Raw genomic sequence first — 288358 nt, forward strand, 5'->3', positions numbered from 1 at the left:
GTGAGTAGCAATGAAAAGCCCAATTTCGATTCGAATGCATATCGCAAAGACAGTTTGAGCGCTGATGGTGGAGGTGTGTTTACAACCGTAAACGTGGCGATAATATATGGTGGGATTTTTAAGGATTCCGAATGCGAAATAATTTGGGTGAGGACAAGTGTTCAAGCAGGTTCCAACATGGTCATCGGATGCTTTTATAGAAGGAAGATGGGGCGATTGGTGGTTAACGTCCCGTCGACAGCGAGGTCATTAGAGACGGAGTACAATCTTGGATTAGGGAAGGATAGGGAAAGAAATCGGCCGTGGCCTTTCAAAGGAACCATCCCAGCATTTGTCTGAAGTGATTTAGGGAAATCACGAAACCTATTCAAGGTGGCTGGACGCGGTTTTGAACCATTGTCCTCCCGAATGCGATTCCATTGTGCTAGCCACTGTGCCACCTCGATCGGTCTTTTATAGACACCCCCTCCCCTCCCCCCCATGCCTCGATGATGTTGTTGTATACAGAGAAGTCGCTAGGGACGAAAATTATTGCGAAATGCAGGAAGACCTGCAGATGGACCACGCTTGGTGCAGAGAGTGGCAGCTGACCCTCAAAATATACGAATTTCAATGTATTGCCAATTCATGGGCACACAGAGTCCTTTGATGTACTATTACAAAATCATACAACAATCAATAGAGTCAGTTAGTTCCACAAAATATTTAGGAATATAAGTGTTGAACGATATGACAGAGTGAACTCATAAAATTAATAGGAGGGAGGTAGATTCCTGCAGAGATTGACTAGAGGAATCCTGAGGAAATGCAGTTAAATAAACAAAGGAAGTAGCTTAAAAATACTCGTTCAACAAATACTGGAATTTTTTGTAGTCAGAATGATATCCATACTAGATCGGACTGATACGAAAAATAGGGGAGATGGAAATAAACGCAACATGTTCCATTACGGTTTCATTTAGTAACTGCGACAGGTATTTGGGGGAGGGCGGGGACGTCAGGATGTTACAGAAGGGGGGGTATCCCTCGTGACACAGAGCGTGACGGCTTGTGGTGTATGGATTTTGATGTGGCAGATGTAGAGGTTGGTTGGTTGTTTTGGGGAAGGAGACCAGACAGCGAGGTCATCGGTCTCATCGGTTTAGGGAAGGACGGGGAAGGAAGTCGGCCGTGCCCTTTGAGAGGAACCATCCCGGCATTTGCCTGGAGCGATTTAGGGAAATCACGGAAAACCTAAATCAGGATGGCCGGACGCGGGATTGAACCGTCGTCCTCCCGAATGCGAGTCCGGTGTCTAACCACTGCGCCACCTCGCTCGGTGAGATGTAGAGGAGAACCCAGCTATGAACAGCGGCGAAAGATCAACAATCAGTCTGGTTGGTGTGTAGAGGGCGAGTACACATTACAGCATAACTCGCAGCACCTGTAGAAGACGGCTGGGTCTTTCGCCGGAATACTGTGCGTAAAATGAAAAAACCCCTCAGTTGAACATCCAGAAATACACCATTAGGGTTTAGTTCTGTGTCATATCTTCTTGTAATTGAAATTTTATTTTCACATTTATTCTCGCAAATTAGGACAGATATTCCTGTTGGTTAAACAAAAGTGGCTGCTTAAAACAGCGTACCACAACTGCCACGAGTGGCTAATTCGTGGGCGAGATAACCACGTTGGAGACCGCAACAGCTGTGGTTGTTCGATGCGCGGATAAAATAACACAGGGCCTTAGGCTCCACTCGATAGCTGCACTCCTAGTGCACTTTTATTACACTACCAGTCCGTTGTTTTGTAAACCCTCTCAAATAGGACAGCACAGTTCAGTATCTCTCACGATTCTCTACGAGATCCTCGGGAATGTGGTTACCATCGGAGAAATGCTCCGATATTTCCCACCCTCAGTTAGCAGAAGTTGGAAGTCTTCGGTCAAATAGCATATATGCTTTAACACGCGCTCTCAGCCCTTTGTGATCCTACAATACTGCAGTGAAGTATCAGCAAGAGCTTCATCGTTGCGCACGAGCGAGCTGTGTAGGCGGCAGCTGTGTGAAGAGAAAGCACACTCGGCTCATAAACGACATTATTGCCAGATGATAGTTCGGTAGCAATGTTTTCTCAATGATGCTACTTGGACGAAAGGACAGTGTAGTAATAACACTGACAACAGTATGCATTTACAATTGCAGGTCGAGGAAAAGGCTGCGCGTAGGCATAAGTTGATAACAAGAGGAGTAGAGGAACCCACTTACTTCTTCCGATTAGTTTTCAAATAGTCTGTCTTTTTTCGATCATTTATCGCACCCCTTTCTTGTCTGTGGCAGTGGCGGAAGCCTATGTCGGTAGCCCTACGGTACGGCCCTGCGGGTGACCACGTAGCATACGTGATAGCATGTTTCTGGAACTCTGGCACCTCTAAACGCCACACCCCGCACTCAAAAGCAGGCTCTCAGTTGGCGCTACGTGCCGTACCAGGCGGCCACAGTAGTTGCCAGCTAATGGCCCGAGCTGCCGCCACTACGGGTGGGTCGCGTCTTCTGCTCGCGGGCGCACAGTGTTTGCAATCCGCGCTGCCGTGTTCCCACGGCGGGGGAGCGGCGGTGGCAAATATTGGCGGCACTTGTTGGTACATGCCGGCTGTTTGCCGCCCCCTGTTTGGACTGCTGGCGTGCTGCCCTCCATTGTCCCGACCGCCCATCTCCCTCGCTGGCGGCTGCCACCCAGGCTGGTCGCGCAATCCGATTCCGGCGCTGCGGAGGGACCCTGATTGCTGTGCCCACTCCCACTGGCGCCAGCCACGGGATGTGTTTGCTGGCGGTCGCCAAGTCACGGTGAGGTCCTGCAGCTCGACCGAGACATAAGTCGTTTGACTCCGGAGTGCGGACGAAAGTTTAACTCACCAAGAGACGATTATCAGAATAATTTTTTGACTCTGCTGCGGAGTGTGTACTGATAGAGAACTTCTTGGCAGATTAAAACAGTGTACCGGACCGACACGCTAACTCGGGACCTTTACCTTTGCAAGCAAGTGTTCTATCATCTGAGCTATCCAAGCACGACTCACAGCCAGTACCTCATCTCCCACAGTCCAAACTTCAACTGCCTGAGAAACTTGAAGGACAAGAACGCCTAGAAGAAAGGATATTGTGGATACACGCCTTAGCAGCAGCCTGGGGGATGTTTCCAGAATCAGTTTATCAGTTCAAGTGGAGTGTGCACTAATAGGAAGCAAAGATGCCGAGCTCGACTATCATTCTGGCACACAGTCTTAATCTGCCAGGAAGTTTCAAGAGATTGTTATCTCGTCATCATTTTCGTGGGCCTTTGTCCCACTTCAACGCGGGGTCGGCCTTGTTACAGTGGATTTGGCGATGTTAGTATCAGAGGGTGGCTGATTGCCCTTAATGTCGCCAGCCCGTATCCCCCAGGATGGAATTAGTGTACCCTAGCTGTTGGCGTCTAGTGTAAGCCATGTACTAGTGCGAATGATTTTCAGATGCCTGCGAGTCGTGTAACTGAGGCGGGGCATGGGGACCAGCCAGGTATTCATCAAGGGGGATGTGGAAAACCGACTAAAAACAACATCCAGGCTGGCCGCCACTCCAGTCCTCGTCGTTACTCCGCCAGGCGAATCCGATCCGGGGCCGGCGCGCCTACCCGAGTCCAGGAAGCAGCTTGTTGGCGCCCTCGGACAACCTGGCGGGTTAGAGATTTTTATGTCTTATGATCTTAACTGCTGTTAAAGAACAACTTTACCAGCAGTTCCAAAGCTGATAACTTGCTTCAGAAATAGATGCTTCTCACGTACATGTTGATTTATTTTACTTATTTATATTTCGCTTTTACCAACTAGTTTTTAGGGTTGCAGCTGCATTCTCAAATAGTCATTCCTGCCACAGTCAAGCTGTCAAGATGGTAGTCACCACTGGTCATAACCAAAAAATAATTTCCGCCATCAACCAAGCCATCAAGGAGATGGGGTGCATCACTAATGATCATAGCCAAATAAAAATTCCTGCTGTCAGCCAAGCCATCGAGATGGGAGCTGACACCACTAATGGTCATAGCCAAATAAAAATTCCTCCAATCAGCCTAGCCATCAAGCTGGTAACCGGTATCACCACTAGTCATAGCAAAAGAAGATTTCCTTCCATCAGCCAAACCACTAAGATGGGAGCTGACATCAACACTGGTCGCAGCCAATCAATAATTCTTGCTATCAGCTAAGCCAACAAGATGGGAGCTGACATCACCACTGTCCATAGCCAAACAATAATTCCTGCCACCAGCTGAGCCATCAAGTTGGGTGCTGACATCACCACTTGTCGTAGCCAAATAATAATTCCTGCCACTAGCCAAACTGTCAAGGTGGAAGTTAACATCTCCACTGGTCATATCGAAGCAATAATTCCTGCTATCAGCCAAGCAGTCAAGGCGGGAGGCGGCATCACCACTGGTTACAGCCGAATATCATTCCCCCCATTAGCTGAGCCCTCAGTCTGGTAGCCAGCAACAGTAGTTATTAAAAATCTGACTGGTATTAACAACTGATTGGAGAGTCGATTGATTTTTTTGTTTCGTTGGTTCTTTCAGTCAAATAAAACAATGGTCTGTTGTGTGAATATTTTTACTCGGGGTCTGAGTATGAGAGATTTTACTTATATATTTTTTAGCTTTTTCATTCATACCATACGGTTATCAACATTTTTAGTTACAAATAAAGTATTTTATTTCTAGGACAGGTGAGTAAAAACTATATTTGTTAAAGTGAAGTTCTTCCAGGTTTATATGTTCACTTACTTAACCACAATTTTTTTGTACTTCCGGCTTTTCGTTCATTTCAGAAGTTTAATAACTAGTATTATATACTTATTTTTAATAAATCGACAATTACATTTTATACAAATTTATTGAATCTCTGTCTCTTCCTTCCAAATGTTTTGCAGACGTCACCGGTAATACTCGTTTAGTAAATGTTGGTTTGCGTTGAACAGAAACCATATAAGATGCATCATTTTGAAATTATTTGATTATGTAATCAACTGAATTTTAAGCATATGCTATCACTTTTCGAAAGTATTTTTTTGTGAGAAATATTTGTCAGCATTCCATAATTTTCTTTGCATATCTTTAATTAACGAAACATCAGAATGCGAAACGCTCATAAAATTATTCAGTTTCTTCCAATCCCACACTACTCATCATTTTCATTACGATGCAAAATTAACCTTTAAGCAAAAGCCTTTTCATAAACCTAGACGGAAAACTGAACTAAAAGCTACATTGGTACTGAATAGTAAACAAATATAGGAACGACAGTAACAATGACGACAGACGATATCAAGGACTGCCTACAATGGTGGTTTAACAACGCGAAAATGATCGAGTTGTCCGGTGCGAACTGAATGCGCAGGGAATCAGGTAAGTGGCATCTCCAGTTGTGCCTCCTAGCGGTCCAGAAGTGAGCAAAGATAGTTACAGACTGTTTACAATGATGGAGAAAGCTCCGAAATTGAAGTAACACTGAGTGTACATCAATAGTAATTCTTCATGCCGCTGAAATACTATAGTTGCTACTTTTTCAAGGATGTAAAATGTAAACAGATTTATATGTTGGGTATGATCTGTACATATCTAACAGGTAACATAGTTTACTACACTCTAAGTCCATCTTCCACAGCAATGAACTGCTGAATACGTGTTTGACGACTAGATTCAATTTTTAAACTAACTTACGACATATAAACAAAGCAAATGTTCCCCTTTCTGTTCACATACCCTAAGGGAACTTTTATGTTCACCTTTGTAATCCTAAGGATACATCAGCTTAAGTAGCTACATGTTAACTGAATTTGGTACAATTTAATCGATAGTACCACATTTATTAATTTCAAATGTTGGAAAAAGGAATTAATATTATCAGCAAATAATTGCATGAATACCTGCAATGATTATTTTATCTTTGGTGTAACCCATGAGATGTATTCACATCCCCCCTGGGGTAGAGATGCCCTTCAGGGGTTTGTGTACTGCTGCTTTAATTCAATTAATAAAAATTACTACAGGCATTTTACTCAGAAGAATGAATGCGTAGTCAGTTAGTTGGAATATTATGGAATGATTTCAGTTGAAAGAAAAAAATACATGGTTCACGTAACATAAAACTGTACACTGTTTTTACTTGAAAAGAAAATCCGAATAATTTAAGCGACGTGCAAAAATAAAACGGGATGAGTGGAATATCTTCATTTTGCCGCTCCCTCAGACTGGTTTCACTCGAAAGAAGTGAGTAAATAATGATTTAATTGGTATATAAAATTACAAACGAATGAATCAATCGGTTTCATTTCATTGTTTGCACAGAATAATTGCACTCAAAATAATGAATGAATAGTTTATCCAATGCATAAAGCTACAATCGAATCAGTTGATTGATTTCCATCCATCGACTCAATTAATGGCTGTCGCTCAGTTGTCTCCATGCCTCGCATCACCACTGATCACAGCCAAACCGTCACTCCTATCAGCAAAGACCCTACGCTGTCAGTCAGCATCACTAGTGGCAAAAACCAAACAATTAGTTCCGACATCAGCGAAGCCCTTGAGCTAGTAGCTGGCGTCACCCCTTGTCTTAACCAAACCATAACTTCTGCCACCATCCAAGCCCTCATGTTGCTCATAACCAAACAATTGTTTCTGTCATCAGCCAATATGTCAAGCTGGTTACTGGCATCACAAAAGGTCACAGCCAAACTGTAATTCCTGCCATCAACAAGGCATCAAGCTGGTAGCTGGCATTATCACCAGTCAAAACCAAATAGTCATTCCTGCCATTAGACGAGCCTTGAAGCTAATAGTTGGCATCACCGCTGGTCACAGCCAAATATTTATCCCAACGTCTAGTAGCTAGAGGACGTACTGCTTAAACGGATTTTGCGAGATTTGCAGTTCTAAGGGCCTGATAAAATTTTAAGCAGAATAAAACAAAACTTCGGGGTACACCAGTTACATTGTAATTCTGTCACAGACAGTAAAGGCTTTGGAATAGCAGCTGAACAGAATGGATAGTTTTGGAAAGAGGTTGTATGATTAACGACAACAAAAGTAAAACAAAGATAGTGGCATGCTGTCAATTTAAATTTTATTACGTTGAGTGGATTATTGTAGCAAGTGGAACGCCAGAAGTAGTAGACGAAGTTGGCTGATTGAGCAGCAAAGTAATTAACTATACTGAGGTGGACTAGCAATAGCAAGAATGCTTTTTGGTACACAGAAAAAGTTTCCCACGTTACGTAAGTGTAAGTTCTGCCGCTCTTTTTTGAAAGTAGTTTTGTGGGGTGTAGCTTTACATGAGAGTGAAAAATGGTGGATAAAGAGTACAGAAAAAAAGACTAAAGAAGCTATTCAAAGTATAGCAGAAGACTGTAATACAAGACACAGGCAGACAGGGTGACTAATGAACAGATGTAGAACTGAGGCAGGTTGAAAGCATCCCAGAATCGCTCCACAATATCCTTCCTTCTAAGAGTCCTACAAGGTGTGTAAGTGAATTTTTACTAGGTTTGCAAGCTGCAGAGAGGTACTGACGGAAGTTATGTGAGGAAGGAGAATTGTGAGTCGTTCCTCAGTAGCATACTTCCAACCTTCAGTCATTATTTCCACACTGCAACAAAATACTCAAAAACATTTCATTTCTTTACTATTAGAATTAAACAGGTCAAAACAAATTGAGTTAAAACATTGCCGCAATACAATATCATTCTTGGTATTAATCAATATTCTCAGATTTTCTGCACAAAGATTTCCACAAGAAATTATCATATTCTTGTTCATTTCCAAACCATGCATCCATCACCATTTATCATTTTCGTTATTTTGACCGATACAAAGAATAGACGCGTAAGAATCAGTGCAGAAAACTATAGAAAGAAACAACACTGCAACAGCTTGCGTCACTATGCACGCTGCTGCACATATTCGCTAAAGACTAGTGAATCCCAGGGGTCTGCTTTGTCATAACTGACCTTACCTCCTGGGTATCACAGTTCATAATGTTTATCAGACAACAGTTAGATAGCAATTTACCAATAACCCTCCCACTCTTCAAGAAATGTTTTAACTTGGTCTGTCAATCTACATCTCTGCTAATAAGGCAACTTGCCTACCAACACTTCAACATAGTCACTTTTTTCCATATATTGACTGGATGTTTCAGTTTGCTAATTACTTCCTCATTACGTTGTTCCACACTTTTCTGAGGCCTCATATCATGCTCTGGATATGCCTCACCAACATTCGTTACTTCACTTTGCACTTTCGTGAACCAGCACACACCTAAGACTTCTGTAGTAAGTTCTGTCAAATATTTGTATCTTTCTAGAGCATATTCCTCCCATTTCAATCTTCTTCTCTTTAAAGTAACACAATCTCACCTCAACTTATCCTTTTATGAATAGTCAACTACAACTTGGCTTCTAACAGTATTTACAGCAGAAATTAACTTTACTTCTATTGTAAGAGCAACAGCTACCGTATCAGTGTTAGTACAATTTTGTATCTACTTTACAGAAGTTGATCACAATATATTTTTGTACTCGAAACTCTCTTTTAAGTCATTTACTTTATTCTCACTTTCAGAAGTGGCCTCCTTAGCTTCTTCCACTTGTGCCTACTTCTTCCTACCACATATCTGGAAAATTTGATTACAGTCACTCCCTGCTTCGGCATTCTCTTGTTCATCAATAGCAGCTTTCGCCTCAGTGTCTTTATCCAAGCACTCTACGTGTTCAGTTGCAACATTCTCAATTTCTTTTGTTTCTCATTTTATTCTAATCCTTTTCCTTAAATGGCTCTTTAACACCATCTTTGAATTTTCTAAAACCATTATTTACCTCTAACTTGCACCCAGAAATATTCTTTTCTAGCCCATCTTTCAACATCCTTTTAAAATCGTTCAAGCTTTGTTTGACATTTTTATCGGGTTCCTTTTTTAAATCTTCTATCTTTTTGCTAACAGTTTATATCTGCTCACGCTGTAGTTTCTGTCTTTCTTCCCCTTTCGGTCTAACAGCAATGAAAAAAAGTAATTTCTACCTTCACACCCATTTCTACACCTTATCTACTACGTTTTTGACACCTGATTCCAATCTATTGGCTAAACCTTTTTCTACATCTTCCATAACATGTTCTGTACCTTTATCCACCACCTGTTCACTTCCCCATCTTTGAAAACTAGCTACCCGTTCGTCCATTTTTGTTCTCATTTTGTAAATCCAATGAATAAAACAAATCGAAACAAATTACACAGCCGACTGTTTTTCGACTTTCTATTCTAAAATTAACAGATCCCATCAGGACAGCACTAAAATTACAATGTCCTGTCTTCGCCCAGGCAGCATATGTGAAATTAACGGATCAGATGGTATCACAAAATGTAACTGTATCATCTCCGAAACAGCACCTCCTCGAACGTCGACCGACGTAGAGTCAACCGTGTTCAACTGCTAGGACTGACAAAACTTCGATCCATTTCCTCCAGTTTCTCGCACCCAGAAATTTTAAGCTAATTGAGACCAGATATATTCTACTTTCGCCTCAATGTAACTGAATATTACACACATACATGGAAATACTTATCCAAAAACGACAAAATTATGAGTGCTCAAACATTATTCCAACTTGAACGGATTACCACTGATAAGATATTCTCCGAAATATACTGAAAACCCGTGGCTTGCTACTGGCTGCTGATGCAATGCAGATAATGCATAACGCGCGTACTTCATCGGTTCAGCGCAGTAATCAACATGAGAGTAAACGCAAAAAAATAAAACGCGCAAATGCAAATAAACACCTTTAATTACACGAATAAAGAAACAGTGGCAAATTGAAAGGAATAAAAATGTTTAAATTTTACTTTATTAGTATCAATAGTAATTTGTTTGCCATAAAAAGGCTTATATCGTATGTTAATGAGTTTGAAAAATTATTATGGTTCTGGAAAGAAATAATTCAAGGAATAAAACCAATTTTAACTACGTTTTTAAAGTTACTGAAAGGCTTTAGAATGGTATTACAATATGACTGTTAGCAATTATGTAAAATGAATGACCAAGAACAGTTACTGTTGCTTCCATAGAGTGAGTTTTTACATCAATAGTGTAAAACGCGTTGTCTCTCAGCCAATGTTTCTTCAAAACAGTTTTCACTTAGTTGTGCCGTTGGCGAGTCGTCGACGTCCGCGTCGTTAGTACATGATCCTCGTGCTTGTAATCCAGTAATGAGTATCGTCTTGAGTAGCTCCTTGAGTGTAGGCACCTGTTGCGAATGTAAAAGGAACGATCGTCATTTGTAGAATTAATTCGAGGTTACGTTTCTGCATGCAAATGAACGTTAGACATGCTTCTTATCAACAACGAGTGGCGCAGTGGTTAGCACACTGGACTCGCATTCGGGAGGACGACAGTTCCATCCCGCATCCGGCCATCCTGATTTAGGTTTTCGCGATTTCCCTAAATCGCTTCAAGCAAATGCCGGGATGGTTCCTTAGAAAGGGCACGGCTGATTTCCTTCCCCATCCTTCCCTAATCCGAGCTTGTGCTCCGTCTCTAATGACTTCGTTGTCGACGGGACGTTAAACAGTAATCTCCTCCTCCTCCTCCTCAATAACGAGCAATGTTACTTGACATCATAACATTTGTTTCACAGCTTAGCCACAGTTTCTGGATTTTTGCTTTACTGTTCGACAGTGGCGCGGCACTTTTCACAGAATATCCGCAGTAAGAGCGTAAATCAAGTAAATTGTATCGTAAATCATTAGCCCGCGGATTACATCGGAAAAGTCGCGACGAGTACAATTGTTTCCGTAATCAATCACGCGGGCGTCATCGCACAGTACAGTTAAAGTTCTATGAATCAATATACAACAAGAAAAAGTGTTACCAAATTTTCAGTTAGATTTCATAGTCAGTGATACACAATAAACAGTTTGTGATGTCTACAGTTGGAAACTGTCTGCAATAAATCGGTATCTTTACGACCGCTCTGGCCATCAAAGTCTTGTGGTCAACGAGAGAAACACAGTTCTGGCTAATGAGCAACGCGACCCTAGTTCTTTGATCGTGGTACGCATCGAAATGATAAATGTAGAACTGTTCAGGCACTGATATTTTTCACCAGCCACGAGCACAATGTGCATAGTAAATGCGCAACACGACTATCACCTCCACTCTCCTCGTTCCAGAATTTCGGTTGGTGCCTTTCTCTGTAGCCCATTACAAACAGTACTGAGAGCTGCCTAAAAATGTTACTGGCCGGCCTCTGTGGTCGAGCGATTGTAGGCGCTAAAGCCCGGAACCACGTGACTGCTACGGTCGTAAATTCGAACCATGCCTCGGGCATGGATATGTGTCATGTACTTAGGTTCGTTAGACTTAAGTAGTTCTAAGTCTAGAGGGCTGATGACCTCAGATGTTAAGTCCCATAGTGCATCGAGCCATTTGAAACATTTTTTGAAAAATGTTCTTAGGAAGGCAACGAGTACGTGGCATGCAAATAGAATAGCTAATTCACAGGATAAAATTGATACCGTGTGGTCAGTTGTGAAGGAAGTGTCTAGTCAGCAGCACAAGGTCTATGACGTAAATTCTGTTCACAGTAAAAATATTTTTGTTACTAATAAATCAGATATATGTGCAGTATTTAACAATCGTTTTCTGAGCATTGGTGGTGAATTAAATAAAAATTTAGTTTCAACAGGGAATCATATAACTTTCTTGGCAAATGCCTTTCCGAGATTGATGTCTGAAATACTAATCTGTGATACGGTCAAGGGGGAAATTGAGTCAATAATTAAATCACTAAACACTAAGGACTCTCGTGGATTTGATGGAGCGCCTGGCAGAATATTAAAGTAATGAGCTGCACATGTTAGCCCTATACTTAGCTATTTGTAGTTTTTCCTTTCGGAATGGTCACATACCTGAACGACTAAAGTGCACTGTGGTAAAGCCACTTTATGAAAAGGGAGAAAGGGGCACTTTAGATAATTTTAGACCTATTTCTATGCCATCAGTATTTGCCAAAGTTATTGAAAAGGGCGTATGTAAGGATAGTTGCTCATTTTACATCACAAGATTTGCTATCAAATGTACAGTTCGGCTTTAGAAGTCGCTTAACAACCGAAAATGCTACATTCTCTTTTCTATGTGAGGTATTGGACGGGTTAAACAAAAGGTTTCGAACGCTAGGCATATTTTTTGATTTAACTAGGGCGTTTGATTGTGTTAATCTCAAAATATTGTTCCAGAAATTGGACAACTACTAAATATGTGAAGTAGCTCACAATTCGTTCGCCTCTTACTAGAGTAACAGACAGCAAAAGGTCATTATTCACAGTATTGAGAACAGATTTGATATGGGATCTGAGTGGGGGGAACCCCAGGGATCAGTGTCGGGGCCACTCCTGTTCCTGATTTATATAAATGGTATGCCCTCTAGTATTACGGTAACTCTAAAATATTTCTGTTTGCTGATGACACTAGCTTGGTAGTAGAAGATTTTGTGTGCAGCACTGGCACGGTTTGAAATAGTACAGTTCATGACTTAAGTTCATGGCTTGTATAAAATAAACTAATGCTAAATCATAGTAAGGCTCAGTTTTAACAGTTTCTAACACACAATTCAATAGAACCTGACGTTTTAACTCCACAGGATGGGCATATGATTAGTGACATTGAACAGATCAAATTTCTAGGTGTTCAGATAGATAGTAAACTGTTGTTGAAAGCCCACATTCGGGATCTTGTTCAAAGACTTAATGCTGCCATTTTTACTATTCGATCGGTATCTGAAGTGAGTGATCATTCTACACGAATTTAGCCTACTTTACTAATTTTCATTCTCTTATGTCATATAGTATTATACACTACTGGACATTAAAATTGCTACACCACGAAGATAACGTGCTACAGACGCGAAATTTAACCGACAGGAAGAAGATGCTTTGATATGCTAATGATTAGCTTTTCAGAGCATTCACACAACTCTGGCGCCGGTGGCGACAACTACAACGTGCTGACATGAGACAAGATTCCAACCGATTTCTCATACACAAAAAGCAGTTGACCGGCGTTGCCCGGAGAAACGTTGTTGTGATGCCTCGTGTGTGCGTACCATCACGTTTCCGACTTTGATAAAGGGCGGATACTGGTGTATCACCCGGCGTGATGGTACGGGGTGCTATTGGTTACACGTCTCGGCCACCTCTTGTTCACATTGACGGCACTTTGAACAGTGGACGTTACATTTCAGATGTGTTGCGACCCGTGGCTCTACCCTTCATTCGATCCCTGCGAAACCCTACATTTCAGCAGGATAATGCATGACCGCAAGTTGCAGGTCATGTACGGGCCTTTCTGGATACAGAAAATGTTCGACTGCTGCCCTGGCCAGCATATTCTCCAGACCTCTCACCAACTGAAAACGTCTGGTCAATGGTGGCCGAGTAACTGGCTCGGCACAATACGCCAGTCACTACTCTTGATGAACTGTGGTATCGTGTTGAAGCTGCATGGGCAGCTGTACCTGTACACGCCATCCAAGCTCTGTTTGACTCAATGCCCAGGCGTATCAAGGCCGTTATTACGGCCAGAGGTGGTTGTTCTGGGTACTGATTACTCAGGATCAATGCACCCAAATTTCGTGAAAATGTAATCACACGTCAGTTCTAGTATAATATATTTGTCCAATGAGTACCCATTTATCATATGCATTTCTTCTTGGTGGAGCAATTTTAATGGCCAGTAGTGTATTTTGGGGTAGCTCTTCCCATTCTAAAATGTTATTTTTGTCTCAGAAACGGGTGATTCGGGCAATAAGTGGTATAGGTTCACGAACCTCATGTCGACCCTTGTTCACGAGTCTGAGTATTTTGACATTTCTTGTTAACAGTATCAGCATATTCCCAAGAATAAGTAGCTTTTTTTCGGTTACTACTCGACAGAAATCAACCCTGCATTTGGATCTTCCTTAGCTCTTGTGCAGAAAGTGTTGTAGTATACTGTTGTATCCATTTTCAATAAGCTACCACTCGAATTCAAAAATTTTAGCAGTAATCCACGCGCTTTCAAATCTAAGCTGCAGAGTTTCCTCATGGGTCACTCCTATTCTGTCGAGGAGTTCCTTGAAAAATTAAGCTGATCCTCGTTGTATTTTTGATTGCGTTTACTTATACTTATATCTTGACATTTATCGGTTTCATAAACATTTTATTTTTACTTGTTATTACTTTTATGTTGTAATTTCATGTACTGACACGTTAAATGACCTTGGGGATTTGCTCCTCAATTTGGTCCTGCGGAACTTGACGTATGTCGCAGGTTCGAATCCTGCCTCGGGCATGGATGTGTGTGATGTCCTTAGGTTGGTTAGGTTTAAGTAGTTCTCAGTTCTAGGGGACTGATGACCACAGCTGTTAAGTCCCATAGTGCTCAGAGCCAACTTGACGTATAAGTAAATAGATAAATCAGACGCTTCGCCGACGTCGACACTATCGGTCCACTTTCGCGAACTATTTACAGAATATTTTCGCCAATCCGCCTTGGAGCTGGCATCTCAATGAAACGTGGCAGCCAAGACTGGACGATCCCACGTTCCCCTCTAATGGTGAATGACAGAATGGACGTCGTTATGACGGCGCGCTGAAGTGGAGCATGGCGCCACAAGTAGTGCTAATTTCTTTCACTTCTCTTTTCCCTTCATCTTCTAATTTTTTTCCTTACATATGTGTATCCTATCCGGATAGCTCTACATCTGCAGCTTGTTTATATTCTCTCTCATCTGCTCCCCCATAAAACAAAAAACAAAAAAGAAAGTTGAGTTGCTAATGATGTTGAGACTGTGTACACATTTACGTTTACAAAAAAAAAAAAAAAAAAGAAAAAAAACAAACAAAAAGAAAGATGTTGAGAAAGTATACTTATTTATGTTTTACGTTTTCAAGGAATACTGTTTTATTTTATGAAGAACGTAGTCTTTTACTTAAAAAAATGTAAAAATAAAAAATGTTCGTAGAGCACTTACCTGCGAAAGGCAAAGGTTTCAAGTTTCAGTCTCGGTCCGGCCCACAGCTTTAATCTGCCAGGAATTTTCAGTGGTCATATTTTCTTTCTTTCAAGAGTGTTTCTTCCTGAAGACATCATGAGTTATTGTGTCTTTACATTCATACGTTTTGACTCTGTTTACATTTAATTTACGTTTATTCGAGTTTCTTGGTACACAGACGATAAAAATTGTTTCGTAAATTAATTAGGGAACGAATTAAAATCAAACATTGATCTTATGGGGTATTTGACGTTTAGGGTGTCCTCAGCTTTAATAACAGTGAGTGTCGCAACCGTGCACATACTGCAACTTTTCCGGGGCGACACGACAATGCCCCAGCCGCCAGAAAAGATGCTAAACCAAAAAGAACTAAACGGCAAGGTTCCCTGATGGCGCGTACTAAGCCAAAGATTAGAAATGGCAAAGGCGCTGTAATGTTTCACTTTATTCGATCGAATATATTGCCGTAACCATTTCCTCCTACGTGAATACTTTTTGGTTATTATTCATACTGAACCCCTCTGTACATTTACTTTTGAACATTCTTCGACGGAACTTTACACAATACTTCCTAATCATTGTTCTCCGACTTTCCATGAACTTTATTTCGATACTGTGCTGGTCTCCAGACGTAAAAGACTCTGACGAACTTCTTTCTCAAGTTCAGGAGAACATGTAATACCAGAAGAGTTCCTTTACTGAAGATAATGACTGCCTTCTACCATGATGCGGCCATCACGTTAATCTTCTTCTTCTTCTTCACCTCAAGAATTAGGATCATAGTCTGTTCCGTGTTCACAAAAGCCACATTTTCCTTGGTCTTCCTGTATCTCTTTCCTGCAGGTCTATGGTCTGTTACATGTCTGACTATTCTTTCTGCCCCCGTTATTTCAATATGTTTCTTGCATTTTGTTATCCTGTTTTCTTTTCTTTCATTCATTCAAAACATATTTAATTCTGGCCTTATTTCAGAATTCTTTATTTGATCCCTCAGAATACGTCCTTACACTTGCATTAAAAATTTAAATTGACACAAGGGTGCCAATGCCAAAGGGCAACGGCGTGGTGTGGGGAGGGGGGGGGGAGAGGGAGGTAGGGGGAGGAAGCCACAGGAAAAAAAAAGTGTAGTCATGGGTTACTCTTTCAAGAAAATGATTTAAAAGTTGGTATTACGGGGGTTTTTAACTGTGTCGTAACTGGAAGTTTTTATGACTACTTGAAAGTCATCATTCAAGTTTCAAGATACTAAAAAATATTCCACACTTCCAAATCTAGCCCCCCGTCCCCTACAAACCATTGTATTGGTGCCCTTGATTTCAGCTGGCTGTATCCATCTCTGGTCTTTCTTAGTTACTGTCCTGGTCTCACTTCTGTATATGAGCAAAAGCCTTGACATCACTTTGTGGCATTTTGTCTTTGTGTCTCTCCAGGATTTGTTGGCTAATGTTCTGTTTATAGAGGCACATATCTTTTGAAACTTATTAAACTGACTGAAGATCTCATTATCATATTCGTAGCTTAAGCCACACCCTGTTACTGTTTCACTGATTTTCCATTTAGTATATTTTTCTTTAAAAGTCATGACTTTGGTTTATTTTCTGGCATGCTCATGTTACAGAGTTAACCTATTGAGTGCAAGTGATGTATGTAGAGCAAATTGTAAATAATCTTCGGTCTTTTGTAAAATTATTTGCTCGTCAGCAAAGAATACAGTATCTAAAGGTGTGTTTCTGGGTGACAAAGTACACAACTTGGTTCAAATGGCTCTAAGCACTATGGGACTTAACATCTGAGGTCATCAGTCCCCTAGACTTAGAACTACTTAAAGCTAACTAACCTAAGGACATCACACACATCCATGCCCAAGGCAGGATTCGAACCTGCGACCGTAGCGGTCGCACGGTTCCAGACTGTAGCGCCTAGAACCACTCGGCCACCCCGGCCGGCAGTACACAACTCTGTATGGTAATGGGTGGCATGACAATAACATGGGAACACTGATGTGTGCGAATAAACATTTATTCAATAGACGAGAATACAAAATGCGACTACCATCCACGATCGCTTGGCCCGAAATGGCATCTTGGTCGCAGATGTCCCACATCTCCAATCCGCAACGCTGGTGAGCGATTCTCTTTGTATTGATTTCTTGATGTCCCCAAACAGGAATTAATTTTATTCCTGGGTTCACTTCTTCCCATTATCTAACAATGTTGTCAATATACTAAATGAAGTGAGTGAGAGTCTATACTCCAATGTTGACTGGTATTGGTCCTGCTCCGTATTTTCCTGTATTAGTTAAAATTTCGTTATTTAAATACAAACTTTTTATCACTTGTATTAAATGTTTAAGATAACCTTGTCTTTGCCTTACATTTCACAGCGTATACCTGTTCACTTTATCGAAGGCCCTTTCATAATCTAAAGATGCAATATAAGTTACCCCGATTATGTTATTGTCTCTTTCCAGTTCTCTCCCGCACTAATGTAATATTGTCACTAAATGAGCGTCCATTTCTAAAACCATTTTGTTCCTGCAGTAAGAGGGCGTCAGCTAATCTTTTCATTCTGTTATTAATTGTTGTTGTTGTGTTCTTCAGTCCAGAGACTGGTTTGATGCAGCTCTCCATGCTACTCTATCGTGTGCAAGCTTCTTCATCTCCAAGTACCTACTGCAACCTACATCCTTCTGAATCTGTTTAGTGTATTCATCTCTTGGTCTCCTTCTACGATCTTTACCCTCCACGCTGTCCTCCAATACTAAATTAGTCATCCCCTGATGCCTCAGAATATGCCCTACCAACCGATCCCTTCTTCTAGTCAATTTGTGCCACAAATTTCTCTTCTCTCCAATTCTATTCAATACATCCTCATTAGTTATGTGATCTACCCATCTAATCTTCAGCATTCTTCTGTAGCACCACATTTCGACAGCTTCTATTCTCTTCTTGTCTAAACTATTTATCGTCCATGTTTCACTTCCATACATGGCTACACTCCATACAAATACTTCCAAAAACGACTTCCTGACACTTAAATCTATGCTCGATGTTAACAGATTTCTCTTCTTCAGAAACGCTTTCCTTGCCATTGCCAGTCTACATTTTATATCCTCTCTACTTCGACCATCACCAGTTATTTTCCTCCTCAATTAGAAAAACTAATTTACTACTTTAAGCGTCTCATTTCCTAATCCAATTCCCGTAGCACCACTCGATTTAATTCGACTTTCTTCTCAATGGATTTTAATTCCTACTCCGAATTTTTCTTTTGTTTCCTTTACTGCTTGCTCAATATACAGATTGTTGTTATTAATTATTTGTCCGTACAAGTTATAGCAACGGTTTAACAGACTTACTCCTCTGTAGTTTCCCAAGCCTTTCTAGTTCCATTTTCTAGAGAGCGGTATTACTGCCGTCACCTTCCAAGAGTCGGGTGTCATCTTCCACTTCCAACATTCATTTAACAAATGCGTAAATTTACCTCACGTAAAATGAGGACTGAAACTTTAATAGTGGCAACTATTTATTTACGCCACGTACAAAATATATACGTGTTTCAAAGTTTTACTGACCTTCAAAGTAATCTCCAGCATTGTGTATAACCCGAAACAGAGTTTGCGCAGCAATCGCGGACAGAGTGTAACTGAAGCGGAATAACGGTAACCAGCCCACATTCGTCGAGGCAGATGCAAAAACCGCCTTAAAAACCATCCATAGGCTGGCCCGCACACCTGACATCGACACTAATCCGCCGGGCGGATTCGTGCCGGGGACCGCTCGCCATCCAGCTCGTGAAGCAGCGCGTTAGACGTCCCGTTTAGCCGGGCAGACTTCAGATATCCTTTACTGCCGATTAAGCACTCACTTGAGCAATTCTTCTAAGCTGTCGCTTCAGTATCAGCCGTGTTGCAATAAATGGAAAATGCAGGAACAGATTAATTTCTTGGGTATACAGGCTAACTCGGTGCATTTTATTGATGAAAATTTCTTTGATTATCAGTCGAGGCATGGCATCGTGTTGTCGCATTATTTCGACAAATTTCCTATTCATCATCTCTGCCTGAAAGTGATGAGTAAGAAACTGGCCGAAGAGTGGTGACAACACGACACCACGGCTCGACTGATAACCAGAGAAGATTTCATCAGATTTATTTGGCCTTCTTCTGGTGGACGTTCAATAGAGCGGAAGCAAATGGAGGAGCGCTCACGCTTTTGAAACAGCTTTGCTTAAATAAACGTGGACTTTCAAAGTATTCGAAGTTGCTGGAAGGAAGCAGAAAGATATCAGCTGATACTTGTTCCTTGCTGTACGGGGATCATAAAAAGAAGATTTCAATTACCTATCGTGCAGCTATGTCGTTACTAAAATGTAAACTTTCACGGCCGGAAATATCATGTCCATTATAATTATCCGGGCTGTTATGCCGTGGTCGGTTGATGAATTCTGAGGTGATTCCCAACGTTTCGTCTCCGACTGTGGGAGACATCTTCAAGGGGGTCCGTAGCTTGATGGAAGGTCCAACACACACACTGGCTCGCTACTGACTGTCTGTTATACACAGTCAGTAGCGAGCCAGTGTGTGTGTTGGACCTTCCATCAAGCTACGGACCCCCTTGAAGATGTCTCCCGCAGTCGGAGACGAAACGTTGGGAATCACCTCAGAATTCGTCAACCGACCACGGCATAACAGCCCGGATAATTATAATGGACAAGCTATGTCGTTCTCAGTTTTAATGTTAAGCACGTTGTCATTCTGATTTCCGATTTTTTCCTCAATCTTAAAATGTTGCCTTCATAATACATCTGCCTGTGTATAACAGACATGAAACAAACATATTCTTTCGTTTTGAATTAAACTGCCAAAACCGTTTATGATAAAGGTTCTAGACATTCATAGGTATATGATTATCGATGTGTTCAGTCTCTCAACTTGCCAAAGATGTCATAACGTCGTGTGTTCGATTGGTCACTGCATGAAAATACCTGTACGTAATTTATTTGTTTTGTTGGTATTAATTATGTGACACAGTTATTGTGTTACTATAAGCACAAACATTCAAATCATACAAACGAGAATGCACAGCAATAACAGAAACAACACATATTTAATAAGAGCTATAAGAAGGCAATGTACAGGTATACAGGGATTGTTATGAAACGAACTTTGGGCTTATAGCAGATAAGTGGAGCAATAATCTTCTGTGGAGAAGAAACCAAAAAAGATGTTACTGTTCATTACGTATAATGCTAATAAGGTGTATATCACTATAGTTTCACATGCAAATATTATGAAGATGTAGTGATGTCAATGTCATGCAATTACAGGTTAACGAATCCATCAAAGTATACCAACACACTATATAACAGTCTTCATTTTTAAAGAGTTAAAGTGAGTGTCCACATATTGTACTGAATGTCATGTTATTTCTTTACAGGCTGACCAATGCATCAAAAAAACTTAAACCATTCTCTTCACAAAAGTCTGAAGCCAGAAAACATGAATATATTTACCACATTTATTGCAAATGAAAATATATGAATTCAGAGACCTTTTCAAGTCTTAAACTGTATGACGTATATTTTCAGACGGAAATGACGAATGAAAATATGTACCAAAAGGCAGGATTCGAATCTGGTTACCCCGCTCATTAGGTGGATGCGCAAGTGGTTAGCAATTCTGTCTAGCAAGCAGAAGACTGGGTTTAGAATCCCGCCCTAGATAAAAATTTTCACTCGTTGATTCTGTCTGCATAAATATTTTCCTAAATTTCTTTTTTACATAGTTTAAAACAATGAGATTGTCCACGTTCCTCTGTACTATTACGAGTAATGCTTCAGTGTATTTAATCACACTGTATAACTACATTCTTAAACAATTAAAATAATGTGAGTAGATATGTAATGTTTAGTTACTTTGCCACAGTAGCCTCTACGGCTTTCTTTCAAGTCGGAATGAAGTAGTTGGCTTGTATAATATATAGAACTTAATTCTGACGTGAACGACGTGCCTTCGAATATTGGTTGAGGAGCGGAGTTTTTTCCGTATATTAGAGAGGAATTCCTACCACTTAGGTGCATCGGACAAAACGTCACTTTGCTACCGTTATTCGTCAATATATTGAATTGTCGGTGCGTGCTTGAAGTAATACGTGGCCGTCTATTTCTTACTGTCACTTAATCAAAGAGTGGTGTTGTTTCTACAAATTAACCAAGACAGAAATGTTTTGTTCTAGGTAACACATTCTGAAAAATATGGATATGCCAGTATAACACTGAAGTGAAAACACAAGTTTTAATAGGTGATAAAACAAAAGAAAAAGTTCTGATGGTAAGCTCGTTTCTTGGTCTCGTGAAAAAGTTAAGTATCTCAGTCATGTGACTAGATACCCGCAGTTACTAGTTTTGTGAAGGGTTTTAGTGGAGGATTTAAGATTACGTTCTGTCGAAGATATCTAATCTGCTTTCCAGACTTCATTTTACTACCAATCATTTTATTCCAGAGCAGCACAGTTTTTTGACCCTAGGTACAGTAACTGATCATCAATGGGCGAGGTATAAACTCGACAACAGGTTTATTTGTGCGATTTTTGAAATTATCACTCCTCTTCTTGTTGTAGTTAGTTAAAGACAGTAGCAGTTGTCTAAGAATCATCGTATGTAGCCTTCGTCAACTAAAAGAAATATTCATAACTTAAAAGGATTTCTGTGTCATTCTACATACACTGTATTTAAGAAAAATAAGACGATGTGGCCGAAAAAGAAAGGCAAGTCCCGAGTCATTTCGTACCATCATGAGACATGTAGTTGTTGCGGCCTTCAGTCCAACGACTAGTATGATGCAGCTTTCCATGCTGCAAGCCGCTTCACCTCCGAGTAACTATTGCAACCTACATCCCTCTGAAACTGCTTACTGTATTCACCTGTTGGTCTCTCTACGATTTTTACCCCCACCACGCTTCCCTCCATCCCAGAATTTGTCCTACCAACCGATCCCATCTTCTATTCATGTTGTAACACAAATTACTCTTCTCCACAGTTCTGTTCAGTACCTTCTCATTAGTTACGTGATCTACGCATCAAATCTCCAGCATTCTTCTGTAGCACTCCATTTCAAAAGCTTCTATTCTCTTCTTTTCTAAATTGTTAATCGTCCATGTTTCACTTCCATACATGGGTCACCCCATATAAATACTTTCAGAAAAGACTTCCTGACACTTAAATCTACAATCGATACTAATAAATTTCTCTTCTTCAGAAATGCTTTTCTTGCCATTGCCAGTTTACATTTTATATCCTCCCTTCATTGACCGTCATCAGTTATTTTGCTGATCAAATAGCAAAACTCATCTACTACCTTCAGTGTCTCGTTTACTAATGTAATTTCAGCAGCATCATCTAATTTAATTCGACTACATTCCATTATCTTCGTTTTGACTTTGTTGATGTTCATCTTAATCCATCTTCCAACACGCTGTCATTCCGTTCAACTGCTCTTCCAAGTCCCTTGGTGCCTCTGATAGAACTACAATGTCATCGGCAAACCTCTTAAGTTTTCATTTCTTCTCCCTGGACTTCAATTCCTAATCCAGAGTTTTCTTTTGTTTCCTTTACTGCTTGCTCAATATATATGTTGAATAACATCGGGGATAGGCTACAATCTTGTCTTACTAGCCTTTCACTCCGTTTTACAAACATCAAAAAATGTTTTGCTGCACCTCACTTCCCAGAACTCCTGAAGATAGACGTTGACTGTGGATATTGTATCACAGACACAGACCGTTCGACTGTTCAGAGATGTCAATAAACCCGCCCAAAGATATAAACAACCATGCATGAGCAGGGCCTATTAGACGGAGGGGTCCGACAGCCGATCAGTTCCAGTCATTCCTCAAAGAAGGAGGTACACAGTTGTCTGTAGTTCAACCATGCCTAGACGGTCAATACCGCAGTTCGACCGCGTCCGCATTGTTACTTTGTGCCAGGAAGGTCTCTCAACAAGGGAAGTGTCCAGGCGTCTCGGAGTGAACCTAAGCGATGTTGTTCCGACATGGAGGAGACACAGAGAGACGGGGACTATTGATGACATGACTCGCTCAGGCCGCCCAAGGGCTACTACTGCAGTGAGGCAACCTGGTCAGGCTGAACGCCTTAGACACACTGTCCAGCGGGTGTACGCAATGTGGAGGTTTAAACTCGCCCCAGTTGTACGGACGACGCAGCTAGCGACTACACTGACGAAGCCTCGCTCCTTTGCCGAGCAGATAGTTAGAATAGCCTTCAGCTAAGTCAATGGCTACGAACTAGCAAGGCGCCATTAGTATCATTGCATGTATCTAAAGAGTCTCACTTGTATCGCCACAAATCTCCAGATGTACCAAAAGGATGAATTAAAGTTAAGTATTCCAGAAGCTACGTACTTTTCTTTATAGCATTCATTACGTATCCTGTTTCAGACCTCACGCCATCCTGCTTTAACTTAGCGCGTGCCTTTCGGCTTCCTCTCATTGTGTCTAGGCTGTCTTGTCTAGACACAACAATGTACGACCGACGTACGCCGCTGGTGGTTATGGTAGGTGCAGTAACGGCTGTACGATATGTGAATGCCATCCTCCGAACGATAGTGGAACCATATTGGCAGCATATAGGTGAAGTATTCGTCTTCATGGACGACAATTCGCATCCCCATCGTGCACATCATGTGAATGACTTCCTTCAGGATAACGACATCGCTCGACTAGAGTGGCCAGCATGTTCTCCAGACTTGAACCCTATAGAACATGCCTGGGATAGATTGAAAAGGGATGTCTATGGACGACGTGACCCACCAACCGCTTTGAGGGATCTACGATGAATCGCCATTGAGGAGTGGGACAATCTGGACCAACAGTGCCTTGATGAACTTGTGGATAGTATGCCACGACGAATACAGGCATGCATCAATGCAAGAGGGCGTGCTACTTTGTATTAGAGGTACCGGTGTGTACAGCAGTCTGGACCACCACCTCTGAAGGTCTCACTGTGTGGTGGAACAACATGACATGTGTGGTTTTCATGAGCAATTAAAAGGGCGAAAATGATGTTTATGTTGATGTCGGTTCCCAATTTTTGTACAGGTTCCGGAACTCTCGGAACCGATGTGATGGAAAACTTTTTTGATGTATATTTTAGCCCTTCCACCATTACAATATGAAGGATAGTATTGCAGTCAACATTATCAACAACTTTCTCTAAGTCTACAAATGCTATAAACGTAGGTTTGCCTTTTATTAACCTATATTCTATGAGAATCGCAGGGTCAGTATTTCCTCCCGTGTTCCTACATTCTCCTTAATCCAAACTGATACTCCCCGCGTTTGCCTTATGCCAGGTTTTCCATTCTTCTGTAAGGGGTTCGTGTGAGTATTTTTACACCGGTACTTATTAAATTGATAGTTCTGTAATTTTCATGCAAGTCAGCACCTTATTTCTTTGGTATTGCAACTATTACATTCTTCTTGAAGCCTGAGGGTATTTCGACTGTCTCATACATCTTTCCCACCAGACTGAAAAGTTTTTTCATGGCTGGCTGTACCAAGGATATCAGTAGCTCTGTAGCTCTAACCGAATGTTGTCTTCTCCCGGGGTCTTGTTTCGACTTAAACCTTTCAGTGCTTTGTCAAATTCTTCATGCAGCAGCATATCTCCCTTCTCATTTTCATCTACGTCTTTTTCCATTTGCAGAATATTGGCCTCAAGTACAACTCCGTTGTAGAGACCCTCTATGTGTTCCTTCTATCTTTCTGCTTTTACTTCTTTGTTTATCGCTGGTTTTCCAACTAAGCTCTGGATATTCATACAAGTGGTTCTCTTTTCTCCAAGGCATTCCCTAACTTTCCTATAGGCAGCATCCCCGTAGTGACATATGATTCTACATCCTTACATTTGTCCTCTAACCATTCCTGCTTAGCCGTTTTGCACTTCCTGATGATGTTATTTTTTAGACGTTTGTATTCACTTTCAACTTGTTTCATTTATTGCATTTCTATATTTCCTCATTTCATCAATTTATTCCAATACCTCTTGTTATCCAACGATTTCTACTAGCTCTCGTCTTCCTACCTACTTGATTCTTTCTTGCCTTCGCTATTTCATCACTCAAAGCTACTCATCCTTCTTCTATAGTATTCCATTCGCCTGTTCGAGTCAATCGTTCCCTAATGTTCCCTTTGAAACTCTCTACAGCCTTTTTGAAGTTTCTTCAGTTTTAATTTGCCGTTCATAACCAATAAACTGCCCCTGGAAGTGTCTTACAACTTAAAAGCTCCCGGCGTCTCCCGGTCTCCTCCATGTATACAACTTTCTAGCTATGATTAAATTATACTCTGTGCCAAATTCTACCAGGCGGCCTCCTCTTTCATTCCTTTCCCCCAGTCCATATTCACCTACTGCTTTTCCTTCTCTTCCTTTTTCAACTACTGTATTCCAGTCCCACATGACTATTAAAATTTTCGTCTACATTAACTATCTGAATAATTTCTTTTGTCTCATCATACATTTCTTCAATGTCTTCGTCATCTGCAGAGCTAGTTGGCATATAAACGTGTACTACTGTGATGGTTGTGGGCTTTGTGTCTATCTTGGCTACGATAATGCCTACACTATGGTGTTCATAGAAGCATATCCGCGTTCCCATTTTTTATTGTTCATTAAACCTAGTCCCGCATTACCCCTATTTGATTTTGTATTTGTAACACTGTATTCATCTTACAAGAATTCCTGTTCGTCCTGCCACCGAACTTCACTAGTTCCCACTCTGTCTAACATTAAACTATCCGTTTCCTTTTTTAAGTTTTCTAACCGACCTGCCTGATTAAGGGATCTGAGATTCCACGCTGGGGCCCCTTGAATGTCAGTTTTGTTTCTCGTGATAACAACATCCTCCTGACTAGACTCGCCCGGAGATCCAAAAGGGGGAGTATTTTATCTCTGTAATATTTTACCCAAGAAGACTGCATCATCATTTAACCATAAAATAGAGGTGTTTGCCTCGGGAAAAATTGGGGCCGTAGTTTACCCTTGCTTTCAGCCGTTCGCATTACCAGCATGGCAAGGTTATTTTGGTTTATGTTGCAAGGGCAGATAAGTCAGTCATTCACACTGTTGCTCTTGCAACTATTGAAAAGGCTGTTGCCCCTCTTCAGGAACCACACGTTTGTCTGGTTGTCTGGCCACTCAACAGATACCCCTCCATTGTAGCATCTATGGTACGGGAATCTGTATTGCTGAGGCACTCAAGCCTCCCCCCCCCCCACCAAGGGCAAGGTCCAGGGGGGGGGGAGGGGCGGCGAGCTGAAGCTTAGCAACAGAAAACTATTTAAGAAATACATAAATACATATATAATGTGCAGTGAACTTTGACATAGGCTACATATGGTTTTCTTATGTAGAGGGGATCTACGTCGAGCTAGGAAACAAGGACTAAAAGCTGTGTCGAAAAACAGATCCCACCAGTGTGAATTTTGATGGAGTTTCAAGTAAAACTTTGACCTCCCTAATCCAAGAACAAAGTTTCTCATGGAACCACCTGTCTAATGTTTCTGTAATATCGCCATAACGAGCTTGACTGTCGATTCCATCTTTAAATATTTATAGAGGGAATTAGCAGTAATAATATACATTCAAAGTTAATTACTCCATCAGTTCGGTTATCGCTTCATCAAAATTAATGAATGATGTAATTATGCATTGCATAGTTTATGTATGATTGGCAAATGTGTTCTGTTACTCTTGCTAATCACTAAATTTATGCGGCATTTGCTGTTGGCATTGTGTTAACTGCGTTTGTTTGTTTTTCTAACAGACTTCAAGTTTTTAAAAAATAAAGGCGTGAACTTATAAACGGTCGGCTTTGGAAAACGAAATAGTGAGATTGGCAGTAGGTAAAAGTCTCAATCTTCTTATTTTTCAGTAGCAACAGGTTGTACCTTCCTAACAAAAATGGCGTGAGGTATTATGTTGAAGCCAACAACCACATTAGTGGAGTCGAGGAATGTAACTACGCTGGCTGGTGAGTGCCATCGTTGGAGTAATCGCTCTACTTGCAGGGATCAGCTAGTGCAGATTCTGTACGGTGGTGTCAGCAACCAGTAGGTTTAAAACCCAGAATACTCGAAATCTGGTGGAAAATCCGAAGAGATGCTCATCATACGTAAAGTACACCAGTGGCAAAACGTAACCAATATATTCACAGTCCCTCCCATGAACCTTGGACCTTGTCGTTGGTGGGGAGGCTTGCGTGCCTCAATGATACAGATAGCCGCACCGTAGGTGCAACCACAGCGGAGGGGTATCTATTGAGAGGCCAGACAAACGTGTGGTTCCTGAAGAGGGGCAGCAGCCTTTTCAGTAGTTGCAGGGGCAACAGTCTGGATGATTGACTGCTCTGGCCTTGTAACACTAACCAAAATGGCCTTGCTGTTGTGGTACGGCGAACGGCTGAAAGCAAGGGGAAACTAGAGCCGTAATTTTTCCCGAGGGCATGCAGCTTTACTGTAAGATAAAATGATGATGGCGTCCTCTTGGGTAAAATATTCTGGAGGTAAAATAGTCGCCCATTCGGATCTCCGGGAGGGGACTACTTAATAGGACGTCGTTATCAGGAGAAAGAAAGCTGGTGTTCTACGGATCGGAGCGTGGAATGTCAGATCCCTTAATCGGGCAGGTAGGTTAGAAAATCTAAAAAGGGAAATGGATAGATTAAAGTTAGATATAGTGGGAATTAGCGAAGTTCGGTGGCAGGAAGAACAAGATATTTGGTCAGGTGAATACAGGGTTATAAATACAAAATCAAATAGGGGTAATGCAGGAGTAGGTCTAATAATGAATAAAAATATAGGAGTACGGGTAAGCTACTACAAGCAGCATAGTGAATGCATTATTGTGGCCAAGATAGACACGAAGCCCACGCCTACTACAGTAGTACAAGTTTATATGCCAACTAGCTCTGCAGACGATGAAGAAATTGATGAAATGTATGATGAGATGAAATTATTCAGGTAGTGAAGGGAGACGAAAATTTAATAGTCATGGGTGACTGGAATTTGAGAGTAGGAAAAGGGAGAGAAGGAAACATAGTAGGTGAATATGGATTGGGGGAGACAAATGAAAGAGGAAGCCGCCTGGTAGAATTTTGTGCAGAGCATAACTTAATCATAGCTAACACTCGGTTCAAGAATCATGAAAGAAGGTTGTATGCGTGGAAGAACCCTGGAGATACTAAAAGGTATGAGATAGATTATATAAAGGTAAGACAGAGATTTAGGAACGAGGTTATAAATTGTAAGACATTTCCAGGGGCAGATGTGGACTCTGACCACAATCTATTGGTTATGAACTGTACATTAAAACTGAAGAAACTACGAAAAGGTGGGAATTTAAGGAGATGGGACCTGGATAAACTGAAAGAACCAGCGGTTGTACAGAGTTTCAGGGAGAGCACAAGGGAACAATTGACAGGAATGGGGGAAAGAAATACAGTAGAAGAGGAATGGGTATCTTTGAGGGATGAAATAGTGAAGGCAGCGGAGGATCAAATAGGTAAAAAGACGAGGGCTGGTAGAAACCCTCGGGTAACAGAAGAGATATTGAATCTAATTGATGAAAGGAGAAAATATAAAAATGCAGTAAATGAAGCAGGCAAAAAGGAATACAAATGTCTCAAAAATGAGATCGACAGGAAGTGCAAAATAGCTAAGCAGGGATGGCTAGAGGATAAATGTAAGGATGTAGAGGCTTATTTCACTAGGGGTAAGATAGATACTGCCCAGTTCTAAGCAAAGAAGGGAAAGCAGAAGGGTGGAAGGAGTATATAGAGGGTCTATACAAGGTCGATGTACTTGAGGACAATATTATGGAAATGGAAGAGGAGGTAGATGGAGATGAAATGGGAGATATGGTACTGCATGAAGAGTTTGACAGAGCACTGAAAGACCTGAGTCGAAACAAGGCCCCCAGAGTAGACAACATTCCATTAGAACTACTGACAGCCTTGGGAGAGCCATTCCTGACAAAACTCTACCATCTGGTGAGCAAGATGTATGAGACAGGCGAAATACCCTCAGACTTCAAGAAGAATATAATAATTCCAATCCCAAAGAAAGCAGGTGTTGACAGATGTGAAAATAACCCAACTATCAGTTTAATAAGTCACAGCTGGAAAATACTAACGCGAATTCCTTACAGACGAATGGAAAAACTGATAGAAGCCAACCTCGGGGAAGATCAATTTGGATTCCGTAGAAATGTTGGAATACGTGAGGGAATACTGGCCCTACGACTTATCTTAGAAGAAAGATTATGGAAAGACAAACCTACGTTTCTAGCATTTGTAGACTTAGAGAAAGTTTTTGACAATGTTGATTGGAATGCTCTCTTTCAAATTCTGAAGGTGGCAGGGGTAAAATACAGGGAGCGACAGGCTATTTACAATTTGCACAGAAACCAGATGGCAGTTATAAGAGTCGAGGGGTATGAAAGGGAGGCGGTCGTTGGGAGGGGAGTGAGACAGGGTTTTAGCCTATCCCCGATGTTATTCAATCTGTATATTGAGCAGGCAATAAAGGAAACAAAAGAAAAGTTCAGAGTAGGTGTTAAAATCCATGGAGAAGAAATAAAGGCTTTGAGGTTCGCCGATGACATTGTAATTCTGTCAGAGAAAGCAAAGGACTTGGAAGAGCAGTTGAACGGAATGGACAGTTTCTTGAAAAGAGGGTATAAGATGAACATCAACAAAAGCAAAACGAGGATAATGGAATGTAGTCGAATTAAGTCAGATGATGCTGAGGGAATTAGATTAGGAAATGAGACACTTAAAGTAGTAAAGGAGTTTTGCTATTTGGGGAGCAAAATAACTGATGATGGTCGAAGTAGAGAGGATATAAAATGTAGACTGGCAATGGCAAGGAAAGCGTTTCTGAAGAAGAAAAATTTGTTAACGTTGATTATAGATTTAAATGTCAGGAAGTCGTTTCTGAAAGTATTTGTATGGAGTGTAGTCATGTATGTAAGTGAAACGTGGACGATAAACAGTTTAGACAAGAAGAGAATAGAAGCTTTCGAAATGTGGTGCTACAGAAGAATGCTGAAGATTTGATGGGTAGATCACATAACTAATGAGGAGGTATTGATTAGAATTGGGGAGAAGAGGAACTTGTGGCACAACTTGACTAGAAGAAGGGATCGGTTGGTAGGACATGTTCTGAGACATAGAGGGATCATCGATTTAGTATTGGAGGGCAGCGTGGAGGGTAAAAATCGTAGAGGGAGACCAAGAGATGAATACACTAAGCAGATTCAAAAGGATGTAGGCTGCAGTAGGTACTGGGATGAAGAAGCTTGCACAGGATAGAGTAGCATGGAGAGCTGCATCAAACCAGTGTCAGGACTGAAGACTACAACAACAACAACATATTCACAGTGCGATACCGCCACTAATTTCATCGACCCAAGTGCTACTAAAGCGGAGTTACTAATCACAGCTTTCCGAAATTGCTTCACCAAAGGACACGACGTAAATACTCCAGAATGTGAGCAACGAACAACTGCCTGCATGAATAGCTTCGTAATCGGTGTCCTCAGTGTAGCGAAACTGCTGATTTTTCTTGATAAAGGCAATTCTACCAATCCTATCCGTATACCAGTTTTATTTCTTTCAGAGTATGTTCATTCGAGAGCCTTCCAATAAATAGTGCAATAGTTTTTTTCTGAAAGCAGGCGGTTTTTATTCTGAATTCCAATACACTATGTTACCCCCCCATTCTTTTGGCTACAAAATCCTATTCTACAACAATTCCTGCATTCATTGTGACAGTCTTACGCCATCTTAGCGGGAGGGCCTCAATGCCCGCATAGTCGTCACCTGTGTCAGTGTTCTGCTGCATCAGAAACCTCCCCATCATCCATGTACTGCTTCCCGAGGATTGCATCCCTCATTGAGCCAAACATACGGAAATGGGAAGGTGTGAGATCTGGGCTGTAGACTGGTTGAGGTTCAAATGGCTCTATAACTTAAAACTACTTAAACTTAACAACATCACACACATCCATGCCCGAGGCAGGATTGGAACCTGCGAGCGTAGCGGTCACGCGGTTCCAGACTGTAGCATCTAGAACCGCTCCGCCATCGCGGCCGGCACTGGTTGAGGAAAAACGGTCCTACCAAGGTTTATGAGCCCCTCTCGTGTGTACAGATTTATGTGAGGCCTTCCGTTGTCATGGAGAAAGAAAAGTTCGTTTGCATTTTTGTGGCGAGCAACACGCTGAATCCATTTCTTAAATTTTCTGAGGGTAGCACAACAAACTTCCGAGCTGATCGTTGCACCATCAGGCACGACACCAGACAGAATAACCCTTTCATACTACCAGAAGTCCTCCGCCATGACTTTACCGGCTCAGTGTGCGGCTTTGAACTTTTGCTTCGGCGGAGAGGTGGTGTGGATTGCCTTTTGGTTTCCGGATCGAATCTATGAACCCATGTTTCATCGCCTGTGACGAAGTTCAACAAGAAATTGTCTCAGTCAGCTTCATAACGCGCAAAAAGTTCCGCACAGATGGTCCTTTGTTGCTCTTTATGGTTCTCTGTTAGGCGGTGAGGAACCCATCGGGAACACATCTTTGAGTACCCCAATTAATGAACTAGTGTGTCAGCACTATGAACAGAGACATTAGACTGAGTAGCGAGTTGTATTACTGTGATCCGTCGATCAGCTCGCATATGAGTGTCCGCATCACAGCTGGGTGCTGCCAGCCGGCACGTGGGAGATCGGGAATGTTTGCGCGACCTTATTGCCATGATGACAGACATCTCAGCCAACGACTTCCGTACTTTTGTTCACCAGCAGATCTCCGTATAAATTCTCCAAGCGCCTAGGAATATCTGCGATTCTCCTGTCTTCCGTCAAAAGGAACACAATGACAGTTTCCTGCCTGCAGAGCAGCTCCGTTTCAGGCGCCATTTTGAAGACTACAGTAGTGTCTCCACCTGCCAGAGCTCCAGGAAACTATCGGAGCTGAGGCGGGAAAATTCCAACATGTACCACAACATATTCCGCAGGGGAAAAATGTGTTGTATTATTTATTGAATGCGCCTCGTGCAATAGCTCCATACTTAGCAGTTACATACAACTACTGCTCGCTCACCGAAAGATCTGTACTTGAAGATTGTTAAGTTGCTGAGGTCACACCAATACTCAAGAAAAGAAACAGGAATAATCCGCTGATTCGCAGAACCATACCAGTGACGTCGATTTGCAGTAGGAATATATACCGCGTTCCAGCGTTATACGTTACCACGCTATCCCACGCCCAACAATGCCGCTACCACTCTCGGATAGTACGGTACGATACTCCGTCCACCTATTGTCCACCTGTACCATCCCACCGAAACCACGTCCGGGAACGGTCTCTACTGTACTGTACAAATTTTGCTCTGTACCACCTCGTCCGAAACCGAATTCAGGTACAGCCCCATACTCTACAGCATGGATATTAGGCTGTACTATACCGTCCAAAAACGTGTTCGTGTACAGCGCTGTACTACACTTTCGAGCTGATGCGATGGTAATACCCCATACATAAGTGTGGTACTTGCAAGGGGCAGTCGCCTTCCGTCCCACGCACACCTTGCACACATAATAGCGCAATTCAGTTAGGAGGGATGTATGACCGGAAGATCAAGTAACCGTAAGTGTCACTATCGTGGATATTTAGAGGATAAAAGGATGCATGACAGCCGCAACATATCAGTCTTTTGTGTTAGTGGAAAGTGTCAACATGGATTCCTCCAAAGTGCTGAACATACCTCTGGGAGGAGGAGGACGAGACCAACCGACGAACGCTTTGGTTGATGGTTACTAATGGAGAACCTGGACAATCTTGTTTCAGACATAGGCAACACAAATTTCACCCAAAATAGTACGCTCCTTAGCAAGAAGAATTTAAATGTGCTCACTCCTATTACAGAACCGTTTTGCGATGATATTGTGCTAGTTAAAATCTGTGATCAAGGGGACTGCCAGGAGCAGTTAGAGAAGGGACAATCTGTAATGTTAAAGAAGGAAATGTGGGCTCATTTAACTAATATCTACGTAGTAAATTCTCCAAGATCGTCACTGCAAGACAAAGTGTCAAGGCGAAGCTACCATTTCCCCTAAATGGAAGCGGCAGTGTGACAGGAAGATGAATATTGGATAAAATCGGTAAGGAAGCACTGGAAACCATTTCGAAGAAATATAAGAATCAAGTGGCTATCCCATGTAAACTGGAATTATCCGACGTTAAACTGGACGTTCTAATGGAACAGTTGCCTGAAATATTGCAGAAGATACTCGTAGACGATTATTACCTTTCGGATTTAGACATGACGCAAGACTTTTACGGAATTTTTCATAAAATAGAGATGCGGGACTATCCAATACCAACCCACAACTTCTGCATGGAAGGAGACCATCAGAGAGGCAGCAATGTGATTGTGGACAACGAAAAGACAGCTGGAATAGACTGTTTAACGTGGATGACCTTTAGTTGTAGAACAAAGGTATAAAATAAATTTATACGCCAAATCACAAGTCCAGGAATAAACAAAGTTATCGGTAATCAGCTTATATACTTTATAAAGTGTGACTACGCGAAACTTTAACGTCTTCTTTGGCTGAGAAGTATGGCGTTACCAGGCTGGAGGCCACTGTATACAACTGCAAAATGGATCATGTGTTCGATCCACTACAAAGCTGTTTAAGTGTATTAGAGACCAACAAGCAGTATTTACAATGTGCTCCACTTTACTCTGTGCCAATTGCGCCCATGTGGTGTCAGATAACTAATACTTTACAGAACAATTTCTGTGTGGCGTTTAACAACGTTCTGCAGTTTGTCTGCTGGGGTAATAAGAGCACCCGAAAATTGACTGGTGTGCAACTAAATCTGCCGGACTCTCAAAACCGAGAAAAACCTACAAGTTATGCTCTGTCTGCATACAGTTTTAATTATCTATCTGTAAACTACGTTGAGGGTCTTAACACAGACTCCAACAAAGACAATACTAGTATTACGCTGAAGTCTTGTGTTAAACAGGAGAAACCTATTTTTCTCAGTCTAGAACCCTGTTCTCTGAGATATCGCCACATTGGGACTGGTTCCTACAAATAATTTTATACCCCAGATCTTAAGAAAAAGAACCAATGTATCAAACAGACTTAAACCATTCCCCATTAAAGAAATCACTCCTATAAATGCAATTAATGTATTAAGTGTACGGAAACGAAAACTCGAAATGGAGAACCTCGAAGTAAAGAAGAGGAAACTGGAGTATATGGAGCAGACAACTGCTATAAAGGAAGAATATAAGCTGCAATTGGAAAAGGAAGAAGCTATTGTCGATGTGCAGGCCAGGTTTACCTACGGATTTAGACATTCTGTATGGAAAAGTCTGACTACAAAGGGGGAATACAAAATATTGGCAGTTACATTGAACAGCCACGGAAACTGGTCACGTGCTAGTGTACTGGCCGAACTCGGTGGATTCGAGAACGATTACTATATTAATGGATACACAAAAAATGTATTTATTAACCTCTATTCCCACTTGGCATGGCTCAATAAGGATTGTTATATCGTAAGTGTGGCGAGCTGGATGTTGTCCACCTACCAACAGAAAGGTCATTAGCGCGACTTTAAAACTGATGGAATAACTACATTTAATGGCCACACGTTTGCAAAAGTTGTAAACTTAAAGTTCTATACAGAAATCCCGCAAGAATGTGGAGCAGAAGAGTTGCCGATATACACACAGGAAAACGTGGAACGCTTTAACAATAGCGTAATGGAGGAGATACGAGGAAAAATTAAAATCCCCGAACGCTCTCGCCTGGAAGAACTGCGGGAGGTAACGGAGCTAATAGTCAAAGCCATTAAACAAGTATTTTACAGGAAGAAAATTAGATATGTTGAAACGTCCCCTTAGATAAATTAAGAATGACAGTGCTGGAAAACCTCACCGTTATTTGATTTACAAAGACAGCTGAGTAAAACTCAACGTACTCAAACAGTGTTCTCTTTACTTATTCTGATCATCACTAAACTGACAATATTTTTAGAGCAACGCAATCTGACTTTCAATAATCCCTACAAAAAAAATGGCCCTGACTAACAATAACCTATACCTTTCATGAATCACTTACCTCACAAAAATCTTCGTTACTCAAACTACTGCAATACAGCGAGCGCCAATACTGCCAGCTAAATAAAAGATTCTAACTACTGAAGGCACTAACTACTGATAGGCATAGTTATCAAATGTAAGATTTTGATAGGGAACAAACAATGTATTTACCTTAATAGCGTTCTAAATATATATCAATTCTTGACATCACACACACACATACATATATATATATATATACATATACATACATACATACATACATACATACATATATATATATATATATATATATATATATATATATATATATATATATATATCAATTCATGACATCCATCTTTACAAATTTCCTTTTTCTGGTGGGCACAAGTCCAGATCGTCCGCTTATAGTGACCTCTCAAAACTCTGGCATTTCTCTCTCCACAACCACCACTGCTGGCGGCTGACCTCCAACTACCCAACGCTACGTGCTGTTCCCATCCAACTGCCCAACACCGCACAAGCGAATATTCCAACAACGAGTCCAACCACCCACAGCCTGCACATAGCACAATCGGTGATTTTCATACAAAGCGCTACATGGTGTTACCAACGGAAAACCTAAACAGCCTACTTACAATGTATTATAATTTGAAAATATGCCTTCTCTGTATTTGTCATATTACTGGTTGGAGATAGAAATAGATGATTAAGATGTGGATTTAAGTTATAAGTTAAAAATTAAACTGGACATTATTAAATCTCCACCTATCAAAAATAAGGTAAGAGTTGTTTTCTGTGTGTAAATATATATCTACCTGTCTTATTCGCTGGCCTACCAAAAATCCTAAGGCGTATCCTACATGCATCGGTCTATGTGCCTCTATTTCGGATGCGGGAGTGAGTAGTTGGATGACCTTGAAAATTAGTTGAAACTAGGTAGTTGAAAGCGTAGTGAATTCCTTTTTCTTACCTATATGAGAAGCTAGCGTACGTTTCTTATGACCTCAATCATCACACCATTTCCTGTTTGTGATCCTTCTAAATCAACCTTCACCTATACCCAGTGGATACATCGCAGAACCTCTGACATGGCATCGTGACAGAATACGTTACAAATACTGGAGAAATATCTAGTGTCGGCATGAGGGAATTGCAAATACCGGTTCCATACCACGTTCCTTACCCAAATCACTTTCTAAATTCAGTGATTTTATCACGAGGTTGCATCGTCGACTAAGTGTAACTGCACTGTTGGTCTGATGATATACACTCCAGCGATTACCGTCTATATTCAGAGTCGCGGTATTTATCTGGAAAAACCACTCCATTCGGAGGTAATGCCTAGCCTCGATTGATAAAGCCGGTATGGCTTTTAACATGGCATGGATACTTGTGTGTACCTCTAGAAACAAGACGGCTTGTGATAGTAATATTGTCGTTGAGATCTTTTTTTTTTGTTTTTTTTGACATGTGGCGGTTTGTAAGACGATTACGCCTCTCTTTATAAGACACAGCGATACCACTCGCAAGAAAAACTTATGAGACATGTCCACCCATCGCTGACTTTCAGCCAGTATTATTTCGCATCACCGGCAATCATTTATTGGCCAAGTATTATTATAGGGAAGTGTAATAGGTTCGCCTTGAGCATCAGGCTTATAAAGTATGTGTGTATATGTTCCGACATGTGCAACGGAAATGACTGTGTCCAGTCGTAAGGAAGGTATGGATTTGATGTGAAATACTGTGACAGCAAAGGGAAAAGTATGTCAAGTCATAATAATGGTACAGATATTTGTATTCCAGAGCCACAGCTGTAGGCAACGAGTATTTCCGATACTTCGCTCATTGTCGAATGTCGTCCAATTGAGGCCGCCATCGTAAAATTTAATTGTAAGTATAGTAGGAGCTGCCCGAATGGAGAGGCCTGCTGGGATGCAGGAATGTAGCTGACTTAACTTTATCGTCCTCTAGACGGCCGAATAGGAACCAATACTTAATATGTGTCGGACAGTTTTCAATTCAATATGGACTTTTGTTTGCACTTGACCATTATTCCCTCCCAAGCAAATTGTCTCATTGACTGCTTCTTCACATTTCACATCTTTATTTAGTTAAGAGAAAATAGATTGTGGTGTGCACATCTGAAAGGTAAAAGACAGGTGGAAGACATGTTTCCTGGTTCTCTAGACAAGAGAAACTATGTTAGTTGACTATGTAAATTATAAGGATGATTTGGAAACTGTTACATCACCAACATCAGTATTCGCTTGTGGAAATATCAGTTTCGGCTGTTTTCTTCGAGTTTTCATGTAAATGTATTCGCAGACGGGATAAGTTTTAGTTACTCAGTGATTTACATCACGCTCCATCTCGCTAAATTTTCGTGTTTCTAGAGAAATAATTTCCAGTCATACGTTTGGAATTACGTTGCGCGAGCGATACCGCTATGCAAGCAATATTGCTATGTTCTTGATATCGAGAAGTATCGCGTAATGGTATAATATTCCGGCAAAAAATGTGAAAATACATGTGTTCTTGTAATCCCAGAGTCTGGAGATTGATGTAGAAAACAAGCGAGCAAGCACGTCGGAACCAGAAACGGTGACGCCTTTGTGCCGAGGGGAACCGACCCGGTCTCTATACGACAGTTTTTGCAGTATATGTACGAGTGTCTCATGAAAATGGCGTGATATTCTGGCAAACAGTGTAAGATTACATATGATCTTGTAATCCATAGTTTGGAGATTGGGTTGGAAAACAAGCAAGCAAACAGGTCAGGGCCAGAAACAGTGACGCCTTCGTGCCGAGGGGAAACGAGCCCATCTTTGTAAAACAGTTCGAAGAGTGACTTCTGTCCGCCTAGGGCGCTCTAGTCACTTGTCGGAAGCAGATGACTTGTGACTGTCGGCGGCGGGAAAATATCTAGTGCTGCGAGGAGTATATACATTGCTGTCTTCGCAGTACATGTACGAGTGTCCGTCGGTTGATAGCTGTATGAACGATGCAAAAAGGGCGATTTTGTATGGCGCAGGATACGAATTGTACGTTTACTATATCGACACGATATGCAGTAATATATTTTCGAGTTGGTGATCGGTTTTACACTCTAATATTCAACCTTTCGTCCTCAGTGGCAGGGCAGCAAAATTGAGTAAGTGTCTTTCCATATTTGATGATCTGTATGAAACTTCTGCAGGGTTTAACTGTTAGTGCAATATCGCGATCTGTACAAAATAGTTTTCCACTGAAAGTCTCGCCTGCAGAAGGAATAAAAAGGCTGACTGTACTTCCCCATTGGCAGCATCAGTAATTTGGCTGGTAAATTCAGTAAGAGCCCATCAGAATGCTCCTTTCATTGCAAGACATCCTTTGTGCTGGGACATAGGAGCCTCTACATAGCAGCAACAACATTTGCCAATTCTGAGAAGTATGTTGGAAGCAGGACACCACAATTTTCTGGATGGGTAACACGTGACAGACGGGGTGCCTTGTTAGGACCATCAGGAAATATCATTGTTATTCTGGGCTATTTTCGTAAACAGTTCCTGTTAACACATCAATTTCCATACAGACGAGCTGAGACATCATGAAGCGACCGTTATCTATTTCTGCAGCACTTTACTATTTCTGAGAGGTAGACTTGTCTTTTATTTACACAGACATGTGACGTCAGTATAACATTGAGAACCTTTTAGCTGCGCCTCCACAGGTGAGCCGCTATGCAGACATCTCTCGCTTGACACTGGACCTGCAGTTAGATCTCAGTCACAGTAAAAACATGTGCTGCCAGAGGCGTCTCACATGTCCGATTAGGACTGCTAGGGACAATGCACCCTGTGCTACTCTGGGAAGCATTGCTGCAGATTTCAATAGCACTACCTGTGATGTCAGTACAACACTGAGAACCTTTCAGCTGCGTCTGCGAAGGTGAGTTGCTCGGCAGTTAGGTTTCGCTGGACCACAGGTAGAGAGGCATCGTGCCAGAAACGCTAAACACGTTTGCGTCCAGAGGGTGAATTGGCTCTTATTTATATAGACATGTGACATCAGTACAACACTCTAAGAATTCTAACTGAATACCCGAAAACCGATGTGACTTTCACCTGCTTGCTGTAGGCGCCAGCAGTGTGGGAGCGATGGCTCGCGATCAGGTGCTGGCTTGCATCTGGTGATGGCTTGTGGCAGCGTTGGCACTAGCATGTGTTGGAGTCTCTGATACACTGTGGTTGACGAAAGTTCGAAAGCAATTTTTCCATGCAATGAGTGTTTGTGCAGTGCATTGTTTTCGGCTGTTTAACCGTTGTGAGCATGTTTGCAGGGCCTTTTAGATGCATTACTTTTGACAATTTACGAGTTGTTTGCATGACTGTACTTCAGTGTCCTGTACTATTTCGGTAATTTACGAGTTGTTTGCTTGTCTGTACATCAGTGTAATGCATTATTTAGATAATTTACGAGTAGTTTGCATGTCTTTTGGCTGAGTATTGTAACTCCAAGCACATCAGAGCGAGTGTTTTGTATCAGTGTAATAAATGAACTACGTGAAATCCATCCCTAAATAAATTGTTACAAAAATAATTAAAATACACTCTCTCCCGCACAGGCTGAGTCTATTCCCCCTCCCCCCCCCCCAAGACTGCCATCTTGGATTGCATCACAGAAGGGACGACAGTGCCCTCTGGTGGCAGTACTGTGTACTAAGTCAGTTTGACTCCAGACGTCATGGTGAACACACTGGATTGAGCTACTTCCTCTGGTAGAGAGTGAATTGCCATCTTTCTGCCTGATCGCTAGACTGTGAAATTTTTGCATTTCTTTCATGGTCGTGGTCGATTCACAGGTGCCGCCTACACGTCTTGCCATTACGATGCACTTCTCGCAAGCTGCAATTTACATTGTCGCATGAAGCAAACAGGGTAATGTACTGCTGCCCCAGCATTGTCAGGTTGTACAGATCTCAATCGCCAATTGCTCATTGGTCCACCTATATTGAGAAACTTCTGTAGATTATCAACCAAAATCTACTCAGCATCAGATCAATTCAAATTGCGTAATCCACATTTTTAGGGCCAGAGTAATTGACTCCCTTCTGCCACCCAGGATCCTTGTCCATTGTGGTCTTAAGCCACCTGTTAGTTGTTTATGGTATTCAATCATAGCTTGTTGAGAATCATTTATGTCTGTATTTGTTTTGGGAAAATAAATGTTGTCAGTAAACTAAATTTTGCATACATTCTAAATCTTTTATAGTCACCCCACAGGTTAACTCACCTTGTGGCATCCCATGATCCCATGCCTGGATAACTTTCAATCAGAGTCTGAGGTGGTTCGATGAACTATCTGGCAAGCACTGAAATTTGAATTGCTGAGTAGTTGCAGCATTGCAACAAGAGAGCTACGTAAAGCCTGGGATGTCTGCACGTCAAGTAGCTCGGCCACAGCTGTATAAATACTGGCCATGCAGCCGGCAAGAGGCATCGCATCAGCGACCTCTGGGCGTCCTAGAGCAGTGTCGTCACTCTCTCACCATGCGCTGGTGGAGCCAACACCGTCTGTGTTTCTGTGGGACTGCCTGTTGTATCGACCACCCACAGCTCTGATGGGCTGAGAGACAAACAGGGACACTTCTAGCGACTGATCCGCTTAGAAAGCCAGGCGTTTGGAGCCGAGTTTCGCCACCTAGATTCCAGTGCTTCCCTCACCACCACTGCTAGGGGCACTACAGTGCAGGTGATTTTAGGCGACACTGTTTCACTGTTTCAAGAGTGCCATTACTCCATCCGCACCCTTCGTTCGAGGAAAGCGTCAGCCACTATCTGAAGGTGACCCTGGTTGTATACTGATCAGCCAGAACATTATGATTAGCTACGTAATTGCTGGTATGTTCATCTTTGGCACAGATAACAGAGGTGATGCGTCGTGGCACGGAAGCAGTGAGGCCGTGTTAGGTCATTGGAGGGAGTTTGAGTCATCTTCACGTAAAAGTCAACCAATTCTCATAAATTCCGGGGAGGAGGCGATGAGCTCGGACACCACGTTCAATCACATCACATATACGTTGGCTCGAGCTCAGATCTAGCGACTTGGCGGGCCACTACAACAATTAGAGCTCACCACTGTGTCCCCAGAACCGCTTCATAACATTCCTGTCGTTGTGGCATGGCGCATTAATTTGCTGAAACGTGCCACTGCCGTCGGGGAACTTGACGGTTATGAAGGGGTGTACATGATCTTCAACCCATGTACTATACTGCTTGGCCGTCATGGTGCCTTGCGCTAACTCCACTGGACCCATGAATGCCCAGGTGAATGTTTTCCAGAGCATAACGGTCCGCCGCTAACTTGTCTCCGTCACGAAGTATGATTCTCAAGGAGCTGTTCCTCTGGAAGATTACGGATTTCCTCCCTCCCATCGCAATGATGAACAAGGAATTGGGATTATTGAGACCATGCGATGGTGTGCCACAGCTCCAGCGTCCAGTGCAGTTGGTAGTGTGCCCATTTCAGTCAAGTTGCCAGTGCTGTGATGTTAACATAGGCACATGCATGGATCGTCAGCTGCGGAGGCCCATCGTTTGGAGTGTTCGGTGCACTGTGTGTTCAGAACACTTGTACTCTGTCCAGCATTAAAGTCAAATGTTAGTTCCGCCACACTTCGCAATTCGTCCTGTTTTATCAGTCTGCCCGCCCACCCGCACGACGTATGGGCATGGTTTCGCCACTCATCACAGCACACCTTTAACACCCAACAGGTCGTGCAGTTTCCGGAATGATAGTGCCGAACCTGTGGGCTATCACAATCTGTCCTCGGTCCAGCTCTGATATATCGCGCGCCTTCCCTATTCGACACACGATGAGCATGCCCGCTATGTGTCTGACCAGCAGTCATTCCTCGCCAAGTGACGCTGCTACCGGCTGGACGGCTTTATATCGATAGTTGGTCGGTGTCATAATGTCCTGGCTGATCAGTGTACGGCACGCAGAGCCGCAAGAAAAATTCGACAAATGCATAGCGTGTTCAACAATGCCACGCACAAGGATCTTTAAACCACACCACTCAGCTTGAGTTTCACTTTCTAGGTGAATCTCCCTCTTTCTGACCTACCATTCAAGAACGACATACTGTTGGAGAACAACGACCAGCAGACAATCACAAAAGAATAGGAGGCAGTCCACAAACAATATCTGACTCGCACAGCGCAGTCAGGCTGGGAGGTACCATCATTCATGGAGGTGACCACTCGAGCGGAAGGTGGGACGTGTGGTTTACCTTACAAACTTTTCGGAGCAGAGCAATAGGACGCAAAGAATAACAGGTAAAATGCTGCCTTATTGAACCGTATGAAGTCGTGGGCATCTCTAAAATGATCAATTACACAAGCTGGAGAGAGAAACGTAGGTCCTAGAAATATAACTGCGGAGAAACCACGGGTATCAGAAGAAATACTTCAGTTGATCTACGAAAGAAGGAAGAATAAAGGTGTTCAGGAAAATTCAGACGTCACTTACAGATGAAATAAATAGGAAGTGCGGAGAAGATAAGGCAAATGGCTACATGAAAAATGTGAAAAAAAAACAAAAAATAAATGATGAAAGAATGGTTGTCGGAAGGACTGACTCGGCATATACAAAAGTCAAAACAACCTTCCGTGCCATCAAAAGCCAGGGCGGTAACATTAAGAGTGCAATGGGAATTCCACTGTTAAAGGCAGAGGAGAGAGCAGATAGGTGGCAAAAGAGTACATTGAGGGCTTCTGTGAGGGGGAGGACATAACTGATGACGTGATAGAAGAAACAAGAGTCGATAGGGAAAAAGAGAGGGGATCCAATACGAGAATTAAAATTTAAAAGAGCTTTGGAAGACTTAAAGGAGGCAGACGGGATAGATAACATTCCGTTAGAATTTCTAAAATTATTGGGGGAAGTGACAACAAAACGAGTGTTCACGTTGCTGTGCAAAGTGTATGATCCTCGCAATATACCCTCAAACTTTCGGAAAAACATCATCCACACATTTCTCAAGACAGTAACAGCGCACATGTGAGAGACGTATCGTACAATCAATCGGCTTAATAGCACATGCATCCAAGTCGCTGACAAGAAATAGTGTTCACAACAATGCAAAAAGGAAATTGAGAGTTCGCTAGGGACGATCAGTTTGTCTTCGAGAATAGTAAAGGCAACAGAGAGGGAGTTCTTACGTTTTGGTTGATAAGGGAAGTCAAGACTGAAGAAATATTAAAGATTAGTCTACTTGTATCAAATGTAAGCCTCAATTTGAGGAAGAAATTTCTGAGAATATACTTTGGGAGCACAACATTGTATCTTAGTAAAACATGGACTGTGGGAAAACCGGAATAGAAAACGATAGAAGCATCTGGGATGACGACTACAGAAGAATGTTAAAAATTGTGTGGACTGACAAGATAAAAAACGCAGAGGCTCTCCACAGAATCGGCAAGGATAGGAATATATGAAGAACACTGACGATAAGACGGGACAGGACGATAGGACATCTTTGAAGACATCAGGGAATAATTTCCATGGTACTAGAAGGAGCAACTGGAGAGAAGACAGAAAATGGGACACAGCCAGAAAACAATTGAGGATTTACGTTAAAAAAAAGGATAAGAATGGTTGTGAAGGTCGTTTCCCTATATGTTTACTGATCGAGGATGAAGCCAGGGGCCGGCCGGGGTGGCCGAGCGGTTCTAGGCGCTACAGTCTGGAACCGCGCGACCGCTACGGTCGCAGGTTCGAATCCTGCCTCGGGCACGGATGTGTGTGATGTCCTTAGGTTAGTCAGGTTTAAGTAGTTCTAAGTTCTAGGGGTCTGATGACCTCAGAAGCCATTTGAACCATTTGAAGCCAGGGAGAAGTGCATTAGGGAGCATAGCAGCCAGCTTATATAGACAAGTGGTGGATAGGATGGTGGCGCGTTGTTGTCAGATGCATCTGTTAAACCCTCCCCTCCGTTCCATCTTAAGGGGGCGAGGGGTTGGCTGAGGAATTCTCTCGTGCATCGGGTGTATCGATTGCTTATTCGCCTTTTTTGACATAACAGCCGTAGCAAGTGCCTGACTGTGCTCCGTCACCGGGCTGGAACATCTGTCACGCATGGTCGCTCGGTTACCGGGTCACGCTGCACAGTGTAAGAGCGTCACCACTGATAACCGTGGGTTCGACGTTCATCCACTGCCAGTTGGACGTCGGTACTGGATACGTATTGTAGGTTGAATCTATCCAGTAAATTATGAACAAGACACACACAACACTGGTGTAATATTCTTCAGTACTCATTATTTGTTTCATGAACCGATTTTCGATTGTTACGCCATCATCAGGTACAGCGAGAAGTATGTGGTGCAGTGAAATTTTGTTGGATGAAAAATTTTTAACTATTGCACGTACAGAGTATCTCCATTTCCAGAGATGAAAATGTTATGTTAGAATTGGAGTAAAACAAGCGAGTTTATTTCATTGTAAATGCGGTGTAAGATTATTTAAATAAGATGAAATATGTGGCATATTAACTAATGAACAATAAACAAACTACACCAATTGTACATAGAAGAACAGAACTCAATAATAAGCTTTGGTGAAATTCCAAAAATGTGGCTCAACAAAATAATCTTATTTTTAATAGATCATAAATTAGAAACAGATGAGATATGATAGTGATATTAAACAGGTAGTGACGCAGCCGTGATTATGTAAAGTAAATTTTTTTCGACGCTACAAGAGAAATTATGGTAACTAAAATAAAGAAAATGGAATATGTGAGAAGAGGGCTAATTTACAACATGGCCTGGATGGGATTATGAGTAGTATTTGCTTTTATAATTGCTGCGTAAGGAAATTGTGTGTGGTCATTCAGTACTAGACTCGGGTTGATAGATACGTGTTTATTAATTTCCAAGATTTGAACACAGTTCGTCTTCCAGGCCATGCAGTAGTTTAAAATCACTGCACCACATACTTACTTTTGTAGCTGATGATAGCGTAACAGCAGAAAATATGTTTGTGTAACAAACTATATATACTGTAAAATATTACACACCACTGTTGTGTATGTTTCATTCATAACGTACAAAATATTCTACCAAGAACAGATGCAACAGTCAAGCAATGTAATACATAAAGCACCTCTTTCCATCCTGAATGTAACTAGATTTTGCCGTTGCTTACCAACCAGAGAACACTGTGCCGTTACAGATTTGCTTACCAAAGCAGTGATAATGCAGCACTGTGCCGTGCTGCATCTGTATGAATTATTTATTCACCTGTTTCGATTAACCGCCGTAGCAGGCGCCTCTGGCGGTGGGCTAACAGCTGGGTGCCGCAACGGTATGGAGAGAGAGGTTGGAGAGGCCTGAGCGAGCAGCGTTGGGAGAGGTTGTTTACAAGTTGGAGAGAGCAGGGTGTGTGCCTAGTAGCTGTGTTGCTCTGTTGTGGTGGACTTGGCGGAGGAGTGTTGGCGGCGGCAGCCAATGCTTGTACCAGAGGTGTACAAAATCCCCTTCCGGCCTTCCTGTCCTCATCTTCGCCGCAGCCATTGAGGTAGCTCAACCTCCGGCAACGGAGACACAAGACTACAAGTGTAACGAAGCATTGTAGTTACAGCAGACCAATTTGGATTTCCGCAATCCTGGAAAGCATCAACGGAAACGTTCTGGCATACAAAAGGTTGCGATAGCAATCCAGAGTGACTGCAGAATACTCAGGTATATATTTGCAGCTTGTTTATTATAACTGTCGCAGCAGCGAAATAAACAAACCAACTTAAAGGAGGTTGAGGGAAAATTAAGAGTAGGGGTATATATAGGAGTCACGAAACAGAGCGCAAGTCCAGTAGGGAAAAAAATTTTCGTGTCTGGTTTGATCCATTATAAATAGTTCTTGAAAGCCTGCGAATGTGAAAGCAATAGGTTTCTTTATAAATAAATCTTCTGCAACCAGTCACGATTTTTCTTTTTTTACCTTTTGCTCGACGTGTTTCGAGAAATGATTCCCATTTTCAATTGCTTTTCTTGTGTGTATTAAGCTATTTCTATTGATGTTGTCAGGTAATTCATGAGCCAAATTGTTAAGATAAATAACCTCTGTACACATAAGTGGAAGACCTATAATGTTATCTCTGTGGACTACTTGTAAGAAGATATTTTTAACTCTTTTGTTTATATAAGATGTTTTCGAAGCTTAAAGTGTAAAGCAAGTTGTGTGTGATGTTTTGTGTGTCGAGAGTCTTCACAAATGGACCATTAGAAAACTGTAAGCACAAATTCTTGTAAATTTCGCCACTAACTTCACCAAAAGAATCGGTAACTAACTAAAAAATCGCGTGTTTCTTACATATTTCAGTAAAAGTCAACGAAATGAGGCAGGCTCTCACACATTGACAACATCAATAGAAACAGCTTAATACACACAAAAGACGCAGTTGAAACTGCGATTCATTTCCCGAAAAGCGTCGTGCGAAAAAGGAAACAAAGAAAAATCGTGACTGGTAGCAGAAGATTTATAAACAAACTATTAAATTTTCCTGTGCTTGCGAGGCAACTTCAAATAACTCGTTAAGTGTCTGGCAACGCAAATTGTGTAGGAAGTTAAGAACCATTCATTTGGGGAGCTCGAGTATGTTATGACATGTTTGTAAATTTGATTACGACTTTTCTCACTCCATAAATATTCTGAAAGAGGACAAAGAGGACAAAGACGTACTGGCCGACAAGTATGTGGAAAAGTGTGCTGGATGTGTGTGATATCCTTAGGTTAGTTAGGTTTAAATAGTTCTAAGTTCTAGGGGACTGATGACCTCAGAAGTTAAGTCCCATAGTGCTCAGAGCCATTTGAACCATTTTGAAAAGTGTGCTAAAATAGACTTGAGGCCAGGTAGCAGTTAACAGGATTTCTAGGTTTAGGACGAAGACTTCCGGCATAAGGAGTTACCCCTCATTCTGCCAACGGCATTGTCAAAGAGGGCGGAAAAGCAGACAGAGGTCAGGGCACTCTTGTCCTAGGGGTGGTAAACTGAAGAATCAGCAATGATCAAAGGCATGAGGATGCATAAAGCAAAGGAAACCACTGGATTAAAGACAAGTAACGTGTATCCACACGAAATGTGGCCTGTAATTTGAGAAGTGTCATAATGATCTCTCCATTGGCAAAAGATTCCGGAACAGTCCTCCAATCAGATCTCCGGGAGGGGCTGCCAAGGGGAGGTTACCATGGGAAAAGGGTGAATAATAAATTGAAGGATAACGTTCTACGAGTCTGAGCGTGGAACGTCAGAAGCTTGTAAGTGGTAGGGAAACTAGAAAATCAGAAAAGGGAAATGTAAAGGCTCAATCTAGATATAGTAGGGATCAGTGAAGTGGAAAGAAGACAAGGATTTCTTGTTCAGATGAGTATAGGGTAATGCCAACAGCAGCAGAAAATGGTATTCGTTGTGAATAGGAAGCTAGGGCAGAGAGTGTGTTACTGTGAACAGTTCAGGGATAGCGTTGTTCCTATCAGAATCGACAGCAAACCAAAACTGACAACGATAGTTCAGGTATACATGCCGATGTCGTAAGCTGAAGATGAAGAGATAGAGAAAGTGTACCAGGATACTGAAAGGCTAATACAGTATGTAAAGGGATATGCAGATCTAATAGTCATGGGGGAGTGGAATGCAGTTGTAGGGGAAGGAGTAGAAGAGAAGGTTACAGGAGAATATGGTCTTGGGACAAGGAATGGTAGAGGAGAATGACTAATTGAGTTCTGTAACAAGTTTCAGCTAGTAATGGCGAATACTCTGTTCAAGAATCACAAGAGGAGGAGATATACTTGGAAAAGTCCTGGTGATATGGAAAGATTTCAGTTAGATTACATCATGGTCAGACAGAGATTCCGAAATCAGATACTGAATTTTAAGGCGTATCCAAGCGCAGACATAGACTCAGATCACACTACAGCAGTGATGGAGAGTAGGCTGAAGTTTAAGACATTAGACAGGAAGAATCAATATGCAAAGAAATGGGATACGCAAGTACTAAGGAATGACGATATACAGTGGGAGTTCTTTAAGGCTGTAGATAAAGCAACAGAGAATAGCTCAGTAGGCAGTACAGATGAAGACGAATCGACGTGTGTAAAAGGGCCTTTACAGAGGTTGAGAAGGAAAACATAGGTACAAAGAAGGCAACTATGAAGAAACCATGGGTAACAGAAAAAATACTTCAATTGATCGATAAAAGGAGGAATTACAAAAATGTTTGGGGAAAATCGGGAATATAGAAATAAAAGTCTCTAAGGAATGAAATAAATAGGAAATGGAGGGAAACTAAGGCGAAATGTCTCCTTGAAAAATGTGACGACATCGAAAAGAAATCATTGTCCGAAGGACAGACTCAGCATACAGGAAAGTCAAAATAACCTTGGTGACATTAAAAGCATGGGTGAAAACATTAAGAGTGCAAGGGGAATTCCGCTGTTAAATGCAGAGGAGAAAGCGGATAGGTGACAAGAATACATGGTAAGCCTCTATTAGTGGGTTCAAATGGCTCTGAGCACTATAGGACTTAACATCTGAGGTCCTGGGTCCCCTAGAACTTAGAACTACTTCAACCTAACTAACCTAAGGACATCATTCACATCCATGCCCGAGGCAGGATTCGAACCTGCGACCGTAGCGGTCATGCGGTTCCAGACTGAATCGCCTAGAACCGCTGGGCCACACCGGCCGGCGCTCTATTAGGGGGAAGATATGTCTGATGTGATGTAAGAAGAAACATTAGTCGATTTAGAAGAGATAGGGGATCCAGTATTACAATCAGAATTCAAAAGACCTTTGGAGGACTTAAAATCAAATAAGGAAGAAGGGATAGATAATATTCCATCAGAACTTCCAAAATGACTGAGGGAAGTGGCAACGAAACGATTATTCACGAAGGTGTGTAGAACGTGAGTCTGGCGACATACCATTAGACCTTCGGCAAAGCATCATCCACACAGTTCCGAAGACGGCAAGAGCTGACATGTGTGAGAATTGCCGCACAACCGGCTTAACAGCTCATGTATGCAAATTGCTTACAAGAATAATATACAGAAGAATGGAAAAGAAAATTGAGGATGTGTTAGACGACGATCAGTTTGTCTTCAGTAAAGGTAATGGCACCAGAGAGGAAATTCTGACGCTGTTTATAATGGAAAGAACACTGAAGAAAAATCAAGACACGTACATAGGATTTGTCGACCTGGAAAAAGCGTTCTACAATGTAAAATGGTGCATGATTTTCGAAATTCTGAGAAAAACAGGCGTAAACTATAGGAACGACGGGTAATGTATAATACAGTATGTTCAAGAATCACTATTGAACGATAAGAATGGACAACCAAGAAAGAAGTGCTCGGATTAAAATGGTGTAAGACAGGGATGAAGTCGTTCGCTCCTACTGTTCAATCTGTACATCGAAAAAGCGATGATGGGAATAAAAGAAAGCTTCAAGAGTGGGATCAAAATTCAAGGTGAACGGATATCAGTGATAGGCTTCGCCGATGACATTGCTGTGATGAGTGAAAGCGAAGAAGAATTACATGATCTCCTGAACAGAACGAACAGTTTAATGAGTACAGAACATGTACTGAGAGTAAATCGAAGAAAGACGAAAGTAATGAGAAGTAGAAGAAATGAGATAGGCGAGAAACTTAACGTCTGTATTGCTGGTCGCGAAGTAGACTAAGTTAAGCAATTATACTACCAAGGCAGCAAAAAACCAATGACGTGCGGAGCAAGGACATCAAAAGATGACGAGCACTGGCAAAAAGGTCGTTCACGGCCAAGAGAAGTCCACTAGTATCAAACGTAAGCCTTAATTTGAGGAAGAAATTTCTGAGAATGTACGTCTGGACTACAGCATTGTATGGTAGTGAAACGTGGCCTGTGAGAAAACAGCAACACAAGAGACTAAGCATTTGAGATGTGGTGCTACAGAAGAATGTTGAAAATTAGGTGGAATGATAAAGTAAGGAAAGAGGAGGTTCAGCTCAGAATCGGAGAGGAAAGGAATAAGTGGAAGACACTGATAAGGAGAAGGGACAGAATGATAAGACATCTGTTAAGAGATGAGGGAATGACTTCCATGGTATTAGAGAGATCTGTAGAAGGCACAAACTGTAGAGGAAGACAGAGATTTGGAATACATTCAGCAAATAATTGAGGACGTAGGTCGCAAGTGCTACTCTGAGATGAAGAGGTTAGCACGTGAGAGGAATCCGTGGCGGGCCGCATAAACAAGTCAGAAGACTGATGACTTAAAAAAAGGAAAAAGTAGCTGGTGTCATATTTAGCTGAAACACACTCAGACTATAGAAACTAGACTTCGAAAACCTTACTTCATTTGGCGTTGAATTATAACAGGAATATTCAGTTTGCGAGATAAAAAAAACAGACATTTATTTGCGGTGATATGAGGAGTTACCGAAATGAGAGCGGCCGTAGTAGCCGAAAGCGGGTGAAGAGAACGGGTTTAGAAAACATCGTTCTTGGGAGACAACTAGCTCTTTACCCACAGGAGTGCTATTTACATGGGATTTCAAATTGATGTCATATTTTTAGACTTCCAGAAGACTTCTGACACTGTGCCACACAAGCGTATTATAGTGAAATTGCGTGCTTATGGAATATTTTCTCAGTTATGTGACTGGATTCATGACTTCCTGTCAGGGAGATCACAGTTCGTTGTAATTGACGGAAAGTCGTCGAGTAAATCAGAAATGATTTCTGGCGTTCCTCAAAGAGGTGTTATTGGCTGCCTGCTGTTTCTTATCTATATAACCGATTTAGGTTGTTTGCAGATGATGCTGTAGGTCATGGTCCAGTAAGGATCAGAAGCTCAAACAAGTTTCCAAAAGATTTAGAAAAGATACTTGCATGGTGCAAAAACTGGTAATTGACCCTCAGTAATGATAAGTGAGAGGTCATCCACAAGAGTGCTAAAAGGAATCTGCTAACCTTCAGTTACACTGTAACTCAGTCAAAACTGAATGCCGTAAATTCAAGTAAATACCTAGGAGTTACAATTACGAACAATTTAAATTGGAACGAACACATAGAAAATGTTGTGGGGGTAGGTAGACCAAAGATTGCGTTTTATTGGTAGGTCATTTAGAAAACTTAACAGATCTACTAAAGAGACTGCCTACACTTCGCTTATCCGTCATCTTTTGGAGTAGTGCTGCACAGGCTGTGATCCTTACCAGATAGTAATAACGGAGCACATCGAGAAACTTCCAAGAAGAGCTGCACGTTTTGTGTTATCGCGAAACAGGGAGAGAGTGTCACTGACATGATACAGGTTTTGGGGTGGAGAAGATGCACTACCGAATGGTAACCTCAAAGACTGAAACAAATCCATGTGCGTATTAAGCACGAATACAGGTTGGGATACCATCTGACGGAAGTTGCAGGTAGGCATCGCGTAAGTCGATTTTGGAAAAATAGCCACCAGTACCTAACTTCTCCAGAAGTTCTTCCGGTCGTGGCTACGGGTAAGTGTCTATCACATTCTGTGGACTTACTGTTGCCTTGAAATCTGCACATAAACGCAATCTACCTGTCGGTTTGATGTGATGTTTAAACAATAACATCTCGCCCATGGAGAGGATAGCCCTCCGCAACTTACGAGCAGATGTGGATACAGTAGTCTTAAAATCTGACAAAGGAAACGCTACTGTCCTCATACCAACGGATGACTATATTAATAAGATCAATGTTTTATTATGTGACTCAACGTATCGCAAAATCGATACGGATCCCACGAGCCGAGTAGCGCGAAAAACAGCAGAACTTTTATCAAATAGTTCTGTACCGAAGGAGATCATCAAGAGACTGAAATCAAACAGTTAAGTTCCACCTAGGCTATATGGACTGCCTAAGATCCACAAGGAAAATGTGCCATTACGTCCAATTGTGAGTAACATTGGAGCAGCCACCTACGACCTAGCAAAATTCCTGGCATCTTTGCTCAAACCAATGATAGGCAAGTGTGCACATCACATAAAGAATTCTGGTGATTTTATCAGTCGACTTCAGTCACTACAACTGCAAAGTAGTGACTTATTGGTCAGTCTTGATGTGGTTCCACTGTTTACAAAGGTGCCTCTGGTGGACTCAGTACACCTCATTGGCAATGTGTTTGGTGCAGACATTACAGCGATGTTTGGGCACACTCTCTCCTCTACATATTTTATATTTAACAACGGATTTTACGAACAATCTGATGGTGTCGCCATGGGGAGTCCTTTGTCTCCCCTGGTGGCCAATCTTTTTATGGAGGATTTTTAGGAGAGAGCACTCGACTCTGCCACTTTTAAACCAACAGTATTTTGGCGGTACGTTGACGACACTTTTATAGTGTGGCCTCATGGTCTGGACCGTCTCCAAGAATTTTTACGTCACATGAACTCCATACATGAAAACATGGAGATAGAGAAAGATGGTTGTCTGCCATTTTTAGACGTCTTGGTGCGACGGGAGAGTGATGGCACACTTGGTCACTCGGTGCACAGAAAGCCCACTCATACAGACCTGTATCTACAAGCTACTAGTTGCCACCATCCAGCACAAACAATGGGCGTTCTCAAAACCTTGGTCCACCGTGCCCATACTATCTCTGACGCGACAATCTTCAAGCGGAACTGGAACATCTGCAAAAAGTATTTTTTAAGAATGGCTTTTCACCTAGGCAAGTGAACAGAGTGATGAAGACCTACAAACGACGGAACAAGGAAGAGGAAGAGGCCTTCAGGTCGACTGTTTATCTACCATTTATTGGGAATCACAGATAGGCAGAATATTGAGAAAGTATCAAGTGAGAGTCATCTTTCGCCCTCCTTCCAAAATTTCATCACTGGTGGGTTCCGTTAAAGACGACCTGGGCCTGCGTAAACCAGGTGTTTACAAAATTCCGTGTGAATGCGGCAAATCATATATAGGGCAAACAACACGAACTCTGCAGGAACGCATTGTGGAACACCAACGGCATACTCGCCTTCTCCAACCCCCTAAGTCCGCAATAGCCGAACATTGTATTTCCACAGACCATTCCATGAATTACAACAACACAAAAATTTTGGCTCATACATCAAACTTTAGGAGCTCGATTATCAATGAATCTGTGGAAATAAGATTGTCTGACAACGAGACTCTCATCAATCGAGATAGCGGATATCAGCTAAACTCTGCTTGGAATCCTGTTATAGAGAAACTTAGTAGTCGACGTAGTTATCTGCATAAAGATGGAAATCGACCCGACATCCATACGCCAGGCTTTCACAGTGGAGGGCGCGAGGCGCAGCGCACGGAGCCGTTATGAACGCGCACGCTGAGCAGCGCATACGCAATGTCACCTCAGAAGGCTTTAAATAGCGGAGCTCAGCGCGTACTCGCCAGTACTACTACAGTGGCATTCACCTGAAGATGGCCAGAAGACTCTGCGCCGAAATATCGTGGCAGGAAGTTACTGATATCCGGCAGTTCTCCCGTGTTTTTATGGAACTACCTGTCGGTTTCTTCACGACAACTAACGGTGAAGCCCATTGGGAAGCAGAAATAGGAGCTAACACGCCATTTGCTTGCCAATGTTTTAAATCGTCTGCTACTTGGTCACGAGTGCTAACGGCACATTGCGGGCATGGAGGAAACGTGGTTGAGCATTTTCCTTCAATGTGAATTGTGCAACAAAATTATTGGCCAGACCTAAACCTTAACTAAACAAATCTGCAAATTCGTCACACAACGACGTAACACTATGTTCAAAACTTACTGAGTTCACTTGCAAAACCTGATTGTGCATAGACAGATTGAAAATATTAATTAAGTCCATACCAAAAATGTTTGCGCACTACTTAGAACGGACAATATGAAACAGAACAGACTTTGTCACATTGAGATACGTAGCAGGCAAGACACAAGAACCAAAAGTTTTAGTCTCGTTTCCATTGTAGGTAGTCAGCACTGTCAGATTTCTCTAACTTGGGACAACCTAAATACAGATATGTAGAATGATGGAGCAGTGAGACGGTGGCGCCTGTGTCCAGCTGAAGCGTAACAGCTTCATCACAAACAGTTAAGCAAATGTACAATTTTCTAGGACTACGGCACGTTGCAGAGACACTGGAAATGAGTGGCAACGTAGCATCATTGCCCTGTGTGCCTGTAGACACGTTACCGGAGTCCGAAACACTGTGCGAAGCACTATGTGGTGTGTCTTGGGAGCGAGCGGTAGCTCGACGTCTACGTCTTGGACGGCCTTTAACATTAGTGGGGTTCTTAGCTCGGGGAACACGTTCACACTTCGCATTAACACTGTAATCTACGCACCGTTCAAAGGTGTCGGAGCCTGTTATAATGTTAACCTGGTTACACGACTTACGTGTGTTCTTATGGGGAATGTGAGCACGTGGCTGCTAACTAGAAGCCTGCAAGCAGTCTGTGGCAATATGGCCCAGTTTTCTACATGTAAAGGGAGTCTCATTGCGAAAAGGACAATTTGTGCGAGAATGAGCTTTAAAGCAACGAGGACAAGACTTATTTTTGTTCCTAGTGTGGGAATTGAAATCGCCGGCCGACCTAGGCGCGCGGGTCTCCGTAGCATAAAATGACTCTGAGCACTATGGGACTTAACTTCTGAGGTCATCAGTCCCCTAGAACTACTTAAACCTAACTAACCTAAGGACATCACACACATCCACGCCCGAGGCAGGGTTCGAACCTGCGACCGTAGCGGTCGCGCGATTCCAGACTGTAGCGCCTAGAACCGCTCGGCCACTCCGGCCGGCTCTCCGTAGCACGTGAGAGCCGTTTACGTCTAGACGCGGCGGCTGCGGAAATACGCCGGGCCGAGCGCTGAGGCTGTTTCCTGGTGGTAGCAGCATCGGAATTGAAAACATTGCCGACTTCACAAACACCGTGCGGTGCGAAATTATCATTCGCCAAATCCGAGGAATCTTGTTCCTCAAGAATTTGCAGAACTTGCATTAGCGTAGGATCGGGGTGACGGAGAATTTGGTCGCGAAGTTTTGCACTTTGAATGTTTTGTGTGACGGCGTCACGAATCATGGTACCACTGTAATATTCACCACACGAGCACCGAAAATTGCACTCGCGTGTCAATCCCTGGAGCTCAGCGATCCACTGAAAGTCTGATTGGATGCTTTGCCACAGCGAAAAAACTTAAACCGAGTCGCCGCAACATGTATGCGGGCAGCATAATGGGCGTCAAGGGCCTGAAGAATGTCTGTGTAAGGGACTTTATCTGGCTTAGTGGTAGGGAAGAACTTCGCGATGACGAGAAACACCTGCCGTCGCTAGAGAATAGTTGGCGATCAGCGAGCACTGTGCCTTTTATTCCGTATGCGGTGATATGGGCGGCATACTGGGAGTGCCACTCATGCCACTGTTCGTACCACTCGTCGAAGGCCCGGAACAGTGGAACCGATGCCGGCAGGGCATCGGCGACAGGGGCAGCGGTTGGCCCGGCGACTTGCGGGACCGTGGCATCACCGACTCAAAGGAAGGCCTCGGCGCTTGTTGGTGACGTCACGTCAGCTGGGCACTGCGAACGCCAGGTCTGTTGCAGGCAGAAACGCCTGGGCGTGCTTATCACTATAAATCTCTTATTTTTGGACAAACTGTTTGGTATTGTTTTGGATTCTGCAGTTTTATTTAGATGAAAGATTTTCTTACTATCGTAAAGCTACAAATGAAGATCATAGTTCTGTATTGCTGAATCCTGTCGAAACAAACGTAGATCAAAATGAGAGGTTGCTTTGCCCCATAGCAAGCTTCGGAAATTTTACATTCAAGGAACTATTTTTAGTTGATCCATTTTGTTATCGAAACTTACCCCAACCCCCTTACAATTAACTCGTATCTTTTATTTATTTATTTTCGTTTGACATCGTTACTAGAAATGTGAACTAATTTACGTGTGTAAATGTCCAACTGTTGCTAGTCATTAGATTACAGTCTTTTTCAACGAAAGGAATTCTAAACAGGAAACAAAATAGCTTCATACATCGAAAATACTGCTGAGCTTAAACTTTTTTAAACATGCACATTAGAAAAGCAGGTGGAAATTTAAGTTCAGGAGTACACTATTTGTTAAGAAGTGTAATGAATTGCACAATTAATTGATTGCAGATATCTCTCAGAACAATGTGTGTTGGTCAACTTCCGCCAATAGTTTCACATTTTCCTGTGTCAGAGAGGGAGACACCACCATTGTGAGTATGGCTGCAACAGACCTGGCGTTCGCAGTGCCTAAATGACGTGACGTCACGAACAAGCGCGGAGGCCTTCCTTTTGAGTCGGTGTTGACCGTGGTCGCTGCGCGCACGAACTCAGATATGGTTTGCGTCAGCTGAGTCATCTGCTCCAGCTGAAACCGAGAGAATTGGCCCAAATCAATTGCGCGGCAAGCGGCACATTTGGCATTGCCTTCATGACAGCCGTGGTAACAGGAAGCAAAGGCATACTAAATATACAAAGTGGCAAAAACTAAAACACTCAAAGAACACAAGCAGACACTGAATATGATTGGAAAGACCGAAAAACACACTTGCTCAAATGTATACGAAGTGATGCATACAAAGGCACTTTCAAAAAGTCACAGTCAAAACAAAAGACACAGGAACAGAACCCAAGGACGAATAAGATGCCGGCCGGTGTGGCCGAGCGGTTCTAGGCGCTACAGTCTGGAACCGCACGACCCCAACGGTCGCAGGTTCGAATCCTGCCTCGGGCATGGATGTGTGTGATGTCCTTAGGTTAGTTAGGTTAAAGTAGTTCTAAGTTCTAGGGGACTGATGACCTCAGAAGTTAAGTCCCATAGTGCTCAGAGCCATTTGAACCAACGAATAAGATGGATAAAATATTTGTGGCATAAAAAAAACATTGGCTGAGAAACCTTGACATATGTAATATGGCTTGATTCTATAGAACAAGAGGCATCTCAAAGCCATAGGGAAGGACCAGCTTCCGAGCCAGGCTCGTCGCCATTTGATGGCTCTCGATCTTCCACCGTGACCAAGTCCATCAACATGAGGTAGCAAATATAAGGTAGCGATGAAGGTGGAAACATGGGTTCTACTATGAGAAGACTGCTTAGTAGCTACAACAGGAAAACACATTTAATTAGCAGGAGTACAAAATAAGAAAGTATTTATTACTTAACTTTGTTGTAGACCATGATCTGTTGGTTGACAATTATAGAAGACGCGACTAGACTAAGCGTCTGTAGAATGACTTAATTTACAAGTCACAAATTTTTCAGTGACCAATTAATCCCTCGTAATCTTGAATCTCGAAACCGGTGAATCTGAAGACTAACTTGGAACTGTGCTACAAAGACTTGATGGCAGCAATGACTGAGCTGCAGGCGCTGGCTGACCACGGAGCGCGGCTACGAACTGTACGAGGTGCATTCAAGTTCTAAGGCCTCCGATTTTTCTTCTAATTAAGTACTCACCCGAAATCGATGTAACTTGCGTTACTTCTCGACGTAATCGCCCTGCAGACGCACACATTTTTCACAACGCTGACGCCATGATTCCATGGCAGCGGCGAAGGCTTCTTTAGGAGTCTGTTTTGACCGCTGGAAAATCGCTGAGGCAATAGCAGCATGGCTTGTGAATGTGCGGCCACGGAGAGTGTCTTTCATTGTTGGAAAAAGTCAAAAGTCACTAGGAGCCAGGTCAGGTGAGTAGGGAGCATGGGGAATCACTTCAAAGTTGTTATCACGAAGACACTGTTGCGTAACGTTAGCTCGATGTGCGGGTGCATTGTCTTGGTGAAACAGCACACGCGCAGCCCTTCCTGGACGGTTTTATTGCAGTGCAGGAAGGAATTTGTTCTTCAAAACATTTTCGTAGGATGCACCTGTTACCGTAATGCCCTTTGGAACGCAATGGGTAAGGATTACGCCCTCGCTGTCCCAGAACATGGACACCATCATTTTTTCAGCACTGGCGGTTACCCGAAATTTTTTTGGTGGCGGTGAATCTGTGTGCTTCCATTGAGCTGACTGGTGCTTTGTTTCTGGATTGAAAAATGGCATCCACGTCTCATCCATTGTCACAACCGACGAAAACAAAGTCCCATTCATGCTGTCATTGTGCGTCAACATTGCATGGCAACGTGCCACACGGGCAGCCATGTGGGCATCCGTCAGCATTCGTGGCACCCACCTGGATGACACTTTTCGCATTTTCAGGTCATCATGCAGGATTGTGTGCACAGAACCCACAGAAATGCCAACTTTTGAGGCGATCTGTTCAACAGTCATTCGGCGATCCCCCAAAACAATTCTCTCCACTTTCTCAATCATGTTGTCAGACCGGCTTGTGCGAGCCCGAGGTTGGTTCGGTTTGTTGTCACACGATGTTCTGCCTTCATTAAATTGTCGCACCCACAAACGCACTTTCGACACATCCGTAACTCCATCACCACATGTCTCCTCCAACTGTCGATGAATTTCAATTGGTTTCACACCACGCAAAATCAGAAAACGAATGATTGCACACGGCTCAAGTAAGGAAAACGTCGCCATTTTAAGTATTTAAAACAGTTCTCATTCTCGCCGCTGGCGGTAAAATTCCATCTGCCGTACGGTGCTGCCATCTCTGGGACGTATTGACAATGAACGCGGCATCATTTTAAAACAATGCGCATGTTTCTACCTCTTTCCAGTCTGGAGAAAAAAAATCGGAGGCCTTAGAACTTGAATGCACCTCGTAGACTGGCACAACTGCGCTACATTCCTGCTACACATGAAGTGGCAGTTGAGCGCGCGATGCCGATGAGTGCGGACAACGGAGCGCGCGCGTCCGAGCCAGCCGGCTCGGTCGCGCTGGGGCCGGCCGCTGGCCGGTCGGTGGGGCCTGCCCCGCTCCCGACGGGACAGATACAATGGCGACGACCCCTGCAACGACAACGGATTCTGAACGGCAACATAATGAGGACAGGACCACGAAGAGCGCTATGCGAATGACGAGCGGAGGACAACATACGTCAAACCCCTACGACGAGAGACATCAGATAACACAGAAAGATCGGCAACAACTGGAACTAAGGCGTGAAATACAACACATGATGCTCAAAAGTCAGGAAGTGTACGACAACCGCACTAGTACAGTTCCTACTTCACAGCCTGAAGAACGAGTAGACGACCTGGAACAATTTTCTCCACCAGAAGACGACGACGAAATGGAGGGAGTCTCCTGTGAAGAAGTTTGGACCGTGCAGCCCACCGACGAAGAGGGCGATGTTACACTAGTTCGCCAAAGAAAACGACTCAGTGCTTCTCTTAAGCAGAACAACTCTCGGAAGCGACAACGTCCAGAAGAACTGAAAACTTCCAAACGTTATGCGGCTATTGCGACGGAAGATACTACGGATGCTCCAGAACGTATGGACCAGACGAGTGACGTTCATCTCGAAGCAGATAAAGAGAGGACAGATGGCTCTGGCCGGAACTTACTACGTAAAGTCCCGTCCGTTGCTATTTACCATACCAAGAACTACATGGAACTCAACAAGGCACTGAAAGCGAATATTGACGGCAGTCTTACATCCACCTACCAACGAGACAGGATCAAATATCACTTTGACTCCTATGAAGATCAACGACGGGCCATCAATTTCTTTGTATCAAATGCCATCCACTTTTTTACACATCAGGCCGCAGAAGACAAGGACCTCAAAGTGGTTGTCAAAGGTCTACCTGCCGAAGTTTCGGAGGAAGAACTGAAAGACGCACAGATAGAGAATTGTTTCCCTGTCATCAACGTCCACCAGTTTAAAAATCGAGACGACAACACCAAGGAATTACGACCTCAACCTGCTTACTGTGTCACGTTGCCAGCCCAACAGGAAAACTACAAGATTTACGACATCAAACACCTTCTATATATTACAGTCGTTATTGAAACCATCAACAGACAAGAAGGACTTGTTCAATGTCGCCACTGCCAGTGATTCGAACATACAGTTAATTATTGCAGCTTGCTGCTTGCTGCGTTCGATGTGGAGGGCAACACAGATCTTCAGCATGTACTCATCCCAGAGGGGCTCCACCGAAATGTGCGAACTGTGAAAAGGACCATCCTGCCACATGGCGTGGCTGCCAGAAGCACCAGGAACCTCTCAGGGAATACAGGCAACGGTCTTCCCCGCAGCCTCTCAACGGAGGACTCGTGTAATACGGAACTCCAACCTGACGCCACACCCTCCGCCCCACCGTCAGCAAACGCCACAAGAACAGCCGGCGGCGACACGGCAGCCAGTAACACAGCCTCCTCCTGAAGCACGCCCACCTCGACAGCATCGCCAGCATTATTCATACGCCCACGCAGCATCACCACGACGATCGGAACCGGAAACCTACGTCTCACCAGCACATTTGATGGAATCCATAGCTCCAGCGCTTTCTGATGTCGCCAAACGTCTCACTGCCGTGCAGCAACATCTAGTGGGGATACTTTCTTTAATCGGAAGTGTATTGAAGGCCTTTGGAACACTTTAAGATGGATCGCCCTGGGACCACGAGAAACCTGAAAATCTGTATATGGAACGCCAATGGTATGAAACACAAGAAAACAGAATTCACTGTATTTTTACAACGTCACAAAATCGACAACGCACTTGTATCGGAGACACACCTTCGTCCAACAACTGAGCTTAGATTTCGTAACATGTACGTCTATAGAACGGACGGACAAGGCCAACGAGGTGGAGGGACCGCAGTTCTGCTTATAAGGGAACTGCGGCACCATCATGAAACACTACCATACCTCCAACATCTGGAGGCAACAGCAGTAACGGTTCGATCGACGGCAGGCAACATCACTTTCATCGCTGCGTATAACAGCCCTGGTAAAAACCTGGTGCCAGACGACCTACGGAGTATCTTCACCAATTTTGACAAAATCTTCCTAGGACGTGACCTTAACAGCAAGCACGTCGCGTGGAATTCCCAGCGTACGAACCCTCGTGGACGAACTTTGATTGCCATGGAAGAAGAACTGGGCATCACAGTCCATGGCCCACGAGAGCCCACACGGATTCCTTACGTCGATTGGCAAGACGCGGACGTCCTACATATTGCTCTCATCAAAAATATTGAGACGAACCTCCAGCTCCGCACCGTCGACGATCTTTCGTCTGACCACCGACCTGTTATCAGCATAGTGGAACACGCAACGGCCAACCTTCCGCCCCCCACCTCACAGACTTTGTACTGGGGTCAATTTCGGACATATCTTGACAACAATATCTACCCGACGCAGGACGTTTCAACACCGGAAGCCATCGACATCGCGGTACAAACTTTGACGCAGAAGATAAAGGTAGCCAAACGGAGGGCAACTACTCACATGGTGTACCCTGTAGTAGCTTTCGACGAGTTCCCGCCTCTACTCCAAGAACTGAAGACAGAGAAACAGGAGCAGGCGACGTTGGCTCCGCTATAGAAACCAGATCGATCGTCGAGAAACACATGTCTTAACACGAGAACTGCACAGGAGAGTGGCCGAGTGGCGACAGCCGGTCTGGGAAGATAAGATGGATGAATTCTTACTTCGAACCAAGAACAAATGGCAGGTAGTCAAGAACATACGACACCAACGGCTACCAAAATGAGCCATCAGAGGACCAGGTGCCCTCCTCTATGACGAACTCGCCCAGGCGGAGCTGTATGCTACGACTTACCAAGAACATATGTTTACACCAGTGACCCCCGTGAACGACGTCCGCCTGCTAGAACAGGAAGTCGTCGTTACAGCAGAATGGACTGCTTTTCGTACTGCGCCTGTGCAGAGCCGCCCACAACTCACCACACCAGCAGAGATCCGTAACATTATCCGGAAGACTCGGAATAACGCTCCAGGCACTCACCACACCAGCAGAGATCCGTAACATTATCCGGAAGACTCGGAATAACGCGCCAGGCAACAACTCCATAAGCAACACCGATTTGAAACAGTTGCCCAGGGAGCCAACTGTGTTCCTTACCCGAATTCTCAACAGCTGTCTTCTGAAGGGATATTTTCCTACGGCATGGAAGACGGCTCGAGTAGTTGCAATACCAAAGCCAGGTAAAGACCCAGCAGAACCCAACAGTTACCGGCCAATTAGCCTCTTGCCGACGCTTGGCAAGGTGCTCGAGAGAGTGCTGTTGAAGAGGCTCCGTGACACGCTTACAGCGCATGATGTTATACAGCCCGAACAATTCGGTTTCAAGGACAAGTTATCTGCCGAACTTCAACTTCTACGGGTCACCGAACGAATACAAGAGGGATACAACAAGCAGCACTTCACCATTTATGTATTCCTTGACATCGAAAACGCTTACGACAAGGTGTGGCGGCCCAACCTTATCGTCAAACTGCATCGCACAACCCCTATTGCGGATTGTTACATTGGACTCATAAACAGCTTTCAGCAGGACAAGAAACTGTATGTCCGAGTCGACGATAAAAACTCCGAAATGAAACTGATCTCCGCAGGAATTCCGCAGGGCTCTGTCATTTCGCCTCTGCTTTTCAACTTATGTATAAATGACATCCCAACAGTCCCCCTTGTTACGGCGATTTTTTATGCGGACGATACGGCCTTTCTGACAACTGGACTACACCTGGACCAGCTGATTGCTAGGATGCAACGGCAACTTGCTGTAATGGAACGCTGGGCGCTGCAAAATAAGATAACGATCAACCAGACGAAGACGGCAGCCGTTCTGTTCATACGGAGGAAACCAGTTCTGAACAACAGACCCCAAATAGCTGATTAGTTTATCCCATGGTCGCCGGGAGTCAAGTACCACGGTGTCTACCTTGACAAAAAATCACTCTTTACACAGCATATTGACGACAAGAAGACGGCAGCCCAGAAAATGTCCAGGTCATTGATTCCGTTCCTGAAGAGTAAGGATCTCAACCCTAAGACTAAACTCCAATTATATAAGGCAACTGTGGAACCCACAATGTTATATGGCTCCACCTCGTGGGGAAATACGTGCGTCTCCAACAACAACAAACTCCAAGTGCTGCAAATCATTTGCTATCGATGGATCACAGGAGCTCCATGGTGGACAAGAAACGTCGACATCCGCACCGCACTCCACGAGACCACTATACAAGAGAAGGTCCATGACAAGGCTCTATGAGTTTTTAACAAAATCGAGGCCCTTAGGGACGAAGTTCGACAATTAGAATCGGCAGGAACGGAAAAAACCCTGCACGATGGCACAAGTATCGAGTACCGAAGTCAATAACGTTTCATTCCCTATAGGCAATCTGTCATAACACGAGGAAGCAGTCACACATAACAGCCAAGACACATTTCACCCTCCACAGCAGATAGACATCACCAAAGACAGCATGTTAAGAGACCCACTGAGTGCCCAAGCCTAACTCAATGCGTAATAAATAAAGTGTTTTCCTTTTATCCTTACATCCCATCCTAGAAGAATAAGTCATCAAGGATGATCTCTTCAGCCCACACCACACAGTAAAAAAAAATTAAAAAAAAATGAAGTGGTCTCGCGGCGAGCATAAGTACTACGACTGGCTGTGTACTCTTTGGCTAGCACAGCCGTTCTTCTATTCCGTTTATTGAGAGAATCGCATCAGGCGGTCGTATGACTGACATCACAATCAGAGTATATCAGTCTTTTTTTGCAGGTTAATTCGTCAACTTTTGTGTATATATACAACGTTTAATTTCTTTTCCCCCTCAGTTGTCACAAGAGCTGCGCAATCCAGAAGCGCTGCTATCACAATGGCGCTTGCAGGACAGAACGTAATTTGTTTTGTGGTTTCATGAAACACGGTCACCTGTTACAGCCTTTGGTCGAGATCACCACATGTGAAGAGCATCAAAGGATCATTTGAAAAGTTTAAAGAGACTCATGCGGTTGGTGACAAACAAGAAGCGGTAGTGCTGGAAAGAGTAGCGACGCTGTTGAAACTATGCTTACAGCGTTTCAAAGCAGTCCGCAGACAACGACGCGTCGTGTTTCAAGAGAAAACTTTTCCCTACATACATTGTACAATTACCCCAAGTTTTGTAGCCAGGTGATAGGCCCATATGTGCTGAGTTCGCTAGGAACGAATTGACACGCACGGTCAGTGACTGTTGTTGTTGTGTTGCTGTTGTGGTCTTCAGTTCTGAGACTGGTTTGATGCAGCTCTCCATGCTACTCTATCCTGTGCAAGCTTCTTCATCCTCCAGTACCTACTGCAGCCTACATCCTTCTGAATCTGCTTAGTGTATTCATCTCTTGGTATCCCTCTATGATTTTTACCTTCCAGGCTGCCGTCCAGTACTAAACTGGTGATCCCTTGACGCCTCAGAACATGTCGTACCAAGCGATCCCTTCGTCTAGTCAAGTTGTGCCACAAATTCCTCTTCTCCCCAATTTTATTCAATACCTCCTCGTTAGTTATGTGACCTACCTATCTAATCTTCAGCATTCTTCTGTAGCACCACATATCGAAAGATTCTATTCTCTTCTTGTCTACACTATTTATGGTCCATATTTCACTTCCATACACGGCTACACTCCATACAAATACCTTCGAAAACGTCTTCCTGACACAAAAATCAATACTCGTTGTTAACAAGTTTCTCTTCTTCAGAAACGCTTTCCTTGCCATAGCCAGTCTACATTTAATTTCATCTCTACTTCGACCATCATCAGTTATTTTGCTCCCCGAATAGGAAAACTCCTTTACTACTTTAAGTGTCTTATTTCCTAATCTAATTTCCTCAGCATTACCCGACATAATTCGACTACATTCCATTATCCTCGTTTTGCTTTTTTTGATATTCATCTTATATCCTCCTTTCAAGACACTGTCCATTCCGTTCAACTGCTCTTCCAAGTCCTTTGCTGTCGCTGACAGAATTACAATGTCATCGGGGAACCTCGAAGTTTTTATTTCTTTCCCATGGAGTTTACTGCCTACTCCGAACTTTTCTTTTGTTTCCTTTACTGCTTGCTCAATATACAGATTGAACAACATCGGGGAGAGGCTACAACCCTGTGTCACTCCATTCCCAAACACTGCTTCCCTTTCATGCCCCTCGACTCTTACAACTGACATCTGGTTTCTGTAAAAATTGTAAATACCCTTCGCTCCCTGTATTTTACCCCTGCCACCTTCAGAATTAGAAAGAGAGTATTCCAGTCAACATTGTCAAAAGCTTTCTCTAAGCCTACAAACCCTAGAAACGTAGGCTTCCCTTTCCTTAATCTTTCTTCTAAGGTACGTCGTGGGGTCAGTATTGCCTCACGTGTTCCAACATTTCTACGGAATCCAAACTGATCTTCCCCGAGGTCGGCTTCTACCAGTTTTTCCATTCGTCTGTAATGAATTCGCGTTATTATTTTGCAGCTGTGACTTATTAAACTGATAGTTCGGTAATTTTCACACCCGTCAACACCTGCTTTCTTTGGGATTGGAATTATTACATTCTTCTCGAGGTCTAAGGGTATTTCGCCTGTCTCATACATCTTACTCACCAGATGATAGAGTTTTGTCAGGACTGGCTCTCCCAAGGCCGGCAGTAGTTCTAATGGAATGTTGTCTACTCCCGTGGCCTTGTTTCGACTTAGGTTTTTCAGTGCTCCATCAAACACTTCACGCAGTATCATATCTCCCATTTCATCTCCATCTACATCCTCTTCCATTTCCATAATACTGTCCTCAAGAACATCGCACCTGTATAGACCCTCTATATACTCCTTCCACCTTTCTGCTTTCCCTTCTTTGCTTGGAATCGGGTTTCCATCTGAGCTCTTCATATTCATGCAAGTGGATCTCTTTTCTCCAAAGGTCTCTTTAATTTTCCTGTAGGCAGTATCTATCTTACCCCTCGTTAGATACGCCTATACATCCTTACATTTGTCCTCTAGCCATCCCTGCTTAGGCATTTTGCACTTCCTGTCGATCTCATTTTTGAGACGTTTGTATTCCTTTTTGCCTGCTTCATTTACTGCATTTTTATATTTTCTCCTTTCATCAAATAGATTCAGTATCTCTCCTGTTACTCAAGGATTTCTACTAGCCCCCGTCTTTTTACCTACGTGATCCTCTGCTACCTTCACTATTTCATCCCTCAAAGCTACCCATTATTTTTATACTGTATTTCTTTACCCCATTCCTGTCAATTGTTCACTTATGCTCGCCCTGAAACTCTGTACAAACTCTGGTTCTTTCAATTTATCCAGGTCCAGTCTCCCTAAATTCCCACCTTTTTGCAGTTTCTTCAGTTTTAATCTACAGTTTATAAGCACTAGATTGTGGTCAGTGTCAACATCTGCCCCTGGAAATGTCTTACAATTTAAAACCTGGTTCCTAAATCTCTGTCTGATCATTATATAATCTATCTGAAATCCTCTAGTATCTCCAAGGTTCTTCCAGGTATACCACCTGTTTTTATGATTCTTGAACCAAGTGTTAGCTACGATTAAGTTATGCTCTGTGTGAAATACTACCAGACGGCTTCCTCTTTCATTTCTTACCCCCAACCCATATTCACCTACTATGTTTCTTCGTCTCCCTTTTCCTACTCTCGAATTCCAGTCACCCATGACTATTAAATTTTCGTCTCCCTTCACTACCTGAATAATTTCTTTTATCTCATCCTATATTTTATCAATTTCTTCATCATCTGCATAGCTAGTTGGTATATAAACTTGTACTACTGTAGTAGGCGTGTCTATCTTGGCCACTATAATGCGTTCACTATGCTGTTTGTACTAGCTTACCCGCACTCCTATTTTTTTATTCATTATTAAACCAACTCCTGGATTACCCCTATTTCATTTCGTATTCACCTGACCAGAAGTCTTGTTCCTCCTGCCACCGAACTTCACTAATTCCCGCTATATCTAACTTTAACCTATCCATTTCCCTTTTTAAATTTTCTAACCTACTCGCCCGATTAAGGGATCTGACAATCCACGCTCCGATTCGTAGAACGCCAGTTTCCTTACTCATGGTAACGACGTCGTCTTGAGTAGTTCCCGTCAGGAGATCCGAATGGGAGACTATTCTACCTCCGGAATATTTTACGCAAGAGTATGGTTCAAATGGCTCTGAGCACTATGGGACTCAACATCTTAGGTCATCTGTCCCCTAGAACTTAGAACTACTTAAACCTAACTAACCTAAGGACATCACACACATCCATGCCCGAGGCAGGATTCGAACCTGTGACCGTAGCGGCGGCGCGGTTCCAGACTGTAGCGCCTATAACCGCATGGCCACACCGGCCGGCCGCAAGAGTATGCAATCATCATTTAATCATACAGTAAAGCTGCATGCCCTCGGGAAAAATTACGGCTGTAGTTTCCCCTTCCTTTCAGCCGTTCGTAGTACCAGCACAGCAAGGCCGTTTTGGTTAGTGTTACAAGGCCAGATCAGTCAATCATCCAGACTGTTGCCCCTGCAACTACTGAAAAGGCTGCTGCCCTTCTTCAAGAACCACACGTTTGTCTGCCCTCTCAACAGATACCCCTCAGTTGTGGTTGCACCTACGGTACGGCTATCTGTATCGTTGAGGCATGCAAGCCTCGCCACCAACGGCAAGGTGCACGGTTCATGGGGGAGGTGACTAGCTTAATAAAATTTGTTTTCTCGATGAAGTCACGTTCTATTTCGTAAGGAAAGTAAACACTCACACCGTTCGGAATTTGGGGTCGAAAAAGGCACGTATAGTGGTACATCCTAAGGGACAGCCTAAAGGTGAATGCTTGATATGGCATAAAGCACAATATAAAATAAATACCGGGCACTTCTTTTTTACTGAGCTTACCATTACAGCGACAGTTTACTTGGACATGTTGCAACCATACAACGCCTTAGTTATACTAATTTCAGTCACGGGTAGTATTTTAACAAGATGGTGTGCCAGCACACTGGAAGAGCGTTATTTTGTTTGCTATTTCTTGCACGATACCTTTGCGGACAGATGGGTCGGTAGAGAGGGTCCAAGATCATAGTCACCTTGTTCACCAGACATAACCCTCTTTAACTTTTTTGCGGGATTCGTGAAGCGTTCTGTTCACCAGGTTACGACTTGTAATCTCTTATGGATATTATGGATACTGTAGAGGTAGTGACAGAAGAAATATTTGAGAAAGATAAGGTGAGTGAGTATCGATAGACGTTCAATGGGCAACAGACGGGGCGATGACATGTGAAGCGTATCCGTAAAAAACTTAATGAGATTTACAAGAACCGATTTTGCTATATCGAGCATACTTCCTTAGAAACATTTTTTTTTCTTTTGTGGTCACGGAAGGACTTCGTGTTCACCCTGTATAACGGCGAAGTGCAGTTGTTAAGTAAATTGAAGTAGCAGAAGTAATGAAAGCAAATGTAAGTGCACACTAAACAAATTGCACAACTCCTTGGTAGAAGAGGAAACTGAAAGATGGTAGAGAAGGAGTCGATTAAATAGGAAAGAAGAAGAAAATGACAGATATGAAAGGAGAAAGAGGGGTGTGTTAGAGAGAGAGAGAAAGAGAGAGGAGGAGATAAGGAGGAAGACAAAGAGAGAGAGAGAGTGAGAGAGAGATAGTGAGAACGGCAAGACTTTTATCGACATGGCTATATTTTCGAAATACGTAAAACATAGTTGGTAATATTAACTCTTCGCTAGACTTGGCCACTGTTTCTATGTTTCGATACAGTGTATCGATAGGTGGAACTGTTTCAGTATTTCGGAACGGCTGTGGTTCATTGTTTCGAAGCAGTGGTGTTTCATTCCGCCCCTGTCTTGGATATCCGGACCAGATTCGATCTCGAGCCAGACACAGAAACTGTGTCGTTGTTTCAAAATAAGGCTGTTTCAGTCCATGTGTGCTTGGAACGGACTAATTGTATCGAAACAGTGATGTTTCATTCCGCTCTGTGTCGTACGAGATTTGGGCTCGGCACAGGTACTGAAACATAACATACCATTTCGTGAAACACTTTCAAGAGTGTCGAAATCTTTTTGACAAGCAATAGCATGAAGCTTAATATATCCGAAAATAAAGCTTCGTTTCTAACTGGCTGTTCTGTTCCGGATTGGGGTAACATCTACTTTATAAACACTAACCAAACAATAAAACAACGCGTATTATTCACATTCAAAATAATAAATATGTGAAAATTATTCAGTTAAATTACACTTTTTTTATAACATACGCTTCTCTGTTCATGTACAGTAGTCATTTGAATAAAAAAAGGCGTAGAGTGACAGTTATTAGAAATATACATAATTTTGATGTAGGTATAATTGCAAGCAATCTGTTTGACATATCACTGATAGTGTAATGGTGAACGGGAAAGGCTGGGAAGCATGGTGAATTTATAGTAACAGTTCGAAACACCTTGAAAGATAAAATTTTTTTCTGTTATATTTTTTTATTTATTCGAATTATTTGGCATTATTTGTGAGTCTGTAGTCACTGTGCCTATTATCCACAATGATTCCCTTTGTGTGCGTGGAAATTAGCAGGATGGGTATATTACCCATAGTAACGGAATATGGGAATCCCAGTAGTATATCCGTTGTTTCTGCAGCTGCTCCCACCTCCAGTTCCGTTCGTGGTGGTTCTTCTGTCTTGAGCTATGGCTGTCCTCAGCCAATTGAAAAGTATGAAAGTCACACGACATGAAAGCAGCGCATGTGCTGCAGGAAATACGAAACTGCCAAGACACCCAAGTGATAGTTTCATACTTTCTGCGATATGATTAGCGTTCTCGCGCCTCATTTGTGTTTATATGGACATACTTACACAGTAGACATTCAAGATGATAAAATGTATAGGTTTATTAGATTACAAAACACAAACTGTTTCACTGTTTCGAAACAGCGTATCGAAACATTACATTGTACTGTTTCATTCGTTTCGAAACAGTTACGTGTTTCACATTACCCATCTCTACTCTTCGCAAATTCGCAATTTGAAACTGTCTCGAAGCACTGTACAGTTCCGCTGTTCTATGAAACACGATTAAATAAAAGCGCACGCGCGATGGAGAAGCGAGCACGGCAGAAACAAAACAAAGAAACAGCTGCGGAAGAGATCATAAAATTAGGCAGACTGCGAGAGGAGAGAGAGAGAGCTGCAAATTGCCAGAGAGGACGGGCTAACTTTTGAGAAACAGCTTCTTGGCGCGGGCGGCGGCCAAGTTGCGGCAGCTGTCGCTGCCCTGCTCGTTACTATGCTAATGCCTGGCGGCCGCTACGCCGCCATATCGACTGGCCAGAGCTCCCCGCAGCGGAACCGCGCACTGCCGGCCGACATTCGTCACCGCACACCGCGGCGCAGCGGCGCGGACTCTACCGCCGCCACCGCCAACGCCGCCAACGCTTCCTTTGCCGGCCGATAGCAGCGGGTATGCTAATTCGGTGCTCGCTACTTTGCGGTCGCCACTCCGCTCGCACGCCCCTTTCCGGTCCAGCGCCGAATTACAATGGCGCGGGTCGAAGAGAGGGAGGTAGCGTGCGAGGCGATAGTGGCGAAAGGCGAGCCGGCTATGCACCTGGACTGTGAAAGGTCTCCCTGTGCCACCAGAGGACTGGGAGAAATTCCACATTCTTAAGACAGAAGCAGGTTGAAAGGGTCCTGTAGCCACCTTTCAATAGTCCGGTAGCCCATTTTCATTAGTATTTCTCTTTCCTTCCTTGTTTCTCTTTTCTCATAATTGTCATAGTGGCATGATTGAATGAATGTGGTTGTGTGTCACGTTGCTAGACGGTGGCGTAGTCTGCTGCAGAAAGTCTGCGATAGTCGTACAGATTCAGCAGCAGTTGTACAGAATAGCCAACTCTGGTAGTGGTCAAGTAGGCAAAGAGGTTTTCGCTACTTGTGAGAAATCCACCTGCTTTGGGTTGGTGGTGGAAATGGCATCTTTGGGTTTTACGGGCCACGCGGAGCGTTGAAGAGGCTGGAGAAGAAGCGGGAGGCAGTACTGCCGCCGGTACGGGAAGCGTCCACAGCTGTGCTCCAGTCGAAGAAGGATGAGTTAGACTGACCGCGTGGCGCGTTGTTACTTGGCGAGGGGAAAGCTGTTAGCTTTTGGTTTCGCTTTTCAACTCTGAAAGATTGCGTTGCCTTGTCGCAGCGAGGAATGCAAAACTTCGGCAGATTTTTCTTTTAGTAAATTTCTATGGGAGACTTGGATCCACCGGAAGAGCGCCACACAAAGGTGTCGATAAGAAGTGAGCACTCGCTTCTGTATGAATGTCTGTTTGCCTTCAGCTGTGCCTGTATAAGCTTTCAATTTTCTAAATATTAATAGCTTTACCTTATCGTAAATTTTCCTTTCTTTATGTATCTTTCCTCCGTGGGGAGCCGACCACGTGGTTGAACACTAAAGTTTTGATGGGCTACCGTCATCACTAACTGTCCGGTCTCATGTTTGTTTTAAAGAACGTTAACTGTTCATGATTGTGTGATGTGATATTGTTGCAACTTGGCCACGATACCTAGAAACTGCGTCTCCATAAACCACGTGGGCACGCGGGTGTACTGCGAAACGTGTACCGTTTCACGAGTTATTGTGATCAGTTATCAGGCAACAGCAGTTGTATGAATGATTCACACCAATTATTTTAGTTGTAGATTATAGCGGTGAACGTATCGACAATTTTCTTTAATGTTTTAGGACTTCATGTTATCAGGAATTGTGTACATGCCTCACATCCTTATCTCTTGTGTTCCGAGATTACGTTTTTGCACCTAAGCCACTCACCTCGTAGCTTTCCCGTTAGCACATCCAACGCGTTTCCTTTCGCACAGGTCCAGTGATTAGTCTCCCCTTGTATTTTATAACAAATGCTTTAGATTAAGTCTTATTTTCAGGTGTGTTGCTTCGATCTGATCTTATGCAGTGTTCATGCATTTTCTATTTTATTTTAAATGTTTGATTGTCGTGAACAGTGCACGGGCAATACTATTAATTACATCGTATGCGATATGAGCGACATCACAATGTATGCATTTTTGTGAGTTTTTGGTCTGTGATTAAATTAATTTATTTTCCGACTCGACCAAACCTTCGATTAGTTGTATGGTTAGAGTCGGTGGCGACCCTAATCTTCTCACGTTAACTTCACAAGCAATAAGTATTTACATTCCCAATAATAACGTAATAACCCGTAGAAACAGGTTAGTTACAAGGTCCAATAATTATGACTGTGAAGGTTGCAACTTAAGCGAAGTAGGTGACTCGCTATATTTACACTGGCAGAAAAAAATCGCAGTACCAGAAAATAATTAACGTAGAGCAATGAAATTTCTGGCATAAAATCCTCTAGCTAACATATTTAAGTGATTAACGTTGCAAGATCACAAGTTAATGTATACACGAAATTAACAATTGAGGGGTTTGGCGCAAGAAGGAGGAAAAAAAAAAGATTCTATGTTAGCAGCAATCTCATTGGCTGCGTTACATATTAATACGCGGATCGACGAAAGCAGAATTTGGTCCGTCTTTATGGCAGCGCCATGTCGTAGACCGGAGAGAGACGAGCGCTGCGCCTGCGCGGAACTATGTACACAACAGTTTGGGGCAAGAAAGAGGCAGCTCCACCCACTAGTTTCAGAGAAATCCAACAGTTGGAGCTGCCTGTACTCCGAGTTTGCATGAAAACAGAGGCAGCTCCGCGAGCTGTCTCGTTCTTCCCTCAAACAATAGCAGGAAGGAGGTTGTGTTACGTATTTTTCAGCAGACTGGTGTAAACATCGCGCGTTTGATGTCACTGAAGTGGACCACAGATTTATTTTGCACTTTGTTCACACGTTGAAGGAATTTTTTTGTAAAGAACACTTACGTATCATTATCGAACAAGAAAAGAGGAAAATATTTAATCACTAAGTACAAAATATTCCTCTATGAACAGCCATACATCGGTAAAGTGCGACCGTAGGGATGACTGTCTTCGATAATGCGCAAATTTGCGACCAAGGACCTTCGAGTCTCATAACAACAGACCACCTTCATCAAGCATATGATTGTCTCCTCCCGCTTAAAGGCCAAAAGTTTAAAGATGTCAAAGAGCTGGCCAGAAAGTATGTTGGGCAAAACGAAATGTGGTTTTACGACCAGTTGACGTCAGATGCATCAAACGATCCTGAGGTGACTGAAGGTGAGCTAGAAGACTGAGGAAGAACTGTAGAATTAATGTATTATGCTAATAAAATTGTACTTTCTTTATTAATAAGTGTTTTTTAAACTGAAATATGGTTAATTAGGAAGAAAATGGTCCTACAAAAAGTTTTCATTCACTTTGGAGCAAAACCGAGGCAGCTCCAAAATTCAAAACTCTATTGCACGTACTTTTTCGTTTTTGTGAAAACTGAATTTTTAAAACTTTTTTTTTTAATTTGCCACAAACTGGAAAAAGGGGAGCTGCCTCCTTCTTGCACGAAACCCTTCAATTGCAAATGGGAAATGACGGTACATTAATAAGCGGTGCAGCCACTACACTGTCTATTGGAAGCATGTAACCGTGCTTGTATTCTGTTGTATAAGTGCCGAATATCATTTTGGGGGAGGGATTCCATGCCTGCTGCACTTCGTCGTTCAATTCTGTTTGTAGGTGGCGCTGGAGTTGTCATCCGATGATGTCCAATATGTGCTCGATTGGAGACTGATCTGGTGATGGAGCAGGCCAAGACAACAAGTGCAACTCTCATTAGCATGTTAGGCTACAACGGCGGAGTGTGGACGACCGAGCGTTATCCTTTTGGAAAACTCACCTGGATGGCTGTTCATGAATGACAGCACAACAGGTCGAATCAACAGACTGACGTACAAATTTGCAGTCGTGGGATAACTACGAGAGTGGTCCTGTTGGCGTACGAAATCGCACGCCTTACCGTAATACGAAATCGCCAGCCATACCAAAAATCCAAATACAAGTCCAGTGTGTCTAGCATGCAGACAGTTAGTTGCAGGGCCTCAACTGGCCCCCTTCTAACGGAAATGTGGCCATCACTGGTACCGAGGCAAAACCAACTTTCATCAGAAAACACGATCTCCACCTTGACCTCCAATGAGCTCTCGCTTGACAACACTTAAGTCGCAAATGGCGGTGGTTTGTGGTCGCTGGAATGCATGCTATAGGGTGTCTGACTCGGATCTGTCCTTGATCTGTAACACTTCGTTATTTCATTGTGGTGCCAGTTGCTATTCAGACAGCTGCTGCAGATGGATTACGATGATCCAGAGCTGCACAACAAACTCGATGGTCTTCCCTCTCGGTAGTGCCTCGCGGCCGTCTGGAGCCCAATCTTGTTGCGACAGCGCATTCTCGTGAACGCCGCTCTCAGCAGTCGTGTACGCTGGCTACATTCCTGCCAAGCCTTTGTGCAGTATCACAGAAGGAACATCCACCTTTTTGTAGCCCTACTACACGACCTTGTTCAAACTAAGTGAGGTGCTGCTAATATCGTCTATATCGGCCTAAAGGCATTGTTAACTAACTTCAACTCACCATGTCCAGTCTCAAAGGTAACTAACGCTGAAGAGCGTTACAGCTTGTATTTGAATCAAACCTGATTTGCCTCCTCATAGTAGTTCTATTACAGCCACTCTTAAGCAACTGGAGCGAAATTTGAATAGACATCATGAATCTCTCAGATGTAGAAACAGGTCTCCCAACTTTCGCTTATTTTTGCACTTCATCTTGGTGTCTCGACCTTTTTTTCCATTATTTTATATGAAGAGTGGAAATATAGAACTTTGTTAGTTATCAGGAGAACCTAAAAACAATGTATCTTTTTTTTAGGTAACTTCTTTGTATCCAAAAAGGCAGGAGAAGTGCGATTAAGGGTCGCGCTCTGAGTGTGCCGTACATACTTAAGTCCATGTGTGGAGGTGTTCAAATGGCTCTGAGCACTATGGGACTTAACATCTGAGGTCATCAGTCCCCTACAACTTAGAACTACTTAAACCAAACTAACCTAAGGACATCACACACATCCTTACCCGAGGCAGGATTCGAACCTGCGACCGTAGCAGTCGCGCGGTTCCACACTGAAGCGCCTAAAACCGCTCGGCCACCGCGGCCGGCTCAGTATTTTGTCGCGGCCCGTCAGATCACCCGACTTGTTTGACATGGTGAAACGACAGGTGCAGCGCTGTGACCCAATGGCAACCACCACAGATGAACTTTGGAACCAGGTGAATGCCAAATGGATGGCTATACCGTAGGACGTCATTACGCCTTTTACGCGTCGATGCCACCACGCATGGAACAAGTTATCACGGCCAATGGCGGACCATTGGCTTACTAGGCAACAGAACACATGCTGAACCGCGGTGACTGAAATGCTAATCATTTCTGCAGAAATGTAGTTTAAAAATTGTAGACCTACACAACATTAGTAATTTTGGTTCCTACTGGCATAAGCTATCCAGGGTTAAAATTTCGTGAAACAATTTTTCTCCACCCTCTTTATGGAGATTCCTTTTAAATGTTTCCAGTTACTGTCTTTGACGTAAAGTATCTTTTATTATGAAGCTTCTCTAATGCATACATTGTCGTTTCTAAGACCGAACATATAATTTCTGGCATCTGTCTGTAACCTATGTTTTTCTGTTGCAGTGTCTAACGCAGTCTTTTGTAAATCCGACCGACGTGCGGGCAGTTTCAGCGTGTTTATTAAATTGTCACCACCAAGGGGTGAACATGTTGTTTCACTATCCGTTAACCCTAGGTCGTCTTTTGTAGATGATCTTGAAACCTAATCCCCGGCTACATGAAACAGCAATCTTTCCAAATGAACCACACTATACAGGGTGGTCCATTGATAGTGACCGGGCCAAATATCTCACGAAATAAGCTTCAAACGAAAAAACTACAAAGAACGAAACTTGTCTAGCTTGAAGGGGAAAACCAGATGGCGCTATGGTTGGACCGCTAGATGGCGCTGCCATAGGTCAAACGGATATCAACTGCGTTTTATTAAATAGGAACACCCATTTTTATTACATTTTCGTGTAGTACGTAAAGAAATATAAATATTTTAGGTGGACCACTTTTTTCGCTTTGTGATAGATGGCGCCATCTAGAAGGTCAACCATTGCGCCATCTGGTTTCCCCCTTCAAGCTAGACGATTTTCGTTCTTTGTAGTTTTTTCGTTTGACGCTTATTTTGTGAGATAATTGGCTCGGTCATGATTTATGGACCACCCTGTATATATTTTTTTTATTTGTGCTAGTCGTTTTCTCTCAGTGGGTATGAGAAGTGCAACATACCATATTTTTGGATCGGGCCATTGTGTTGCCATATTCAATCCTTTGAACAACAGCAAATTTCCTTGTACTATTCGTTACCAGAACACCTCTGATTTTTCTACCATTTCTTTGGGGTTGACATCAGTTAGGTCGCGCATGATTTTTCTTAATTTCACACCCAGTACTTCTATTCGAAGATATTCGGTAAAGGGATACGTGCTTTCATTGAGGCACAAGACCTGTGTTTTATCACTGTTCATACTTGCCCCCATTGCTCCCTTAAAGCGTTCGAGATTTTCAAGCTATCTTGAGGGTCTGTACGTATTATGGCGACATCATCAGCTTAGGCAATGTAGGCTGGCCACCGTATACATATACAGGGTGAATCACTAACTACTGGCTCCCAGAATATTTCCGGAAGTATGATAGTAGCTCAAAGGTTTCTGGGACAAATGTTGCATGGGACAACGGGGGCCATAATACGACGTTGGTTTTTCGATTCTAGGTGGGGTCGCGTCAAAAATCTGCAGGTAAACTTTTTTTTATTTACTTATTTTTTAAATGGGATGCTATAGTTAGGTACTTATTTTCTGATAGCGGCTATCAAGAGGAATCCAATGATGTATGAAGGTCTTTGAAGGTCAACGAAGGTCAAAAAGATGGCTTGAACGTCCATTTACAGAAGGTGTTCGAAGTGGTTACCATTGGTATCAGTGCAGTGCTGTAATCTTCTTGTCATAGATTGAGTGGTATTCCTTATCACTTCGGTACTTGTAGGAGCACAAATACGAGCTTACCGACAGTCCGACCAGATCTACTATAGGATTCGACTTCCTTGCACATAGGACTCAACATGTCGCTCTTAACGGAACAAAACTGACAGATGTAAAGATAATTTTCACAATACCCCAAGGTAAATTGATAAAACCGTTACTGTCTACAATGCATATAAATCACATAGTAGAGAGCGTCGGAAGCTCTTGAGATTGTTCAATGATGAGGTCGTGGGGTTGTCTGTGAGAAAGTAGCAACGCCAGAAGACAGTATCGAGTTTCAGAATTACCTACAGAGGATTGATGAGATAGTGCGCGTACATAGGAACAGATCTCCACTACTGTACAACTACACAACGGGTGAAAAATTGCTTGAATCGGCACCAATAATAAAATGTCTGGATGTAACTGTCCAGAGCGACCTTAAATGGAATGACCACATAAAACAAGTAGTAGCCAAAGCATATGCCAGACAGATTCGTAGGAAGAATATTAAGCAATGTGTTACAAAACACTTGTTCGAACGATTCTTGAGTATTGCTCATCAATCTGCGACCGTTACGAGTTCAGACTGATAGTTGAGATAGAGAAGACCCGCCGAAGAGCGGCGCGTTTCGTCTGGGTTAGTGTAGACGGAGCGAGAGCGTTACAGAGATGATCAGTAAACTCAAGTGGCAGACGCTACAAGACAGGCGTTGTTTCTCACAGAGGTTTACTATTCAAATTTATAGAGAAGAGTCGGACACCGTGTTACTTCCTCCCACATACATCTCGAGAAATTAGGGCTAATATAGAGGCGTACCGACAACCATTATCCCAAACACGCTATTCGCGAGTGGAACAGGGAAGGGGAGGGGGAAAATAAGTTACTGGTACCAGAGGTACTCTCAGCCACACACCGTCACGTGGCTGACGGAGCATTGATCTACATGTAGACTGATCGTGTGCGAGTGTGGGTTGTTTTTAAATTTCTTGCCAGATTGTAACTGTGTTCCGAGCCACGAGTCGCGTCGAGCGTGTCACCCTGTATTTAGCGAACAGTTAGTTAGTTACACGTTCCATAGATTTTGTGAAGGGTTCTTTTATCGAAATAATGTGGAACAAACCAGTTCCAGGGTATATATCTATGGCTAGTGGCAACATTAATGAACACATTATTGACATTATTATTTTTAGTCCTAGTGGGAGTTGTCCATAGATTTGAATCTTGCTTTACTACCTTCAGATATTTAATGTTATTGGGAAAACGATCAAAATTTCTGCTGCTGCATATTGAGCTCTTTTCTGGGCCACTGACAGCTTTAACAATGAATCATTAAGGTTATTTTTCTTTCTGGTCATTGAAATATGGCATCCCAGCTAAGACACAAGTTGAAAATATGGTCACTATTTTTTATTTACTTAAATTTGCCATATTTCGTGACAGTACCTTTTCCGTTAGACGTTTGCAAGGCGATATTAGTCTTGGCTTCAGTTGTCTAAGTATGATTCCACGATGCATCTATGTCAGCTGCAGAAAAGACGTGGTTCAACGTGTTTCTCTCATTTTGGTGTTTCAAATACAGTTTCTTCAAATGTAGTTTCTTCTTTTTAGTTAATACAAAAATAATAGTAACATAATTCAAAATTCTTTATGACTGCGACCTTCACATTGTTCTTCCGTCAACACACACCAAGAGTTAGCTGCCGACTGACTATAGTCAAAGACGACTCCAACGTCAAAGATATTTTACACAATTCACAAGTTTCCACTTGTAATCAGTCTCTTTGCTCTTCTTCGATACATTTTCTAATAATAATCAATATGCTTTTACTCTCAAAAACAGAAGTAAATTAACATATAATAAGACAAATTATAATAAATTCTGACAAAAATATAAGAAAACATATACAATTCGGTATCGACAAATACGGTAAAAGAATAACATCTCCCAGATCCATTACAACTGCTCCCCAGGGCTTTTGTTGTTATGGACATATACAACAAAATCCCGACCACACTCAGTGATGGATCTGTATTACACAATTAGTACACTAATGATGCAATCTGATAACCTCTTCCAAATTTTGACTCTTTGAATCTGTGGACTTGTTACTGGCTGTTGTTGCAATGATACTTCCCCATCAATCTCATACACAAAAAAATTCAAGTAAAAAAATTATCTCTTGTCATCACTGGTTATTAATTTTGTGTGGCAATTAATTACGGTTTCGTTGCGGATAATAGGGATACGGTTTTATCCTCCACCGGTAGTAAACTCTTTGTATGTTGCCTCCCTTCTTACGATTCGAATGCCTTCAAGTTAAATGAATTGTAGTATTTTGAAGTAGGAGGTGGGAGCCTACAGCTGGAATTTTTAACTTCGTGCTTGAAGGAGCAGCAGGGGGCAAAACCGTGGGATGTTAGATAAATACTTAGTTTCATGTTCCATGTATCATTGGGTAGGATAAATAGTAATTAGCTACTTTCATTGCAAATTAATTTGTAAATATGGTTGCATGATATATATTTCAATTTTTTTTCTTTTTGCAAACGATTTAATATGAAAAACGAATTGAGGGTTTTGTGAATATCAGTTACTTCGAAATTAAAACACTGTACAAACTGGTAAGAGGTGGAGAATGGTATCAGTCCTATCGAGTGGCTGTATTTTTTGAAGCTGCCTTATGACTACTAGGTCCTGTTACCTTGTTGCTTTATGCAGGTCGTAGTGCCCCACACAGACCTCTTAGCCAGTACCCATGGCCACCACCGCGGAGCAAAATTGTGCTACGCAGTTCATGCCACGGCCACTGTTGAGTATGCAGCACCACATGTAGGTGGGGCTGCGTGGAGTTCTTTTGTCTGCAGATTGGTGTTGTCCTTCACTTATTTACAGCAATTATACTTATTTTTTGAAGAAAACTGAAGGAATTAGGAAGTGGAAATTATAAATTTGTAGTATAATTTAAGAAGAAAATAAAAGAAGACAGAAAAGGGTAGGTATAGATATCTCTTCACCAACACCGTCTGCGGAAGGGGACTTGGTATTGAACTTCAAGTCCAGCGTCGACGTGTGGTGCTACCCGTTTTAGTACCGTCAACGTGAACATCGGGAAAACTCTATTTGTTCACATTCAATAAAATTTTTCTTGGTTTGTGACAGCATTGTCAACATATGTTTAAGGTGGCACGGAACGGGTGGGCAAAATTCTGCGCCGAGCAGGCTTCAAACCCATTTTGCAAAGGAGCAACAGAATAAAAGATGTGCTTCGCATAACGAAAGATACAGTTGACAGACTACATTCTGCTAGAGTTTACGAAATCAGGTGCGAATGTGGATTAGTGAATGTACACGAGACGGGGCGACCCATCAGGACACGGATATCTGAACATGAAAGATATATCCGACTAAGACAGCACACCCAGCCAGTGGTGGCAGAACACCAGGATAAGTGCGGCAAACAGACTGCTTCTGGTGAAGCACGCGTTCTGGAGAAACAGTCTCTTACTTTCAGGTGGAAGAATTAGAGAGGCAGTAGAAATAGCCAAGCGACCGGCCAACATGAACATTAAAGTTAGAAACCGACTTCCGACGACTTGGCTGCCAATAATAGCAGCGCTACGGGATGATAGCTCATTTGAAGCGGCACATGCAGGCGCGCGGGAGACCGCAGCGACCGCAGGTACATACACTGCTGACCATTAAAGTTGCTACACCACGAGTATGACCTGCTACAGCCGCGAAATTTAGCAGACAGGAAGAAGATACTGTGATATGCAAATGAATAGCTCTTCAGAGCATTCACACCAACTGCGCTTGCAATTAACTAGATATTATTTTCAGTGCTATGTTAATGTGTTCTCTTATTTTTGCTCTTCAAATTGTGCTTTTCTGTTTTATCGTGTGAAATATTGTGACAATAATGGCTTGTGAAAAACGTAACACTAGGCTCCAAAGTAAACTGAGAAATAATAGTGACGACGAGCGTAGCTTATCAGCACCACTGTGTAGTGAATTAACAGACATTCGAAGTAGTAATTTGGTAAATGTGCATAGGGAAATGGAGCGGGCGGCAAATAATGGTGTAGACAAAAGTAGCGAACAGGGAAGCATTATCGATCGATCGGTCGGCAACAGCTCGCCTCAGGAATCCGAAATGACAGAATACAATATTGCAAATACTATAGACTTAGGTTTTGGGTCCTCACCGTTTTCTCAAATGAGTCGAGACACATTTTCTGCTTGTCAAAATGTGAATGTTGCCGGTGAAAATGCACTGCCAAAAAGCATAGAGAAACAGATTCCAGACACTAATACATTATTATTGCAATTAATGCAACAAATTGGAACAAAATCAGAGACAAACACAGCAAAAGCTTCAAAAGTTGGACACATTGGAACAAAATCAGAGACAAACACAGCAAAAGCTTCAAAAGTTAGACACCATGCTTGAACAAACACGTGAAGATTTAACTACTGAGTTACATAACATTGAATCGAAGTGTCAAAAAGTCTGTAATGCGCATTTTGTGAGCATTTTCAACCTATTTTTTCGCGGTATGAAAATGCATTACAGAATCACGAAGCAGCCATAAAAGAACTGCAAACTATTGTTCATGAAAATCATGAGACCTTGCACGCTAAAACTGACTCAGTTGCATCTACCGATTCAGCTACACAACTTGCAAAAACTCAGGAAAACTTAAAGGACACAGTAGATACTCTGAAAATTGGTTCAGAAAGACACATGGACGAAATTAGTTCATCATCAGAGAAAGTAGTTGAACTTTCGGATCAGCTAAATAATTTATCTACAAAGGTAGATGATAATCTGAATGACACAAAACCGGTAGTCTTTAATGACACAGAAGAGTGCGAACAAATTAGGAAATTCACACAAAATCAGAATCAAATTAATACGCAACACCAAAGAGAAATCCAGGAAGTACAAGATCAGCTGACTCAGGTAATACAAGAATTATGTATTTCAGAGGACACTCGCGCTCCAATACGGGAAGAGGGATATAGAAATACGGAACAGTCACAAAATAATAACACGGGTACTTCGGAAATTATGCAAGAAATTGGCAAGGTACATCGAATTTTGAGATGGAACCGCCGAAACGAAGTAACAATGACCGATATGCGACTCACCGACATGATGATTTTGACTATAAGCTGTTTATTACTACATGTATATTTCGTAACATTTAAGAATTCCGGCAACAACATTCACCCACAAGCGTGGCTTCATCAATTCTCTCATTGTTTTCCCCTCAACTGGTCTTTAGAGCACAGATTAGAATTTATGTGTGGCTATTTAGAGAATGAACCAGCTGTAAGAATGCGATCGGTCATTCACAATTGCCACAGTCGAGGAGAATTTTATCATGCCTTCCTCTCAGCATATTGGTCTCAAGCTACACAAGACCGAGCAAAACATAGCATCATAATGATGAAACATTTCGAACAATCTGAATTTTCCAGTCTTGTGAAATATTTTGAAGACATGTTGCACAAGAATCAGTGCCTGTCAAACCCATACAGCCCCTCAGAACTCATCCGCATTTGCTTAATCAAATTACATGAACATTTACGACATATTATTTTGGTGGGACGTTGCGAAGACGACATTGAAGCTTTTCAGGGACTCTTACAAGAATTAGAAATTGACACTGACAATCGCGGAACGCGAAAACAGGAACACAACAATTACAGGTCACATCTGTCGCAATTCCGCGATGAAAGAAATAATAACTGGACACGACAAGGCTATTCTCACAACACAATTCGTGACCAAAACAGACACCACCCATATGACAACCGTTGGCAGAGTAGTAATAATTACAGGGAAAGATCACCTCTCCACGGTAGTGACTATCACAGAGACAATCACAGGAACAGACAATATGGGAACCAAAATAATTATTATCAAGGGAGACAGAATAACTTTAGACACAACAGTCCAGTGCGCAGTTACGATTCAGGGAGAAATTCTCCACCACTTAACCGACAAGAAAGAAACTACAGGAACTACCGACATGGCGACAGACGATATAATCATAACGACAGACCTGACTTTCTTCAGAACTGGTGGGATTCTAACAGGGCTGGGCCCTCTCCGCAAAGTGAATTTGTGGAAGTTAGGTCTCCTAATTACAGTAACGACGCGCGACAACAAAGGTAACAGACAATGACTCGCACCGCAGGTGGCCACGTGCGCCGACTGGCTCAGAGAAAAATAATGTAGACGCTTACCTTGAGAAAAATTTTAGCATTCCTTACCGAAGTATACAACATGATAACTACTTTGAAGTTGAAAATCTGCACACTAGAAACGGTAAAGGACTGCACCACATTTCAGATGTAAAACCGTTTATTGAGAGATAATCTGCTTTTTAACTTAGTCTTTGCTATAAAATTTTTCACTTCACGTTACTAGTATGCTTTGTCAGACTTAGAATCTGTTAACATGCAACAATGTTTGAAGTTAAATATCCATTCAAGAACCAAGAGAACTTATTTAAACAGAAATTACGAATGCATTGTTATTGTGAACAGACGACACAGTGCTATTGTGTGTGTACATTCTTGCTTGTTAGTAGCACAATTATGTAACGACTATAAGGCTCATATAATTAGAACATTTACCAGTACTGCTAATGAGATTTTAATGCAACATTTTGGTTTACTTGAAAATACATTCTGGATTTAAAGTACTTTTTGTGAGATACCAGATGACACAGTGGTTAGTATATGTGACAGCTACACGATTTTATCACGATGCTACTAATGAGTGACAATTTACAATGTTGCTTTTGCGGTGTTTCTGTTTTATATCTGCACAGTTTTTATGTAGTATTCTGGAAAGTAAAACATGTTTTAGTAGTAACTTTTGTGGTATAGCTACAATGAGACAGCCTTTTCCCTAGCATGACAATACATTACATTATAGTACTTTCTTGATCACGGTAAGGTATGTAATAACTACGATACCTATACACAAAGCATTTCACTTTTGTTTATGATGAGGTGAGTACATTGACTTCAGCAGAACTTTGCTTACAGAGGACGATAACTATGACACTTCCACAGAATTATCTTACAGCAAAACGCACATTTAGCGCTACAGGACACGCAGTTGAGTGATTAATTTTGTACTTGAACCGTTTATTTTTCAAGATTTTTGAATTACAAAGAAAGTTTTCCGTGACACATTTCATTCGATTGCTGTAATCTGTAACACCTGAGGGTATAATTACATTAATCCTCAGGGGGGGTACACGCTTACTTTGTGTACCATGTGTCTGGCAAGCACGAGGAACCCAAGCTAATATGATATTTGCTTATACAACTTTACACATCGGTACCATATTTCTCTAACACATAAATTACACAGCTATCTGATTATTTAACAGAGAAACAAACATTTCTTTACTATGTCAGTGACAGATGTTTACGCAATTACACATTTGGATAACTTTACACTTATGAAATTGTATTTTGTCTGTACTTTGTGAACTGTTCATATTTTTTCGGAACCATTGTGATACTATGAGAGCTTTGAATGATGTATTTGGTAAGGGATCATGATTTTTGAAGCACGTTTGAGGTAGATGACTATATTGAAGGTCTTGAAATTATTAAAAGAAGCTGCGACGATTCTGAGATGTGATTGATCTGTTATGATGTTATTATTATGATGACGATGTGTATTATGCTGTTGAGGTATGTTTATGATCAATAAGCTGATGCTATATGAGGAATTTGATTATGCTATGTATTTATTATGATGAAATATTGAAGAAGTGTCAATGAATATGTATATAATGAGTAGTGGTTAGGGACTCTGACTTGTGAAAAAGGATGTTGGAAACCAAGAATCGTACTTTACGAGTTATGAAATGTGTGTAAATGCGTGAATGTATCACTATGCTGGCGAAAATTTTTTGGACACTGTTATATTTACAGGATTTTGTTTCTACAGATTTCCAACGCAAATTCTCGACGTGTGAAATTTTTATATGAGACTGTCACTGTAGTGCAAAATGATGTCGTAAATATTTCGGTAAGAAAGTTAAGTGACCACCTTCACATAATGTGTCGTGGGCACCCAGCTGCGTGACAGTTGCCTGGAAAAAAGCATTAGTGTGTGCCTTTCAGAGGCACAGGTGGAGAAAAAAAAAAGAGGCCATTATCCTCGCTATTGACATTCCTGTGTACAAGCATCGCAAATATGACATGCTCAAACTTGAAAACATATGATTACACTGTGGAGCTCTTAATTTATGATATTTACTAAAATGCCTAATAAAATGATGAGAAACATTTTTACATCTATTGTCTTTCTAGTTGAGAGATTGCTCAATTTGTTTAATATCTAGTTTCTAGCTCCACTGCAGCATTGGTTAAAATAAAATTTCATGGATGTACTAATACAAATGTTTTCTGTCTACAGATCCAGTAAATAACAATTTTATGATATACTTCCAAAAAAAATGAGGGAGCGCAAAAAGACATTTCCCTTCACAGGAACTGCATACATAATTTTCTTTTCAAGTACTTGGTAATTTATTTTGTAGAATAAGTTGTGGTGCACCACTTTAATTACATAGACAAGATGTGAATAGACGTTTCCCTTATCTGCATTGTTGGCTTTAGTGTACTAGCTTTTCTGCTTGTGAGTTTGTCATGTTTAGATATAAGTTATTACATTTACTGCTGCTTGCTTTGCCAATTTCCATTTTTTTGTCATTGCTGTTTGTGTTATTTGTTTTGTGCTGCTGCATTGCCTCGTCCCTTAGTTTAGCATCTGAGCTCAGTAGATTTAAGTTAGCTTAAGAGGGGGTAGGCTATATAAGAGAATGAGTTGCGATGTATTGGGAGAAATGCATTGAGAAGTTATACAAAAAAAGTACAGAAAGCAGGTATAGATAGGACTTTTTGGGATTAATGATGAATGAAGGGAGATCTCCAAGATGTAAAGAAAGTGCTTGCGATTGTGCGATAATTCTCGCACTTGTCAGCTCTTGGCGTCTTCAGAATTGTGTGGATGATGCTTTTCCGAAAGTCAGATGGTATGTCGCCAGACTCATATATTCTACACACCAACGTGAATAGTCGTTTTGCTGCCACTTCCCCCAATGATTTTAGAAATTCTGATGGAATGTTATCTATCCCTTCTGCCTTATTTGACTGTAAGTCCCCCAAAGCTCTTTTAAATTCCGATTCTAATACTAGATCCCCTATCTTTTCTAAATCGACTCCTGTTTCTTCTTCTATTACATCAGACAAATCTTCACCCTCATAGAGGCTTTCAATGTATTCTTTCCACCTATATGCTCTATCCTCTGCATTTAACAGCGGAATTCCCGTTGCACTCTTAATGTTACACCGTTGCTTTTAATGTCACCAAAGGTTGTTTTGACTTTCCTGTATGCTGAGTCTGTCCTTCCGACAATCATATCTTTTTCGATGTCTTCACATTTTTCCTGCAGCCATTTCGTCTTAGCTTCCCTGCACTTCCTATTTATTTCATTCCTCAGCGACTTGTATTTCTGTATTACTGATTTTCCCGGAACATGTTTGTACTTCCTCCTTTCATTAATCAACTGAAGTATTTCTTCTGTTACCCATGGTTTCTTCGCAGCTAGCTTCTTTGTACCTATGTTTTCCTTCCCAACTTCTGTGATGGCCCTTTTTAGAGATGTCCATTCCTCTTCAATGTACTGCCTACTGCGCTATTCCTTATTGCTGTATCTATAGCGTTAGAGAACTTCAAACGTATCTCGTCATTCCTTAGTACTTCCGTATCCCACTTCTTTGCGTATTGATTCTTCCTGACTAATGTCTTGAACTTCAGCCTACTCTTCATCACTACTATATTGTGATCTGAGTCTATATCTGCTCCTGGGTACGCCTTACATTCCAGTATCTGATTTCGGAATCTCTGTCTGACCACGATGTAATCTAATTGAAATCTTCCCGTATCTCCCGGCCTTTTCCAAGTATACCTCCTCCTCTTGTGATTCTTGTACAGGGTATTCGCTATTACTAGCTGAAACTTGTTACAGAACTCAATTAGTCTTTCTCCTCTTTCATTCCTTGTCCCAAGCCCATATTCTCTTGTAACCTTTTCTTCTACTCCTTCCCCTACAACTGCATTCCAGTCGCCCATGACTATTAGATTTTCGTCCCCCTTTACATACTGCATTACCCTTTCAATATCCTCATACACTTTCTCTATCTGTTCATCTTCAGCTTGCGTCGTCGGCATGTATACCTGAACTATCGCTGTCGGTGTTGGTCTGCTGTCTATTCTGATTAGAACAACCCGGTCACTGAACTGTTCACAGTAACACACCCTCTGCCTCACCTTCCTATTCATAACGAATCCTACACCTGTTATACCATTTTCTGCTGCTGTTGATATTACCCGATAGTGATCTGACCAGAAATCCTTGTCTTCCTTGCACTTCACTTCACTGACCCCTACCATATCTAGATTGAGCCTTTGCATTTCCATTTTCAGATTTTCTAGTTTCCGTACCACGTTCAAGCTTCTGACATTCCGTGCCCCGACTCGTAGAACGTTATCCTTTCGTTGATTATTCAATGTTTTTCTCATGGTAACCTCCCCCTTGGCAGTCCCCTCCCGGAGATCCGAATGGGGGACTATTCCGGAATCTTTTGCCATTGGGGAGATCATCATGACACTTCTTCAATTACAGGCCACATGTCCTGTGGAAACATGTTACGTGCCTTTAATGCAGTGGTTTCGATTGCCTTCTCCATCCTCATGTTGTTGATCATTGCTGATTCTTCCGCCTTTAGGGGCAATTTCCCATCCCTAGGACAAGAGAGTGCCCTGAACCTCTATCCGTTCCTCCTCCCTCTTTGACAAGGCCGTTGGCAGAATGAGGCTGACTTCTTATGCCGGAAGTCTTCGGCCACCAATGCTGATTATTTATCAAAATTTAGGTAGTGACAGGGATCGAACCCAGGACCGAAGACGTTTTTGATTATGAATGAAAGACGCTACCCCTAGACCTGCGAAGAAATGCCATGCCTGGCGACAGACATGCACAGAACTCAACGCCACACTCACAATAAACTCTTGCAAGTATTTGTCTTCTTTCCACTGCCTTACTGGGAACCGCCCTATCCCACAGAACCCTCTTCCCAACAACCTCAGTGAAGCCAATCACTTTGCCACCCACCTATCCAATGTCTTTTCCAGACCAGATGATCCCCAGTTTGATTACTGCCTCATCCCGGACATCATCAAATGTACAGATACCTCCACTCCTCCCCTTGCTCCTAGCTTCCAAGACTTGGGCCAGACGCCACCATCAGAACTTAACACTCCCATCACTACACAGAACATAAGCCTCACACTATGTGTTAAGCCCAACACCTCCACTGACCACGACCCCATTACCTACTGCCGTCTCAAACACTGCCCTCCCTCCTTCCTTATAGTCCTTGCTGCCCTCTACAACGTAATCCTAGCCACCAGCTACTACCCTGACCTATGGAAAACCTCCTGTACCCTGATGTTCCCCAAACCTAACAAGCTTCCATCGGATGCCTCTTCCTATTGCAATATATGTCTCGCCTCAGTGCGTACATCACCACCTCTACTGACACCACCTCCTCCCCAACACCCAATGTGTCTTTCGACCTTCCTTCTCTTCCGACTATCGACTCCTATTCCTCACTCATCTCCTCTCCCTCTAGCTTAACTCCTGTCACTCCATCATATTTGTCTCCCTAGACCTCAGAAAGGCTTACAACTTTGTATGGCATCCCAGTCTCTTGTTTAAACTCCATACCTACACCGTTCCTATCAACTATATCCATCTGATTGCCTCCTTCCTCTCCTGCCACCCCTCCTACCTTACCACCCATAACACTGATTCCCACACCTTCTACCTCTCTGTAGGTGTGCCCCAGAGCTCTGTCCTCTCCCCTCTCGTTTACCTCCTGTACACAGCAGATATGCCACAACGCTCCCTCCAGTCCACATCTGGCAATATGCCAATGACACTGCCTGGCTCCTAAAATTCAATCCTTCCAAGACCTAGGCAGTCATCATAGGTTGTACTACTTGCTCCTTCTGGCTCCTTAATTTTTCCCTTACCATTTGTGCCCATGCTGTCTGCCTCTCCTCCACCCTCATGTACCTAGGACTCACCATCGACCATCACCTCACTGGGATCCCTCATCTCCACTAAATCCAATTCAAAACCCACAAGTGTCTCCATCTCCTTAAACTCCTCTCTGGCCAGACATGGAACTGAACCCATCTACCATCCCCTATACCTACAAATCATTAATCCATACCATCCTCCATTATGCCAGTCCCACCTACTTATCCACTCCCCCCCCCCCCCCAAATTCTATAAGTCCCTCCAGATCCTGGAGTGCCAAGCACTCCACTTTACCTTCTGGTTATGCCTCCCATTCCCCATCCTCTATGACCTGATTCCATTCCCCATCTGCTCCATTTCCTCAACTACATCTGTGTCCTCAACACCTCCCACTGACTTGATCCCCCCCCCCCCATCCCCTGGTTGCTCCTCTCCTCTCCAACCCCCATCCGCTGCTGCACCTTCACTATTGTGTCTCCCCCTACCCTCCATCTCTACAGCCTCCACCTCCTTTCCCAAGGTGGAGTCAATCAACTCCCCCTCCTGGATGACGAGCTCTCTCTTTCCATTTATCCCTCCTATCAACTCTGATCCTCACCTGGCCTCCCTCCCTCTGTCCTTTTCTTGGGATCCCTCCCCCCCTTCCATCCCGCCTTTTCCCTGCCTATCCTCTCTTTGACTCTATTCTCTCCCCCAAGTGCCTTTGCTCTCCCCTCCTCTGCCTTCCCCACTCCTTACAGCGTCCGTCCTGCCCGTTTTTATGTGTACTCTCCCTCCATCAGCTCGCCACTATTTTCTTTTTCTCTTCTCGCCCCATTTCCACCTCATTGGTCAGGGTCCTCCCCCCCCCCCCCTCCCTCTGCCGTCGTGTCTCCTCTATAGTGCAATTTTAAGTGAGTGTTCAATGTTTTGCATCCCTTTTCAGTGTTGCAAACAGACACCATACTTCCAGTAGGTGTTTTTTTTTACTCTTGCGAACAGAAACCAGACTGTCGCTGTGATTTTTAATTATGCCTGTCTACTTACTGTGGGTCTTCATTCACATTGTCAACCCCATGTTTTTGTATTTTAACTTCCACTACTTTCTGCCATTTTACAGTTATTAAAAAGTCACAGTTTTATTGCCTGTTTTTATTGTTTGTTATATTCTCACACTCTCCTTTTAACTCTTCTGTAGGTTGTAGAGCAGCCTATTACGCTGCTGCCAGCCCCTCCCCTCTGGAGGGGAATCTAAATGCAATAAAAGAAAAAAAAAACTCGTTCAGCAATAAACAAAAACACCCTTAAGAAGTTCGCTTGCAACAGGGACCGAAACGTCGGTACCTTTATATATGTTGACAATACGGTCACAAACCCAGCAAAATTTTATTCAATGTGACAATGGCCGCGGAAGCCTACGTTTATACCTATTTGTTCAGCCCACATGGATCTAATCTGTGTCAGTGTCTTTTTTTAGAGGACATGTGAGTTTATGTTTGTCAGGTTAAATAAAAACTGCTACCAATAATCGAATTCTGCATGGCTTTGGAACAATATCCTGCCCCAATGTAACCTAATTCAGTTATATGCTATTCCCACATAGCTGCAGGAGATGTACCAAACCGCCATTAACCTATATTAATGTCGTAAATACATTTTTGTAGAATAAAAAGACCTTCTTGAGTAATGGACGCATTAATTTTGTATAACAGCGTAATATGCATGATCTGTTTCTGTTGTGTATTTACACTATTTGAGTTTGCTTGCTTACTTTATATTAAAGTTATATTACATTCACATTATTACATTTGTAGTGATATGCCCATTTATGTACCTATCTGAAAATGTTGGGTACAGGTTTAACGTGGATTCTAGAACAGTACCTATCCACGGACGATCGTAATCACTCCTGCTTTTAATTAGATTCATTCGTAGTAAGATATAGATTGCAATCTTCGATTAATGTTCACGTGAATAGTTTTGCATGTATCACGGGTGTTATGTTATGTATATGTTATGTGTCTATGTTATGTTCGTGTTGTCACTGTCACTCGTGTCATCGTCAGTACCGGACTTACTCAAGCTATCTACGTCTTCTGCTCCTTATGTATTGATGAGTCTTCTGCTTCTGAGATGTTGTTGCCAACTGCGTTCCACTGTGTACAGTTTTGTTTGCGTCATGTTTTCTATGTTGTCACATAAGTGCTTTTATCTAATGCACTTCAACAGGAAGTGTTCAGGGGAAACACTTTCCCCGCATGTGCAACGATTGCTTACTCGAAGCGACATGCCTGCAAGTGCGTGGGATAATAGCCTTGTCCAGTCACAAAATGAACAAATGCCTCGGCTGGGGCTGACGTGGCGCAACTGTAACCACTCCATAACATTGGGCAAAAATGAATAGACTCCACGGATCTTATCACTTTCGTCCCACACTCTTTGCTACGTATCCATCCGCCAATTTTTTAGTTGGCACCTATCTTCGAAGTACTTCTCGGTGATCTGCAACACTCTCTCAGGTCTGCCCATCTTGATCCAGTATGTTGCAGCACGACGTCTGATATTTATATCGACCGGGTATATTCCAAACACTACATACACCGAATCTACTGATGTTGTGCCGAACGCCACAAGTAGATTAAGTAGCACCGTCCTCTGCCCCCGACATACGGTGGTCTTTTAATGTCGCTAGTTTGTGAAGGACACTTTCGGCTTTGTTTGTGATTAGTTACATTCGTTCGTTGAAGCTATACTGAAGCGCCAAAGAAACTGCTATTGGCTTGCGTATTCAGATACAGAGATATGTGAACAGGCAGATTATAGCGGTGCGGTCGGCAACGAGTGTATAAGACAACAAGAGTCTGTCACACTTGTTATATCGGTTACCGCTGTTACAACGGCAGGTTATCAAGATTTAAGTGAGTGTGAACGTTGTGTTATAGACGGCGCTGGAGCGATGGGACATAGCATCTCCGAGGTAGCGATCAAGTGGGAATTTTCCCGTACGACAATTTCACGAGTGTTCCGTTAATACCAGAAATGCGGTAAAATATCAGATCTCCGACATCACTGGGGCCGGAAAAAGATCCTGCAAGAACGGGACCGACAATGACGAACAAAATCGTTCAACGTGACAGAAATGCAACCCTTCCGCAAATTGTAGCAGATTTCAATCCTGGGCTATCAACAAGTGTCACTGTGCGAACATTCAACGAAACATCATCGATATGGGCTTTCGGAGTCGAAGGCCTACTCGTGTACCCTTGACTGCACGTCACAAAGCTTTACGCCTCGCTTGGACCCGTCAATACCAACATTGGACTCTTGATACTGGAAACATGTTGCCTGGTCGGACGAGTCTTGTTTCAAATTGTATCGAGCGGATGGATGTGTACGGGTATGGAGATAACGTCATGAATCAATGGTCCCTGCATGTCAGCAGGGGCCTCTTCCAGCTGGTGGAGGCATTTTAATGGCGTGGGTCCTGCAGTTGGAGTGATATGGGACTTCTTATACGTCTACATACGACTCTGACAGGTGACACGTACGTAAGTATCCTGTCTGACCACTTGCATCCATTCATGTCCATCGCTCATTACGATGGACTTGAGCAATTCCAGCAGGACAATTCGATACCTCACACGTCCAGAATTGGTACAGAGTGGCTACAGGCACTTTTTCTGGGTTTAAACACTTTCGCTGGCCGTCAAAGTCCCAGACATGAACACAATTGGGCCTATCTGGAATGCCTTGCGACATTCTGTTCAGAAGAGATCTCCACCCCCTCGTACTCTTACGGGTTTATGGACAGTTCTGCAGGATTCATGATGTCAGTACCCATGTGTGCTTCCGGGGCACTACACAATATTAGGCAGGTGTACCGGTTTCTTTGGCTCTTCAGTGTACGTCGTTTGTCAATACGCACACCAAGATATCTAGTTACTTCTTCGCGTTTTATGTCTTTGTATTGTTTAGTTTAATTGCCGGGTGTCTTTGTAGTGACCCTTTAAGCATAATGCCGCTTTTTGTGATGGTATAGGTAATTTGTTTCGGTTGTACCATGTTTGTATCGTGTGTAGCATACCACTGGCCTTGTTTTCCAACATTGCTCTTGGGTTGTGTGATGAACAACAGGTTGTCTGGATACGCAACGGTCCCGTCTGAATGTTCAGTTCCCTCGATTAAATTCAAGAGCGGTTCAAGTTTGGTATCCCAGAAGATGAGTCCGCAGATAGAGCCTTGTGGCCATATTTTGGTAAGCCTTTTTACAACCTTGCGGTTGCCACTCAGTCACTTTGTCCCTACAACAGTCTCGAAGACTATTGTACAGGTTTCCGTGTAACTGTAGTTCTCGAAATCGTGCAGACATTGCTGGCCACGAAAGATTATCAAAGGTGCTAGCAGTGTCAATAAGAATGTCAACTCCGTTCTTCTGTAATATCTGTTCTACAATTTGAAAAGCCCGATTAAATGCGTAACGAGTTGTCAGTAGATTTTTCCAGTCTGAAGCCAAACTAAGGATGACTGATTATGGAAAGATTACATTTAAAGCAGAGTAGCACAAACAAAGATTAAGAATAATGAAATGGAAAATACTGTTCGCCGAACATTCATGAGAATTGAATGCTTAATAAGAGGTACTCCAGTTGTGAAGGGTGTCACCAAAAACACAATTATAAGGAAATAACTTTCGCACAAGGTCAACAGAAGTACATATTTTTTATTTTTCACTCCAAAGCTATGACTTCAAGAACGACGTCATGTTTCGAACAGTCAGTACAGGGAAATTAATATCGAGCTCCAAAATGCGATTGCCCTTCAGTTATATGATATTTCAACACTTCTGCAGTACTGCCTCGGAGCGTAATTATTTTCCCAAAATGAATTATTCCAATATTACATTATGGTGCCGATTTGTTTCACATAAAAAGCTAATTTAATCATCACAGTTCCGTGCTTCTACGGCGAATCGCGCTACATGCACCGCTGCTCCTGGTTTTATCCGGCAGCCGCAAACTCGTGCGAACTGACCACACAGCACTGCCCGGAACATACGCTGCCCTTTGATTCCACATGTGTGACTCTCCACACACGTGCTGTGAGTTCGCGAGCACGCGTCTGATCAATGCAGTGAAGCTGACGTGTTCATCATCTCTGTAAGAAATAACAAACGCAAGAAACTCTTAGAATGGAATCAATATCCCAAAAAATTTTCACTTATTATAAATTTTACGATAAAGAAATCAAGTAAACTCACTAGTATGTTATTCCATACATTTTTACTCCCTAGAAAATATTTTCTCAGTCCTTTAGCTGAATTTGTGATCAGTGCTATACGTAGATGCCCTATAGTTGTCAGACTAATGACATATAAGAAAAGAAGAGAATGCAATCTAATAAAATGAAAACGCCTCCAACCTATTCAATGTTATAGCCGAAGGAGGGCGCACAAGACGATTTTTGTAACATTTAGCTAATATGCAATCACGTAATGAATACAGAAATCAATGCTTGCATGTATCTTATAACTAAACTCCATCAGAGGCACCGAGCGAGGTTGTGCTGTTCTTAGCACCTGGGTTCCCATTGTGGAGGACGACGGTTCAAACCTACGACCAGCCATCCACTTTTAGATTTTCCGTTTCCGTTATCCCCTAAAATCGCTCCACGCAAATGCCTGCATGGTTCCCTTGAAAGGATACAGCCGATTTCCTTCCTGATCTTTGAAACAAATCCGAGCTTGTGCTCCTTATCTGAGGACCAATTGTCAACGGGTCATTTAACCATTATTTTCCTTCTTTCTTTGCACAATCCACATTACGCGGTGTGTTAAAGTGTGCCTGTTACCACACTATCTTCACCTCGTATGTATTACAGACATTCTTATCATGGAATGATCAATAGATTGTAATATCTGAAGAAATACTTCAAAGCCAAGATCACGTTTAAATATCAATTCTGAATTAATGACCGGTTTCAACAGTACTTTGCTGAAATATTCGGATTTGCAGCACGACATAGACACATGTTGCATTTGAAAACATGTTTTCTATGCCAGTAGTTATGAATTACGTAAGTGTAATATTTCACATATAGGTAATATACCATATCTTTTTCAAAATTATTCCATATATTTTGACAATGTTGAAAACTTTAGTATGGAAATGCACGTTCTTCCAGCAGGTAGATCACAGTCAGCATGTCTTTAATAAAGATGATATTTACAATCATATTTCCATGCAGCTTGGACCGATTACGTGTGCTCACATAGGGTGTAGCTTACAATTTATAGCTTCACCTGTGCCATAGTGGACTCATCTTAGATAACTATCCTTACAATCCCTTTTACTGTCGTAAGTGACAACAGCATCTACAGCTATTTTACCGTCACATTGTAAATCTAGCCAGTTTCTCCTAGACACTGGGTGACATGATGTTTTAGATTAATTCTGCACAGGTTTCATACACTGCATAAATAAAATGTTGTTACTTAGTTATTTACTATAAGATGGTTGCTGTCTATTTTGGTCCGGAAATCTTTGTCACTAGTTAACAAGGAAAATTATAGCATGACATTTGGATTTTTCATGTTTAAAAATGGTTAACTGAATCTTCCTTTGGTTCTTGGTAGAACAACGTCATAATAAATGAAAAGCATCAGTTTGCTCTTGAATACAGTATTAATTTGATTGTGTTAACCGGTTTTCGGCTTACTAGGCCATCTTCAGACATTTACCGAGTATTGTCACCAAAGAAGTTACAATGTGTGTAAACAACATTGGTAGAGAAGTTACACGTCTAGATTGAAGCAGAGACATACAGTAAGTAACATCTTTGACAGCATGGTGGTAAGGCATCGAAAAAGTAAATAATTGAACAGTAAATAAGTAAAAATGGAGCAGACAGGAAAAGCTTTAACACAAAATAGGAACAGCATGCCTACATAACAGTTTCCATTAATAGACAAAAATAATAAAACGAAATAAAATTAGTGCTTCACAAGGTTACTTCAGGTGGTACAATACATAGAGAGTGATTCACTAACCTATTAAAAGAAGAAACAATTACCAATGTAACTACAGACTACGTAAGGAACATAAGCAATATCAATAAGATAAACAGAAATAAATAAATGAATCCAGGAAAATGGAGGATTATGAGGGAACATACAGTAAGTCTTTGAGAGTGTGGTGGTACTGAACTTTTAAAAGGTAAAAAGCTGTACACAAATACAAAAGGAGCAAACAGGAAAACATTAACATTATACTCAAAACTGTTGCTATGTAACAGTTTACATTCAATAAATGAACAAAGTAAAATATAAACAATATTTGATGAGAGAACTACAAGCGGTATTAAAGATGCACAGTAATACAAGTACCAGTTAAAAGAAAGCCCGAACAACTGAAACTAAAGTTGTACCTTCTCCACAATAAAACAATATGAATAATATTCACATTTAGTGTAACATCCCCACAGAATAGTTCCCGTAACCTCCCAACAGTAAAAACAATATAATTATTTATTTCTTTCAGTGTAACTGCCCAACAGATAAATTCCGTAACCTACCAATAATACAATGTGACTAACCTCTCAATTAAATTGCGACTCACTTAAATAACCTTTCAATAATTGACTATGAATTTAAACTGGTAAATTTTGGACGTCAGCAGTGCTGCGACATGGGCCTGAAAATTCATTACGAATAAATTGAAAAATCTTACCTCAATTAGGTCGCCGGATAACGCGTATATATCTGCTCCTATAAGAAATTTTTCTGGCGCAGCTCAGTGCAATGCTGGCAGATAGATTTGTCATGTATAAAAAGAAACAACTGATTTTTCTTTTCAATAATCGGGATGACCAAGGATTGGAGAAATTAGTAAATTCTTTAAATTAAAATGAATGATTGTCAAAAGTTACTTTTTATGAGAAAGATTATTATTAAGAGATTTTTTTTTAAACATTTACATGGGACTTGTTGTAACAATACTACACATGCGCGAGGCTGCTTTTACCTTAACTACAACGCTCAGGCTCCGCCATCGCTCCACCACGATCAGCCCAGCCAACACGATACACCAGACTGCTCGCTACTACCACACAGTTCCTACTGCATACAACACTGCTCTTTGGTCTGAGATTCTCTTATAGCTTACATATCGCAGGCAGCGCGTGAGCAATCCATCGAAATTACATCTGCTCGAAAGCGCTAGCAACAAATTCCTTAATCATGGACATTTTACATAACCCTCCACTGGGGGCCAAAAATTTGGCAGCGATGGTGAGTCAATTGGAGTTGCCATGAGCAACAAATTTTTCTATAATCCATTTAGTTACTAAGTTTACAGTCACAGAGTATATACATTATTGATCATTCATTTATGCAGTGTTACAAAACATCATTCATAAGTCATCTCATTATAGTAATCATTGGAATCCATTTATGCACAAGTCATCTCGTTATAGTAGTCATTGGCATAGCGTTTATAGAGTGTACCAAAATATTATTTACAGAAATTATTGGCATAGCATTTATGCATTATTACAAAACATCATTCAATATTACTCGGTAGTTATCATTCAAAACAAGAGTTAATTATTGGCATAGCATTTATGCAGAAGTCATTATATTACAGTAGTCATTGGCATAGCATAACAAAATATTATTTACAAAAATTATTGGCATAGCATTTATTCATAAGTCATCTCATTACAGTAATTATTACAGAACATTATTCGTAAGTTTTCTAATTACAGTAATTACTGGCGTCATAAGTCTTCTCATTACAGCAATTATTGGCACTCATTGGCCAGTTACAAAGCATTTTTTACGCATTATTCAGAAGTCATCATTCCAAAACAGGAGTTATTGGGTGTAGCATCAAACTGCTAGTGTTTATATATGATTTCATGTAAGTGACGTAAGACATATTTAAAATGTAAGACATTGTAACTATTACTCAAGGTCTGTAGTCCAATAATACATAGACATAATGGAATCAATACACAGAAAAATTTGCATTATATTTAGGACTAAAAATATATCTTACACTGGTAGCATTATTTAGTTATATACTGGTAAAAGTTGGGACTGGTAATACAAAATTTTTGTGCTATCAATGCATTGCGTTGGGATCGATAATTAACTGCTGGGGGATGAAAATATTTGCTTTTGACTTATTGCTGGAAATAAGGATTAATAACGTCATTCGTCATGAGTCAGCTGTAGCAAGGTTATGAAACGAGTAGTGTATATGTGATCATATTCATGAATGATACACACAACTGGGTAAAAAAAATGCTAGTATTACAACAGGTTTTGTAACTAATTGCTTATAGCATATTAATATCATGAAAAGCTTCTCCTGGAAAAATTACGAATGGGTTATTGAGCTGAAAGAAAAAATGTATATTATGCTGAAAAGTAGTGAACTTCAAATTAACAGGTAATGAAATGTGTACTCAATATGCATGTATTCTAGCTGTCTTTCCCAAAACATTCACTCATTATACAATGTGACATAAAACATACTGTCAAGAGGAACTGCAACACATACTTAAATAACTACATAGCATATCTTAACTAACAGTAAATATATAAACTTCATTATCATCCTCATCTGCAAAGAAAAACTTCATTATTCATAATATCATAACTCCATCATTATCATCATCTGCAAAGAAAAACTTCATTATTCATCTTCACATTACTGTTCTCCTCATACAACTGTTCATTATCACTCATTACTTCATATAGTATAGAGTTTTCTTACTTCTAGCATATTTCATCACTAAAATTAACATGTGTAGTTCTGTCTGACAGCTTGCATCAATCGCCTCGTATTCTGAAAGAAAAATAATTAGTTAAGACTGCTATTACACAGTGTATATAGTATATTCTGGTTAATGCTTGTTAATTCTGATCCATTTACTCTTCATGACAAGGTACTGCATTTTCTTTCTTTTATTCCAGTTGTGAGATTTCCATTTCATAGTAAACCACTGCGGTTGTGTAATTTATTTCCTTCACATGGTATTGCTTTCTGAAAATGATGAATATGAATTAATATTTTGCATTTAATTCATTTACCCATCAAATAAAAACTTGGTTCTAGTGATATTACTAAGCATACAGCATAGCATGACAGAAAACGTTACTTTACTTTACACGTGGCTAAGGCCTTATCGACCATACACCTGCTCTACGAGCCTCTTCCAATTATTTCTATCCATAGCATAGCATGACAGAAAATGTATTATGTCAAAAACATAGACAGTTTTCAGTTGCAAAAAATGTACATACAGTATCATAATGTAGTAGCAAAAAAATGTAGAATAGTCAAGATATTGAGATATCATAAGGAAAAACGTCAAAGTCAACTGGTGTTTGTTACAACTTAAAGATTTCATAGTGCACACAGAGAAAAATTCTACTTTCGATAGGAAAACAATCATACATACACAAAAAATGGAAAATGTGTACGGTGTGACGTCTAACGACAAGAAAAGCGACCTGATAACCTTACCTTGCCTAGCATTTACCAAGAAAAAATATAATAATCATCAGTAAGTGGTCATATGAATATCTGGAAATGGCATTACAGTGTGATAAATCATAAAGTATTTTCAGAAGTCAAAGTTAAGCACAAAATCAAACAAAGACAAAGCTAAAATGGAACAAATACAATTACAACAAAGAGCAATAAATTGCCGATGATCTGTGGAAGAAAGAGTGACACGTTAGTAAATGCGTTGCACCAGATGCAAACCCCATTTAACATTAAGTAAATAAGAGCAGATATATAAGTGACTACTCCTAAGAAATTCACAAAAATACGATCCTGGCCGGTTGTCGCCAAGTGTAACCTCTTCACAATAAAACATACTACACATGCGCGAGGCTGCTTTTACCTTAACTACAACGCTCAGGCTCCGCCATCGCTCCACCACGACCGGCCCAGCCAACACGATACACCAGACTGCTCGCTACTACTACACAGTTCCTACTGCATACAACACTGCTCTTTGGTCTGAGATTCTCTTATACCTTACATATCGCAGGCAGCGCGTGAGCAATCCATCGGAATTACATCTGCTCGAATGCGCTAGCAACAAATTCCTTAATCATGGACCTTTTACACAGTCTATGTGGAATACACAGACAACTTCAATAAAGTAAAAGAACTTAATGAATACAGGAAAACGGGAATATGTAAGAACAGACAGTGTGGGAAGAAATGAACAACAGAGATGATTATATGAAGTTTAGGAGAGGGGAAGTGTTGAGCTATTTCTGGTAATTTAGGATTTGATCTGGACTGTGGGCTAGATGTTTGTTAATTTCCAGGGCTTCCAGCAAGTTGAGTTTATGGCCTTTGTTTGCTAAGTACAGTGCATGGGACACTATCCGGTACTTGTGACACTCACACACACACTCAGCAAATGCCGAGTCATAATTCTGCAACCTCCAGCTGCATTTGTGTACAGAAAGCCTAGCTGGTATGTCTGTCTGACTGACAGATGTAAAACTTGTCACAATCAGAACAGGTAATTTTGTTTACCCCACTATTGGCTAAAAACTGGATCTTATCTTTGCTATTGTAAATACTCTGGGCTGTCATGTTCTTAACATAGTAGGAAAGCCTATACTTGCAGGCTTTCATTACTTTGGCTACAATGTATGATACCTCTCCTAGATATGATAGTGTATGCCATTTCTTACAGACTGTGGATGAGGAAGCAATTCGTTTGTGACGCACTTACCATGTTTTATACCTCCTGAAGTAGCCTTGTGAAGCACTAATTTGATTTCATTTTATTATTTTTGTTTATTACTAGAAACTGTTATGTAGGTATGCTGTTCCTCTTTTGTGTTAAAGTTTTTCCTGTCTGCTCCTTTTTTATTTATTTACTGTTCAGTTGTTCACTTTTTCGATGCATTACCACCACACTGTCAAATATGTTACTTAGTGTTTGTCTCTGCTTCAGTCTAGACGTGTAACTTCTCTTCCAATTTTGTTCACAAACATTGTAACTTCTTTGGTGACAATACTCAGTAAATGTCTTAAGACAGCTTTCCAAGCCGAAAACCGGTTAAAACAATAAAAGTAATACTGTAGTACTGTAGAACAAAAGCAAACTGGTGCTTTTCATTTATTTAAAAATGGTTCTTACCTGTGAAGTTTGAAAGCTTTTTAAAATAAATTCACAGGTAATTCAGAAAATATGAGATGCATATAAAATTCTACAGTAAGGTCATATCAAGGAAAAAAAATTACGGACTGTGTGACACGTTGACTTGAAGGTTGTTCATTAGGTAATTGTGTATTGCATGAGTTGAAATGTTATGTTGGGATGTTGTGATTGTACACTGGTGTTATTACATTAGTGGTTTGTGATATTGTAACACTAGCTAGCTTAATAAAAATTTGTGATATCGCACTAAAATATAGTACACGTAAATGGGGAACTGTCCAGGAAAGATTGTCTTAGAAATAAAATTAAGAAATCATGACAGCAAATCATGCCTGCCTTATACTATAGTGGTAATTTACTGCAAGAAATAACTTTCGTATAAGACTTGCGATGTGTATTGGCGATAAAATTTTAAAAATTAAAAAACACTTTTGTTGGATTGTCTTTAAAACCAGTAAATAAGGCATGTACACCGCAGAATAAATTTTTGTAGCAGCGTGTTGCTTAAATGACAATATTGCTCCTTCACGGAAGCTCTTATATTGACAATTATCACCATTGTATAATCTGTATAAAATGTCTGTAATTTTCTTTAACTTCGGGTGTGGACTACACTAATTACTGTACAGATTTCTGATAAGCGAATTGTATAGTTTATCTAATGGAAGTGCAAACACTAACTTTTGTTACCACGCTACCTTCTAGCGGACATAAGAGGTAGCTTGCCTGTCAAAGATCCCGACTCGGCTCCAGTTGAGAATGTATATGGTCGCATGGAGAAAAGACTGTAAATAATATTTTTATTAATGACACGTTGATTTGTTGTGATCTACCTGATAGTAGACCTTGCTTTTTCAAACTATTACAATTTTCAACACTGTCAAAATATTTGGGATAATTCTGTAAAAGACGAGTTATGTTACCTATGTGTGAAATACTATACTAACGCGTTTCATTACTTTTAGCATAGAAGATATGTTTACGAATGCAGTTTGTATCTATGTCGTATTTACACGTCCGAAGATGACAGCTAAGTGATGATGAAAGCAGTTATCAATTCAAATTCAGTATTTATATGATTACTTGACTCTAAGGTATTTCCTTAAATATTCCTCCTATTTTCTTCTTCCAGGGTCGCGTTGGAGGAATTTTTGTCGGTTAAGCTCCCTGTGACATCTAACTTATAGGAATCTGTCATCGTTATCCTTTCGTGAAATGTATGTGGGAGGAAGTAACACCCCATCCGAGTCTTTTCGGAGCGTACACTCTCGTGGTTTCAACAGTGAACTTCTCCGTGACGCACGTCTCTCTCGTTGCGTCTGCCTCTGGTGTCCGTTCCGTTGAGTGTCTCCATGCTGCTCTAGCGATAATCAAACGATATAGTGACTAAACAGGCTACTCTTTGTTGGGTCTTACCTATCCCATCCGTTAATCCAACCTAGCAAGGGCCTCATAATGGTGAACATCATTCAAGAATGGGTGGAATGTCGCTTCTTCCGGTAGTGAATTAAATATCTTTCAGATTCTCCTAATGAATCTCTGTAGGTCGCTCCTAGTTATTTTATGGCATTTTTTGTTTCAATGATTTGTCTCAAAACTGTAATCGAACGGTATAGGATTTCTTCGCCATTCTACGGGAAATACACCACATTTATTCACGTTCACGTTCAACTGCCGATCTCTGTATCAGGAAGGTCTTCCAGCATTTATCTCCAATCTTCCAGTGTCACAACTTTCCATTAGAGAACAGGACCTTCCGCGAAAGGCTTCACACAATCTTCGTTGTAATCAGGTAGATCTTCCATTAATAAAGTAAACAGTCCATCAGATGTCAGACGATTCTTATTTACTGACTTACTCAGTCTGTGAAGTTCTTTCTCTTGAATAAAACACACAATTTTTGAAACTGAAATTTTTGTTTGTAATCTACAGATTTCCACCACATTTTGATAATTCCTTCATGCTGGTTCTTTTTTCGTCTTGGATTGTATTATACAACACTAAGAAATGTAGAACTCTAATATTTACAAGCTTTTCACAAAAAAACCAACAACAACAACAACAAAAACAGAAAAATCGTAGAAACTGCTTACGGTGATTTCTAGTGCGCATATCTTCGTATCATTCTACAATGTATCACTAGATTCAAACACTGACTAGGAAACATAATAAGTTCCTACGTACACTACCGTGTCCATGCAATACTCTCCCCTACGTTTACTCCTTGTTGGTTTTCGAGGTCAATTATAAAAAAAGCAGTTTCACACAACTACTATTTACAGAACTGCAAAATAAGACAGAAAAATAATTTTAATACTAACATTGCTTTGTTTGTGTAGAGCCCTAAACGTTGTATATTCTGTTAAAACAGCAGGAAAGCATAAAACTGAGATATCTGCAAATTCAGCGGAATAGTTAAACGTCCCAATATCTAGTTCTTCAAGACTGTTACCTGATTATGTGGACTCAAGAACTGAAAATCACTATTAGTACCAAGACAGGTACGAACGATTATTGCAAAGAGGTACCTATTTGTACAAGGTGTAGGAAACTGTTATTGTTTAATCAGACAATCTAGGGCAGTTAAAAACTAGACATGTAGAACAGAACACTGCACTTTTCAAAGTAGCTACTTTCTCGTTACCCCAGTTAATTTGTAACGATTGACTGTGCTCATGAAATACAGCAGCTTAATGTTAGTTAACTTTTAATGCAGCCTGTATAATTACCTATCAGTGCATGATTTCACTTGTTCCAAACCCCTGCAGTTATTCTTCACGGTGAAATCAGGGAACATGATGAAGTACTGTGTGCGTTCCAGAATTTTAATATGGTCACCGCATTAGTACTTCAGTAATAATGTGTTCTACAAGCACATATTCTGGCGCGGTTGACGAAGGGGACTCTGAAAATAAGGAACAAAATAAAATTTCTCCCTACTATTGCAACTAAATGTGGTCTCTTTTTGTAACACACTGTTGTACGAACTCGGAGAGTTGTTAGAGCCTTAAATGCGCCGTTTTTAAGGCTTTTACTTACCCGTTTTGTCGCAGAAGTAAATTTCAGGCTGTCACTGATAATTTGTTAAGTTGGGCATGGCGTCGCCTATCTTAGCGAGCCTCCGATAACGGGTAGAAAGCGACCGTTTAGAGAACAAGGGGCGACTTGTGTAAGCGTTCGTGCCCTATCTCAGTCCTATCGCGTAACTGTGTGTTTCCGGTACTGACCGACCTTCCGTTTTGTTCGGTAGCCGTGTGAACACCGACAATGTAGAGGCTGTCCGGAAAGAATTTCAAGAGCTCACCTCTGCGAAGGAACGAAATGTGCTTAAACGAAATCATTTCAATGAGGTCACCTGATCAGAAGAAAATCGTGCTTGCTTGGATAACACAACAATTAGAGTTTGCACTTACGAAGAAATCTGGTACATTTTCTTTTTACTTTTATGTATGATAGCGGTAATTACAAGAGCATATTAGCTACACTAAAAATTAAAGAAAGTTGTATTTTTTAAAAATTTGTCAGTTACTTTCTCAACAGTAGGTTCCTTGTGCTGTTCCTGAAAGCTACTTTCATTTTGTTCTATCATGTTACAACTTTTCGCAAAATAATATCTTAAAGATTTAAGTAATTCAAGCGCAAATACTAAAATTAATATTTAATTGGGGTCAATAATTTTGGGCGTATCCTTAAAACAATACAAACAGTTCTGTTAGCAACATAATGAGTCCTCTGACATATTTAATTTTCAAACTTCCTCTTTTTTGATTTTCTAGTAGAACCTTCATATTTACATTCTTTAATCAACATCCAACAATATTCAGCCTTCATATTTTTATTCCGTCTTCACTGTTACCTCTTCTTCATCTCTTTAATGTCCTTGTGGAAGCATTTTCTTAGCTCTTTACTATAACATCCTGATTACACTTCTTAGTGATGTTTTTCAACATGGTTTTGACGCTGCTGTTGTAATATGAACGGTTTTTATTCCCTATAAAGTTTTCAGTAGCAGATATGAAACCAGTCCACACATATTTTTCTCTGACATTTATTGTATTCTCATATTAGTGATCATTCATCTATTTGTGAATATCTGTAGTAGCAAAAGTCCCAGCTCTCAATCTTCCTTGACTGATCAAAGGATGTTAATCTTATATTCTCCCTTCAGGACACTATCCATTCCGTTCAAGTGCTCTTCCAAGTCCTTTGCTGTCTCCAGCAGAATTACAGTGTCATCGGCGAACCTCAAAGTTTTTATTTCTTCTCCATGGATTTTAATTCCTACTCCGAATTTTTCTTCTGTTTCCTTCACTGTTTGCTCAATATACAGATTGAATAATATCGGGGAGAGGCCACAACCCTGTCTCACTCCCTTCCCAACCACTGATCAGAAACTCGCAGCAGCGGAAATAGAGATTGTTCAGTGAGTAGGTTGACCCGTTAACACCTCAACACAAACGGTTGTGTTTGATGTGGTACCGCGACTGGGAATCATGGGCTACTGATGAATGGCATCGCAACGGCGAATCACGTTTCTGCACTGCCACGGATGACCATTGTCGGAGAGCATGGCGGCAACCTTCTGGGGAGCGCCCCCATTCTTGCAGTGTTTTGGAGAGGCGCAGCGATATTATTATTGACATCATGGTGCAGCAAAGCATCGGGCATGACTCCAGATCGCAGCACGCAGTGACTGATGGACCACGGAAGACCCAGTGGTACGTCACGAACTTCTGGCCTCCTCATGTGTTACATCTCACATGACAGAATCGTGGTTCCATTTTTCAACAGGACAATGCTCGTCCGTGGTTATTAGGCCGCTCTATGAACTGTTTAAATGATACTGAGGTACTCACAAGGTCACCAAAATACCCAGATCTTTCCCTAATAGAACATGTAGGGGAACAGCTCGGACAGAATGCAGGATATCAAGAGTTACTACGAAATATAAGGAGCATTCAAATGAAACCCGGTCACTAGTGTAAAGTAACGGTAAGTATTTTATTAACACAAAAATGTAGTTACACACGTTACACATACTCAGAAGTAGTCGCAAAAACTATTGGCATATTTATGGTTCAAATGGGTCTGAGCACTATGGGACTTAACATCTGAGGTCATCAGTCCCCTAGAACGTAGAACTACTTAAACGTAACTAACCTACGGACATCACACACATTCATGCCCGAGGCGGGGTTCGAACCTGCGACCGTAGCAGTCGCGCGGTTCCGGACTGAAGCGCCTAGAACCGCTCGGCCACCGCGACCGGCGGCACATTTATCCCGTTGCGACACTAGCCGGTTGATTCCATCCTTGAAGAAGCTAGTAGGCTGCTGTCGAATCCAGGCCTGGACCCAATCACACTTTTGTCGTCGGTTGCGAATCTATCTCCGCGAATAGCTTGTTTTAGACGTCCAAACACCTGAAAGCCGCTCTGTGAAAGGTCGAGACTGTACAGTGTATGTTCCAGCGTTTCCCACCGAAACTGATGCAAAGTCGTCTTCACCGCATTGGCCGTGTGTGAACGGGCATTATTATGCGGGAGGATAGCGCCATTGGACAACATGCCTCAGCGTTTCGAATTCAGGGCTCATCAAAGGGTCTGTAAAATGGCTTGATAACGTTGGGCACTGATGATGGTTTCCTGTGCCAGGAACTCGACAAGCAGTGGCCCCTTGTGGTAAAAAAAGGACATCATGACCTTACCAGAAGGTTTGGAAGTGGCGAAGTCTCATATCTCCACTGGTTGCTCTCAAGCTTACTTTCCGGTTCAAAACGGTGACACCATGTTTCGTCAACTGTGACAGCACGCGACAGAGAGCTTTATTCCTCCTGGTGATAACGTTACAGATGACTCAAAGACGGCGCCATTCGAGTATTGCGGTGTTCGGCGGTCAGTTGGTAGGGAACCCACTGCGCACAGATTTTTCGAAAGTTCGAGTGTTGCTGCATTATAGTGTGGGCCAGTGTCCACGCTAATCCCCAGTAACCAATCGATCTCGTCCACGGTGATTCCGTGGTTGTCCGAGACTAAAGCATTCATTTCCACAACCATTTCCGGTGTGATCACACGATGAGTTTGTCCAAGACCAGCATCGTCTTCCAGTGACTCGCGCCCATCAAGGAGTCGTTTGCTCCATTCCACAACACTTGAACAACTCAAACTGTACTCACCGTTCACAGCCTTCATCCGTCGATACATTTCACAGCCTACAACTCCCCCGCCGCCAAAAATTGAATCACTCCTCGTTGTTCCTTCTTACTCGCCTGCACGTTCGGTACTGGACGATAACTTGTGTGACCGACCACCTCTTCGGCGTGAAACCACACTGGCGCTATGCAGCATCAAAGAGTGCGTACGCGTCAGTCTCTCTACCAATATATGGCGCCACCATACACTCAGTTACGTGGGGCCACCTTATGTGTAAGGCAAATGTAGACGCACTGATCAAGCTTTCTTTGATTGAATCTCATAGATTCGCGTTTTGTGACTATGCGCTGGCGTCAGCTGTTTATGACACGAATTTTTTTGCCGGACCGGTACTCGCACCCGAATCTCACTCGTCGCGAGCCATCGCCTTAAACACTTCGGCTATGCTAGCGCACCCCCAGGACCGATCCGAACCTTCCATATGTGACGTACTCACAACCCTTATGCTCGCATAATTCGTGATTCCCGCACAAGGAGACAAAGATTATGTCGTCATCTTAGCTCGCCGAGAAATAGATACATCATTGACGTTTACAATGTCTGTGTTTATACAGCGTCCGTATCGTCACAGTATACTGTTCTTCAGCCATGGCTGCATGTCTGTCGCCGAGAAATAGATACATCATTGCCGTTTACAATGTCTGTGTTTATACAGCGTCCGTATCGTCAGAGTATACTGTTCTTCAGCCATGGCTGCATGTCTGAAGGACATTGTATTGTGAAGATAAACACTGTATACACGTATAGACGTGGTAAACATCAGTGATGTATCAGACTCTAGTTGTGGGCCATCTTACCTCAGAAGAGGATACAACAATTATTTGATACATTTCCCAGTGAAATCAAAGCATGCTTTCACGGCAGAGGGGGTGCAACATCATACTAAAAACAGTGTTTCCTGGGAAGGTACCGATCATTTATTTTGGAATTTTTGATAGTGATCATGAAAAAATTAGCTTCACTTCTGAATTAGAAAATAATGATCGTCATCTACGTTACTTGGACTTGTAGTTTTCTCATCAGTCAAGCTTTATGATGTGATCAATTTAATAAAAACTGTTGAAATTAATAACGGTTACGATTCCGCGTTCGTTGAAGGCATCTTCAAAGTTAGAACTGGCGCTAAAGTGACTACTTTAGGCTGTTTCTCACAGTAACGAGTGTAAAAAAGTTTTTTCGATTGCATTTTTAGGTCACATTTTTTATAGAATTCGCCGTATTCTAGTTAAAAGGTATGGATGCAAAGTTGCCTATTCTACTAACGACACATTGCCGAAAAATCTGACTCACAATCTCAAGTCTACAATTGCTACTATACATAGTTCAGGAGTTCATAGAATCACTTGTGATACATGTCCTGTTTATTATATAGGACAAAGTAGAAGATCTTTCAATATCAGGTATAAGGAACATTTATTGGTAAAGAAAGGCACTCTTTTGATGATCAACTGTTAATTTATGGTCATAAACCAAAAAATGAAGAAATTTCCATTTTACACACGGAAAAGAGAGGTAACAGGCTCGACGTACTCGAAGAGGTGGAGATTTTCAAGTATATTTCTAAGAACAGTGGCCTCATCCTCAACGAACGGTTACGATTATGTAACAAAAATTGTTACAGTGCCTTTAATCCACTACTCACAGTTTTGTATTCACTTTTCTACTAAGTTTTCCTGCCTCTACTTCCCAAACATTATTTTCTTCAAATATCATATAAACGTGTACTACTAAGTTTCCTTCATGCAGATATTTTTGGACTGTGCAGCTGTTTGTGTAAATATTCCACAATACCCTATACTTTACGTAACTACCATTTCAGTAAAGCCTAATAAATGGCACTTATTTGTAATTCATTTACTTGACTACTTGATATTTTCAAAGTACATTAAACTCTCATCCTTTTAATTTTGTTTTATAATTAACTGTTGCTCAGTTCGACTATCTCTCTTATAATGTCTCAGTTGGCCATATGCACACCCGATAGGCAGCGCAATTTGCGTCTTGCTGTCGTAGCAGCAATGTTAAGCCACTGGGACTCTCAGTCTGATGTTCGTTGCAAAGTGTACGTATCAAAGGCTGGAAAGGTTTGATTTTTAATTTTTGACTTCAGCTTGTCTGCTCTAAACTTTGACAGTTCCTTCTCGCACTGTAGTTTTATGTAAGTAACATTTCTGTGTTATGACTTTTTTCGTTTTGGTTACTGCTTCTGTCAATTTGATTTTTCTATGAATGATTTTATAGGGCTGACAAATTTTCATTCTGATGAGGACGTCCTTAGAGGTGTCGAAACCTAGGGAAAAGTATTAAATAATAATTTGAAACTGGCTGGTTCTGTGATTCCTACGTTGAAACTAACATACAGTTACTGAAAGATAGCCTTGTTCAAATCTGTCATACCAGTAAGTGGGCTCAGCGTGAAAATTTCTTTGTATATTTGACTCGAATTTGTAATTTTGATGCAGTTGCGAATGAGAAGGTGGCAACGGCAAAAGATTGTCCCGAAATTCAAGAAGGCCAGCACAGGATCGATGATTGATGCAGGTGATGTAGTTGACCCCCAAATGTAAATAAATGTGCATAATTGCGTGAAGAAATCCTCAATTATTAGATTTCACTATTGGTGACAAATCACTAACATACCGTAACTATCGAGAAATATCTAGGGGTAACGATGCAGAGACGCTTAAAGAGGAATGACCCTGAAAGAAAAATAATCTAAAGCAATAGACGCCAAAGATTCGTCGGCAGAATCTTGCGGAAAATATCAACCACCGTAAATAACCCAGCCGTATGAAGCGATCTAATATGGCACGACCTCAAAATACGAATTATAGCAAAGGCATATGCCAGGCTGAAATACTTTAGAAGAATATTAGAGGAATGTTATAAATCCACGAAACAAGTGTCTTATATAACACTTGGTCCACTGATTACTGAGTATCGGTCATCGGTATGGTAAAGTTACAAGGTTGCATTAACACGAGGCGCATTCCAAAACTAAGGTCCGTCTGCTCATAAGAAAAATAAGCTCATGAGAAAAAGTTTTTATAGACAGTAATATTTGAATACATATCTACTCCACGTTTCCACGTAATGGCCGTTCCCGTCTACACACTTTCTGTGACGTACACTTTCTTTAACGCCTCTGCATGTAAGCCTGCTGCAGGAAGTGAACCAGTATTGAGTTCGTCGTCCCTTTGAAAAGGTTTTCCACCCAGCCGCTTTTTCAAATGCAAGAAGAGCAAACTGTCACTATGTGCAAGTTCAGGACTGTACGGATGGTGCTCAGAAAGTTCCCAATCAAAATCTTCAATCTTCTCCTTGGTATTGTAAGCGGTAAGAGGGCGTGCATCGTCGTGATGGACTATTATGCCAAACGACAGTTTCCCGTGGCGTCGACTTTGGATCACACGTCTCTGTTTCGTTAACATTTCACAGTATACGTCAGCTGTAATTGTTGACCAATTGTCCACAAAATCAATCAAAAGGGCCTCATTTTTGTCCCACGAAACCGTCATCATTTTTCGATTCGGGCCATTGACTGTTGTTTCGACTCTGCGTTGGTGTACGATATCCACGTCTCGTGAACCGCAACAATGGAGAAAACAAGTCATCTCCACCTTTAGCGCTCCGTCTGCTGATAAGTGAGCAATTTTGGAACCAACCTTCATACACAGTTTGTGATATCCAGTGTGGTCATTGACAGCCCTGTAACTGGAATTCGTTAGCCAGACCACTAATCGTCATTCGCCGATCGTTTCGAAGTATTTGGTTCAGTTGATCAACGCTATCGCCGGACCGAATGCCGGGCCTCCCACACTGCTGTTCATCGTGAGCATTTTTGGGGCCATTTTGATCTTCTCGACACCAATTTCGAACCTATTTGTCACACATTATTTCAAGTCTACACACTAGGCATAGCTTACAATGGATTTCAGCAGTTGAGGATTCTTTTCCCAGCAAAAATCTAAAATCATCGCACACTTCACATCGGGCGGGGTCGACGACTGTCTCGGTCATTGCGATCTGCTCTCACCGACTGGCAAACGACTGCTGAATCAAACATACGTTGTTGTAGTTTCCTAAAGAGACGGTTGACAGCGCTGCATGCGTGAATTATCATTCAGACGTATATGTTAAATATTGGTCACCGGACTTTGGCTGGCTCTGAGCACTATGCGACTTAACATCTGAGATCACCAGTTCCGTAGTCCACTGGAACTTAGAACTACTTAAACCTAACTAACCTAAGAACATCACACACATCCATGCCCGAGGCAGGATTCGAACCTGCGACCGTAGCAGTCGCGCGGTTCCGGACTGAAGCGCCTAGAACCGCTCGGCCACCGCTGCCGGCTATCCGATGGCAGCCGCTGTAAGAGAAGCTTGTCTTCTGAGAATAGTCAGGAAAACTATCACTTCCTGCAACATACGTGTCTCCACCTGATCACAACGAAATCACCGGAAGAATTTGAATCAAATCGTAGTTTTAACGACAATGTTTCTTCCCACACGCCATTTGTAAACGGAGCAGGGAAGGAGGGCAAAAGTTAGTTAGCACTATCTATGATAAGTGACCAACTGTCATAGTGACTTCACAGACATGGCAGTTAGCATGAACTGTTGTTAGCCAAAGTAGTTCTTTTATCAAAATTGTAGAGCCGTCGCAAGTCGCATGTACCTGGTTCTTTATTTTCCAAAACAAGTTGCACTCGACCAACGCGAGCGTCTTCAGAACTGTGGAAATACAATGTGTTACACTGTCATACAATAATGTAAATTCACAGATTCACCTTACAACACGATAATCTTCATTATATACCCGAGGGCAATACGTTACAAATATCGGGTTGTATATAGTGGAGCCGTAATATATAAAATGGACTAAGTTAGTTGCGTACAGTTACGGTAAACTCTCTAGTCAGGTCTGTTGTAAGATCAAGGGATGACACCACTGCCGAATTTTCAAAAAATCATTGTTATTGGCTTGAGAGATGCTTTGATCCTTCTAAAATTTGTTGCAAAATCTCTAATCATTGAAAAAAAGTGTTCTATGCAATTCCTACCATCTCCTCTAGCGCCTCGAATAACCTGAAACGGCCTACCCGCGCCAAAGCGATACCTCTTTTAGTGTCTGGGTTTTGTTAGAGGCGTTTCAGAACAATAGTACGTTAGATTGGCGTTAGCACGTATACTAAACAGACAATTCTTTCGTGTCGAATCTAAATTTTTGTATGCCGGTTTGACTGTTTATTTGTGATCATGAAGTACACAATTCTGCCTTTCAAGTAAGAATGAGCGTTAAGAAAGTGTACTCAGGCAGAAAAGGTACGAAGACAGCCTATCCGACGTCGCGTCGAAACAGTATGCCATCAGTGCATTCAAAGAACAGATATGAGGCTGAGAGCAGTTCAGAAGGAGTCAGTGCTTCTGCTAAGAAATTAATAGAGAATGACCTGGATGCTGACGTGAATTAGAGATTTAGATATACGATTTCAGATTTTCTTTCCGGTTCCTCTATTATTTCTCAACACGTAAATGAGCAAAGTAGACGTCAATGCAAATATTACGTTACAATGACAAAGTCCTCGACGCTTAGGCCTCAGAAAAATAAATTGCTTGTCCAAACAGCTCAGACGTTGTTACAACAAGTAGTAGGTTTATACGGAACTCATATGAAATCAACCGTCGAATCGTTCTAGCAAATGAGCCTGCTTATAGTAGGGCTGTTTATACTAGGGCTAGAAGGAATTGTAAAATTTAATGCTTTCATGGAATTGTTACGACCGATATTTTAATCACTGTATGATGAACCTGTGGATATGATTTCGATCGCAACGGCCACAGGACGAAAAACTAGTTCCAGGACAGCTGGTGAATGGTAAAGTTTTCTAAAAGTAGATTTTTTTTCATGTATTCGTGTCTTTAGCACATTTGAAAACTTCAAACGTGTTTTTCTTTGAATATGATTTTTCAAAACGGCACGCGGAATATCTCAAACCGTTTTTAGTCTTTCTATTTGAAAATTTAACCACAACTTTGAAATAACATTTAAAGACACATCTGCGGAAAGAGCGGATTTTGCAAACAAACTATTTGAAACTTAATAAATAAATAAATACTGTATAAACTAAAAACTAAGTATTATGAACAGTTGTATCGACTGTAGGATAAAACCGGAAAAACAATGCAGAATTATGTGTTTCAGTTATTTTTATGAAGGCGACGGCATCTTTTTGGTTTAGAAGCGAGCCAAGACGGACGCTTTTCTGTGATTACGGCACATTTATACGGCACACCGTCGTTATCATCTATATTTTGCTTAATGTAAGTCTCGTTGTAAATTTATTGTTTATGTGTAATACCTGAATATAGTGATATTACTTAATACGTGTTTCACTTTATGTTGAAATCATCCGCAGCTATACTGCATCTTGACATGGCAAAAGTTTCCGTGTTCTTCAAAAGCACATAAATAGTCCAGTAGGAATCATTCCTTCCGTGAGTAAATGTTTTCGATGTCCGATAAAAGAAGTTTTCATTTGAAGACATTTGCACGGTCGAGTAAAAGAATCAGAACGTACCTTACACAAAACGTCACTGTCAAGCGCTTCAAATAAGAGAAATAAATCAACGAAAACTATTTATTTAAGAAATCACTTAATCAAGTAAACAAACATTGTTTTTGACCTTGTTTCATAATTTATTATTAATGTTGCCGCACAGCCTCGGTTTCGGGTTATAAGCCCATTTTCAAGCACATTACCGATTCCCAAAGATGATAATGCATTGATAAACACGATGATAAGCAAAGATAATCATCTCAACTTATTAAGGTATCGATCCATGGCTTAATGTAAAATTACGTCAAATTACATACATAATTACACAATTCAGCATTTACAGTACAGGACAGCACTAAAGTTAAGCACCAGCCAACAACTTTTTAACTAAGATGGACTGGGGCCCAAACTTTTGCTTCTATCCTGGGGTTGTGATCTCATCCAAAAGAGGTGAATAACTGAACTGAGTTTGCTCTTTTAATAATAGGTGTGGGGATGTACACATCTGTCTTTTAAAAGTTTTGCTTCTATCCTGGGGTTGTGATCTCATCTAAAAGAGGTGAATAATTGAATTGAGTTTGCTCGTTTGGTAATAGAAATTTCTAAACTATCTATTTGGTTGAGTTTAGCCCCCTTTTCCTCTGTGTGTAAGACTTGTAGATCTATTGTGTATTCGTGGTTATTGTTCAGGCAATGTTCTGCAAAGGCTGAATCAGGCTTCTCCATTTTCCAGCTTCTGTGGTGTTCTTTAAACCTGGAACAGATTGACCTCCCCGTCTGTCCAATGTTGAAAGACTGACACTCACGGCATGTGATTTTATAAACGCCAATTTTTGTGATAGCTATCTGTTTGTTTTTGCATTGAACAAGAAACTACCTGTTGTCTGAGGGACATAGAAAAACAAAGAGAACACTTTGCCTTGAAGATGTTACTTACGCTACTTGATGTTTTCCCTGTAAAAGGTAATCTGCACCATTTCTTTTATTGTTTGTCTGTGTTTTTCATTGGGGACAGTAGGGACCTGGGATGATTCTTGATCTTTTTACCTGAAATTTTGTCAATGGTGTTGGGGTCAAATTCGTTATCTGTGGCTATTGTTTTTGTTGTGTTAAGCTCTTGGTCAAAGTCTTCTTGGGACATAGGGCTATAAAGGGCACGTGGATCATGTAATGGAATGCTGCATGTTTATAGGTTGAAAGATGCTGGGAGGCCGCCGGGATGCAAGTGCCAGTGAAGGAATCTTTCCGGTAAATTTTAACTGTGCATGCCTTGCTCTCAGAAAGGATATGCGTTCTGAATCAGCCTTCTCTGAACATTGCCTAAACAATAACGACAAATACATAATAGACGTAAAAGTTTTATACACAGAGGAAAAGGGGGATAAACTCAACCAATTAAAAATTTTAGAAATTAAAAGACAGATGTGTACATCCCCACATCTATTATTAAACGAGCAAACTCAGTTCAGTTATTCACCTCGTTTGGATGAGATCACAACCCCAGGATAGAAGCAAAAGTTTGAGCCCCAGTCCATCGTAGTTAAAGAGTTCTTGGCTGGTACATGACTTCAGTCCTGTCATGTTAACGTAATTGCTGAATTGTGTAATTATGTATGTAATTTGTAAGAAAATGGTCATTGACGTAATTTTACATTAAGCTATGGATCGACAGCTTAAGAAGTTGAGATGACTAACTTCACCTTGTCGTCCTGTTTATCTGTGCATTATCATCTTTGGGAATTGGTAATGTACTTCAAAATAGGTTTATAACCTGAAACCTTGGGTGTGGAGTAACATTAATAACAAATTGTGAAACAAGGCCAAAAACAGTGCTTGTTTACTTAATTTACGATGTTTCAAAAAGAACCCACAGTTAACTCAATTAAAAAATTATTTAATTATTTTAATAAGATTCGCTCACTACTTAGCATTTATGCATCCACAATCTTGTCAGCATTACTAACAAGAGAAAATTTAAAAACATTTCAAAGTAAAGTTCTAGAGCAGGGCCGCACAAACACGGAAAACTGCAGGCGTGCAAAGCGAGGTGCAGCGAGTGCCTGCACAGTGCATCGGTTCAACTCGGCATACTTCGCCTCAACTCGGCTTGCTAGGTGAGGCGACGCTGTGCGCTGCCGAATGCGCTGCCAGACGGCTTAGTCAACATTGGAATACGTAAGCGCAAGACAATTACCGGAATAATGGAACCATCTGCTCCAAAAAAAAAGGGAAAATTGCCGAAAGTCAATTTAAACCGGAATGGGAACTCTCCTACTTTTTTGTGCGTTGTGACGATAAAGCCAAATCTCTAATCTGCGGTACACTAATTACGTGCGTCAGAAAATCGTCTATTGATAGGCACTATAGCAAATTGCATTCAGAAAAGTATAGTGATATAACAGGGGATGCCAGAGAGGAAGAATTACGGAAGTCGCAAACTCTTGCAGAAGAGAATTCTGTATCTACAAACGAGGTTTGTTGCAAGTACTTTAGCAATTATATTTTGGTTAAAGGTCATGTGAAACGAAATAACATGTGTTTAGATTCCTTAGTTTTCGTTTTCGCATAAATTATTTCTAACATTTTTTTTTTCTCTAGAGTTGAAGAAGATGAGGGGTGTTGCTAAAGGACTCTCAGAGCTAGTTACAAAGTTGCTCTACGTTTAGCAAGATCTGGGAGGCCATTTATGGACGGGCCATTAATAAAAAACATTATGTTGGACGTAGTAGAGACAATGAATCTCACATTAGCTCCCGCGTACAGCAGAATACCACTTTCCAGAATGACAATACATCGGAGAATCAACGACATTGCTGAGAATTTGCATGAACAACTGGCAGCCAAAACTGAAAGCTTCCTAGCGTACTCCATCGCACTTGATGAGTCCACGGATATTAACGACACGGCTCAGTTAGCAATATTTTTGCGTGGCGTGGACAACGACCTACATGTAATGGAAGAGCTCCTGGATATGATTTCGTTGAACGACACTGTTACAGCGGCGGATATTTTAGCAGCTGTTGAAATGGCAGCTGAAGGAATAGGACTCCCTTGGGAAAAACAATTTTCCGTAACCACAGACGGAGCACCAGCAATGTGCGGTAAAGCAAAAGGGTTTATTGGCCTACTGCGGAAAAAACTTAGCATACCGAATTTACCTTCCGTTCATTGTTTTGCACACCAAGAGGCTCTATGTGCGAAAGTTATCGGTCTGCAAGATGTGATGAAGGTAGTGGTCCGTATCGTGAACTACATTCGTTCTCATGAACTAACTCATCGTCAGTTCAAAGAATTTTTGATTTCCTTTGAAGAGGAGTATCCAGATATTCCCTACCACGCTGAGGTGCGCTGGCTGAGCAAAGGGAAAGCGATTTCCCGAATTTTTTGACTACGCCACACTGTGGCTCACTTTTTGGAGAGCAAAGGACGTTCGGAGCCACTTTTTCACGACCCTGAATGGGTAGCTGATTTAGGATTTTTAGCAAATATTATGGCTTTCCTAAATGATTTAAGTGTGAAACTCCAAAAAGAAAACAATCTCATTAACGATATGATCAGCAAAATAAACTCCTTCTAGTATAAACTGAAGCTCCTCAAAAACAACGTTTCAGAGAAAAATACGCAACACTTTCCTGAACTAGGTAAGCGAGATATAAATTGTACCTTTATTAAAACAGCCTGATTTTTGTAACCACTCTAATCAAAACGGTACTATGTTTTTGTTTGACAGCATCTGTGCAGGAAGGAGCGCGCTTTGAAAAATATGTCGAAGTGCTACAATCCCTTGAAAAGGCGTTTAACGACCGATTCTAGGTAATGTGCCGGTATGACATACAGCTAAATAAAGGAGATTGCGTTACATCTGCAAGTGTAACATTACATTAAAACCAATAGTAGACATTACATGTTTATTAAAATCGATCGCATTTTAGTACTTCGAAACAATGGCTTACATTACTTTCATTTATTAATATTGGCTTTGTTATTGTTTCAGGAAATTACCTACCTGCAGCCAATTCTCGATGTTTTTGTGAAACCTTTTCGATGGATATTGAAAGTGCGCCTTCAGATTTACATTTCGAAACAATTGATTTGCAAAGCGATGCTCTCCGAAAGGATGTGTTTTACAATACAAAAGGTTTGCTCCAATTCTACCAGAATTTGCCGAAGGAAGAATTTCCCAAGTTACACAGAGAAGCAGCGAAGATTATTTCTATGTTTGGTTCCACTTGTGTATGCCTCTGGAAAACTGCTTCAGTGTCGCCATTTTGTAATAGTTTCCGAGAATCTTTTTTTTTGTAATATATAATTAAATAAATGCTCGGTAACGATGCTAGTATTGTTTCTCTGTCACTTTCCTTCCCCCCCTCCCAAAAAAAGTCAAGGAGACGTTTTTTCGTGAGCCATTACACAGCAAGACATACCATTTCTTGCTACATGTGACTTGCCACAGCTCTACAATTACAATTCCTAACGGTCACTGTTCCCCTGCTCGCTAGTTCTTTTACTCTTTTAATGTTTTTTTTTTTATGCCGAGTTAGTTAACATCGATAGAAAGGCTACGGTCTAAGAATGTCCATTATTTTTGCTCTAAATTTCGATCACCTCTGTAGCTTCTCGTTATCTGTTCGGAAGACGGAAAGAGTGTCTATTCTGTTTAATGAGAATGGGGGTCGATAGCGCAGCGAACTCCCCGTTACCCTCAGAGATTTACGGCGGGGGCGGCCAGAGTTACTCAGCTGGTGTGAGGCCCACGGACACACACAGAACGGAGGGCAGTGGGGGAGGTGGGAGGGGAGGGTTGGCAGGGTTGGCTCCGGAACCAAATGAGATTCCGCGTGGTAAATATTTCAGGCCGGGCGAAAGCTGTGACGTCGTGGCCCGGCTGTCCAGGGGCCGATCAGACGGGCGCGACCGCACTAATTTAGCAGAATTAGGAGCGCTCTGGCGGCGCTCGATTGAATTAGCTCGCTTACGTAAGCAGCCCGACTGGATTAACACTACTTCGCTAATACTGGGCCCGGCGACTAATTCTTTCCCCTCATTAGCGTGGAAAAGGCGGGCCGAGACGTGGTCAGGGAGCAGGAAACGGCGTCAGGGGACCAATTTGGGGTCGCCCTCTGACGTTTCATTACTTCGCTGCGGTGGGTACCGAGGACGTGGCGGTACTGCCTCCTGTCCACCCATAAACAACGTGATTAGGTGCCTGGCTGGCACGTGTGGGCGAGTGAAGACTGAAAAAACCACGCCCGTATTAACGACTGCGTTTAAGTCTTTAACTATGATGGCAATTGCCACAGTGACTAACAACTGAAGAAAATTTATCCACGCATTCCAATACTTTATGAAATACGTCTACAGGGTGAAAAGTATATAAACCGACAAACTCTGGGAGGTTGTAGGGGACAAATATTTTTCCCCAATGTCATTTTTTCCTATGAGGAGTATTTAAACCAGTAGAGGAAGATTTCTCTTGCGGCAAATGAATTAAACCAACAAACACTTTTACATTTTTTATGACCGAGAGACAACACATTAATCATTAACACAACCCAATTTCAATTACAGCAGATTTTCAAAAATGCCTCCATTGACCTCCATCGACGCACACGACGACTGAAATGTGCCGGCGCCCTGTCATGTTGGAACCACATGCGTTGTCTTGTAGGGAGCGGGACGTCTTCCAGCAATTCTAGCAATGCTCTAGCGAGAAATTTTTAATAGTGCCTGCCATTTAATGGCCAAGGTAGCAGATACGGCCCAATTAAACAGTCCTCAACAACACCGACCCACACATTAACGAAGAACCGCATTTGATGAGCGCTAGTAATTGTGGCATGTGGGTTATCCTCACTCGAAATATGCGAATTGTGCATGTTGAAGACTCCATCACGCCATAACGTTGCTTCATTGGAGAACAACACGGAGGATGGAAATGTAGGATGCATTTCACAATGTTCCAGGTACCACTGCGAAAGCTGTGCTCTGGGTGGATAATCAACTGGTTCCAGGTTGTGGACATGCTGTAAGTGAAATGGAAGTAACAATTGCTCTCGAATGAATGTTCTTATATTCGTCTGATTCGTCCCCATGTTACGTGCTATTGCACTAGTGCTGATTTAAGGATCCCACTCCACATGCTGCAATACAGCTACCTCAAATTGCAGCGTTATTACCGTGCGACGGCATCCCTGTCCAGGTAATCTGCTAAAAGACCCGGTCTCACGCAGACGTTGGTACACAGCAGGAAAGGTCGTATGATGCGGGATACGGCGATTAGGATATTGTTGTTAATGAACCCGCTGTGCAGTTCGTCAGTTGTGGTGCGCTACGTAGTACGCACCAACCATATCAGTGTACTCACTCCAGGTGTATCGCTCCATTAGTAAACAGAGACAATGCACTACTACACTGGTGGACAGCAGTTGCCTACAACTGAAGAGCGTAATACGGCCTCCACCGGTTTAAATAATCCTCATATGAAAAAATGATATTAGGGAAAAGTATTTGTTTTGGTGTCCCCTACAACCTCCTAGAGTTTGTCGGTTTAAATACTTTTCACCCTGTATATCAAGTTTTTATATGTAATTAAATATTGTAGTGTGTTATTTAGGCTTACGTATTGTCTCTTAATGAATTTGATTGTAATGATAACCCATCAGAGCTGCTTTTTTACGCAGGGTGTAAATGGTATAAGCTGCAAAAGAATTCCTGTTAGTAGAACACAAGTAATTGTTGTAAAACGTTGTAAGGGGTCCGTAGGCCCTTACTATAAGTTTTGCGACAGCACAGGTCGACAGGACAAACAATCGATAGTGTGTGTCGGGTTGCGAGAGCGAGAGCGAGTGTTGAGACAGTAGAGTGTGGTACGCGCTGTGGGCCGAGCTGGGTGGAGGTCTGTTGCTGGAATGCAAGACCGTACCGACAAAGGGAGTGGCCATCTCCGTGGTTTAACCCCTTTGTGTTAGGAATATTCGGAAAAGTGAAAAAGTATAATTATTAGTGTGATTCAGTGATATTTTTGTGCCGATATTTGTAATTACGCATCTACCGCGCCGGCATCATTTGGATTGCGGTGTTGGATTGCAGTGTTGGATTGTAGTGTTGGATTACAATGATTGAAATTGCGTGTGACGATAATGAATAACTAAAGGGCCTGTGCTGAGATTAGCCGTTATTAATTCTGTGCGACAAAGGCAGTGGCTGTCTCCTTACTTTGTGTTTTTGTGATGAATATAGGTCATTGATTAATGAAGCTGTGTTGTCGTTCTTCTTGGCACCAGACATTTCTTTATTACAGCATTTGAGAAGGACAAAATGGAATGTAACATCTCCGTAGCAGTCCAATCCGATTGCCAGCCCCATTAGGTACACGGTCACATTAATTATTATCTATTTGGGCTGCTATCAGATCCCGATCGAGCGGGATGAGTCAGTAGATTAAACCGGAGTGTTACACCCTTGGCTTACCGTGAAAGGACAAGTGCAATTTTCGGACGAATCGCAAAGAACAATAGGTAATATTATCTTATTTAACGTGAGAAAAAATTTTCCAATGTTGAATCGGGACAGAGCATAAACTTTCAAATCGCGACAAGAATCAGTGCATTTTTGAACAATACGAAGTAATAATATCTTACGATTGTGAATAAACTGTTTTTTTTTCCTGCCATATTAGATGAGAATAACAGTGTCGATAAACTGTGTTGTAATGTGCAAACGCATAAATCCGCACGAAAAACTGTGAAAGGTGAACATTAAAGAAAGACACGTGTGAACATTATTACGACCAAAACGAGCCAAGAATTCGTCACGAAAGTTTTAAAGAAGTGTTTAGTGATAATATTTTGACTGGGATTGCTTTTTAAATAGTGAAAATCGGACAGCTTCTTGTGGACCCATAAACTGTTATGTGGATGACAATTCGTGTGGCGACGCAATTGTTGAGTGACGTCTCACAGACCCATGTAGCAGTTGCACCAAAGAGCTTCAATCTGCGAGGTGATTTTACACGTCATCCCAACTACCTGTGCAAAGAGTAGTTCAAGCACAGACGCACTACACCAAGCGCCGTCCCGACATCTAGCAGCCGAACTACAAACTACGCCCACCTGCAGCGCCACGGAGCGGCCGGCTGAGAACTACGACGTCCCACCACAGCCAGACCTCACGCGGTTCCGGCAGCAGTACAGCGCCACGCCCACTTCAAACGTCAAAACATCGCGACTCGTGGTAACGTCGGTTGGTGAGTGGAGACGACTGGTTGACATAACAGTAAGTTGCAACGTGCAGTTTTCGCGGTAAATAAACGTTTGTAAACTGACTTGCAAGTTAGGAAAAGTGCCCAATTGCAGTAATTTCCGAAAAGTTTGCGATAAATGAAATTGAGCATACTTATTTATGCATACTGCGCTGTCTAAATGATAATTATACAGATATGCTTATTGTTTTTGGGGGATTTTATATGTAGAGATTTTATGAATAGTATGATTTATCTTATTTAAAACATTTTACATAAGCTGTGTATGTGAAAATTGATATTTGGAGTGATTAGGTTTTGAGAGTTGTTATGTTCGATGCTCCTGCATATTGTATCAATTTAGGGATTAATTGAAAAATACTTCAGGTACTGTTTGATTAGTTTCATGGTAATTAGGAGTGTTTTGGGTTACTAGAGGTTATTCTATATTACTTACCTGTGCATTAAAAATAAACAAACATGTCTACTGAAGATAAGCAGGTTTGTGAGGCAGTAGTTGAAAGGAAAGGGGTAGGACAGGAAGACAGAGATGATTCAGGAATCAGTGATTATGGAGTGTCATTAGATAGCCCATTAGCACATTCAACCAGTTATCCCGAGACACCGGGACAAACGATGAGAAATAAGCCAGTTTCAGAGGGTGCAGATATATGGTCGATGTTGGCAGCCTTGCTAAAAGAAAACAACGCATCACTAAAGGAAGATTTACGGGAAAGGGAAGAAAAATTCCACAAATCAGTAGAGAAAAGTTTACGAGAAAACAATGCATCACTAAAGGAAGATTTACGAAAATCATTAAGGGAAGATTTACAAGAAACTATAGCACAAGAGATCAAAACATCGCAGATGAAGATGGAATGTAGTCTGAAGAAGGAAATGCAGTCGTTACAAGAGCGACTGAAGATGGACGTCGAAAAGAGAGAGAGGAAGCTACAGAATAGCATAGACCAAGTCCAGGGAGATGTGGAGAAGATGGAAGGAAAGTTAACGAAAAAGATGGAAGACGATATTGAAGAAACGAGAGCCGAATTGGGAGAAAGAATCAACGAAGTGGAAACAAATTGCAATCATCGAATCGCCGATGTGACACAAATGCAGAAACAATGCAATGATGCGGTTAAGGGGATAGGAGATAGGCAAAACCAAGTGGCTGTCAATCTGAGAAATGCTATAGCCGTGCAACGAGAAGAGGATAACAAGAGGGTTGCAATGGAGGTCAGGCAATTACAACAGGGAGTGCAGCTATTGGAGAGCAAGACAGAAGAAATGGATAAACGAATTGGCAATGCCACTTTAACCGTTGGGGAAGGTAGAGTAGTTACCTTGATGAGCAGTGATAATCGGTACGTCCAAAATAATACAGGGCAGAAATTTAGACCGAAAGGAGGGTTGCACCCAATGATATTTATGAAATGGTTAAAAGGAGTTTTCCCAGCACGTCTTAAAGACTCAGACAAGATTCAATTTGCAATAGATAGAATGGAAGGTGAGGCCTTCACTTGGGGAGTCAGGAAAAAGGAAGGGACTACTAGTTATGATCAGTTTGAAGAGGAATTCTTGAAGAAATACTGGTCCAAAAGTCATCAGTGTGCAGCAATTGAGGACCTACTCCACCGCAAGTCACTTAATACATGGAGAGGAACGTTGAGAGAGTTTGCCACACATTTGTGGGAATTGAACGAGACCTTGGAACAACCCCTGAGTGATGACGTAATGATATCAGCAATAAAAAGAAGAATGAGCCAGAGAATGCAGAAACTGTATCCGGGAGCCTAATTAAAGATAGGGAGGCCTTGATGGAAATACTGGAACAGTTGGAATCTATTCGATCACAGGAACACAATCAGGCTAATGATCAAAACCGAGGGGAAGTAATGACCCAAGGAATCATTTTGGTAATTCATCAAATTATAGAGGAAGAGGTGGTGGCCATAGGTACAGGAACCATGGTGGTGAACAGCAATGGAGAAATGATTGGAGAAGGAATGAAGAACCAAGAGATCATGAGAGAGGATGGGATAGGCGAATGAATGACACAGTGCATACAGAAGAGGCGGAAGGACCGGAAAACTGAATGACACTCAAGATGAGGTCTGGTCAGGAGTGAGAGCGACAAGGACCAGAGTAAACCTACTAAGACACGACAAGCTAGTGAAACCGATAACTTACCGAGTGGGAGATTTGGTACTAGTAAAGGTTCATGCAAAATCAAAGAAAATAAACTCGGAAATAAATAAATTCAACCACGTTTATAAGGGACCATACAGAATTATAAAAATTGGTCATCCTAACACTGTCGAGTTGGAGTATGCACCAACAAAGAGAGTGCATGGTAAGGAACATGTGGAAAACATAAAAAGGTACTACTCACACAAGAACAGGGATAACCCAGATGAGGAAGAGGTACGAATTGAAGAAAGTTAGGTGTAGGGAGCTAGCAACTCTTTCGCTGGTATACCAAGTGGCGACTGGTACACTCCCAGCTGGGTGAAACTTTATTTCTAATTTCAAGTGTCACTCTTCTACCATCTTTCTCTATCCTAGGGTTAAGAAAGTTAGTGAGTAATAGTTAGGATTGGTAGTGGTCATCCAAGTAATTCAGTCAGGAACCATGTAGTAAATTTATAGTTGACTTAAAATAAGGATAAGTAGTTACTGTTGATGTAGTGTGTGAGGTGTCAAAGAGTCAATAAGTTGAAAGCTCAGTTTAGTGTGAGTACATTACAAAGTGAATAGTGCCAGAAGTAATAAAATGAGAAGCAGATAAGAAAGCTAATGTGTACAAAATGTCGTGGGAAGCTAATTGGTCAAACAAGATTTTGTGTAATCTTATAGAGTTGTTTTATGAGACATGAAAAGGTCAAACTGTTGTAAGAAAATTGAAGTAGTGTATCAGCTTGTAAGTAGATGAGCATATAAAGAAACAAATACATGAGGAGATAGTTGTTCGAATAAATGATGTGAAATAATGATGAACAGAGAGGTTAAGGAGCCTGAAGTAGTATTTTTATGTGGTTATTGCAGCAAATATGGAGGGTTGATGTTGGTTGAAGAGATATATATCAGTAGAAGTTGCTATTAAGTTGAGGGAGTTATGTGTAATGATGTATATTGAGTATGAGATGTTTGAAGTATTGAAGTATATGGAGGATTGATGTAGGTTGAAGATATATATTTATTTGCAGTTGAAGTTGGTGTTAAGTTATGTGTAATGAAGAGTATGGAGTATGAGATGTTTGAAATATTGAAGTATGTCATTTAGCACATGAGCAACATCCGTTTGCAAGTTATTTGTACGTATACATGTTTATCTGAAGTATGCTGATAAAACAAAATGTAACTAATGAATAATTAGTAATTCATGTATCCAATTAGCTATCAGAGTCAATTATGGTTATACGTAGGTCAAGCTTTAGAAGCAGGATTCTGGCACTGAGTAATGAATGACAAATATCCATATAGTGGATTTGAATTAATGTGAATATAACAGGAAATATTGTACCTCTCATCTAAGCTTTCTTGATAACAATTCACATATGGCAGTAAGGTTTGGCAAAATGAAATGATCAGTAGTTTAAAATTTTTCATTGGGTGACCACATTAGTTGTAGTGTTGCAAATAATTATGTAAGACATGCTTAGCGGTACAATGTAGCATTTAAATTTATGGAATCTGTAATGAACAAGTTGTGAATCTCTTCCTTAATTTTTATAAGTGTTGGCCAAGTGAGTTATAAATTAGAGTGATAGTAGTATGGACAGCACAAACCCCGCTGAAAGGACGGCATACCAAAGGGGTAGCTGGCATTCAACTAGTTTCTTTTCTTGTCTTTGCTATAGCAAGTTATAACAGATATGTAGTTAATGACTCATACAAACCTTTGAAAGTGAAGAGTTTTTGGAAATTTTTGGTAAGATAAGTTTATAAAAAATACACTCCTGGAAATGGAAAAAAGAACACATTGACACCGGTGTGTCAGACCCACCATACTTGCTCCGGACACTGCAAGAGGGCTGTACAAGCAATGATCACACACACGGCACAGCTGACACACCAGGAACCGCGGTGTTGGCCGTCGAATGGCGCTAGCTGCGCAGCTTTGTGCACCGCCGCCGTCAGTGTCAGCCAGTTTGCCGTGGCATACAGAGCTCCATCGCAGTCTTTAACACTGGTAGCATGCCGCGACAGCGTGGACGTGAACTGTATGTGCAGTTGACGGACTTTGAGCGAGGGCGTATAGTGGGCATGCGGGAGGCCGGGTGGACGTACCGCCGAATTACTCAACACGTGGGGCGTGAGGGCTCCACAGTACATCGATGTTGTCGCCAGTGGTCGGCGGAAGGTGCACATGCCTGTCGACCTGGGACCGGACCGCAGCGACGCACGGATGCACGCCAAGACCGTAGGATCCTAAGCAGTGCTGTAGGGGACCGCACCGCCACTTCCCAGCAAATTAGGGACACTGTTCCTCCTGGGGTATCGGCGAGGACCATTCGCAACCGTCTCCATGAAGCTGGGCTTCGGTCCCGCACACCGTTAGGCCGTCTTCCGCTCACGCCCCAACATCGTGCAGCCCGCCTCCAGTTGTGTCGCGACAGGCGCGAATGGAGGGACGAATGGAGACGTGTCGTCTTCAGCGATGAGAGTCGCTTCTGCCTTGGTGCCAATGATGGTCGTATGCGTGTTTGGCGCCGTGCAGGTGAGCGCCACAATCAGGACTGCATACGACTGAGGCACACAGGGCCAACACCCGGCATCATGGTGTGGGGAGCGATCTCCTACACTGGCCGTACACCACTGGTGATCGTCGAGGGAACGCTGAATAGTGCATGGTACATCCAAACCGTCATCGAACCCATCGTTCTACCATTCCTAGACCGGCAAGGGAACTTGCTGTTCCAACAGGACAATGCACGTCCGCATGTATCCCGTGCCACCCAACGTGCTCTAGAAGGTGTAAGTCAACTACCCTGGCCAGCAAGATCTCCGGATCTGTCCCCCATTGAGCATGTTTGGGACTGGATGAAGCGTCGTCTCACGCGGTCTGCACGTCCAGCACGAACGCTGGTCCAACTGAGGCGCCAGGTGGAAATGGCATGGCAAGCCGTTGCACAGGACTACATCCAGCATCTCTACGATCGTCTCCATGAGAGAATAGCAGCCTGTATTGCTGCGAAAGGTGGATATACACTGTACTAGTGCCGACATTGTGCATGCACTGTTGCCTGTGTCTATGTGCCTGTGGTTCTGTCAGTGTGATCATGTGATGTATCTGACCCCAGGAATGTGTCAATAAAGTTTCCCCTTCATGGGACAATGAATTCACGGTGTTCTTATTTCAATTTCCAGGAGTGTATTTACCATGCTATGTTAAGAAAGTAGGATTGATGTTGTGTGTTATTTGGACAGTGCCATATTTTTGAGATGTAATAACTTTTTGTAGAATATTATTGTAGAGGCAGTCCACTACCGGAGTCTAGGATTTTCTTGGTGATTGTAATTTCATTACTTATTTGCACTGTGTGTTTTGTTCATATGTAGTGATGTCTAATTCCCTAACCGATTCTTTTACGCCTGTGGCTTCAAAGAAGTTTTTGAGGGCGGGGATGTAAGGGGTCCGTAGGCCCTTACTATAAGTTTTGCGACAGCACAGGTCGACAGGACAAACAATCGATAGTGTGTGTCGGGTTGCGAGAGCGAGAGCGAGTGTTGAGACAGTAGAGTGTGGTACGTGCTGTGGGCCGAGCCGGGTGGAGGTCTGTTGCTGGAATGCAAGACCGTACCGACAAAGGGAGTGGCCATCGCCGTGGTTTAACCCCTTTGTGTTAGGAATATTCGGGAAAGTGAAAAAGTATAATTGCTAGTGTGATTCAGTGATATTTTTGTGCCGATATTTGTAATTACGCGTCTACCGCACCAGCATCATTTGGATTGCAGTGTTGGATTGCAGTGTTGGATTGTAGTGTTGGATTACAATGATTGAAATTGCGTGTGACGATAATGAATAACTAAAGGGCCTGTGCTGAGATTAGCCGTTATTAATTCTGTACGACGAAGGCAGTGGCTGTCTCCTTACTTTGTGTTTTTGTGATAAATATAGGTCATTGATTAATGAAGCTGTGTTGTCGTTCTTCTTGGCACCAGACATTTCTTTATTACAGCATTTGAGAAGGACAAAATGGAATGTAACATCTCCGTAGCAGTCCAATCCGATTGCCAGCCCCATTAGGTACACGGTCACATTAATTATTATCTATTTGGGCTGCTATCAGATCCCGATCGAGCGGGATAAGTCAGTAGATTAAACCGGAGTGTTACAACGTCCAGTAACACGTTCGTCCAATTCTTACGTTTGGCTCAGAAAAAAAGCAGTTCATCCCGGGACAATGCTTTTTGAAAAGTTGTACGACGTGTGTATTTCTATTGTCTATTGTCAAATCACAATTTATGAAAGATGTTTATATTTTATTAATAGGATTAAGTAGGAATAATTAATATTTGTCATGTTGGAAATAATTGTTGTAGCAGGGAATGTCTGTGCCAAAGTATTGTTGATATAATTTTAAAAAGGCGGGAGAAACCGTGTACGGATACATTTTAAGAAAAGAGCGGGAAAGACCGTGCATTGATACATTTTGTAATGGTAGTAGGGATTGTCTGCACCAGAAAGCATTGTTGGCAGGAGAGACCGCACTTTAGCGTTCGTAGGATGTCAGTAGTAAGCGAGATGTGAAGCGAGTTGGTAGCAGGTCTGAAGCGAGAGGTTGAGAGGAGTAGTGTGGCTGCCAGCCACCAGCTATGATTTACAAGAGATTATAAATGGATGTACAGAGACATCAACTAACTATTATCGTAAGAGGAACAAATATTATTGAATTATTTTCTTTGCGAAACTCAAGACTACTGAAGGTATGTGTGCACAATGCTAGTTGTAACATTATTGTGAAAAGTAAGTCCCATTTGAACGTTTGTAAAATCGTTTCGTTACCAACAGAAAATATTTGAAGCGTTTTCAGAATATAATTGATTTTTGCCAGCATTTTTGCATAACTGATTATAATCCATCCCAAAAACCATCAACATATAACTTTGCAAAAATTTTTTGTTGTGTATATAAAGTGCCACCATGAATTACATAACTTTAGTCAAATTAATCAAACAATAACGGCAGCTTTGGTAATAAATACAGCCACTTATTATGACAGCCCACCAGTATAGTATTGTAGAGTATAGTAAACCAGAGAAAGTATATTCATGTTGCAGTTCGATGTAGCAGTCAGATGGCGATCCAGTAACAGTAAAAAAAAGGTAAGGATCCGATTTGGGTTATTGCAGATAACGACTGAGGGCCACGACGACGACAAATTCTATGTTTCGTCGAAATAATCAGAAAATCACTTTTAATAAGCAGCAATTAAAGTTGTATGCGAAGATTGAGAAAGAGAATAAATTTCAGACGGAAGATTTCATTTGTTATTATCAAGCAAGAGATAGAAATCCTAAGGGAAGGTTACATAGGTTATTGTAAAAGGGAATGTTATCAATAACAAAAGAGGTATAGAGGAGACGGGAAGGTTTCACTTGGCGACATCCAATCGGTAAGACTCTGTAATGAATCTACTGTGAAAATGAATATACTGACTCTGACAATTGTATGAATAAGCTAGTGTTAAGTGGCGCAACGCTTATACTAAACTGTATACCTTTAATTCACAGCCCATCGGCAATTCTGCTCTATTGATTCTGCGTTGAAAAGTATTTTTTCAGTGTTAAATCCGCTTTGAACAGTGACATATTTTGTTGCGTGTGTTAATTATAAACAATGTCCCGCAGAATAATTACTCGTTCTCAAAGCGATAAAAGAGTAGAAAATAGTGACGAGAAATTCTTTTCAGGCATAGACAGAAATAATACGTGTGAAAAACGCGGTAGTGAAACATTAGGTGAACAGACATTCGAGAGCAGTAATAATATGGATTCTTTTGACGAACAATCAGCTTCAGAAATTCCAATTGATAATGAGACATTAGTGCAAAATAATTTGTTTTTAAATACAACAGACGCTACACAGTCACAAATTACGCGTAGCAGACATAATAGTTTCAGCAACGAAACCACTATAATGCAGTCAAACAGTGTGTCTACATTACGTGCCGAAACTGATTCAAACGGTACACAGCTACACAATCTGCGTAACAGAAGTAATAAATGCAATACCTAATGAGTCAACGATGCTCTCACCAACTGTAATACTGACGAATAAAGACCCACCGAATAAACTTAATGAAATGATTACTTTTCCAAAGAAGCGTAGACTTCGTCATTGTGAGATAGTAGACATGGCACTAGCGAATATTAAACGAGCTGCAGATCGTCCGAAGAGACAGCAGAAGCAGGTAAGTAGATTACACAAGTACGAGATTGGCGATAAGGCACTTGTTCGTACCCATTATCTGTCACACAAAGGCAAGAAACGATGCAAAAAATTTGAACCTCTACACGCAGGACCGTACAGAATTCGAAATATTCCACACGCTAGTGCAGTACACATTGAGACACTCAGTACAAAAAAATCGAGAGGAAACCATCATAAGTCAAACATAAAGAAATTCTTAAAATAGAAAAACCTCCTTACAGGGATACATATAGAAAGAGTATAACAATGAGCTTTTTGACACATTCCAGCAAGCCCGAATACAGTGAGCTATTAATGGGTTATTTACGTGCACAACAGGTCACCTCGATTCGACCGCAGATAAATACACTGAACATTAATAGCAGCCTTAAAAGCGTTCTCGCAGGACGTTTATTTCGCATTATGTAAGGTAAGTGAAGTAATTAACAGGGCTACTTTAAAAGTAAATGTTTAACACGTACAAATATTTTTATACAGTAGTAGCAATTAGATTTATTCTTTAACCCGTGCATATAGCATTGTTGTCACAGTTTACGAAAATAAACGTAGTTTTAATTATAATATAAGTATTGAATATGGAGAAATGTGGATAAATGCTTTGCAGGTCATGCCGAGAGCTGACGCGATTTTCCAGATGCAGAGAGATGAAGTCATGCCGTGCGCTGACGATTATTAACCATGAATATTTTGTTATAGGTAATACAGAGAGATATTGAAGTCATGCTGTGCGCTGATGATTATTAACAATGAATATTTTATTATAGACTATGCAGAGAGATGACACGAGGTACAAATGAGAGAGGAGAATGAAGATGTTAGTATGTAAGGAATATAATTTAGTAATGGTTTATTTTGATAACTACAGATGGAGAAATCACATTAAATTGCTTACTATATGTGCATTGCTATTCGAAAAATTTTTCTGCATTGAACATGATATCTTTTACATCAGATACATACATAGGAAAAACAGATCACACCAAATGTAAACATACTGATTCGCACTCTACGCAAAATACAAATGTTTTCTCTTAAATAACAATGACGATGTGTGCTACACAACTCAAACATAATATATAGTCGACTGACAATATTACTCGTAACTGACGAACACATTACCGAACATACTGAAGTCACAGAAAGTGACATATTTTGTCAATATTTACTTTCATATTTCAAAAACTGAATTCACAACCTGTGAAGTAATATAACAGTGTCTTTATGTAATTATTTATATGAGCACCAGATTATGATTTATTTAGATTCACAGAAAGTGACATAGTTTGTATAAATGTACTTGTCTATTTTATTTAAAATTTTGATGCCTAAATGTACCACTAAATTCCATTTACAGAAATATTTGTTTATGTTTTTGACTGTCACGTAATGTAATATGTATTGTAGGCTGAATTAACTACAGATGGAAAATGTATTTTTCTATGTAATTGTTTAAAACTATAAACTTTATCTACAGTCACACAAGGTGAAATATTTTGTCCTTTTAAACGTAAAATAGATAATTTTATGAGCACAGAGGAAAGAGATGATGTAAAATTTGGTAATAAGGGGATCAACCATATCTGTGAAACTTTTGACAAAATGATTATACCTGTACCTTAATTCCTGTGCATCCCCATGGTTATGGAGCACAAACAAAGTGAATAGTGAACCACGTTACTTCAATCTACGATGTTTTCTATGAGGTGTCGGCATACCAAGATGCATACCACAGTCATGGTGTATGTCAATAGGTGCTTGCATACCAAGATGCACACCATCACTACTAATGGATAGTTGGAGATGGAACTTGAGCCTGATGTAGCTGCGGCAACACAGGCAAATCGATGGTTAACTTAGTGTTCGGTTACACTAAAACTATTAATTAAAGAGACGACGAAATCACATGCCGAATCCTGGTGTTGTGCTATGTGAGGGAAAGAAACGGACTTTTGAGTGCATTCACAGACAGTTGCCAGTGCTTTGACCATGCAATCCAATTCCTTTTTTTTCCTTCCTTGAATATGGTACTAATACAAGTCAATTTTACAAAAAAATAAAAAATAAAAATGAAACATAAACTATTTTCTAATTTTTTTCCATCAATTACTATTAGAGATATAAATAACTTTTATTACCCAATGTACACTTCCAACTTACAGACTCATAATATTTGTATATTTTGATGTATTCTCTTTGATAGACTTAAGAAAACAAATTCTTATGATAGTACATGTATGTGCTTTGTTGAAAGAAATATTCTATCATTACTTATTACTACACATATTTCTATAACAAAATTTTCTCCTTACGTCAAGTCCAAATGACTTAACGACGTAGGAAAATTTTAAGGAAACCTAGTGGAGGATTATGTAAGACGTGTATATTTCTATTGTCGATTGCCAAATCACAATTTATGAAAGATATTTATATTTTATTAATAGGATTAAGTAGGAATAATTAATATTTATCATATTGGAAATAATTGTGGTAGCAGGGAATGTCTGCGCCAAAGTATTGTTGATATAATTTTAAAAAGGGCGGGAGAAACCGCGTATGGATACATTTTAGGAAAAGAGCGGGAAAGACCGCGCATTGACACATTTTGTAATGGTAGCAGAGATTGTCTGAACCAGAAAGCATTGTTGGCAGGAGAGACCGCACTTTAGCGTTCGTAGGATGTTAGTATTAAGCGAGATGTGAAGCTAGTTGGTAGCAGGTCTGAAGCGAGAGGTTGAGCGGAGTAGTGTGCCTGCCAGCCACCAGCTATGATTTACAAGAGATTATAAAAGGATGTACAGAGACATCAACTAAGTATTATCGTAAGAGGAACAAATATTATTGGATTATTTTCTTTGCGAAACTCAAGACTACTGATGGTATGTTTGCGCAATGCTAGTTGTAAGATTATTGTAAAAAGTAAGTCCCATTTGAACGTTTGTAAAATCATTTCATTACCAAGAGTAAATATTTGAAGCGTTTTCAGAACATAATCAATTTTTGCCAGAATTTTTAAGTAACTTATCATAATCCATCCCAAAAACCATTTGCAAAAATTTTTTGTTGGCAAGAAAAAGTGTAACTATGAATTACGTAACTCCAGTCAAATTAATTAAAGAATAACGTCAGCTTTGGTAATAAATACAGCCACTTATTATGACAGCCCACCAGCAGTTAATATAGTAAACCAGAGAAAGTATATTCATGTTGCAGTTCGATGTAGCAGTCAGATGGCGATCCAGTAACAGTAAAAAAAGGTAAGGAACCGATTTGGGTTATTGCAGATAACGACTGAGAACCACGACGACGACAAATGCTATGTTTCGTCGAAATAATCAGAAAATCACTTTTAATAAGCAGCAATTAAATTTGTATGCGAAGATTGAGAAAGAGAATAAATTTCAGACGGAAGATTTCATTTGTTATTATTAAGCAAGAGATAGAAATCCTAAGGGAAGGTTATATAGGTTATTGTAAAAGGGAATGTTATCAATAATAAAAGAGGTATAGAGGAGACGGGAAGGTTTCAAAGTAGACATCACAACTGCGTGTACTGACATCACGAGCGTGAGTCGCAAACACGTGGGCCACGACGGCCTGCGTGGTTGAGTCACTGTAGTACGCCGATTGTCGGCAGTTGTTGTGGAGTTACCTCTGTAGACGTTATCGCAACTCTGTTAAACGTTAGAATGGAAGGGAGATTTACTATCACCACACTATGCGATATTAATTTAATTTATCCCGCAAAGGGTGTTGCGAAGGCAGCGGCACCAATTTATCGAGAAGGCTTCCAACAATGAAGACTTCCTGCACGATCGACATTTGTCGCTGTTCTCCAAAAGTTTGTATCATCATAATTCTCTACTTTTACTCCATTATTTCATTCTTAACAAAGTGCAGTAGTTATCTTTGCCCTTAATTCTGTGTGCGAAACGCATCATCTGTTGTGATATGCTTTCGCTTTATTATTAAGTACATCACGTCAGAATAACAGCTTACAAGTACGTACGACTTCCTCACACGCTATGCTGAAGCAGATGATGAGTTCCTTGATCACATTGTAACAGGTGACGAGACGTGGGTTTATCACCACACACATGAATCCAAGCAACAATCAATGCAATGGCGCCATTCGAATTCACCAAAAGCCAAGAAATGCAAAACGTCGATTTCAGCGAAGAAAATCATGGCTTCTGTTTTTTGGGACAGACAATGCATTCTTCTGTTGGAATTTATGCCTCCTGGAACGATAATTAATGCTGCTGCATATTGCCAGACTTTGAACCGTCTTGGAAGGGCACTTCAAAACAAACGCAGGGGAATGCTGACAAGTGGAGTCCGCTTGCTTCTGACAACGCTCGGCCTCACATAGCGCTCGTAACAAAAGCACTTCTCAAGCAATTCAAATGGGACGTATTGGACCATCTGCCATGCAGCCCGGACCTTGCGCCCACCGACTTCCATGTCTTCCGTTAGCTGAAGTCACATCTTGGTGGAAAATCGGTCCACGACAATGAAGAGATCAAAGATAAAGTTGAAATGTGGTTCCGACAACAGGCAGCAACCTTCTATGACTGTGGGACACAAAAGCTTGTGCACCGACTTAACAAATGTTTGGATATCTGTGGTGATTATGTCGAAAAATAACAAATAATCCAGCTAATAAGATGTAACTGACGTTTTCTAAATAAATGTTCTATTTAAGGACTGCGAGCCATTATATCTTTACTTCTCGAAATGCCCTCGTATTTAATTTGCATGGATTGAGAACTATTGGCTCTTTACTACACCGCGCGGAAGGCAGAGACCCACAACGCGAAAAACGTCCGTTGGCAGCTGAGGAACAAATACTGCACCTCATCCACGTTCATACTACCCCGAGTACTAAAAGCATTGCCCGCCAAGTGCGTGTATAGCACACTGTCACTCATGGCACTTTGAAAGAGAAGCGTCTACAGCCTTACCACAATCAACGCCCATAATCGTTGCAAGAGAAAGATTTCCCTCCTCGGCGAGAATTCTCAGAGTGGTTTTTGTTACAAAGTGCTCAGCAAGATTCTGTAAACAAAATACTCGTCACATATGAAGCGTGTCTCACTGGCGACGGAATAACCAACTTCCATAACATGAATACGTGGAGTGTGCACAATACGCGCCAAGTAATAGAAAAAAGATTTTCAGTGCCACTTTTTCATAAATGTTTTGGCGGGTCAAGTAGACGATTACGGTATTGGGCCTCAGATTTCACCTACATGATTGACCGTTAACAGTTACCGAACCTTTCTAGAGGGAACATTACTACCTGGGTTATTAGAAAATATTCCCCTAGCCGTACGTCATAGCACGTGGTTGCTCCCAGTGGTGCTCCACCCCACATTGGTAACAGAGTACGAAGATTTTTGAATGTAAGATTTCTAGGACGATGTATAGGACGTTTTGGTCCACGTCGATGCCAGCACGCAGTCCTGATTTAAATCCACTAGATTTTTACTTTTGGGCCCATATGAAGGAACTTACTTATGCTCAGCAAGTAAATAATGGGGACGAACTTACGCGGAGTATTTTCGATGCTGAAACTTTCTGGTAGATAACTGGATCGAGACTCGAACTCGGGACCTTTGCCTTTCGCGGGGAAGGGCTCTGCCAACTGCGCTACCCAAGCCTCTAGCATTTTCCATCGTTATGATACGAAGTCCATTTGTTAAACATTACTGGTAACAATCGGAAGCATTTAAAACACTGTAATGCAGATCAGATTTCGAGAGAAAATACTCTCATAAGAATGCCAACACACCACTCACATTTACCAAGTAAAATCGCCATACGGCTGTCCGTTTTGAAAAGTTATTTTGTTTAGACAACCTGTTTCCGCATCTCAATAATGCTTTCTTCGGCCCCCGTGCACTTCACATATAATCAGATACATCGATATTTGCATACTAGAGCCTTCAATATCTGGATTGCACGAATTCGTTATTGAAGCGTTTACTTCGAAGACTTGACCACAACTCACATGATTATAACACTTAAAAAAACCGTGACTATTCATTTGTCGCGTTTGTGAAATAAACTACCTTGGATTATGGGTCCTCGTCTTACACTGAAGTCTTCCGTCCACTTCAAGTCCCATCACACATTGCCACCGCGCACGAGGTCGGTCCTCTTCAACAGCTCTTGCCAGCAAGTGTGTCCACTTGACGCTTCAACCGATGTCCTTATCTAGATCATAACTGGGCACTTCTAAAGTAGGTGTTTTATTTTATGAACACTGCAAATGCGTTATTATTTTTCTACTGTTTTATTGTAAGAGAAACAAATGAAGTTCACTGAATACCGATAATTTTTATTGATTGTGACACAACAGGAATCATTAAAGCCGAGGGAAACGTAAAACAGTACAACCTGACCAAAATATAAACAAAATTAAGTTTGGAGTTAGTACTCTAAAAGCAGAACAGAGCTGTAGTTACTACATTTCACAAGAAAAGAGGTAAAAAACTTTCTTTAAGATCATCGGTTCTGTGGTTTGTGCGTTTTGTCACTACTGTCTCTCCTGTACCAACCTATTCTTCTCACACCAGTACTTACACCCTACGTCATTCGTGGATATACTCCGACATAGATCTTTCTCTTCAGTTTTCACCCTCCACAGCTTCCTCAAATACCATGGAGGTTGTTCCCGAATTTCTTATCATATATCCTAATATCCTGTCCCTTCTTTGTTGTCAGTGTTTTCATACATTTCTTTCCTCACCGATTCTGCCGAGAACTTCCTCATTTCTTATCAGTCCTGCTAATTTTCAGCATCCTTCTAGAGCACCACTTATCTCTAACACTTCTATTCACTTCTTTTCCGCCCCCATCCCCCCACCCCCCTCCCCAACCATAGGCTACCGTTCATTTCCATGCCATACTATGCTCCATACACGATTTCTCAGAAATAATTTCCTCATATTAAGGACCAAACTGATCACAGTAGATTAATTTTTGCCAGGAAGTCCTCATTGTCTGTACTAGTCTGCTTCAAGGTAGCAGAGATCCTTCACTTCGTCTGTTTCGTGGTCCTCAATTCTGATTTTAAGTTCACCACTAATCTCTTTCCTGCCGCTCACAGTTAGTTTCGTCTTCTTCGGTTTACCCACAGTCCATATTTCGTGTTCACTCTTCTTAGTTTGGCCTGTAATTATTTCTGGTTTTCACAGAGGATAGCAATGTCAACAGCGAATCTTATTGTTGACGTTGTTTTACCCTGAATTTTAGTCCCACTGCTAAACCTAACTTTTAATTCCGTTACCAGCTGAGAAACTCGGCGTTGCTCTGGTATTTATTTATTCCAGTCTTCTAACAGTCCAACTCCTTGTTCCCTCGGTTTCTGCCCATCTACTCTTCCCCCTTTCTGTGTCCATCTCCTCCTTGAATAGTCGCTTAGCTGCCATTTACTCCAGAGAGTTTATAAATGCCGAGGAAATGTTATTATGCTTTCTACCTGATGTCACCTCAAGTCTTCCAAAACCCTGTCAAACTCTGGCTGTAGTACTGGATTCTTTGCCTTCCAAATCGACGTCCATATCTTCTGCCCGTCACGGACAGTGCTCTTCTTAGAGGCCTTATTCGCTCTCTTCTCTACGTTTAAAAGGTGAATTTCTCCTTCACTCTTTAAGGCAGACGGCTTTGTTGGTTATTCCGCCGGAGGTTATCTGACACTTTGAAACGCTGTTAGAGTATTCGAACTAAAAATTTTGTCTACGATACTGGATGCAGATAACGTTTCTTTCGAGTACATTTATGAAGGACGTTCTCTGGATTCCAAAGCGTATGCTATTGTCAAGTGGGTAGTACGCGTCAGAGAGATATAGATGCAGAGAGAGAGAGAGAGAGAGAGAGAGAGAGAGAGAGAGAGAGAGAGAGAGAGAGACTGGGTTGTCCGTCTTGGTTTGAAGTGGACCTGTTTAGTGGTGCTGAGGCCAAATTCCATAATGCTGTTGCTGGAGTTAGTAATTGGTAAAGTAAGGTAATAATAAGCCGTAAATGCTAGCTCTGCAGAAGGTGAGACGTCGTGTTCAGCGAAAATTTTTAATTTTGGTTTGTAAATGTTCGCGACTCACATTGTTTGGTTGTTGGGCTACTGTTGTTTCAATATCTTGTAAATGCATGAACTCAAGAAAGAAAGAAATCACTCTTTCCCTCTTTTCATTTTTAAATGACGAATAAACATTTTATTTAATGAATTAAGTTTCATAAAAGCTTTGTCGAAGAACTAACTATGTAAATTTACTGTTTACTTCCAAACTATAACAATTTGCTAACAACAATATTTAATGTTGTAGGAATGTTTTTTCATATTTTCTAGTTTGGTTAACGAACATAAAATTAAGGTTAAATTAGTTTTCAAATTATTCCACCCGGAACCTCAATCCCACTTGCTATCCAAAAGTTTTGAAAGAAAAGTATTTCGGTCTCGCATTGCATTTCGAAAGATCTGACTGTTAACTGTTTCTTTGGCTGAAACCGTATCTTATATGGCACAAGGTAGAATTATTTTAACAACTGCAAGCAGCGTGATTTATTACAGGTAAGCACTGGCAAGCTAAAACATTTTGCTGGTTTGCGCCCAGGTAATCCAAAGTCAATATTAGAACCCGAACGGGACTTGGCTTGTGCACTTAGGATACAGTGATTCTATTGAGATTATACTAACATTCTGATATTTAGTTAGCGACAGTGCAAATGTTTTCCATTAGAGATCAAAGTATTGAGATTATTCACATTTGGTAGAACAGATGCGTTATGTTTATGAGGATAGCATACAGTGTGTTAATAACGCTCGTAGATCCAACACAGGAGCTTCATATGCGGTACAAGTAATAGCTACATACAGCCACTAGTGAGCATAAAGTTACATTATGTACACAATCAGAGTACAGTCTAAAGGTTTCACTGAGAAGCTTAAGTAAAAACTGTCGTTTGAAAAGTCACCCAGGAACTCGGAAAGAAGTAATATTACACTCAATATTAGTCTCAGACTAAAATTTGCACTGATAAAACTGAAAGTATGCATTTGAAAGCAGCGCGGAGTGGCCGCGTGGTTTCGGGCGCCATGTCACGGATTGCGCGAGCCTCCCCCGGACGTTCGAGTCCTCCCTCGGGCATAGGTGTGTGTGTTGTTCTTAGCATAAGTTAGATAGTTCGCTTGTGTAAGTCTAGGTACCGATGAACTCAGCAGTTTGGTCCCTTAGGAATTTACACACATTAGAACATTTTTGCATCTGAAAAGAAGCATAAAACTCAAATTCAGTTTTCTTAATCTGTCCTTTCTATAACCATTACATTTTTTATTTGTTTACATTTTTCTGTAGCCATTTTGCCTTATCTTCTCTGCACATTATATTTATTAGATTCCAAGGTGACTTATTTTGTTGTATTCCTACCTTCTCTACTTCTTTCTTCGTTGATTAATTGAAGTATTTTTTATCTTGCACCAGATTATTTTGCAGTTAGCTTCCTTTTATCTGTATTTGCCCGTCCAACATAAAAATATATATGGTAACTAGATTCTTCTCTTTTATTTACATAGAAAGATTCACTTTGAAGAATGCTTTGGAATTTTCTTTCTACGTTTAGAAAAATGTATTATCTGCTTTTACTTGACAGAGACTGTTTCCCACAAAAAAGAACACCGTGCACACGTTTCATCCAATAACTTTCGTACTTTATTAACATTCTGTCAGTTGTAACCATCTCGGCAAAAGCATTGTATTCTAATATTTCCAGCAACTATCGAAAACAGTATGTCAAATCAAATTCCTTTCAGCCGTCTAATTTTCAACTTATTTTATTTGGCTACCAGTTTCGGCGAATTACTACCCCATCTTCAGGCACTGTCTATCTACTTTTATTAGTTATTACTAGCACGTGGATCATGATGATACAGGGGGTTATGGGACTGACCTCCATCATGTGGTATATGTTTTACTAATATGTGATAGCATAATCTTTTACGTTCAATTTGTTTATGTTAGTATATGACTGTATGTTTTACTGCAGTTTTTTTACGGGAAAATCACGGAATAAGGCTAATTATACCTTGATTTTCTATGCATAACATGAGATATTGACCTCGTTTAGTAGACTCCTTTTTCACGACTATAAAAATTATATACTTTCTCCCTAGTTTAAGTTAATACAGTGTGAAACTGTTCTCTTTTTTTTTCTTAATTTATCTGCAACTTTATGTAACTTTGGTATTGTTATGTTATTACATATTACCACTGCATATGGGACTTGCACCACGCCCCATTTCTGGTTATCTATTTCATACTGATGTCATTATTGTCTGTATGCAGGGCCTGAAGATGGCGTAGTAAATCATGCAGTGCAATAAAACTAGAGAAGAAGAGAATCGAAGACCTTTAAATGTTGTGCTATTGAAGAATGCTGAACAGTAGCGGGACTGATAAGGTAAGAAATGAGGAGGTTTTTTGCAGAATCGACGAAGAGAGAACTATTGTAAGGTGTCAGGCAAATCCAACCCCTTCCACTAAATTTAGTTAGTATTAAGATTCTTTTACAGGGAGTGCAGTGAAGCTGACGCTGAAATCATTAAGTATTTGGTTATATCATCGCTAGTCTCACTGAACTCTTCTGAAATCTACATGTGATGTGTGGTCTGGCGTCTCCTTACCAGCAACAGGTCCCAGGTTCAAACTAGTCAATTCCCTAAAAAACACGCTCAGAGCGTCGTTGCGCGAAAGTGGTAGGGAGACACGATATAGAACAAACAGACACCACGCAGAATGTTAAAGTATGTGGAAAACATTGACAAGAGAAAAAGACAGGATGATAGGACACGTGATATGGAAGAAAAACTATAGGGGATAACATAATTTGGAATACATCCAAGAAGTAATGGTGGACGTTTGGTGAAAGCGCTACTCTGAGATGAAGAGGTTGGCTCAACAGACGAATTCGTGGCGGGCCGCATCAACAAGAACACAGTTTTTCGTTGAATGTTGGAGAGAAATCTTCAGACATAAAAGTGGTTTCGGAAGTACATAAGGACATGTGACCATTATATATAGTGAATCACCTAAAACGTACACCGTAAATATTGCGGAAATGGAAAGTGCTATAGATGCGGGGGTTTCACAGAATGGATTGGTAGTCAGGGACTCGTATTGTTAGCCAATCAAGAAATGGTAATAATACTTAGAAAGTGTATTTTCTGTGGAAACATACTCAGCTTAAATGATAAAACCCCTATTGACTTTAACAAACTAAAAGTAAGCTAAATCGAATGTCAGTTGTATTTTTTGCAGGACTCTAGTACGAATCATTTACGAGACATCGTATTTTCTCTAACTTAAGCACCGGCTATGTTTGTGCAATTCAACCCGCGCAGTTCCTAGGTACGGTGTTATTACGTTTGTTCACAGCGTGTTTGAGTGTTTCTTGAGTCCATTGTGACTTGCTAGTCGGTTACTGTGTCACTCCATGCATTACAGTAGGTCGTGAATGTACGATGAGATTTACCAATGCAGAAAAAAAAGACATGTTCATGGTGGAGAGTGTAGGAAGAACGCAGCTCTTTCTTGTACGGTGTAAGCAGCAAGACGTCAACCAGCTCGGCAGTAATTTATCAACCTCTTCAACAGATTACGTGAAAATGGTAGTGTAACACCTAGACGACGTAACAGAAGGAAACAAGTAACGGCAGAAGAGCGGCGAAATAATGGTCTTGCTTCTGCTGTAGTAAATCTGGACGATAGTTCCCACACAAATGCACGAGGAAGTGGCATGAGTCAGGCAAATATCCTATGCATTCTCCATCGACATAGGTTCCATCCCTGTCACGTCACTTTCCATTAAGAGCTGCTCGGGAAACGGTTATGAGAGACTTGTTAATTTCTGTACTGGGCATTAAGACAGTATACTCCAGACGTATCTTGTTTAGTGATGAAGCCACATTTATCAATCATGGCCAGGTAAGCAGCCGAGATACGCACTATTGGTCTGTTGACTATCCCCGTTGGCCTTGTCAGGTGGAACGACAGCGTCTCTGAATTATAGACATCTTATTTGTGGTAGTGAACCATCAGCTGATGGCCCTTTTTTCAAAGACAGAACGCTGAACGTGCTCAAGTATCGCAGCTACCTAACAGACCATCTTCAACGGGCGCTAGAAGAGTTCCACTAGGAAGAACTTGTAGTACCAACATGATGGCTGTCCAGCCCATAGTGCACGAACTACTAGAGCATGTCTTGACGAAATGTTTCCATATCGCTGGATTCAACGTAGAGGAACTGTTCGTTGGCCGATCTGTTTCCCTGATTTGACGCCTATGGTCTTTTTTGTAGGGGAAAGCTTAAAGATACTGTCTACAAGGACATATCAGTTACATCCGACGATATGCAACGACGTATTACTGCAGCCAGCTCGGACATCTCCGCTGAAATGCTGGCACGTATGCAGCAGTCATTCCTTACCAGAATGGAGGTGTCTATTGCCGCTGCAGGTGGTCATATTGAACACAATCTGTGATGGTCAGTTGTCTCATTACTGGTCAGAATCGACATTACTATTGTATATACTTGTGCTGTCCTTTAGTGTATACTACCACAGGTATGGTACAAGTGATATCTCTTAAACGACACACACGAGAATCTTGCAACAAACATCACTGACATTCTAATTTACTCTTTTTTTCAGTTTGTTATTGTCAATAGACAATGTTCCATATCAAAAGTGCATGTCTTCACGGAAATGCTCTTTCTATGTATTATTAGCATCGTTTTATTGGCTACCAATAAGAGCCCCTGATTACGAGTCCAACCTGTGAAACCCGTACATCAATAGCACTTTCCATTTCCGCAATATTTGCAACGCAAGTTTTATGTGCTTCAGGCAGTGTTGTGACTGACTGCCTGACTCATCATTGCCCAGCCCAAACCGCTAAGGATAAGAAGCTTGAAATTTGGAGAGGGTGTTTGTCTTGTGCTGCGTCGTTTAAAAAGGAATTTTTCGAAGTTTCAACTCTAAGCGGGTGAAATGGATGGTTTTCTTTTGTCGATATTAAGGCAGTTTTGAAGCTAGGCCTGTATTTGGTTCTTCGGTAGAGATCAAGAAATACGTGTTTCATTACTTTCGGAAATTTAACCCTATGGAGGTGAAATAGTGGGTGAAAGTTTTTTGAAAATATATCATTATTAAAGAACTACTAAAGTATTCTTAAAGCCACGTGTATGAACATTTGACTTCATGGTTACAAGAAAAAGTGTTTCATTATTTTTGGAAATTGAACCCCTAAGAGGGTGAAGTAGAGGATGAGATTTATTATCATAATATTTTAATGTGAAAGTATTTTTAAAGCTAAATCTACTATTATTTGAATCTGGCTGTCCGAAATTCCATTCCTATGGGGGTTTAAATAGGGGATGAAAGGTTTTTTGAAAGTATTTCGCTATTAGACGAATTTTTAAACTAGAACTACGAAAACTAGTATTGGGTATGTTTCAGTATTTTTGGAAATTGAACCACGAAGTGGGTGAAATAGTGGGTGAAAGCTTTTTGAAAGTAAATAATTACTAGCTTTTTGAAAGTAAATAATTACTAAATAACTAATAAACGAATTTCAAGACTACATGGTATTTGACTTCTCAGTTAGAAATAACAAAGAAGAACGTGTTGCAGAGTTTCTGGAAATTCAAGCCCTAACGGAGTGCAATAGGGATAAACTTTTTTAGAAAATATTTCGTTATATTAAAAGAATTAAAGCTAAGTTTATGAAAACTGCTATTTCAATTCTCGGTCAGTTATAAGAAAATACTTGTTAGGTGATGAAAGTTGCCATTGAAGTTTCTCCACCAGAAAGCAAAAGCATGATTAACAAAAACTTTGGATCCCTGCTACCAGAATCGCTTATTGGTCAGAAGTAGATTCGGAAAAGACCATGTTTATATAGCTTTAATTAGCGCGAAAAGATCAGAAGGTTTTGTAATTTGTGAACAACATAAAAATGCGATTGAATAAAAACAAAAAAAATGAAAAACAGCATAAAGGGTACTCGAGCGAAGCAGTGGGCAATGGGCACAACGCCGAAAGTTCCTTGTGGTTTCTCGCGGATGATGTTACATACAGAAAAGTCGCAACTCTATGTAGTGAAATGCTGGAGGTCCTGCAGAGGGTCAATGTTTGGAGAAGGCATTTGCAGTTGTCCCTCAGCATAATGAAATAAAACGTATTGTGGATAAATAGGCATAAAGAGTCATTACTGTGTGATTACACGTTGCAGAACAGTCACTGGGAGCAGTCACATCCATCACAAATCTGGGAGTGACGCGCAAGGGGCGATTTAAAGTGGTACGACCACATAAAACTAATCTCAGGAAAGGCAGATGTGAGGTGTCGTTTCAATGGAAGAACCTAAAAGAAGGTTAACTTATAATCCCTTTTTCGACGAATAAAGGATTCATTATTGCTCGTCAGTGTGGGATCTGTACTAAACAGGATTGATAACAGAAATACAGAAGGTCCAAAGAAGTGAATCGTGTCTCCCCATAGGTTCATTTAGGAAGCGTGAAAGTGTCACGCAAATGTTCATCTACCTTCAGTGTGGCAGGCGCTACAAAAGAGGCGTTGTGCATGATGGCGTTGTTTGTTGTTAAAATTCCGAAAGCGTACATTTCTCGAAGCGTGAACTAATACTCGTATGTTGCTTCTTCCAATGTATATCTCACGAAAAGACCATGAAGGTAAAATTTCAGAGATTTAAGGTCGCACGAAATCTGACCAGCAATTCTTCATACCTAGGATGGAACAGAAGAGAGTAGAAACGACATTGGAACGCAAAGTACTTGCTGCCACAAAGCACTAGGTGGCTTGCGGAATATAAATATAGATACATTAGATGGGAGACAGCAACTTTTGTGAAGCTAGCGGCCTGGCAGGGACCGGTCAAGTATGACCGTCCAAATTCATTACTGTTTACTCTTACAACCGAAGTCCTCGGCAACCTTCCAGCAGGACCTGAAGTTCCAGACAAACGTTGCAGAAAAATGTCATCCGTCAGGGTTACCTCTTCATCCCCTCTCTATCCAGTGTTCCTTCAAATTAACCGTGGTTTTTTCCCACTGTTTCTACTGAGGCTTTTCCACATTGTGTAGGATGTGCAGCTGTGTTCTTCATAGTTAAGGAAAATAAATTCCACTATGCAGTTACCTTACATACTTTTCACGCTATTTTTGAAATATGTTTCAGTAGCAGAGACATCTACAGTGTCAGCATTGTGGAACTTGTATTCCTTTTCAAGTTTGACCGACGAGCTCTAGGTTTTCACTTCAATATTTCAATTATTTGTTGGTCAAATTACATTGCTCTTATATAACCCCCTTTTTTCACGTGCTAACAACGAAACACTTGTCAGTCAGTTCCTTTTAAAACTATGTCAGAGTAAAACTTGTTATTATCTGATAACTCTCCCTCATATCTGGATGCTTCAGGCACTATTGAGTAGTGGATGTTGTAACGCCCATATGAATATTACTTGTCAGTAGTAACCTAGGAGAAATTACTCTTTACGTCCGCTGAACAGCTCGACCAAAGTCACAAGATTGCTGTCGCACCTCGGCCCAAGGAAATTTCGGTGGACCGTGTGCTAGGAATGAAAACTCATCGTTCTTCCTCGCAAGTCGGGCACGGTCGCGGGCGTAAGAGGGGTGGATGGGACCTACCCGTCTTGCCCTCATAACCGTTATCTCCAACGAAGCAAAGTCATTTAATAAAACTCTCTTCCAATAAAGGCGGCGCTCAGGACGCAGACCTGCCTCAATAATCGGCTCTACTTAATTGACTCTTCTTCCCGCTGAACTTACTCCAGCCGGCTGCTACCTCGCTCCGAAAAGTCCGCCAACCTCAACTTCGCACTAACAGACTGCGGAGAAAACTGCAGTAAGCTTGTTCGATATGGTTCATTAATTCACTGATTACCCACTGTTTAGCAACAAGACAGCTAACAGTTACTTTTACAGTGTTTATTACCACGAAACCCTACTTTCAATTACGTGTATTAACTACGGAATTTAGGTGTATTGCACAGCTAATGACGTATCATTCGTGTGTCCATAGCAAAGACGACATTAAACTACTTACAATGAACACAGACTCAATGAAGCAGTGATTCTGTCCGCGCTTAGTTAGCGAATTGAGCGAAAGGGACCCTAACATTAGGTACAATGGGAAATACTCTTTCCCGTGGTCTTCACAATATTTCGCAGAAAATGGTAGCAAAAGTAGATGCAGATACCCATAAACGTTTCAAAGACGCCATGGAAAGCCAAGGAATGACGACAATTACAAAATTCATTTAATATATTTTTACAACCAAAACTGTTACTTGGATTCTACATGGTGAACAAAATCAGTTGCAGCTGTGTTTCAAAGTTCTTTATTTCGATAAAGGCATATACACTACCCGGTTTTCGGAAGACTAATTCCGTCTTCAGGTTCTCAAATACGTACGACAACACCGTATAACTCACATAGAAAAATTAACACATTTTTCCAGTAGTATGCGATGGTCTTGTGCGAGTGGTGTATGATCCCGCAGAGGCGCTTTGATACTAATTGATAATTTGTTTCTTTTTCTATGTGACTCGTGCGGTTTAGTCGTACGCAGTTAAGCACATGAAGCTGGAATTAGTGTCCTGAAACCTCTGTATGCCTTTATCCAAACACAGGAACTTTCAAATGGGTACCGCAGTAGGTTTTTTTGAGCCAACGGTCTTGCAGCAGTGGTAACACCGGTTCCTGTCAGATCAGCGAAGTTAAGCGCTGTCGGGCTGCTAGCACTTGGATAGGTGACCATTTGGTCTCGCGAGCGCTGTTGGCAGGCGGGGTGCACTCAGCCCTCGTGAGGCAAACTGAGGAGCTACTTGATCGAGAAGTTGCGGCTCCGGTCTTGTAAACTCACATACGGCCGGGAGAGCGGTGTGCTGACCACATGACCCACCATATCCGCATCCAGTGACGCCTGTGGGCTGAGGAAGGCACAGCGGCCGGTCCGTAGCGCTGGGTCTGCCAAGGCCTGTTTTGACGGAGTTCAGTTTCGTTTAGTAGATTTTGCTGACCGCGAACAATTAGTCTTCTATTTAAGAGAAAATGTACAATACTGGACGATTTTCACAATTTCCGGTTGTGAGTACACTAGCCGCCGGATTCAAAGGACTGCTTTTAATTTCTTTAATGTATAAGCGATTTCGGGACTGCCAGATCCATCTTGCGGTAAACCTTAAAATGTACAGCGTGGTTATACCTCAACTTTCGCTACTCGAGAGGGTCCTCATGAAAAACCACTGCTCGCAGGACAATGTAACTTAGTGCAAAAATTTGTGGGGACATGTGCAAGACAAATTAAAAGCTTCGCTTTCTCTGGCGGGAGGTCATCTAAAGTACCCTCTGCACTTGGACAGGTCCTGCTGAAATGGAAACCGCCATAAAAACTTCCGTTTAAGATCATGTTGTGCAAGCAGACATCCTGTCAGGGTGAAACTGTCTGCAGTACTTATAATTATTTACATTTGACATGATTAGCAGTTGAACGATACATATAAAATTATAGGACAGAGATGAGCATTACGAGTAGCAGGCAAAAGAGAGTCATATGTAGGTACAAAAGAGAGATATTACTGTTTTCAAGTACAGGTTATTAAATAATAAAACTGGGTAGTTGGCAAAAAATGTATAAGTCATGAAACTTGAATACAGAAGATCAAAAGGATAAATGATCAACGGAAATTCACTAGTCATGAATGGTGAAACGCACGAGAGAGCCCGATTAATGAGTAGTGATTAAACGGCAGGAGAACACTTTGTTGGTCACCTGTGTGGCAGTATAGCTGTTCGCTATATTTGACGTTGATCGTGCATTCGTGCTATTACCACATCAAGAATCGCTCATAATAAAACGAATAAAGTAGTTACCTGTGTCTCTATCGACAGAAAGTTCTGAAGGAATTGCTCTGTGTGTTACGTCGCTGGTCCCTGGCAACTTTTACAATTTCGCCTTGCAGATCAATCCTTGCGCGTGAAAACAGTTGTTTCCACACAAAGGCTATGTTTTAATGGAAGTCACAGTCACGGAGATTATTGTAACTAGAGCCGCAGTCTGAGGAAAACAATTACGTTATCATAGTGTCTCACTTGCACCGGGAGCGTATATAAAATCGAAATTTAAATACTTAATGACTAATAAGCCTTGGGTTTTCGCTCCTCCTCTGTTACTTCATATGCTGTTGTAAATACAATGTTTGGTATACACTTGCATGCGCGAAGACCTTGGTCATCTGTTATTTGTGCTATGACTTTGCAGGTTATGAAAATAACTGAAGCAAGTCATTGTAGATCGAATAAGTTTAGATTCCTGTCTTCAAATCGTCATTCGAATCTTTGCGTTACATTCGGCTTTTAATTTGTCGAGAGTGCCTGAATTGTTGTGAAACGTCCTCTTAGAAAAATTAATGAATTACTGTGCTGATAAACCTCTTACGTTATTTGCTTTTCAAAAAGCTGAGCAAAATTGAACGTTCTCAGACATAACTCTCTTTACTAATTCTGATCAACACTAAACTGACACAATATTTTTAGCGCAACGCAATCTGACTTTTAATAATCTCTACAAAAGAATGGCCCTGACTAACAATAACCTATACCTTTCACAGATCACTTACCTCACAAAAATCTTCGTTGCTCGAACTACTGCAATACAGCGAGCGCCACTACTGCCAGCTAAATAAAAGATTCAAACTACTGAAGGCACTAACTACTGAGAGGCATAGTTAGCAAAAGAAAGATTTTGATATAGAACAAACAATGTATTTACCATAATAGTGTTCAAAAGTCATAATATATATAGCAGTTCATGACATCCATTCTTACAAATGTACTGTTTCTGATGGACACACGTCCAGATCATCCGCTCTCAAAAATCCGCCATCTCACTTCCCCACATCCACCACTGCTGGCGGCTCACCTACGACTGCGCAACGCTACGCGCTGTTCACATCCAGCTGCCCAACACTACAATGGCAGACAACAATGCCACCCAGCCACAGACTGCACACATCACAGCCAGTGATTTTCATACAGAGCGCTACGTGGCGTTACCAATATAAAAACCTAATCAGCTTACTTACAGTTGTAGTGCCGATTTTATGTTACATCACAGTCAGGGATAAGTTTTTATCCGGTTTTCAGTCCGAAAACTGATTTCAGCATCTTTTCCTCTCCGTTCTCTCACATCGTTTGCTCTTTTCCGCCATTTCATTGCATTCTTGATATCTCTGATTTTTATTCACATTGTTTCATTCCCTTTCGAAAATCATCTCGTGTCCCAATAGTGAGGCATAGAACTTCTTGACTGTCGATGTCTTCATCTCCCCTTGATAAGACTACTGTTAAACTAAATTTTTGGGCCCTGCATGTAGTGGAGGTTGAGAACGTGGGTAAGAAACATAAAAAAAAGGAGGATTAAAATGCAATACCAGTTAGGACACCAGAAAACATTTTACTCGTTGCATACACTTTAAAAGTAATGCTTTTGTTGTGATCTTCAATCCGAAGACTGGCTTGATGCAGCTCTTCACGCTAATCCGTCCAGTGGCAAACCTGTTCATCTCACAGCAACTTGCATCCTTGTGGACGTAGATAATCTATTCATCGCTTGGTTCTGTCTACAATTTTTGCCCCCAACACTTCCCTCCATGACGACAGAGGTGATGCATTGATATCTCAGAATGTGACCTGTCAACCGATCGCTTCCTCTAATCAAGTTATGCCACAAACTTCTTTTCGTGCCAATTCTATTCAGTAGTATCTCATTAATTAAATGATCTACCCATCTAATTTTCACCACTGTTTTGTAACACAACATTTCAAAAGTTTCTACTCTCTACTACCTGTACTGTTTATTGTCCACGTTTCACTTCGATACAAGGGTACACTACAGACAAATATCTTCAGAAAAGACTTCCTAACACATAAATCATTTTTCGATGTTAACAAATTTCTCTTATTTAGAAACGCTATTCTTGCTGTTGCCAGTCTACGTGTTATATCCTCTCTACTTCGGCCATCATTTGCTGCCCAAACAGCAAAACTCATTTACTGTCAGTGTCTTGTTTCTTTATGTAATTCCCTCAGCGACGCCTTATTTAATTCAATTACATTCCACTATCCTTGTTGTGCTTTTGTTAATGGTAACCTTATACTATTCTTTCAAGACACCGTCCATTGAGTACCAGTGCTCTTCTAAGTACTTAGCTGCCTCCGATAGAATACAACGCCCCGCTGACCCCAAAGTTTTTATTTCTTCTCCCTGAAGTTTAATTTCTTCTCTAAATATTTCTTTGCTTTCCTTTAATGGTTGCTCATTGCACAGATCAGGACAAGCTGGGACCTATTTGTAGGTGGTATGGGGTTATACAAGGTATACAGATTAAGTGCCTGCAGAGACTAGGCTTCATCCAGGTGCATTCACACTGACGATACTCAGAAGCAACGATGAAATGTGATTGGACGAAGCTCAGACAGCAGAAGAAAAATTTCAAAAGTCGGATAGGGAAAGGAGGCAGGGGAAGAGATCACTCGAGGAAGACGAGGAAGAGAATAAAGGTTATCGATAAAGACAGTGTTAGTCACTAGAGATATAAAAATAAAGTCAAAAGTTTAAATAAAAACTTTAAATGTGAATTGCTGTAAACCGACTTTTTTGAGCTGTAATGTACCTTTTCTCAGGAACTATAAAAGCTGACATCCTGCAATTTGGCATAGTTCTTAAGAATTACTTACTGAGTAATCCTGTGGAGCACTTTTCAGTTATCTCTTCTCTGAGAAAAGTTCTCCTTTAAAATTTGATAAAAATAGAGCAGTCCTGGGTAATACGAAACGGAAAAATTACCGCAGCAACTATAACCTTAAACAAAATATGTTCCACACGTTTTATTAGCCTTTTATGCAGAAGTAAACCTTGAAATTCCAGTTTTGTTGCTTGATTAGTTTAGAGGGAAGGTACGTTAAAGAAGCAATGGTAATTAAAAATTCAAATTCTTATAAAATAAATGTCGATGCACATTCTCAGACAAAAGTTGCACAGACTGTGTTCCATTATGTTGTACACAACAGTCTCAAGTTATACAATTATAGCTGTAATATTTTTTAAGTACAAGAATGCATTTTGCCCTACGTCTGTCCTTAACGATTTTAAAATTCTTGCTCTCCTTGAGGCAATAAGTAAAGTGCAAGTGAATAACTACGTTTTCAGCAAAGTAAAGATAAAACTGTTTCAGTTATAAATGAAATTTAATAATGTACCAACAGTTATAAAAAGAAAATTGTTTATGTGGCTCAGTAACACTGACGTAGAGTTGCATAAAAATACTGAATGACAGTATAGACTAACCACACCCTACCTTTGTTAAGAGGAAGATGTAAACAAAGTGACTTAATAAATGCAAATGTCTGTATTATGCTATAAGAATATTTAAGTATTTAATTAGTTGGTTGTACAAAATGCAAACATAGAAGTCCCACATGGACAAATTTCTTTTAGAAGATAGTGATGATGAAAAATTCGTGGCCTTTCTAGATCAAAACTGTATATGTATGTGGGTGCAGTACCTAAAAGATTCCCGTGTCTTTGTCAGAGCTATATCCCGAGAAGTTATATTTGTTTGTGTCGCTATGTTACGGAATAGAAGTAAAGAGGGCGAAATTAACTTCTTCTACTTTTTTGGCTAGATAGTCCGCCAACCGTAAATCCATTACACAAACTACTTAATAAACTTGGTACAGAACGGTCCCAGATTAAGTGTTATTCCATTTTTATTGGGGTTTTTTCAAATAGCTAGAAAACTGATAGGATAAGAACTAGTAGTCTGATTTCCACATCCATTAGTCATCCATCACGGTCAAATCCTGTAAAAGGGGTAACATTATACGACAGTTCTGGAAAGTAGGCAAGTTTATGACGTTTAGATTATATGCAAAATTCTCAATATAATAGTGTTATACGTGGCTTTTCCCAGAACAGGAATATTTGTTCTGTAGGTTAAAAAATGAGTCAAATGGCTCTGAGCACTATGGGACTCAACTGCTGAGGTCATTAGTCCCCTAGAACTTATAACTAGTTAAACCTAACTAACCTAAGGACATCACAAACATCCATGCCCGAGGCAGGATTCGAACCTGCGATCGTAGCGGTCTTACGGTTCCAGACTGCAGCGCCTTTAACCGCACGGCCACTTCGGCCGGCTGTTCTGTAAGGATGTAGTGTTATAAGCGTAGTAAGTAAATGCATAAAAGCCTTCGTGAGCTTGGACTGTGGTCTATCAACTTATCTGAGGGTTCTGTTGATTAACAGAGACGTAAAAATGTTATAGAGAAACCATGAATTTGTATATGTTCAGAATGAACGTGTAATATAGAACATACTGTGTCGTATTTATCATACACTAATGAAATTAACGTAATCCGACAGAGTGGGGCAAAAAACACAATGTTATGAATTTTAAATTTTAAAAATAGAAATCCCGTGTGTGTGTGTGTGTGTGTGTGTGTGTGTGTGTGTGTGTGTGTGTGTGTGAGTGAGTGAATGAGAGAGAGAGAGAGTTTGTGTTTGTATGCTTTCACAACTATTAAGACTTTGTGGCTCCGTGGAATTAACTGCTGATAATAAATAAATTGAACTACTAGTTGTACAAAGTAATACAAAGATAATTCTATACGGATCTGACATTTTGATATTGAGGGGATGCATCATTAGGACAGGGGATTGTGCTTCAGTTAATCTCCTGTGGGAGCATTCTACCGTGTGGAATGACACCCTTCGCCATAATGTGCCAGTAGATGCACGCATTATACGGCTGTTAGCTGATTGCCCTTAGAAGTTGGTTCGGAAACCTGACATGCAGCTGACGCAGTGTCAGGTGTTACACAAGGGGTCGGAAAGCATTTCAATGCACACTCACGTCGCTGCTTTGTATCACCGTATCTGTCAGTATCAAATGTTGTGTGATTGCAGATTAACAAGACAAAGCACTGTTTATTTGCTCGCTCCGCCTGCGGCAAGGAAGTTGTAAAATACGAGTCACTCTGTTAATACCGAACCTGCATTTTCTAGGTCTGTGGCATTTTCTAGGTCTGTGGCATTCTTACGCAACTATTTGCTGCGATTTGAAGTGATCGACTCTGTCGCTAAGCAGCCGTAGTGAATTTGTCTCGTCCACCTGACACTATTGGGCTTTCAAACATCATAGTCCCTCGTGCTGCCCGTTCAGATGTGTGACGCCTCAGGTGGTACAATCTTCGACTTCAAAAAAATGGTAAACGTAGTTGTGTCAGTCACTTTTCACAGAAAACGCATTTGTTCCACCCTAGTTTGCAACAAAACGAGAGCTCAAGAGATTTGAACTCCTGAAGCTGGAGGAAGCAAATTTCAGGTTAACGATATATTGCGAAAGACGTGCAAAATGTCGTAAGATTCTTAACCTCTTAATTATAGCTCGCTGTCACGTGACGTCGTAGCAATGTCACGCGAGCACCTATAGCGTCTTAGCAAGAAACTCGAAAAACGAATAAAGAAATATGTTTTGAAAAAAATATTTCGCTTGATCAAAACAGTGAAGCACCCAGAAATCCAGGAAGATACAAAGTGAAACATCGCAGATTGAGAGGGTATGATGCCATTTAAGTGATTACAAGTGCGAGTCAGATTTACAAAGAACTTGGCAGAATTGGACAACTTATTAGTATGACGTTGCACCCCTTCTGGCCTGGACGCATGAACTGTTTCGAATGGTAAAGGTGTCTTTAAGCCGCTATATCCTCTCCCGTGGTCACCTGGCCCACATATCTTGTAAATCCTGGTTACTGTCACTCGAGTAGAGCTGACATCCGTGTTCGGGTCACACATGTTCTATAGAGGACAGATCTGGGGATCTTCCAGGCGGCGAGAGTACTTCATAGTGACATGTGCGATCTGTGCCATCGATGGACGTGCAGTGTCCTGTTGAAAAATTGCATAACGATACTGTCGCACGAGAGGTAACACACGATGACCCATGATGACCGTGATGTACCGTCAGAGTTACCTCAATCACTACCAGTCTGAAGTCATACCCGATGGCTCCCACTCCATGATGCCCTTAATTTCTCCGCTGTGCCGCTCCAAAACTCTGGAATAATGTGACCTCTAGGCAGTTCGCCGCCCAACTAGCCGAAAGAAGTCACTTTCGGTAGTGCAAAACCACAATCTATCGCTGAACACAATGCGGCACCATTCACCAGCTGTCCACCACTCGAAACGCAGTCGTGTGTTTTGTGTTAACTTCGACCTGGGGGAGAATAATATACAAAAGACAACTGAGGCTGTGTTAGATGACGTTCAGTTTGGCTTTAGGCAATTCTGAAGTGGCGCTTGAAAATTGAAGCAAGGCTATAGAAAAATCGGGTTCATAGGATTTGTCGAACTGGAAAAAGCGATCGACAATGTAAAATGGTGCCAAACATTCGGAATTCTGAGAAAAATAGGGGTAAGCTATAAGAGAGATATGTAACATACAACATCTACAAGAGCCAAGAGGGAATAATAACAATGGAAGATCGAGAACGAAGTGCTCAGATTAAAAAGGGTGTAAGAGGGGGATGTACTGTTTCGCGTCTACTGTTCAAGCTATACAGCGGAGAAGCAATGATGGAGATATAAGAAAGGTTCGCGACTGGAACAAAAATTCTCAGTTGAAGGATATAAGTGATACGATTCGCTGATGACATTGTTATCCTGAGTGAAAGTGAAGAAGAATTGCATGATCATCTGAATTGAATGAATAGTTTAATAAGCAGAATATGGACTGAGAGTAAATACAAGAAAGACGAAAGTAATGAGAAGTAGCAGAAACACGAACAGCGAGAAACTTAACATTGGGATTGATGTTCACAAAGTAAATGAAGGCATTGTACTACCTAGACAGCAAAATAACCGATGGCAAATGGAGCAAGGACGACATAAAAAGCAGACTGGCACTGGAAGAAAGGGCAAGACAAGTCTACTAGTACTAAACATAGTCTTTAATTTTAGGACGAAATTTGTCAGAATGTACGTTTGGAGCACAGAATTCTGTGGTTGTGAAACATGCTCTGTGGGAAAACTGGAACAGAAGAGAATCGAAGCATTTGAGATGTAGTGCTACAGACGAATGTTGAAAATTAGGTGAACTAATAAGGTAAGGAATGAGGGGGTTCTGCGAATAATCGGAGAGGAAAGGAATATGAGGATAACACTGACAAGGAGAAGGCACAGGATGACAAGACGTCTGATGTGACATCAAAGAATGAGGAAGCTGTAAAGGGCAGAAAGTTAGAGGAAGACAGTGACTGGAGTGCGTCCGACAAATAACTGAGGACATAGTTTGCAAGTGCTATTGTGAGATGAAGAGGTTGGCACAGGAGAGGAATTCGTGGCGGGCCACATAAAACCAGTCAGAATACTGATGAATTTTTTTAAAAAGAGTCGTGGGACGGATATTCCATTGTCCGGCAGCTGCTAGTTCTCGACCAGTGATGCGAGGTGACACGGAATATTGCAGGGAATCCATTACTTGTTTTCAGATGGCTGACGCATGTGTGATGGGGTCACGATATGCTTGGTGCACAAACCGACGATCCTCCCATGTGGTTTTCAGATGTGGTCGACAGGAACATTGAGAAAGAGTGTGTGTTCTTTCAAGTTTCCATGAAGTCCAACATTTGGCCACTTTCATATACGAGTGACACACAAATTTGAATATCGCACGATTAAGCGGACAAATGGAAGAGAAAAACAAACAAAAAAAGGACGATTAATGCTTAACGACTCGTCAGTAACGGGATTATTACAAACGGAGCTCAAGCCCGAATTAAGGAGGAATGAGGAAGGAAATCCGCAGTTCCCTTTCAAAGGAACCACTCCGGCATTCGCCGAACAGAGACTCCCATGAAGGCCCCTTTCAAACTCTGTCAGATCCTTTTAACGTCGTCTCAAAGGAGTAGGCGGCATCCTCGTATCATTCACAGTGTTCGCTTGCCATCTGGTGTTGTTCGCGGTACTTACATACCCTACCAGGCCTGGTAACAACTCTGTATGTGAATATCACTGATTCACTATGGTGGTCGTTTACCAGACACAGAGAACAGCAGTTCTAATCATTTACATACCAGCGAAGGTATGTACGTGTACGAAGTTACGTAGACATCCAAATTTATCCTCTGGCAGTTTCATTTTTTTCTCAGGCACTGTATACAGGTGATTCAAAAGGCTGATTACAAATTGAAGTAGCTGATAGAGGTGTCAAAATATAACTTTTGAGCAGAAACGTATGGTCTTGGAAGTAATGCGAGGCGAGTGAAAGCAAGTGAACGAAAGTAAGGTAGAAGACCTTTATCGAACTAGTTCTTCCAGAACTCTACAGGATGTACCACTTAACATTTATAGTCATACAAGGAAGCAATTAACTACACGGAGCCGGCCAGAGTGGCCGAGCGGTTCTAGGCGCTACAGTTTAGAACCACGCGACCGCTACGGTCGCAGGTTCGAATCCTGCCTCGCGCATGGATGTGTGTGGTGATCTTAGGTTAGTTAGGTTTAAGTAGTTCTATGTCTAGGAGACTCATGCCCTCAGATGTTAAGTCCCATAGTGCTTAGAGACATATGAACCATTTTTTTAGGGCTCATGAGACAACGTTTGCAGTGCAATCTGCTTCCTTAACGTCTGACGACTAATGTCAACATAGAATACCCAAAGATCCATATATCGGTATCTGTTTCAGACCCACAAACATGCTGAGCTTTGTGCTTACGAACTACAATTTGTGGACAGCGTTAGTTTTCTGCTATCATTTGAAGAAAACTGCTGCAGAATAGAATCGAATGCTTGTCGAATCTTTCGGCGAACACGCTCTTGGGAAAACAGGCGTTTCGATTAGTTCAAAATATTCAAAACTGGTGATTTTGACGTAAGAAACGACGAGCGCGGAAAACCAACGAAAAAGTTCGAATACAACGAATTGCAGAACTTATTGGATGAAGAAGATACTCAAACTCAACAGGAAGTCCCGGAACAATTGAATGTGACACATAAAGCCGTTTCTCTTCGGTTGAAAGCAATGAGGAAGGTGCGGAAAGTGGGGAAAATGGGTTCCGCATGAACTGAATGAAAGACAGCAAGCAAATCGGAGGACCACTTTTGAAAAGCTGCTCGCCAGATGCAAAAGAAAGTCGTTTCTTCATAGAATAGCGACAGGTGGTGAAAAATGGATCCTAAATCATTAGTGAATCCAGGCAAACAATCGATATCCAATGCAAGACCAAATCGCCTTGGCAAGAAGACAATGCTCTCTGTCTTAGGTGGGATCAGAAGGGTGTCACCTATTATGAGCTCCGAAAACCTGTTGAAACCGTTAACACTGATCGCTACCAACAGCAAATGATCGATTTAAATAGAGTATTACGTGAAAAACGGCCAGAATATGGAGAAAGACAACACAGTCTTATTGCTCTATGATAATGCCCCATCACACACAGCAAAACGGCTCAGGGAAACGATCGAGAAGTTCAGTTGCAAAATACTAGGGCAAGTGGCTTATCCGCCAGACTTGGCTCGGATTATCATCTATTTGCATCACTGGGACACGCTCTCGCTGAAGAACGCTTCAATTCGTATGAAAATGTGCGGAAATGCTCGTTGACTGGTTCGCTTCAAAAGAAGAAGTTTTTTTTTGTTATGGCGTGTCATTCATAGCCTACCTGAGAGGTTGGAGAAATGCATAAATAGCAATGGAGATTATCTTGGATAAAAACTATTTACCAGTTTCAAACAACAGACCTGTAATTATTCTGTTTTCATACTTCTACACCTGGTAAGTAGCCAAGGTTCAACGTTAAATATATCTGGTTCTTCATAGCCAGATTCTTCTCCTTTTTGACGGTGGTGCTATACACAGCCAGATATGTGTAACGTTTGGATCTAGCTACTTAATTTCTGCAGATGTTCGTGTCTGTCGAGCGAAACATGGCAGTAAAGGAAAGTTACATGACCTTTAGATGCCCCACAATTTTAATTGCTGAAATAAATTTGCCTATGGAGAGCCCCGACCTGAAGCCAGTGGAATACCTGCGGGATGAGCCAGAATGTCGACCTCGCTGCAGAACGCAGCATCATCAGTAGCTCCTCTGACTTCGGCTCTTGAGGACGAACGCACTGTCATTCCTCCACAGACATTCAGGCACTTCATTGAAAGTGTCCTCAGCAGCGATCAAGCCATCATACGAAAGAAGAGAAGACATGTCATATTAATGTCCACTAATGAGTGTTGTAATGGTACTTGAATTACGTAACCATTACGGAACATCACCTCAACCTCTCGATACCAGCAATATTCTACTGTGTTTATGTAAAATAGTTAACATACTTCTGAGACAACATTCAGATTTGATTTCATTAATGTAGAGGTTCTTTGATACATCGATATGTGTATATTGCAATGATATTATTCTCATGTGTATTCTTTCTTTTGTCACTATAATCTGTGACGTACTTGTAACTCTGATTTTTGGGCGCGTAAGCGGTTATTAGAGACTTTGAGAGTCAAGTCTTGGTCGTTATGTTGAAAAGATGCAAATTGTAGTCAGTTTATAAAATGTGAACTTTAACAGTGAGGAAGATATTTTCAAGTATGTTTTATATTGTGAAGTGATATTTAGTGAGTTACGTGATATTGCAACAAAAGTAATAAAAAAGAAGTGTAACTTAAATTCGGAGTGCTCATGAAATGACTTTATTAACTGTGCTCTAATGACACCTGCCACATAATATAACTTTGTTGTTGCCCGAAAATGCAATATTTAGCAGCGTGAGCAACACTACAATCATAATTAATTTTTGACCTTTGTTGTGGTCGGGTTGTTACAGTGTCCAAATACTTTTAATGAGGCTGTGCATACACATATGGACTAACAACTTCATCAGTTTTCACGGTCATAGCTCGAATTTTTTTCGAGGTCCTAATGAAATATTTACGGCTCTCTGTTTTACTGCTCTCTACCACCACTCAATGGTTTGTATAGTTTCAATAAAAACAATTTTATAGAAGTGTCGTCTATCACCATTGATGAGTCCTTTGGTCTTTGAACCAAAAGATTGATTACTGTTCTCCATACTAGGGGAGCACCACGCGCTAGTGTGTGTGTGTGTGTGTGTGTGTGTGTGTGTGTGTGGTCTTACGTCACGCAGGCGGGCAGGAAGCTCACCGCATGCAAACGACCTCTCACGAGGCTCCGTCACCAGCAGCCAACTCACGCGCCTGCCCAACCTTGTGCGCACCGAAGTCTGGCAGGAGTGTCGCCAACAAATTTCGGAGACGCGGAAGGACGGAAGTCGCCATTTCTGCTTTGTTAGGAGCGTCAGGTGATGGTGACTGCGGACCCACCGCCGCCGCCTGTTGCCAACAGCGCGTGAAACTTCGGTGCATCAATAAAACATAAGCCGGGCGATGGAAGGCAATTTCGGGAACGCTTCCCGGGACTGTAGCGGAAGTAATACAAAGCGATTCGTATGGCCGTGAGGTTGCTGGGGCGGGCGTGTGAAGTGGCACAAATTTCGAAGGTTCTGTCTCGCACTGCGTCAGATCGCCAACAGCCTGTGCACTTATTTACAAATTCTACTCACTCTTTCAGCATTTATCTTTTTCGTTGTTAATTGTGTTTGTTTTCTCTATAACTACCGTATGAGCAACAAACAAACAATTTATCACGCTAACACTGTGTAACACCGCCTTTAGCCTGGATAATGACCGCATTTTAGCGAGCGAGAGAGTTTACAACTTTTTTTAATGTACGCCATATCTAGCTGGAACCATACATTGAAGACCGGATCTCGTAGAGTTACTGAATTGTGGTGTGTTGATTGTACCACTTAATCATGTAATCCTAATTCTCTCAAACGTTTTCTGTGAGATTCTTGACCACTTACCAACAAATAATCCTGATTGTGCTGTACAATAAATTATTTTTAAAACGATCACGCACTCTACGCCTCCAGTTCCAGTGAAATGTCTTTCTTTCCAAACAAAAAAATTATTTATGTATGTCGGTTCTTTTGAGATGATAATTAAAAATCTATTAAACAATGAGCTTATGAAAGGAAAACGGAATACCTTTGGCAGTCATAAAGGAATAAGTGTGATAGAGAAAGCCTATCAGACATATGCTAGAATTATTGGCAAGATATTACATACTGTAAGTGCAAACAATCCATTTAGAAGAACAGAATTGTTTCAGTTAGGGTAGGTGCACAGATAATAGTGCACTCATTATGACGGAAATAAGTACATTCTGGTTTAGAGATATCACAGTATGGAACCATAAACACTTTCGTCTGTGCAGACGATTAGCTCATTGTGTTTGACGATGGGAATTAATTACAATATTCCACACAGAAATGGCACCTGCTCTACAAAGATTTCAATATGGAAATCTCAATTAATAAAACAAAGGTAGTAAGAAAAGAGCCAATCAGATCAAAGACTTTTATAGTAACAAAGTTAACAGTTTCAGTTATTTACTGAACCGAGTAAGTTACCATCCTAATACAGATATAAACAACAAGATTTATGAAATTCACTACATACGTGACATCAGAAACATGGAGAACAAAGTTACAAAAGAAACAAAAATGAATTTTAATTAAACAAACACTGTTTTTGCCATGTTTCAGAAATTTTATTATTCTCACTCCACAACCTAGGGTTGTTCTATTACCCCATTTTCACTTGAAACCTAGGTCGTGCAGTAACCATAATAACATCTGTGAAACAAGACAAGAAACAGAATTTATTTAGTTAATTTAGAATATTTCACCAAGAACCCACAGTTGATTCAATTAAAATGAAGTTTTATAATACAGGATGATTCAGAATAAATGGGAAAGAAGATAGTATTCCTGTGACTACTGTGACGACTTTTGTTTCAGAAATACACATATAGACGGAAAGGGTAACATTCTCAGATTATATGGGAATTCACAGATACTCGATGTGGGCTCCATTTGTGTCATGACAGATTCCCGGCACTGCATGTCCTGCCAAATTCGTTCCAAAGTAGCCCGATAAGTGGAGTTAACCACGCAACTGTCTGGTACCTTAGCTGCTGTAGATCCTGCGGGAATTGGGGTACGTAAGCCATGTCCTTCATACATTCCCAAAAGAAAAAAATCGATTGGTCTAAGGTCAGGAGACCAGGGTGCCACAATATGAGTGGCGCATCATACAAACCAACACGACCAATCTCTAGCTCTGTGGATAGCGTTGACTGAGGTGACTATATACGTGGATATGCCATTGTAATGACGCTCCACGCTGCTGCAAAATGAAGTCGGGAAACCTCCTCTGTCAAATGATGTCACATCCGGAGAAAATGCATATGGACATATGTTATGCCTGTAACGGTAGACTTTGAGACAAAGAAAGGACCGAAGACTGTGCTGTTGGTTATGATGCAGGAAACATTATGTTTTGAAGAATCACGTTCATTTCCCAGAGATGCATGCAGGTTTTGTGCGCCTCATTGCCAGCCGCAGTGGCCGAGCGGTTCTAGACGCTTCAGTCTGGAACCGCGCTACCGCTACGGTCGCAGGTTCGACAGGTTCGAATCCTGTCTCGGGCATGGATGTGTGTGATGTCCTTAGGTTAGTTAGGTTTAAGTAGTTCTAAGTTCTAGGGGACTGATGACCTCAGATGTTAAGCCCCATAGTGCTCAGAGCCATTTGAACCATTTTTGCATCACATATTCTCAAATTGTTCACTTCGCAACTTAAGTGAAATGCGGCAGCGTCAGAAACACAAACCTGTCTGCGAAGCCTTCCATCTCCATTCTACTTGAAAATCAATGCATAACTGCCTCTATTTCGGTTTATCGGCTGGTTTTGGTGCCAGCAACATTTGAATTCTGTAAGCGTTGAACTGTAGACGCTTGAAAGACATACACCTCACTGTTGATTGCGACACACTCATTTTCTGTTGGTATGATGCGTGGATTTTCTTTCGTGGATCGTACCAACGTTTTACACCACTTCACTATCAATGGATGATTGCTGTGCTGTGAATTTTTTTCTTGCGTATGCATCCAACCTCCGCGAATTGCTTTTCCCATGTTGCTTTGCCCATGTTAGTCTGATGCCACTTTACCAAACGTGGTCCGAAAATGTCTTTCAACAACTATTATTGACGTTGTTTTTGTGTTATTTGACACAATACGTCTTTTCTGTATCGAATGACACCATTTTGAATATTAAAGCCTTCGATGAACAACAGTGGTGACTTTCCATTGTTTCATTTCTTCCAACCTAAATTGTGAGATTTAATCTTACAGCCTGTACGTATGTTTCTGACATAAAGTCAGTATTTTGATCACACGAATACTTTGTTTTTGCCCCAATCATTTTGAATGACTCTCTACTATGACTGCTGTACAGGAGTAAAATCTGGTCTCTCATAAAGAAGAATAAGAGCAAAATACAGGGAGCTGAAATGAGATTTGTAGAACAGGCATAAGCCAAGACCTAATTAGGGATGAACAAATTAGAGAAAACTCAATGTTAAACGGATACATCTCCTCGTATACCAATATGCCGATTTCAGCCAAACTTGGTACACGTTTCACTTAGTGTCTGCAAATCATCGTTGTGGTGTTAAGAACCATCTACCTATCAAAAGGGGCGAGAGTGGGAATTAAACAGCAGTGAAGCCCATGGTGCGCAAATAGCTGCACTTCAGTCATCCAGTATTTAAGTATGAAAACAATTAGTGGCTTGGGACAAACTGCATACGTAAATTCAAACCTTCACGAACTTTTTCTCGTTGGCAACACCCACTACCTTCTCGCTATTCATGCAGTATAACTACTACATGAAACATGCCTTCTTATTACTTCTTTGCTACTAACTGTATTCGCGATATATTTCGCAGACGGTATTCAGGTATGCCGCTGACTGTACCTAGAAAAATATACAATAGTACGACCCATAGTTCAGGAGATACAACGTGACAAACATTTAAGTAGCGTAAAATAAAACTGCACGGCGGAATTCGATTATGGAGCAGGTGAAATGTGCATACAGTTGTGTGTGAAATATGTTAAATATGTGGTTAATATATCTGAGATGTGCGAGTGAAAGCAAAGCCACAGGCAAACAGCTGTTTCTAAACCCCTGGAACGATTTCAACCAAATTTGATACACATACTGTCGGAGTAAGAACCAGCAGCGTCCTACTGATATGAGTGAGATAACGTGGAGAGAAAAGTGGAAGGCACAGATGGACACACAAGATGGGAGGTGGACACAGATTGGGGGAGGAGGAGATGTACAGGAGGAGAGGGTGAAGTATTCGATGGACAGAGAGAGAGAGAGAAGGAAGAGAGAGATGAATAGAAGATCGGAATAAATCCATACCTGGGTAACACCGGGTACTCGGCTAGTAGAGGAATAAGTGGAAAGATCATGTGAGCAAAATGCTGGAAGACAGGCTGTTGTCACATCTGTGGAGATATGTTCTGTGAGAAAGATGAAATCCTGGTAAGCCCAAAATGAGATGGCCTCAAAGACAGAACAGGTAGTTAGTCCAATATCTCTAAGTAAAGATGAAGATAATAATTAAATCGTCATGATTACCTGCAGTGTAAGCAAAAAAATACGAAAGTAATTAATTCTCGTCATGTTGACCAACTTTTGGCTTTGAACCCACTGTTCGCTGGGTGAGATCCCAACAATAGTTCATTTACATATCTAGTACATGACATTAAATACCGTAATAATTTCTAATAAAAGATAACAGCTGTACTGGCAGGTGGCAGAGAGCCAGTTTAAACCCGCTGTCCATAAACCGGCGCTTCCTCGCTTAGAGTGGCTGCCAGCAGCCAAGCCATTAGGCGGAATTAGGCGATCAGCGTCACAGGCGGAGCCATGGAGCGGTGCCTGTACTTTGCCCGGCGGATTGCGGCGCCAGCAGGGGCGGCCAAATGAGCCCCCAGGCCCCGGTGGGTCCTCGAGGGGTTGGCCGCTCGCCCGCTGACATCATTAATCCATCAGCCGCACGCGCTCCTTAGTTAGCCAGTCTGGCCGCATCGCGGCGCTCCGTGCGGCCGACAAGGCTCCAGTGATTGACGTCCACCGGACTAGAGGACCCAGCACCTCCCCGCGTCTAGAGGACAAACTGCTGCTCCCAGTCTGCATGCACCACGGTGCAACGGAACGGCACCACATTTACTTTTCTGCGACGTGCTGTTTGTAAAAAATCAACGTAATTTCAATAATATTGATTACATGATTATGTAAAATTGTAAATGTGTACTCGTCTGGTGAAGAAACAGTAATTTATTGCAAACAGAAGGGCATGTTTTGCTACCACCGAACTAGATTTTCTGTTGTAGGGTGGAGCCCCTCCACACCCACACCGGCATGATAGCCAACTCAAAAGGTATACTGCCATCTCTGCATATTGGTCAGTCTTCACTAAGTGGGTACTGTGATGTTTGTGTCCGTCTGGTTATGATTAATTATTAATACGCGCTTATCAGGAGGGAGAGTGGGTCGAAAGTTGAACGAAGGGTAGCAGTTTGAAGGACAGAGAAAAATGTCCAGGCAAGAGCCAAGGGAAAGAAACCTCTACGATAGTTGGGTCGGGTTGTAAGAGCACTAGCGGATTTCTAGCTGCCTGTGATAGGTTATGCAAGAGTGGGCTTTGTTAGTAGTGGGTATCACGCAGGCGGATACCTTTGACATTGTGGAGCTCTGTTACTCGGCCGCTGCAGCTGGATACCGGTGTTGGCTCCTCGGTTAGCATCAGAATGCCTGTTACATTTGGTTTCATCATCGTTTAGTATCCAATAGGTCATATATCGGTTTCACCGTGTAGAGTAGTGTTGGGGGTTTGTTTGTGCATTAGTGTGCGAGCTTGTCGGCTTCCCTGCTGTAGCCTGTTGGACTTCTGTGATAGCAGCTGGCTTACGGCTCTGAGCACTATGGGACTTAGCATCTGAGGTGATCAGTCCCCTAGATCATAGAACTACTTAAACCTAACTAACCTAAGGACCTCACACACATCCGCGCCCGAGGCAGGATTCGAACCTGCGACCGTAGCATTCGTGAGGTTCCGGACTGAAGCGCCTAGAACCGTTCGGCCACCAAGGCCGGCAGTTGCAATATCCAGTCAATGGTGCTGTTGTAGCTTTCGAGTGTCTGTTAGCTCGCCATAGCTGGTTATGCCCTAGCTAGTAGTTTCTTTAGCCGCTTATGCTTCCACTTATGGTTGTGATCATAAGGATGAAAGGATTGTTCGAGCGTGTCGAGTTCCTGTGTAGTGGTGTGGTGAGTATATTTTAATACTTTCGTGAGGGTTTCAAGAAGGTATTTATAGTGGAGATCCACGGTATATGTGTACTGAGGAGCATTGTTACTGATGCGGCGCAGGCGTGTAGCAGTAAGTATCCCCAGACGGGAGCTTCGTACATAATCAGAGGTCTAATCAGTGTCATGTATATGGACCTCGACACCCCTCCTATTCAGTGTACGTTCCCTGTTGAGCATTGGGTAGAGTTGTTCGAGCCTCACGTGCGCTCTGTTGGAAACGTATTCTATGAGGCCCCCCCGTGTATGTTTCCGGTCCAGCCAGACACCGAGGTATCTGACTTTCACTCGGAAATGTGTTGGGCGTGTATGTAGTGTTACCTGTCAACAGTGTTTATGCCTGCCGGCCGGTGTAGCCAAGCAGTTCTAGGCGCTTCAGTCTGGAACCGCGCGTCTGCTACGGTCGCACGATCGAATCCTGCCTCGGGCATGGATGTGTGTGATATCCTTAGGTTAGTTAGGTTTAAATAGTTCTAAGTTCTAGGGGACTGATGACCTCAGATGTTAAGTCCCATAGTGCTCAGAGCCATCTTGTTGATGCCTGAACAGTAGCTTCGGTCTGCGTGTGAACAGAACTGCTTCACACTTGTCGACTTTTACTTTAATACGCCATCGTCCCAAGCTTTCCGGACAGGTTGGGGATTTTCTCTGCCCGAAGACTGGAAGTTTGTGCGGTCCTCATCATTTCATCATCTTCATCATCACTAGTGACAGTGACTATTTTGTTGGAATGTGTAAAAAAATTGGACTGTGCAAAAATTAGGGCTTTGTACCGTGCAGTTAAGCGCCCCACAAACCAAACGTCATCATCATCATCGTTCGAACCAAGGCTCGGCAGTTCTGTGTGTCGTCTGTGTTCCTGAATTTATTTTCGACAGTTTCCAGTCTCGCGCAAGGATGTCTGTCAGTCGCTTAGATGGTTAACGTCATGCTTTGTGTTGTTGGAAACTCAATAACGTAAGAGGTTGAACAAGAAGGGCCCCAGAATGCTTCCCTGGGGTACTCCAGATAGGATACCGTGTTTTGTCGAGTGTTTGCCCCACACGTCAGTGTTGAAACATCGGTTCGTGAGATATGAGTGTATGAGACGTACGAGTCTGTCGGTGACACCAGCATCGCTGAGTTTGCATATCAGGCCGTTGGGCCAGAGACGGTCGAAAGCTTTTTCGATGTTCAGGTACGCGCCCCCTGTGGCTTTGTTCGTGTCGCAGCTGTGTGTTACATGTTCGCTACGCGGTGGAGTTGTTATGTTGTTGTGTGATGATTCCTAAAGCCAAATTGCTTTGGTCGTAGGGTGTCTTTAGCGATGCAGTGCCTAGTGAAGCGTCTTGGTGCGCTTGGACAGAAGATTTAGCTCCTTCTACAGTAGTTAGCCTTCTCAACAATCTTTTTGAGCGAACACAGCTAACTGATGGATCGGTAATTTTGTGGGAGAGAGTGGCCTTTCCCTGGATTCCTGAACATCAGGACCTTGGCCTACTTCCAAAAGTCAGGGAACCGTTGGTGTTTTAAGATGACAATCGTTAGGTGTGCAAGGTATTCTACGGCTCTAGCCGTGAACTCCTGGACGATGAACTCCTGGACGATGAACTCCTGGACGATGAACTCCTGGACGATGAACTCCTGGACGATGAACTCCTGGACGATGAACTCCTGGACGATGAACTCCTGGACGATGAACTCCTGGACGATGAACTCCTGGACGATGAACTCCTGGACGATGAACTCCTGGTGGACGCGGTTTTGAATGCCATCAGCCCCAGGGGCTCAGCTAGGATTGGTACCCTTGGTATGCTTGATAGCCCATGTTATTTCCTTTGTACTAGCACGTAGATTTCGTCACGCATGGGCTGGGCTACAAGTCGTGTAACCTCCTGGTCCGTTTCAAATGTAAATACTGGATCTGAAGGGCCAGATTCGGCATGAAGGACGTTGCCAGTGTTGTGGCCATAAGCTCTGCCTTCTTTGCGAAGTAAGCAGCGCCGTCTGGTTCTTGTAGAGTGGGAATGTAACTTTTCTCCCCAGTGAAGTGTCTGGCTACATTCCACACGCCAGAACGTGTAGTACCTATTCCTGTGAGTTTTTGCCCCAGTGCTCGTTTCTAAATGTTTGTATTCTCTCCCGTATTAGACCCTGGAGTCTATTAACGAACTGGAGGAGCTACCGAGCCATTTAACGGCTGCGCAGTTGGCCGTTACGCCCTTTACCTTACTTTTCCGTATCTGGACGCCTTTCTCTCTCGACGAGGTGCGCGGCGACCAGATCGCATAGAACACAACAGAGTATAGTTCATGTAAAGGCGCGTTCTTCTTGAAGTTGATATTCCTCCAGAAATATGCAGCAGTTTGTGGAAGAAGTGAACGATTTAGCTCCTTCTACAGTAGTTAGCCGTCTCATGTAAACAGTAGTCTTAGAAGCTAAATAACTGGACAGTACGTTTTGTGGTGTGAAGTTTGTACCACAGCTATCTCAAGAATTGTTCGATGAGGTAGCCCTTTTACCTTACTTGGCCTGCATTCTAAAACGCCGAGTATTTTTTCTGGTCGCACGTAATGTACTTAACACCTAGAAAAGCCATTCAGAAAAAAAAGAAAGGTCGATCAGAGTGGTTGCAACTCTCAGGGTGCTCTCAAGGTGTTCGTCTGCGATTTTTGTACTATTTTTACTATCTGTGTACTTTACTCTTGAAAAAACTCTTCGTAAATGTACTTGCTTGCAAACAGAGATGAAATATATAAGGCACAACTGTGCAGCAAAGAATATTTGTCCCAGGGTAGGTATGATTTGTAAAACTCCAACAATGATAAATGATCATACTTTTCTTTCAGCTGGATGTCGGACTGCAGCCCTATGCATGCCATCTGAAATCTGGCAACGTATCTATAATGTTTATAATAGGTGTCGAATAAACATAAAAAATTTTGTTATATTTTCGAAAATACTGAAATCGATTTTCAAACTGAGATGTTATTCGTAGGAATGGACATGATATGAGATTATTCCTGTGTTAACGGAATTACGGTACTGTTAGGTAGGAAACATTGGGTTAATTGAAAATCAAATGCAGATGTGGAAGTTCTACCGACTTGTGATGATCAGAACTATGGTGAAAAATGTTCTTTATCACAATTGTACAGACATAACATAGATTTTCTTGTTTTTCCTTAAACTAATTTCAATATGTGTCTCTAAATATATAGTTTCGCAGTTGCAACTGAAGTAGCTGTAATACAACAGGAACGACTCTAAGGAATGGGCAGTTATAAGAATGAGACTCTAGGGGTTGAAGTATAGCGTTGATGGCAATGTCGAGAACGGGATGGACCACTGGTGGAATAGCATCGTGAGGCGGGAGCTGAAAATTGATATCGTTCAGTTTACCATAAATCTACATAAGATGCTCACTTCTTGGGCCAGGTTGATACTTGCTTTCGGCCGCGGGTGTGAGCCGCGGGTTGAACGCCCCTGGATGAGACAATACGGCGTGCTTTGTCTGTCAATATATACTGTCTCAGGAAGAAAGATCAATACTGAGGGACATGACAGGAACGATTATTCGAAAGAAAAAAAGTCTAGTAAACATGGGCTCAAACGCATATCTTACGAGGTATTAGCAATTATCTTCGATATTGTGAAAGAAATCTCATCTACTGCAATGTATTAGCTTTCCGTATTTTCGAATTGGTAGTATGGACCAAAAGAAGAAAAGACGGCGAGTAAATATGGTCTCTGAAGTGCATACTTTAAGAACTGCTGACACTTCTTCAGCTTCGCTACCGTGAAACACATCTCTTGTATTGGAAAGCGTAAGGTATGTATTTTAGAACCACTGGTGTTTTGCTCCGATTGATGCTTGCTGTCATCTCCCTCAACGATGTTGATTCCTCATGGGACACCCTGTATAACATACTGTGAAAGTAAATCTGCACAATACTTAGAACTACATTACAGCTTAAGGACAAGATACTGACTTTCACCTTTATACCTGGACCTGTTAAAGGAGGGCAGGCGTATTGCGGAGAGTGTTTTGCGTGTTTGCAAACAATACAGTAACAGTTTATAGCGACTTGGATTACCATATTTTACAAGTATCTTGTGCCCATTTTTCTAAGTCATTGCCAGCAGGTGTGGCCGAGTGGTTCTAAGCGCTTCAGTCTGCAACCACGCGACCGCTACTGTCTCAGGTTCGAGTCCTGCCTCGGGCATGGATGTGTGTGATCTCCTTAGGTTAGTTAGGTTTAAGTAGTTCTAAGTTCTAGGGGACTGATGAGCTCAGTTGTTAAGTCCTATAGTGCTCAGAGCCATTTGAACCATTTTCTAAATCATTTTAAAACACAGTTTATTAACTAATCATGTATGTCTCTCAGCGTAAAGTTTTGTGCGGTAATTATAGCAGGAAAGTGGTAAACTATAGCTGTGAGGTGTCGTAATGCAGTACTCATTGATTAAACTGACTTACTTCATTTCTTACATTTAAAGTAAAAACAAGCAGACAATACGGGTAAGACAATACGTGTAACTTTATTTCTATTTGATAAGTTTCATTAATTTGTTTATGAAAGTAAGTGACGCTAAATGTCTTGCTAGTTTCATGACTGTACTAAAAGTAATGTTTTGTTCCTGCAGGGAAATTTCAGTAACTCTTTCAAGTTGAATTAAAAGAACTGTTTTCAAAATTTGTGCCTTCCGAACTAGCGACCGATTTCATAGGCAGTGTTATTTATTTCCGCAACTAAAATACGTAAGACGAGTTTGTACTGATTCCTGGCCCAGTTGTAAATACTGGCACTGTGGTTTAGTGGAAAATACTAATTTATCAGATTGGTAACTAAGGCAAGGGTGAAGTGGGGCGGTAATAACGACAGCTTTAGCAATAATCAAACTTTTTTTCAAATGATTATATTTTATTAAAAATTCTGTTTCAGTAAAGCAGTAATCAAAGACGTCGACATTTAATTTTTTTAATTAACCTTTGCGAGTGCGAAGTTTATGATACTATAGCAGTTCACGGTCGTACGAAGGTAATGCGTATTAGTAGACGAAACTAACCGCCCGTGAAGGAGACGATAAAAGCTCAAGATATTTGGAAAGGATGGAGAACAAGGTTATTACAACGAAACTAGTGCTGCGGTTACTGTCCCCGCTCCAAGATGCCATTTTTGAAAGCTAAAATGTAGGTTCTGTCACACACAGTTCAAAACTCCACGAAATAAATTTAGATAATTTTATCCATGCAAAGACTTCACTCTGGTATTACTAATGTATATTTTTTTTTACCTTATGTACACTCATCAAACTATTGTGAGCACTTAGCTCGAATAACGGTTATATGCACGTTTTGTAGGAGGAATATTAAATAATTTGGGAGAAGGTGGCAGTATACACTGTCCGTCCAGGTTCCCAGACTGATTTAATTCCTGACGCATAAGTGACGTGACGTCAGTAGGGTGACTACCATGATACCTTGAACTAACAACTGCTAACAACAGACGTGAGCAGGCAATATTACGTGATGTATATCCACCCATAGTGTGTCATTGTTGTGTCACAGACAGCAGTGGAGCAAAATCTGTAACGCAGATTTTCTAGACATTGTCCATAATGTTTCTTTTCTGAAAAAGCCAGCACGGGTGACCTGGTGTTATGGGAACACCTCCCCCCCCCCCCCAACGCACACACACAAATTGACAAAGTGCAGAAATCCACGTGCAGGATCAACGATTTGACAACATAACCGCGTTCAGGCCAATGAGAGGCGCGAGTTGAACAGCATCTCAAAAAAGGTCTTTTCTGATAGTTTCACGTGGTGTTTTCAACGTTTTCTGCACGGTACTGAAATGGCGGAAGAGGGAAGAGTAGGTAGAAGACCTGAGTCATTAAAACCATCATATTACCTTTTCTCTGTTTTTTTTTAAAATTTAGTTTCGAAACGTTTTGGACTGATGGGGTAGTCTGATTCGAGTAAAATATTCCTTGCAACATCTGTCCAGTTTTTATTGGTTGCAGAGACATTACTAATTCAGAACACGTGTTGGTACTCTAGTTGCTGTGGGTGTATTTAACGATCTTCATTTTTTATCTGAAGTCCAATTTGTAAAGTTGTGCACGAATTTTTGAAGACTGAGTCTTTCAACGGTGATTCTGATTACTTAATCAGCTATACTGCATCATTTAAGGCTACCACACGTATTTACCACTGCTGAGTGTGCCGGTACGTGACCTCTGTATGGACTTTGTAATGGAAGTGCTGCTGCTACTTGTAGAATATACGCTCCACCGTTTCCAATTATAGTAGATTAGATCCAGTTTTCATTCCATAGACCCAAAAGTGAGATGATTCTCGTGGGTGTGGAACAAATCAGAAGGTATTACATAAAAAACATAAAAAGTCTGAAAATAATATTCACTACCCTGATCATTTGTCAGGAGATTGTATGAAAATTTACAAAATCAATACACTGTCAGAATGAAACATAGTTATGCACTTCTAATAATTTTATCATACACATTTTGACGGTTGCGACCAAGTGCTGTCAAAACTAAAAGCTGATGGACATTATTACTTAAGCTTGTGCAACAGTCCCTATTAAGATATTCATTCTACTAATTCTACTCCAGTAGCAAATCAGCTTTTGCATTGTACAGTTGCAATGTAAAATGGAACACATAGATTATTACAGCATTATTATTATCTGTCAATCTGTAACGGTAACGTTCTGCCGTTAGCATCGTCTCTGAAGTGTTCTACTCCAGTAGAATTAGTTGCCTACGAAAAAGTCTTTCAAACTCTGTTTAAACTGTGCTTTATATGAAAAAAAGTTTTAATGTTTAATGGTTGCCGGCAATTTATTGAAAATGTGTGTTCCTGAATATTTGTACCTTTTTTGCACCAATGTAAGTGATTTTAGGTCTTTATGTAGTATTGATACTATGCATTAAGCTATTGGCTGGAAATAAATATATTCCTTGCAACAAATTTCATTAAGGTATAAATATACTGAGAAGTAATGGTTGGATACAAAATTGTTTAAACAGGTTTCTGCATGATGTTCTTGAATTTAGACCACAAATGAGTCTTATTACACGGTTTTGCACACTAAAAAATTTTGCTTGGCTTGACGAGAATATGATCCTATATGACATAACAGAATGATAGTAGGCAAAGTACGCAAGATTTTTTAAAAATTTATATCTCCTACATATGACATCATACTCACTGCAAATACCGAAATTGATTAGGTCTATCAGCGGGGTGCCAGATTCAAGCGTGTTTACTCGTGTTTGCATTAAACTGTGCGAGACTGACCCAATGCCCAGCAGTCATGCTTTATCTAGACATGCAAAAGAACAGAGTGTGGATGAAGTAGAAGGCATTATTGAGTTGGTAAAAACTTAGTCCTTCAAGAAGCACACGCAGAATTTCAACAAGTATTTGTGTTCTACATTCAAGAATATGGCAGCACTGAATACGAATGGCCTCCATCCTTATCATTTACAGCGGATTCAACACCTTAGGGTGGAAGATGAAGGTAGACTATTAGAATTTGTTCATCGGCATTTTGCATATGGTCGAGTTCGAGTAGTACTGTTTGCTGGTGAAGCCACTTTTACTCGTGACGGAAGCAAAAACACTTCTGAATCATATCGGTGGTTCGACACAAACCTCTTTGCCTTAGTGGAGACACAACTGTGTGATGTGACCGACAGTGGTACAAGGACAGGTACGTCTTTCAGCATGACAGGGCCGCTGCACGCTCTAGTCGTTTGGTGGCACAGCATCTAAACCCAACAAGACGTACTAGCAGAAACGGCCGCTTTCCACCGCTACCAATGTCCCCTGACCTTACACCCTTACGTACTTAAAGTATTCCTTGGTGGTTGTTGAAAATAGAAGTCTAAGAAAAAGAAAAAAAAATTAAGCAAGAGTGGAAGCGTTCCTTCGGATTGTGAGTAATGTTTCACTCAGAACAGCTGCCGGTGGTGTTGCCAAGAGAATTTGAAATGTGTTGAAGTCAGAGTTGGAAATTAAACTTTGAACTTAATGTTTTGTTCCTGCTTAACAACTTGCGTGAATATTTGTTTGATTTGTACTAAAGGAGGTATATATATATATATATATATATATATATATATATATATATATATATATATTCTTGTGTGTAAAAAGTTCTGACGATGAAAGAATGTACAGTACTTCATCGTTCCCTGTGACTGAGCTTACGTTTCAGCTCTCAAATTGAGAACAACCCGACCACACGTCTAATCACGGATAAATTCATTTCTGCTTAATTCGTTTTACAGTCATTAATTCCGGATCATGTCTGTTCATATAGTGGGCAATGAATTCTTATGCGTGGCAAGAGACTTATTCACTCTACAGAATAAATATTCTGGAAATAGCTAAGTATTGATCTACTACTCGTGTCTAATTTAAATATGCGTTAATAATTGCATTGGAGAGTACAGAGCTTCACTACCTTATTTTTGTGAAGACAACCGAGTTCGCTCGTGCATCTGACCATCTTAGGGTCTCAAGAAGCAAATCAGCTTTGTATTGTCCAGTTGCAATGTGAAATCTAACACATAGAATACTACATTATTATTATTGTCAATCTAAAACGGTAACGTTCTGACGATAACATCGTCTCTGATTTGTTCTTCTACTTCACACAGTGCTGCAAAATGCTGTGAAGCCTGTTCATATCCCCCTGCGTTTAGCATTTTCTTTATCCTAGTAAGGTGAACACACCGCAATCACGAGAAACACTCTAAAACTGCAACTACACATCCCCCGTACTTCACTGTTGGCACTACACACTGTGACAGGTAACGTTCTTCAGCCGTTCGCTAAACCTACATCCATCCATCGGACTGCTACTGGGTATGGAATGCTAATCATCACTGCAGACCACTTCGTTCCAGTCACCTACCGTCCACTGACGTCGCTCTTTACAACAATCGTTCCTTGAAAAAGAAATGTGTAGCTTATGAGCAGCTATTCGGTCATTATACGCCTTACTTCTTAACTCCCCACACACTGTCATTGTACTGATTCGACTACTAGTAGTATTTTGGATATCGCGAGTAATTCCTTCCACTGATCTGATGCGACCTGCTACAAGCACTCTCCGCAATACTCGGCGGTCATTCTCTGTCAGGACATGAGGTCTGCCTAGGCCTGGTTCAGCTGTGGTTGTCCCTTCGCGTTTCCGCTTCACAATCGCCAACAGCCGACTCGGAAAGCTTTAGAGGCATGAAAAGTCGCTAATGGATTTGTTACTCAGGTGGCAACCAATGATTGGTCCACGTTCGAGGGCACTGAGTTCCCCTGAGGGACCCATTCGGCTGTTCCCGCTTCTCTACTGACAACACAGTACTCCCCACAGTTTAAGAACCTTCAACATCACAGCGCGTCAGCAATCGTTGGTTAATATATTAAAAAACTAAAAACCCGCCTCGATTGTGAAAAAAGCACCTAGTGTTAAGTGTTAACCCAGGTTTCGGCGTAGATAATTACACCTTCTTCAGAACAACAATAAAACCCACAAGTGCCTACGAAGACCTTTGTCAATGATTAAAAGAACACCATGGCTATACATTAGAAACGAAAAAAAGGAAAACACAAACAGTACATATGTACAAAGTCTAAACCACTACTTAACTTAATGGTGTACGCTCCACCTTATACCGGCCTATGTTCGATGGGCCATGACCCGCCATAAACTGCAGCTACAAACAGTCGCTCACTTACAAGCCTGACCCGCTATCTATGCACATGCGCAAGACAAGGGAAGTTACTTGAATGCACATGCGCATAAGAATACGAAAAAGTTTATACATCGGTCGGGGCTAAATAGCCCATATATTCCCAACTGTGGATCAATTTATATCAAGAAATGGAATGGATAGAACTAGTTCGTCTCTTTTTACATAAAGATACCTTAATATATGTATATGGAAGCAGCGTATAAAACATCTGTTATATACTCGCTGGTACCACGATTTATAGGCCACTATCGATGATTCGTAAATGAAAGGAAGCGAAAAGCTTATGATATAAAAAGAAAGAACCATTTATTTAGTTGCCCAGACGTATCGTATCTCCAATAACACAATAATAATATAATATATTTTATTACTCTGTATTCAATATTTTTTTATAGTTATTAAGTTGTACTGTCTCCTGGAAAGCCTTCAAAAAAAAAAATGAATAAAATTTTACGGTAGCCACAAGTGAACTGAGTCAATAACGAACAAAACTGAGTTTTTATCCATTTAAATGTGCTATCAATGATTAAATACAAGGGTTGCCCAGAAAGTAATGCACCACACTATTTTCTTCAACAATTCTTTATTGAAAAAAATCTTTAAGCGATTTAATAAATAAAATTAGGTCCTTGTACTCTCCTCGTTCAGATGAACTACGACTGATAATATTGTGAATCAACCAGAGAGTTCACAATAGCAGTTGAGATCTTTATCGATTCAGACATTTGGTACATGGTGTACGGACTACGCAAAAATCAATAACACGGAAATTATATAACGTAAAATTCACATGAAGTATTTAAAGAATATCCTTCACTAAAGGTATCAGATTGGTTTATGCCCCTATCCATTAAATATAGTACATGCAGTGTTCAAATGTCTTGAGGAATGATAGAAGTTGTAGTGACCATGGGTTGAAGGCTAACATACTATAACGCAAGTCGACATTTTCGAATTAGACCTCGAAGAGATAGATGGTGTAGAGCAATGTCGAAAGATATACAGATCTACTGGATACAACGTTTAGGATTTATCCGGTCCATGTAACTGTCACGAATCGTCAACATGTAGCTACACGTATACGACATATGTAACCAAAGCAGGTGCAGACGGTTGACACACACGGTCTGATAGATGCTGTGCTATGCGCATCTGCCGCTAACGAAGCTTATTGGGATTGAAGTTTTTCGTCGCACAAACAGTGACCGAAATACTACCATGGTACCGTAATTAACAATCAAATTTCCTAAGCATCGAAATTACAGTATGAGATTGGAACTAGGCCCATTGCCATACCTCTGAATCTCCTTTTGTTTACCTGTGTGTGAGTTCTTCATCAATCCTTCCCCAGCCGGACAGCCCATTTAAAAATTTGTTAATTCGTTTAGTTAAATTTGCAACTACTAATAAGTATAGAAATGTAGCAACGTGGTGGAACCTTACGCAACAAGTACGAAGGAACAAAGAGGTAACGTAGAGAGTCTAGCATCGTGGAGCCTATTTTTTGTAGCTGCCAGGTCAAGCCATACAAGCTAAAAAGTGAGGGAGGACACAGAGTGCATACGACAAGGACACCCTGTGCCCCAAAATACTTCCATCTATTGCTTCGTATTACATTGCTGGAAAAACCCTCAAACGACATGTTCATTTTATTGACTTGTGGTGACACATAGATTGTCACTGTAGGAGTGTTTGACAACGAATGGAGCACACATGCCACAGTAAATGGTTTCCAGACAGTCATCAATAAACAGTCTGTCCCCCTCTGGCTTCAAGGCAGGCGTATATTGTCGCGTATAAATGGTCATAAATGTGCCGAAAGGCTTTCTGCGATAGATTTTTCCAAGAATCTTGCGCCTTTTGTTGCAGTTCTGCAATCATTCTTGCAGGCTCTGGACTTCCCGATTCATCAGGTCTCACACGTGTTCAATTTTCAAGAGATCTTGTGATCTTCCTGGCCAGGGCAACTGTTGTATACCACACATAGCATATAGCGCAGAAGCAGCCATTATGAGAATCTGAACTGTCCTGCTGAAAATGCACATCACCCTTCTGTCGGAGATATGGCAGTAGCAGGACGTTAACAGCCTGTGAAATGTAACGGGCACTGATTATTTTTATCCTGCAGAAACACCAAATATAACCTCGAATTGTAACTGATGGCTCTCCACAACAGGAATCCTCGAATAGGACCTATGTGTCGTGGGTGAATGCACTCTGGAATAGGCAGCCCACCAGGTCTGCGGCATACAGGTGGACGTCCATCACTCCCATACAGACAGAACTTACTCTGAGCGCTGAAGACAACGGAGTGCCATTCCACTTCCCAGTCGAATATTTCACTGCACAAGACCAGCCTTGTTCTTGGTGTTGTGGTGTCAGCAGCAGCCTAGACAGAGGCACAAGTGATCTTAATCCTGTTGCAACCAGACGGCTCCCAACGGTCCTTGATGACAAGGCATATGCATTATTGGTCCGGATTTCATCCATGGATGATGTTCGGTTGGCCACCGTTGCTTGCACGAAGCGTCTGTACTACACGGATATCCATACTCTGGTAAACAGGGCTGGGATTGTTCAATAGAACACTGTTGAAATCTGCGATATATACTGTCCAACATGTGCAGCACTCTGTCAATATGTCCAAGCAGCCTCTAGCAGGCTCACATTGCGACCCCCATTCAAATGGCTCTAAATGGCTCTGCGCACTATGTGACTTAACTTCTGAGGTCATCAGTCGCCTAGAACTTAGAACTAATCAAACCTAACTAACCTAAGGACATCACACTCATCCATGCCCGAGGCAGGATTCGAACCTGCGACCGTAGCGGTCGCTGGGATCCAGACTGTAGCGCCTAGAACCTCGCCGCCACTCCGGCCGGCCCCATTCAAATGGCTGAAGCTGTTCAACAGGAGAACGTACTCACTGACTGGGTCAGGCTGTACCTTATAATGAAGTTTGGAAACACTATTCACCCCGAAACACAGTACACTTATTTCCCCGCAGAGTCAAAACTGACAGTTCTCAGTCAGGCTTCCTGAGCGCATCTGATCGGCAATGATGATTGTAAATGAACCACTGACACTACAGCCCGTCATTAAACACATAATATATGCTGGTGCCACTGAATACAATCATGAGCATTGAAACTGACTGATGCCTGAAGAACAGGCAACTGACATGTATTGAGACTAGAAAACGGTGCAAAACTGAAATGGCTCTGAGCACTATGTGACATAACATCTGAGGTCATCAGTCCCCTAGACCTTAGAACTATCTGAACCTAACTAACCTAAGGACATCACACACATCCATGCCCGACGCAGGATTCAAACCTGCGACAGAAGCAGTCGCGCGGTTCCGGACTGAAGCACCTAGAACCGCTCGGCCACAACGGCCGGCAGAAAATAGTGCATTGATCATGGCTAGGCACTAGCCTAAATCTGGATTTTCCAAATAAAACCTGCAAAAAAGGACGATTGGTGGATGTGCATTTATAAACACTTGAGGGTGTCGAATCTCTTTTTTCGGTAAGGTATGTTATGGTGGCCATGGAAAACGAAATACTGCATCAGGTGATTGCAAGAAATACAGAACGATTTGGAGAGTAGCAGGAAAGACAAAACTCGCTAATTGTCAGAATATTCAAGATAGTTCCCAAATCAAAGACACGGAACCTGGCACTGTTGTGTTATATGGCTTGTCGGCCGCTGTGTTACGTGCTTTTCTTCGGCTCGCAAAGTTTTGTAGCAACATCGCCGGGAAATTTCATTCTAGCGGCGAATGTGGAACGTGTACAGTCCCTGTTTTATACATAGAGACTAAGACGCGTGCATGCAATTCCCAGGTTCGGAGTGAAATGAGTAAATGTTTATGGTGTGAGGTACTGAGGCGAGAGGGCGATGGTATGGTTGGGAGTGGTAAGGGACGAGTATATAACATTTTATTTGTTTTGAACATAGCCAATTTTAATTTCCCCTTTTTTGTTAACAACGGCGAAACCACACAGTGCCTGCAAAATTACAAGCTAAACATTCCACTAGGCTCAGTTAATAAAACTTCATAGATTAACTCAGAAGCCAATCCCTTCACAAAGAAAAGCTGAAGTAATCAAATACAGTTATTATCTACCTTCCATTCTCTACATCCACTTGAAAGCAATAAAAGCATAATTAAAAAACGCATTAGAGACAACGAAGTAAATTCTAAGATACCCCAAAGAAACAAATGTATATTTATATCTTTGCCTCTGGTTGCTCCGCCTGGTAAAAGACAAAAAAGTAAAGTTAATAAGGTATAAACTGAAAGTTGATTCGCCAATTAAAAACAAACAGTCTAAATCTTGATCTTTAATATTTATACTAGCTACTACCAAGGTTCACATAAGACAATGAACTAATACCAAAATTTCACATGATGTGATTTACACGCTTTTAAAATTTACGTTATCCTGTGTCATTTCGACGTGTCACAGGTCTGGTTAGTAATGAACCCAATCTTTCGCTTCTCGAAGCCTGGAATAGCGCGCGCATCCCTTCCCCAGTTCCATCAAAGAATAGTAACCGAGTAAATTCAGAGGCTCTGGGAAGCGTACACAAGATCCAACAGTAAACAATGACGGTAACCATTACACTTCACTACTCAAAAAGTTGGTCTACCAATTTGATAAGTGGCCCAAACCAAAGCACTCTCCTCAATAATCTTTAGGAATTACTAATAACTGGCCTCTTTTAACATTTCACGGTTGTTAATAAGTACCCACACTTCAACTAAAACGTCCATGATGGCTAGAAGTTCAGCCCCTTTGTACAATACTTACAACAGGAGACTAATGCCGCTGACACCCATGAAAGTCTAATATATAAAAACCAAAAATCGTGTTCGTATGTGTTGGAGCTCTTGTTTGTATGATGGTGGTTGGCATCTGAGAAACTGGTATGAAACTTATTTTCATACTGAAATACCTAAATCTCAGTACAGGGCAACAGAACTGTGTTAAATTTTAAATGGAAATGTGTGGAGCGTACGATACACGATACGAAATCGACACTAGCCGGTAAATGAAACAATTCGGCTGCGAGAGAGCAGTTGACTGAAAAACAAATGACTCCGAGTGAAATGTTGGTCCTGTATGTTGTTGATCTTTATCTTTAGTCTTGCAGAGAATGACTGTACCAGAGCTGTTAATTTAATTACAGAGCAAATGAACATAAAATTTAACGCATCTGACTTCCTAATAAAATTGCTTGAAAACTCACAAGACAACACTTTTCTGAGGTCTCCTACTGGTAATAAGCTTGTGATGTAAAACACTTTTACAGTACTCTGACAATCACTGTACCTTACAATGGACATGAATTTTGATGATAGGTAAATTTGTTTCCCTATCTTTGCAAACGGAACGCTCTTCTGTTCTGCAACCTGCTACTATTAAGAATATTCAACTGTCTATCCAAAACGAAATTTCATTTGTCATACTTGCGATATGCAGTGGGAGACGGTATTTTACCAATTTTCACGAAATGCTTCTGCGGCATACAAGTCGCGATGTGCAATGAGAGCGTAGAAACACATTAATAAAGGTGAAGAATGAAAAATGAGGAACTAAATTTAACGACCGAGAAATGGGAAGAAAGACTCGAAGTATGACTATGATTCATTAACCCAGAACAACAACACACATCTACATAAAGTTCACACACATAGACAAGGTAGCAAAATACTTCTTAATAACTTTCCTGGATACAATTACTTACCTTCACACTCGATTAGAATGCAAGACAAAGTTATACGTTGCACTATAAAATCTCTGCATCAGACTTCAACCATACACAATGTTCTAACAACAAGAAACTACACAATTACAAATATAAATGAAAGTTCGATTACCTTAAAGGTTCTTGTTATTCTTCCATTAATGATTCCTCAGCATCTTCAATATTCCTTAACAACACATTATTACAAAATCATTTTTAAACAATGCTGCCTGCACTACAGGGCCGACCAGCTTTCATCCCTCTCAATCCAAGTACATAGCCCGACTGTCTAACACACACTGACGCACTTCTACTGTCTACTAAAAGAAGTAACCTCTCTGTGGTCTCATGAATATATTTACAAAGAATACGGTTATATGGATACATTTATTGAGTACATTTATCAGATTCATACCTTCATCCACAATTCAGGCCAAAATATTTTGAAAATCAATATGGCAATTGGGACAGTTATCTTTCTGTCAAAAACCAGCCTTAGGAACGGAACATTAACAGCCTGGCCTGATTTACCAGCAGCACTTCTTTTAAACACACAAAGGCCAGGACTCTTAGGCAAATGACTTCAGCTCAATGTTAACAAAACGCACAGGGCTCACGCCATCACAACTTAAGCCGTAATGTAATTGAGCGGTCCACAATCAGACCCAAAACACGAGGAGTGCTCTTACATGAACAAATGCATCTTGAATAGCCAGTATTTTGAACGCGTTCTCCGTCCTGAACGGAGTGCAGATTCCCCAACGGTTATCGCTGCGTTAAAAAACAATTTTTAACGCAATAACTGTGCTATTCCATGACATAGTTATTCTTGAAGGACACCTGGTGAAAATGATGAACAAAAATCTAAATTACAAGACTGGTTTTTTCTGTGGGCGGAGGCGTGTGAGGGTGAGTGCTGACCTATTCGGCACTCGGCGATACCAACAGAAACTGCAACGTTTAACAGTACCACACAGTTTGATACTACAACTGATAGGTCGCTGGCGTTTGCAGACATGAAAAATCAGGGAAGTCGACATGAAGTGTTTCGGACAAATCCGATATGTGGCGAAACCGAATGCCGGCCCCTTGGACAACTTTATTTTGCCTCTTACATTCAGTTGTCAGTGTTAGCAAAGTGAACGTGAACGTGCATCGTTTTCCTTTCAACTTTTGCTCAAGGGCGATAAGCAGGCTGTTAGATTTTTGATGTACAGAATGTCTAATAATAAATCAATACTTAAACATACAGCTCTAAAACCGGCAGTATATTTACAATGTGAAGAATGTCGATATTTTCCTTGTTTGTAACGATGTTTCTTCGATATGTAGAAGGCCGATAACGACACATTTTTAAAAATCGATATCAGACTCCCGATATTTTTCAAAATTACAACAGTTTACGCCCACAGGCCCTGGTCGCACAGACACCTTAGACTGCGCTACCGCGATCCACGCCAGACCCAGATTTCTCCGTGTCAACACCATCCTGCAGCACATTCCGCCCTTTAGCCACGCCAACTAATATTTCCTGGGACAGAGCACGCCTCAGAATAAGATTCTCACAGTCCACAGACCGCGCGGAAGCTAATCTTGTAATAGTCGCGACTATTTATCATAAATCTAACAAGGGAACATTCCAAGCGTCAATAAACGATCTTGATGACCTTGGAGTGTGCGTAGAGGGGGGAAAATAATGCAATACATATTTTTTTGTTTAGCCCAATTTCACTTTTAAGGGATAAAACACATATCGAGGTGTAATTTGGCATGTTAGGGTCAGAGGGAATGTCTTCGGGACGATGATACACGTTTTTCATATAGAAGTTGATGTGTAATTAACGTTCTCGAAAACTATATGACAACTTCTGTAATAATTCAAATTTTGCAAAGTACCCCACCATCATAAACTAATTCTGAAAAATGAAAACATTTGTTAAAATGTAAAATAAAGGAGCTTTCAAGCTACATGCATCCATGTGTAATAAAGCTCGTTTTTGCCATACCATTTCTGGAAAATAAGCTGTATAAAATGTGCTGTAGGAACATTTTTGTCATACATCCATAAAATATCTAAAAACATTATTCTAATTATCAATTTACTTATATGTGTTTTATGTTTTAAGTTATTCTACGTTTTCTTTTGTTTCAATGTACAATTTTTATCATTACTGTGACAGGAAACAATTACAATAATGATAACCTGTAGAGAAAACCTTGATAACATAAGGTTTTTTTTACACATTGCACAAAAAATGAACTTTCTTCACATAACATCGAACCAAATTCAGCACGATTTCAAATTATACTAGGTGACTCTCCAAACAGCTTGCTTTCTATCAGCCATATTTCAGTACATTGATAAGCCCTGGTGATAAGAACTGATTACGTACTAGTGACTCCAGCTTGATTATATTGTTTCTCACGCAGAGACTCATCATAATCATTTTACAAACCTAGGTCTGAAAATCTTCACTTAAAGTTCTTCCAACAGCGACAGCAATATACATCCCAGTACTATGCTCTAAACGGCTGCATCAGTTATCAACATAAAATTTCACAAGGAGCCCAAGGATAGATTTTAAAATTTCTGACATCGCAGCAGTGGGCAAGATAAAATTAGCTCAGTTAACAAGTACAATTACACCAAAACTCAAATACAAGTTAAAATTTAACACACACGGCGACAACCGCCAGATTACAATAGTTCAAAATATTATTCGATCTCATAGGTGCGCATATGTCATTACCAAGGGGAGTGTGCAAACCAACTTGAAGCAACTATATAACATGGCATAGACCAAATTACAGATTCGGCAGTCTACGCAGAGAAGTCGGCAAGAAACGGTAAACAAGTCAGAAAACGATCACCGTCCCCCACATACACACTCGCGCACGGGCACAGAGGAGCCAAACTTAAGCCAGGGAGATACAACAGGCAGGGTGGAAAAAAAATAGAATAAAATAAAATAAAATAAAAACAATTCGTCACGGGGTCCACTGAACCACTGGACGGGAACTACCAAAATTCACTCACCTTAAACTTTACGTACGACGCCCGGTCGAGGAAACGGCAAATCGTACGGGCACAGGCTATCAAAAACCCCAGACAAACACACAGAATCTCATGAATTCCAAGACATAATTTAATCAACTGTCCCCCAAAACCCCGGAACTTGGCACAAGCGAAATTACAAGCCACAGGATCCAAGGCACTCTGCAGAAGAGTAAAGAGGGAAAAGGTTAAAGTTCTGCAACGGCACAATAGAACGCCCCCCCCCCCCCCCACACACAAAAAAAAACACACGAAGTAAGGTACATCACCCCACAGAATGCCGAGAAACACGAGCACTGGGGTTTGCCCACGTTTCTGACACAATCATAACAACGAAGGCAGTATTCTTAGCCATAGCACGCTGAAACACACAAACAGCACCAAACTTCCGAGGACGGAAAAGTACTCCCCTGTAAACTACACTCCTGGAAATGGAAAAAAGAACACATTGACACCGGTGTGTCAGACCCACCATACTTGCTCCGGACACTGCGAGAGGGCTGTACAAGCAATGATCACACGCACAGCACAGCGGACACACCAGGAACCGCGGTGTTGGCCGTCGAATGGCGCTAGCTGCACAGCATTTGTGCACCGCCGCCGTCAGTGTCAGCCAGTTTGCCGTGGCATATGGAGCTCCATCGCAGTCTTTAACACTGGTAGCATGCCGCGACAGCGTGGACGTGAACCGTATGTGCAGTTGACGGACTTTGAGCAAGGGCGTATAGTGGGCAAGCGGGAGGCCGGGTGGACGTACCGCCGAATTGCTCAACACGTGGGGCGTGAGGTCTCCACAGTACATCGATGTTGTTGCCAGTGGTCGGCGGAAGGTGCACGTGCCCGTAGACCTGGGACCGGACCGCAGCGACGCACGGATGCACGCCAAGACCGTAGGATCCTACGCAGTGCCGTAGGGGACCGCACCGCCACTTCCCAGCATATTAGGTACACTGTTGCTCCTGGGGTATCGGCGAGGACCATTCGCAACCTTCTCCATGAAGCTGGGCTACGGTCCCGCACACCGTTAGGCCGTCTTCCGCTCACGCCCCAACATCGTGCAGCCCGCCTCCAGTGGTGTCGCGACAGGCGTGAATGGAGGGACGAATGGAAACGTGTCGTCTTCAGCGATGAGAGTCGCTTCTGCCTTGGTGCCAATGATGGTCGTATGCGTGTTTGGCGCCGTGCAGGTGAGCGCCACAATCAGGACTGCATACGACCGAGGCACACAGGGCCAACACCCGGCATCATGGTGTGGGGAGCGATATCCTACACTGGCCGTACACCACTGATGATCGTCGAGGGGACACTGAATAGTGCACGGTACATCCAAACCGTCATCGAACCCATCGTTATACCATTCCTAGACCGTCAAGGGAACTTGCTGTTCCAACAGGACAATGCACGTCCGCATGTATCCCGTGCCACCCAACGTGCTCTAGAAGGTGTAAGTCAACTACCCTGGCCAGCAAGATCTCCGGATCTGTCCCCCATTGAGCATGTTTGGGATTGGATGAAGCGTCGTCTCACGCGGTCTGCACGTCCAGCACGAACGCTGGTCCAACTGAGGCGCCAGGTGGAAATGGCATGGCAAGCCGTTCCACAGGACTACATCCAGCATCTCTACAATTGTCTCCATGGGAGAATAGCAGCCTGCATTGCTGCGAAAGGTGGATATACACTGTACTAGTGCCGACATTGTGTATGCTCTGTTGCCTGTGTCTATGTGCCTGTGGTTCTGTCAGTGTGATCATGTGATGTATCTGACCCCAGGAATGTGTCAATAAAGTTTCCCCTTCCTGGGACAGTGAATTCACGGTGTTCTTATTTCAGTTTCCAGGAGTGTATATCCGGGAGCAGCACAGCCACAAGCTCCTGCCAAGCCGCGGTCCAGGGAAGTCGCCGCGAGAAAGATGATCCAGCACGTGTATCGTCACCCAGACCTCAGCAAGGAGCAGTCAGACAGGGCAGGAAAGCTGGCAATCAGGTGACGACTCCAACCACCGACCCGGGGAGCAGCAAGTAACACCAGCCCCGGCCAGCAACAGCGCGGAGGGACACACCGTCCGATGCAAAAGGCAATGCTCGCGCCGCTCGCGCCCAAACTTGACTGCCCGCGCACACGCCACCGGGCAGAGACGGCGCCACTCGCCGCCAGGAGGCGCCCCGCGGCAGAGAAAGAAACACCACCCGGATGCCCAACGATCGAGAATCGATCGGAAATACCGGCGCCACGGCACAGGAGAGGTGTGTTTCATAGTAGTGAAGACGAACAGTGCTCATAGCTCTTAAGGTGAGCAGTTTGAACACCACGTTTACTGGACATTTTTGCTTCGAATGATCGTTGCTAACATAGCCCTGAATATTGACCATTCCTTGTCGGACGCTCTGAACTAACAGTTCACTGATACAGTTTTATTTACATGTACAAACTGAGTTATGATTACAAATTTTATTCCAAGATTCGCCCACTTGTTCAGATAATCAAGTGCGGAACACATCCGCAGTAACGGCCTATTGTGCACTTCTGCAAAGAAACTGTGTCGAATACTGTCACAACTAGTTCCATAATCCGACAAATACAAAAGATCTTTACTCTAGTGAACAATAATGTACCGGTACTGGGGAGAAGGCAGAAACAATATTGATGCTGATTGGTCAATGTGACACCAGTTCCGTGGACATTCCGACCGTGTAGTTTCTGACCATTTTGTAGGCGCCGGAAATATCGTGGCAGTCCGTCCAAACGCTTTCGCACCGTGATATTACCGATAAGAGCGTGCCCCATTGTTGTGGCTACCTTTGTCGCGGCAAGAGAGATGTTTACTGCCATTGCTACCATATCACTCGCAGCAATTTAAGAACACAGGGTGCTTTGGAATGATGGAAAAATTGAAATGTATGTACATTATTACAGTCTGCAGTCTTTACTGATTACACTGATGTCGACTTTATTGGGTTTAGAGTGAAAAGTGCTAAATTTTAGAGCCACGGTCGTGTAAGCTGCTGTACCCCTATTATTTAAATTAAAGAGAAGCATTAGTCTTTCACAAAACAACTGAAAAATATTTGCTTCCGGCCATGCTGTTTGGGATATATTGTATATGTTGATAACACTGCTGGTTTCCAGCATCTGTAAATGATCATATTTGCTACTGTTTATTTTCGTTTTGGTGAAGGATTTTGGTAATAACCTGCCGAAAAAGATAAAAGAAAATTCAACGGTTACTAGTTTATAACACACTGAGAGGAACCTACGTATCAGCTCTTTAGGAATGACTCAAATTTTGTGTTTGTAGTGTGCTGTTTGCAGTGGATCCTTATTTATCCCTAGTAGTCTGTTGTCCAGTTACTTTCAGGTAATTTACACAATCACATTGACGACATTTCTCCACTTTTTTTATTTAAGAAGCCTGATTATAGAGTTTTGCATATAGTGATAAATTAAATGTAGTATTCTATTGCTAGGCAGATATGATACCTTTTAAACAATCATATTAGTATATAAAACTCAAGAAGTATCACAACTGCCAAGCAGTGGAATACCACATGTAAAACGAATTTATCTCCATAGTAACCTCATGCAAAAAAGGCTTCAATAGTTATTTCTGCGGAATAAGGAGACTTAAATATAATTCACATTCATCGATGAAATAGCAAGTAATAAAAAGAATGCCAAGAGGAGGCTTGTATGTAAAGAGACACATCAGTAATATTATGAGACACATTTCAACAACAGTCGAATCTTAATTCGCAGTTTCCCAGAAGTTGTACTTGCAGAATTGAGATACACATATATCTGTAAGTTTATAAAGCACAGCACTAATTTTGTTTCTGTAACATTCAGCTTCCTAAAGCTACCTAATACACCTAAACAATATTGCAGGTTCAGCTAAATTATTAAGAAATAATATTTTTAATTAGGAAAATATTGTAAAAATTAAAACATAAGTTATTATAACTTTTATTCTGGTGTATACACTTAACATGTGGAATTAAATAAGTCTAGTATATCAACCACAATAACATACATATCTGGTAGAATTTGGACTTCTCCACATGGTTATTACTGGAATGAATGGTACCTGAAGATGAAGAAGCATTCTACAAAATCTAGTGCATCACTTCTTAATTATTGCTTTTATGAACATCAATACATCCTCAATTGTTCAAAATGCTTTGAAATTATTTTGGAAGCATTCCACATTAACTATGATGAACCGTAAAACTGTAAAGCATATACGAAAGAAATAGTGCATGAGAGGAATAGGTGCCGAGTTTCAAAAAATATGTAACCAAAAAAGTACCCTGTGTCCTTAAGCTATGCCCTAAGTTTCCTGCCTAAAAACACCCTCAGAAATCGCGATGCACTCGGAAATGAAGTGCCAGATATTTGTGACAAGCAAACAGTATATGTGTCATTACTGCCCGTTTCCTGCGCAGAAATTTAAGATGTGATCTCAGGTTCCTGCCTAACCACATTTTCAGAAATCGTTACATATTCGGATGATATAGCCACAATACAAGTATCACTGTTGCTAGTTTCACTCGTAGCAATTCAATATTTTGTTTTTTACTAGACTAAAAATAAAATACTATAAAAGAAACATTGAAACGCTCCTACGTTCTATGGGCATAGCCGGTCCTAAGCCTGGTTAAAATGTGAAGGAATGTTCGGTCGAAAAATCATGGCTAACACGAAACAGTTTTGCGTCGTGGTATTTCCAGCTAGTGCCTCCTACGTTGGTGCGACTTCATTTGAAGGTGAGAAAATCCACGACTAAAATTTTTGTGTTCAGAAACACTACGTTGACGTCAGGGATCGAGATGTCGACGGTCGGAAACCATATGACGCAGTTTAGCGAAATTTTGCGCGAAGAGAGTTAAGCCGTCAGAAGGCTCTCGCTCTGTGTAAGGCGAGTAGCGGCGGTTCATTTGACAAGCCACGCGACGGCTACAATGAGCCGATGATGCAGCTCTGCGCCGCAGAGTGAAGTGAGGTGTAAAGGGTAAATGTGTATAGCCAGTCGCTTCAGCTTTCTGCAACTGAACGTTCGCCATCCGATGTGAATAGGCCACAGGATCACGACTAATTATATCTGACATCTGAAGTCTGTGTTGACTGACTACAGGTGGAGAACGCGGCCATTGTGTCCGATCAGACAGCTATTGTGGCTTCATAATAGCCAGGCATTCCATTGTCGCTTGAGACAATATCGTTGTTCAGCGCATGTATACGTGCAGGGCTCCAGACACCGCACAGTCACGTCTATTCCTGGAAAACGACGGGTGCAGCACAGGAGCCTGCTCGGAAGATTGTATTCTGAAGTTACTGTTAAAACAGTTATAATATTCCGAAACCTCCCCATGTTTCGTGTTGCTTATTTTTGGATTGTCTCGGAACGAAATCACTGGTGCCACACGCCGACAGTCCTAGACGTTCTCGCGAGCTAAGTAACACTCGTAACCCCCCCCCCCCCCCCCTCCGGCCCCTTCCTCAATCTCTTATCCTTATTCCAGAATGAGATTTTCACTCTGCAGCGGAGTGTGCGCTGATATGAAACTTCCTGGCAGATTAAAACTGTGTGCCCGACCGAGACTCGAACTCGGGACCTTTGCCTTTCGCGGGCAAGTGCTCTACCAACTGAGCTACCGAAGCACGACTCACGCCCGGTCCTCACAGCTTTACTTCTGCCAGTATCTCGTCTCCTACCTTCCAAACTTTACAGAAGCTCTCCTGCGAACCTTGCAGAACTAGCACTCCTGAAAGAAAGGATACTGCGGAGACATGGCTTAGCCACAGCCTGGGGGATGTTTCCAGAATGAGATTTTCACTCTGCAGCGGAGTGTGCGCTGATATGAAACTTCCTGGCAGATTAAAACTGTGTGCCCGACCGAGACTCGAACTCGGGACCTTCGCCTTTCGCGGGCAAGTGCCCTACCATCTGAGCTACCGAAGCACGACTCACGCCCGGTCCTCACAGCTTTACTTCTGCCAGTATCTCGTCTCCTACCTTCCAAACTTTACAGAAGCTCTCCTGCGAACCTTGCAGAACTAGCACTCCTGAAAGAAAGGATACTGCGGAGACATGGCTTAGCCACAGCCTGGGGGATGTTTCCAGAATGAGATTTTCACTCTGCAGCGGAGTGTGCGCTGATATGAAACTTCCTGGCAGATTAAAACTGTGTGCCCGACCGAGACTCGAACTCGGGACCTTTGCCCTTCGCGGGCAAGTGCTCTACCATCTGAGCTACCGAAGCACGACTCACGCCCGGTCCTCACAGCTTTACTTCTGCCAGTATCTCGTCTCCTACCTTCCAAACTTTACAGAAGCTCTCCTGCGAACCTTGCAGAACTAGCACTCCTGAAAGAAAGGATACTGCGGAGACATGGCTTAGCCACAGCCTGGGGGATGTTTCCAGAATGAGATTTTCACTCTGCAGCGGAGTGTGCGCTGATATGAAACTTCCTGGCAGATTAAAACTGTGTGCCCGACCGAGACTCGAACTCGGGACCTTCGCCTTTCGCGGGCAAGTGCCCTACCATCTGAGCTACCGAAGCACGACTCACGCCCGGTCCTCACAGCTTTACTTCTGCCAGTATCTCGTCTCCTACCTTCCAAACTTTACAGAAGCTCTCCTGCGAACCTTGCAGAACTAGCACTCCTGAAAGAAAGGATACTGCGGAGACATAGCTTAGCCACAGCCTGGGGGATGTTTCCAGAATGAGATTTTCACTCTGCAGCGGAGTGTGCGCTGATATGAAACTTCCTGGCAGATTAAAACTGTGTGCCCGACCGAGACTCGAACTCGGGACCTTTGCCTTTCGCGGGCAAGTGCTCTACCATCTGAGCTACCGAAGCACGACTCACGCCCGGTCCTCACAGCTTTACTTCTGCCAGTATCTCGTCTCCTACCTTCCAAACTTTACAGAAGCTCTCCTGCGAACCTTGCAGAACTAGCACTCCTGAAAGAAAGGATACTGCGGAGACATGGCTTAGCCACAGCCTGGGGGATGTTTCCAGAATGAGATTTTCACTTTGCAGCGGAGTGTGCGCTGATATGAAACACAGTTTTAAACTGCCAGGAAGTCAGTTTAAGCACAGTCCTGTATAAATTGTTCAAAGGGGAAGTTTCAGTTCGTGAGTAGTGGATTGCGGTGTGAGACTTGTTCGAAGTATTTTCACTGGGGGGAATGCAGTGGGGAAGCCAGTGGGTATTCTGGTGAGATCATCTCCTGGAACTGCAGGTTATGTAGCAAGAGTTAGTTGATAGAGGAGCAGGAGCGTAAGATCTGCGCCCTTCAGGTGCAGTTGAAAAACGCACACGAGGAGCTAGATAGGATGAGGAGGGAGAAGGGGGTTGGGGAATGGGAGCTGGCTGTTGGCAAGAGATCTGCTAGGAGAAGGACATTTTCAGATAGTTTTACTATTGGTGTTTGCAATAGATATGACCAACTGTCAGAGTCTAGTGGAGAGGAATCTCTAGTAGCTGTAGATGTAGGAAGTATGCAGCAGACCTCAGCAGTTACGGTGGATAGGACAGTTACAAATTCTAAGAGAAAGGAGACGGTTTAGCTGTTAGGTAGTTCTCATGGTACAGGTGTAGGCCAGCAGTTGCAGGAAATGTTGGGGAGTGAGTACCAGGTCACCAGCATTGTGAAGCCTAATGCTGGATTGGCCCAGGTGACTGTTAATGTAGGGGGGTTATGTAGGGATTTTACTAAAGAGAATCAGGTAGTGATTGTGGGTGGGGATGGTAATAGTATTCATAGGGATGGGGAGTATGACATAGATGGTGACCTGGAAAAGGTAGCCACTCAGACTGGCAACACGAATGTGCATTTCGTGGAACTGTTTCAGCGTCACGTCGGCCTCATCTTAATACAGCCGTCAGGCGTAATAACATGAGACTTGGGGGTGCGCTGATGACAGAAGGCATGAGTCGCATTTCAGTTGTGTCGGTGGAGTCTATCAGCAGGACGGGTTTCACTAGACGTGGCCTGCACCTCAACAGGTACGGAAAGGGGAGGTTGGCAAAGCTTGTAGGTGACAGCATAGGTGGGGTTGGTGGGATCACTCATGGGAAAATTCCTGTACTAGTGGGTGTTAGAGCTGCACCTTTTTTAGATTGAAGTCAGCTGATTCCTGATTAAGGGAAGTCTAACAAAGAAACATCTTTCGACAAAGCTTAGGTATCCGAGTAATAAGGGAATTAGTATATTTCATCAAAATATACAAGGTATGAGAGATAAAGTTAGTGAACTGCCTATAGATGTTGACTCTGAAATTATTGGTATAACTGAACACTTCTTAAATAAGGAGATGATTCAGAGGCTTCCTTTACCAGGATACGTCTTTAGTGTGACGTCAAAATCGCGTGACTGCGTGTGAGATCGCTCTCTAAGTTTTCATATATTTTTAGGTTTCAGATACATATTTTAACGGTTTTTGTGATAATATTTACTACATAAGTGACTTATTAGTGGTTTCTTCATTCACCTCCGCCTATCTTGTCTTGTGACCTGATATTTGTGAGTGTTTAGTACCGAGCAACTTAACCTCTTACCCGTGTTTACATTCCGCGCTCACCAGTTTCAGCTTTAGCGGCGCATCGAAAGCTAAGTACTAATTAATTGTTTGTGTATAGTGGTTTATTTAGGAACTTTAGTAGTCTTCAACCGGTGTTCTTGGTCTTTTCTGGTGAAATAATTACAGAAGAAAATTTTGGGAACTGTTTTCAGTTTCTTTACTGTGTCATTAGACGTTTGATTTTCTTTCTGTGTTTGTCTTTTGTTATATTCTCATTTGCTGTTGATTAATACTGTTAATAATAGTAGTTACTTCCCTTGTAGAGTAAGTTTGTGATTATTGCAGTCAGTTTTTTAATATCTTCTTATTGTACTAGCGGAAATTAGATAAAGTAGTTTTCTTGTTTCAATAACTGCAAAATTTTACCGTGAGTGAGAAGTGTGGGCTTTGCCGTACGTTCTGTAAGTAGGCTGTTCATGTTTTCTCTATGTAAGTAGGCTGTTTATGTTTTCTTATTGGCAACGTTACGTTGCGCTCAATATGAAAATCACTGGCTGTGCTGTGTGCAGTCTGTGGCTGCTTTGCATTGTTGTAATACTCGCCCATTGTAGTGTTAGGCAGCTGGCTGTGAACAGTGCGTAGCGTTGCGCAGTTGGAGGTGAGCCACCAGCAGTGGTGGATGTGGGGAGAGAGATGGCGGAGGTTTGTAATTTGTCATGAACTGATATATATATTATGACTTGTGATGATATTAAGGTAAATACATTGTTTGCTCTCTATTAATATCTTTCATTTGCTAACTATCCCTATCAGTAGTTAGTGCCTTCAGTAGTTTGAATCTTTTATTTAGCTGGCAGTAGTGGCGCTCGCTGTATTGCAGTAGCTTGAGCAGCGAAGATTTTTGTGAGGTAAGTGATTTGTGAAAGGTATAGTTTAATGTTAGTCAGGGCCATTCTTTTGTAGGGAATTTTAAAAGTCAGATTGCGTTGCGCTAACAAAATATTGTGTGTCAGTTTAAGCACAGTCATGTATAAATGATCAAAAGGGGACGTTTCATATGTCGACCCTTAGCCGAGGATACCTCACTGGAATCTTCTGATTTTTTCTTGTAGTTTGTGTAATTAGTGTAGATTTTGTTTATTGCTAGCGCGTAATTATAGAGAGAGTTTCCATTGTAGTTGTAGTTTTTCATTGTTGTACAGTAAAACAGTTGTGGCATGCATGTAGATTTGCACCAAGTATTTCGCAGCTGCAATTAACTAGATATTATTTTCAGTGCTATGTTAATGTGTTCCCCTATTTTTGCTCTTCAAATTGTGTTGTCGTGTGAAATACTGTGACAATAATGGCGTGTGAAAAACGTAACACCAGGCTCCAAAGTAAACTGAGAAATAATAGTGACGACGAGCGTGGCTTATCAGCACCACTGTGTAGTGAATTAACAGACGTTCAAAGTAGTAATTTGGTAACTGTGCATAGGGAAATGGAGCGGGCGGTAAATAATGGTGTAGACAGTGAAACAGGTAGTGAACAGGAAAGCATTATCGATCGATCGGTCGGCAACAGCTCGCCTCAGGAATCCGAAATGACAGGACACAATTTCACAAATACTGTAGATTCAGGTTTTGCGTCCTCACCGTTTTCTCAAATAAGTCAAGACACATTTTCAGCTTGTCAAAATGTGAATGTTGCCGGTGCAAATGCACTGCCGAAAAGAGTAGAGGAACAGATTCCAGACACTAATGCATTGTTATTACAACTAATGCAACAAATGGAACAAAATCAGAGACAAACACAGCAAAAGCTGCAAAAGTTAGGCACAATGGAACAAAATCTTAAAAAGTTAGACACAATGGAACAAAATCTTCAAAAGTTAGACTCATTGGAGCAAACTATTGAACAAACACGTGAGGATTTAACTACTGAGTTACATAACATTGAATCGAAATGTCAAAAAGTCTGTAATGACGTAAAAACACAAATTTGTGAGCATTTTCAACCTATTTTTTCGCGGCATGAAAATGCATTACAGAATCACGAAGCAGCCATAAAAGAACTGCAAGCCATTGTTCATGAAAATCATGAGACCTTGTGGGCTAAAATTGACTCAGTTGCATCTACCGATTCGGTTACGCAACTTGCAATAACTCAGGAAAACTTAAAGGACACAGTAGATTCGATTTCAACACAAATGGACACTCTGAAACTTGGTTCAGAAAAACACACTGAGGAAATGTGTTCACTATCGGAGAAAGTAGCCGAACTTTCGGATCAGGTCACTAACTTATCTACAAAGGTAGATGATGATCTGAATGACACAAGACCTGTAGCCTTCACTGACACAGAAGAGTATGAACAAATTAGAAAATTCAAACAGAATCAAAATCAAATCAATACACAGTACAAAAGAGAAATCCGGGAAGTACAAGATCAGCTGACACAGGTAATTCAAGAATTACGTAATTCAGAGGATACTCGCGCCCCAATACGGGAAGAGGGACACAGAAATACGGAACAGCCACAAAATAATAACACAGGGCATTTCGGAAGTTATGAAAGAAATTTGCAATGTGCACCAAATTTTGAGATGGAACGGCCGACACGACCTAACAATGACCGACATGCGACTCGCCGACAAGATGATTTTGACTATAAGCTGTTCATTACTACACGTAAATTCAAAACATTTAAGAATTCTGGCAACGACATTCATCCACAAGCATGGCTCCATCAATTCTCTCATTGTTTTCCTCCCAACTGGTCGTTAGAAGACAGATTAGAATTTATGTGTGGCTACTTAGAGAATGAACCAGCTGTAAGAATGCGATCGGTCATTCATGATTGCCACAGTGAAGGAGAATTTTACCATGCCTTCCTCTCAGCATATTGGTCTCAAGCCACACAAGACCGAGTAAAACATGGTATAATAATGATGAAACATTTCGAACAATCTGAATTTTCCAGTCTTGTCAAATATTTTGAAGACATGTTGCATAAGAATCAGTATCTTTCAAACCCATACAGCCCCTCAGAACTCATCCGCATTTGCTTAATCAAATTGCCCGAACATTTACGACATATTACTTTGGCAGGACGTGGCAAAGACGACATTGAAGCATTTCAGGGACTCCTACAAGAACTGGAAATTGACACAGACAGTCGCGGGATGCGAAAACAGGAAAACTATCACTACAGGTCACTTCCGCCACAATTCCGTGACGACAGAAACAATAACTGGACACGACAGGTCTATTCTTACAACGCAAATCGTGACCAAAATAGACACCACCCGTACGACAACCATTGGCAGAGTAGTAATAATTACAGGGAAAGATCACCTCTCCGCGGTAGTGACTATCACAGAGACAATAAGAGAAACAGACAATATGGGAACCAAAATAAATACTATCAAGGGAGGCAGAATAACTTCAGACGCAACAGTTCGGCACAGAGTTACGATTCAGGGAGAAATTCTCCACCACATGACCGACAAACAAGAAACTATGTAAAGTACCGACAAAACGACAGACGTGAATTTCATCAGAACTGGCGGGATTCTAACAGAGCTGGGCCCTCTCGTCACGGTGAATTTGTAGAAGTTAGGTCTCCTAATCCCAATAACGACGCGCGCCAACAAAGGAACAGACAATGACTCGCACCGCAGGCATCAGCGTGCGCCGGCTCGCTCCGAGAAAAATAACATAAGACGCTAGCCTGGAGAAAAATTTTAGCATTCTTTACCGATGTATACAACATGATAATTGCTTTGAAGTTGAAACTCTGTGCACTAGGAAGAGTAAAGGTTTACACCACATTTCACATGTAAAACCGTTTATTGAAAGATAATCTGCTTTTTAACTTAGTCTTTGGTATAAAACTTTTCACTTCACATTTCTAGTATGCTTTGTCAGACTTAGAATCTGTTAACATACAACAATGTTTGAAGTTAAATATCCAGTCAAGAACCAAGAGAACTTATTTAAACAGAAATTACGAATGCATTGTTATAATGAACAGACAACACAGTGTTGTTAATTGTACATTCTTGCTTGTTAGTTGCACGATTACGTAACGACTATCAGGCTTACCTACTTAGGACACATACTGGTACTGCTAATGAGATTTTGATGCAACTTTTGGTTTACTTGAAAATACATTCTGGGTTTAAAGTACTTTCTGTGAGATATCAGAGGACACAGTGGTTAGTTTATGTGACAGCTACACAATGTTATCACGACGTTACTAATGAGTGACAATTCACAATGTTGCTTTTGCAGTGTATCTGTTTTATATCTGCACAGTTTTCTGTTTTATTCTGGAAAGTAAAACAGGTTTTAGTAGTAACTTTTGTGGTATAGCTACAATGAGACTGCCTTTTCCGTAGCACAACAATACATTACAGCACAGTACTTTCCTCATCACGGCAATAAGCGTAATAACTAAGACATTTATACGCAAAGCATTTCACTTTTGTGTATTATGAGGTAAGTACATTGACTTCTGCAGAACTTAGCTTTCGGAGGACGATAACTACGACACTCCCACACAGATTATGTTGGAACAAGACGCACATTTAGCGCTACAGTACACGCATTTGAGCGATTAATTTTGTACTTAAAACACTTATTTTTAAAGATTTTTTTTAATTACAAAGAAAGTTTTCTGTGATACATTTCATTCCATTGCTATAATTTGTAACACCTGGGAGTATAACTACATTTATCCTCAGGGGGGTACACACTTACTTTGTGTACCATGTGTGTGGCAACCACAAGGAACCCTAGCTGATATGGTATTTGCTTATACAACTTTACACATCGATACCATATTTCTCTAAAACATAAATTACACAGCTATCTGATCATTTAACTGAGAGATAAACATTTTTTTACTACATCAGTGACACATGTTTACGCAATTTCACAGTTGGGTAACTTCACACTTATGAAATTGTATTTTCTCTGTACTTTGTGAAATGCTCATATTTTTCGGAACCATTGTGATACTATGAGAGCTTTATATGATGTATTTGGTATGAGATCATGATTTTTAAAGTACGTTTGAGGTAGATGACACTATTGAAATGAGCAGAGAATTTTTTTTAGGTTTTGAAATTATTGCAGAAAGCTACGACGTTTTTGAGATTTGACTGAGGTGTTATGATGTTATTATTACGACGACGATGTGTACTATGCTGTTGAGATATGTTTATGATCAATAAGATGATGCTACCGTATATGAGGAATAAGAAGTATGTTGGAAACCAAGAATCGTACTTTAAGAGTTATGAAATGTGCGTAAATGCGTGACTGTATCACAATGCTGACAAATATTTTATTTGGACACTTATATTTATAGGATTTTCTTTCTACAGATTTGCAACGCTAATTCTTGACCTGTGAAATATTTTTATATGAGACTGTCACTGTAGCAGAAACTGGTGTCATAAATATTTCCGTAAGAAAGTTAAGTGACCACCTGCACGTAATGCGTTGTGGGAACGCAGCTGTGTCAAACACCTGGAGAACAAGCCATTAGGGTGTGCCTTTCTGGAAGCACAGGTAGAAAAAAAAAGGGAAGGCCATTATACTCACTATTGACATTTCCTTGTCGAAAGCATACTGTGGAGCTCGTAATTTATGATATTTACTGAAATGAAATGACGAGAAATATTTTACATCTGCACACCTGATTACGACAAGCGCCTTTCTATGAGAGTTGAGAGAATTTCTACTAACTTATGAACTGTCACATGACTACTGAATGATATTTTTATGCTTTGCTTTTCATAGTTGCTTATTTCATTTGATATCTGGTTTCCAGCTGTGTTGCAGCATTGCTTTTATAAAATGAAATGCATTTGCTAATGTGAACACTTTCTGTCAACAGATCTATTAAATAATTATTTTATAATCCACATTCTTTAAAAAAAGGAGCACTTGGAAAGGAAAGAACAATAAGAAGGAACTAGTAACAGTAACTGGACACATAATTTTCTTTTCAAGTACATGGTAATATTTTTTTTACAATAAGTTGTTGTGGTGCACCACTTTAATTACATAGACATTAAGATGTGGATATACATTTCCCTTATCTGCATTGTTGTTTTTACTGTAATATTTTTTCTGCTTGAGCTATGTCATGTTTAGATATAAGCTGCTGTTTGCCAGGCATAGTGCTACTGAACTTTAATTTGTGTTACTCTGCTAAGCCAGATTTATTTTTTTGTTGCTGCATATTAGTTGTAATGTTGCATTGCTTGGTAATTTAGATTTGCTGCTGCTTGCTTTGCAAATTGGCATTTTTTTGTCATTGCTGTTTGTGATAATTTGTTATGTGATGCTGCATTGCCTCGTCCCTTAGTTTAATATCTGAGCTCAGTAGATTTAAGTTAGCTGAAGAGGGGGTAGACTATATAAGAACCTAACTATGGAGAATAGGGAAAGAATGCTTTGAATGGTATATGAAAACGATTTGGGCCTAAATGAGTATTGTACAATGAGCCATATTTCTTTTGAAAGAAATATGGTTAGAATACAGAAAAGAGGTACAGATAGGACTTTTTGGGAATAATGATGAACGAAGGGAGATCTCCAAGAACAAAAAAGGTTTTGTTCGCAAAATACTGCAGTACCAAAAGTTACACTGAAAACGAACCCTGTCCTTTCCATTGTGTTATCCCCCTATGTGTTTGTGTACCCTTGTGTAGTTGTTTTCTTCCTGTCTCTGTGTACTGTTTCATAGAACTTTTTTCTCTTCTAATACTAAGTTACATTCACTATGATGAGGAATACTGTTATCCTCAAATACAATTGGCATTAATAATATGTTATTTACTTTGTAAAGATGTTGGACATTATTAATTCTGTTCTGTTTAATGCTCATGTGTGAAGTTGATGTTTCGAAAGTTACTCTGATCTTTTATGTATGTACTCATGTCATAATTCCTGTAACACTGATGTATATGGTATTTCGATTCTTTTGTAAAGCCCATATTACTACAAATGTTATCTGTATTATTATGTTTTTAATGATGTATTTTGTACCTTTGTTATTGTATTCTCATGTTATAAAATTGTAATTGACACCAGTTTATCAAACTAAGTAACTTGTAAGCATTCATTTCACTGCACACGTTTCTGTTGGTCATAGTATATGGACAATATGTGAGAAGTAGGGACTGATAGTGTTTGCACGTGTGTTAATAATTCAGCAAGGGACTGGATAACAGCATTGCTGGTTCTAAAGACAATTCCAAAAACTTTGTGAGTGCACAAGTGGTGGTTATGGACTTGCTATATTATCCGCAAGACTCTTCAATGGTGATTGTGCACCTGCACAGTCACAACAGATGGCTGCTGGCTATCTCTACAAGGACTACAGTGGGTCTGCATCTTTGATGACTCACCAGTACCATTATCTCTACAAGGACTACAGTGGATCTACATCTTTGATGATCCATCAATACCATTATTTCTACAAGGACTACTGTGGGTCTGCTCTGTGATGACCTACCTACCAATATTCTTCACAACTTCGAATGACTCTGCTGTGGGTTTGCTCCATTGTAGCCCATTACCTGTATGCATGTAGAGAGTCAGCACTGTCTTTCCGTTGGAAGGACAACACTACTTCTTCAAGACAGCATGGAAATCCACTACTTCTGTGTGCATTTTCTTTTACTGCTCAGACTTTGAGAAAAACACTGCTATTTTACTGTGATGAATCAGGACTATTTTTATGGACTGTGAGAAAATTTGAGCTTTTGACCAACATTGTATCAATAAGTGTGTGCCTTTGATTTCTTTGTTATTGTAATTATGAAAAATTTTTTCAAATCTGTATTGGCCACTGCCCAATCCAATTTGTAAAACTTTTTGTGGGGAGCATGGGGGCTATGTAAGTAGGCTGTTCATGATTTCTCTATGTAAGTAGGCTGTTTATGTTTTCTTATTGGCAACGTTACGTAGCGCTCAATATGAATATCGCTGGCTGTGCTGTGTGCAGTCTGTGGCTGCTTTGCATTGTTGTAATACTCGCCCATTGTAGTGTTAGGCAGCTGGCTGTGAACAGTGCGTAGCGTTGCGCAGTTGGAGGTGAGCCACCAGCAGTGGTGGATGTAGGGAGAGAGATGGCGGAGGTTTGTAATTTGTCATGAACTGATATATATATTAGGACTTGTGATGATATTAAGGTAAATACATTGTTTGCTCTCTATTAATATCTTTCATTTGCTAACTATCCCTATCAGTAGTTAGTGCCTTCAGTAGTTTGAATCTTTTATTTAGCTGGCAGTAGTGGCGCTCGCTGTATTGCAGTAGCTTGAGCAGCGAAGATTTTTGTGAGGTAAGTGATTTGTGAAAGGTATAGTTTAATGTTAGTCAGGGCCATTCTTTTGTAGGGAATTTTGAAAGTCAGATTGCGTTGCGCTAACAAAATATTGTGTGTCAGTTTAAGCACAGTCCTGTATAAATTGTTCAAAGGGGAAGTTTCAGTTCGTGAGTAGTGGATTGCGGTGTGAGACTTGTTCGAAGTATTTTCACTGGGGGGGAATGCAGTGGGGAAGCCAGTGGGTATTCTGGTGAGATCATCTCCTGGAACTGCAGGTTATGTAGCAAGAGTTAGTTGATAGAGGAGCAGGAGCGTAAGATCTGCGCCCTTCAGGTGCAGTTGAAAAACGCACACGAGGAGCTAGATAGGATGAGGAGGGAGAAGGGGGTTGGGGAATGGGAGCTGGCTGTTGGCAAGAGATCTGCTAGGAGAAGGACATTTTCAGATAGTTTTACTATTGGTGTTTGCAATAGATATGACCAACTGTCAGAGTCTAGTGGAGAGGAATCTCTAGTAGCTGTAGATGTAGGAAGTATGCAGCAGACCTCAGCAGTTACGGTGGATAGGACAGTTACAAATTCTAAGAGAAAGGAGACGGTTTAGCTGTTAGGTAGTTCTCATGGTACAGGTGTAGGCCAGCAGTTGCAGGAAATGTTGGGGAGTGAGTACTAGGTCACCAGCATTGTGAAGCCTAATGCTGGATTGGCCCAGGTGACTGTTAACGTAGGGGGGTTATGTAGGGATTTTACTAAAGAGGATCAGGTAGTGATTGTGGGTGGGCATGGTAATAGTATTGATAGGGATGGGGAGTATGACATAGATGGTGACCTGGAAAAGATAGCCACTCAGACTGGCAACACGAATGTGCATTTCGTGGAACTGTTTCAGCGTCACGTCGGCCTCATCTTAATACAGCCGTCAGGCGTAATAACATGAGACTTGGGGGTGCGCTGATGACAGAAGGCATGAGTCGCATTTCAGTTGTGTCGGTGGAGTCTATCAGCAGGACGGGTTTCACTAGACATGGCCTGCACCTCAACAGGTACGGAAAGGGGAGGTTGGCAAAGCTTGTAGGTGACAGCATAGGTGGGGTTGGTGGGATCACTCATGGGAAAATTCCTGTACTAGTGGGTGTTAGAGCTGCACCTTTTTTAGATTGAAGTCAGCTGATTCCTGATTAAGGGAAGTCTAACAAAGAAACATCTTTCGACAAAGCTTAGGTCTCCGAGTAATGAGGGAATTAGCATATTTCATCAAAATATGCAAGGTATTGGAGATAAAGTTAGTGAACTCTTATAGATATTGACTCTGAAATTATTGGTATATCTGAACACTTCTTAAATAAGGAGACATTTCAGAGGCTCCCTTTACCAGGGTACAGGTTGGCTGGCAGCTTTTCTAGGAGCCCTTTGCGGTGTGGGGGAGTAGCCATGTATGTGAAAAACGCTATCCAATTTGAGTCAATTAATGTTTCAAAGTACTGCACTGAAAAGGTGTTTGAATGTTGTGCAGGTGTGGTTAAATTTAGTGGAGTTAAACTTGAACTGTTGTTATTTATAGATACCCAGACTCCGATTTCACAACATTTTTGCTAAAGCTAGAGGAGGTTCTTGGTTCACTTTATAGGACACACAAAAAGTTAGTTATGTGTGGTGACTTCAATATTAATTGTATAAGTGATTGTGCAAGGAAAAGGATGCTGGTAGACCTTCTTAATACATATAATCGTATGGAAACCTTGTTCTTTCCAACGAGAGTGCAAGGGAATAATAGAACAACCATAGACAACATTTTTGTTCATTCCTCATTACTAGAAGGGCACTCTGTTACCAAAAAAGTGAATGACTTTTCAGATCATGATGCACAAGTTTTAACTCTAAAAGATATTTGTGCTGCAACACATGTTAAATATAGTTATCAACTTTTTACGAAAGCTCATCCAGTTGCTGTAGAGACCTTTGTAAACTTTATCAAGGAACAAGGGTGGGAAGATGTTTACAGTGCTGATACAGTAGATGATAAATATAATGCTTTCCTCAAGACTTTTCTCGTGCTCTTTGAAAGTTGCTTTCCGTTAGAACGTTCAAACCAGGGTACTACCAAAAAACGGGGAGCCTGGGTGGCTGACTAGAGGGATAAGAATATCCTGTAGAACAAAGTGGCAATTATATCAAAATGTTAGAAACTGTCAAAATCTAAATGCAGCAGCCCATTACAAACAGTATTGTAAGGTGCTTAAGAATGTTATTAGGAAGGCAAAAAGTATGTGGTATGCAGATAGAATAGCTGTCTCAGGATAAAATTAGAACCATATGGTCAGTCGTAAAGGAAGTGGCTGGTCTGCAGAGACAGGTCCAAGATATAGAATCAGTGCGAATTGGGAATGTCCGTGTTACTGATAAGTCGCATATATGTACAGTATTTAATAATCACTTTCTGAATATAGCAGGTGAACTAAATACAAACCTAGTCCCAACAGGGAATCATATAGCGCTCGTAGAAAAAAGTGTTCCGAGACTGTTACCTGAAATGCTCCTCCATGATACTGACAAGAGGGAGATTGAGTTAATAATTAAATCACTAAAGACCAAGAACTCTCATGGATATGACAGGGTATCCAGCAGAATACTGAAGTATTGTTCTATGTATGTTAGCCCAGTACTTAGCCATATCTGTAACTTTTCCTTTAGGAGTGGTCGGTTTCCTGACCGATTAAAGTACTCGGTAGTGAAGCCACTTTATAAAAAGGGAGACAGGGATAATGTTGACAATTATAGACCCATTTCTCTGCCATAGGTGTTTGCTAAAGTTATCGAGAAGATTGTATAAACAGGGTTACTGGAACATTTAAATTCGCATAATTTGCTGTCAAATGTATAGTTTGGTTTTAGAAATGGTTTAACAACTGAAAATGCTATATTCTCTTTTCTCTGTGAGGTTTTGGACGGATTAAATAAAAGGTTGCGAACGCTTGGTGTGTTCTTTGATTTAACGAACGCTTTTGATTGTGCTGACCACAAAATATTACTGCAGAAGTTGGACCATTATGGAGTAAGGGGAGTAGCTTACAATTGGTTCGCCTCTTACTTTAAGAACAGAAAGCAGAAGGTAGTTCTCCGCAATATTGAGAGTGGTAGTGATGTTCAGTCCCAATGGGGCATTCCCCAAGGGTCGGTGCTGGGCCACTGCTGTTTCTTATTTATATAAATGATATGCCTTCTAGTATTACAGGTGATTCAAAAATATTTCTGTTTGCTGATGACACCAGCTTGGTAGTGCAGGATCTAGTGTGTAATATTAAAACATTATCAAATAATTCAGTTCATGAAATAAGGTCGTGACTTGTAGAAAATAATTTGATTCTAAATCACAGTAAGACAGTTTTTACAATTTCTAACTCACAATTCAACAAGAACTGATATTTTGATCAGACAGAATGGGCATATTATAAGCGAGACTGAACAGTTCAAGTTCCTAGGCGTTCAGATAGATAGTAAGCTGTTGTGGAAAGCCCATGTTCAGGATCTTGTTCAGAAACTAAATGCTGCTTTATTTACCATTAGAACAGTATCTGAAATAAGTGACAGTTCAACACGAAACGTAGTCTACTTCGCATATTTTCATACGCTTATGTCATATGGTATTATTTTTTGGGGTAATTCTTTGGATTCAAAAAGGATATTTTTGGCTCAAAAACGGGCTTTTCGAGCTATATGTGGTGTAAGTTCGAGAACCTCTTGTCGACCCCTATTCAATAGTTTGGGAATTCTGACATTGCCCTCACAGTATATATTTTCTTTAATGGCGTTTGTTGTTGGCAATATTAATTTATTCCCAAGAGGTAGCAGCTTTCACTCAGTTAATGCTACAGCAGAAATCAAATCTGCATGTGGAATGCACTTCCTTGACTCTTGTGCAGAAAGTAGTGCACTATTCTGCTGCATCCATTTTCAATAAGGTACCACAAGAACTCAAAAATCTTAGCAGTAGCCCAAACGCTTTTAGGTCTAAACTGAAGAGTTTCCTCATGGCTCACTCCTTCTATTCTGTCGAGGAGCTCCTGGGAGAGCTGAAAAATTAAGCAAATTCCAGTGTTACATTGTTGATTTTCTTTATTTAAACTTACGAATTGTCGCCTGAATACGTTTGTTGTATTTCATTTTATCTGTTTCTACTATCGTTTGACTCGTTCCATGACCATGGAGACTTCTCCTTAATTTGGTCCCACGAAACAATAAATAAATAAATAAATAAATACAATTAGTAGTAAAAAATTAGTAAATCAAAAGTCATGCGGGATGCTGAAGTCTTACATCAGGAACAACGAAAATGAGCAAGTCACCAACTCATTTTCAGTCATAGCTTTGTGGGTGATTTCACTGACCAAAAGTTTCCATAACGTTTGAAATTACGTGAAATTCTTTTTTTAGAAATCGCAAAGTGCTCTCATGTCAAATACACGATTAACATAGTGTGGGTAATTTATTTATGGGTTGGGAATTACGGTTCCCTGAGGCATATACAAAGTTTATAACTTTAATACTTGACTTACTGCGTTAAACATTTAACGTAAGATTATATCTATCAATTAGTAGATTAAGAATTTTAACTATTTAAATTCGGGCAATAACTATATGAAAAACCTCCAAGCGTTTAGCTAGGCAATCTGCAACTGATTTTGATGTTGGCTTTAGCTGTTTAGTGATACAGATTTGTTGCGAGCTACAGGTCACGATTCTCGTCATCGCCAGCTACTGGACTCAGGCTTCTTTTAGACTTTCCATGGGTTACAGTCTTGAGCTATGAGCATCCTTACTGCCCCTTCATATTTTTCGTAATTTTTTTATCCATCCACTATCCATGAGATTGCAGTGTCTGTCTCTTCTTCTCTCCTGTCTCTTAGAATCCAGTAAAGAAACTCTTTAATCAGAGTACCGTCTTTTCAGCTGATACATGCCACTCCCACGTCTATTTCTATTCTCGTGGGGAATAAAATCTTTCGCAGTGGCTGTTAAAACACTTTTGGCAAAAAGTCATTACCGGTTTCGCATCATTAGAGATGCAGCTTCAGATGATGTGTACAAGAAATTAAAGTATTACAGTGTTTTATAACAAAAGATGTAAGCTATCACAAAGCGTCGTATTACAATGAGAGGTGAGTACTCACAGCTTTTTGAAAGATAGTGGCGTGGCAAAGTCATTGCTTGAAGCCAAATCCCATCGCTCATCGTCTAGATGAAATCGATAGCACGCTAAAGGCATTTTTCTAGGATTAAACTGATTGGGATCGTGCGGTACCAGGTCGTAGACAGAACAGTAGTGTGTACGGCGCCAGCTTAAACTGTACTGATACGGTGGTGCCGCGCGATCCCATGTGTTCACGAGCTGTGAGCGTTATCATTTGAAAGACTAACACAGTGCACGATTCTATACAATAGAGCGGGATAATAAACGACGATCCGTCCCTGTTACTGCACTATTCACAAGACGTTTGACATCCGTACCAGCCGAAAACACGACTGATACACATTCCTGCTGAACACATCAGGCAGCATGTCTGAGACGTTAGCTGGTACCTGGCCGCATCCACTGTCTTCACTGGCGGTCATTAATCACCAGAGAAATGCTTCACTCGGTTAAATCTCCTATTGATTCAGGCTCAGTGGCAGCTGTTCCTTTGCCCTTGTTCCTCCTCGTACGGAAAAGTGCTGAGGTGACTCTACAGGGTGGGAAAAATAGAAGATACCCAAATAATACTTCACGCCCCTTAAGACAGGCAATCCAACTTACATTATCCACCCTAGATGTGGATGATGTAAGTTGGGTTCTTTGTCTTAAGTAACATGAAATACATTCAATTAAATGCAAATCTTTAGTTTTTTCATCTCCAGATGTCAACTGAATATTCGTTCATGTTGCTCTGGTGTACTGATGGACTGAACAATGTACACTCGACGCATTGTAGGCTTTGCACACCCTGCACAACAGCAGTGAGAATGCTGGTTCATCTTGACTCCATTACATAGTTCCCTCTACATTGACTGTCCTGCAAGTTCACGTACGTCGATGAATGATGCATCAGGAAAAAAACAGCATTTCAGGATCGACCTCTGCATCATATTAAAACTGCAATAACCACCTGCAGTACTGACACCGAGCAATAGAATCTGGATTTGTAAGTCAATGCATTACGCTTACTTCTTTCCGCCAAAGACTAAAACCGATACGCCTTCTGCTACACTGTCCAAGCTGCAACCTGGAGCGTGTGATCCTACGGAGGTATTGCTTTCCGCAAAATGAAGTATTTGTCGTTATTTTATTGGCCAGCTACAGAGTTTCCACGTACTAGTAAAGCTTTACGAGTGCCCGACTGCGTCAGCATCGTTAAGTGTCAGCGAAAATGCAATTTACTACACACCAGCTCCGCTGGAAGACGAAAGCGACCCATCTCCTGTGGAATTCTTCTCACTATTTCAAACCATTCTGTCTGTGCAGTCACAGCTCCCTCCTTTCAGCACTCCTCTCCATCTTCATGTATGGAGATGGCTCTGAGCACCATGGGACTCAACTGCTGAGGTCATTAGTCCCCTAGAACTCAGAACTAGTTAAACCTAACTAACCTAAGGACATCACAAACATCCATGCCCGAGGCAGGATTCGAACCTGCGACCGTAGCGGTCTTGCGGTTCCAGACTGCAGCGCCTTTAACCGCACGGCCACTTCGGCCGGCCCATGTATGGAGAACATACCACCTCAACTACCATATTTTTCAAATAGAATGTTCTCGATCGCCCATTCCTGCTCATACCTACGATCGCTCCTTCGAAAATGTTTATTAACAGATTATAATGTCTAATTAAGTGTCCAATGAGTCTTGCTTTATTTGGAACATAATTTTCAGTAGTTCTATCTCCTCTCCTATTTATAAAACTACCCCATTCGCTTTTCTTACAGTCGAGGTAGTTGATTCTCCTCCAGAATCTCAAGTCCCAACTTCAAGGTGAACTTCGTCTTGCATTGCTAACGTACAGATTTCACAAGCATACATGACGAAACTCCATCACTACAAATCATATTTTAGTGTGCTTGTTGAACAAAAGGTTTAACTTATTTTAGAAGAAGCCCTTTAGAAGTGTTGATTTCCATGAATACTCTATTGTTCAAATTGCGACCGAGACCGGTACTTTACGTTACTTTCTAGAGTTGCTCAGTGCCTATTCTTGTATCATGTAACTGTACTCAAGTCTAGTACAACCTTGCGTCTCCAAATGATTATTCCATCAGGAAAGAGGTACACGGCTCGTGTTGTCTGTAGGTCAACCATGCCTACACGCTCAGTACGGCGGTTCGATCGCGTCCGCGTTGTTACTTTGTGCCAGGAAGGGCTCTCAACAAGCGAAGTGTACAGGTATGTCGGAGTGTTGTTCGGACATCGAGGAGCTACAGAGAGACAGGAATGGTCGATGACATGCCTCGCTCCGGCCTCCCAAGGGCTATTACTGCAGTGAATGACGGCTATCTACGGATTATGGCCCGGGGGAGCCCTGACAACAACGACACAATGTTGAATAATCCTTTTTGCGCAGCCACAGGACGTCGTGTTGCGACTAAAACTGTGCGCAATAGGCTGCATGATGCGCAGCTTCACTCCCGACGTCAATGGCGAGGTCCATCTTCGCAACCACGACACCATGCAACGCGATACAGATGGGCCCAATAACATGCCGAATGGACCTCTCACGATTGACATCAGGTTCCCTTCACCGATAAGTGTTGAATAATATGCCTTCAATCAGACAATCGTCGGAGACGCGTTTGGAGGCAACACTGCCAGGCTGAACGCCTTAGACACGCTGTCCAGCGAGTGCAGGAAGTTGGAGGTTCCCTGCTGCTTTGGGGTGGCATTACGTGTAGCCGACATACGCAGCTGGTGATCATGGAAGGCACAGTAACGGCTGTAGGACAAATGAATGCCATCCTCCGACCGATAGTGCAACCATATCGGCAGCATATTGGCGAGGCATTCGTCTTCATGGACGACAATTTGCGCCCCCATCGTGCACATCTTGCGAATGGGTTCCTTCAGGATAACGACATCACTCGACTAGAGGGCCAGATATGAACCCTATCAAACATGCCTGGGATAGACTGAAAAGTGTTGTTTATGGACGACGTGAATCACCAACCACTCTGAGGGTTCTACGGCGAATCGCCGTTGAGGAGTGGGACAGTCTGGACCAACAGTGCCTTGATGAACTTGTGGATAGTTTGCCACGACGAATACAGGCATGCATCAGTGCAAAGGACGTGCTACTGGGTATTGGAGGTACCGTTGTGCACGGTAGTCTGGACCACCACCTTTGAAGGTCTCGCTATATGGTGGTACAACATGAAATTTCAAGAGGAATAAAAAGATCGGTAATGATATTTATGTTGATCTCTATTCCAGGTTTCTGTACAGGTTCCGGAACTCTCGGAAGCCAGGTGATGCAAAACTTTTTTGATGTGTGTACAACATACACTGAGGTCACAAAGATCATGGGGTAGCGATACACACATATGCAGATGGCTTTAGTGTCGTGTACACAAGGTACTCAGGTGGTTTGTGTAAAAAGGTTTCTGACGTGATTGTGTCCACACGACAGGAATTAACAGACTTTGAAGGCGGAATGATGGTTGAAGCTAAACACATGGGACGTTCCACTTCGAAAATCGTTAGGGAATTCAATATTCTGAGACCAATTTGTCAAGAGGTATTACCTCTAACCACGGACAGCTCTATCGCCGACGGCTTTCACTTAACGACCGAGAACAGCGGAGTTTACGTAGAGTTGTCCACGGTAACAGAAAAACAACAGTTGTCCACGGTAACAGAAAAACAACACTGCTTGAAATAATCGCAAAAATCAATGTGGGACCTACGACAAACGTGTCTGTTAGGATACTGCGGCGAAATTTGATGTTATTGGGTTATGGCAGCAGATGACCCACACGAGTGCCTTTGCCAGCAGCACAACAACGTCTGCAGCCACTCTCCTAGATTCGTGACCATATCGCTTGCACCCTCTTATATGACGGGAATGTCATGACCTGGTCAGATGAGCCCCGATTTCAGTTGGTAAGACTTGATGGTAGGTTTCGAGTGTGGCACAGTCACCACGAAGTAATGGACGCAAGACGTCAACAAGGCACAGTGGAAGCTGGTGGTTACTCCACAACGGTATGGACTGTGTTGACATGGAATGGACTGGACCCTCTGAATGTTCAGGTACTTGGAGACCATTTTCAGCCATTAATTAACGTCATTTCCCAAACAACAATGTAGTGCTTGTGGAAGGCAATGCGCCATTTTACCGGGCTGCAGTTGTTCGGGATTAGTTTGAAGAACTTACTGGACAATTCGAGCCAATGATTTTGCCACCCAGGTCGCCTGACATGAATGCTGTCGAACGTATATGGAACATAATTGAGAGGTCAGTTCGTGCACAAAATCCCGTTCCGGAAACACTTTCCATATTATGAGTAGCTATAGAGGCAGCATGGCGATATATTTCTGCAGGGAACTCCCAGCGACTGATTGAGTCCATCCCACGTCGAATTGCTGCACTACGTTAGGCAAAAGGAGGTCATACACGAATTTATGAGATATCTCATGACGTTTGTCACCTCATTGTATACGTTAAAAGAATCATCGTTTACTACCGGTAGCTCTTAAACCATACACAATGACCTATGTCTAATTTTTTTTCCGCAGCATACTAAAACATGAATTTGGAGCAGATACGCTCAGTATCTGTGACTGTAAAGACACCTTTTAGAGTTCAAGAATTATTACTTTATAATAGTTTTTGTAATATTAAACATTTATCGTGCCATTGTAACTTCTGCAGCTTTTATAACATAGCGGACATTTAGTTTATATAATCTAACTAATATTCGAGTTCCAGTATACACATCCAGCGCTTTCATTACACTGGTGTGCTTAGATTTGTGCATACTTTTTCTCCTGAAGCCACCATGTTTGGTAATTTCGACAACTTAATCGTTGGCGTAAAAATGGCTAACTGGTTCACCCACCTCCTGAGGCCCGGGAAAACCACACATCTACCTGTGGCGACTCGCTCCCGCTTGGCTCTCACCGCCAGCCACGGAGGATCAGGATTACTCAGCGTGAGTGTGTGCTATAACAGCTAACATTGGAGATAACTACCTCCAGTGTCCAATATTTAACAGTGTAAGTAGGCTGTTTAGGTTTTTATATTGGTAACGCCACGTAGCGCTCTGTATGAAAATCACTGGATGTGCTGTGTGCAGTCTGTGGCTGGTTTGCATTGTTGTGTGCTATTGTAGTATTGGTCAGCTGGATGTGAACAGCTCGTAGCGTTGCGTCGTTGGAGGTGAGCCGTCAGCAGTGGTGGATGTGGGGAGAAAGATGGTGGAGTTTTGAGAGCGGACGATCTGGACGTGTGTCCATCAGAGACAGTAAATTTGTAAGACTGGATGTCATGAACTGCTATATATATTTGGACTTTTGATCACTATTATGGTAAATACATTGTTTGTTCTCTATCAAAATCTTTCATTTGCTAACTTTACCTATCAGTAGTTAGTACCTTCACCAGTTTGAATCTTTTATTTACCTGGCAGTAGTGGCACTCGCTGTATTGCAGTAGTTCGAGTAACGAAGATTTTTGTGTGGTAAGTGATTCATGAAAGGTATGGGTCATTGTTAGTCAGGGCCATTCTTTTGTAGGGATTATTGAAAGTCAGATCGCGTTGCGCTAAAAGTACTGTGTCAGTTTAAGCACAGTCATGTATAATTTTTCTAAGGGGACGTTTCAACAGCATGTTTTATTCTTTTATACCGATCAGAGCCCTTTTATTGTAGTCTCTTCCTTTGTCAGTGAGATGCAGTATCTCTGGAGTCACCCCAGGTTTTCTAAGTTGTATCTTCCGTATTCCTAATATATCTGTAGCTGCGTTAGTAATATTTGACTTGTCAACATCCCAAATGCTTTCTTCTCTGTCCTATTTCGTTGTATCCTTGAGTTTCTGTGCAGCTTCTGCACCCATCAGTTTATGTATTGACGATTTCGTTGTATATTTTAGATGAAACTTATTAATTCTGATATTGCACTTTGCTGCAACAAGTACATGGTCACTATCTATATTAGAACTAAGGTAATTGTGACAAGATTATCTGGTTCTTGTACCTTTGCTTATCTATTAACCATAAATCCCCATTATCATCAGATGTCTTCCATGTGTAGCACCTTCTCTTCGAAGGCTCGTGTGTCTGTTGTAAACATCTCTCTTTGTCACAAAATTTCCCCTTAATTTCTTTTCCCCGTCCTGGAACTGCCATATTCATACTGAGAATCCAATCTGTAGGGATGGCAGATGGGTTTTAACGTATTGGAAAAGGTCTAAAAGCTCTGTAAATTCTACCGACCTGGTGTCTTCACTGCAAGTGATTGTCCCATGGCAGTGAAATTCGAGGCATCATGTCTTTATCATGAATGGCTGGTTGAAATTGATTGGTTCTGTAGGTCACTCACACATTCAGGCTTCAGCAGACTGTTAAGTGACGTAGTCGCATGTTCACAAGGGGTTGCAGCTATTTTATTTGTGATGATGTTGTTGGTCAAAATAACGAAATTGTGGCCCATAGTCTAACTTTTGGAGTTCTATTATTAATGAATTTGTGGAAGTACGACGGTCTGACAGTGAGTCTCCTATTGATCGAGACGGCGGTTTTCAATTGAATTCGGCATGGAATTGCGTTGCGCTAAAAGTACTGTGTGTCAGTTTACGCACAGTCATGTATAATTTTTCTAAGAAGACGTTCATATGGCGACCCTTAGTCGAGGATACATCACTGGAATCTTCTGATTTTTTCTTGTAGTATGTGTAATTAGTGTAGCTATTGTTTCGTGCTAGCGCGTAATTGTAGAGAGAATCTTCTTTGTAGTTGTAGTTTTTAGTTGTTGTAGTTTATCATTGTTGTAGTTGTAATTTTTCATTGTTGTACAGTAAAACAGTTGTGGCATGCATGGAGATTTGCACTAAGTATTTCGCAGCTGCGCTTGCAATTAACTAGATATTATTTTCAGTGCTATACTAATGTTTTTTCTTATTTTGCTGTTCAAATTATGCTTTTCTGTATTATTGTGTGAAATATTGTGACAATAATGGCGTGTGAAAAACGTAATACTAGGCTCCAAAGTAATGACAGTGAAGACGAAAGCAGTGTGTTAGCGCCACCTTGTTAACTAACAAATGTTCAAAGTAGTAATTTGGTAATTGTGCGTAGGGAAATGGAGTGGGTGGCAAATAATGGTGTAGACAGTGAAACAATTTGTGAACAGGGAAGCATTATCGATCGATCGGTCGGCAAGAGCTCATCTCAGGAATCCGAAATAACAGGACACAATCTTGCAAATACTGTAGATTCAGGTTTTGCATCCTCACCGTTTTGTCAAATAAGTCAAGACACATTTTCTTCGTTTAAAAACGCGAATATTGCCGTTTCAAATGCACTGCCGAATAGCACTGAAGAACATGTTTCAGACAGCAGTGCATTGTTATTACAGTTAATGCAACAAATGGGACAAAGACTGCAAAAGTTAGACACAACGCTTGAACAAAATCAGAAACAAATTGGACAAAATCTTCAAACGTTAGACACAATGGAACAAAATCAAAGACAAACACAGCAAAAGTTAGACACGATGGAACAAAATCAGAGACAAACACAGCAACAGCTTCAAAAGTTAGACTCAATGGAACAAACGCTTAAACAAACACGTGAAGGTTTAACTGCTGAGTTACTTAAAATCAAATAGAATTGTCAAAAAGTCTGTAATGACGAAAAAACACAAATTTGTGAGCATTTTCGACCTATTTTTTCGCGTCATGAAAATGCATTACAGAATTACGAAGCAGCCATAAAAGAACTGCAAACTATTGTTCTTGAAAATCACGACACCTTTCAAGCTAAAATTGACTCTGTTGCATCTACCGATTCGGTTACGAAACTTGCAAAAACTCAGGAAAACTTAAAGGACACAGTAGATACGATTTCAACACAAATGGACACTCTGAAACTTGGTTCAGAAAAACACACTGAGGAAATCTGTTCACTATCGGAGAAAGTAGCCGAACTTTCGGATCAGATCACTAACTTATCTACAAATGTAGATGATGATCTGAATGACACAAGACCCGTAGCCTTCACTGACACAGAAGAGTATGAACAAATTAGAAAATTCAATCAAAATCAAAACCAAATCAAGACACAGTACAAAAGAGAAATCCGGGAAGTACAAGATCAGTTGGCACAAATAATACAAGACTTACATATTTCAGAGGAGACTCGCACTCCAACACGGGAAGAGGGACTTGGAAATGCGGAAAAGCCACAAAATAATAACACAGGGCATTTCGGAAAGAATGAAAGAAATTGGCAAGATGCACCGAATTTTGAGATGGAACCGCCGACACGACGTAATAATGACCGATATGCGACTCGCCGAAACAATGATTTTGACTATAAGCTGTTTATTACTACACGTATATTCAAAACATTTAAGAATTCCGGCAACGAGATTCATCCACAAGCGTGGCTTCATCAATTCTCTCATTGTTTTCCTCCCAACTGGTCATTAGAGCACAGATTAGAATTTATGTGTGGCTATTTAGAGAATGAAACAGCTGTAAGAATGCGATCGGTCATTCACGATTGTCACAGTGAAGGAGAATTTTATCATGCCTTCTTCTCAGCATATTGGTCTCAAGCTACACAAGACCGAGTAAAACATAGCATGATAATGATGAAACATTTCGAACAATCTGAATTTTCCAGTCTTGTGAAATATTTTGAAGACATGTTGCAAAAGAATCAGTACCTGTCAAACCCATACAGCCCCTCAGAACTCATCCGCATTTGCTTAATCAAATTGCCCGAACATTTACAACATATTACTTTGGCAGAACGCTGCAAAGACGACATTGAAGCTTTTCAGGGACCGTCACAAGAATTGGAAATTGACACTGACAATCGCGGAACGCGAAAACAGGAGCACAACAATTACAGGTCACATCCGTCACAATTCCGCGATGACAGAAATAATAACTGGACACGACAAGGCTATTCTTACAACGTAAATCGTGACCAAAACAGACACCGCCCATATGACAACCACTGACAGAGTAATAGTTACAGAGAAAGATCACATTTCCGTAGTAATGAATATGACAAAGACAATCATAGAAACAGACAATATGGCAACCAAAACAATTATTATCATGTTAGACAAAACAATTTCAGACGTAACGGTCCACCGTGCAGTTACGATTCCGGGAGAAATTCTCCACCACTTGACCGAGACGAAGGAAATTATAGAATCTACCGACATGACGACAGACGATATAATCGTAATGACGGACCTGAATTGCATCAGAACTGGCGGGATTGAAACAGGGCAGGGCCCCCCTCGGCAAGGTGAAGTTGTAGAAGCTAGATCTCCAAATCCCAATAACGACGCGCCCCAACAAAGAGACAGACAATGACTCGCACCGCAGGCAGCCACGTGCACCTGCTGACTCAGAGAAATATAATATAGACTCTTGAGAACAATTTTAGCATTCCTTACCGAAGTATACAACTTGATAATTGCTTTGAAGTTGAAACTCTGCCCACTAGAAAGGGTAAAAGATTGCAACACATTTCACATATAAAACCCTTTATTGAGAGATAATCTGTTTTTTTACCTTAGTCTTTGCCATAAAACTTTTCACTTCACGTTACTAGTACTGTTTGTCAGACTTAGAATCTGTTAACATGCAACTGTGTTTTAAAATTAACTATCCAGTCTAGAACCTAGGGAACAGATTTAAACAGAAATTACGAATGCATTGTTATAGTGAACAGACGGCACAGTGTTATTCTGTGTGTACATTCTTGCTTGTTAGTTGCACGATTACTTCACGACTATAACGCTCACATACTTAGAACGTTTACCAGTACTGCTAATGAGATTTTTTATGCAACATTTTTGTTTACTTGAAAAGACATTCTGTATTTGAAGTACTTTCTGTGGGATTAAAGAATGACTTAGCACTTGGCTTCTTTGACAGCTACATGATTATATCACAATGCTGCTAATGTGTGACACAATTTACATTGTTGCTTTTGCGGTGTATCTGTTTTATATCTGCACAGTTTTTCTGAATTCCTCTGGAAAGTAAAACATGTTTTAGTAGTAACTTTTGTTGTATAGCTACAATGAGACAGCGTTTTCTGTAGCACAACAGTACGTTACAGTACAGTAGTTTCTTCATCACGGCAATAAGCATAATAACTACGATTAAGCATAGCATTTCACTTTTGTTAATGATGAGGTAAGTACATTGACTTCTGCAGAACTTAGATTTCGGAGGACGATAACTACGACACTCCCACAGAATTATCTTACAGCAAGACGCACATTTAGTGCTAAGGGACACGTATTTGAGTGATTAATTTTGTACTTCAAACATTTATTTTTAAAGATTTTTCAATCACAAAGATACAACGAAAGTTTTCGGTGATACATTTCATTCGATTGCTGTAATCTGTAACACCTGAGGGTATAATTACATTAATCCTCAGGGGGGTACACGCTTACTTTGTGTACCATGTGTTTGGCAAGCAAAAGGAGCGCTAGCTAATATGGTATTTGGTTATACAACTTTACACATCGGTACCATATTTCTGTAACACAAAATTACACAGCTATCTGATCATTTAACTGAGAGAGACAAACATTTTTTTTACTATGTCATTGACAGATGCTTACGTAATTACACAGTTGGATAACTTCACACTTATGAAATTGTATTTTGTCTGTAGTTTGTGAACTGTTCATACATTTTTCGGAACCATTGTGATACTATAAGAGCTTTGAATGATGTATTTGGTATGGGATCATGATTTTTAAAGTACGTTTGAGGTAGATGACACTATTGAAATGAGCAGAGAATTTTCTTTGGGTTTTGAAATTATTGGAGGAAGCTATGACGATTTTGAGATTTGACTGAGGTGTTATGATGTTACTATTATGATGGCGATGTGTATTATGCTGTGAGGTATGTTTATCATCAATAAGCTGATGCTATATGAGGAATATCATTATGCTAACTATTTATTATGATGAAATATTGAAGAAGTGTCTACGAATATGTATATTTGTGATAAAGTAAGGTATAATGAGTAGTGGTTAGGGACTCTGATTTGTGGAAAAGGATGTTGGAAACCAAGAATCGTACTTTAAGAATTATGAAATGTGTGTACACACGTGAATGTTAGTTACCACAATGCTGAAAAAAACTTTTTGGACACTGTTATATATGAGATTTTGTTTCTACAGACTTATAATGTAAATTCCTAACCTTTGAATTTTTTTTATTTTCTATGAGACCATCACTTTAGTGGAAACTGCTGCCATAAATATTTCAGTAAAGAAGGTAGATGACCTTGACGTAACGTGCTGTGGAGGCCCATCTGAGCGACAGTCACCTGGAAAAAAAGCCATTAGTGTGTGCCTTTCAGAGGCACAGGTGGAGAAAAAAAGAGGCCATTATCCTGGCTATTGACATTTCTTTGTAGAAAGCATCGCAAATACGACATGCTCAAACTTGAAAACATATTATTACACGTTGGATCACTTAATTTATGATATTTACTAAAATGACTCATGAAATGTTGAGAAACACTTTACATCTATTGTCTTTCTAGTTGAGAGATTGCTCAATTTGTTTAATATCTAGTTTCTAGCTGCACTGCAGCATTGGCTAAAATAAAATTTAATAGATGTGCAAATATAGTTATTTTATGCCTACAGATCCAGTAAATAATAATTTTATGATCTACTTCCAAGAAAATGAGGAAACATAAATAAACATTTCCCTTCACAGGAATTGCATAAATAATTTTTTTACGATTTGGTAACTTGTCTGATAGAGTAAGTTGTCGTGATGCATCACTCTAGTGTCAAGATGTGACATAGGCAATAAAAATGGCCATTTTTACTGTAATTTTTTTGAGCTTTTTCATGTTTAGGTATAAAAAAATGGTTGAAATGGCTCTGAGCACTATGGGACTTAACATCTTTGGTCATCAGTCCCCTAGAACTTAGAACTACTTAAAACTAACTAACCTAAGGAAATCACACACATCCATGCCCGAGGCAGGATTCGAACCTGCGACCATAGCAGTCACGCGGTTCTGGACTGAGCGCCTGAACCGCTAGACCACTGCGGCCGGCGTTTAGGTATAAGTTATAGCATTTGCTGCTGCTGTTTTCCAGGCATAGTGCTACTAAATTTCACTTTGATTTACTCTGTTAAGCCAGTTTTACTACTGATTTATTTTTCTTGTTGCTGCACATTGGCTCATATTAGTTGTAATGTTGCATTTGCTTTGCTAATTTAGATATACTGCTGCTTGCTTTGCCAATTTGCATTTTTGTGTCATTGCTGTTTGTGTTAATTGATTTGTGCTGCTGCATTGCCTCTTCCCTTAGTATATATATCTGAGCTCAGTAGATTTAAGTTAGCTTAAGAGGGGGTAGACTATATAAGAAACTATGAAGAATAGGGAAAGCATGCATTGAGAAGTTATATGAAAAATATATGGGCAAAAATGAGTATTGTACAATGAGAAAAATTTATTTAGGAAGAGAATATCAACAAAACGGTAGGGTTTAGGGACAACAGGTATAGATAGGACTTTTTGGGAATAATGATGAAGGAAGGGAGATCTCCAAGAAGTAAAGAAAGTTTTGTTTGGAAAATCTGCAGTAAAACAAACCCTGTCTTTTCCTCTTGTGTTATTCTGCTATGTGTTTGTGTACTCTTGTGTATTTCTGTTCTTTCTGTCTTTATGTGTTTATCTGATATGACTTATGTTGTAGAATTTTTCTAATACTCATCTACATTCACTATGATGAGGAATACTGTTATCCAGCATTTATAATATGTTATTTACTTTGTAAAGAAGTTTAGATATTATTCATTCTGTTTGGTTTTTATGCTCACGTGTGAAGTTGATGTTTCGAAAGTTATTCAGACCTTTTATGAATTTTACTTATGTCATAATACTGTAACACTGATGTACATGTTTATTTCTATTCTTTTGTAAAGTCTGTCTTACTCCAAATGTTATCTGTATTGTTATGTTCTTTAATGGTGTATTTTGTACCTTTGTAATTGTATTCTTATGTTGTAAATTTATATTTGTATAGACACCAGTTCTTCAAATTAAGTTACATTTCACTGCACACGTTTCTGTTGGTCATAATATATGCACAATATGTGATAAGTTGGGACTGTTAGTGTTTGCACGTGTGTTAATAATTCAGCAAGGGACTGGTTAACAGCATTGCTGGTTCTCAGGACAGTTCCAAAAACTTTGTGAGTGCACAAGTGCTGGTTATGGACTTGCTATATTGTCCGCAAGAGTCTTCGATGGTGATCGTGCACCTGCGCAGTCGCAGCAGATGGCTGCTGGCCATCTCTACAAGGACTGCAGTGGGTCTGCACCTTTGATGACCCACCAATACTATTACTTCTACAACGACTGCAGTGGGTCTGCACCCTTGATGGCCCACCAATACCGTAATCTCTACCAGGACTACATTGGGTCTGCTCTGTGATGACCTACCTACCAATATTCTTCAAAACGTCCACTGACTCTGGTGTGGGTTTGCTCTGTTGTGGCCCATTACCTGTCTGCATGTCAAGAGTCAGCACTGTCGTCCATTGGAAGGACAACACTACTTCTTCAAGACAGCATGGAACTCCACTACTTCCATGTGCAGTTTCCTTTACTGCTCACACTTCGAGAAAAACACTGCAATTTTACTGTGATGAATGATCAGGACTGTCTTTATGGACTGTGAGAAAATTTTAGCTTTTGACCAACATTATATCGATAAGTGTGTGCATTTGATTTCTTTGTTACTGTAATTATTAATTTTTTTCAAATCTGTATTGTCCACTGCCCAAAACAATTTGTAAAATTTTTTGTGGGGAGCATGGGGGCTATGTAAGTAGGCTGTTTAGGTTTTTATATTGGTAACGCCACGTAGCGCTCTGTATGAAAATCACTGGATGTGCTGTGTGCAGTCTGTGGCTGGTTTGCATTGTTGTGTGCTATTGTAGTGTTGGGCAACTGGATGTGAACAGTGCGTAGCGTTGTGCAGTTGGAGGTGAGCCGCTAGCAGTGGTGGATGTGGGGAGAGAGATGGCGGAGTTTTGAGAATGGATAATCTGGAGGTGTGTCCATCAGAGACAGTAAATATGTAAGACCGGATATCATGAACTGCTATATATATTTGGACTTTTGATCACTATTATGGTAAATACATTGTTTGTTCTCTATCAAAATCTTTCATTTGCTAACTATACCTATCAGTAGTTAGTGTCTTCCATAGTTTGAATCTTTTATTTACCTGGCAGTAGTGGCACTCGCTGTATTGCAGTAGTTCGAGTAACGAAGATTTTTGTGAGGTAAGTGATTCATGAAAGGTATGGGTTATTGTTAGTCAGGGCCATTCTTTTGTAGGGATTATTGAAAGTCAGATCGCGTTGCGCTAAAAGTACTGTGTCAGTTTAAGCACAGTCATGTGTAATTTTTCTAAGGGGACGTTTCAACAGCATGTTTTATTCTTTTATACCGATCAGAGCCCTTTTATTGTAGTCTCTTCCTTTGTCAGTGAGATGCAGTATCTCTGGAGTCACCCCAGGTTTTCTAAGTTGTATCTTCCGTATTCCTAATATATCTGTAGCTGCGTTAGTAATATTTGACTTGTCAACATCCCAGATGCTTTCTTCTCTGTCCGATTTCGTTGTATCCTTGAGTTTCTGTGCAGCTTCTGCACCCATCAGTTTATGTATTGACGATTTCGTTGTATATTTTAGATGAAACTTATTAATTCTGATATTGCACTTTGCTGCAACAAGTACATGGTCACTATCTATATTAGAACTAAGGTAATTGTGACAAGATTATCTGGTTCTTGTACCTTTGCTTATCTATTAACCATAAATCCCCATTATCATCAGATGTCTTCCATGTGTAGCACCTTCTCTTCGAAGGCTCGTGTGTCTGTTGTAAACATCTCACTTTTTCACTAAATTTCACCTTAATTTCTTTTCCCCGTCCTGGAACTGCCATATTCATACTGAGAATCCAATCTGTAGGGATGGCAGATGGGTTTTAACGTATTGGAAAAGGTCTAAAAGCTCTGTAAATTCTACCGACCTGGTGTCTTCACTGCAAGTGATTGTCCCATGGCAGTGAAATTCGAGGCATCATGTCTTTATCATGAATGGCTGGTTGAAATTGATTGGTTCTGTAGGTCACTCACACATTCAGGCTTCAGCAGACTGTTAAGTGACGTAGTCGCATGTTCACAAGGGGTTGCAGCTATTTTATTCGTGACGATGTTGTTGGTCAAAATAACGAAATTGTGGCCCATAGTCTAACTTTTGGAGTTCTATTATTAATGAATTTGTGGAAGTACGACGGTCTGACAGTGAGTCTCTTATTGATCGAGACGGCGGTTTTCAATTGAATTCGGCATGGAATCCAATCGTTGAAAATTTTCGTGTCATCAGCAGCCGGCGTAGTTCTGTGATGGAACCGCGGGAAGACAATCGTGCCGGCCGGTGTGGCCGAGCGGTTCTAGGCGCTTCAGTCTAGAACCGCGCGACTGCTATGGTCGCAGGTTCGAATTCTGCCTCGGGCATGGAAGTTTGTGATGTCCTTAGGTTGGTTACGTTTAAGTAGTTCTAAGTTCTAGGGGACTGATGACCTCAGGAATTAAGTCCCATAGTGCTCAGAGCCATTTGAACCAAGACAAACAAACTGATATCGATGCGGCGAGTTTTAACCACGGAGGGCGGGCGGCGCAGCAGAATCGAACACGCTCAAGTAGCGCACGTGCTACGCCAAGTGAATCCACCACACATGTACCAGAGCTCAATCCGTTATCGCAGAATCATAGCTGAAGATGGCCAGAATACTCTATGCCGAAATATTGTGGCAGGAAGTTACAAACATCCGGCAGTTCTCCCGAAATTTTGTGGAACAACCAAACCACAGTCTTCACAGTCATGTGCTCACATCCATCAACGATCTGTAATCCACACACAACATACTCCACGTATGATAAATATATAATTGTCTAGTTCGCGTACACAAGCAACAGTAAAAAATTTTCTTGACATGTAATTAGCCTCTATTGCTCGCACACCCATACCAGCACGCAACCTCACTGGCTGCCGACAAGGCTCACAAAAATGGTTCAAATGGCTCTGAGCATTATGGGACTTAACTGCTGAGGTCATCAGTCCCCTAGAACTTAGAACTACTTAAACCTAACTAACCTAAGGACATCACATACATCCATGCCCCAGGCAGGATTGGAACCTGCGTCCGTAGCGGTCGCGCGTTTCCAGGCAGTAGCGCCTAGAACCGCTCGGCCACCCCGGCCGGCACAGGGCTCACAGTCTGTGACCGCTGTTAAGTGTGGATGACTTCCTTGGGGCATTGTTCGTGACGACAGACCAAAAACGTACTATCTTATTTGGGCTATTAATAACTTTTTTTGTTTTTAAACTGTTATAACCGGATTATTTTCGTAATGCATCCTAATTGACACCCAGTTCAAGTAACAAATAGTAATAAAGTTATAAGTTTGACGCGCATTTCGTAACTCAGTAGCCAGATACAGCGTAGCACTGCTCCGCTGGTTGTACTTCAGCTAAAACCATGGGCTCACTGAACTATACTACCATGTGGAAACACACATGTGGAAGAAGTTCTTACTCACATGCACCGATAAAACACTTTCTCGTAACGTCAACTGCTTGCTACACTACGTAAAATTATTGAAATGTCAATAAAGGAATCATAGCTGGAAGGGCCAGAAATGTTACACAGTCTCACTAGACCCAACATTCACATCAGTTCTGAGCTGTCAAAAAAGGAAATCGGCTCTATTGAAGCGACCTCACGACTTGAATAAATTTTATGGGTACACACATTTGAATCAGAAGTGTGGTTTCTTTTGTGTCAGATTTCGTACACGACCATTTCTGACAGCGAGAAGTAACACTCACACGGTAAATGCCATTCCTCGTCCACCCGAATAGGGCTACCCAGGTTTTATGAAACTTGTAGCCGAAGATGAGTTTCCTGCTACACTACTGGCCATTAAAATTGCTACACCAAGAAGAATTGCAGATGATAAACGGGTATTCATTGGACAAATATATTATACGAGAACTGACATGTGATTACATTTTCACGCAATTTTGGCGCATAGATCCAGAGATATCAGTAGCCAGAACAACCACCTCTGGCCGTAATAGCGGCCTTGATACGCCTGGGCAATGAGTCAAACAGAGCTTGGATGGCGTGTACAGATACAGCTGCCCATGCAGCTTCAACACGATACCACAGTTCATCAAGAGTAGTGACTGGCGTATTGTGACGAGCCAGTTGCTAGGCCACCATTGACCAGACATTTTCAACTGGTGAGAGATCTGGAGAATGTGCTGGCCAGGGCAGCAGCCGAACATTTACTGTACTCAGAAAGGCCCGTACAGGACCTGCAACATGAGGTCGTACATTATCCTGCTGCAATGTAGGGTTTCGCAGGGATAGAATGAAGGTTAGAGCCACGGGTCGTAACACATCTGAAATGTAACGTCCACTGTTCAAAGTGACGTCATTACGAACAAGAGGTGACCGAGACGTGTAACCAATGGCACCCAATACCATCACTCCGGGTGATACCCCAGTATGGCGATGACGAATACACGCTTCCAATATGCGTTCACCGCGATGTCGCCAAACACGGATGCGACTATCATGATGCTGTAAACAGAACATAGATACATCCGAAAAAATGACGTTTTGCCATTCGTGCACCCAGGTTCGTCGTTGAGTACACCATCGCAGGCGCTCCTGTCTGTGATGCAGCGTTAAGGGTAACCGCAGCCCTGGTCTCCGAGATGATAGTCCATGCTGCTGCAAACGTCGTCGAACTGTTCGTGCAGATGTTTGTTGTCTTGTAAACTTCCCCATCTGTTGACTCAGGGATCGAGACGTGGCTGCACGATCCGTTACAGCCATGCGGATAAGATGTCTGTCATCTCGACTGCTAGTGACACAAGGCCGTTGGGATCCAGCACGGCGTTCCGTATTACCCTCCTGAACCCATCGATTCCATATTCTGCTAACAGTCTTTGGATCTCGACCAACGCGGGCAGCAATGTTGCGATACGATAAACCGCAATCGCGATCGGCTACAATCCGACCTTTATCAAAGTCGGAATTGTGATGGTACGCATTTCTTCTCCTTACTCGAGGCATCACAACTACGTTTCACCAGGCAACGCCGGTCAACTGCTGTTTGTGTCTGACAAATCGGTTGAAAACTTTCCTCATGTCAGCACGTTGTAGGTGTCGCCACCGGCGCCAACCTTGTGTGAATGCTCTGAAAACCTAATCATTTGCATATCACAGCATCTTCTTCCAGTCGGTTAAATTTCGCGTCTGTAGCACGTCGTCTTCGTGGTGTAGCAATTTTAATGGCCAGTAGTGTACCATGCTATGACACATACTTCCTTTGTTACACTAATAGGAAACAGTGTTATTTAATTTGTTTCTGAAAGCTTAGTGTCACCGTCATATGTAACAATAGCAAGAATGTACCCTGACGTACACTGATACCTTTCGCCCTTCACCAAGGTTAAACTCAATCTCACGTTCTTAATATGGTGCAAAATGACGTCACAGTCCTACACCTAGCACATCCTGTCTTAGATGTCGAATGGTACACGCTCTCAACACCATGTGGTTATAATTAAGCAGACGGTGTTCCTTGTGTTGTACTGCGAGATGTATTCATCAGAGGATGCTGAAACATTGCCGGTGTGGCCGAGGGGTTCTAGGCGCTTCAGTCTGGAACCGCGTGACCGCTACGGTCGTAGGTTCGAATCCTACCTCGGGCATGGATGTGTGTGATATCCTTAGGTTAGTTAGGTTAAGTAGTTCTAAGTTCTAGGGCACTGATGACCTCAGATGTTAATTTCCATAGTCCTCTGAGCCATTTGCACCATTGCAGGTATTTTCATAAATCGGCAGCTCGTGCAGTATGCTCAAAAAATAGTAATTTCACCTTCTGTCAACAGCTGACAATTTTACACTGTCATCATGCAGAACGTGAAATGTCTCCTGGTTTGACGTTAATATGGTGTTTAATTTCTCCTGTGTAGCGTCTGCTGGAGTAAAGGGTTAAGGAGGTTGAAGTTTTCCATATGACACACAATGGTTGTTGGGAATAAAGATGGTACACAGCTGGTAAAGTTATTTTATCAGAACAACAGCAACAGTTCGTGCACTCCAGGAATATCGCTGACAGAAACATCTGTGAAGAAGTTGCATGTCAGTAATTGGGCTAAACAACATGATCAAGAAATCTGAACAAATAGGTGAATCAGGTGGTGCAGCAGGGAGAGAGAGGCAGCTGATTCACAAGTCAGTTGTTGATGAAGTTGCAGTAGCTGAAGTCGACCGTGCAGTTAAAGCCTGAAATACTGCAGCCAGTGCTCTAGCTGTGTCACAGTATGTTAGTAATACTCGCAATTACCCGTTCTACATATTTATTTATTTATTTTTCTATTATTTAATGAGGCTTCCTCCCAGCAGCATGCGGTCAGTCTTGTTTTTCCTTGGTTAATCCTTTGTTCAGGGAGCTATTTCTTTTTCGGTACTGTACCCCAACACTACTCACCCCTCTCTCCCACCCTACCTGGAAATAGGTGGCTTTGTGCCGGAGAGAAAGGACCTCATGCCAGGAAATTCAATTACATAGCAGACTGTGGGAGTTAACGAGCATTTCGCTCTCATTTAAGTGTATGGCCACAAGAGACAACCTTCCAGGAATTGTTAAACGAATCCCGTCGTCTAGGACCGTGTGCCTCAAAGAGGGCAGATTCGCCACGAGATGGGGCAATTCACAGGCGTCTACTGTGCTGAATGAGGCCAGGCTGATCGCGCCTAAGTGCTGTAGTGTGCGAGTGAGACAGACGAGAACCTACGTCATAGCGAAACACTGTAGGAGCTATTTGCGATCAGAGAGGCGTAGCAGTGTTGAATAAGGCGGACCTAAGAGCGGCCATAAAGGGAAACATTTATGAGAGCTATTTAATTCAGGGAATGGAGCCACAGTGATTTTAATCTACCATCTTTCTTAAATTTTCATGGTGATCCCAATAAAACTTAAATATTGATCATATCTATACTAGTTCAGGATTTGCTTTTGAAGTGAATTAACAAGTTTTATAACAAGGACCTGAATTCTAAAATCTGAACGTTTTGGTCGACCGTAACGATGGACATTTCATATAAAAGCGCATTATGATACTCACAGATGTTGTAAATATCAACTCTGTAACTTTATTTATTTTAAAGATATAGTAAATTTAAATTATCAGTATTTTCAATTAAGCATCAGATCATCATTTCCTCCACACAAAACACATTGAACGATGACAGCATGACACCTTATTGAATCATTAGGTAATAAAATATTTGCTGTAAAGTTTAGTGCACAGTAGTTACTTTTGTTCTATATGTATCAGAACGCACATTTGTGCAAGGCTACTGGCCGTGACATTCAAAGTTAAGAAGGAAATTGTATTAGTTTTATGTAAAAGAATTTAACATTTATTATGTAATGGATATGATTGTAATTTTATTTAGAGACGCGGCCGTCGACGGGCGGAGGAGCAGTGCTGGTGGAGACACGAAAGCGGACGGTTGGTCTTTAGGTAGCTAGGAAGTGGAACGACTTAGAAAATTTCGCGTTGTGTGGTGTGGCGGGACTTAGTCTCTGAGCAGTGAGCAGCCACGGGCCTGGTGTGAACTCTAACTTTTCGCGTAGATAACGAGGTGGAATATTGGACTTGTATTTCGCGATGAGATTGTGAATGATCGAACTATAATATGCGCTCGAGTGTAACAGTAACTATAAACATGACCATTTTCGCTATTAGTTTGCTTTCTGAATAAACATTATTCTATCCAAATCGCAATTGTCTGGCCTCCATCATTTATGGGTCGGTAATTTAACTCCGTATATTATTATTACTGTTATTATATACTATATTAACTATGTATGTTTCATAAAATTTCGCAAACTTCCCATCAGCCAGACAATTTAACCAAAGGGTCACAAGTGTCTAATTCAGGGCGTGTAATGCGACACGTGCATTTCAACCCCAAGACGAGTTTGGGCCAAAACATTTCGACGAAGAGTAACCGCTTTTGAGCCTGTACATATTTGGGATGTTAGCTCTGTATTAGCTCTGTATCATTAAGACGCCATTTCTCGCACATGTAACAAACAAAATCCTTGTATGACATTCGAACAGGCTTTTCTTATTTTTCGTGACGAACTCAATTTTTCCAGCTGCAACAGCAAATCCGTCTCGCTGAAATTCTCTTGCTGCTCCTTTTGTTAAACAGGTACAGTGATAACAACGGGAACTTAAAAATGTGCTTCGACTCGATACAGAACAATTTTGCGGTTTCTATTCCCATGTGCTCGGTCCCTGAAAATTAACTCCGAATGAACGTTCTATAGTACATATTACAGTCGCAATGAATCCTCAGTTAGGGGGGATTTCTGCGATCTGTGTGGTGGTAGTTATGCATGGAATGCACTGAAACAAATCCCGACTTGGCGCTCTGAACATATAAAAGACGCCACTGTGTTTTAGCTGGATTTACAAGTATCGAAAATACGGAAAGGTTTCGAGGAAGTTGTGAGTTCGATAAGGAGAAAAGACTCTAGCGCTTTCTAAAAATGTAATTATATTCTTTATTCATCGGCAAATATGTGGCTTTTTTGCAGAGTGAAAATAATACCCAGCTGGTGCGAGTGTGGATGTATAATAATTTTCTTATACACCTGTAACTGATACTCAGAAATATCATGCCGCTGCTTTAACGTATGTTCCGGTATATCACCAGACGTTTGTGGGAAGTTATCAAGCTACTATCCATTTTAAATAATTACGTATATCTGGTCGTATGGCAAGGATAGATTGGATGTGTTGAACTGTGGTTTTCAATGCATTGAGGAATATACCCGAATGTGAAGTGTGATAGATTGATTTTGTAAACAGCTTCCTAATACAGCAATGCAAGGGTTCAATGGGACCTGCTATAGTATACAAACAGGACAGGCAATACAGCTGTACAAAATGGATACACAGAATGTCGAATCATCGGTAACCCTAAGTGCGTCCTAGCGTTTTCCTTGTTGCCCTATCGGCAGTGAGGTTGATTACGGTACACCAAGCCATATCGGCGATGTCTTTAAGACCTAGTCATCCGCGGGAGCATTGTTGATTATCACGTAGTGCTGGACGCATGTACTTTATAACACTTGTTTAAGAGAGTTTTGGCAGGTTGCAGCAGGTTGCAGCACCAGCACTGGAAAACTTACACGTCAAATAATTTCCTAGAACTGAAGAGAATCTAGACAAGTAGTTGGTGTGAGTTGTGCATCCCACAATCTTCCGCACGCTGTACACTTATAAAAGATAACTGCCCTGCTTGTCATAAATGTGTGTATATTACAGTGTAAAGTTACTGTCGGTTATGTTCCGTCATGTCCAGAGAAAATAACTGTGTGTCCTATCGTGAAGGAGGTACAGATTCAACACACCGACAGCCGTAAGCGTGTGAGAGAAACTTTACCTGGCAAATTATATGCGCTGTAGATATTGAGTTTCGTTCCAGAACCACAAACATAAAGAGGAGACAATTCCCGTACATCGCTCAGCGTCACAAATGGTTCAAATGGCTCTGAGCACTATGGGACTAAACTTCTATCGTCATCAGTCCCCTAGAACTTAGAACTACTTAAACCTAACTAACCTAAGGACATCACACAACACCCAGTCATCGCGAGGCAGAGAAAATCCCTGACCCCGCCGGGAATCGAACCTGGGAACCCGGGCGCGGGAAGCGAGAACGCTACAGCACTACCACGAGCTGCGGACGTTCAGCGTCAGACTGCAGCAGCAATTGTAACATTTAATTGTAGTTTCATTGATAAACATGAGCCTGGTTCCCAGTATTGAGAGCCTGGAACTGGCCGTAGACAGCTTAGCAGCAAGCAAGCAAGTCGGGACCGTTAACAGTATCTCAGCGGACTGCTTTGTTCTGGGCTGAGGCATGGTCATCCTTACACAGTTCAGAGATCCCGAGAGAGCTTCCAGCTTAGGACGATTTCTCTCACTTCTCCCCCTGCTCGTGTGAATAGTGAACTAACACATAGTTTTCGTTGAGCCTTCTTTGGGAACGCGCGTCTCGCTTGTATACTTCGTGGAAATTTGAAAAGCTTCAATACAATGAGAGCTTGCGCTGGGGTACTGATAACTGACAATTGCTTCCGCGGCTACAGTCATGGGCTGCATTTACTCACAGGTTCCTCCGCTGGCGCGGTACTGTAGCAAGTTGCATGTTTGCGTCCGGGAGGTGAGTACGCGGGATGTGAGAGTGTTTTCAATTATATCAGTCGTCTAGCCGAGAGTGGATTGTGTTTCTCAGTACATCGCTGGAGTATTTGTTGTTGTTGTCGTTACTATCCTATCGATCAGTAGACCCTTTCCTTCCTCCTTCTCAGTCCTGGTGTAGCAGAGAGAACCAGTCGACGTAGGAATTCTATAGTACTTTTAAGAAAGAAAATATACTTAACGGACCTGTAGTGATCGGGGAGTCTATAACTGTGACAGTATAAATTAATTTCGAAATCTGAGATTCCAACAATCATTTCATACATCACTAGTTCCAATCGTGACGTCAAATAATAGGTATGCATTATTTAATGAAATATCTCATCAAAAACACAACAATGTTCTTCATGCACGCAAACTATGTGCAGTATCGACCTTCCTTTTACTTAGAGTAGTTCTAAACTCTATGAAGCAAGTTGCTTGAACACCATATTTACGATTTAATAAATGTTTCCTTTGGCGCGTCTTCTGAAGCAGCATTTGTGATATCTTCAAGATGTGATATTCCGCACCAGATTTAATAACTTCTGAAGCATTTCGTGAAGTGTACCTCAAGGAAGGCGCACAGGAAGGCTGTGGCAATTTAGAGTCCATAGCGAAATGAAATATCTCATACTAGTTAGCGTCATGGGCAAAGAAAACCTACACCTCTACCTCTCTCTCTCTCTCTCTCTCTCTCTCTTTCTCTCTCTCCTTGTCTTTGAATGCAGCGATCTTTTTTTAAAAGAGTATTTCGAGGCAGCCGGCGACTAGTTTTGTAACATAGTCAATCTGTGTGTGCGAGATGACTACCGTGTTTGTATTATATCCACTACATCACGATTACATGACCAGAAATTTATTATTCTTTAACTGCAGGAGTGTTTCTGGACCAATTGTCAGTCAGACGTTTGCCTTCGAGGGAGCTCTGGCATGCATCGGTATTCCACAGGCTAAAAACAGCTTTCTTTGGGTTCGATCCGACTGCGGCCGACGACGCATGCCGGCCTGGTAGTGGCACGTTACTCGAGGAGAAATAGAGAGAGAGAGACCACTTGCTTCGACAGGAATTACTCTGGTACTTTTATTCGGGGATTAGCGGGACATCCGGTCTGTCAGTGGCGGGGTCCGAACGGGCGCTCTTGGACACCGGAACCGCGCTGCTGCTACAGTCGCAGGTTCGAATCCTGCCACGGGCATGGATATATGTGGTGTCCTTAGGTTAGTTAGGTTTAAGTAGTTCTAAGTCTAGGGGACTGATGACTTGAGATGTTGAATCCCATAGTGCTCAGAGCCATTTGAACCATTTGGACACCGTCACGTGGCGCGGCCGTGGACAGTCGCGTCGCTTTGCGAGGCGTCGAGCAACATGCGCGTATGGTGGGACGAGCTAGCACTCGGTGCTGGACGGTGGACGGCGCATGCTGTTCGATCGACAGATTTTTAACAGTGTAATTAAGTGTGATGGGCATTCCATGACGGTACTCCTAGCGCGATCAGGAAAAACAATGCGATATATTTAATTACTTCTTTTTGGTGTATTTCACAAGACCTGCATCTTCCCAGACAGTTGAAAATGATGAGCAAGACAGATCCAACCCTTTGGAAATCAGTTTTTCATAAATAAACAATATACCACCTCCAGAATGTGATTCTCATTCTGCAGTGTAGTGTGCGCTCATATGAAATTTTCTGGCAGATTAAAACTGGCTTCCGGACCGAGACTCGAACTCGGGACCTTTACCTTTCGCGGGCAAGTGCTCTACCATCTGAGCTACCCAAGCACGACTCACAACCCATCCTCACATCTTCAATTCTGCCAGTACCTCGTCTCCTGCCTTCCAATCTTCACAGAAGCTCTTCTGCCAACTTTGCAGAACTAGCAGTCCTGGAAGAAAGGATATTGTGGAGACATGGCTTAGACGCAGTCTAGGGAATGTTTCCAGAATGAGATTTTCACTCTGCAGCGGAGCGTGCACTGATATGAAACTTTCTGGCAGATTAAAACTGTGTGCCAGACAAAAGGTTCAAAGGTGTGTGAAATCTTATGGGACATAACTGCTAAGGTCATGAGTCCCTAAGGTTACACAAGACTTACCTAAATTATCCTAAGGACGAACACACACACCAGTGCCCGAGGGAGGACTCGAACCTCCGCCGGGACCAGCCGCACACTGTGCCAGACAGAGACTACAACTTGAGACCTTTGCCTTTTGCAGGCAAGTGCTACACACACTCTTAATCTGCCAGAAAATGTAATATACCACCTGCAATGTAATTAGACTTCCTGTCCTGAGAACCTTTCTCTCCAGCACAGAGCTGGCAGGTAGGGGAGCGGAGGGGAGAGGGGAGGGGACAGGGGAAGGTAGGATTTTGGACGTTTACGAGAGGGGGAGGGGTTAATTAACTCTTCAACTTAATTCTGCAGTCAATCTAATTGATAGTCAGATGGGACTATTCGACTAACACTGGCCTGACAGGGTACCTGTATCAAAGAGGGGGAGGCGAGAGGGTTGGAGGTTTCCTGAGGGCTTGGGAGGAAGAGGGGAAGGTGAGGGGAAGCAATAGGTTAAGCACCTATCAGACGAAAGGAAAGATTATTCCGAGGGGGTAAAATCCATTTAGCAGAACAATAGGTTAAGGACCTGTTAATGAAGACAGAACAGTAGATTTACCCTGAATGTAGGAAACTTGCACTAACACATTCCGCCACGACATAAATTGTGCCCTTACTCACTTGTTGTACAGAAACATCCATTGCATTCAGCTCATGTGACTGTGTGATGTTTTTCGAGCTCCTTCATTTTTTTTTGAGATGATTCCTCATGGGCCTGTTACGAATACCGTGATATCTACACATTATAAAGACCTCTACATCTACGTGATTACTCTGCTATTCACAATAAAGTGCCTGGCAGAGGCTTCAATGAAACCGTCTTCAAGCTGTCTCTCTACCGTTCCACTCTCCTTGTGCAACAACTGACTCCAGCTCGTTGCAACTGTGTCCACATCCCCATTTCAATCGAGATGGGGTGACGTCACATGTCGCTTGCCAGGTGAAAGATTTGCTTCGAGAAACCTTCGGTAACGAAAGCATCACCTCTAGGCAATTTAAAAATGTGTGGCCTTCCAGATCCCCCGACATAATTCCATGTGACTTTTGGTTGTTGGGATATCTGTCAGATTGTGTTTATGAGGGCTGTATCTGTACTCTTCAAGATCTGACGAATACCATAACATGATGTGCTGCTCTAATTACACCGTATATGATGCGAGCAGCTGTCGATCATGCCATGTTACGGATGATTTATGTTGTTCATTTGGAAGACCATACTGAACACTTGCTGCAACTTGTAACCATATCCTAATAGAAGTGCCAGAGCCTCTGTTACAAGGTGTTTGAACGTTCCTCTCCTCCCCTCCTTGTACACATACCACATTCTGATGCTTACAACGCCATATTTTCACCTGGTAGGAGAATGTGGAAATATTATTTTCTCTGCATACTGCACTTGAGCACCCATTAGTGGACATATGTGTGATGTTTCAGCGTCCTGCGACGTTTACAGACTGCACTGCAGATCTTGGAACACCGTCAGTTTAAATATAACAACATAGCACTTTGGATTGTTCAGAGGCCTGTCAAATTGTTAAACCACCGCAAAATTAAGTTCATGCCCCTCATGTCAGAATTAAATGCAAAATAATTCAAAATCAATGTGTCCTATTGGTTTCAAAATGTAGGAAAATTGGGGCAATCAAGAAAAAGCAAAGAAAAGTATTGGGGCTGAGCTTTTTGGATCAAACACTACACTTTGTGGCACAGGCATTATAAATATTCTATTATTTTATTCGTTGAATAACAGCTCTAAACTTGCATGGCCCAACTTTGATGCTTTCAGAAAACTTGCTGCGTATACCATCATCTCTGTCCCAACACATGCATTTTCTTACAGTTTTCGACACAGTTGTTTCAGTCTAACGACTTCTTACGATACGCTGCTGTCCTATGTGAAAGAGGTCCCGTTAGTTTAATCGATTCCTCTAACGATCACGCAACAAATTATCTACCGTATTTCAAGAATGGAAGAAAAGCTTACAGGAGAATATGGGCTTGGGACGAGGAACGAGAGAAGAGAAAGACTAACTTTCTGTAATAAATTTCAGATAGTAACGGCGAATACTCTGTTCAAGAATGACAAAAGGAGGAGGTATACTTGGTATAGGCCGGGTGATACGGGAAGATTTCAGTTACATTACATCATGATCAGACAGAGATTCCGAAACATTACACTGGATTGTAAGGCGTACCCAAGGGCAGACATAGATCACAAGCATTAGTGATGAAGAGTAGGCTGAAGTTTAAGAGGTTAGTCAGGAAGAATTAGTATACAAAGAAGTGGGATATGGAAGTACTGAGGAACGACGAGATAAGCTTTAAATTCGCTAAGGGGATAGATACAGCAACAAGGAATAGTTCAGTAGGCAGTACAGTTGAAGAGGAATGAACATCTCTAAAAAGGGCAATCACAGAGTCTAGAAAAGAAAAGGTAGGTACAAGGAAGGTAGCTTCAAAGAAACTGCGGGTAACAAAAGAAATACCTCATTGATAGATGCTGAGGAATGAAACAGAAAGGAAGTGCAAGGAGGTAAAGACGGAATGGCTGTATGAGAAATGTGAAGAAATCAATGATTGTCCGAAGGACTGACTCAGCATATAGGAAAATCTAAACAACCTTCGGTAAATTTAAAAGCAAGTGTGGTAACATTAAGAGTGGAACAGAAATCCTAATGTTAAATGCAGAGGAGAAAGAGGATAGCTGCAAAGAGTACATTGATACGCTCTACGAGGGGAAGATATGTGATAGAGAACGAAACAGGGGACAATTTAAAAGAGATAAGGGCTCCAGTATTGGAATCAGAATGTAAGAAAGCTTTGAAGGACTTAAGATTAAATAAGACAGAAGGGATAGATAACATCCCATCAGAAATTCTAAAATCATTGGAGAAAGTGGCAACGAAACGACTATTCACTTTGGTGTGTAGAATGTATGAGTCTGGCGACATACCACCTGACTTTCGGAACGACATCATTAAGATAGTTTCGAAGACTGCAAGAACTGACGAGAGCATGAATTATCGGACCATCTGCTTAACAGCTCATGCATCTAAGATGCTGACAAGCATAATATACAGAAGAATGGAAAAAGAAAATTGAGTGTATGTTAGATGATCAGATTGGCTTTAGAAAAGGTAAAGACACCAGGGAGACAATTCTGACGTTGATAATGTAAGGAAGACTTATGAAAAATCAAGACACGTTCATAGGATTTGTGTACCTGGAAAACCGTTCGACAATGTAAACAGGGAAGATTTGAGAAAGTCTGACAAAAATAGGTGTAAGATATAGAGATAGATGGGTAATATACAATATGTAGAAGGGCCTAGAGGGAATAATAAGAGTTGACTACCAAGAACGAAGTGATTGGATTAAAAAGGGCGTAAGACAGGATGTAGTCTTTCGCCCCTACTGTTCAATCTGTACATCGAAAAGTATTGTAAGTAAAAGGAAGGTTCAGGAATGGAATTAAAATTCAAGATGAAGGGACATCAATGATACGATTCGCTGGTTATCAAATGGTTCAAATGGCTCTGAGCACTATGGAACTTAACATCTGAGGTCATCAGTCCCCTGGAACTTAGAACTACTTAAACCTAACTAACCTAAGGACATCCATGCCTGAGGCAGGACTCGAACCTGCGACCGTAGCAGTCACGTGGTTCCGGACCGAAGCGCCTAGAACCACTCGGCCACAGCGGCCAGATGACTTTATTTTCCTGAGTGAAACTGAGGCAGAATCACATGATCTGCTGAATGGAATGAACAATATAGTTAGTTATAAAATAAATTGAGAGTAAAACAAAGAATGATGAAGGTAATGAGAATTAGCAGAAATGAGAAGAACGAGAAACTTTGCATCAGGATTGAAGGTCACGAAGTAGATGAAGTTAAGGACTTCTACTGCTTAGGCAGCAAAATGACTAGTGACGGACGGAGCAAGGAGGATATCAAAAGCAGACTAGTGCTGAAAAATTGGCATTCCTGGTCAAGAGAAGTCAACTAGTATAAGATATAGGGCTTGCTTTGAGAAGAAATTTCTGTGAATGACGTTTGGAACAGAGCACTGTGTGGTAGTGAAACATGGTCTTTTTGGAAAACCGTAATAGAAGAGAATAGAAGCATTTGAGAGCATTTGAGATGCTGTGCTACAAACGAATGTTGAAAACTAGGTGAACTGATAAGGTAAGGATTAAGGAGGTTCTGGACACAATCAGAGAGGAAACGAACATGTGTGTAACATTGAAAAGGAGAAGGGAAAGCACGATAAGACATTTGTTACGACTTCAGGAAATGACTTCCAAGGTACTGTAGGGAGCTGTAGAGCGCAGAAACTGTGCAAGAAGACAGAGGTAAATACATCCAGAAAGTAGCTGATGACGTAGATTGCAAGTGCTACTCTGAGATGAAGAGTTTGGTGCAGAAAAAGAGTTCCTGGTGGGCAGTGTGAAACCAGTCAGCAGACTGACGACTCAAAAAAAAAAATGAAAAAAGAAAAAAATATAGATTTATAGGTAAGTCTAGACGAATGACTGATTGCTAGCTTCAATATGAACTACTTTTCGAGACAAATGTGTTTATGATTTTTGTTTTCTTGCCAACCTCCGTCCTATCATTAAGCGTAGGAATTTACAAAAGAACGTCTTAGCTGCATCACTTCGTAACGTTCTTCATAAACTCATTGTTTGCATGCAGTGTAACAATTTTCAATTTGTAATATACACTATGTGATCAAAAGAATCCGGACACCTACCTGAAAATGACTAACGAGTTCGTGGCGTCCACCATCGGTAATGCTGGAATTCAGTATGGTGTTGGCGCACCCTTAGATTTGATGTCAGCGAAACTCTCGCGGGCATACGCTCAATCAGGTGCTAGAAGGTTTTGTGGGGAATGGCAGCCCATTCTTCACGGAGTGCTGCATTCAGGAGAGGTATCTATGTCGGTCGGTGAGGCCTGGCACGAAGTCGCCAAAGGTGTTCTATAAGATTCAGGTCAGGACTCTCTGCAGGCCAGTCCACTACAGGGATCTTACTGCCTGTAATCAGTCCGCCACAGGCCGTGCCTTATTAACAGGAGCTCGATCATGTTGAAAGATGCAATCGCCATCAGCGAATTGCTCTTCAGCAGTGGAAAGCAAGAAAGTGCTTAGAACATCAATGCAAGCCTGTGCTGTGATAGTGCCACGCAAAACAAGGGGTGAGAGCCGCCTCCATGAAAAACACGACCACACCATAACACCACCGCCTCCGAATTCTACTGTTGGCACTACACACGCTGGCAGATGTTCACCGGGCATTGGGCATCGGATAGCACATTCCGTACCGCGATTCGTCACTCCACGCAAAGTTTTTCTACTGTTCAATCGTCCACTGTTTACTCTCCTTACACCAATCGAGGCGTCGTTTGGTATTTACCGGCGTGATATGTGGCTTATGAGGAGCCGTTCGACCATGAAATACCAGGTTTTCTCACATACTGCCTAACTGTCACAGTACTTGCAGTGGATCCTGATGCAGTTTGGGATTCCTGTGTAATGGTCTCGATCAATGTCTGCCTATTTTACATTACGACTCTCTTCAACTGTCGGCGGTCTCTGTCAGTCAACAGACGAGGTCTGCCCGTACGATTTTGTGCTGTACGTGCCCGTTAGCGTTTCCACCTCACTGTCACATCGGAAACAGTGGACCTAGTGGTGTTTGGGAGTTTGGAAATCTCAAGTACAGACGTGAGACGAAAGTGATACCTAGTCACCTACCACGTTCGAAGTCCGTGAATTCCGCGGAGATCCCATTCTGCTCTCTGACGATTTCTATTGACTATTGAGATCGCTGATATGGAGTACCCGGTAGTAATAAGCAGCACAATGCACCTAATATGAAAAACGTATGTTTTTGGTGGTTTCCGGATACTTTTGATCACATAGTGTACTTGATCACTTCCACCATCTTTTTTGGCGCACGTTAACATAAATATATAAATGTCACAAGTGCAGTAACAGCTGTCTCCACAATAATTAAAAATACTTATTTCTACACTCAGTTGCGTGTTCCAGCGTTCTTAATCGGGTGGATACTATATATAAATCACTTGTTTATTTTGCCCGCATCTCGTGGTTGTGCGGTTGTTCTCGCTTCCCACGCCCGAGTTCCCGGGTTCGATTCCCGGTGGGGTCAGTGATTTTCTCTGCCGCGTGATGGCTGGGTGTTGTGTGCTGTCCTTAGGTTAGTTAGGTTTAAGTAGTTCTAAGTTCTAGGGGACTGATGACCATAGATGTTCAGTCCCATAGTGCTCAGAGCCATTTGAACCATTTTTTTGAACTTGTTTATTTTGATGAATGCTCATTAACTAAACACTGTTAAGCTATGAAGTCTTTACTATATAAACAGATTAAACAAACATCAATCTTGCTTAAATGTTACAATGACTGACAATTGGTTTTTATGAAATATCTAATTTCCTTTCTTTCTTCTGGCAGGTGACTATGATTTTTTTAGAGAGCACCACAACAACCAGCTTTCTGACTGGAGAAGTTCTACGTAAAAACAATATTAAATTCCTTATCATTTATAAATCAATAGCTAATTTACACAACGGTCTGTTGCCTACAGAGTAGTGTCTATTATAATAAGTAGTTTGCAATTTCAGATTGCGACCGTCGCAAAATAGTAATTCATTTTTTGCGCAGTGATATTTGCAAAAGTATTTGACTACTTTTAATTTTAAAAAATAAGGAAACATGCAATATGTATGACATTTAATCATAGGAATATTTACTTTAACTATAAGAAGTCGAACTGCAGAAATAATTAAAAATCTATTCAGCTTGTTTAAGTGTAAGATTTGTTTGCAACACTAAATTTTTCTTGCAGTATGTTTCTTAAAGTAATTGAGGTCTCAATTAATTCAACATTAATTGAACTGGACTACACCTTTATTTGCATTCATTTGTTGTCGCAGTTTAGTTTGACAGGCAGCGTTATCTTCTGTAGCATAGTCCTTCTGGTATTTTATGTAACAAAAAGTATGCAAAACCCATTTAAGTTTCAATGGATCATTAGTCTGAAATAATTCCACATGAAATCGGTGACATAACATGAACAATGTATACCTCAGTATTCAAAGAAGTAGTATAATAGAAATGAAGTATTCACACAAAGCAGAGTTGGAAGCGTACCTGTATTCATGCAATCGTTGCATTTAGTGTGTCTGTTATTAAACGAAAGGAAAATAATATGCAGCCCTACAAGGTTGTCAGAACTGTACGTTATGTACAACCTGAACTTAACTGAATTGCTATGTGAACTTATATTGCAACGCAATGACATTCCAGTCTGATGGTCAGTTATTTACCGATCTTGTACATGGAAGTGACTTTTAATAGTCATCAGATAATTAGAATTGTAGTATAGTGTCCAGTATTATCATACGCCTAACACTTTGTTTTAATCATTTATTGCGTGTTACTAAGTCCAGTTTTCGGACTCATTCATCTTTCGTAAGTCCCCTGTGATTTGCATCCACTTGCGACGCCGGAGTATGCACGGGCACATACGGCGGCAAAGCAGAGCCTCTGCAGCGGGGCTTACACCACAGCGGGTGCCTAATTAATTAGGGGAACTGTTCGCAGCCCACTGACAAGCGCCGCTTTCTCGTGAGATGCTCCCAGGAGAATAGGTTTCCCCCGTAACTGCATCGCTTTAGCACTCTTATTAAGCACGTTAGGTGACTTGCAACTGGATGCTTGTTAACACGGGGACTAATTGCTGTTCTGCTTACCTGGAATTTCACTGCCTTCCCTTCTTAAGGACTCGCGACCATAAGGGCCAAAGAAAATATCAGGGATTTACTGGAATTAGGAAATAAAATCGAAAGTGCCGACAGCAGGTTCATGCAAATTTGGGAACAAATAAAATAATAGGAAATAAAATCGAAAGTGCCGACAGCCGGTTCATGCAAATTCAGGAAGAAATAAAACAATATCCTTGAGAGTTGATCAGAACCAATCGCAAGAGGAGATGAAAATGGACGAAGAAGGTAGTAACCAGATTTAATAAACTGAGCTGCAAAGAGTAAGGAACAATGTATGGCTTCAAAATGCAAAAGAAACACCTATACTACATCAGTAATATTGATCTGATTACCCAGGTTGTTCGTAATATTTTCATAACGGTTATTAGGTTATGTCTCTCTATGTACAACTGGATAAATGCCTTTTTGTTTTGCCAGAGGCTTTAATTGTGTGGTTCTAAGTGATCTGGAATACATTTTAACTTTGGTGCGCCACTTTTAATATACATATTGCGTTGCTGTACTCATCAGTTCAAACAGTAACAATTCAGGGTATTTATTTCTCAATATTGTGTTGTTAGTTACAGTATGTGTTAATATCTGTCACGTGTTTGCTTGCTGTTTTTGTGAAGCTATTCTCCTGCCTACAGTGCAGCACACAAACGGTGCACACACCTTTGTACCGAATTATTACGTTTGTTGTATGCAGTCAGTTTTATTTATGTGGTGTCCATTATGAAAGATGATATTTGTATGTGTGTTCCCTCTCTCTGTCTCAGCGCGCATGCACGCACACACACACACACACACACACACACACACACACACACACACACACACACACAATTAAATCCCTTAACTATGGGCGTCATAAAGATACACGCTGTAACTGGCAACACAATACGAAACAACCCTGTAACATGGTGGAAAGGAATGTGTATTTGTGTTCGTGTGTGCGTGTGTGTTGTCCAGTAAAATATTCCAAACATACCCTTCTGGTGACCTGAGACTCTTATCTACAAAGTGCGATGAATTTCCGAAAGAAACTAGAAGTTTTAAAAAGAAAGTATAAGTTGACATTCAGTGTCTGATAAAGGAAGCTGACAGGAAATGCAGTGTAACGCATTTTCGATTCATTTAAAGAAATACAGGTAAATTAGAAGAAGTTTAGAAAGAAAGAAGTAAGTGAAATGACGAAATATTTTAAATGCAGTCTCCTCTGTCGGTGTTAGTTTACAGAGTTTCTTTCTAAATCCGATGTGAGAAAGAAAATCCGAACGATATAATGTCTTTGATGTAATGAAATTTCTAGTCTTAGAATCTGCTACGTTGGTGTTCAGGATTGGACTTCTCTCTAAGTTTAAAATCTTCGGGCAAATAAAATATCAACTTCGGGTTTCTCTTACCTATGCAGTATCTTAGAGCCGCTATTTCTAAATGTTCTCATTATTTTCATATTATTCTCACTGAGCATTCACAGACAAAATCTTTCCGATCACGCGAGACGTTTAGGTGTTTGTTTACATGCGTCAGAGATGTGTGAATAGAAAATTACTACAGACAAATGAAAAATGAGCTTTTCCCAGATTTTTAGGCTAGATTTGCGGTACTGTCTATGAGACGCAGTACTTACTTGACACCGAGCGAGGTGGCGCAGTGGTTAGACACTGGACTCGCATTCGGGAGGACGACGGTTCAATCCCGCGTCCGGCCATCTTGATTTAGGTTTTCCGTGATTTCCCTAAATCGCTCGAGGCAAATGCCGGGATGGTTCCTTTCAAAGGGCACGCCGACTTCCTTCCCCATCCTTCCCCAATCCGATGAGACAGATGACCTCGCTGTCTGATCTCCGTCCCCAAAACCAACCAACCAACCAACTTACATGACACGTTCGTGTCTTCCCCATGGTAATATATGCATGGGCTGTGTTCCTATAAGCCCCACCGAAATCACAAAAGAAAAAGTGAACTGAATGTAAGTCTAAACCTACATTCAGCAAACCAGCCTACGGTGCGTCATGGTGGGTACGTTTAGCACTACTGTCAGCTTAACCATTCATGTTCCAGTTACGAATGGTGCTCGTGAAGAGCGACGGTCTCTGAGCCTCTGTATGAAGTATTTCTCTGATGTCGCAGCATGTGTGGAGGTGGGAGAAATACGATGCCCATCTCTTCTTAGAAAGTAGAACCTCGGAATTTTAAATTAAAAGTTTCTCTGTTGATCAGTTCGTCTTTTGTGGTATCGTTGACTCAAGTTTGAAGATAAACACTGTACGACGCTCTCTCCCTTGTCAAGCGAATTCGTCGTGAACAAACACGCTGCTCTTCCTTCAGTCTTCTCTATATTTTCTGTTAATCCTAAATAAGGCTCCCATAAGCTCAAAACTCCAGAATATTTTCTATAACGGGTATTACAAGGCTCTTCTTCCTTCAGTGAATCATTCTTCCAGTACATTAGAGCCCAATATAGTATTGTGTGTCGATATCAACCCACACGTGGCACGAAATTGGCAATGGAAGTGCAAGTTTCTGTCAGACACCGATAACGGTCGAGCTGAATCTGGTGTACCCCGTGGTGTGTGCCCAATGAGTCATTCCTCAAGTGGCTCCGTACTATGAGCGCCCTATGCCGCCGTGATATACAGGATGTAAATTTTTAGTTGACAAATCAGAGTAACTCGAAAAATAAGCTTCACACGAAAAAATGTGTAGAATATAAAGTTGATAATTTTCGAAGGGGACATCTGCTGGTGCTAAAATTAGCCCGCCACCCCAGCCCCCTGGTGCTGTAATTCAAGAAAATCCATGTTCTCATTGGGGTCAGCATTTGCAAAACTCTCTCTCAAACCCCACCCTATGGAGAGAGAGAGAGACAGTTTTAGTTTTAGCGAATCAAAATTTACGAAGTAAATAAGTATTTTCTATTTATCCGTAACCATTTTCCACCGAAAAATGAGAACATGGATTTTCTTGAATTACAGCGCCAACAAACAAATGTTTAAGACAAAATGTACACATTTTTTATGTGGAATTTTATTCTGCAATAAAAATGGGGGGTCCCATTTGAAATTTTAAACTTGCCTCCCACCCCACACGCAGGGGTTTGGGGTGGCTGGCTAATTTTAGCACCAGCACATGTCCCCCTCGAAAATAATCAACTTTGAATTCTACACATTTTTTTCGTGTCAAGCTTATTTTTTGAGTTATTCTGGTTTGTCAACGTAAAATTTACACCCTGTAGAACGGCAGATGGCAGCCACACAGACCACTGCTACTTGCAGCCTCTCCACTATGTGAAGCTACACGGTGACCACCAAGTCACGGCTGCGACACCATCGTCTGTGCTTATTCCGGGGAGCCTCATCTTTGTGAGCAATGAGAGATGTGCTCTATTTCTTGCTGCATTGTTTGTAATGAGTCTTCGTACACTTGGAGAAATACGAGTCAAGTAAATCTTCTTTTCACTGTGTTAACTTGTTCGCTAATCATTTCTGCTCCTGTCCAGCTTTCCTAAAGAAACAGTTGCCTCACCACTTTGTACCGCAGTTCTTCATACCGTTGTGTATGAAGTTGTACATAACACCTAGCACCTGCATTTACAAGTATGTTGGCTCGTTCGGTTTTAGCTTACAGAAACATGTAGGTATATTAAAACTGTTACTGTTTCTTTACCGCCCGTAGACTCAAACACTAATGGTTCCGATTTTTATGTCCGCAGCTCGTGATCTAGTGTCTGGACCGCAGCCAGCTCACACGTCAATGGAAGGACGGTAGGACCAGTACCCATTAGGAGGTCTCTACGACAGGGTTGTCCCCTTTCTACCTACCTTTAAGCAATCGCACTCGAGCCACTCCTAGGGGGCCTTAACCACCGCCTATCTGGCATCACGCTGCGGGACGTCACCTTTCGCTATAGGACATACGCTGACGACCTGCTACTGCTGGTTCGTTCCAATGACGAAGTTCAAAGCGTACTAACCTGGATTGAGCGCTACGGACAGGCCGCAGGCAGTTTTGTGAACATCAACAAGTCGGCGGCGTTGGATATTGGGCGTGGTCTCGGACCGGAAGCCCTCGCTCCCCTCCCACCAGTTTCTGATCTGCGATATTTGGGAATCACGTTCAAGAAAGACGTACGTAAAACAGCTGCAACAAACTACCGACGGTTATTACAGATCATACGTGCAATGGTGCGACAGAACCTGCTCCGGGACTTGAATCAGCTACAACGTGTTGAATACCTGAACCTCTACGTGGCATCAAAACTCAACCACGTGGCACAGGTCCTCCCACTACCGCTGCAGATAGGTCGCCGGCTTCAGGCGGCCTTCAGTTACTACGTTTCCGCAGGTCATATATTTAAAGTACGATACGACACTCTTACCCTCCCAGTGCACAAAGGGGGGCTGGGATTGCTCAACGTCAGGGCGAGAGCAGCTGCCCTTTACTTGAGCAATATGAGGAAACGATGGAAAAGTCAACATACCTCTCTCATGGGTCGCTTACTACAGGTTCTGACGCCAGTCTCTAACGTTCCGCCGGTGTCGGTTGCGCACGTCGCATCACAGCTCTCCCATGTGTCGACCTTCATTCTTGATAACAGCTATGTCAGCTCGAACCTCTCCGCCACACGTCCACCAAAGTCGAAAGATTTTTATACCAACCTTCTGCCGGCTGTTCACCATAACGTGGTGGAAAACAAGTACCCTACGGTTCACTGGCCAAGAGTGTGGGAAACGATACACCACAACTTTCTGTCATCCACGATGCGTTCGAAGTGGTATCAGATCGCCAACAAAAAATATGCCACACGACAGCGACTTCACACTATTGGACTGGCAGACTCACCTTATTGCCCAGATTGTCACTTCTTGGATACCGAAGAACATCGTTTTACTTGCGCATCATCGTCCGGTGTTTGGCTACTAACACAGAAGATATTGGCTTGTTACCTCCTGGTCACACCTGATATGATGGACCCTCAGACCCTACTATGTCCAGATGAAACTTACTTTCCGGCCGCAAAATATCATGCGCTTACATGGTTCAAAGGACTTACCGTCGCCTATATCTTTAGCGACGGAGAGAAAGAGCAACTTGATTACTGGTGGTTCCTATAAAATGCTCACAATGCCCTCGAACGCACACTGAAATTCCGTACGCTCTTCGCAAATTATTTACGCAACGTTTTCGTTAAACCGCAACTCAGCTGGGGAGTGCCAAGCTGCAGTTAATGTTCTGTGCCGCATCACACTAACGGCTGAACGTTCTGCCTTGCCAGCCACGAGCGAAGGAAGAGACAGGCTGCTGCAAGGATGCTGTTTCCCTTGAGGCACTAGCGAAGCAAAATGACTCTGTTGCCGATGCCCTGTTGGTGATATCAGATAACGATGGCGAAGCACCAAGCGGAACCAGTTACATTTATTGAAGAACATTTTAGTTGGAATTGCATCAGTGATTTACGTTTTTATTTTTTTGATTACTCTTTTATTGCCACCTTTGTTGTTGTAACACGTACTTGTAACACTTAGTTATTAGAATTCTTATTTGTACACGTTTCCTAAATGTAATCATGCAAAAAAAGTAAAAAATAAAAAAAGCGGTTGTAAAAAAAAGTGGCTAGCGTTGGAGCCTCTGGATCGAAGGGTCCCGAGTTCGATTCCCGGCCTGGTTGGGGATTTTCTCTGCTCGAGGACTGGGCGTTTGTGTTGTGATCATTTCATCATCATTCGTGAAAGTGGCTAGATTGGACTGTGTAATGATTGGGACTTTGTACGGGCGCTGATGACCGCGCAGTTGAGCACCCCACAAACTAATCATCATCCGATTTTTATGCTCAACCTGTTAGATTTATTCACACCGTGAGTCAATTGTCACTATCTTCACCAGTTGGTGATCCGCTTAGGGACTTTATTCCGCTTTCTACAATTTTCTGTAGTTGCAACTTTCCTATATAATACCACGTCATCCACGAACAATCCGAGGGAGTATCTGTCATTGTCCATTGTGTAATTTATATACATCGTGTACAGCAAAGACCTAGCACTGTCCTGGGATACTACTTAAATTACTGGTCAATCCGACGATTTAGACTCGTTTGAGAATGATATGTGGAACTCTGTCTCCTCGGAAGACCTGGTCTAATGCATACCTTACTCAGCGACAGCAGGGTGCAAGAGCACGTACCCTTACAGTCTTCCTCACATATAAAACAAAATGAATCGACACTTGTTCAGACAAATGGTGCGTCATAATTAATAGTTATTGCATTATGCTGTGAGTTTCAGAGTTTCATCCGAGGTATGGCGCGGATCCGCTGGCGCTCAGCAAACGAGTTTGGGCAGTGGATGTTGATCGTTGGTGGCAGCCGATGCTGCTTTGTTGACGTTGAAAGAACAGACAAAAGAGAAGGTGGAGTGTAGTAACAATTTCGTTTGAAAGTAATTTAGCCGGCCGCGGTGGCCGTGCGGTTCTAGGCGCTTCAGTCTGGAACCGCGTGACTGCTACGGTCGCAGGTTCGAATCCTGCCTCGGGCATGGATGTGTGTGATGTTCTTAGGTTAGTTAGGTTTAAGTAGTTCTAAGTTCTCGGGGACTGATGACCTAAGATGTTAAGTCCCATAGTGCTCAGAGCCATTTTTTTAAAGTAATTTAAATGGGGTGGCTTTTCTCTGTGTTCTTCTTTAAGACCTTCTGCATCGAGCCGAACTCGTGTCCGCATTATGTTGATGCGGAATTTATGCCAGTACGTGATGACGGCCTTTGGAGAGCCAGTCCTGACAAAACTCTACCATCTGGTGAGCAAGATGTATGAGACAGGTGAAATACACTCAGACTTCAAGAAGAATATAATAATTCCAACCCCAAAGAAAGCAGGTGTTGATAGATGTGAAAATTACCGAACTATCAGTTTAATAAGTCACAGCTGCAAAATACTAACACGAATCTTTACAGACGAGTGGAAAAACTGGTAGAAGCCGACCTCGGGGAAGATCAGTTTGGATTCCGTAGAAATATTGGAACACGTGAGGCAATACTGACCTTACGACTTATCTTAGAAGAAAGAAGAAGGAAAGGGAAACCTACGTTTCTAGTATTTGTAGACTTAGATAAAGCTTTTGAAAATGTTGACTGGAATACTTTCTTTCAAATTCTAAAGGTGGCAGGGGTAAAATGCAGGGAGCGGAAGGCTATTTACAATTTGTACAGAAAGAAGATGGCAGTTATAAGAGTCGAGGGGCATGAAAGGGAAGCAGTGGTTGGGAAGGGAGTGAGACAGAGTTGCTGCCTCTCCCCGATGTTATTCAATCTGTATATTGAGCAAGCAGTAAAGGAAACAAAAGAAAAATTCGGAGTAGGTATTAAAATCCATGGAGAAGAAATAAAAAGTTTGAGGTTCCCCGATGACATTGTAATTCTGTTAGAGACAAAAATGGTTCAAATGGCTCTGAGCACTATGGGACTTAACATCTGAGGTCATCAGTCCACTAGAACTTAGACCAACCTAAACCTAACTAACCTAAGGGCATTACACACATCCATGCCCGAGGCACGATTCGAACCTGCGGCCGTATTGGTCGCGCGGTTCCAGACTGAAGCTCCTAACCGCTCGGCCACACTGGCCGGCTTTCAGAGACAGCAAAGGACTTGGAAGAGTAGTTGAATGGAATGGACAGTGTCTTGAAAGGAGGATATAAGATGAACATCAACAAAAGCAAAACGAAGATAATGTAATGTAGTCGAATTAAGTCAGGTGATGCTGAGGGAATTAGATTAGGAAATGAGACACTTAAAGTAGTAAAGGAGTTTTGCTATTTGGGGAGCAAAATAACTGATTAAGACCGAAGTAGAGGGGATATATAATGTAGACTGGCAATGGCAAGGAAAGCGTTTCTGAAGAAGAGAGATTTGTTAACATCGAGTATAGATTTGTCAGGATATCGTTTCAGAAAGAATTTGTATGGAGTGTAGCCATATATGGAAGTGAAACATGGACGATAAATAGTTTGTACAAGAAGAGAATAGAAGCTTTCGAAATGTGGTGCTACAGAAGAATGCTGAAGATTAGATGGGAATATCACATAACTAATGATGAAGTATTGAATAGAATTGAGGAGAAGAGGAGTTTGTGGCACAACTTGCCAAGAAGAAGGGATCGGTTGGTAGGTTATGTTCTGAGGCATCAAGGGATCAAAATGGCTCAAATGGCTCTGAGCACTATGGGACTTAACATCTATGGCCATCAGTCCCCTAGAACTTAAAACTACTTAAACCTAACTAACCTAAGGACATCACACACATCCATGCCCGAAGCAGGATTCGAACCTGCGACCGTAGCAGTCACGCGGTTCCGGACCGAGTGCCTAGAACCGCTAGACCACCGCGGCCGGCCATCAAGGGATCACAAATTTAGCATTGGAGGGCAGCGTGGAGGGCAAAAATCGTAGAGGGAGACCAAGAGATGAATACACTAAGCAGATTCAGAAGGATGTAGGTTGGAGTAAGTACTGGGACATGAAGAAGCTTGCACAGGATAGGATAGCATGGAGAGCTGCATCAAACCAGTCTAAGGACTGAAGACCACAACAACAACAATGTGATGAAACACTTGGAGGAGTCTTGACTTAGCGCAGGACTGAAGACCACAACAACAACAATGTGATGAAACACTTGGAGGAGTCTTGACTTAGCGAAAACGGATGGAGATTCTTCATCACTGTGTGGGCCATCCTGTATTCCAGAGTGGTGTATCCGAGGATTTTGGAACTAACCGGACAATAGTACGTAAAGCAGTGAACAATGCTCTGAATCAGATAATTTTAAAACCTCACGACTCGATTCGATTCTCGTGTACAGTGCTAGAAATTAATAGGGCTAAGCTAGAATGCAAAACAGATTTCGATTGTCAACTGTTATGGGGGCTTTGGATTGCACTCAAATAGAAATCAGAATATCAGCGTTGCATGATATGACTACATCAATCGCAAAGGCTATGCTTCTACTAATGGCAGGCCACAGTAAATGTTGGTGAGAAATTTACTAATATAAGGGCAGAATGGCTTTGTAGCGCGCGTGGCGCTGGAATATGGAGACGCAGCACAATGAGAAATATAATTTCTGGGTACAACAGGGATGCTTGCTTACTTGGTGATTCAGGGTACATCGTATCCCCATGGTTAGTCATTCTATTTATGTCATCAAGGAATGATGATTAATGATGAATCAGTTTGGTCATGGCAGAGAAAGAACGATAGTGGAGAGAGACTTTGGTCAAATGGAGCATCGATTTCCGATCATCTGAAACTGTGTAAGACTTTCCTTAGACAGAGTCCCCAAACCAACAGTAAGTTATTCCGTACCGCACAACATCTCTAAGACCTGAAAGATCACTTTCGGTGTCATTTGGAGGACATGAAAGATGCAGAAGAAGAAAAAAAAATGTAAGGATGAAAACGGGAGAGCTGATGAAGACAAGCCTACCGAAAAACAGCTGCAGATCAATTCAAGCAAGTTTTGTGAACTGAAGAGGCAGCAAATGTTCGGATTTATGTAGCTGTTTTTTCTTGCTTTAATTGTGTACTATTCAAATGTAGTAAGCAACATATAAGCAAAGTAATTACAACTAAAAGTCACATAATTAGAACAGAGTAAGAAAAATGTACAAACTGTATTTGTATCTCTTTGTTTTAGACCACAAAGAAAGGAATAGGAAGGATATGTAATAATAAATTTTTAACAACGCAATATTTATGTTTCGTGCTAATATCGGTGTGAGTAGATTTGTTCTCTGCTGTTTTTTCTAGCTTTTCTTTTCGTTTTCTATTTCAAGGTTCTGTAATTCCTGCTGTCTCAACAATGCAATGCTTCGAAGTTACGGTAAAGGTAAGTCATTGTGTCTCCAGTTTCAAATGCTGCAAGGGTTTTCTCTCCACATCGAATGTACGTTGAGGCTCTCGCTTTTGTTGTCTCGATAGCAACAAAATGGTTCAAATGGCGCTGAGAACTTTGGGACTTAACATCTGAGGTCATCAGTCCCCTAGAACTTAGAACTACTTATACCTAACCAACCTAAGGACGTCACGCACATCCATGCCCGAGGCAGGATTAGAACCTGCGATCGTAGCGGTCGCACGGTTCCAGACTGTAGCGCCTAGAACTGCTGAGTCACATCGGCCGGCCTCGGTAGCAACAACCGGGCATTTAACTGCGCATTACATTTCCCTCTGATCTTCACTTCTATGGCAGTCTTAAGCAGCATTTGACATGTGCTAGATACCAACTGAAATAGTTCCTGGAAACTTTCTAAAAACGGGATTATCTCTCTGAGAGAGCCATACCAATAAATCTTCTTCAGGTACGTTTCCCTCAGGAATCGCGTGCTCCACGGGCTTCTTAATGAAATCCAATACACGCGGAAGAGCCGCACCGGCCGTAAATTTTTAATCTGTTTAACGCAGGTCGATTTCAGCTACTGTGTAGCTGTATTCAGTGCATTTATACCCAGGTCAAGATGACTCATCATAAATAAAATCGTACGTACCACGTTGCCCCTGCAGATACCTAGACGTAGCTTCTAATTATGCACTTCACAAATACTCAGTGCTAAATCTGGGCCCTAGATACTACTAAGTAGACGGTGTCTCATTCACACCACTCAATGTCCGATTCGGTAATCTGTGTCTAACAGTGATGTAATCCAGCTGGGATCTTTCCATTCCGCCCGATCTTTTCCAAGTATGCCTTCCCCTCTTTTGGTTCTTGAATAGAGAATTCACTATCACCATCTCAAATGCATCGCAGAACTTAGTTCTTCACCTCTCTCACTCGTACTGCCTAGTCTGCATTCTCCCGTAATCCTGTCTTCTATTCCTTACCCTACAATGGCGTTCCAATCGCACGTGATTATTCTCACCTTCACCTACGTGCTGAGTAACCCGATCAGTACCCTCTTACACTTACTTCATCACTTCATCTTCTGCTTTCGACGTCGGCATGTATACCTGAATAGTTGTTGTTGACTTTGATTTTCTTCTCATTACATCTGTATTTTTCCTGTTTACTGTCAAAAAATATCCGGTATCAATTAAAATGTTCTTTCCATTCAACAGGTTCTTTAATACTTCTTCACATTCACTGAGGATAGCAATGCCATCAACAAATTTTATCACTGATATCCTTTCATCCTGAACTTAATCCAACTCTTGGACCTTCCTTTTATTTCCGTCATTCCTTGGTCTATGATGCATTATTAGGGGCGAAGGACTGCATCCCTGTTTCACACCCTTTCTAATCCCATCACTCTGTTTTCTTAGTCAGTTCTTATCGTTTCCTCATGCTTATTGCACACATTGCATATTACCCTACGTCATTATAACCAACTCGCAGTTTTGTCAAAATTTCGAAAGTTTTCTTCCATTTTGCTTTATTCAGCGCTTTTCCTAGGTTGACAATTACTATGACCATAAGCCGATTTTATTAACTCTCCCTTCCTGAACCGTTGTGCGATCAAAGGCTCGCGCCAGGTTCCTAGAACACAATCTTTGGCATTAAGGTTGCGTACACGTTTGCGACGAGTGCCGTTGAGATTGTTTTCCGGATCGAGGCAGTGAATGAAACAACACGGATAGCGCAGGTCTGCGGATCAACGGGATTACTGTTCGTACTACCGCCAGTGTGACTTCCAAGTTGGTCTGGCTGATCATCATCTGTAAACGAAGGATTTACACTAGAAACCTGAGTGAACACATTATTCCTATTGTCTACCAGGTCTGGATGCAAGCAGTGGCTGGTCGTCATCCACACATTTTCTGGCTGCTCCAAGTTCTCCAGTGTTTGTTATGGCACAGCGGGTTTTGTATGTCCGGAGAGCTATTTTTAGTTCGTTGCTTCTTTGACGAGGCCACATGGCATTCGTAACGGATGATCTTGCTCCCCGATGAGAGCGCCATAAATGTGACTTGTTCGCATCCTGAGCGGATTTCTGGCCTGCTGCTTCTTTATCGGTTTCAAATCAAGGAAATGTAATTGCATTTATTTCCTTTTAAAGAATTTTCTACAAGCCATTAACTTAGGTCATTGAAATTGGGCCAATGTTACACCGACATCCTTTACAACCGAGCTAGTATCATCAGCAAACAGAAATATTTTCGAGTTACCCATGATACTAGAGGGCATATCATGTATATAAATAAGGAACAGGAGTGGCCCCAACAATGATCCCTGGAACACATTCACTTGGCCGTACCCCACACAGACCCCACACTACAGCCATTCTCAACATTGTAAATAATGACCTTTCGCTGTCTGTTGGTAAAGTAAGAGGTGAACTAATTGTGAGCTACTCTACGTATTCCGTAATGCTCTAGCTTCTGGAGCTATATTTTGTGATAAACACAATCGAACACCTTAGTTAAATCAAAAAACATGCCTAGCATTCGAAACCTTTTGTTTAACCCAACCAGTAATTCACGGAGAAGTTCCTCCAGTACCTCAGTTGTTAAACGACTACTGAAGCCGAACTGTACATTTTATAGCAAATCGTGAGATATAAAATGATCATTTATCCTTACATACACAGCCTTTTCAGTAACTTTAGCAAACACTCATGGCATAGAAACATGTCTAAAATTATCTAAATTTTCCCTTTCTCCCTTTTTATAAAGCGGCTTTACTATGGAGTACTTTAATCGTTCAGGAAACTGACCATTCCTAAAGGAAAAATTACGAACATTGCTAAATACAGGGCTAACATGTGCAGCAAAGTACTTTAATATTGTGCTAGGCACTCCGTAGTCTTCAGTGACTTAATTATTTAGTCAATCCACCCCTTGACTGTATCACACAGGAGTGTTTAAGACGTAGATATCGGAAAGGCATTTCCCAAGAAAGTTACATGATTCCCTGTAGAAACTAATTTTTTATTTAATTCACTAGTAATGCTCAGAAAATTATTCTTAATTACTGTACAGATATCTAATTTATTTGTAACAGAAATATTTTTACTACCAACTGACTTCATATCGTCGATCTTGAGCTGCTGACCAGACACTTCCTTCACAACTGACCATACGGTTTTAATTTTATCCTGTGAATTAGCTGTTCTAGTTGCACATACTCTTTGCCTTCCTAATACAATTTTAATGGGCTACTGTTTGTAATGGGCTACTGTAGCTTCTTGTGACTAGTTCTAACATTTTGATGTAATTCCCACTTTATTGTAAATGATATCCTTATCCCACTTGTCAACCACCTGGGCTGCCTATTACTGATAGTACCCAGTTTAGAACGTTCTAATTGAAAGAAACTCTCAAAGAGCATGAGAAATTTGCTAAGGAAAGCATTATATTTGTCATCTATGTTAATGGCACTATGAACATCCTGCAACTCTTGTTCCTTGACAAGGTTTAAAACACTCTCTATTGCTGTTGGATTAACTTTCCTACATAGTTTGTAATTAAGTACAAAAGCCTTTTAGTGTTAAAATTGGTGTATTATTGTCTGAAAGGCCATTCACCCTTCTACTAACAGAATGCCCATCTAGTAATGAAAAATGAATAAAAATATTGATAATATTCTTCTCGGGTGTGCAGCCGGATCATAACGTCATCTTGACACAATATTTCCACGGTCCAACTGGCCGCCGTCTTCAGGTGAGAGTGCTGGCTAGATCGTGTACCAGCACTCTCACCTGAAGATGGCAAATATATTGGCGAGATCGTGTACCAGCACTCTCACCTGAAGATGGCAGCCAGTTGGACCGCGGAAATATTGTGTCAAGATGACGTTATGATCCGGCTGCACATCCGAGAAGAACTTTATCAATTATTACGCCGGAAAAGCCTTTGTAATCACAAAAGAAGCATTGTCTATGGTTGTGCTACTGTTCCCCTGCATCCTAGTTGGAAAAAACACAGTCAGCTTCAGATCATATGAATTTAGGTGATCTACCAATATCCCTTTTCTTGCACCATCATATATAACACTTACATTGAAATCACCACATATAACTAATTTCTGGTACTTCCTACAAAGTGAATCAAGAACCTTCTCTAGCTTGAGCCGAAATGCTCTAAAGTCAGAGTTAGGAGACATATAAACAACAACAATTAGAAGTTTACTTTCACCGAATTCAACTGCCCCTAGACAACATTCAAATATCTGTTCAGTGCAGTGCCGTGATATGTCTATGGACTCAAATGGAATAGTGTTTTTTATGCACATAGCCACTAACCCACACTGCAAGGAACTCCTTGAAAAACAGCCAGCTAATCTGAATCCTGGTAAAGGACTCTGATACACCAATAATTTCAGAGTCAAGATCTATAGGCAGTTCACTAACTTTACCTCTAGTACCTCTTATATTTTGATAAAATATGCTAATTCCTTGTCTACTTGGAAACATGACACCCTCTAAAGGTCAGCCTTTATTTATAGGGTCTACCTTTAAGCAGGTATACCTTATATCTGACTTCAATATAAAATATTTGCAGCTCTAACACCACGTACATCGTATTCCCCGTCTCTATTAAGACTGTTCCCTGTTCCACTCGCTATCACTACCTGATCCTCCTCCGTAAAATACCTATGTAACTCCCCTATGCTGTCAGTCACCTGAGATAACACTGCACTACGCTTCACAATGTTGGTGATCTCGTCCTCACACCCCAACACCTCCTGCAATTGCTGGCCCACACCTCTACCATGCGAACTAACTAGCAGCAGAACATTCTTATTTCCGTTAGACTTGACTTAGGCCTCTTAACTACTGAGGACTGATGCATATTTGCTACATCTACAGTTACAAGAGGCTCCTCCCTACTTAAATCTGATAGTTGGTGAAATCTATTGCATATACGCAAAGTATAACTGTCAGAATTCCTCCTCCTCCTAGCTGCTTCTTTCCAACTGCCATTTCCCATTCCCACCACCCTTCACCTTCCTCAACCTACCTAGTTCCTGCTTTGCGCGTTGTAACTGCACCTGAAGGGCACATATCTTACGCTCCTGTTCCTTTATAAACTTATTTCTACTACAGGTTCTGCAATCCCAAGGGAGGATCTCGATAGAATGTCCGTTGGCTTCCCCACTGCATTCCCCCCAGTGAAAATACTTTGAACAAATCCCATTCCATAACCCACTACTCACAAACCTACGACAGAAATAACACTTCTCACTCATGGTAAAATTTTATACTTAGTGAAAGAAACTATACATCTACGTTACCTAAGTTCAGTTACACAGTAAGAACTATTTATAGAACTAACCACAGCGGTCTCGAAATTCTCTGTCTGCTAAGAAAGCAACTACTTGTATTAAATACTACTACACCACAACTAATACCAATACCAACAAAACTTCACAAAATTATTAGCTGAAACCAAAAATTCAAGCGGCCACTGGAACACACAACGAAGTTAAAACACTGAATGAAAGTTTTACAGAAATATTTCACTAGAAACTTTAAGGAACATCAGCTGAAAACTAAAGCACGAAATTCATTAAACGACTTCAACGCACTGACAATTCTAAAAAAACACAGCGAGCGAACTTTTCCGGAAATTTATTATATCGTTATTTGTCTTTCCACCGATCCGCTCTCTTCTCCTCATTTAACAGTGTAATTCCCATTGCACTCTTAATGTTATCACCCCTATTTATAATTTTGCCGAAGGTTGCTCTTACTTGTTTTTCTATACGCTGGGTCAGTCTTTTCCACAATCATCTCTTTTTCGATATTTTCACATTTCTCATGCAGCCATTTCGCCTTAGCCTCCATGCACTTCCTATTTATTTCATTGCTAAGTGACTTGTATTTCTGTATTCCTGAATTTTCCTTAACAATTTTGTACTTCCTTCTTTCATCGAATAACTGAAGTATTTCTTTTGTTACCCATGATTTCTTCGCAGTTACCTATCTTCTTCGTACCTACGTTTTCCTTTCCCAGTTATATAGGTGCCCTTTTAATACATGTCCATTCCTGTTCATCTGTACTACCTATTCCTAATTGCTGTAACTATATCATTAGATAACTTCAAGTGTGTCAGGTCAATCATTAGTACATTCGTATTCCACTTCTTTGCATATTCATTCTTCCTGATTCATGTCTCAATCTTCAGCCTACTCTTCATCACAACTACATTGTGACCTGAGTCTACATCTGCTACGGAGTACGCCTTACAATCCAGTATTCGATGACTACGATGTAATCTAAATCAAATCTTCCCGTATCACCTGACATTTTCCTAGTATACCTGCTCCTCTTATGGTTCTTGAACAGAGTATTAACTATTAATAGCTGAAATTTATTACAGAACTCAATTAGTGTTTCTCACCTCTTATTCCTTGTCCCAAACCCATATTCTCTTGTAACCTTTTGTTGTACTCCTTTCCCCATAATTGCATTCCGGCGACCCATGACTTCGTTTACGTACTGTATAACCTCTCAGCTTCCTCATATACTTTCTCTATCTCTTCGTCATCAGCTTGCAACGGCGGGATATATACCCGAATTATCGTTGTCGGTGTTGGTCTGCTGTCGTTTCTGATAAAAAAAACAAACCTATCAATGAACTGTGCACAATAACACACTCTGTGCCGTACCTTCCTATTCACAACGAATTCTGCTACTGTTGTACAATTACCCTATACTCACTTGACCAGAAATCCTTGCCTTCGTTCCACTGCACTTCACTGACCCCTGCTATATGTAGATTGAGCCTTTGCATTTCCCTTTTCAGGTTTTCTAGTTTCCCCACCACGTTCAAGCGTCTGACATTCCACGCCTCGAGTCGTAGAACGCTATCCTTTCGTTGATTATTCAATCTTTTCCTCTTGGTAACCTCTCCCTTTGCAGTCCCCTCCCAGAGATCCGAATCTTTTGCCAATGGAGAGATCATCGTGACGCTTTTTTAATTACAGGCCACATGTCGTGCGGATACACGTTCCATATCTTTAATACAGTGGTTTCCATTGCTTCCATTGCCTCATGCAGTTGATCATTACTGATTCTTCCGCCTTTTGGGGCAGTATCCCACCTCAAGCGCAGGAATACCCTGACTCTCTGCCAGTTCCTCTGCCCTCTTTGACGAGGCAGTTGACAGAATAGGCCGTCTTCTTATGCCGTAAGTATTCACCCGCAAATGCTCATTATTTATCAGAATGTTAGCGGAGGTTAGTTTTGAACCTGGGAGCGAGGACGCTTTGATTACTGTTCAGAAACATCATGCTTTTTTCTTCACTACCCCCTTTTTTTCATTGAAAGCAGCTTGCACCTCGTAGGCAAGCACGTTACCTCCTTTTTTTATTTTTTTGTTTTCTTTTTTTATGGAGGTACGTTGGCCGTTTTTTATTTTTGTTTAATTTTTACAAATTGTAATGTAGTATTTTGAACTCTTCCACTTCAGGCGTTGGCGCATATCACCCTTACTACCCCCAAAAACCTATATTACCTAAAAACAAAAACTAAGCCCGTGCCACCGCCACTTTCACCCTAAAGCTAAGTAGGACGGTCGTGCCCTACCACTTCATGCTCCGCCCATGGACAAAAATTAAATATGCCTCTGAACATTTTACTGAAAAAAAAGAGAAGGATAAAGGAAGGGGTACAATAATTTATTATATTTTATTTGTTGTTCATTCTTTTCTTATGTTGTTATTTGGAATTCTTTTTTTTTTTTTTATTCCTGTTTTTCCTAGGGGGTGTCCACAGCAGCCAGACGGCGGGAAGTCCTGGTCGTCTTCTCGTTCAGCGAAGGTGATACACCCTATAGTTATCGTTGATGTCTCTCGCCAGTCGATCACGTGTAATATCTCAGTCTCTTCTCACACCCGGTATACCCCAATGGTCTGGAGGGCGCGTAAACAACGACCCCAAGTAATTCGCAATGAGTGAACCATACGGCGCTTGGTGCCGTAAAATCGTTAAGTTACTCGTTAAGTAATACCAGTACTCTAACAACCCTGCAACACTGTCATTCAAAAAGTATGACAATGCCATACCCTTAACCCACACTGTGGCATTATGACTAGTAGCAGGGAAGCAAGTGACGTCGGGTTCGATCAGTGCAGTGGGCTCTACGGACTGAGGCGTCCGTCGCAGCAACAGTACCAACATGCGCCGTGTGAGAAGCCAGCAATCGGTAACCGAACCACAAACGAAATGGTACATGCCGGTGTCGACAGCGGCGCATCTGGGGCAGAGAGGATCCTCGGCAAGATGTATCAGGTGTAAACGTTGTCACGCGGGGAATTTTTCAGTCGCTATCACATACCACAGCGCCCTGACCGTGGTGGAAAGGAAAGGCGAATGTATGTTACTCCACACCCGCCTCCAGACACCTGCCGGATGTCGGCATTCAACCACATTAGCAGGAAGCGTCCGTTGAAAGTAGAGGTAGAAGTCCTTGGTTATAATATTCCGCTTGGTCGGCAAGACACACAACAGATAACTCATGTCGACCAGATAGGTGCGAATGTGATATGTCCAACAGGAATCGGCTGACGGAGGGATTGAGGCACCACCTCCTGAATCAGTGTACCAGGGAGGCTGTCCGTGTCCGACGTACGTAGGCGATGCATTGTCCGCAGGAAGAGAGCGCGCGCCCTGTTGTGCACATTTATCATTCCAATGTCGCCTGCAAGTGTGGGCATCGTTAGTGTCTCGTAACGGTTCTTGAACACCCTACCCGCGCTGACGAAATGACCGAAGGCCAACTGGAAATTGGCAGCTAGCGTAGTGGCCATCGGGAGAACGTGTGTGTAATGATTAAGTTTCGGTGCGACGTAGACGTTGACAAAGCGTGCCAGCGTGATCAAGTCAAGTGTTTGAAAGTTATGGAGACGAACTTGCGTGCGAATCACAGTAAGTGGTCTGCGATACGTATCTGCTGCTGTACTCTGCACGTTCCCATGGAAGGTCACTCCCAAACACTACACTCCATCGCCGGGACTTTGGTAATGGGTACTGGCGTACTCATACGCAATCCTCTTCCGACATCCACGTAGTGCGACTTTTGCAGGTTGATACGGCTCCCGGCCACCTCTCCGTATTGCTGATGCCACACGATCGCCGTACATATACCTTCTGCCGACCTCGCGAAAAATAAAACCGTCCACATAGGCACAACATTTAAAATGCGCGGAGGCGAAAGCCCTGCAAACGCTTTCGTAGACCATGAAGTGCAGGCTCGAGGGCGACGGCGAAGAGAAAGGCTGACAGGGGACATCCTTGTCGCACTGAGCGCTCAATAGTGAACAGCGGCGAGCGGTAGCCATTGATCAGAACTGCGGATGGGACTCCGTGGATGAGAAGGAGGACCACATCTGTCGATATTGGGGACAGTCCCATCTTCTCTCAGACAGCCTTCAAGAAATGGTGGTCAACTCAGCCAAATGCGTGGTCTAGGCCAATCGCCACGAGGGCGCCTTCTTAGCGCCATGACGACATGAGCGCCACCAAAATCTCTATAAGAGTTTAACGCAGTGTGTATATTACTGCCACCTCCCAAACATGTTTGGTCGGCATGAATGGCATCTTTGACAACAGCGAGGAGGCGAGCACGAAGAATGAGGGCGAACTGCTTACACAGTGGAATAACAGTGTGTCCGCTCTCGTCGCTTCGCAGTACCACACGGGGCTAACAGATTCACAAGGCAGACTGCGGCGATGGTCAGCGCGATGCCTCTCTGGCAAATGTCTCTGATGGCAAAAACTGAATATCCGTTAGTTCGATGCCTTGGCGTAGTAGTATGGCCGTACCACCACCTCCGTCGGTAGTTGGGTTGACGTAAGACGCGTATTGTGGTGTGTGTGTGTGTGTGTGTGTGTGTGTGTGTGTGTGCGTGTGTGTGTGTGTCGGCTCGATGGGGATGGTTGTTCACGTCTGGTTGACACAGGTCGGCGTCCATCGATCACGACAACTCCGATCTATAATTGTGCTTCGTTTGTTTGGTTTCAGATACTATCTCCCTTTAACAGATGTCAGCATATCGATGGAGCAGCACGCCGAAACGTATAAGCGACCCTCGCTTATAACTCAAGCAATGGTGTTCGAAGGATGTGTGTCTTCTTTACTGCTACACAGCCACTGCACCATTATGTACCGCAACAGCTCCCTTTATTTGAAACAATAAACCAAATATAATTCGCGTGTGCGCGACGGACTTATGAGCTTACGCGAAACTTGTTGATAGTAGTTTTTATGCCCGATTTGCAAATGATTGTTCAAATGTAGATAATATGATATCTCGGATCATAAGTTCCACCATTCAAACCGATACTACATTATAGTATTGCGACGATGTTGATTTGTGAAACATTATAGCGTCGTCGAGGCGTCGCTGCGGTGCTAATTCAACAACTCCCACGTCGTAAATCCAGAGATAATGTATTTTCTAAATAAAGTACAGAAAGCGTCGTTACAATATGTTCAATTACTGTTCACTGTTATATGGTCACTAAATCATCTTTAGCTTAGGCCTTCTATCAAGAAAATAATTATTTTACAGTTACACAATAAAGTTCAATTAAATGATGTAAACGACACGAAGTATTAAAGTTATAACTGAATTTATTGTACTTCTGAATTATTTAACCACTGCAGTGGAAAGCACACCGATCCGTCATTCAGGGAACCGAAGCTACGATTTACATCAGCAATTCTGACATTGGCTACAGCTTCCGACAACATGGCGTGCCTGTGAATTCTTCATGATTGCGTGTTTATGTTTCCTACTCAATGCTCAATTCTATTTGTAGAGTTTATGTCGGCGTTTGGTATATTGCTGTGTCCTTCAATGTTCGTGACGATCACAGGTCACGACGACTAAGTCCCAGAACTGATTAAGTATCACGTGAGTTACTTTTCCCTCGCGTATAATATCTGTTGACGATACTTGAAAACCCTTAAAGTTCCAGATCGGTCAATATTCGTGCTTCTATCGTGACGTCTACAAGAGGGCGAATTAACGTCTCGATTTAAATTTTTCGTTGTAGCCGCAGCGAACTTACAGCTCGATGCGGCTACAACTATTTTCTTGGATTAATGTTATCTCTAATCACTTTATCTCGTCTGGAATTTAATCTTCGTAAATCATATGTTTAGAATTCTTTATTTAGTTTCATGCTTCGTAGATTAAATGATTATGTGACAGTCTTTCATCTAGTTTTTTCCGTGGAATAGTTGTTGTTAGTTCGCTAGTATTTCTGTTGGTCAAACGTCCAATAGCTTCAATGATTTTTTGCCAGTAACTACCGTTAAGGTTAGGATAACTAATTTTTGTATCTTATGCTGTCAAAAGGGATGTGATTAGGGGCTCTATATTTGGGGGATTATACAAGCCACCTGGATGATGAAGATTGTACGTGACTTCCCGCTTCAACGCCCCTAACCAGGTGAAGTCTCTTTCTTATGGGTTTATTAGCGTCCACACGTATACACATGCAAATAAATGAAAATCATTGCAGCGTTATTTTTACATCAAGAATGAGCCTAGGTTTCATGTTCCTTAAATTTTTTAACAGTTCAGTTAAATATCGACCCGATCAAGTCCTCTCGTCTGGTTGCTCTCGTTGCTCAGTGGCTGCGCTCCTAACAGATTGTACCAACATCTCAGCACAATCCGTCCGAAGATAGTCTTCATTACCTCTGTTGAGTGTGCTGAGACATCTAAATCACTTCTCTTTTCGGGACTAAGTACTGCATGACATGAAATAAAACATTGTTAGTTTAACGGGAATTTGGACATAACATTTTTTTTCTGTTATTTCTGAACATCGCACTTGCAGTAGTTACTAATATTAATTGTTACCATTAATTTTTATTGCAATTATTGTTGTGGTGATTATATTTATACCGATATTCCTTCACCTTTGTGCTTAACCATCGATGACCTTACGGATTCCTTTATATGTCGAAGATCCCTCTCTGCTTGGCAACAGTCGTTATGTATTAGCTTTCGCAGTCGAATATCTTTGCCTTCCGAACTCCATCACAGAATTTGGTTATGTTCAAATGACCATCACTCCCAACTTTCCCCACTTCGCATGTCTTTACCCAGTTATTAAATTTTATCATTGCGCGTTGTTCCTTAGCTTAATTAACAATGTTCGTGGTCAGTACGTTAGTTAATATTTTCACTGTCACGCGTATACTGTCAGTTTGTGATCACACAAAACACTCCTTACACTGGTGCCTATCCTTTGTTCCTATTAGTTAACTTTTACTTTTTCAAGCATAACTAATACAGTCATTTATTTTATAGTCACTTTTATTCATCTCTTAGCGTCTCATTCCTCAAAGCAAGTGATGTTGTTAAATACATTCCCCTACTGACGAATGACTACGGTAAGATCTTTCATTGTGGTCGTGTGCGCATTCTAAACTAGTCCCTCGTTAAACAAAACATATTGAGGCTTGTCAACATGAAAACATCAACTGTTAAAATGAAAACATCAACAAAACGGTTTCTACTTAACTAAACAAAGATAAATGAATACAAATTAATTATTGTTGAGAACTTGCTGTTCATAACATTTCTTAAAGAATTAACTAGATAGAACAAATCTCCCGTTCCTTATTACTATATTTGGGCTTAACCCTTAATACAATTCTCTTCTTTTTGTTAGGAACCTCCCAAAGTGAACTAATGCTAACGTAACGATATTCTATCGCACAAAACCGTAACATCAGTAACTCCTTTACCAAGAACTACTTAAAACTAATTCACTGTCCACTAATTCTACGTATAAAATAATCAAAAAACTTCACAAACATTATTGTAACATATTTCTGCATCATGCCTTCTCCTTTGCGGAATTAGCGGCTAAATCTGCAGTTAACTAAAGTATCTTTTCAACTCAATGTGGGGATACACCCACTTGATCTTCTTGGTTTCTTCATCCTCTAATAAGTAGCTTCCTTCATGTGGGATATTAATGGTTTTATATGATCCGTTATAAAGATTGTTCCACTTTCGATTTATTTTTCTTAGCTTTGAAGACTTGGGATGATTCTTCAATAGAACACTATCACCAACCTTATAAGTGACTACTAAGCCTATATTTTTATCAAATTGTTGTTTACCAATACTTGCTTTATGTTGCAAGTTCAGGTATACTTTCTTTATAATTGCATCAGGATCCTTTGGTTCATTTTGAATACACAGTAAATTACTAAGCCAATTATTACTAACCCACTTATTAAATAGAACCTCATTTGGCGAATACCCAGTTGACATATGTGGTAAGTCGTTGTACTTCTTTTCAAAATCTTCAGTTAATTCGATCCACCTATGGTGTTGATTCGGTACATAAATTCTTACAAATCTATTTACTTCTCGAAACACTCTTTCGATCGGTTATCCTGCGACATTGAAGCGTGCAATGAATACATGAGGAATTCCATGTACTTTCATTGTTTCTTTCCACGTTTTACTCCGAAATATAAGGCGTTGTCTGAGATAAGCATACCTGGGTTTCCTACATTAACCAAATAGTCACCGGTAATCTTTCTCAACATGGGCATTATGTTGGTCGTTCACAAAGCGTAACTTTCACATACTTTGAGAATAGGTTGTACATCGCGAATATATACTTAAAATTACCTTTGGCTGCGGGAAACGGTCCACACGTATCATACGAGACTATACTCAGTGGTTTTGCCGATATAATGGGATGCAACACCTCCTTATTGCGACAATTAAAAGGACTTCCTTTTTGACAAGCTTTACTTCTTATGAGTGTTTCCTGAGCTCTTCTTAATAAACCCGGAAAAAACATTGTTGTTGTAACTTCATCACGCATTTGTGAGCTCCAAAACGTCCTCACCTAGCATGTGCGAACCATAGAAATGTCTCAACATAGTGTGATGGAATGCATATTTCCAGTCATCCTCCTCGGTCTTTCGGTAAAATAGTACACCTGATTGTAACCGGTAATGGTCATTAACATTACTCTGATTTCATTCTTTTAATTTGTTTCTAATTTTTCTCCATATAGCATCCAATTTTTGCATCTGTCCTATTCGTGAACACATTTCCTTAAATTATTTTCTATACGGAAGTGTTTCGAACATCATTTCTTTGAAGTCCTTTTTTTCTTTTTCCTTCCATCTCATCTAACTTTCCAGTTGGTAGCCTTGACAAGGCGTCTGCGACGACATTCTCCCTCGCCTGACGTACTTATTGTTTATATTATACTCCTGTAGCAACAATGCCCAACATGTTAGTCGACCATGCTGCATCCTACTGGTCACAAGAAACGTCACCGCCTTGCGGTCGCAATAAACTATAATTCGTTTCTCATACACGAAATTTCGAGACATTTTAAGCGCCCAAATAGTTTCAAGCACTTCCAGCTCAGTCGTGCTGTACGATCTCTCGCGACCGGATAAGATTCTGCTAGCAAATGTGATGATTAGTGTCATTTCCACATCACTCTCATCTTCCATTTGGAACAGTGTACCACCTAAGCCTGTTTCAGCTGCATCCGTCGCTACATAGAAGTCTTTATCCATTTGGAGATGATGTACTAATGGAGCACTTATCAAGGCATTTCGAATATCATCGAAAGCTTTACTACACGCTTCCGTCCATTGCCACGGAATAATTTTCAGTAATAATTGTAACAGAGAATCTTTATTTAACAGTTGATGTGACAAAAACTTTCTAAAGAGAGAGGCGAGGCCCAGAAATGAATTTAATTGTCTTTTATTTTGTGGATACGGACTATTTTTAATGGTAGGTGTCCAGCTTTTTAGGGTTCGATATAATTCCTTCTGGCGTCACGATATGTCCTAAGAATTTTATCTGATACCAACCAAATTTAAATTTTGTTAAATTGATCGTGACATCAAATTCAAGAAATTTACTAAACACTCGATCAATTAGCTCGACATCCTCGCTCTAGGTCTCCGTGGCGATCAGTCGATCGTCTACATGTACAGTGACACGCTCTAAAAAATCGGGTCCGAGCACTGTATCCAAAGCGGTTATGAATATACACCTCCGCTAATATTGAGACCAAAAGGCATTACCTTGAAGTGGTAACTCGGTCCCAGAAAAATAAATGCCGTATATTTTCTCGATTCTTTTGAGATTTTCGTTTTGCCAGTAGAAACTTCGGAGGTCTAGGGAGGTTAAAAATTTCACCCCGTTAAATTTTTGCAACAGTTCTTCCAAGTTTTCAGGGAGGGTCCTTAACGGGTTTTATAATTTTGTTAATGTCGCGATCGTCAAGAACTAGCCGAATATCGCCATTCGGTTTAGAATACTGCTAACAATGGACTCTAATATTCAGAATTCGAAGTTTCAATTACACCCCAATCTAACATCTTTTTTATTTCTCTGGCCACGGCTTCTCTTTTTGACCAGGGAACCGAATAAGTGGGTTTACAAAACGTAGATTGTGGACACATTTTAATACAATGCGCAAAATATTTAATAACGGGCATGTATCGTTGCAAAACTTTTCCCAGCTCGTCTTGTTGTTCGATAGATATTCCGATTCGCGTACCTTTTCCATGATGCTTGACACATTTATCTCAGCATCGTTTCGTTCCACACAAGAAATACTCCTCAAATGTAAAGCCCTTACAGTTAGGCAGTCAACAGTTAAATTTTGGTAATATTTTCCCAAAATAAGTTTCGTCTTTAATAAAGTCACCTTTAATGGTTGAGTTTTAACCATGAAAGTACATACACCCTCCTTAAAATCTATCACTGCTTCGTAGTCACACAAAAAATCCATCCCCCAAATACACGGCATTGACATCTGAGACACCACTAAGAAGGTGCATTCAATGACTACCCCTTGTAGTTCTACCTTCACCCGTATCTGTTTAATAATGCGTTGCGCCTTTGTGCTCAACGCTCCTGGCACCGTGCAGCCCGTTACCGGTAAGGTATCTTTCTTTGCTTACTAACCATGTTTAGACAGCTCATTGTCATTACGCTAACTGTCGCTCCTGTGTCTATGAGCACGTTCACCGGGATATCATCGATTTTTGCCTCTACAATTGCTTGTAAAATGTATTCACTCTCGTTCGTTTCCTGCCTCGGTTCTAACATAAGCTCCTCACTAATATCGCTCCCCTTATTGTAGTCCAATATATTTAGTAGCTCACAACGTGTGTCTCCCTCCTCCATACTAGTCACCCGAGGAAGGCCTAAAATGACTGTCATTAGTTTGACCGAGTTTCCTTTAGGTTTCTCGGCTGCTAGTGGACCTCTACTACATGAATTTCGTTCTCCGGTTTTGGATACGAATTACCTGTAACTCCACGTCTTTCCTCTGATGAAGGTATGGGTCTGATGCACTTGGATGGTTTGAATTTCCCCAACTTACATTATGCATCGGACAATTTCCCCGATTCGATTGATTGTGTTGATCCATAGGAACGTAATTGTTATTACAACTACTATCATAGTATTGAGGGTTCTATGGTTTCTGCCCCCCATACTTTCTCTTCCGATTAGTGGTTACAACATTAACCCGCAGGAAATTTCCCGTTCCTGACACTTGATTTTTGCTTCCCACAACATTGCCTTTCGAATATCGATAATTCAAGTTCCTGTTCTCATTCTTATTTTGGGAGTGACCAAAATGATCATTACCATTCTTGGAATTACCGTTATTACGGCTGAATTCCCCAGAATGATTATTAAATTGGTTACCACTATTCCACTCGTTGTTACCACCGTTGTTCTTAGCATGATATTGGTGGTATTTATTACTCTGCCACTGTTTTACATCATCCGTTCGCATATCGACTGAATCGATCACTGAGAGGAACTGCTCGACGTCTCAATCAGGAACGTGACTTAATTTCTCTCGAATATTTAATGGTAGCCTACCTTTAAGTATTCGGATAACTTCTCTATTCGAAATGGGTTCTGTCCAATAGCACGTTTTGTTCAAGTAGCATTCTAAATACTGCCTGAAGGTTCCCTTTTTTGAATTATAAAACTCTTGCTGATACAACTCCTTACGCAGTTTCTCCTGTTTGCTCAGAGACCAATATTTAGCCAGAAACAATTTCTCAAATTCAGAGCACGAGCTACAGATCACGCTAGCTTCAGCGGCCCATAACGCTGCCTCTCCTACGATCTTTGACACTATAAACTGTAACTTGTCGTATTCCGTCCAGCTACGAGGGAATACTCTTTTAAATGAATTGAGGAACACCCTTAGGTAGATATTATTCTTTTCATTTGAAAAAGTGGGAAATTGTAGACTTTTAAAAATGCCATGTTCGACTTTCAATTATGAGATGCATTCTGTCTGAACGTAAGGACCATCCTTCCCATCTGATTGTCTGTTAGCCTCCCACGATTCATCTACACATGTACTATGCTGCACTCGCAAGCGTTTTATCTCGCAGTTAGATTTTACGGTATTGCACATTCGTTCGTTTTCCTCTCTGCAATCGCCCACTGATTTTTACTCGGAATACCGGGCGTCATTAGCTGTTAATTTATAACCCTTAGTGCATTCGTCAAGTATCTGGTCTTTAATTTGATAGAATTCGTCAATTAAAGTCTCTATCAGGGAACTGTTATTTATCGTCTGGCCTTAATTTGATTTTGCGCACTTGCAATGGCCGAACGTACTTGTCCGTTAATTTCTACTGTTTTTGTCTCTATCCATTCGGATAAACATTCCTCTAGTTTTTTTAGTCTGATTTAACATATACGCGTTCGCTTTACCTAACGATTTTTTCTCCAAATCAGAGTTACCTTCCGACAATCCTTCTACCATTTCCGTGATAAAAAATATTATTATCCGATAGGACATCTACCTTTTCAGATATAACCTCGAATTGTTCTGTAAACGTATTGACCTTTTCGTCGATTTTATTGATACCATCAATAACCTTAACACCTTCCTTTTCTCGTTCTGCTAATCTTCACTCTAGGTTGTCAAACTTAGAATCAACATTAGCGTGTTGTTCGGCTAGCTTGGCCTCCCAAATTACAGTTAAATTGGCCTGTTGTTCATCAAACTTCATTTCTAAAACCTTTTGCTGATCAGGGAATTTAGTATCTGTTCGGTTAACTTTGCATCTAAACCAGAGAATCTATCCTCCATCGTCGCCTGCTGTTCAGCGAACTTACACTACTGGCGATTAAAATTGCTACACCAAGAAGAAATGCACATGATAAACGGGTATTCATTGGACAAATATATTATACTAGAACTGACATGTGATTACATTTTCACGCAATTTGGGTGCATAGATCCTGAGAAATCAGTACCCGGAACAACCACCTCTGGCCGTAATAACGCCCTTGATACGCCTGGGCATTGAGTCAAACAGAGCTTGGATGGCGTGTACAGGTACAGCTGTCCATGTAGCTTCAACATGATACCACAGTTCATCAAGGGTAGTGAATGGCGTATTCTGACGAGCCAGTTGCTCGGCCACCATTGACCAGACGTTTTCATTTGGTGAGAGATCTGGAGAATGTGCTGGCCACGGCAGCTGACGAACATTTTGTGTATCCAGAAAGGCCCGCACAGGACCTGCAACATGCGGTCGTGCATTATCCTGCTGAAATGTAGGGATTCGCAGGGGTCGAATGAAGGGTAGAGCCACGGGTTGTAACACATCTAAAGTGTAACGTCCACTGTTCAAAGTGCGGTGAATGCGAACAAGAGGTGACCGAGACGTGTAAGCAATGGCACCCCATACCATCACACCGGGTGATACGCCAGTATGGCGATGACGAGTACACGCTTCCAATGTGCGTTCACCGCGATGTCGTCAAACACGGATGCGACCATCATGATGCTGTAAACAGAACCGGGATTCATCCGAAAAAATGACGTTTTGCCATTCGTGCACCTAGGTTCGTCGTTGAGTACACCTTCGTAGGCGCTCCTGTCTGTGATGCAGCGTCAAGGGTAACCGTAGCCATGGTCTCCGAGCTGATAGTCCATGCTGCTGCAAACGTCGTCGAACTGTTCGTGCAGATGGTTGTTGTCTTGTAAACGTCCCCATCTGTTGACTCAGGTATCGAGACGTGGCTGCACGATCCGTTACAGCCATGAGGATAAGATGTCTGTCATCTCGACTGCTAGTGATACAAGGCCGTTGGGATCCAGCACGGCGTTCCGTATTACCCTCCTGAACCCACCGATTCCATATTCTGCTAACAGTCATGGATCTCGACCAACGCGAGCAGCAATGTCACGATACTATAAACCGCAATCGCGATAAGCTATAATCCGATCTTTATCAAAGTCGGAAACGTGGTGGTACGCATTTCTCCTCCTTACACGAGGCATCACAACTACGTTTCACCAGGCAACGCCGGTCAACTGCTGTATGTGTATGAGAAGTCTGTTGGAAACTTTCCTCATGTCAACACGTTGTAGGTGTCGCCACCGGCGCCAACCGTGTGTGAATGCACTGTAAAGCTAGCACAGCATCTTCTTCCTGCCAGTTTCATTTCGCGTCTGTAGCACATCATCTTCGTGGTGTGGCAATTTTAATGGCCAGTAGTGCAGTATTCAAGGTTGTCTGCTGTTCCGCGAACTTAGCCTTTAAATCATCCGACATATTCAATTTTTCGAATATGGCGCTAAGGACATCTACATTTCCTGACCCCATTAACAATCGTTTGATAATTTTCATCACTGTGAGATACCTCACTTATATCATCACACGATTCCTGTACATGTTTTTGGAATTCGCTGCACAACCTTCTCCCTCTCTGCGACATGATTTAAAATTTGTTATCAGTTTTTACTAGTAGTCACAGTAGTTATTGCCACCTTCGTCACACGATCCTAATCTTACGATCTACTCGACATCAACACAATGAAATTCTTACAATTACCAACTAGGTAAGACAACAAAATATTACGGTACCTGGCCAGTCACTTATTTTGAATAGTGATTTAATAATTGTTGGCTTTCTGTTGGAGTTCGCTCACGTCACTGTCGGCAGCAGTGTCGCTGCCACGATGAAAGTTCAGCTATGGTTCGGTTCTCTGACGCGTTGCGTTGAACTCCCTCTGCAGGTGGGCTCGTGTGTCTCGTAGGTGCGGAGCGTCGGCCCCGCAGGTTGTCGGCGCCAAATAATGTGGCGTGTGTGTGTGTGTGTGTGTGTGTGTGTGTGTGTGTGTGTGTGTGGGTGGGTGTGGGTATGTCGGCTCGATGGGGATGGATGTGCACGTCTGGTTGACACAGGTCGGCGTCCGTCGATCGCGACAACTCCGATCTGTAACTGTGCTTTGTTTGTTTAGTTTCAGATACTATCTCCCTTTAACAGATGTCCGCATATCGATGGAGCAGCACGCCGAAACGTATAAGCGACCCTCGCTTATAACTCAAGCAATGGTGTTCGAAGGATGTGTGTCTTCTTTACTGCTACACAGCCACTGCACCATTAGGTACCGCAACAGCTCCCTTTATCTGAAACAATAAACCAAATATAATTCGCGTGTGCGCGACGGACTTATGAGCTTACGCGAAACTTGTTGATAGTAGTTTTTATGCCCGATTTGCTAATGATTGTTCAAATGTAGATAATATGATATCTCGGATCATAAGTTCCACCATTAAAGCCGATACTACATTATAGTATTGCGACAATGTTGATTTGTGAAATATTATAGCGTCGTTAATGCGTTGCTACGGTGCTTATTCAACAACTCCAACGTCGTAAATCCAGAGATAATGTATTCTCTAAATAATGTACAGAAAGCGACATAACAAAATGTTCTGTTACTGTTCATTGTTAATAAGGTCACTCCATCAACTTTAGCTTCGGCCTTCTATCAAGAAAATATTTATTTCACAGTTACACAATAAAGTTCAATTAAATGATGTAGAAGCCACGAAGTATTAAAGTTATAACGCAGATTATTGTACTTCTGAATTATCTAACCACTGCACTGGAAAGCCCACCGATCGGTGATTCAGGGAATTGAAGCTACGATTTACATCAGCAATTCTGACACTGACTAAACTTCCGACAACATGGCGTAGCCGGCCGTGGTGGCCGAGCGGTTCTAGACGCTCCAGTCCGGAACCGCGCTGCTGCTACGGTCGCAGGTTCGAATCCTGCCTCGAGCGTGGGATATCCTTAGGTTAGTTAGGTTTAAGTAGTTCTATGTCCAGGGGACTGATGACCTCAGATGTTAAGTTCCATAGTGCTTAGAGCCACTTGAACCGTTTTCAACACGGCTTACCTGTGAATTCTTCATGATTGCTTGTATATGTTCCCTACTGAAACTATTTGCAGAGTTTATATCAATTTTTGGTATATTGCTGTGTCCGTCAATGCTCGTGGCGATCAAAGATTGATTAAGTGTCACGTGAGCTACTTTTCCCGTGCGTATACTACCTGTTCTGTTGTCTGGCTAAACGGTAAATGTTCTATCACATTTCTTCAGAACTTTGACTAATACGTTAAGACGATACTTGAAAAACTTTAAAATTTCAGATCTGTCTGAAACAATCTAATATCGGTCAATAAGTGTGCTTTTATCGCGACGTCTACAAGAGAGCGAATTATCATCTCCATTGAAGTTTTTCATTGTAGTCGCAGCGAACTTACAGCTCGATTCGGCTACAGCTCTTTTCTTGGATAATTGTTATCTGCGATCACTTTGTCTCGTCTGGGTTTTAATCTTAGTAAAGCATAAATTTTGAATTCTTTATTTAGAGTTTCATGCTTCGTAGGTTAAGTGATCATCTGATAGTCTTTCATTTAGATCTTTCCGTGGAATAAATGTTGTTAGTACCCTAGTATTTCTGTTGGTAAACTTTCAATAGTTTTAATATTTTGGTGCCAGTAGCTACCGTCAAGGTCAGGATAACTAATTTTTATATCTTTTGATATCAAAAGGGATGATTAGGGGCTCTATATTTGGGGTGTTATAGTATCAATAAACATCCAAGCGCAGATCAGGCCGTACCTCTTGAAGAAACACGATGTCAATGTCCGCCGCCATAATCAAGTCCTTTAACAAGTTTTGATCGTGGAACTAATTCCATTGACATTGACTGTACCTATCCGATACACCTAGGTCATTTGATAGTACGATGACGTTTCCTGCATTCGTTTAAGCCAGTATGCGCCACGTCGTCCGTCCGACCCTCCCTGCCACCCGCACCGTATACATTATTGATCGACTGAGTCTGATATCATTGTTTCCATCACCATCTCGGACGCCCAGTCACCAAACTGGAGGCGTGGTGCGTTAGGCGACGCACGACGCTCATCCGATATCTTAGCTGCAAAATCGCCAGGGGTCTCGTCGGTGAGCTGCGCATCGTCAACTGGGCTTTGTCCTTGTGCGGACGTTGCCAGCAACGTACCAGGAACCGTTGGTGTGAGGTCCACAGCCCTGATCCCAGATGGATTTTCCTCATCCTCCTGCAACATGTCACCATCTCTCGAATCATTTCCTGCAGACAGCCTCCTACAAATGGTTCAAATGGCTTTGAGCACAATGGGACTTAACATCTGTGGTCATCAGTCCCCTAGAACTTAGAACTACTTAAACCTAACTAACCTAAGGACATCACACACATCCATGCCCGAGGCAGGATTCAAACCTGCGACCGTAGCAGTCGCGCGGTTCCGGACTGAGCGCCTAGAACCGCGGTACCACCGCGGCCGGCCAGCCTCCTTCAGTCGCTTGGGCGACTTCTGCTTGCGGGATTGGATTGGATTGTTGGGAGGAAGAGACCAAACAGCGAGGTCATCGGTCTCATCGGATTAAGGAAGGAAGGGGAAGGAAGCCGGTCGCAGGTTCGAATCCTCGGGCATGGATGTGTGTGATGTCCTTAGGTTAGTTAGGTTTAATTAGTTATAGGCGAATGATGACCTCAGCAGTTAAGTCGCATAGTGCTCAGAACCTTTTGAAACATTTTTTGAAGGAAGCCGGCAGTGCCGGCCATGCCCTTTCAAAGGAACCATCCCGGCATTTGCCTCGAGCAGCTTAGGGAAATCACGGTAAACCTAAATCAGGATGGCCGGACGCGGGATTGAACCGTCGTCCTCCCGAATACCTGCTTTCGGGAACAAGTGTCCGCTTCCTGAGGATCACGACAAACAGGAGGCACCTCCGAACTCGAATGGATTTGCTGACGTTTTCCTTCTTCACACGGCTGGGATGCAGAGGTGGTCGCTACTGTCGAGCACGGTGACGGTTCCGATGGCGGCTGTGTGGTAGTGGGAGAGGAAACCGAGCCCGCGGGGGTCGGCAACGAGAACGGAAGAACGTCCGCGTCCGACATGTTCCTCGCTAACGTATGTAATTGGCGGTCGGTTGCGATGTAGGCGTCGTGTCTGCACGTGGTATCTGGACGAGGCGTCGCTGAAGGCATTCGTAGCGTACATGCCCTTCCTGCCTTCACCCTGAACAAGTCAGCGATTGATCGTCATAAATGACGATCGCTCGATAGCCACCAATGGTCACGTACGAAGGGATGTGTTTACGCAGTTCGATTCGCACGCTCTTGACGCTATGAATCCAGGAATACTGAATTCCCTAATGATTTCGAAGGGGAATGTCCCACGCGTCTTAGTCCAACTACCATTCTGCGTTCAAAGTCTGCTAATTCCCGTCGAGCGACCATAATAAGGTCAGAAAGCTTTTCACATGAATCACGCGAGTACAAATGACGGATCCACTAACGCTCTGCTCTTTCATACCTTGTGTAAGGGACACTACTACCATCAGTACGTGTGCCTGTCGCTGTCCCATGACTTTTGTTATCTCATTATAATTGTGTCACATTTTCAGTTAGGGTGCTATAAACAAGTAGCAGGAAACCACATGTTTGTTTGAAAACTGGTAAGTCAGTTATTTTAAGAAAGATGGAGGCTATCAGTCGTTCTAAATATTTATATCTTCTTGAGCGGTAACCTTGGCTACACCATCGTATGTGCTTCTGATTGTATCTCTAAGACGTGTAGTAGTTTGTAGTGACTGGCAGTGACCAAGTTGCGCAAGCTTCTTGAAAAATGTGACTCTGCCCTACACTTGCACTGAAATAGGTGATTTACCCCATAAATTGTGACGTCATCACATAGACAGTGGGTTTTCTCCGTTTACATAGGTAAAACAAAACGATGGTCACGGTCTATAAATCATTACACAGGCTGGAGGTTACAGCATCATCCTACATGCAGTTTAAAGCTATTTCGTTCCTTCCTTAATGTTTTATCTAATGCGAACCAAGCGACACTCTATTCGATTCGTGTATAAAGCGATAGATAAATGCTTCTTTCTGTCTCTGTGAGCCTACTTCTAGCGCTCTTCTGACTCTCTTGGTCCTTACTCACAGTATAGATAGCGTGAACGTAATTGTGGTATAGTCTATCTCAAGTGACATATCTAAATTTAGCCATCGAGGTATCGTGTCAGTAATATTGCGTAGCTTTTCTAGCAGATATTCCCATTCAAGTTCCATGAGCTTCTCTGTCCATATGCGCTGTACTAACCCTTAATGACATTTCACCACGTCTCCGGCTCTGTTAGATATTTGCTATCATCTTAAATTCTGGAAAAAAAAACTGTAGGTCACTCTAGTTTCTTGTATTAAGTTTCCATGAGTGATAAACAACACATTTTATTAACGATGTATACTTAGGCTTCATCAACATTAGCACTGATCTAACACCCTAATACTGTTGTGGTGTTTTCTTTGTTAAGTGCAGTGTCATGTATTTACCTGCCTATAAAGAGATCTGACATTCAGTACAAAAAATAGAGTCACTGCGTAAGTCATTCTCCATTTCGTTACTACCATCCAATGACGATACCTCCCTGTAGGTAAAGTTAGCAAGCAGTCAGTGTATGAAATTCATGATACACTGGCGGTGTACCCTGAACTTTCTAAAATATTTATTAGCTAATCAAAATATCCACGGGTATGCTGCCGGTCTATAGTGTCCAACGGGCACAATATTTCGGCGATCATACATGTCGCCATCATCAGGTGAACTGACGGACTGAGCTCCTGTGAACGTGCCGGCACGGAGATCCGTACTCTATGGCTGCTCAGACGGAACTGGGTTGAGCTCAGTCCGTCAGTTCACCTGATGATGGCGACATGTATGATCGCCGAAATATTGTGCCCGTTGGACACTATAGACCGGCAGCATACCCGTGGATATTTTGATTATCAAATACGCCGGGAGAAACTCAAGAATCATATTTATTAGCTTTTTATAAGCGCCTCAAGAAAATGCTGCTTTCGACTACATCTGAGAAATCGATTATTTATAGTGAAAACATTCCTCGTGACACATCCATTGTTTCTTTCACATTCGCCGTTCAGTACAACATGCCAGGTTCTAGTGGGCAATAATTCGTCAAGCCAGTCTAGTATCTGTGAAGATACTACGTAAGACCATACCCAAGTTATCAGCAGAGGGTGTTACACAATGTCGAACGCCTTCCGTAAATCTGGGAAGAAAGGACCTTCTAATTGGTCTACACTGAGTCTACACTGAGTCACAGCGCCAGAGATTGCGCCAAAGAGTGTTATTCCGCCGCCTCCACTGGCACAGTAGTAGCTCAGAGGATGTCGAGGGCAGTTGTTGTTCTGTTGGGCGAGAGAGTAGATTCTGTTCGGTTGGTGTAATGTATAGATGGAAGATGTTGGAATTATCACAGTGTATTTTTCGTCAATATATACTGCGGTAAAAAAAGTATTACAGATTTCTTTAATGACAATGCCTCTTGGTCACAGGTTCGGTCAACAAAGCATCTGCCTCGTGTTCATGTATTAGACTTGTGATTCTGGTTTCTATGTACAATTATAGTATTTCTGGTTTTTCAATTACTTCATTATAAATGGTGTTTAAAATACCTTGTCGTATTGAGGAAGAACCGAGTCAGATACATGTATGTTGAGTCACACCACCACACACAGAACAGTTACACTTGCGCTTTGTTGTTTCGTAACTTTTATAGTTGCAGGGTACTTAATTAATCAATTGTGTTAATGGAAATTCTTTGTCATTCTTTATTTTAATTTTATGCAGTCAGATTGCGTGCTAATACTAGTCAGGGCCAACCGATTACGAGACTTTGTAACGGTCACACAGATACTAAAATTATAGCATCTTATGCTTTTAATTAAGCTCCCATGCAACGGCACAATGTTCGTGGTCAGAATATACTCCCAAGTCATTGAAACAATGAATGTAAGTGATTGGTCAGTAATTCTGTACTTCCTTTTTTGTATTCATTTTTACAAACAGTAAAGCAGGCATTAGTTGCCCTGCATACGGGTCGAGGTCTGCAAAAAGGTATCGGAATGATAACGTTTTAGTGCATAGTTTAATATTCGTTTAAAGCACCCTTTTTCTTTCAGCAATATTATGCTTACTACCAGCGCAGAAAGTCTGTTGTATTAAAGGCACGCAAAGCCGATTTTTTCCCCTTGCATATTACCTGTGATACCTTCAGACTCAAATCTGTCTACACCTGAATTTTTTTGTAGTTGCTTCACTGCCCTGCCAACACCTGCGTTTTTTTGTTCTCACCATTCATCATCAATGTTCTGCCAAAAGGCAGGTTTTTCACATGGTAGTTCTCCACGCTGTCCGGTTTTCTGCCATCCTCTTCAGGTCCGCATAATTTCCTCTTCCCTTTATGTCGTCTATCATCTTGTACCTCCTTCTTCCTCTCGGTCTTCTCCCATAAACCAGTCCTTCCAAAGCATCTGCTAGCAAGCACTCCCTACTCAATGAATGTCCCAACCTGTTCTTTTTCTTTTCTCTTACAGCATTCAGCAGAGATCTTCTCTCTCCAACCCTTTCAAATACTCTTTCATTACTCACTCTTTACATCCAGCTTATCCTCTCCATTCTCCTCCACACCCACAGCTCAAATGCTTCTAACCTTTTTTCATCCTCTCGTCTTAGCGTCCATGTTTCTTCCCCTTATAGTGCCACACTCCAGACAAAACGTTTGCCAAACCTTTTCCTTAGACCTTTATCTAATTTGCCACATAACAGTCTCCTCTTTCTGTTGAATGCCTCCTTTTTTTATAGCAATTCGAGTTTTTTACCTCCTGGTGACATCTGAAGTCTTCAGTTATTGTGCTTCCAAGATATTTAAATGAACGTACTTGCCTAATGGTAGCATGTCCTATTTTAATACTGGACAGTCTGTGTCTTATACTGATGACCATACTCCTTGTTTTTGCTGTGTTTATTTGCATCCCATATTCCAAACAAACATCATTCAGATCTTTCAGTACGTTATTCACTGTGTGCTCACTCTCTGCCACTAATAACATGTCATCAGCAAATCTTATACATTCTACTCCCCTTCTACCTATACATATTCCTATTTTCCCATCTAAGCCTTTCACAATAATCTCTTTAAGGTATGTGTTCAACAACAGTGGGGATAGGCAACAACCTTGCCTAACACCTCGTTCAATGCTGTTTCCTTCTGACATTTCGTTACCAATACTTTTCCTTACTTTGTGGTGAAAATATAGGTTCCAATCTCTTCCTTTCCTCTTCAAAATATCCATCAGCTTGTTCCACTGAACCCTGTCTAAAGCCTTTTCTAAATCTGTAAGAACAGCAAAGATTTGTCTACCTTTTTCCACATATCTTTCCCCTATAGTTCTCAACAGGCCAATAGCATCTCTTGTTTCTTGTCCTTTTCTAAATCCGAACTCCTCCTCTGCAATCCCTCTATCCAGCTTGCCATATAACCTTCTATTCTACACTCACAGCAACACTTCAGCTGCATGAGAAATTAGACAGATGGTCCTAAGCTATTCATATATTTTAGTATTTCTCTTTTTCTCTATTGGTATCATAACTGTTGCAAGGAAATCCTCGACCATTTCCCTTTGTCATTTATCTTATTACAGAGGTAGACTATTTCTTTTCTTGCCAGACTCTTCAACAGTTCTGCTGGGAAATCATGAATTCAACATGCGTTCCTATTCTTCATCTCCTTCAGCGCCTTTTCTAGTTCTACTTCCAAGATGGTGAATCCCTTTCCATCTTCCGGCACAATTTACTCCTCTTCAACCTTAATTTCGCTTTGTATTTCATTCCCCTTATACAGACATTCAGTATATTCTTGCGATCTGTTCAAAGCCTCCTGCGGTTCTTCTTCTAGAGTACCATCCGCTCTTTCTATTTCCATGTTATTCCTCTTTCTTTTACGTTAAAAATCTATCTCACTAGCCAGTCTATACATCATTTCATACTTTACTTCTTTTTCAATTTTCTCTATTTCGTCGCATTTCTGTTTCATCCATTTTCTCTTCACTTCTTCAGTTTCTCTCCTTTATTCATTATTCAGTTTACTGTACCTCTTTTGCCTTCCTCAGTTTCTACATTTTTCCATTCTCCGCTCTTCCATCTTTTTCAACACGTTTTCTGCTATCCATTCTTTCCTGATACTTTGGGATACTCTAATTCCTACTACTTCTTTGGCAGAGTCCGAGTCCTTCCCTCAATTTATTCATTTGTCATTAACACCTTATTTTGCAATATATCTTTTTTCTTCCAAATCTGATGCCTTTCCTACTTCTTTGAGGCTTTCTTCTTCTTTGCCTCCGCTGACTTTTTTCAACTTCACTTGTTTTTCTCCAGCTACTAGGTTTTGGTCTGAATTTATATCCGCTCCTGGATAAGTTCCTAAGCCTTTTTTGTAGTCCAACTGATATCTTTCCCCATTCAAATGTGATATCCATTTGTAACGTTGCGAGCTGCCAGGGCTACCAGTGAATTTAACACTAAATTTTTCTAGAACCTTCATATGGAAATGATGCTTGTAACCTCCCTGTAATTATTTTTAAATGACATGAATTGAATGAAAATGCAAATAGAGCCAAATGTTAGCTTCCCACAGTAATAAAACTCTATGATAATAAAAATGTGCAAAAATGTTATTAAGTCCCCACAAAATTAACGTTACGATCAACCTGATAAATTTTATAAGGGCAGCTGCGCTGACCTTAGGCCCTGTGCAATAATTAACCTGATAAATTGATTCTGGAAGGAAAAGCATAGGAAATATTGTTTCAATTGGAATGATTCTTTTTTTTTTTTCAGACGATTGCTTTGAAAACAAAATTATTGTTGGGGCATTTCTTGAACAAATTAATCAATTAACATACATTACATTATCTGATGTGCGCAATGCTGCTTCATTACCTTATTTCACAATATACCTCGTCCTGAATCGTGACCAGAGACCCATGTCGACGCCGGCCGACTCCTCACACACAACTCAACTCCTACTGAGTACAACTCGCAACAGCGTCCAACTGGGAACTGAACTCTCGCGCAGTCAAGCGCAGACTAGCAACGATAAATAACTCTCTGGTCAGAGATTCTGTCATGCCTCGCCATCGCTGGTACATATGAGACGTACACGTTTCGTAACCCTCCACTGGGGGGGGGGGGGGGGGGGCAAAAATTTGGCAGCGATGGTGAGTCATTTGGACTTGCCATGAGCAACAAATTTTTTCTTAACTAATTAACTTTTACAATCACAGAATATTCAGATGTAGAACATGAATTACATGTGGTGGACATGCACCGAGTACAAAACATTTCAGACAATGACAAAAAAATATGTACAATGAGTACAGAACATATTAGCAAATCAGAAAAATGTATATACAAATCATATTGATACATGACAAAAGTGCACACACACTGAAAAACTCTTTAGCATTTTCACAACAAATAAACATAATGGCAAAAAACCATGTTGACAAGTGACATAAGTGCACATGCACTGCAGTTCAGAACATTTCAGCAAATCAAAATGTACATACAATGAGTAGTAATCGTGTTATAAAATGACAAAAGTGCACACGCACTGAAATTCAGAATATATCAGCAAATCACAAAATGTATATACAATAAGTAGAAATCATGTTAGAAAAATGACAAGAGTGCACACACACTATAGTTCAGAATATATCAGCAAATCGAAAATGTATAGGCCATGAATACAAATCATGTTAGCAAAAATGATTTTCACTATGTTACCAGAATGAGGATAGGAAAGGGAAGGATTGCATCATGGTTGTAGCACTTTAGGTTGCACGCAGCTGCACTGAAAGTCCATATCTTTCCACAGAAGTACAACACCAAGTGAGACAATCTGAAGTTCTTTTCCCAGAAGTGTTTATCAGCGTAGCCAAGACACTGAAATGTCGTAGTAATATTCCATGTTATCATTTTGGCAGTACATCAGGTACACCAAACAGTGGGACCATAATAACGTCTCCATCGCTTACGGTGGTGGACAGCATGTCGTGTCAACACCACGCTCTTACAAGGCACACCAACGTAGAATTAGTGCAAAAACCAAATATAGTGCTCCATGATCAAGAGGATATACAGGACAAATGGATATTGCAGCAATTCAGGGTAGTTAGGTCAGAAAGTGAAGGACATTAAGTCACATACTAGTCTTCATTGGGAATTACATTAGTAGTTTGCGGCATTCATAGCCCAGTAATTCAACATTTCTGTACCATGTATGTAGTATTACAGAAAAATGTTCATTAATTGATTTACAGACAACATTGTCATTGGTCATTTCAATACCGTAATCAGTAGCGTTCATTTCCCAGTTACAAAGCATAATCAGTAGCATTCATTTCCTTGTTACAAAGCATTATTAATTAATCATTGGTCATTTGAATACAGTAATCATCTCAGTAGCATTCTTTTCCCAGTTACAAAGCATAATCAGTAGCATTCATTTCCTTGTTACAAAGCATAATTAGTAGCATTCATTTCCTAGTTACAAAGCATTATTAATCATTGGTCATTTCAATACTGTAATCAGTAGCATTTATTTGCCAGTTACAAAGCATTATCAGTAGCATTCATTTCCTTGTTACAAAGCATAATTAGTAGCATTCATTATTCAAGGTACATATTATTCATAGCTGATCAGCATTACTCAAAACTCTCTTAAACTGGTATCATTATTTGGGACTGGTAATACATTTTGTTACCAATGCATTGCTTTGGGTAATTATAGGGGAAAGGAAGAAAAAAATTTGCTTCTGGGTTGTTGCTGTAAATGAAAATGTGTAACGTCATTCGTCATGAGTCTGCTGTTGCAAGATTATGAAACAAGTAGAGTATATGTAATCACATTCATAAATGACATAGATTTAATGAACAACTGCTTATAGCACATTAATTTCATAAATAATTTCTCCTGCAAAAATATACAAAAAATGGATTATTAAGCTGAAAGAAGAAATGCATTTTATGCTGAAAAGTAGTGAACTTCGAATTAACAGGTAGTGAAATGTGTATAAAAAATGTGTTCCATAGCTGTCCTTTCCAAAACCTTCCGTCATTATACTATGCAATATAACACCTGCTGTCAAAGCAAACTGCAACAAATACTTAAATAACTACATAGCATAAATACATAACTTCAACAATATCCTCATCTGTAAAGAAAAAAAACTTCATTATCTATCACTTCATTATCTATATTATAATAACTCCATTATTATCATCACCTGTAAAGAAAACTTCATTATCCATAGTAGCATATTCTTCATCATTATTCATCAGCATTCATTATCATCTGCAAAAAATCACTTCATTACTCATTACATAACTATTCCTTATCTCCAGTATATTCCATCACTAAAACTAAGATGTGTAGTTCTGTCTGACAGCCTGCATCAATCGCCTCGTATTCTGAAAGAAAAAATTAGTTATGACTGCTATTCTACGATGTGTATAGTATATTCTTGTTAATGCTTGTTAATTCTGATCCCCTTACTCTTCATCACGAAGTATTGCATTCTCTTTCGTTCATTCCGAAGGTGAAATTCCCATTTTGTTTAATTTATTACTTTCACGCATAATTTTTTTCTGAAATTGATGAACAAAGATTAATATCTTGCATTTACATCATATACTCACTAAATAATGACTGGTTTATGGTAACATAATTAAGCATACAGCATAACATGACAAAAAACGTAATATGTGAAGAAACATAGATAGTGTTCAGAGGCAAAAATGTACCCAGTGTATCACAATGTAGCAGTAAAGTAGTCACGATGTTGAGATATCATAAGGCAAAATGTCAAAGTCAACTGGTGTTTGCTATATCTTAACTATTTCATAGTACATAGAAACAAAATATGAAACAATCGTATATATATAAGAAAGACAAAAATGTGACGTTCGTTGTGTTCAGCTTGTATGTTGTATAGTTAATAGAGGCGAGAATTAAAGACTTTAATGGAGAGAAAATTTAATAAAATTCATATATCACTAGATAGAATTGCATAATTATTCGTAACATACGTAATTTTATCTGGAAAATGTGCACTGTCTAATGTGTAACGACAAGAAAAGCGACCTGCTAACCTTACCTTGCCGGGCACTTGCCAAAAAGAAATACGATAATCATCAGTAAGTAGTTACATAAATATAATTGCGTAAGTGGTCATAAAATGTGTAAATTCATCTAGAAAAATATGCACGGTCTGATGTGTAACGACAAGAAAAGCGACCTGCTAACCTTACCTTGCCGGGCACTTGCCAAGAAAAATTACGATAGTCATCAGTAAGTAGTCATGTGAATATAATTGCATAAGTGATCATAAAATTAGCAAATGGCATTATAGCATGTTAAATCATAAAGTATCTTCATTCAATAAAAGGTTTGACGTTTGACCAATGGTGGTTTCCTTTCGATTTTCTGGTTCTCAAAGTTTCGACGTGTAGAACATAAGGGTGAGGAATGTTGCGAATTCGATATGGACCTGCGTATAGAAGCTCAAATTTACTGCACCTACCTTTTCCTTTGTTGGATAAATAGTGTGTACGTACTAATATTTTCTGTCCAATGTGAAAGTCACGGCGTGTACAAACCTGTTTTTGCTGTCTTCTCCGGCGCTCTGCGGCACGTTTGATGTTGTTCAGCGCAATGTCAATTATTTCATGGTGTCGTAATCGACGAGATGTAGGAGATGTTACTAATTCTTTAATTTTGTTAGGTGGTTCAACATTTTTCAATATAACAGACGGAGAATGCATAGTAGATTCATTTGGTATGGAATTAATTACATCCTGGAATGAGTGTATGTGTGTGTCCCAATCAATACGTCTTTTGTGGCAGTATATTCTACACAGTTTACCAATTTCTTTCATTAATCGTTCACAAGGGTTCGAAGAAGCATGGTACTTGGATATATACACTCCTGGAAATGGAAAAAAGAACACATTGACACCGGTGTGTCAGACCCACCATACTTGCTCCGGACACTGCGAGAGGGCTGTACAAGCAATGATTACACGCACGGCACAGCGGACACACCAGGAACCGCGGTGTTGGCCGTCGAATAGCGCTAGCTGCGCAGCATTTGTGCACCGCCGCCGTCAGTGTCAGCCAGTTTGCCGTGGCGTACGGAGCTCCATCGCAGTCTTTAACACTGGTAGCATGCCGCGACAGCGTGGACGTGAACCGTATGTGCAGTTGACGGACTTTGAGCGAGGGCGTATAGTGGGCATGCGGGAGGCCGGGTGGACGTACCGCCGAATTGCTCAACACGTGGGGCGTGAGGTCTCCACAGTACATCGATGTTGTCGCCAGTGGTCGGCGGAAGGTGCACGTGCCCGTCGACCTGGGACCGGACCGAAGCGACGCACGGATGCACGCCAAGACCGTAGGATCCTACGCAGTGCCGTAGGGGACCGCACCGCCACTTCCCAGCAAATTAGGGACACTGTTGCTCCTGGGGTATCGGCGAGGACCATTCGCAACCGTCTCCATGAAGCTGGGCTACGGTCCCGCACACCGTTAGGCCGTCTTCCGCTCACGCCCCAACATCGTGCAGCCCGCCTCCAGTGGTGTCGCGACAGGCGTGAATGGAGGGACGAATGGAGACGTGTCGTCTTCAGCGATGAGAGTCGCTTCTGCCTTGGTGCCAATGATGGTCGTATGCGTGTTTGGCGCCGTGCAGGTGAGCGCCACAATCAGGACTGCATACGACCGAGGCACACAGGGCCAACACCCGGCATCATGGTGTGGGGAGCGATCTCCTACACTGGCCGTACACCACTGGTGATCGTCGAGGGGACACTGAATAGTGCACGGTACATCCAAACCGTCATCGAACCCATCGTTCTACCATTCCTAGACCGGCAAGGGAACTTGCTGTTCCAACAGGACAATGCACGTCCGCATGTATCCCGTGCCACCCAACGTGCTCTAGAAGGTGTAAGTCAACTACCCTGGCCAGCAAGATCTCCGGATCTGTCCCCCATTGAGCATGTTTGGGACTGGATGAAGCGTCGTCTCACGCGGTCTGCACGTCCAGCACGAACGCTGGTCCAACTGAGGCGCCAGGTGGAAATGGCATGGCTAGCCGTTCCACAGGACTACATCCAGCATCTCTACGATCGTCTCCGTGGAAGAATAGCAGCCTGCATTGCTGCGAAAGGTGGTTATACACTGTACTAGTGCCGACATTGTGCATGCTCTGTTGCCTGTGTCTATGTGCCTGTGGTTCTGTCAGTGTGATCATGTGATGTATCTGACCCCAGGAATGTGTCAATAAAGTTTCCCCTTCCTGGGACAATGAATTCACGGTGTTCTTATTTCAATTTCCAGGAGTGTAGATCGGAGAAATGTTTCTAGCTCGTAACATACGTGTCCATATAGCAGATCGAAACTGTGATCCATTGTCGGAAATTACTTTCAGCACATGCCCTACATGAAATAGAAAATGTTTTACAAATGCTTTCGAAACAGTTTTAGCAGTAGCTTTGCGAAACGGAGTGAAGGTAATAAATTTTGAAGTGAGTTCAACAGCGACAAAGATGTAGCAAAAACCTCTATTAGTTCTGGGAATCGGACCAAAAATGTCTACAGCGGCCATATGTCTCAATTTAACAGGTGCAATTGGATGTAATGGAGGAATATGTGAAGTTGTGTCTGACTTAGCTTTCTGGCAGATTTTACATGACGCTAAAACTCGTCGTATATTTTCTCCATGTTGGTAAAATAACAGTTCTGTCTCAGTATAAGAAAACATTTTCTAGCTCCGTAATGTGCGTAACTTAAATGAGTATACCAGATTAATTTGTTAACCAGTCCGTCAGGAATGCATAATAACCCATTGTTGCTGTCAGGATGAGAGCGCCGAAACAGAATGTCATTGCGTACAGTGTAATGGTTTCTAATCGTAACATTATTCTTATCTTGCCAAAGGTGCTTAATTTCTTTCCACACATTGTCTTTATTTTGCTCTTTTGCTATGTCCTGTAATGACGACGAAATAAAATTTTCAAATGCAACTTGTTGAATGTACATCACGCTGAAATTTGCTTTGCAGAAGTTGGTTGCGATGTCTTGCTGATTGTTGCTGAGAGAACGGGATAGTGCGTCTGCTACAATATTTTGTGTGCCGGGAATGTGAACAATTGTGAAATTAAATTCCTGTAAATAAAGCTTCCATCTGCTTAATCTGTCGCGATAAATTGATTCTGGGAGGAAAAGCATAGGAAATATTGTTTCAATTGGAATGATTCTTTTTTTTTTTAAAAAAAAAACGATTGCTTTGAAAACAAAATTATTATTGGGGCATTTCTTGAACAAATTAATTACAATTAACATACATTACATTATCTGATATGGGCAATGCTGCTTCATTACCTTATTTAACAATATATCTCGTCCTGAATCGTGACCAGAGACTCATGTCGACGCCGGCCGACTCCTCACACACAACTCCTACTGACTACAACTCGCAACAGCGTCCAACTCGGAACTGAACTCTCGCGCAGTCAAGCGCAGACTAGCAACGATAAATAACTCTCTGGTCAGAGATTCTGTCATGCCTCGCCATCGCTGGTACATATGAGACGTACGCGTTTCATGCTCTAAGCCCCCCTTTTCTAACTGCGACTTTTGCTGTTGCACATGGATTAAGAAGAAATGCGAACTGACTGTAATCGACCCTGCAAGTGGAGTAGAGAAGAGTTTGGTACATTCAATAATTTAATTTGAAAGAAATTAATTTGATAAAGGAAAGTGTCGTTGACGTAGTGAGAGATGAAAGGGTTGCTCTACCGATCTACAGAATCAAAGTTCTGTTCAAAATAACTATTTGATTTATTATGACTAAACTCAAAATAAAAGAAACACCTGAAACATTTACAATACTTCAAATTGGATACTCAAATAAATGCTGTGAAGGTGAAGATGTCCATAAACTAGCTTTGACATTTATGACAAGTGGTATGTGGAGCCAATTCCTTGCAACTCAAATCTTAAGAGAAACACCCAGCAAAACCAACATTAATTTCTGCGACAGTAGTGGGAACTCAGACAATGAACACACAAGACAGAACCACGACAGAAAAGACTGGAACAGGTGCGATCTGCTGAGCTCTGATTATCAGATAGCAAAATTCCCTAATCTGCTGATGCTGCAGACATACATTACCAAGCTGTCTTCGTAACTGCAAGGACACGATCTGGCGTACCAGAGGCGATGGCTCGTTGCTTCGACGTCCCGTCGTGGTGATGATAATGTCTCGAGTATAGCCTGAAACAAATTATCCTGGTCTGGTTGTTCAAGACTAAAGACTTCCTCGCAATTCCAATGCCCCTCTGAGGGAGACGAAGGAGGCTCGCCACACAATCACTGATGGTACAGTGACAGATTTTAACAAGCGAAGGCACACAGAAATTACGATACAGTCAACTTTAGCCAAAACTTCTCAAGACGGACAACACAGGCCGCTTGTTCGTAGAACCCTCAATTGACAACTGTATTCGGAAAGTTATGTTGAAGTCGAAACTTCAGCAACTTCGTCAAATGGGTATTACTAAACGAGAGTATATTAGACAGGCAACGGAAGGCAGGCTGTCCAGAGCAATGAGAGCTCAATCTTGTATCCTACTCCGACCGAAAGGCGAGAGCCGACTCACTCAAGAGCACCCGTACAAGCCAAACACAGAACATTACCGCCACCTCGACAGTGGCCGTGGTTAAACGTGCCAATCAGCAACCCGAAAACCGGCGGAAAATTCCACTCTATTGCCGAAGCACTACTATTCCACCAATGGAGGTACTTGGCGCCAATTCCTGCGCCGATTTTGTTACGTCAAGGAGTTATCTCCTGAGCAAGCCAATCACAGTTATGAATTTGCAGAAAACGCCGGAATTTGACCGCCGAGACTGCTTGGGAACGCAAGTCATTCCCACGCCTCGCTCGTAGCCCATCAGAAAGTGTTTTCACTAATTTTCTGCGAAGTAACGGAATCTCTAACACCAGCCGCTCCTTCACGCCCCTGTGGGCGTGTCGCCCCCGCTCTTATGACAATGTCGGCGTATGGACAGCATCCACTCGACTCCCTCACACCCGTCAGCATAATCCTTTAGTCCCCAGAAGAACACTCCTGTCTTTCCGGACCTCACAGGCGACGAGAGACGTAGGGTGGGAAGAAATAGCAACTCTTCACAGTATGCAAATAGTGAGGATAATATTCAGATCTTTTGGGTTCTCAATACTAGGCTTGTAATGACCATACTCGGCTATACTTCCCCAAATCGGATTACTCAGAGTAAGATATAAATCTGAGAGGGGCAAGTCACTGTGTGCATCGTAAAGGCATGTCACCTCTCAACATCTCCTTTCGTGGTGTTCAAATAATGTGTTAACCACCGCTAATGAATTTTATTTACAGAAACTAATTATTCGCTGACCTCTCATTTCTTATTCCTACCCCAAATTTTCCTACTGTATCTCCACCTCTTCCTTCACCCACCACTGCATTCTAGTCCC

The sequence above is a fragment of the Schistocerca serialis genome, chromosome 2 (assembly GCF_023864345.2).
Source record: "Schistocerca serialis cubense isolate TAMUIC-IGC-003099 chromosome 2, iqSchSeri2.2, whole genome shotgun sequence".
NCBI classification, from domain to species: domain Eukaryota; kingdom Metazoa; phylum Arthropoda; class Insecta; order Orthoptera; family Acrididae; genus Schistocerca; species Schistocerca serialis.